Source organism: Rhea pennata, chromosome 1, assembly GCF_028389875.1.
Source record: "Rhea pennata isolate bPtePen1 chromosome 1, bPtePen1.pri, whole genome shotgun sequence".
Classification (NCBI taxonomy): Eukaryota; Metazoa; Chordata; class Aves; order Rheiformes; family Rheidae; genus Rhea; species Rhea pennata.
The window spans coordinates 115463230-115731082 of NC_084663.1; the positions used below are offsets into that span (position 1 = coordinate 115463230).

The 267853-nt window shown below is 38.1% G+C and overlaps 6 protein-coding genes and 1 long non-coding RNA gene across 24 annotated transcripts; 4 read left to right on the forward strand and 3 right to left on the reverse strand.

Annotated features, from left to right (window-relative positions):
• The first annotated feature begins 112980 nt into the window (after positions 1–112980).
• On the forward strand, positions 112981–118741 carry N6AMT1 (N-6 adenine-specific DNA methyltransferase 1). Its single transcript, XM_062598141.1, has 6 exons — positions 112981–113170; positions 114261–114347; positions 115737–115827; positions 116477–116560; positions 117287–117428; positions 118530–118741. Exons 1-6 carry the CDS (start codon positions 113028–113030, stop codon positions 118634–118636), a joined length of 654 nt encoding a protein of 217 aa, XP_062454125.1. The 5' UTR covers positions 112981–113027; the 3' UTR covers positions 118637–118741.
• On the reverse strand, positions 116907–152962 carry LTN1 (listerin E3 ubiquitin protein ligase 1). Of its 4 annotated transcripts, XR_009961042.1 has the most exons (32): positions 152835–152962; positions 151473–151676; positions 150965–151063; positions 149701–149931; positions 148825–148877; positions 148205–148385; positions 147403–147576; positions 146126–146316; positions 144670–144817; positions 143503–144291; positions 142936–142977; positions 141649–141841; positions 139547–139786; positions 137674–137827; positions 137285–137435; positions 136336–136537; positions 135322–135481; positions 135031–135135; positions 134606–134748; positions 132721–132856; positions 131652–131796; positions 129544–129757; positions 129033–129270; positions 128048–128122; positions 126902–127088; positions 126360–126531; positions 125018–125238; positions 124306–124500; positions 123458–123625; positions 122609–122734; positions 118343–118401; positions 116907–116975 (listed from the first exon to the last, which is right to left on the reverse strand). XR_009961042.1 is itself a non-coding variant. In XM_062598126.1 (30 exons), exons 1-30 carry the CDS (start codon positions 152874–152876, stop codon positions 122672–122674), a joined length of 5313 nt encoding a protein of 1770 aa, XP_062454110.1. In that variant the 5' UTR covers positions 152877–152962; the 3' UTR covers positions 121605–122671. The 4 variants fall into 4 exon arrangements, 2 of the variants coding, with proteins under 2 accessions (XP_062454110.1, XP_062454094.1); XR_009961041.1 differs by lacking the exons at positions 116907–116975; positions 118343–118401 and adding an exon at positions 121605–121877; XM_062598126.1 differs by lacking the exons at positions 116907–116975; positions 118343–118401 and having other exon boundaries at positions 121605–122734; positions 131652–131793.
• A 63-nt stretch (positions 152963–153025) lies between these two features.
• LOC134152667 (uncharacterized) lies at positions 153026–156901 on the forward strand. The gene is made up of 3 exons (XR_009961049.1): positions 153026–153228; positions 155721–155818; positions 156749–156901. It is a non-coding gene; the product is annotated as an uncharacterized LOC134152667 (long non-coding RNA).
• On the reverse strand, positions 153629–157926 carry RWDD2B (RWD domain containing 2B). Its single transcript, XM_062598219.1, has 5 exons — positions 157824–157926; positions 156752–156967; positions 156574–156641; positions 155586–155951; positions 153629–154848 (listed from the first exon to the last, which is right to left on the reverse strand). The coding sequence occupies exons 2-5, from the start codon at positions 156956–156958 to the stop codon at positions 154611–154613; spliced, it is 879 nt and encodes a 292-aa protein (XP_062454203.1). The 5' UTR covers positions 156959–156967; positions 157824–157926; the 3' UTR covers positions 153629–154610.
• USP16 (ubiquitin specific peptidase 16) lies at positions 157691–178936 on the forward strand. 8 transcript variants are annotated; one of them, XM_062598153.1, is made up of 18 exons: positions 157704–157781; positions 159414–159512; positions 162007–162182; positions 162853–162956; positions 165296–165399; positions 167239–167420; positions 168372–168464; positions 169137–169267; positions 169626–169713; positions 170812–170890; positions 172291–172382; positions 173200–173256; positions 174377–174547; positions 175174–175843; positions 176576–176670; positions 177940–178026; positions 178342–178498; positions 178600–178936. In XM_062598153.1, the coding sequence occupies exons 2-18, from the start codon at positions 159452–159454 to the stop codon at positions 178722–178724; spliced, it is 2472 nt and encodes an 823-aa protein (XP_062454137.1). In that variant the 5' UTR covers positions 157704–157781; positions 159414–159451; the 3' UTR covers positions 178725–178936. The 8 variants fall into 8 exon arrangements, with proteins under 8 accessions (XP_062454175.1, XP_062454137.1, XP_062454160.1 ...); XM_062598176.1 differs by lacking the exon at positions 157704–157781 and adding an exon at positions 158029–158067; XM_062598162.1 differs by lacking the exon at positions 157704–157781 and adding an exon at positions 158352–158431.
• A 1389-nt stretch (positions 178937–180325) lies between these two features.
• Positions 180326–191389, reverse strand: CCT8 (chaperonin containing TCP1 subunit 8). Of its 3 annotated transcripts, none has more exons than XM_062598246.1 (16): positions 191256–191388; positions 189833–189923; positions 189194–189273; positions 187825–187974; positions 187342–187522; positions 186629–186690; positions 185825–185962; positions 185240–185418; positions 184302–184368; positions 184136–184223; positions 183915–184030; positions 182688–182759; positions 182281–182445; positions 181759–181878; positions 181230–181321; positions 180476–180565 (listed from the first exon to the last, which is right to left on the reverse strand). In XM_062598246.1, coding segments are annotated over exons 1-16 (1662 nt in total). In that variant the 5' UTR covers positions 191316–191388; the 3' UTR covers positions 180476–180564. The 3 variants fall into 3 exon arrangements, with proteins under 3 accessions (XP_062454239.1, XP_062454230.1, XP_062454222.1); XM_062598238.1 differs by having other exon boundaries at positions 181199–181321; positions 191256–191387; XM_062598255.1 differs by lacking the exon at positions 181230–181321 and having other exon boundaries at positions 180326–180565; positions 191256–191389.
• Positions 191390–195962: 4573 nt separating this feature from the next.
• MAP3K7CL (MAP3K7 C-terminal like) lies at positions 195963–242060 on the forward strand. Of its 6 annotated transcripts, XM_062573098.1 has the most exons (8): positions 211318–211445; positions 211538–211617; positions 213721–213866; positions 214071–214131; positions 214386–214494; positions 223200–223261; positions 232508–232623; positions 240981–242060. In XM_062573098.1, exons 4-8 carry the CDS (start codon positions 214114–214116, stop codon positions 241159–241161), a joined length of 486 nt encoding a protein of 161 aa, XP_062429082.1. In that variant the 5' UTR covers positions 211318–211445; positions 211538–211617; positions 213721–213866; positions 214071–214113; the 3' UTR covers positions 241162–242060. The 6 variants fall into 6 exon arrangements, with proteins under 6 accessions (XP_062429090.1, XP_062429082.1, XP_062429074.1 ...); XM_062573106.1 differs by lacking the exons at positions 211318–211445; positions 211538–211617 and adding an exon at positions 195963–196087; XM_062573090.1 differs by having other exon boundaries at positions 211318–211617.
• The last annotated feature ends 25793 nt before the right edge of the window (positions 242061–267853 follow it).

Genomic DNA, 267853 nt, shown 5'->3' on the forward strand with positions numbered 1-267853 from the left:
TAACATTATGATGCTGTAGAGAGCTACACCAGAAAAAGGCATGGCAAAGTCGCTCAGTCCCTACTTAGTATTTCGTTACTTCACTAGCAGGTTTATTTCTGGCTACAGATGCAGACGTCTTAATTACACTTGAAGTCCCTGCCCATGGCCATGCTGGGCGCAGGCATCAGCCCCACCGCCTCACTGAGGTGCCTGGCTTCCTACCCATCTACACCAGGGAAGCAGCCTGTTTCATGGAGGGAGGACCTAAAGGCAGGGCCGAGTAGGTCCCAGGTGGAGCCCTTACTTCTCTCAGGCTCAGCATCATTTAAACTTTTCATTATTATTCATTTCTTTAAGGTAAAGCCAAGACTCAGGAGCTTTCTTTTTTTGTGGCTTCTATCGAGTTGTTTCAATCTAAATTTTCTGGCCAAAAATAGTTGCTTTTCCATGGCAGATGCTTATCACTAACTCTTGGTTATATTGGTGCTTCTCTTACAAGCACAGTACAAGAAAAGTCGAACATATCCCTAATATTTCACCTAAAGCTGTACAACGTGAACTGCAAATGTTACAGAGGCCCTACAGAGGAGTAAGATATCTCTTTTCTTAGTCGATACACATTTACATAATGTGGGTAAGACCTAGGCACTCCTGAGTGGAAGAGCTACAATACTCATACACACAGAAGAAACACTGTAGAAAATTATTCATCTGTCACTTGTGCTAAATAGCTTCTGATAAAAAATTGAGCTCTACAGAAAGCCCTTTGCTCTCAGATACCTTTCAACCATCCTAGTCAGTATATGCCCCACCGTGACAGCAAAGGCCACCATCACCTCTGTGGAGTGCAGCTGAGGTGCACAAGCTGGGGAGAGGGTGCCTGATTTTTTAACTGGCTTGGCTCCATGAACCATCTTTACAAAATTTAATATCACCTCAGATACTCAACTGGAGGTTGGTACTCCTGTTTTAAGCTTTGTTGCATTTGATTATTAAACCAGTTCTTAAAAATTGGTAAATACAGCTGTTAAAAACTGAAGTAATTATAAAAAGAATAGATTAAGCATAACACAGAACAATAAATTTATTCCAAATTTGTTAATGTCAACCAAAAGACAGTCTAGAACATTGGATCGTAGTCTAAATAATATCTTTCCTATTTAGAAGTGTTCTAAATTAAAAGACTAAGGGCCAAGCTGCACTACTCTTCCTCATGTTTGTGTCTGTTGAGAACGTTCACTCACCACTGTGCATGTAGAAATTGCTGTCCTCTGTGCATCCCTACTTATGAAAGGGAATTGCTAATTTTGAAAAGATAGCTTTTGCAGTTTGCCTTTGGTTTCCTGTAAAAGAAAGAAGGAATGGGAAAAACATTACCTGTTGAACTGTATACACCATCCCCAGAAGTGAGCTGTAGCTCTGATTCTGGTTCAAAGGTGCTACCTCTAAGAGCTGTCATGCAAGACCAGAAAAAGAAGCAAAAGTAACATGTGTGCTTGCTTTGGAGAGACTGCCCTCTCATGCTGGCCTAAGGTATGTGTTTCTTTTATCAAATACTCTAATAACCAGAATTTAGGATACAGGGAAGACTATTTGTGCTGAACAGAAAATTCTTCTGGATAAGGTCAGCACGACCAGTTACCAGCTGAAGGGAAGTACAGGGGCACATGCAGTTTGCAGAGAACCAGTTCAGTGGGAGCGAGCTATAGCATGACTGCTTATGCATACATTCTTACATCTATAATTTATTTCTTAAGCATTTTTGAACATCTGCTGTTCCAAATATGCATCATGTTTACAGGACATAACATAGACCCCATATAGGCAAAGCACTTAGTGTGCGTTTACCTCTCAGCATCTGTTCAATTGCTTTGCAGAATTAAGATCCTGGAAAGAAGTTAATTGTGTTGAATTTCTCAATTATACAAAGCTGCCTTCATTTTTAGTTCCCTACATGTCCGTATATGGTTAGAAATGGGATTAGAGGTTACTAGATGACTCATTTTAACAACTTCCAGGACAAAAGCAAAACACTATCAGATTATAATTCTGATTTCCTGAATCTAATCATGAAAAGGAACTGGTTTATGCAAATCATCTTCCTACTGGAAATGACAGAATAATTCTCCCAAGGGGCTGGGGGAGGTAAATTAAGGGAGGGACACTGAAACTGTACAATTTGTATGATGCTGAGAGGAAGGAAATTCAGCAGTTCTGTTTTTTTGTTTTGAACGCCGAGGGATTAATTCTTCCTGTCAATTCCCTCTCCTCTTTAAAGTTCATTAATATCTTTTGCCTGCAAAGCGTGACTTTAAGATGGTATTTTCAGAACTGATAAAAACAGCTTGTCTCTACCTAAGTTAGGTTTATTTACAATTTAAAAACAGATCTGCTTTTTAAACACATCTCTGAGGACACCTACACTCCCTCCCCCCTTCAGAAGATAAATATTTCAAAATGAAAAGGACAGAGCAAAGACAGAAGCCCAGAAGCATTCTGACACTATTTTTTTTAAAAAAGCATTAAAAATTAGATTATCCTGGAAGACATCTGTAGGAATATGTAGAAGTGAAACAGTAATCACTCACCAACCAATTGAAATTACAAACTATTTTAAGGGAATGTATTTCTGAATTTACCTTAAGCCAAATGAAAATGAAATTTGGACTTAACTTTAAAAAAAGAAACACTCTAGATTCCATAGTGCAAATTTTACATAGATGAATTAAAAAGAACAATAGAATGGCCTACTAATTTAAAATAACTCTGTTTTAGTCAGCATAAGTGTCCTTCCTTGGCCTTGTATCTCTCCCAAAATCTGAATGAGCACTGAGAAGCTACAACCGCACAAATATATACTTGGTCTGCCAGCAGGAAGCACTTTTACTTTAATGGCATTCACATTCCCATCAGTGAAATTGTAGAGCTGTGTAATCTGCTCTCTCTATAGTTATTTTTTATTATTATTATTTTGGAATGAGTTCAAGGGGAAAGTAGGTCAAAACATTTGGACAGTGATTGGCCTGCATTTTGTACATTTAGCAAATTTGGTTGCCTAAAAGTCACCGTCAGCAAAACGTTCTGGTTGCATGGTCATCTCTACAGTGTTGCAACTGTTTTAGTGCAAGTATAGTACATTATTGCTCTTTTACCACATAAAAAAAGTTATTTGCTTTAATATGCAGCAAAGCTTTTGGTATCATTTTTATGCAGTACTATCATAAAGCAAGTGAAAGAAACACTATGAAAGAAAGTATGAAGCAGAGTAATCCCTGGAATTGCTAGCTAGATGGAAAAGCTGCCTTACACAACCATATGGTATACATTATCCTTTCTCTTAGCGTCTCAGGCTTACTGTCAGAAAAGCTTCCATAGCGAAGCTGTGACAACATGACAACCTCCAGATGCCTGTGAATTAGTAGATGGCTTGAGGCTTCAGCCCCATGCACATTAATGTAAAAACAGTCATCAATAATATGCAACATCAGAACATTTTAGTAGCGCCAAGGCTGGATAGGACTCAGGATCGCAAGAGGCCAGGTGGGCTGGTACACGTTTGTGCATGATCCCAGCAACAGAAAATACAGTCAGTTAAACCCTAGTTTCCTAGCAGACACTCAATTTGTACACAGTATATGGGATAAAGTAAATGGGTATCTTGAGGGCATGAAGCCTCTCTGTTGCTATACGGGTTATTAACTACATAAGTAGAATTACTTTGGGGCTTAGTACCACAATTGGCTTAGAAGGACTCCACATCTATACAAATGATAACACTTACAAAGCTTAGGATTTTCAGCCTCTACTGTAACTGTGCCTTCAGGAACGATTCCCAGCTTTACTTGTGTCCAGATAGACTTAACTTAAGGAACGTCCTTTCAGTGCCAGAGGCTATTACCGGCAGATTAGATCTGTACCAGCTTGCCAAGGGAAGGCTCAGTTCTCATCCTAAAGGCCTGGGTCTGAGAGGACTAAAGACCCATCAGAAGCTCCAGGGTGTTGCACAGGGGCACTGACATGACACAGGGAACCTATTTCCAGGTGAAAGGTGCTCTTTGTAAAAGATTGAGTTTTGAGGGAGTGACAGAACCCTGGAACAAACCTCCTGCAGGAGCAAGCCAACATCACAAACCTCATGCCTTTTCCCTTGCAGGTACAAGCTTTTATTTATTTGTTTGTTTGTTTGTTTGTTTATTGCTAACACAAATGCAATAACGGACTCGCAATAACAACTAATTGGCCAGCAAGTCTCCCAAAAATTCCTGTATTCCTCCACATGTTTATTTCCATGTGGAAAATATAAGAGGACAAATGACATAAGACAAATGTCACTATTTCATGTAATTTCCAAAGTGAACTAATACAAATCAGAGGTAGAAATTGTATAACCCATAGTGAAATATTACAGGAATAAAGAATGCAATCTATGAAACAGCAGACTCTGTTAATAGATTGCTTTAGCTTAAACCCTTCTAAACCCTCTTGTACCACCACATTTTGCATGTTGCATGCACTGCTGGTAAGCTGAAGTAGGGGGAGAAGAAGAAGAGCGAAAGACGTTGCTTTATAGACAGTCTTCAGGCTTAAGTTTTTTAGAACATTAATAGATGCCACATGGGGACTCTTACAGTGAAAAACAAAACACAAGAGCCTATCATAAACATTAAATACAGGCCAGAATCTTCAGATGCATCCATTTTCATCTTGATGTAAATCACTGCTGTTGATAGAGACATAGAAAGATGATTTGGCTCTAGAAACTTGACTTTTTTCTTTGTTCTAGTTCTCTTCTCCAGAAAAAAGGCTACATAGCTAGTCAGTATGGAATTGTATGTGTTACACCACCACGTAACATCAGTGCAATTGTTGTGTTTTAAGCAAGAATCAGAACGATGGATTTTAAGCCTGTTACCATCTAGCAATATCCCCAGCAGACCAGAATCCTTAGGCTATTACTCTGCAATCTGAAAAGGGAAGAAAGATCATCCATAGACTATTGAATCTCAATAGTTCACATTCAACTTCAGGAGCCATCTCACGAAAAAAAATAGCCGTGTCAACTATAATTTAAAGACCAATGGGGATAGCATACCTTCTTTTAGACAGATACCCATGGAACATCTGCTTTCGAAAATGATATCACCTTGCCAAAAAAATAAGACCTGAAAGAAAGAAAAGGAAGACAGTAAGAAAGCTTGAAGGGCTCACATCACATTGCAAAGCAGAGGGGAATAACACTCTTAGGAATAAGCAAGTGATGTGTAGGAGTATTTAATGCACAGATTAGAGGTCACGACTGTACTGAGTCCAAAATGAGTTCCCAGACTACCACACAGGTCTGAGAGAAGCTGTGGGCACAACAAAGGCCAAAACCCTTCTAGGCCAGGCCCAAACCTTATCCCACCAACCCAGAGGAGGGGAATGTACATCTGAACTTCTGCAAGCAAAACAAGGCCACCTTACTCTTTTCCATTTTCAGTAGCTCAGGAATCCTCCCCTCTCTTCCCTACTTTTTTCTCTTCTACATCACATAGGGGAAGAATCCTACCTCTAATACATTTTTGGAAAGAACTCTTGTGAAGACTGAGATACTTGATTCTGCACTTTGTGACTGCCTTGTGACCTTAAGCTACACTGTATTACATCATGTTGATATTTTAACCTCTCTAAATCCATGCTAGCAGCAACCCATTTTAATGGACATTTTTCACAACGCTCAAACATGTCACACAAAGCAACAACTGAATAGTTTCATTCAGCTACACATGGAGCACATCTGTAAGGTTCTGAGCACATCACCAAAAATGGGCATGGAAGGCTTTTATTATGATGAATTTGCACTGAATTGCCCTGCTATGCTGTGTGAAATCTTGTCAAAACCTTGAATGATGTCTATTACTGTTTCCTGTAAAAGTATAGCTTTTGGCAAATACTGACATCACTACTGTCACACTTCCAGCTAGACCAAACAAGGTTAAACTACAGAAAAAACAACAAATCATCATTAGCTTCAAATTTAGGTGAAAGTCTACAAACAAACTTACTTCATGGATTTGTTTTTCATGTCACTTCAGCAGCACAGCTGTCTGCTGACAGGTTGTTTCATTAACTGCTGATTAAAAATTCCTGCAGTAAATGGATGCAAACCTGTGTTTAATTTTTCCTGCATGTAAAAACAAGAACTAAAGCAATTAGGTGCATCAGCTAAACATTGCTTGATATTCAAATGAAACCTCCAGGACAATTGAGTAATATGAATTGTCTGTTAGTAAGAAAAATGTGAGGGTTGATTTGTGAGTACTCAAAAAAAAAATTACTATCTATCCTGGGGCTGGAGAAAATATGCAAGAGTAGCCAGGCTGAAGAAGAGATAGAGAACAGGGAAACAAGAAGAAGTGGCAGCAGGATATTGTTTTTTCTGAAAGTCATGATGTAACTGAGGTGCAAGGAGAGAAGAGAATGACAGAACCTAGAAGTTTGTGTTATATCCGATGACTTATTGCCAGTGACCTGCCCCTGCATGAAAGGCAACCAAAAGTAATGACAATATCACCAAAAATACAACTTCCACTACCCCAGCTTTCATTACAAGTATTTTTTAAACAAGTTTAAATGGTGCACCCAAAGAATCACAGAATGGTTGAGGTTGGAAGGGTCTTCTGGAGATCATCTAGTCCAACTCTCGCACTCACACAGGTCACCTACCTATGTTACCCAGGACTCTGTCCAGACAGCTTTTGAATTTCCAAGGATCGAGACTCCACAACCTCTCTGGACAACCTGTTCCAGTGCTTAGTCACCCTCACAGTAAAGAAGTTTTTTTCTCATGTTCAGATGAAGCTTCCTGTGTTTCAGTCTGTGCCCATTGCTTCTCATCCTGTCACTGGATACCGCTGAAAAGAGTCTGGCTCCATCCTATTTACATCCTCCTTTCAGATATTTAAAGGCACTGATAAGATCTCCCCTCTGTCTTCTCTTCTCCAGGCTGAATAGTCTTGGCTCCCTCAGTCTCTGCTTGCATGAAGATGCCCCAGGCCCTTAATCATCTTAGTTGCCATCCACTGGACTTTCTTCAGTAGCTCCATGTCTCTCTTTTATTAGGGAGCCAAGAACTGGACACTACTCCAACTGCGGCCTCATCAGGGCTTAGTAAAAGGGAAGGATCCGCTCCCTCCCTCAACCTGCTGACAACACTCTTCCTAACACACCCAAGGATGCCATTGGCCTTCTCTGCCACAAGGCACATTGCTGGCTTATAGTCAACAGGTCCTTCACTGCAGAGCTGCTCTCCAGAAGGTCAGCCCCCAGCCTGTACTGGTGTATGGGGTTATTCCTCCCTAGGAGCAAGACTCTGCACTTGCCTTTGTTGGACTTCATGAGGTTTCTCTCCATTCAGCACTCCAGCCTGTCCAGGTCCCTCTGAACGGCAGCACAGCCCTCAGGAACATCATAGATTCATAGAATCAGTAAGGTTGGAAGGGACCTCTGGAGATCATCTAGTCCACCCCCTCTGCACCTAGAGCATGTTAGACAGGGTTGCATCCAGATGGGCCTTGAAGATCAGAGGAGACTCCACAATCTCTCTGGGAAACCTGGTCCAGGGCTCTGTCACTCTCACAGTGAAGAAATTCCCCCTCACAGTCAGGCAGAACTTCCTGTGCTTCAATTTCTGCCCATTGCCTCTTGTCTCGTCACACAGGACAACAGAAAAGAGTTTGTCCCTGTCACCCTGACATCCTCCCTTCAGATACATCATCCACCTCTCCCAGTTCTGTGTCATCAGCAAACTTGCAAACACTCTCTCATCATCATTGATGAATAAGCTGAAGAGGACTGGACCCATATAAGTCCACATAAGCAGTAAGCACAAAGACAAGCAACTTGTCCATTATAAAGCTATTTTGAGCGAGTGAATACAAGGAGTGAACACTAGGGTACACTACTATAGCACATTGCAACATCGACATGTTTTAGAAGAGACTAAAAAAAATACAATTTTAAATTTTGCTTCTTTTCTCAAACAAAAACCTTTTAAGAATATCAAGATTCTGTCAATAAAAAGATAACCTTTAAAACTTCAAGCTTCAAATGTTTCCTTTTATACAGAAACTCTCTGGATATAGCAGGGAAAGAAAACAAAAAAGCTGAAGAGCTTCTGAGCACATTTTTTTAATTTTTCCAGGAAAACAACAGCTAGCATCCTCCAGAAAGCACATAAACCTGTTCCCAGAAAAGTGCTATATTAATAAGCTTAATTTTCTTTTCCAACCTGCTAAGTCAAATTTCAAAGTTTTGTTGTAGGATTAAAGTTCAGTAGTTATCTTCCTTGAAATAGGTTAATATCAATTGCATGATCAGTGCATTTTTCTGGAACATCAGAACAGCAACCAGGGGCTTCTCCTCAAGTGCCAACATGCAGTAGCCTCACATCTCTTTTCAGTCCTCACTGTTACAAGGTTATGATTTTATTAAAGAGCCACACAAAATGAGGCCATTTTCATGAATAACTGAGACTAGATAAGAGTGTTTCTTCTGATTTGTGTTCTTTCTCTTACTGCCATGCTTAATCATACAGATAGGTGGCAATTTCCATCATTGGTGAGGCTTAGCTATGGTTTTCCTTTCCATGAGTTCCTCACATGTTTTAGATGATAAATCATGGAAACTTATATAAACATGACAGTCATTTAATGTAAGCTCCCGCTGTTATGTGGAAAAATAGTATTCTAGACACTACCACAAAATATTTGTGTTTATCATGTTAGCAACATCCAAAAGCATTGTCTGCTATTGAGACTACAAAATTTGATTAACGCAGTTTGCTTGCAATATTCACACAACAGCAAATTCTGCTTGTCTCATGGCTGTTTATAGTCAGCTTCTTATGACTTGATTCTCCACTCTGCTGTTCACTTGCTAGTAACCCAAGACCTCGCAGCAGCAAGTCCCATTCCTAAGCAAACAAATATTAGAGAAACTCAGTTCCCCATCAAGTAGGACCGGGGTCCCAAGCACCTTCCAGTAGCATTGCTAGTGTACTGCTGACACATTCGCCCAGCCTCCATGCTGCTGACCCACTCCAAGTACTTACTTCACCCAGAAGCTTAGAGGCAAAGTAGAATTCCCATCACCATACCTGTTTCACTGCTTTCCTGGACACGTTTGTCAAATCTTTCCGTCTAATGACACAGCCTCGTTACCCTGCAGTGGCATTTGATGCCAAGCGTGGCGGAGGGAGGCCACACACAGACAGCACTTGTGACGGGGCAGGGACTTGACTTGCATTTGCAGAAGCATGGATCTACGTCTGATTTACATGCTGGCATAGTCACTATTTGTGTCAGCTAATGCCCTTGAAAACTTCACAAGCAGTGTAAAGAATGGGTCCCAGAGCCCTCAATTTTTAAGTCTTTTTACGTATGGCTGTAGCAGTTTGACACAAATATCAAACAGGTTGCTTTAAATATGATACACTCATTTGCTTTAACACGATACAAAGAACAAAGCAAAGCGTTCAGAGGACTTAGTTGCTTTAGAAACTAAATCCCACTGATTTCATCTACAGAAAATGCTCGTGCATTCCCAGCTTCTTTAAATACAAAGTACACACGTTGCACATGATGTGTTGCTCCTTCTAGAATTCACAGCCCGTACAAATTAATGACACTGACTGGGATCCTGGAGGGAATCCAAAAAGCCTATAATTCATCAGATTTCACCCACACTCAGACAGCCTGGCTGCTTGCTTCATTCTTGAGGCTGTATTGCTACAATTTCTTTTGAACAGGTCACCTCCAACCTCAATCCAAGAGCCACAGTGTTTAAACTTTGCATCAATTTGACTGACACTGCAGAGAGCATTCACTGCATGGAGTTTTCTTGCAAAAACAAAGCAGCTGCTGGATTATGGTTCTGAAACTCTAAAAGGCAAGAGCCCAAATTATTTTAAGAAACTTGAGACTAAGCGAAGAATGTGGTTTGCACAGCTGAAAATGAAGATCATCAATTCTGAAATTTAGCCTATATAAATAAAATATTTGACTTCTTGAAATTTTTTTGTTTAAATTCCTGCAGGAGTCAGTGGATCCAAATGACAGCTGATTAAAAACCAAATTTTTATAATTTCCTTTTAAAATTGAGACTAAAGTCAGCAGAAAAGTAAATGTATATTATTCTTTTACAAAACAAACTTATTGTTTTCGATTAATTATAAATAACCTTAATTGTTGTCATAGCTAATAGCGATAACATTTTAGTCTTAAACTTTAGTAACCACATAAAATTCAGTGAAGATTTAAATAGATTCCTGAAATAGCTATTCTTGATGTGTGGATTTTAAGTAGACAAAATGCTGAGTGACATTACTTTAACTTTTATGCTTTACATTGAATATTCACATTGTAACTGAGTATCTCACCTTGATTCATTACTTTGTGTTTTCATATATTTGGATATTAAAATATAAATATAATAGGTACAATACAAAAAGACTTTAATTTGCATACAAAATGTTTTGAGATTTATTGACGCTACATCCATAGGTCATGGATGAATTATAACACCAAAAAAGAAAACCTGTTAATAGTTCTGACACATTTTGAAGATGTGAAGCTCTTATTCTCTACGATCTTATTCTATATTACTGCATTCTTACAGTAACATAACATTGTGTTACTGTAAGAAACCAAAACCAAGCAACATTTAAGACTATTCAAACACTTCTTGGATTATTTTGCTGCAAGTCCACTATGAAGTGAAATGGAAGCTGAAAAAGGTGAAATGGAAAGTCCTGGGTATTCTTATTTGGGACCAAGATGGATCTAATTCACACTAAATTGGACATTTAAAACAAATTTCCCTTCATTACAACTCAGTGAGAGGCAGTAGTCTAGTATAGTACCTTCCAGATCACATATATGACCAAAAAAAGTCAAGAAGCTGAGGACAGAAGGAAGGCAAAAACTACCGAAATAATCAGATGAACACACATACACAAAGGAAAAGAAAACAGAGGAGCTGTGGTACCCTTTCTTGTGGGCCCCCAGAAAGGAATGTAAGTGCTGAAAGCAAGAAGGGGAGAGGAAATGCTGGCAATATTTACTTTCCTTTTCTCAGTCTCTCACTCATTTATATCATATCCTTTCTGGATGGCTTCCAGAAAAAAAGGTACTTTTCCTGCTATGATTTCAGAATATGATCTTTACCAAACACAGAAGTCACAAATAGCAAGCTACCTCTTTTAAATACATTTGTTTCTTTTCACTGCTCATGAGGCACTAGGATACACAGCAGATATTTTGAGACTTAGTTCAGGAGGGAAGGAAGAAGAGTTATTGTCTGTTATATCCTTTCAGATGTAAACAGTTACGTCATATGTTATCCAAAATAAACTCCTATAGGGATAGAATTATTTAAAACATCATTGCTTACACATCAAAAAAAGAAAGTCCAACACTGCTCATACTTGTAGGTATCTTTAAGAAAAACCTCAAAAACAATATGAACAGTGTATATGGCAAAAGCAGCTAGTATGACTAGTTATCATATAAACTCTGTTTTATAAAAGGAGGCTCAAAGAGCTGGGCTTGTCCAGTATAGTAGCACAAAGAGACAGTGCAGTTAGTACATCTCTAAAAATTCAATTAGAGAATAGAAAAAGGGTCCTTTAAGCCAAAGGAAAATAACAACCCAATCTGTACAAACTTCCCATAAATAAATATAGGATGAAAATTAGAATAATATTTTTTAAAAAAACATAAGCACCATGAGATTCCTCAGCAGCCTTCCCATGTAGATGGAGGGGGGAGGGAAACAGTTCTAAGGTAAAGGTTAGTGGCAGGGATTTCACACTGTTGTGGGGTCCTGCCATCAGAGCCTTAGACTTGTTAATCCAAGAAGTTCTTTCTAGCTCTGAAAATGCAAAACTGCACTAGCTCTGCTGGCTTCAGGTATCACCATCCTCCCAGAAGATGACACTCAGAAAAGGGATATTGCAGTCATCATCGGAAGTCCTCCAAAATCTTTGACTTGATGTGCAATGGTATTCAAAGTGCCGACGAAGTTTTGGGCATTGTCAGGAAAGGTTTTGAGAATGAGACATTTTGCTGCTATGTAATTCCTTGGTGCTCTCCCATCTTGAGTACTGCATGCAGGTCTAAATCCTCAAAATGATTTAGGAGAAGGCAAAAGGATTTAGAGAAGGACAAATATAATAATCAAGGGGATGGAGCAGCTATCTTACCAAAAGGTATTGAAAAGCCAGTGACTTCAGACTAGTGAGAAGGCTGAGTAGGGAGTATACAAACGAGGTTTAAAAATAAGTCAGGAAGGTCCAGCAAACACCAAACTTATTCATCAGATCCAACAGGCTAGGATTCCCCTAAGTCTGATTGGTATTTAAAATAGATTAAATAAGGTATTTTACACAGCAGGCAGTGAACTTCTGGGAACTTACTACCTCAAGAAACTGTGGCCCTCTCAGCATCAGCTGGTTCAAAAAGGAGTCAGACAAATTCATGGAGAAGAGGTCCATAAACATAAGCTAATGCTAGCAGGCAGCAGCAAGCCTTCCAAGATCCCTAAAACAATGACTGGAAATGCAGAGACATGAGGGAACTGAAGTGCAGAAAGTCATCTGCACGTTCCCAGACTGCATCTCCTCTTTCCTCCTTGCCAAGGGGGATAGCAGGTTAGATGAACACAGGTTTGATGCAGGAGGGCATTTCTCACCATGAGCTCCATGTAGCCATTTCACATTGTAAGGTCTGATGTACATGCTAGAAGTCCTCTCACAATTTAACCACTGCTCTGTATCTTATATATCTCAACAAAGTTGTAAAACCTGAACTGCCATATACACAGCAACAGGACTGAAGTTGCATTGGATGTATCAAACTCCTCCCCAAAAGCATCCAAAGCATCCAAAGTCATGCAGTGGAAGAGGAAGACTTGATAAGATACACTCTTACTCTTCTTAAAACCCATCACCTCAACCACGTTCTCACCAGGTACATATACAGAACTGCCTGTAAAAAGAAAGGGGCCAGAATCCTACTTAAAAAAAAAAAAAAAAATGTCAGCATTATCTGTTCACTACATCCCTATTGATGGATAGGGGTCAAACGATAGACGTGATAAACAAAATATATCCCCGCAAATTTGAGGCCAAACAGTAAATGCAATTCTTTTAGTCATGTAATTATCATTGTTATAGTAACTGTAGGCATAAGTAAAAGATAGCATGCATCCAGTAAGAATACCATTGAACAGGTTAAAATAGACTTCTTGGAAAGCCAAAAAACCCTTTTCCCTAGCAATGTACTTACAGTGCAAAATTTAAAAAAAATTTTTTTTTGTAGGCAACTTAAGTAAATCTTCACAAAAACAACCTGATAAATGGTAAATATGGACATCCAATATTAGAAGGGAAAAATTAAATGCTAGGTGTATTATGAAGTGTGCTGGAACAGGACAACATGTATCTTTGGAAGGCTTTCAAGCTTTAAGTTAAAATCACAAGAGATTAAGTTTTATTTTTCAATAGTCTACCTAAGGTAAACATATCTGGTATGTTAAAAGCATTTCAGTTTGAGACTCTGAAATATGCTAAAGAAAACCATTTTCAAAGAACAGTATCTCTACAACAGCTATTTTACATGCCAAAAAAAATAATTTTATTAGCAGTATCATCCAATATTTGTCCAATCTGTTTATATACAACTCAAAGTATGAAAAGTAGCAAATTAGCTTTGCACAGAGAATGATAATTCCACATGGGGAAAAAAATGCCAATAGAAGAAATGAATGATCAGAGAATCAATTATCACTAGAACTTTTATTTACAATAAACAGCTAATATGGTAAGCAGAGGTTTTTTTTGTTTTTGCAAACCACAATATTTATACATTTCCATGAGATTTTGGAAATGTAATTCTGGATAGCTATCAACTGTCTCAAAAAAAAAATAGAAGAAGAAGAAGTTTAGTACACTTACGCATTTATATAATTATGTAATTCTTTCTATAGCACGTTTTTTCCAAGGGAAAATCCTCTCTAACATAAGACTATGTCAAATCAAACCAGATAAAAGACAAATCATCCAAACTGCAGAGCACAAAATGGTTTTTCTGGGAAGTTTTGCAAAGATACCATCATATCTGGATAGACACAGTTACTTATTTTCAGCTGCATATCCAATAGTCTAGCCGTTCTGCAACACATTTGAAGGCACAGCCTTCCTCAATACAAATTACACAAAAATGATCAAATATATGAGGCCGGTAGATGGGATGAATAGGACCAAGAGAGGGATCACCACATTTCAGGACGCATGTAAATAGAAACATAGGCTATACATACAGAACCAGGCGCCTGCCCAGCTTCGCAGGTGACAAAGCGGAACTGACCTCCAAAGGGACCTCAGGAGAGGAGCAGACAGTGCAGAGCCAGCTGCTACGGTTTGTGGCCAGGCTAGCGCCAGGAAAGGAGGAAGCCACCAGTCCAAAGAATGAGGTAAGAGCATAGTTTATACTCAGCTGAAAGCCAGGAACAGAGAAAGCCAAGGAGAGAGCAGAGCTCACATAAGGAATAAGCAGAGCAGGACAAGATGCACCAGCTTGTCTATAGCACAAACCAGAGCTGAGCAGCTGGGACCACAAACCAAAGGAGAGTTTGGACAGGCTCTAGACAGCAAAACCACAACCTAGAGACTGAAGAGACTCCCTCGTATATCTAACAGAGGGGGGCTAACTGCCAATCACGCCTTAATTGCTATGAAGACTGATGGCAACCAGCTGTATGGCTGGCTGGATGCAAATGATCATGCAATCTGTATACTTGGGTACTTCTGGAACAACTCTTTTCATATATATAACAGAAAGTGCCACAATGTGATGTTTATAATAGAGAGAAAAATACTCTTTCCAGTAATTCTTGTGCTATCTTTTGCTAGCATCTTTTCCATCTGCTGGTAACAGTACTTCGGTCACATTTGTTTTCTCCACCCACTTTTTTTTCCCCTTGAAGATTTCTAAACAGAGATCTTCTGTTTGAGTAAGATAAATATAACTTTGTTTATGAGGAGATAATTCACTCCTGCTGTGTACTTTTTTTCTTCTGGTAACAATTATATTCCTTGTGCAAATCCATTGAGTCAAAGAAGTTAAATCAGGGATATATGCAGACTATTTTTCCATGTAGTATCAAACTCTTGCTTCATGGCAGCAATGTGGAAAGGAGATTAATTAAGAAAGATGAATGAGCCTTTAAAAACAAAATCTGCTGATAGGTAAATATTTTTAAATCATAAAGGAGAAAGAGCAGAGCAATGTTAAAGTTTATATATGCTATAAGCATTACTGTAGTTACTAGGGAAGCACTTGTATTTTTAGGAAGCATTAGTGGCTCTTCTGATCTCATTCCAGGAAGCAGAAAGTGTAATTAACACACTGTACTTGAAATAGTCATAGTTTTAAAGAAAAAAAATGAAACACTTCTTGGATCAGAACTTATCACACCAGTTACCTCCTTGGGACAAAAATTTCATGAAAATGGGCCACTGTCTCCTGGGTGGAATTTCACAGAGTGCTCTAGTCCACCAACACCCTGGACTCTTTCAGCAATGACACTAAGAAACGGCTAAACCCAGCTATGTTTGCTATCACATATGAAAGAATATCTTGCAGGACTGAAATAAAGAGAGGACTAGATTTTATGACTGTGTCTGCAGAAGTTTACCATCAATAGGGGAAGAAAATTCAGCAAAGCCTACACTGGTAGCATGTATCAAGTCAAATACAGGAATTTGCACCTGACTGGAGGAATATGGAGCAAAGCAGAACTGTACGATCTCTCCAGCCAAGCAGCTGGAAAGCTCCACTGTGTAGATGAAACCTTCTGTGCAGCCTCCATCCCACGAGGAAATACAAAAGCGTTGCACTAGCCCGTCACTACTCCCTTGCTGACACAGACCATTGGGCCTATATCAGGGTCCTACTGTTGTGTAGGAGACCTGGGGCACATGCCTGCACTGACTCTCTAAGTGAAGTTATTTTGCAGAGACTTCTGGCTGCCACTCCTGCAAGTGTGCGTGGTACTCCCACAGGACCAGTCTCTGTTCAGCTCACAAAAGTGGCAATACTCATTTTTAAGCTTTCTCTATTTAAAAATTTCTTTCAGACATGGCCACAGGCTTTTCCTTTAATGAAAGTGACCCCCTCTGACTCAGGTAAAACAGTATTTACTAACTCCCCTTGTTTCCGTGTCAGTTTTCCACTTCTCAAGCAGGTCCTTTGATTAGTACAATCTATTTGAAACCATGAAACCAGGTTTCTACCCAAACCGGAAAACATGCTTTTAAAGTAAAAACCTTACCCCTGTCATATTCTGTTTAACCTATTGAGTTTGTAGTTAAGAAAGACAAAAGATTAGGAATAGAGAGATGGTAGTTGCTAGACACCCTGTAGAAATGTCATTTCCCTGAACCAAAGCCTCTAACCCAAAGACACAATATGCAAGACCACTGCTGGGAACCAAATTCCAGTATATTTTTCTCTTTTCTTCAGATATTAAAAAATTCCTGCAATTCAATGCAATCTTCTGGTCAAAATACCTGATTTATTTTGTTGCAACATTTAAAAATGAAATCTAGTTACTTAGTTTCTAAAGCTAGAATGAAAGTGATAGGGAGGTCTTGTGTCAGTCTCCCTCTCAAGGCAGGTGTAAAGTTTACCTTTGCAATTGCTATATGTGAGATGTCTGCACTTATGCAATGGCAGCTCCTCTGAACTGGTGTTTATTGAAAACACATATTGCACTATCTGTATTTTCTTCTAGCTAATCTCAAAGTATTTTACAGAAATCCAAAATGCTACATTGGTTTAAGGAGCTCAGCACACTTAATAGGTAATACTTGACAACAGTTCAAACACAAAAATATGCCTGATTCCCATATCACTGCATAATCTGAAAATATCACTGATGACCATGTGTGCCAACAAAGTCATAAATCATTTATCTTAATTTCAGAGGTATTCTGAAGAACAAATGAAGTGAGGTGCTATTTCTCGACGGTAAATATCTATTTTTAAATTCTGACAATAAGTGAAGAACTTTTTCTTGAAGCCCTGTTTGACAGAGGAGAAGTTCCCCTTCTTGGTTCTAGCTTAAGAAAAATTATGAGGATGTCTTCTTCCCTCCCGTAAATCACAAAGGAAGCATTTTGTAAAACAAACAAAAATTCCCAAATACTTACAAATACTTTCAGCTATTAACTAATCTTCACACTAGGTTTTGACTGTGACCTTCCAAATCAGTTACTCAGATTTTTTTAATCGTAAGGATACAGCCTGCAGTTTTTCCATTCAAAATGAAAATAGTTCCTTAAGGACACACAGGCAGACATTGGGTGTTAGAGCATAACTAGGGTTGTGTGAACTTATAACATGCCAAATATGGGAAAGGGTGGGAAACTCTATAGCTTGTCTCCCACTTTTGTATGTGTATGTGTGTCATATTTGACACAGCACATTTATGTAGGTATCATAAGTGTTGAAATCACAAAAACATAGCCTGTCTGTTTAGTTACTACAATAAATCTGTCCTCATTCAAAAATCTATCAGGAGCAAAACACTGGCTTTACTAGCCAGGTAGATAGCATTAGTATGAGAAGGGAACTTTTTCTTAACTCAGGCACTAAACTAGGAAACTTAAATTCAGTCCTGCCTTTGGGACAGACTCCACAAATGTTCAAATAAGTCCTCCAGTGCCTCAGTTCCTCACCTGTAAAATGAGATGAAAAATCTCCGTCACACTTCCCTGTCATAAATTTCCTTACCTTTGTGCAATGCAAAGATTTCACAGTATTGGGAAACAGATGTTGAAAGAGTCAGATTGAACCAGCAGGGTCAGTCAAAGGATGGTTACCACGTTCAAGTTGTGCGTTATATGAAGAGTTTATCTCACAGCCAGGAAATTTGTTAGGTTTTCAGCTACAGACTTGCCATAGTCGGTACAGGCTGCCATAGCAGTAGTGGTTATAATGCCATGTAAGGTGGGCATAGCGTGAAATGTCATTGCAATAGCATCGGCTCAGTGCAAAGCAGTACAAAACAGTTATTTTCTCAGGTTGTTTCTTCAGATACAAGAGACAGATTTTCAATCCACTGGATGTTACTGACAGCCAGATTCTTAAAAGACATCTGCATCTTCAAAGATCTCCCTTCAAATGCCTCCTTTTGGGGAAGGAGAGTGATGTAATGGCCCAGTGAGTCAGCCATAACTTTGAGGTGGATATGCTTAGACCTTCTTTTTATAATGAGCTCCCCAAAGAAAACCAAAACACTTTAAAGCTTGAAATAGCCAGGTTTTTTTTTATATTGAAGATTAGAATTTTTAACTTTTTAAACACAGAAAATTCAGAGTGACTAAAGGAGATGGAATAGAAATTAAAAGGATTTATACACAGCTTTCCCTTGTCTTTGCAGGTATTCCTTTGCTTCCAGGTGTGGTGGCAGTAAGCTCAGAGGACTTCTGATTTGCAGCAAACCCCACATAGTCCGTTCTGTACTCGAGGAGGGCTGGTTGCTCCCTTCAAGGGCCATCCAGCAGCTCCTGGCTGCATCAAGCCCTCTCCTCGGCGAGCTGCGGGCTCCCCACTTTGTGCTGGAACTCCCTTGTCGGCCTCATTTCCTCCTGTGTGCAAGGTGCCCAGGAACCATCTATGCCCTGCATCAGCTCCCTGATCCCATTGCAACATGATGTGCTCGTGAATAAAAAAATAGGGAAAAGAGCATACTTTTCTACAACAAGAAAGGGAGAGAGCGATGTTATTTTACTCACCTATGAGATTTTATTATTGTATTTAATGCTATCATACATCTGGCTTTTTCCAAACACATCCTTGTTTTTTCACTCAAGATCTTGCCCTGGCAGGGTTTGAGAATTTTGCACATTCACTTAAGATTTCCAGATGTCCTGCAGCCTTCTCCTTATGAGGACGCAGGACTCCCAGAAATGCCATTTGTGCCCAGGGTGCCCTTGCAGATCACCTATTTAATGCGTGCAGCGTAAATCTGATAGTTCTCTTGGACACACGCAAGTAGTGCACGTAAAATCCAACTCATCCTGAAAGTCCTGTATGGAAATATGAGAAAAAGTATTATGAGAACCCTAGGTTTTCAGAAAAAGGCAATGGGCTAACCAACTCCCTCACTGTTTCGGGGCTGACACCTTTTCTGATCCAGCGTTCCATGTTCCAAAATCTTAATATAGATGGGATCAACCAAGCGCAAGGCACATGCTCAAAGATGAAAGAGAGAGGAGCTAAAACTGTGGCAGACTGTCTAGGTCACTGCAGCTATGTCAGCCTCAGCAGCCTGTGCTGCCCAGCATTTATACTACACCATAGCTCTTCTGCCAGCACAGGGTGGCTGCTGGTTATGTGATAAAACAGCCACACGGGAGCCACAGCTGAAATGCTCAAAAGTGGCCTACGAGCCAAGAGTCGCTCCATCCAGTTGGCCATCTCCACTTAATTTGTAGATTACACCTCAATTATTCTTGGATTAAATGTTGAAAAATGCCGTATCAAAGGATTCAAGTGTAAAAGAATTCCTGAGAAAAAATTAGGAAAAGACCAGGCTGTTGACTTTGGCTTTCAAATGCTGCAACTTTATTACATCAGAGAATTGAGATACTATGAATATATTTAAGTGTTGACCTCATTGCAGTTTCCAGTATTGAAGGCAATAAATATCTCTCACTGCAATAATAAACACAGAGGCCACCAGTATTTATGAACTGCAGGAGACACTGATGCCAAATATGCTGTGAAAACCAAAATAGGATTAATGATATTTTATTGGAATTTTTAAAAATCCAGAAGAGTGGAAAAAAAGAGGGTGGGCTTTTTTATAGGCTGCTGATTCTTAAGTGAATAATTTATGCTTTTAATAAGAGCATTTGGAATATCATGGTTTCTTATTAACTTATCATTGAGTTAATTTTTCACTGATTCAGGGGATAATGGTGAGAAAAATCAGATTACTCTAGATTTTCACCATATTAAGAGTGTAGTGTTAGTAAAGTTCCTTAAAGTTATGAGCTGAGCTATAGCACCCAGTGCAAGCAAGGATTGAGAAGTCCCATTCTGACACATATTAAGGTCATGCTCAGAGATGTTGCTCTGCATTCTGCTCACTACGATGCTGCTTCTTTATATGCAATTGCCTTCTTCAATATCCAGTGCAAGGGACAGTCTCTATTACACACAGGTTTCAAACTTTTACCACAGCTGATTAACAGGGTTGGCATGTTTGTAGAAGTCCTGCTTTGTCCTTGCCTTCCTTCCAGCTCCTTGCTGCTTTGGACCCCAGGCTACCCATGGAGAGTTTGTAAGTCACCAGCTCCCACACCAGGAGAGCGCTCTGCCTCTTTTGTGCGTGCATGGAGGAGCCGGGCAATATTTGGTGGGATGACAGCCCTCTAGGAATAACAGCTGGCACTAGATACTTCACTGAAGTGACAGCACATGGACTATCTCCTCTACTTTCCAATACTATCTGTTTTGAATCCAGTTGTTACTTTTAAAATTTGCCATTTGCACTAGCTGGATAAATATGGCTACCTCATTACTGGCAATGTTCTGCGTAACGCTCCGTGATAAGCCCAGGAGATAGTGCAAGAAAGTGAGGCAACTTGATCCAGCTAAGGCAGAAACATTCTCTTTTTAATGATGGTTGTGGTGTGTTTCCTACCCAAACTCTTTAAAAAGACCACATGCAAAATGAGATCACGCTGTGGTGACCTGGCTCTGGATGAGCTCTTTTATTTCAAAACATATTTCTCCTGCAGGTGTGAGGAATCAGATTTCAATATTTCCTTCAAAGCAGGCAGAAGGGGTATATTTTGAGTCATAATGCTCAGTAGACTGAGAGCAGAAAGGAGCTGATCATCAATCAAGCTGATTTGTATTGCTGACGGGATGCACACAACTTTTATTTGCTTCCTGTGACCATATGTTTGCTTATTCTTTAGCATTTTCACAGAGAACCATAAACACTCATGAGAATACGTGCATACATGTGTATGCATGGCAGACTGGTTCAGGTCAAATGGTTAAATGCTCATTTGTTCAAAAAGCTCTCTGTGCGTTTGAGATTCATGCAGCCAGGAGCCCAGAAGTGATGCCAGGTGGCTGAGATGACCAACTGCCTGAGGTGTACGAGCCAGCTGTGAGGAGAAAACTACTACTGCAGTGAGTGCACCACACAGATCCTGAGTTAAGGCCTTTCACCTTTGCTATGCTGTGTGTAACAAACTAATTTATTAAATTTAATGTCCGCCCAAGCATGATTTCCAGCATGGTGAAATTCATCCCCCAGGCGAAAGGTGAGCATAGTGTCTGGCATTAAGTCCCACGCTGGCTTCTCCCACAGGCTGGATTCACTGAAGTACACGTGAGAGGGCTGAGTACATTTTCCCAGCTCTTGAGAGCAATTCATTAAAACAGAAGGATGCAAAGAAAATGCTTAATTGCTCTAGTTTGCTGGGAGGGGGATTTTCTTAAGAAAAAAGTTCCCCTCTCCATCACCAAAGCAACAGGTGGTCAGTGCTGTGAACTCACTTAGGATAGGAATGAGAGGTCTCACAGCAGTTCCCAGCAGACAGGCTAGACTGCAGAGCAGTTAGAGCTTAAATATTGCTCTAAGGCATCCCTGCAATTGCAGGATATCATTTTCTTTCAGGTGTATCATTTGCTGCTCTGGCTTATTTGAGCATCTTTCTAGGGCGTGTTCAATTCAATCTGCAGGTGCACGGCAACGCTAATCAAGCTAAAGGACCACTATATCGACATGGCTCTACTGCTGCTGCAAGCAAGCTATGTTTTCTGAGCTAGCTTAGTTGTGTCTAGAAGGCTGCATCAGCCTTTGATTTGTAAGCGACCCTCTTTTTGGCATATCAGAGGAAATGAACTGCTTAGATGTTTTAATACTAGGACCAGTGTGACCTTTAAAAAAAAGTCAGCTTTTTTTTTTTTTTTTTTTTTTTTTTTTTTTTTTTTTGATTCCCCAATAGCAAATAGATGTGTTGGAAAATGCTTGCAAAGCATGAAATTTCATCTTTTTTTCCATGAACTGTTAATTCAAAACTAACCAAGCAGAATTTCAGCAGACCTTCAGAAAGCACATTTTTGGCTTAAGAACAAACAATGGAAATTTCAAACAAAGCAGTAACTTCCCCACATTTCTGGAAAATTGTAAGCACCTGAAAACAAGCACTTCTAATGAAAGCTCCTCGTGCAATGTTTGTATAGTAACTATAGTGCAGATACCACAATACTATAAGACAGCCGCTAGATAATTGCAGCTATTATGCCCCATTACAAAAATTTACCACATTGTGGGCAATGAAAACTGCTATCTCAACTGATCCTGACTTTCCATGAGGAAAATAAATGCCTTTTGCTCTTGGACAACTTGTTAAAGAAAAAAAAAAGCATCATTACTCGCTTTTTGTTCGGAAAGTATAATGTGGATATCACATAGCAGTTTTTCAACCCTGAAACTGTTATATTACTTCAAATGGGAAGATAATAGAAATTATTTTGTAGAATTAAAAACTAACAAGTAAGTGAGCATATTCCAAACCATTTGCTCCAGTTACTCTAGCTGCTTCTTTGCTTCTTAGTTCTGCAACTTCAGATCACAGTTTCTTCTCAAATTCTGCACCAGAGGTGACACCATCTAAGTATGGAAAATTGTGCTAAGCTTACTTAGTTTGCAGGGGAAGGTTTGCAGCGACCGCAGGCACCTGTACACAGGGAGCTCCCTTGCATCTTGGCTCTTACAGCAGCCGGTTTGCTCTGCAGCCCCTTCTGGACCTGAAGCAAAGTCTCATGAAGCCAGTCACAGTATTTTCACAGGCCATGGATTTCGGGTCTTCAGTCAGTCCAAACACAGATCAAGTTATCTGCTTGGTGGCAGTGGCCTGTCTTCACCTCTCTACAGCTACTTTGCCTCACTTCCACATGCCACTCTCATCACAGTTCTCTCTTTCTAGTAACCAGCAGAGTTCAGATATGTTTCCTGCTCTTTGGCACTCCTCCAGCCCCAGAGCTAATGTTAAAGATATGAGTTGGAAAAACTAATGAAAACATGTGAGAAAAGTGCCTGACTTGCAGACTTTTAAAGGACTGGCACAGCTCTTGTCAAGATTGCATTAGCTTTAATACACACACTTCTGGGTTCCTCATTTGAGCAGCTGAGCGTATTGCTGGTGCAGAGTCAGCTTTGGTTTTGTATCTGAATTTTAAGCCTTTTGAGCCCCTTTTCACCCTTACACACAAACACACAAAACTCTTTACGTGGTCTAGGGCTAGATTACGTGGCTAGAAGCAAGCACAACTTGCATGACTAAGAGTCAAGCTCAGAGGGAACGTCTTCCAAGACATCCTACAGCTGAAAGCCAAAGATAAGCCACAAAACAAGCATGACTTTCTGTCTCCAGCATTGCTCAGCAAACGTGCCATATCTCGCCCAATGAAACTTCTGCCAAAATACATCCCTGGCTGGAAGGGAATCAGCATTTTAATTCTGTTCAAAGCATGTTCCACTTTAGTAAGACAACCAAAATCTACACAAGCTTGCAAAAGCCATATGTAAATATTCTTCCACTGCCTTCTAATGGATCAACTATCAGTGATCCTATAGACTATTGCAATGTTACTTATGTTTCACACATATATATACATATATAAATAAAATATAAAAATACACATATTTTTCCCTAGGGTTATATTTTCATATAATGGATATGCATTGAATAATGTAAATTGCTATGCTTCTGGTCAAGTTGTTCAAATATCATGAGACATTCTTATTAACTTTATTGGATTTTTTTAATTAATTTTATTTATTGCTCTCAGTGAGAAAGAAAGCTATGACCTATATAAATACATTTATTTAATTGTCTATATTTAGTCTAAATTTGTTTTCAATTTAGTTTTATAAGAACATGGCTTTATCATGGTGGTAAGAATGAATTAATTTTGTTTTCCATGAAGCTATATATCAAACAGACATTGCCACATCCATGCCAGATCAGTTCACACCCACAGAGGATTAGCTAGACAGTATGTATACCTGCCCTAAGGAGAAAGTCTTAGGTTTGGGGTACATTTTAATTGAAACTAATTCTTGTAGGAAATTACAAACTGGTAACATTTATGTCATGCAGCCACTTAATTCAATTAAATCATACTTCTTTGTTTTCTTTACTCAAATCCCAGAGTTAATGCTATACTGAACTCCGATTCCTTCATTGCACAGTTATTACTTTACACCATTTCTCTCTGATCTACTTGAGCATCTGGCAGAGATGAGATACATTGCTTAGTCACTCTACCTGCCCTTCTGTTGCACCTCATTATGTGCCAGCCTAATCATTTCACTGTTCTTCCCACTTAAGAAATGTAGATATAAACTTGGAGAAAAGCAGAGAATATTTGTGTTCAGTGCAGCAGTGGCAGAAGCAACGGAATAGATCTTTTTCTCAGTCAACAACTACAGTAAGTGCCTCTGAGACATGCTCTAAAGTTAGTGGGATGACACATTTGGGTATGAATGACAGTAAGCTGTTAAACAGGACTAAAGGAAGTGCCATCCTCCCATCAGATCACTGGCATAGCTCTGTCAGCAGCGTAGAAATGCAATAATAATCAAATTGGTTCAGGCTGGAGTGGTGTCCTGGCTCCGAGACTCAACATTGTCAGAGATTTTATTAGGAGAGATAAGAAAATATTTGTCCTAGACATATAAGTTCACCAGCTGGAAATAATAACTTGTCAATTTAAATTATTGCCATGTCGTCACTTGAGCTCTGGCCAGGTAGTATTATATTTTTGCCCTATGCTGACTAAACGTGACATGCCAATTAGAAAAAAAAGGAACATAAAGAAAGAGGAAAGAGTCCTATTACCATTCAATGCCCCAAGCAGGTTCCTTATCTGAAATAACAAAGCCCTACACAAAAGATTTAGCTGAATGTGCGTAATGGCTGAACATCTCAGGTTGGGCAAAGACAATGTTAATGGGAATAGCAGGAAGCCAACACAGAGCTGCTGACCTCAAGAAAAACTCAATTTTAATTAATTGAAAACGTAAGAAGCAATAAATAATTCAAAAAAGATGAACTAGATCCTTAACTGAGGTGAATCATCATAGTTACACTGAAGCGACTGAAGCTGAACTGATCTATACGTGCTGCAGATCAGGCTGCTGGCGGGAGACCAGAGAACGCCCAGTGGCACTGACAGCCGACTTAGGGGGTAGGTTGTGCCTTGGCCAGAGAAATCTGAAGAGCTATAACACAGCAATGCAAGAGCTGACACACTTACTTGTTTATCCAGTACCTAACATCAGGCACGGCTGTAGAAGCAAGGGATATTTAGTCATTTGTAGGTGGACACAGCCTGGCAAAAAATGCCAAAGGCATTGCTCTTTCCCAGGGTTGCTCTTTCACGTATTCTTTCCCAATTCTAACAGAGATACAACTTTCTCAAAAGTAACTTGGCTCAATAACTAGCATATTGGGAAACTGCAAGCAATATAAACAAGTGTATCAACCTACTATGAATTCTTCCTGGAGCTATATTTTCCTGTGCATTGTGCCCAGGAAACATGGGTATTTGAAAGGAATAAAAGAGCCTTCAGGTGTACCATCCTTTCATCAGAGGCTCCAATGATCTCCTCCTCATTAAACTAGATTCACCGGGTGAGTCAGATACTCTCTGTCACTTCCAGCTCAGCAACTGCTGGCCCAGCAGAAGTGATGAAGAGGAACGTCTCCAGTGATGAGCAGCAAGTCTTCCTCCGCTCCCACGGCAGCACCAGGCAATGAAGAGAGCAAGGAGCCTTCTTCCAGGCCAGCAGTCCCCTGACGCTGTCTTGTCTGTGGAAAGGTGTCTGCCATCAGCCAGTAAATGGAGCATCCTCAAAACTGGCAATTTCATTTTAGGCAATATCCTCAAAACCAATCAAGCCTAAAACCAAGGGATTGACAAGGAAGAATAAAATTCTGTTTTTCTCCGACTGCCACAGCCTGATGCCAAGCTCAGCCAAACCAGTGAACCCATCATACTGCCTGTAAACCACCTTCCTTTTCTGGTACAGTAGTTAGTACTAGTACTTATTGCAAAGATTAGAAATAGTCACTCTTAATTAAACACATATCACTTTAATCAGCTGCCTGTTAGTCAAACTTTTCGAGAACTAAAGGAAAGTTAAAGTGACACTCTCAGACAGAATTCCCCTTTGCTAAGTACTGTTACTTTTTCCTGATGTTTACACAAGGCCTCATAAGCACTAGAAATATTTATAAGTTCATAAATTTTCACCCACAAGAAAATCTCCAGTTGAATTGGGCAGTTCAGTGAAGTTCATCCTAGGATCAAGAGTTTCAATGATCATGTGTCTGATAAAAATTGTATTTATATTTGTTTGACTTTACATGGTTTGTAAAAAACCCACTTTTACCTTTTCAGTTACCTTTCAAAAATCCTTGGGAGGCTAAACATGATTGTGGAACCCAGTTCACACCCTCTAACTGGTGATATGCTTCCAGGTTAGAAGAGAAATCATAGAATCAGTAAGGTTGGAAGGGACTTCTGGAGATCATCTAGTCCAGCCCTCAAGTGAGTGGCCCATACTGGGATCGAACCCACAAGCTTGGCATTATTAGCACCACACTCTAACCAACTGAGCTAATTTCATGATTCCCATCTTCCTGTGTTTATAGATAATTAGTATTAGTCCAGTCAGTTCTTACGGTATATATTTCAGTTCTCATCTGCTGTTGGTCCTGAGTATGTCTTAATGTCCTCCATATTTTTGTAAAATATCCTTAAATCTCAATCATGCTCCTCTAAGTGCCAGTCCGAGTACAAGAGGTTTGTTCAGTATTTCCATGTTTTGGTTTGGAAATACCTAATTAATAATTACCTGTGGCGTCAATAAACCCTGAGTTGTACAAATTAAAATGTCACATCCTCTGACTCAGTGTGTTGCTTTATTTTGGAAAAGCAGAGATTCTGAGGGATGGGCAGATATTTGTCCTTCTATTCCTAATTAAAAGAAATCATACAAAATAAAAGCCTGAAGAATTCAAACTGCAATTACAACAGCAAGCAAATATAAAGCAAAAGCATAAAAAACACAGTGTTTCTGTGCCCCCAGAGGAATGAATTGTCTCCCCCTTCCAAATAGAAATAGTAGGTTTGGGGCCCAAAACTGTTTCTCTCCATGCATCATGTGGTTCTGCATGACTCATCATTTATGTGGTCAGGAAAAAAAACATCCGCAATTGTATCGTCAGATGCAGGTTAGAATCGTTCCTCGCACTTAGCCGAGTTAAATGCGTAAGTAAGTGTAAGTTACTCTAAGAGAGTTAGTCTAAGAGAGTAACTCTTAAGCAAGTTACCACAAGCATTTCATTGTTCTGGAAAGACATTCAATGCCAGCGTAGAATTTCAATAAAACCTCTGTTTCTTTCCTGAAAACCAGTTCTCCAGCTTCAGGCTGAGATTACTCCCCTGGAAATCGATGGGATTTATTCCCATTGCGTGCCAGAATATTTAAGACAACAGGTCTCTCCTCCTAGCTCCTCTGGTGCAAGGTTTCTCTCGAGAGAGAGTAGCAGGCTCGGGTCTTATTTTTCTGGTAAAACTTTCCATTGACTTCTGCAGAGGTTGCTCCCATCCTGCGACAGAAAAAACATCATCGCTGACAATTTCAGTGATTTGCATAAGCCTTGTGTTTTCTCCAGGAACAGTTGGTTTCACATCCAAACGTTTGGTTTCAAACCCCGGGAGGTGGTGGGAGGGGGCGCTCCCGGGGTGCCACACGCCGGAGACCTCAGGCCTCCAGCCACCGGCCCTCCAGGGAGCGAGCCACAAGCATTGCTGACCCCACAGCCACATCTCTAAAGAAAATTGTCTGTTCTGCTGATTTCTTTTCACTGACCTCTGAGACCCAGGCACTCACACATGCAAACGCTGCAGTCTGTGAGCCTGGCTCTTCCTTTTTGTTTCTGAAATTTTTGACCCAGAAATGCAGATTATTCAGGAGAAAGGATACTCAGCACCAGTGGGCTAGCAGCTTCCAAAAGAAATGACTGTGTACCCACACGTATATACATGCACACAGCCTTTACCCACTAGTTGAACGCAATTAAAATATATATATTCAATTCTTTGAAATGTCTAATGGCAGAGAGGAAGCAGAGGGGTATTATGTCTGGACTCAGATTAGGTCGATCAGTGTCACGACCAAGCAAGCCTAATTTTGCAGCTCTCAGAGGCTGGTGGATACACAGGTAAGCAGCCAGCAGTCATAAAATCTTCTAACTAAACCGTGGCCGTATATGAACCATGCACCTCTCTTGACTTCTTGTGCACTTTCCCAACTAAAGTCTGCTCTGGAAGTCAGTCTTGCTCTTGGTCTCTGAGCTCCCAAGGTATCCAGCTGAAGAGGCCAGACATTGCTTCCTCTCTTCACCCCTGTAAATTACCGTACTGTACAAGGCCTCTGCTCTTTCTTTCTTGTTTTCAGGGACCTAATTCTCAAACTCTCTCTTTTCCTCTGAATTCCAGTTTGATGTAACAGTATGGTTAACGGGAGTCTCAGAATACTCTTGCTTTTCTCCTTTCCGTTTCCAGCCTATTAAGGGTCAAGATACTGTCACTGCTTTTCTAATCCTGCAGAAAAAGAAAAGAAAAGAAAAGAAAAGAAAAGAAAAGAAAAGAAAAGAAAAGAAAAGAAAAGAAAAGAAAAGAAAAGAAAAGAAAAGAAAAGAAAAGAAAAGAAAAGAAAAGAAAAGAAAAGAAAAGAAAAGAAAAGAAAAAAGAAAAGAAAAAAGAAAAGAAAAGAGAAAAGAAAAGAAAAGAGAAGAGAAGAGAAGAGAAAAGAAGAGAAGAGAAGAGAAGAGAAGAGAAAAGAAAAGAAAAGAAAAGAAAAGAAAAGAAAAGAAAAGAAAAGAAAAGAAAAGAAAAGAAAAGAAAAGAAAAGAAAAGAAAAGAAAAGAAAAGAAAAGAAAAGAGAGAAAAGAAAAAAGAATTCTTTTCCATGTGTCTGTCTGTCTGCTTTATCCAAAAAGACCTTTATTCAGTGCATTAACACATATAGACCTAAAAATGAAAGCAAACAACAGAATACTAATCAGAGTATATCTTTTTGCAGCATTAACAGGAGCCTTAATTAAATATCCAGATATTTATGGATACCTGGAACAATCAGAGCACTTGAAAAAAAAAAAAAAAACAAAGAAAAAACAAACCTCAAAACCTGAACATCTGATGCGTCTAGGCAGTAATGTCTGAAAATTAAGCCTGTCTTTTCCAAGTCACATAACTAAAGCTGCTTTGTATTTCAGTCCTCCAAAAAACTAAATAATTCACTGGCTACTGTCCTGCAAAGTCATTTCCTCTCTTTGTTTTCCACACTTGAATTTTCATATCTTTTCCAACCTTTTGTGCACAGAATGAGTCAAGTTTGGCAATTTTGCCCAGAGTGGCCCTTTTTTTTCCATAGATACAGTCTTTATTATCCTCCCCAACTCCATCTAACACAGATTCCTGTCAGGGCTCTCATAATTTATTCTTTCATGCAATTTTAAGACTACTGACTAAAAGGGATTAAGTGAAACAATTTGTGTTAAATTAGCAGGTACTTCTAGAGAACAACACCACCTATTTTAAATTTTGAATGTAGCTAACATTCACACACACACACACAAGACAGAAAACACTTGCCTATCATTTCTGATTATCCAGTGAAGAAGTGAAATTCAGAAAGAGCTGAGGCTAACTTTTTAACTAGTTTCACCGCAGGACCCTTCTGTTCCTAACATTATTATCATTTCTTTCTCAAGATGCTAAAGGGAAAGGAAAAAAATCAAGTAGCAGGCCCCAGACATTATGTTTTGGAAAGAACTATTCTCAGATTAGCTCTACAAGAAAAATAACTGGAAATAATGTGATTTTGTTGATTGGATCTGTGATAGTCCCGATTAGGGAAGAGCTAGAGGATGAGCAATTCAAAATATTGAGAGGTCAGCCAATATAGAAGAAAGGCTTCTATTTTAAGGAGATACATTTTTAATGTGGACCAAAAGAGACAGTGACAGAGAAAGAAACAGTCCGTTCATGTCAAAACAGAGAGACTTTGTGACTGCTAGATGAGAAGTCTTGGGAAGAGGGAGAAAGACTAAGATACAAATCCTTATCTGTTAGTTCATTGTTTGTATTACTCAAAAAAGTAAAACGAGCTGATTCAGAACTTCTTAGGAGGCAATCCTTTCCCATTTCCAGAGTAATTTAGTCAAGTTATATGCCAGCTCTCCTCTGTTGAGAAGGGAAAGTCCCTATTTTTTCCGACTCTGTTCCTCCCAAAGCTTCTCTTAGCCCAACGTATTAATGTTGTCCAGTTAGAAGACTTTGCAACCTTTCCCGTCCCAGATCCCCCTTCTCTATCTGCAGCTTCCATTACAAATGGCAACCCACTTAATCTGCCATCGTCATCAACACGATGGTTGAGGAAGAAATCCTGGGTCCACTGAAGCCAGTGGGAATCTTGTCCCTGGTTCCAGCAGGGCCTAGAATTTATCCTGACAGCTTTTAGTGCCACTCAGTTGGGGACCAAGTGCAAACTGATCTTTTTGCAGTCTTTGGCCCGTTCCTAATGAAGTGGACACTTATCCTCTCCAATTACTGTGAAAGCTGCAGCCTTAGCAGACAGAAGACTGACCACTTCCAAAGGGGTCTGTCTGTTCCGAACAAACCTGAGGCATACTTGAAGAGTGTTTGCACCGTGTTTGCACTTTTCATGCTATCTGTTTAGGATATAAAGATTTCATTGCCATGAATCCAGTAAGTTTCACAAGTACTACAATAACGGCTAAATTTAGTTGTTGCCTTTTTTCAGGAGTGCAAACCTTACCCCAGTCAGAGTCTCAACAGAAATCTCTTCCACTGATTAATCTTCTACTGGGGAGTCACTGGCCTTGCGTTAGGCCTCTGGGGGGAAGTTCAGCCTCACTGCACAGGAAAATCTTCATATCAGTCACTTCTTACGGAAAACAGGATTCTGAGAACTTCAGTACAAATTTGATCTTTTGGTCTTGTGTGTTTCCATGCTTGGGAATAGTGTAATGTTCAATAACACATCTTGTTAATGCAACAGTTTTCTTGTGAAAATGAGTTCCTGTGGAAATGTAGAAGCATTGCTTAGCTTCAAAGGCAATATATCCTGGAAAGCCAACTCATCTCCTGTATATCTCAGTGCATCTCTATCTCTACTTTACTCTCTGTTCCTTGTACCTATAAAAACAACATGATCTATTCAGTACTCAGTCTAACAGTATTTTTGCCATACATGTGAGAGAACAAAAAGGAAAGAAGCTTGGGAAAAAAGGAAAACGTTTCCATTTTCAAAGGCTTCAGCTGAATAGCTACTGTTACAGGCCATAGAAAGACAGGGTCTTTTAGTATAAGGATTCTGTTGCAAACTTTGGCTTCTCCTTCATTGCCTGTTTGTGCCCTTGTACCCTTCATCCTTTTTACTCATGGCTACTCCATTAAAAATTATTGGCTTTCAAAATCGTTCAGAGCTGAATAGAGATATATGAAACCATAATGAATGCCCACCAGACAAGCTTGCAAGCCCTGCCTTCCACACTTTGGGAGCTAGTCATCTGAATAAATACAGATGTCCACAGTGTAGCCAGACATCTACTTTGGAAGCAGACATCTAGCTTCCTCTTTCTAGTCTGCAGAGAAATAGGCGCATTTTGGGTAGGATTCACCTCTTCCTATAGTAGAAATCACAACCAGATGAGATTAGTTGTGCCCATTACTGCTTATCCTTCTCCAGAAGGGGACTTTAGATGACTAGCTCAGATGTAGACAACTGTTTGGTAAATGTCTAAAGCCGCATGAACTGAATCCAATTGTAAGTAATAATGGAAGCAGTAAAGTCCACAAAATGGCAGAAGTGCTCAGAGTGTAAGATTAGTTTAACCAGGGGAGACATTTGCCAGCCTTTTCAGGGTCCAGCCTTTTTTTGAAACATACAAATAGTTTTGCAAGAATGATAAACACACCCTCCTAGCTAAAATTGTTTCCTCCTCACATCTAAATTGTATGCATAAACTTGAGACTTTGGGGAAAATATTATTGCTCTGGACTCTAAAAGACAGTGTTTCAGTTTTGGGAGCTCTGACATTCTGCTGCCATAATTAGATTCCCAGAAGTGCCATCTACTGATAGCTCCAAGAAAATGTCCAGAGCCAATTAGGCCAAATTCAGACCCAATATAAGTATGTGTAATTCCTTTGGAGAGGCACTTTATCTGAATTTGTCCCAATTGCACTAAAGAAGGAAAATGATCTCAAACCAAAACACAGTGAAATGGCCTGCAGAGCCTTCCTCATGTTCTTCTCTGATGACAGTTTTTACCCCAAATAAGTTTTTTAATATGCATACCATTGTTTAAGATAAGAAATGCTCAGTGCCACGTGGCTTGATGCAGTTGGGGCCATTGTGACTGAGACTTTGAAAAGGAAAAAATCATTTGAAAAGGGAATATACTGCTGCATTACTGACACTTAACAGCAGGTGCTACTCAATAATTCCCAAAATCTTCAGTTGACTGGAACTTAATGCTTGGCAATCACATTAAACAACTAATGTTTGCTAGTTTCTTATGTGGTCATACAAGTCAGCTTTCAGCATGTAGATGATGTGCTTACATACAGAAAAGCACCAGAGAGCAGTGAGTGCAGTGTCCCCTCTCCAGCCAGGTCTAGTGTGCAGCCCCTGGCAAGGTGACCTGGGCTGAGCTGAGGATGGAGACAAGGGCTGGCCACAGCCTGTCCACCACCAGGTACAACCACAGGCCACAAATCCATCTACGAAGTTAAGACAGCAGGGTGTGAGGCCAGGCACAGTCTCAGCTGAAATGGCCAATTTTAAAAAGTGTCATTAAAGTGTGCACACATCTTTAGAGTGCTTCTGCATTAACTTTTTGTTTTCAGCCCAAATTTTAGTTTGACTTGATGGGTCGGAGAAGTATGACCTCCCTGAGATCCTGATAAGGATCTCATAACCATAATTCAATGGCTTGCACGAGAAATCGGCACACAAAAGGCCTTCTCACTCCTGAGAGTACCTCAATGCATTTATTCCCTCACATGAGAGGATGAAGTGCTCTAGACCACAGCAGTGGAGGTAGATGGATGATGTCTTCCAGCTCACCAAGCCAGATTAAGATTTGGGTATGATGTTTCCTACGCTTTTTTGTTTCACCAAGGTCAGTGCTGATGAGCTTCTCAGCTGGCAAGAGTTACCAGAACTCTTGTGATTTAAATAAAAATGCCTTTGGCTACACCCTAGAAATGTGGTAAAGAGTGTGGCTGAATCTCTGGTGATGAAACTTCTCCCTGTGGAAAAGGTGCTGTCTTCTGGTGTTAGTGGAAGCTTATAGGGTTTTTTATTTTTTCAGTTACATACTTCAGAATCTGCTTCAAGTAGAACAATTCTGCTATATTCAATAGTTAAGCTTACTTTCTTTTATGTTTCCTTCTAGACCCCTAAAAAGTACATCTAATGACATTATTTTTTCTCTATGTGAAATTGTTTTCTTCACTGGCATTTGCTTTTACATAGCTTTTTGCAGAGTTTGGGTTAGATGGTATATACTGAAGATATCAAACTTGCCTGAGTTTCAGCTACCAGAATATTATCATATTCCCCAATAAAAAAAATAGTACAATGCAGATAATGCTATTTGACTGACAACTGTGCTACTCCAACTAAGAAATAGTGATTTTATTTCAATTATTCATCCAGAAAGGAGGGCTTTTACTCTGTTAGGTATTCACTTCACCAAGCAGCTTAAGTTTTTCAACCCTACAACAGAATAGCAACTCAGGTATAGAGGTCTTTCAATCTGTTGTCTATTCAGTTTCTACAATACTTTAGTAAGAGCAGCCTTCATGAGACCTGGTGCCCTCTGTGGTGTCTGAAATGGGACAGTGTGCAGGACGGACAGACCTGTCTCCTACAGAGCCTTCCAAGTCGGACTGGCTACTTGTGCCCTCGCTCTCCACGTCCCGTCCTCACCTGTGCAGGCAGTACTGCATATCAGAACGTAACTGTGCTGTATTTCATAGTACTTGAGCTGCTGTTTGAGAGATAGACCAGTCTACCCATTATTTTATTGTTCGGTGAAGAATTATTTATTTAGCAAATTACTGAAGTTTCCCATATCAATATGAGGATTGAAGGATTGAAGATAAGAAGAACAATGATTATCTCAAATGCCTGAAGAAAATTGTTAACAATAAATTTTAGTTGAATTATGATACATTTGGAAGCTGCAGAAAATTTTGAAAGCTGCTATAACTCCTGTAAGATTTTTACCCAGATTTTGTGAGGCAAAAATGAATCTGAAATCTTGGATGCAATAATAAGGTCCTATTAGCCCTACGTTTACTTGGGGAAATATATCAGAACATCAGTTCTAAGTTTAAAGGATATTCACAGCATTTCAACTCTGTTTTGTAAATCATGGCTACATTTTCATCAGTGATCAGCGATATCAGATATTTATCTGATTTTCCAAAGCATGGTGTGCAGATATTCAGTCTTAGGGAATTTGAAAATATTTCCTTCACAACATCTCTACTCTCATTTTCAAAATTATCCTTCAGTTTTAAAGATTTGAGATGTTAAAAATGACAGGCAGTAGATGTCAAATGGAGATTTTAATCCTGCTTAGGAAATTCTCTCTCTCTCCTGAGTGAAGGTTACTGATCTACTTTGATTCCTTTTTGAGCTATAGTGAAATTCCCAAAGTATCTTCTGCTGTTTGAAAAATTACACTTACATTAGCTGACTTTATAAGCTACAATTTTGCACAAATTTCATACTTTTAAATTCTCCTTTAAATATCCATAGCTCTCATATTAAACACATATGATAGTAACTGTTACTGTAATACTGGCAATCTATGAAGCTTCGACTGCCTCAATGTTGCTCTCACAGTATAGTCTGATTTAAAATTATCATCATGTTTTAAATATCTCTCAGTGCACTGACTTTATCATAGCACAGTCTCTCAGTTGGAAAACCTTTAAGCAAGTAAGGTTAAGCAAGTAAGTAAGTAAATGAACTCATGTTCATTTCTGGTGGTTGAGAGACTACAGCAAAGATTAGGAAACATGTTGCTCTTTCAGAGGTACCATCTGGCATCTAAATAGAGAGATATATAGGGTATTCAGGATCTCAGAGAGAGCTGGAGTATCTCAAGCTGCCTTGATCTCATCTTTTTATATGCAAAGAATTGCCAAAGTCATCAGGCCACCAATCAAGTCAATATAGAAAAAGAGGACCTTTCAAGGCACCTGGTGTTTCTGAGACGGGTTAAGAAATTTCTCTATTTTTTTACATTTAAATTTCTGATCATTTTTCTAAGGACAGTAGATACTTCCTCTTCTTTCTTTCTCCTTTTATTCATTGTTTTCACGGATTTTCAACTGAAGGCAGGTGATGCTTTATGTAGGTGTTTTATGTAACTATAACTCAAATTACAACATTGCAGAAAGGATTATAAAAGCACATGAACTGCCAAACAAAGAAAAGCTTTTCATAGGAGCCAAAAGGATCTAGGCGCCATGGGGCCAGTAAAAGGCGACAGAAGTGGGGCACTTGATTCTTTTATGTTCCTCATTATAGACCTGTGGGTACAGCTCACCAGAAACACATTTTAGCACAAAGATTACAGGTCCTGTGATCATGCTTTGCCTCTTTCAACTCTGTCCTTCAGATCCCAGTCCTCCTGCTTTGGCCAGGTGCCATATCTGTGCCTTTGTTTCCTAACTTCCTCTGTTATAGGCCTTGGCATTATTTTAAATTTAGGGAGTTGAACTGCAGCACCGTGAGCCAAAGGCTGAGCTCATGGAAGTGGGTGGCCTCTCTGCAACTGCCCTTTAAAGAACCATTTCGTTATGACTCCGCATTGTTTCTCCGGTGTGAAAAAATGAGACATTTTTATCGTTGTTTCTCTCAGAGAGTATAACGAGCAAGCGTTTTGGGCCACAGACGTTGTATTTACAGCCATTAACACAAACTCAGACTTCAGCTGCATCCAAGCAACACCACAATTTTCAACAGTGTTGTCTTGCTGTGCAAAATTTCACCATCTTTCCAAATTCTTCCCTCCACTGACTCTTCCATCACAGTCAATAATTCTTCTTTTTAACCTGACCTCTAGTTTTGGTGCAATTTGAAAGACAAGAATCTCAGAACTATGGATAAAACATTTGTCTTGAAAATGCTTTTTTAAAGCATATTTTTCCTTTTGTTATGAAATGTTTCTTCTCAGAGTTGAAAGGTGGTAAAGATGTCTGACTCAAATTTTGAAAAAAACAATCCTCCATTTACAAATCGTCCTCTCTCTACTGTGTAAAATCTAGAAAAAAACAGAAGCCCCTTATATGAGCCAGATGCTTCTCTGACCCATATATACACCTTCTCTTCTTCTCGTCATATTGTGGTATTCATCACACCTGTTTCCTCTCATTTTCCCTGTTCACATGTTTCGTAACAGTTTTTTGGCACTTTGAGTGATCTTTTGCTAGTGACAATATAGAAAATGAAATGTAAAACTTTCTAGTAAAGTGATGGCATCAAAGAAGCATTTATGATTTATGCAAATTATTGTTGTAGGCATCTAGATAAACCCTGCAATAGTATAAAGTATGAGATAAAATTAAATATATGCACACATTGTTGATAAACTAAATAAAGATCTGCTTAGCAAAAGTATAAAATATATTGGACAAATCCCACTACAGTGAGGTATATTTTATTGCAGTCTTCAATGTACATTGAAGAAATCCTACTACCCAAACAAACTGAAACCTGCATTTTTCTCTCTTCTCCTTGATACTCTTTTTCCCTATTCTGACATGTACTGCAAGTTTAGTGATAATTGCTACCTGCTGTGGCCACAATGCCTGTTTTAGCAAAGCAAAATTAAAGGCACCATATTTAAGACCTTATGCAAACCCTATGGAAGTGAAGATGTTTCTGCTGACTTCAGGTCAAGTCCTTCTGATATGTGAGAGGCATCCAACACCTAGAGTAGCCTTCTCGACTCCATTGAAGCTAGGGAACATCAAGAGTGCTTCCACTGCAGCTGCAGAATTGGTGCCAGACTGGAATCGGACTTGAGGGTTTTTTTCACACATCAGTAAATACATTATACACTTCTTTCCAGGCAGAAAACACCTGAATGCTGCCTTAATATATGCCCTTTCCTTTACATAAAATCATTAGAACAGGATGAAGCAGGATGAAATTCTGGGATTCTGTGAAACTTATTGATAACCTGTGCAATAAATACACTGTAATGATTTGCTTCAGTCACAGTTAGAGTAACAGGATATTAGTTTCACTTTGTCTTCTGAATAGTTCAGTATCTATTTTCATATCAACAAAGTGTAATTTATTGTTTTCAATGGCATTTGGATTAGGATTAAAATTGTTCCAACTAGGAGATCTTACACTTCATATGTATTTATGCACATACTTATTGTTTTTATTCAGATATATATATATATATATATATATGCAAATATACGTATTTTTATATATGCATATGCATATATTACTCTATTATCTAATCTTCCTTGATTCTATGTTTATTTTTGTAATGAAGAAAAAAGTTTAAAAACTGTAATGAAAACAGCAGAACTCAATTCACTTGCTGGATCTAGCAACAGTGGTCCACAGAGCTTAGCAAGGAGTCAAGCTCTTCTGAAGAAAGACCACAGAAAGCAGAGAACTGTGACTGGTATCTTTAAGGAGAAAATATCAGAACAATAGTAAAATCAGTGTCACTTCATCATCCAAGCAAGCAACTTTTCAGTTCTGTTTTTTAGCACACATTATACAAGAACAGCACACAATGGCAATATGATAGAATCACAGAATCACAGAATGGGTAAGGTTGGAAGGGACCTCTGGAGATCATCTAGTCCAGCCTCCCTGCTCAAGCAGGGTCACCTAGAGCATGTTAGACAGGGTTGCATCCAGGCGGGCCTTGAAGATCTCCAGAGAAGGAGACTCCACAGCCTCTCTGGGCAACCTGTTCCAGTGCTCCGTTACTCTCACAGGGAAGAAATTCCTCCTTGTATGTGTTTGTTTTAAACACGCAAGTCTCTTATCCTATTATAACCTCAGAATAAAGTGGTTTTTTCTTCTATTGGGTCAGTGTTACACTGCTGCAAGATTTAGCTTCTAAAGGAATATATATTTTTTATATATATATATTATATATGTTTTTTAATTATACATCACAAACTCCATACATATGTAGGAAGAATAATGTGGCTCATGATGGAGTCCTAGAGGCCTCCAGCCTTTCAGTATGTTTTTGTGAGTAGATCATCACAAAGAAGAATAGGAAAAGTAATAGCAATTTTAGCATACAGAGCTGGTCCTCTTCCTATTTTGAACTAGAAAAAGCCTGTTTGCCTCCCAAGACAGATCTAAAATCTGTACTGTGATATTTTGGCCCATTCTTTTAGTGGGACTAATTTAATACTATGTACTACACTACTCGTGAGCTCGAGGGAGGTGGGAGGGATGCTGTGACCACACGAGCAGGGAGGCACAGGGTGAGGAAAGGAACACTAGCATCACCTTTCCAGTGGCTGTGAGTACAGCTCTGTCCCAACCTGTGGAGCTTCAGTATATGCATTAATATTATTAGTTTTCAACAGAAAAATTAAACATCAGTAGATACAGTGCAATTTGCATACATTTTAATTCTGCTCTTGAGAGACCAACCCAAAAAGAACACAGTAAATAGATTCCCTATGCCCCTTCATGCTCTTTCCTGAACCTGGAAATCTGATTTACACTGGATTTCTCGAACAGAATCAATGTTCTATTGCCTGGTGCCCTGAGTTTTTCAAGTCTCCTTTCCAAAGGGCTGCATTATAAGTTTTGTTGAGTTTTATAAATATCATATATAATAACAACAGAGAAACTTTGGAATTCAGTTATACTCAATAGGTGTCATTTTGGTCTCCCTCTAATTGTTTCTGCCAACATACTCGGATATAACATCCATAGAAATTATATGGAATATGCTAACTACTACATAAATTTTTTCCACAACCATTAATTTTTGTATACTGAATTGTATACTTTGGCAGAATCTTCAAGTGTGTACAGTTTAGAGATTGCACTGTAATATGATATTGTAGCACGAAATGGGAGTATTTGGAACATGGATCAGACAAATTTAGCAATGGTTTAAAATAGGTAATTCCACATTTAAATATAATACAGAATATTATACATATAAAACTAGCCCTATTAAAGCTAACAAAAGAATTCTTTATCCTCTTTATATGCACACACACACACACACACACATACACATACACACCCCCCACAGTTTCCATAAAATAGTAATATATATAAATTCTCATTTAGTGGCAGTAGGATTTACAAATTTTTAATGACTTCTCTGAATCAGAACCTCATTCTGCACACAGAGCATTGGTGGAAATTCTTCCGTAAAGCAAAAACAAAATATAAAGTATTTTTTGAGCAGGATTACCTTTAGCTGGAAAGACCAAATCTATAAATCGTTATTTCCAAGACTTGCTTGGTTTTGGTGGAAGGAAAGAGGAGATAAAGTGAAAATGTTTTGATTTTTGTTTCCTATATTTCCTCAGTCTGTGAAAACCATTCTTGATAAATCATTTCAGTTTCACTTTCAAAAAAAGTTTCAGAAAGGCACTGTAAATTCAGAAATCTTCCCCATGTTGAATGTCATATTTCTGTTCAGAAATTACCACTAAAATATTCTACGTGTAACAAAAATTAAGATTTTATTTTAATATTTAACTTCATCATTTTGGGGGAGAAGCCATCTTTTAGTTGAAAATAATGTTTTAATAACAAATTGTAAATCAGTTCTGATGAAAGATCATATGAGTTTATTGAAACAAACTATGAGAAAAATATCCAGAGAAAAGGAAATAAATATATAATGCATGCTGGCTCCTTTACAAGCATTTGAGCCTCTCTGTTTGGAAACTCCATGGCTCTTTTGAACCTTAATGGATGTTTTAGTTTCATTTGGATACCAGATTGTTATTTATACTCATTTGCAGTTTTTATTCATACCTATTATTTTGACTTGCTAATCCGATTTCTTAACAACTGTCTCAGTGAAGGTTTTATTGCTGAGAGCTGATGCCATGTGAACCTTTTTCCAGTATTGCCAAGCATTTGATACTGTTAACTCCTTAAGCGGTCAGGAGGGTCCTGGAGCTTCTCGCAGGAGAAGGGTCTCTCTCTCTTCTGTAGTACCTGCTGGCAGGCGATGGGATGCTTCTGCAAGCTGGGATCTGTCCCAAGGGATTTCACACTGCATGGGGAGCATGAGAAACCCTGGATCCTCCTCTTCCCTTCCCCAGGCGCTTTTGAGGCCCAGGATCCCTATCCCATGGGAGCCCCATCCCAGTACAACCCCCTGCCTCATGCAGTCCCAAAGATGGGGCTCAGCGCCCTGCTGACATCTAACAACTTTAGCAGCATTTGCTACCTGAGTACCTGCTACTACTGTGGTATCGATATATTGCCAGCTGATACTGTGCGTTACCATGATTGTACACATACAAAACTGGAATATTGCAGTGAATTAGAACTGAAATATTGGTTGATATCAAAGTGGAGAATGTTATAATATGTTTTAGAAAAATAATGCATGGAATTTTCAAAAATATGTGTAACTCAGAAAGTCAAAATTCTGGAAAAATATATGGCATTAGAATCTCAGAAGATATTTATTGAGATTTCAGGTTTATTTTTATATATGTATAAAGTAGGTGTGTCTACGTTTGCTATATATACAGCCTATTGAGACTTAATGTAGATGCTTATTATAATGACACAGATAGACCCAGATATATAGGTAGACGCATAAAAGGGAAAGAAACAAAATACTACAGCTCCACATGTTTTTCAGAGCAGGAAAATATTTTTGTTCAGACTCCAATATTTCTGGTGGAAATACTTTGCAAGAGAGGCATGTTTTCCATTAACCTAAATACTGTTAACCCCAATAGAAAACACACTGTTAAGAAAATGACTTGATCATACACAGTTTAAAAACACTGTGCTACACACCTGCTTAGGGATCTGTATGTAATAACCTACTAATGTTAAGATACTAGCTTAATTGGTTTTCAAAATTATTTGTTTGCTCTGGAAAGCTAATCCACAAATTCACATTAATCCACAGACAGTATGTCTGAGATCCACATGACAAGCTTGATCCAGAGCATATGAAAGTCAGTGGGAGTTCATTGACGTCAAAGGATTTCAGATCTCAACCTAACATAAGGTATTACAGTTCTGCATTGAAAGTCTCATTTGTGAACCCTTCATTCATCTGGGGGAGGACTGTCTTTTGCCTTTCTTTCAATTTCTTTCTTTCTTTCCATATGTTTCTCCCTTTCTACCTTTCTTCTCATTCTTCCTTGTTTGCTTCTTCAAACCAGCTGAACAAGTAGATAGGGAAAATTCAGTGACACCTTAATGCAAATCTCTCTCAGCCAGAGCCGGGGTCAGTGCATTTGTGAACCTCAAAATGGTTTGTGGATCTGAGAAATAGGAGGCTGGCAGCAAAGGTATCATCCACCTCCGAAGGCATGACTCAGAAGCATTTCAGCACACGTGGGTACAAAGTTGTTGCTGTGGTTGCTTGTTTTTTCTGTGACACCATCAATTCTACCCTGTTTGTTGCCATTGTGCAGTATCTTGTTGTTTTCAATTCTTCCAGGCATCTTTTTTCACATTTCTGTTCTTTCTATAAGAAAACAGACAGATATATTCTCTCTTCAGAAATGTGTGGCATGCTATTCATTTATATGTTGTGCTTTTTGCCTTTGCTGCAGCCAATAAAAGGAAAGTGTAATGGTGTTGACTCCATAAAAAAAATACACTGAATTTTTCCAACTCAATCCTCGTTAAAGCTCTGGGTTTGTTTTTGGGGGGGGGTGGTTCTCTACTACGAGTTGTTTTATTACTGATGTGGAGGCAGTTTTGCATCTAACCCAAGGAGACTTTAGTTGGAATGATGATCCTTTGAATGATGATTTGATGATCCTTTCACAGCACAGGACACTGCATCTCTGGATAAGCCGCAAGTGAGGTACTTTACCTGAGGTATCCAGACAACTTCTATTTCCAACATATATGGAATAGTCCTGTAATATCAATATTATTGAGCTACATCTCCCCAGCAAGCAGTGAAAGACAGCATACTTCATGAACTTAGCTTGCTCCAGTCTCTCCTTAATTCTTCTTTCCCACTCCTTTCTATTAAGCAGATGTCTGCTAATAGAGACTGTTATAAAGACTCCCTTTTCACACACACTCACTGTGCTTATAGGGCATCTGACTGCAATTTGGACGGGTCTACAGCAAACACTCATAGCAGTCCTGGAGCTGCTTTTCCTGAGTACGCTTTTACTGCATCTTTATTTGATGTATGCCCTAGCAGAGTTTCTGACTCTGAGCAAGGCAAACGAGGAGACTTCAACCTAAAGGACTTCTGGTATGGAGCAGAGATACCAAAAAAAGATAAAATGGATGATAAATCCCTGGGAGAACAAGTTGACTGTTTTATGTGAGATCATTCAAAAGGCTTCCTGTTAATGTTAGCCAAATATCACAAGCAAATATTCTGTCAGACCATCATAGCCTAGCAGCAAGAAAGAAATGGAGAAATTAAATTCTTTCTCTAATCAGAGTACACAGTTAGAGCAAAGCTTTAGCAAAGACGTGCTTTGATCAACTCCTGCCAAGAGCTGATTGGCAGAGAGCAAAATCTCCCATTGCTTGAGAGAGCAAAACCCAGTAATCAAGTCTGTTCCACTGTAGGATGGAAAGAACAAATGTTCATCTAGTTTCTAATCTGAGAGAAAGCTCTCCTTCCCTGAGGGCACAGTTTAGCTTATTAAGCAACTTTTCTTAGCACAAAGAGTCAGCAGTTTGGGACTTAGCACCATTGGCTGGATCAAGACAGCTGGCAAATACTACCTGTCACCTGAGTGCACAAAGTCTGATATTATGCCATCATACCTTTCCTGTGCACCTGGGATCCTGCTGCACTTTTCATTTGGAGACAGAATTAAATTAACATTATTTTAAAAAATCAGCTTACTATTAAAGCCGACAAAATCTTCCCCAGAAGAATAAGATGACAACCCAAGCGTTTCTGTTGGGTTTTTTGGTTAAGTATTTTTCTTCTTTCTACAGACTTTAAATAATTGGGGGATGCTTTTCATGTTTTGTAAAAATAAATTAATACATTAAATGCACTGTATTTTTCAAGCAAAGTTAAAAACTTGGTAGAGATTTATATAGCTAAACAGTAAGTGTGTGCTACAATAACATCTATAAGTTCTTACACCATAAGAAACAACACTGACCAAGGCAAAGTTATTTCTGTAACATGACAGGGAAAGGCCAGTGGTGTCATTTGTGGGGACACTGCAAAATGTTATGATAGTAATGCACTTTCTATTCTTTAAAGGTAGCAATCAGATTTCTCAGCATACAGATAAGAGCAGAAGGGCATAGGTACACCTTGGCTTCAATGACTGGAGTTGTGTTAGCAACATGAATAGAAGCAGAAATAGGTCAAATGCGGCCACTTAGTGAGCATTACTATGGCACAATCTAAATCCCAGTAGGCATCAAGGGTTCTGCTACTATTACACAGAAAAATGTAGCCTGACTAGAAGTGGAGAGGTTTTCTTAGGCCACATGGTTATGACTGAACTGTATTTTTGCTGCACAAGCTACTTGAAGAAAGTGGAAGAGCTCACTCCCTAAAGGCTGATTTTCTCTGCAGTAACAGACCTCTAAGAGACACATGTTTGTTTATGTCATACCCATATGCTTCAAGAAATCCTTGTCAGTTCCAAGGAAACATTCAAGCTTATGCAGTTATGACATACAGCAGCACTCAGTGTAAACAAGGATTGGAGATACCCCAGAGCATGAGAATATTAGCGTCCAGATCCTGGGTGCTTTCCAGGTCCAGGCAGAACCTTCAGCACAGATGAGACAGAGTGCAACCAGGGCTGCTTCAGGTCTGCTCCAGAAGCAGTACTGATGCCTCCTTACCCAACATAACAAGCTTTTCCAGATCCCTGAGCATGGTGATCAGGCATCACACCAAACTCGTTCAGCAGATCGATTACTGAGATTGAATGAAAGTGCCCTGCTGAACCTGCCAGGCATCTGTCACCACCAGGTATTGCTCTCTCCAACACACTTGTTCTAGGAGTGCAGTACAAATACACCTAAGTGAGCTCCCTGCAGAAAGGCTCTGAACTTGGAAAGTTAGAAAATTCTATTGTTTTATGCTAAAAAGAGTTCCTGTTATTTAGCAGCAGGTAAGTTGGTCACTGTTAGACATTAAGCTCACAGCAGCATGAATCCACATTTGGTTGGTCCAAACAGATCACCAGTTTGCAGTCAAAGAAGAATAATATTTTTTTACTTCTGTGTGCATCTTACAACTAATAAAATTACACTTCTCAGCTTTTAAAAAGTCTTGCTGCATATTTCTGGTGCAAATGTACACAGCACTAAAAAATATCAGTATCATAAATGATATTTGTTCTAGCAGGGTATGCAGTTACAAAACCATTATTCTAAACAGCTGTGGAACAATATTATACTTCTGAACATGTGGATAGATACATTGCCTTTTCTATCCTCTTTCAGAGGCTCAGCTGTCTGGCAATCCTCTGTGTTTAAATGACATTCAGTGTCTAAACTGCTGTGTTTCAAAACTCACCTGTTTGGCTTTTCAATAACTGCCACTCTGAAGAAACAAATATTCTCCTGAACACCTCTTGCGATGAATTAAGATCCAGCTCTGATTTACATATTGTTCCTAATACCTAGAGAGCATTTATATTTTTTCGATGCTGGGAAAGATACTCCTGATGGAAATATAATTGTTCAATTTCCATGTTGGCACTACAGAAGGAGAAAAAAGAAAGGACATTATGGCTACAAAATAGTGAAGTCTAAGATCTCTAAAGGTGTTGATGATCTCAGCGCTATTCTGACATGCTTTGAGGTATCTTCTATCAAATACACTATGCGCCTAGAAAGTAGGTAGCCCTAATTCAAACCACATGTTGCAACTCCTAGCTGCTCTGGTGATCTCAGCTCTCTCAACCATCATGTGCCGTTGTGCATTGTGCAACCCACCCCTTCTTATTCTCAGTCCTGGCTTGTTTAGTAAAAGAGCTCATTTGAACTGCGTTTCTCCACAATACATAAGAGTATAAATATTAATTTCTCACTTTCTGTACCTATAATTGAATTTCACTTCAGAAATAATATTTCCAGAGGTGCCTCCAAAAGACAGTTAAAAAATATGTGGTGCATTAATTATAATAAATTGAACTCCCTGCATGTAATGAATATAGCACCCTGTAATTTTTCTTCATTAATTCTCCATAATTGTGTCTAATTGCATCTATTACTTATGCAAACCTCCCAAGGCTTTGCACATAAATAACTCCCATTGACTTCAAGAGAAGTTACTCATATCCTGCAGTAGGAAGAGAGTCCAGTTTACATTACACTGCAGATTTTGCTTCATAAACTCAAGAGTGTTTGGCCTTCTTTATTATAAAGCCAAGAAATTCACCTACATCTCTGAAGACTGAAAGAACCAGAAGAACTGAAACATAAGAATAAACTGTTTCAAGGAAGTGCTTCATGCTTTATCTCATGCTTTCTGTCATGTGAGAGAAATGTGTGAAAATACATGATGAACAATCTCAGAATTTCTCTTCAATTTTTTTCCTAAAACTCTTCTTTGCCATTTCTACAAAATGTTAAAATGAATTAGCCTGATGTGGTGCTGATTCTACTGCCTAATCTGCTGTTGAAAAACATCCTTCATATTCCATTTTTCAATATTCCCAGGCTTTATCTCTCTGTATCTCTCTCTCTTTTTAGAATACATTTGGGACAATTTTATTGTTAACCAGCACCTGATAAATGAGCTACTGGACCATGAAGCACTACCGTAGCGTAAAGATGCACGTTGGCATATATGATAGAAGAGAAATAACTTAGGTTAATGTGTCTATATTACTAACAGCCTGAAGCCAGGTTCTTACTCATTTGCCCTACTCATTTGGTGTGCCATTTCACTCCATGCATATGTCAGTTGATTACAATAACTGAGTATCCTAAATCTGTTCTCAATAGAAAATAAGAGTTTATCTGAAAAGGATAAAATAGGGATTATCTATTATGTCTGCAAATTTGCTTGTAGATGATGAGAGGAATATGTATTACCTGCCTAATCACTTTGCTGAAGTCTTCCATCACTTTCCTCTATCTTTATACCATCCTCTAACCAGTTAAATCCAGGGATAGAAATTATGTCTTTGATCAGAAAGAACCACATACGTTGCCTGTGCTTTTGGAAATCTCAGTAAGGAATATATATGCAGTTAGGATACTTATTATGAACATTTAGTTTTGAATAGCAATAGGTGAATATTTCCACTTACAGACAGTAAATTATGATGAATGCAGGGGAAGAGTAAAAGACAAATCTTGACTTCATATTTGCTGAGCAGTTGGCAATTACAGTTTTTGAATTTTATTATTTGAGTGGGCAATCTCTTCTTAGTAATAATTCTCTTTTGATTAAATCTCTCTGGTGATTAGATCTGTATGCACTAAGCTGGATACCAATTTCAAAGACAGATGTCCCTTTTCTTTCACCCACCGTGAAATTTATCCACATGCAGAAGGCCAGTCTGAGGCCAATGCACCATTTAAAAGTCACTGCATTTTGCAAAACAGAGTTAAAGTGCAATTTAAATAGTGCCTAGGGCTACTTCTGGCTCCTTGCAAGGGGGGAATTTCACCCATAAAGCTTTATACATCTTGTTCCACTGATAAATTAATACTGAACCTGATTTTTTTTAATACAAGGAACAGGTAATAGTTATACTGCTGAGCGAGGCCTTTTTTAGCATCTTTGGACTGGAAATAAAGTGTTCCCCAAGTGGACATAAAATACATGGCAAGTTTAACAACCTTCTTACGTTGTCTCTTAAAATTCTCCCTGGCCCAATGTAAAAATCTATTTGAGTGATTTCAGATAGTTTAAAAGAGAGCTCCAGGCTCCTACTTAATATCTGTGCTAACATCATCATCCACTGTGTTCAGGAAATAATTATTTTGCAAGAGGATACTTTCTTTTTATGAATAATAAAAATATTTGCTAGCTGGGATAATAAACCTTTATTAGGAGGAAGAAGATCAAATTATTTTTTATCAGAATGCTCGGTAATCTTCCACTTAGCTTGATTCTGCTTAGCTTAAATTCAAACAAGATTTCTCCGAGTTCTGTGATGTTGGATCAAGTCTGTGACAACTCCTTGCAAAAATGGTGTTGACTCCCTAGACAAAACACTAGCAGTATCTTAGCCAGTTATTAGTGCATATCCGGAAAATCAATTACCTGGAAGAATTTTCCTGCCCAGATCTCCGCACCATCTAGTAACTGATAGTATAGCGTGAAAGCAAATGGAGGACGAAGTCTGCTTTTACTCTATAATCTTGTGCTGTTTGCTGAGAATTTGTTATATGTACATTTTGCTGATATATTTCCTGCTGATATCAGAGTATATCTGATTCTATTTTATTGAATGTGTGGTATTAGAGCTCTTCTGTGAGGGTAACCTACACATCACTTTGACAGGGACTGTATACAGAGTTAAAAGAAGTGATCAGCATAAAAAGCATGTCGTTTAATTTGTCGTCGTAGGTCCCACAATGCAACTCACTGCTGTGTCCATGCAAAATACTACCACACTTCAGAGGGTCCCCTTTGCAGCACAGCAGAGTGACTAATATAAAAATGCACAGGCAGACCAAACTACTGCTCTCACAACTTGGGTGCCCAGTTCTCACGAGTGGCAGAGTGCTGCTGCTGTAAGCAACTTCCTTCAAATCTTCTTGAAGCAGAGAAGCATTTGACAGCATCAGTCAAAAATTGTACAAATCAGGCAGGTTGGTAACCTGACAAAAAAAAATGCCCATGTAAATTCGTATTAAAATCAACAGTATGTGGTGAGGACTTGAGAGCAAGGCTTCACCCTTGGAAGCTATAAGCAACTAATAATTAGATTTCCAGGTCTCGCTGCCTCTTTATGGGATTCTCAATTTGAAAGAGTGTAACTAACCAGTAAAAGATCTGCTGTGGTCTCGGAAAGCAAACTGAATCAACATGTAGAGGATTTAGACCATTCCGATAAATACATTTTAAAACAAAATCAACCGGAGTTTTCAAATAGGCCTTGAGTGAAAAAATTTTGAGGGCCTGTATAATATCTCCAGCTAATATTTTCTCCATATGTGCCTGAACTGCAAAGCGGCCAAATAGCTCTCTGAAAGCTCTAGCAGCTCTGACGGAATCTCACAACGCAGAGCTCCGCTGGAGCGAGAGCGCAGCGAAAATTCCTGGCGAGGAAATACATCACTTAAAAACAGACAAGGTCCAGGAAAAAAGTCATGGAAAACATTGAAAACAGTCATATGGCATTGCTAGATGTTAGTAAATGTCATTTTTTAACCAAAAAAGCTGAAAGTCAGCATGATAGAGTGTATCATGCTTGTTTTCATATCAGAAGTATTTTTTCTGCCTTCTTAAGTAAAAAAGTTACATATGAATTCTCTTAAAAAAAAAAAAAAAAAAAAAAAAAAAAAAAAACTTCTTACTGTGCTCAGTCAACTGAAAATTAAGCACCTAGACAGCACTTTATCAAGTTTGTATGTTCACCAATCAGAGAGTCATACTGAAGTGGGCATATCAAAAATGAGAGAATTTTCATTTACTTAATTGGTTTGTTAACATTCCCCACATCCCAAAATAAGAATTGTAATTACTTACTCCGACCTACAATTCAAGCATTTAAAAGAAAAGTAGCCTCAAGAGGTTCATTACTGTATACAACTTCATCCATGGCAAACACTACATTCCTACTCTTAATAAGAACAACCTCAAATTAGACCCACAGAAAGAACCACAGAAGTGCATATTTCACAAATAGTACATTTCCTCCCCAAGCCAAGCATTTTTCTCCATTCTTTAAAGCTGCTCTGTTGTCGACAAAATACTACTTTGGCAGTCCAAAGGAGCCTTCACTGGGTATGCAACAGGGCTTAGCTAAGACGGGCCTGGGTTTGTGTCAGCAGCTGTAGGTGCCTCCTATTCTGCTCCTCTGACTCTGGAGAAAGCCTGTCTTGAAGCACAGAGTGACACCTCCATCAGGAGGATGCGGTGCAGCACAGTGTAGTACTGCAGAAACCCTACACTGTTGCTGGTGCAAGCAACTTGCAGGGCTGAACTGGCTCATATGAACCATACCTGGAAGTGTCTGCACTGCACTCACTGGCTCTTCTACTTTATATTGCTACTTTTACCTTGTATTTATTTTTTTGAACTTAACTTTGTTAAATTTGAATTTAACATTAAGGGAGAATGGGTCCAGAAAGCGAAAGAGAGTTTTACGTGAGGGGCAGTGCAACAAACCAGATTGCTGCCTAGGAAATATATAAAGGGCATGATGTATTAACATACTGGTCATGAAGCTCCAAAAGCAAGTAATGAATACTACCAAATCTCTTTTACCATCTTTTAAGCAACATGAGATTCTCCTTTTCACTTGCTAGTTCATTCTGACTATTACACTATTCAACTATATTTAAACCAGATGCAGGTTGCCAATTTTTTTTTTCCTTTTTTTCTCTTTTTGTATTTGTTGGTAATCTGCTGCGCTTGACTAACAAGAGCTGCTTTTGTTAAGAACTGCTGCTGCAATACATTTAAAGATCAGATGTCATCTAATTCCCTATCCCCAAAATCACTCAGGTTTATCAGGATCTCTGTTTACATTATTAGATTAAATCTGAAGCGATCTTTGAAGAAAACAGCTGCTGTAAATAATATTATGCTCCTAAAAAAAGATCTGTAATGTCTTATAATATCACTGAAGGAATATCTTAAAGATTACATCATTTGGGGGCTTATCACTCCCTGACAGTCAGTACCTGTGCCTTAATCCAAAGGAGTGACTCAAATTAAATGATTCTTCTGAGTTCAGCCCACATCTATGAATATTCTTTAGGAAATAAATGATCACCACAGGAGGAAGCTTCAGAAGCCAAGCTATGATGCAGGCAGGTATAGATGTGGAGTAAGGAGGCAAAAAAAGATTTTCTTCCCCAGTACTACTCAGGATCTGCTCTACAAAGCATTAAACAGTGCTGTGTGTACAAAGCACTTAGCAGTACTAAGCAGGACAGTGTGTGATGTGTCTTCATTTCTGAATACATGCATAGACGACCCAAACATGGATGAATTTCTCTTTATTGTGCAGTCATGCTTTGAAAGGGGTAGCAACCTGGACACATACCCTGCCTCTAAAAATCCTACCCTTCCTTCCATAGCAGAAATATAACATAAGCCATAAGGCTATTGAAAAGTTTTAAGAACTTTAGCAAGATGCCCATCATGTACAACTCCAAGCCATGTATTTTTCCCCTTCAGTTTGGTCCTGCAAGATTTACTGACATGAGAAGCCTACATTGAGAAGTCCACAGAAATATTCACTTTGACTTAGAATGGATATCTCCTCTGATAACCACACAAACAAGGCTACAAACTGCAAGCTGCTTTTTGATCACAGCTGTAGAATTTCTCCTGCAATTCCTGTCCCTTTAAAATATTAATAGCTCCCAAATCATATAAGACAGCTTGTTTCCATCTGCATAGCTGCATTCTACACTTTAATTGCAGTGTGCAACCTGATCTGTTGGTGTCCTTCTGAAAAAAAAAATAGTTGTTATTCTCATGCTATATTTTATTTCATAAATTTTCTGAAGAAAACAAGAAAGTATTCCATTCCCTCAGCATAGTGACTCCTTCTGCATAATAGAAAAACACAGCTGCCTACAACAGGAAAAAAAATGATATCTTACAAAATTTTTCATGAAAAGCAGAAAGAAATCATTCCATAGGCTAGTCAAGAACCGAATGGTCATGGCACAAAGGATTCAAGTCCTTGTTCTTATTCCTCAGCAGGGATGAAAAGGCCTTCTAGGGCCAAAAATCTTCTCAGAAAAACTTTTGTCAAAACTAGCATATCTGCAAAAAGGTTTCATTTTTGAACCTTTTCCAAAAGAAAAATGTTTTAGCAAAAATAATCAGCTTCTGCCAGTGATGATATGATGTGTCTCAAAACCATTACTGGGTATTTCCTGCTCTTTACTGACCTATGGTCTGTATGAGCTGCTCCAAACTGAATGCTTCTTGTCTTATCTGATAAATATAGTCATGTTGAAAATAAGATATTGTTCCTAAAAATAATGAATGTCTTCAGAAAAAAGAAAAAGAAAAGCCTGTTGCTCTCCCATGTTAGTGTCATTAAAAAGTGCTTAACTTACAGTTGTCAAAACCAAAGTCATAATCAGCTACGCAATAATTATAGTTTGATACTATTATTTTACTGCATTTAATTCAAGTAGAAAGTTTGGCTGGTTGCCTCTCAGGTAGGCCATTAAGAAAGTAAATTATAAAGGTTTTTCTTGACCCAAAACTAATTTAGTATAAATCATAAAGATGATCAAAAGATCAGAATCACTTTGAGCCACTTTTTTAGATGTGCTTTTACAAGCATCTAGGAAGTGAGATTTTATCATATACTGCATAAAAATGAAAAATAGGCTAAACAGAATAAGTGTAAGAATAACAACAGTAACAATGATAATAAAAGTAATGGACAATTGGTCTCCTGTTCAAAAGGAAGTAGTGTTTTATTTGGCAGCAGCCGAAGTTAGTCCCCATGACGGAAAGATGAGCAGAGCAGATGAGACGCACATCCAGTGCTTCAGGGGTTCAGCATGCCAGTGCCAGCATTACCGTGCTCTGCGCGTCGGCATTGCCTGCTCCCTTCGTCTTTGGACACAGAGAATAAGCCCCAGTCTCTGCAGTATGCAGATGCCACCAGACGACTAATTTATCCAAGCAGAGCTGATCAGGTTTGTTCTCAGTATTGACTCAAGGAGAAAACTTACTCAAGATGCCTGGGCATATGGAGGTACTACGCAGTCCCATGACTAGGTAAGCATGCCTGGAAGAGCTACACAACCACAACAAGTAAGAAACCCTGTGCTTGGGGACCTGCATCTGCACTTTTAGCAGGTCTGAAAGACATACAGAGAAATCCCCACAAGAACTGATGAAAATTAGCCAGAAATATTTATCTTAAGAAATTCTAGGATGAAAAATTTTCCAGTTTTGTGTTGTGGTTGGATCTCTGATTTGGATCAGAGCATTTTTAATTATGGGTGAAATTAGGCTATTTGATAAAAACTTGGAAGTTGGAAAAGAAAGAAAGAAATTAAAACTTTTTCATCTCCAAAGCAAAGCCATTTTTCATCCCCAAAATATCCGACTGGAGTCACGCATTTCTTTATTCCCCTTTCTCTATATGAAAGAAACAATGGTTGCCTTCAGAGAGCCCTCCCTTTCCTTCCGGGTTGGCCCAGGAAGAAAGGTCAGCATGGGCATGGGAATGGGACTAGGATAAAAACAACCAAGTGAAAAAGGAGATTATTTAGGGGAGGACACAGGAGAGTATTTCAGGAGAAGTACTCTTGCGTACTTCCCTGTTCTTCCTTAGGCACCATTATTGCCCACTGTCACGGCAGGACACCGGGCAAGATGAAGGAGCCCAGGGCAGCTGTTCTCATATCCTTATTCATAAAAAATAATTCTGCTAGCTGTACATTGATCTCCAAAAAACAACACTGACTCCACTGTAAAGCCTATGTGAATTTCTATTAGTTACTTTACCGCTCCTTCAAATGTCCCACGGAGAAGCACTAGGTGAGAGAGTCCCAGGCATCAAAGGCTTCAACACAGAAACGTGCAGATGGAGCTTCACTGATCTGGTGTCACAGGTACATAAAGTCATTGCCAACAGCACAGAAATGAAGCCCCCAAAGTCTTCTGCGGCATCATCGCTCTTCAGTAATGCCCCATAGGAGTACCATGCTCCCTTGCTTCCTTCTTCACCTTGCCTGCTTCTCACTGCAGTATAAAAATACTGGTGGTAATGCCATATAACAGATGGCAGCCCAATGTAGTAGGCTAGTTCTGAGTGATGGTGGTAACTATAAATCCCTCCATAGCTAATGGTGCATTAGACAAAAGACTTAGGTGGGGTCAGAGGCCAGTGAGCTTTCACTACCTGTAAAATTTCACACAGTAGTAGCTTTTAATGACTGTGAGTTTTCTTTATCCTTTCTATTTGGTTTCTCTTTAAAAAATGATCAGAGGAGGTTTTTTGCTTTGAACTCCAGCTGGAACTTGTACTTAGAGGTCCTATTCGTTTATTATTAACTGAAAAAATCTATTTAAAATTTTGTCTGAACAAAATTTAATGGGAAAGTGATGTTTATTACTGTCCTCATAACTGGTTGATTGATAAGGACCAAATGCAAACACAGCTTCTTCATCAGGAGCTACACTATTTTCCTCTATCATGAACAAAAAAAAAGTGTTCATGTAGTGCCACTGACATAAAGGTCTATGGTAAATAGTTGGTGGATAAAATACATCCTACCAGGAACTGTACTTTTACTTCCCATTGGTCTGTCTCTGTCCCTGTCTGATCCCTATTATCAGTTTATCATTGAAGAAAAAGTAAATTAAGACACACTCCAAGAAAAGTTAGCAAGTATTTCACATTAGGATTCAGATAGAGTATCTCAAAACTGCGAGGAAATGCAAAGCTAAAGTATGCACAATTGCATACGCCACTCTTTCACCCTAAGTCCGCACCTCATCGTTCCCACATGTGCTATATACCCTTACGCATGTCCCAGCTAGCAGCCTCTGCCTGCTTTGTGGCTGTCCATACTACCAGGCACTACCTACTTCCACCGGACTAGAGCTAGCAACGCAGTGGGTAGAGGAGGGCAAAGGGAAGACGAAGGAAGGTTGCAAGAAGGCGGCGGTTTTTATATGGTTATCTGTGTCAGTTAAGTTGTACAAGCAGCAGATCTTTTCCCACCTTAATGTTAATATAGAGACAGAACCACAGAAGGCTGGGGGTTTTATTTATTTATTTTCTGGGACATGCCTTTAATACTATTGGCAGGATAGCTCAGGTGTTTAAAAAGGAAATTAAGATTGGGAAATGTTACATGACTGTGGGAGTGTGTGTCTGTTGTTCTACAACTGGAACTTGCAGAAAAGAGGCCAACAAAGGCAGATTTTACTATACCAAAATTAAATTCTTGAGGGAAACGTACAAGCATCCCAGTGGAGGTATACTGCTCTGCAGGAGATTGTGATGTGCCCATAATTGCTTTCTAGAGTCCTAAGATACTCTGATAACTAGGACCCTTACAAATCTTTGTCACAGAGCTCAAGTTTAGCAAAATCATTAAATGAATCACTTCAGAATACATCAATCATTACAAATGTTTCAGAGTATTCCAAAAGAAAAAGATAACCACTTGTTGTTCTGATGTAAAAGTTTGCTTGAAGTACTTTAGACTTTAGGACACAGGTTTTACAAAGTTAGCAGCACTGAGAAATCATTTCATTATTTCAAACTCAGTATACAGAGTAACTACAGCATCAGTAGGGGAAACTTTAAGGCGTGAGCTGTCTCCTCCTCACTTAACAGGGTTTTTTTGGTGTTTTAATTAAGGTATTTGAATATGATAACTGAATATAACAATTCCAACAGAAAATTCTGGCAGTCACTGCCTGATCCCTCACATCAGTGAGCAGCCCCCGTATCCAATGGTCATCCAATAGCTTAAGGTGGTGGGAACAGCAGCCTCAAGTGAAGCAGACAGTTTCCTCCTCTTTCTAAAATCTCTTAGATCTCTCTAAACTTTAAAGCTTGTTCCCTACTCCTAGAAAATTCTTTTATTTTGAAATTCTAATGGGATGGACAAGTTGCAGCGTCTAAAGACTATACCATGCTGTTTTCCCTATTCACAGTCACTGCTGAATGAGGTCCCGTCCTGGAGGACAGCGAGGAACTTGCTATGACTAAGCACACTCTCTGTCTTTTAAAGCTGCCACAGTACAGTACTAAGGAGGAGGAAGGCTGATTCTTACTGGCTATCACAGATTGTTTCTAAATCAAAAAAGGCTACTGTGACAATTTTAATAGAAAATGAAGCAGCGTCCTGGTGCAAGAAAGAAAAAGAATTTTGGGAAAAGTGAACAGGCCACTAGTTAAAACACAGGCAAGATATTTATGCATGTGCCCCTCCAGAGATTAGGCGAGGTGTTTTAATGAAGTGTACTTTTGAAACACCCAGATTTTCCAATAGATGGGTGGAACTGGAAAACAGTTCAAATCTGTACAGGCAGAGGGAGGAGAAGACCACTTTATACCAAATGAATGGGCAGTGTTTTATAGTTTCTTTCTGGTTTCAGTTGATAATTATAATTGGCTTATGATGTTCAAGACAATCGCAGACATCTGCAACTTGTCATTGGTCCAGATGAATATTTTTCTTGGTGTACATTATCATTTACGCAGTCTGCTGGTATCTCACCTGTATGTTTCTTTCATGTGCTAGATATACAGTTTATCTGTAAGATCATTTTCCTAATCCTATCCGTATATTTTTACTGTAAACTCTCTTCTACATAAAGACCACCTATATCTTGCCAACCACACTTTTTGAGGTGTTTCTTGAAGAAAAAAAATGTTTATCTTCTGTAAGTCTGTAAGCATAGCAGTACATGTGTTTTCCAATCTGGAAAAAACCCTGAAGACAGCACACTACTGTACGGGTGTAATTAAGAAGGTTTCCTTTCCTCACAATAGAAAACTGATGCTACACAAAGATTCAAAGCTCTTTTGGTTCATTTTCCAACTTTTAAAATTGCAACCCTGGGAGAAGTGGAGATTGAATAGCCTGAATAGTGGGAGTGAAAACACGATCTTTTTAACCCTCTAAGTCATTGGTCCAAGTCCTGAGCTGGCCAGCAGTAATCCAAAGCCATCTAGTAGCTATTTAGAAAACTGTGTATCATGAAGCAGTGGCCACATGCCAGGAACTGATTAGGCTTTGCTAGCCTGTGCTCTGTGAAGGACAAAGTGATGGCACATTGATGAGGTAACGTGAGAAGTTTGTTCAACTGCTGCCAGGGCTGGACCTGATCAGTGGATAAACAGAGGACTTCACACTCAAGAACCTGAGTTTGGATTCAAGCTCACAAGCAGGTATTTTGTAAGATGTAGTAGTCAATGTCAACATTTGCATTTTCATGAAGACTATTTAAACATTTCATTTTTCTCCCTTATCTAGCACATGGATGAGGGTGAGTTTAAAGGTACACCCTTAATCCACCCCCAGCACAGATTTTCCAGCTCCATCCCAGAGCTGACTGTAACTTTAACTCTAATGTAGCTTCTGAATTAAATTAAAATAACTTAGAAGAGGTGTATCTCAACCTATTTCCAGTTTAAGGGTACATGCATGTGCTGCTTGACTGCCTCAGTAATGTTTACATCCACATCACCAGCCACCCCTGGGTGAGGTGGAGCTTATCTCCACCTTATTGACAAGAAGCTGAGGCACAAATAAATTAAGGCCTTGACCCACAAGAACTCTGAAATAAATAGTAGATAGGTGCTTCCTATTTTTGACACACTAGTCTGAGTTTTTTTCCATGCCTCCCATCCTGGCTGGAGCTGTGCTAAGTGAAGGTATTCCTCTCCTCAGCGGTTTTATTCTTCCTCTTGCCAAAGGTTCAACTCTGGCAGAATAACTGTACATGTAAGCTTCCTCTCGCACACTTCAAGAAATGGTAAGGGCTAGTAAAGATGCACCATTTATGGTGTTGAAGATTGTGGAAATCAACTCGAAGAGCAGTTATCCTAACAGAGTTGAGATGGTGGTAGCCCGTGATGGAGGTGAGCAGGGAGCGTGGGAGGGGAGGCATGGGAATAATGCAGAGGAGTAAATTTCACCCAGCACAGTTATCCCAGAAGATCAAAGCCTAAAGGCCAGCCTCAGCTCTAGATTTAGGCAAAGCAGAGAGATGTCTACTGCACAGGGGTAAAATGGTCCCAGCCTCTGCTGCCCACTTTATCTGTGCCAAAATGTACAGACAAAAGTGCTGAGGTGTGTAGGAGACCACACCACTGTCCCCTCTCCTCCTAGGAGCCACACATGCAGCAGACATGAGTTTCCCAAGAGTTTCTGTGCCTCCTCTCGCCATCCTCTGCATGGATGATGGGGATGTCCCGCCACATCCAGCTTCGCCTATACTCCAAGGAAGCAGCAGTGAAGTGCTTTGCCTGATGGTCACAGAAGAAAATGGGAAATAAAGTTAGATTTAACCCCAGCTCTCCTCAATCCCAATCTGATGTCCCTCTTTCTGCTCTTAACAGTAAGAGGAGGTGGAGAAATCCACTGATCTGCTGTTAATCTCTGAAAAGCCGCTTCCAAACCACACAAAACTGGCTTTCCCTTCACAGCAATCTTCCAGACTAGCAAAAGTGAGTCTTCTCTGAGCACCATTTAGAGTCCCAGACTGTGCGGTTTCTTGTAGGTGGAGGCATAGTCAAATACTTGGCTTGGCACACTTTGTTTCTGTTCTTCCTAAGTGTTTGCAGTAAGTGCTTGAGGAAATGGAGAGCACCCGTTATTAATGATGTAACACCACCGAGAGACAGACACACAAACACAATCTTTTTTTACAGGGTGTAGATTCTCTCTTGCAGCTTCTTATGTTTTTATTTCAAACATGGCAGCTATGATACCTCTCCCTGTTTGCAGTGGCAGAACATCAGAAGTCGCACAGAAACTCTTGGACAAAAAGTGAATTATCTCTTGCAACCAATCTTGTCAAAAACAAATAATAAGAATTCCAAGACTTTAGCAATTCCTGCAGCCTTTCTCCAAGAGACTTGATTTCTGTTATAGATCAAGCAAAATGTCACAAACGTCACAGAAGGAAGTCTGTAAAAGAACTAGAATTGAAATACAGATCTCTGAAATCCCAAACTGGCTATAATTCTATAATTAATGTATTCTATGTAGCAAAACTGTTACGCATCTCATTTTATTATTTGGAAGTAGGTCTTTCTGGGTTTTGTATTTCATCATAAGCATCAGTTCTATAAATACTTTTTCCATGTGACTAATCCTATGCAGTATCTCAAGTCAGACTACTAAAACACATGGCTGCAAGATCAGGGCCTAGGTCTGTTTCCAGTCGGTCTTGTAAGACATAATTTAGCCTCAGCATAGCTAAGTCACATCTCAGAAGGTTTTCAGAGAATTGCCAGAACCTGGGCATGTGTCTGTCCTCTGTTTTTGAAAAATCTCCCAACATGTTCAAGTAAAGCAATGGTTCAAGTAAAACTTCACAACAACTGAGTGAAAAATCATCAGACACATAAATCTATAGATCAGTAATATTGCAAAGGACTAATTAAAAATGAACATTTGTTTTTACATTTGCTAATAGACTACATCATTATTATCAGCTTTTACCATTCGTTATACATGCTGGAACAGGCTTAGAAGGAAGCCTGCCACTTGAGGACAAACTAACTTCAATCCAGTCAGCAGAGTGAATACACCAGTAAGCCTTGATAATAACAGTGTAAAATTTCATTGTAAATAATAATAGTAAAGTCTGTATCTTCCACAGCTGCAAAACAGCAAACTGAATCAAAAATGAGGCCAATTTAAGTTTTGCATCTAACCACCAAACAGCTATTCACAGTCCTTTACTGCCATCTACAGCTTTCAGATATTAAAGGCTGCTGTATAGCCACCCTAGCAATGGTATGATCCCTGTTGACCTTAGGAGTGTCCTGTGGCAGACAAATGGTTTTCTTACACAAATATTATTGTATTAAAAAAAATCAAAATATTTCTCTTTTACGTTAGAACATTTCTTCACTTTCTAGTTGATTTCCTTTTCTATTTTATCTCACTTGTCTGTTGTCTTTGCTAATTAAAGTTGAATGTTAGACCCAAACTGCAATCTATTTGATATCCCAGAAAGTTGTTAATATACTGATAAAAGAAAGTGCTTTAGGAGTTGCACAGACTGTCTGTGCTACATGTTGAAAAATGTTTTGAATTTGTGTTATTACAGTTACTGCATTAAAATTGACGCTTAAAATAATATATCCCCTAATATCTATAGCCAGAGCAATATGACCACTTTTTCTTACACCCAAAAGTTGCCTGGACTCCAAAAATATATTCTAAAATTATAATGCGATCTTTCAGTGGAGATACCTATCTCTAGCTATATTCTGTTACAGGCTACAGAAGCAGACCAGCTAAAATGGTGCTGTTGTGTTAATACACATGGGCACATGGCTGAAGGTAACAAAGTCCAGTGGCGTAACAAGCTGCCACGTATCAGCAGTGAACAGCCATAGCTGACCACGATCCTCCATGAAGCTTCTCCCAGTCTGCGAGGGAAAACATGTAACCTCAAGGGCTGTTTTAGAACAAATTAATTTAACCTCAGTGTGCTCCAGGTGATGCCCTGACCAGGAGGCCAGGCAGCACGTCTCCTGTGACATGCAATAATTTAGAAAGATGTGGTACCAAGTTCACATGACTGATCCCTTCAGTTCTTCTTGGAATTAATTTATCTTTGTGGACTGTAGAGTAGAGAATTAGCATAGTGTTTGCAGGGACAGAGTCACTGATAGACAAGGAATGCTATAGTATAATCAAAATTATCTTTTCCCAGGTAGAGAAAAAGATCCTGGATTAAGACGATAAAATACAGATGAAAACATTGTAAAGAATAGACCATTTTATAGTGATAAGATAAATCCAGAATATTCACTTGCCATCAAAGAGCAAATCAGGCACCTCAGAACATCAAGTTCAATCTTGAACGGAGCGGTTCAGCTGAACCATTTACTATAATCCCTCTAAGATCTGGTGTAACTCAGGTGTAAATCAGACCTGCTAGAAGCTGAGTGACTAAGGGGAGGCTTGACATTGGGTTTGCACGTCTTGTCGCTAGGCAGTGACACATCAGTCAGCAGATATTCAGCGTAGCTCAGGCACACACTCTGCCCTGGACAAAGTGAGTAACCCTGAACATGTGGCTGTAACACAGCGCTGGCAGCACCGAGCTGGTGGAAACAGGGCTGTCGAGCCCTGCCTCTGCCTGGCTTCTTGGTATTTGAAACCTACCCACACGCTGTCTTAGGAACTCACGCTTTTGGGCTCTAGCCCCTCCTCTACAACTATTCAAAGTTAATTGATTCAATATTGCTGGTGTAATGTATGGCTTTGATAGGCTTCGATCTGAAATAAAAAAGGAGTCTGAAAAGACCTATAATTTCAAGATGCTTAGAGTGATAATCATCTTCTGCAAGATTCGGCATAGTCTCGCTAGCACCCTGTGGGCCTGATCCAGCCTTCCAGACACTTGCAGCTACAGCCTTATTGATGCAGTTTGGGGATAGTTACTCGGTCCGTGTTAGCTGGTACCAGCCCCAGCAGTCTCCTACAAAGAAGGGGTTGACACATGCACATGGCCAGAAAATCCATCACATCAATGAAATCTGCAGGAAAGGTTCCAAAACTGGGATCTAGCCCCACTGGTCAATAAGGTCGATAAGGTCGAGCAGCCTGAAGCAAGCACTTGCAGTGCCTCAGATACCAACTGCAACTGCAAATATACACTTAATTGTTGGAGAAAAGTCTCAGGGAGTGCATGTAAAATTTAAACTGTACCACAGGGATCAAATAAGGAAACAAGGAAAGAAAGTAATCCATGACTTGTGTAGTAGATTACTCCTTACTGCACAAATTGCTTCAAGAAAATGGTTTGCAAAAGTACAACTAATCTCTGCTGACAGTGTGCATCATTGCAAGTGTTAGCATAACAAAATGGTAGCAAAAATATAAAGATCAAGGGCACATCAATATTAAAAATCATTTTAAAAAGGGATAAATTATACTACATTATAATTTTGTTATAAAAAACAAATTAACATTGTTTTTTATCTGCCCTGTGTGAAGGAGACACTGCAAAGAGAAATGAGATTTACAATTACAAGGGGGAAAGTGCAGGACAAATTGTAGAAGTAAATGAAGAGATTATATTACCAGAGATATTAGAGTTAAAAATCATGCTGAATCAATTCACATGAAGGACTGATTAAATTTTCACGAAGCCACACTGACATCTTGTGGTTTGTGCAGAACATTTAAACATGCACATGGGGTGAATTAACTTGTGAGCTGTTACAGCATTGTAAGATAAAATTCTTTTTTTTAACAGAACAATATGTGGCTCTCCCAGTATATCAGAAGTTGCAAGGATGCAATTTATGTATAAGCTGACTCTCATTCCAGGTTCTGGTTTTGCAAATGTTTGTTAGCCATGTCATCATTTTTAAGTCTCAATCAAATGACGAAACTGCATTTAAAATCACGCACAAAAAAACCCCATGTGTCTAACACAATAAAAACTGAAAAACTGGCTCAAGTCTCATGAAATTTTAAAAAGTATTAGTAAAAGTGGGTCCTTGTTATTTTTCTGTTCGGGAAAGTTTATGAAATACAAGAATCACCTCTTTTGGTCAGGTCACCTTATAGCAGTATCTAGTGATTAACAGTAACCGCTTGAAGAAGAATAAAGTACAGAATATGAAGACAGTTTTGCCTTAATAAAATCGGAAGACCTGACAGCCTTTCCTTCTCCAGTCGTAACAAGTCACAACCCTCACATCAGTTTTAATCCATTCTACTTGCCAAAAACATGTGTTCTTTTCTCTTTTTTTATCATGCAAGCAAAGATTGAGAGGAGACTACGGTGGAAGGGGCAACAAATGATCTCCAAGAGAAAGGCTGGATAAAAAACTGTGCACAGGGAGGATTAAGGGCACATCCATGCTGTGTCATGGTAGCTGGCTCAGCAGGCACTCAACCAACCAAGATAGCTGCATGAGAAGCCACCAGACCCTGCAGTGCATGTGCTGCCTTGCAGGTCTGGTGAGCTCAAGGGCTGCACCATGCTCATCCAGCTACGACGCTTTGGGCTTTGAGCTAGCAGCTCTGTACAGTTCCAGCCGCTGTCACATGGGCTCCATATGAGCTCTGCGATCTTCCTATCACCCTCCATTTCACTGTGTAAGGTTACACAGTTACATCGGATTGCTGATGTCAAGTAGACATCAAGAGGATCTCTTGTAGGACAAGGGGCAAAGAAGATTAAGTAGAAAATGCTGCGGGTTGAAATAAAGGTGAAAAAGGAAGGCAGAGGAAAAAACCTCCAACAGGAAAAGCCAGCCATCCTCCTCTCCTCCCTGCTTTACATGCCTCTCTGCAGAAAAAAAAAAAAAAAAAAAAAAAAGAAAAAAAAGAAAAAAGAAAAGAAAAAAAAAGAAACTTTTAGGGCTAAACTGTCGAGTTAAAGCTCTGCACTGACCCTTGACACAGGGCTGAATGTCCCTGATGTGTGAGGCGAATTCTTACAGAAATGGAGAAAAACAGGGCCTCTCTGTTATGAATAGTTCACAGTTGTTAATACCATAAATGCCATCAACATTAGGAAAGGCTCCTCCAGAGAATAATTCAAAGCAAGAGTATACCTAAAAAGAGTGAACTATCTGAAGTGACCATGTCCCCATCTCTCTCCGCTGAAGATGCAGAAGGAGCCTAGAGAGACCCCTCTCCTAACCCAGGGCACTTCAGTGAGGTCCTCTAAAATTACAGGCAAATGTGCCAATAGTACTAGCAAGACCTGAGCCTAGGTAAACAAATGTCACACTTTATTTAGGTCTTCTGCTTCATCCACTGCAAATATGTCCAGTATGTGGGCTAAGGCATCCCCTACATGCAGAAGCGGGAACCCAAATGTAGGTGTAGGTTCTTGATGGCATGTGGCATCAGCACAAAGGGTATGTTCTTCAAATAAAAGCTGGATTTTTTTTTCTTAGGTACTTTTAACATGAGGAAACAAAAGGAGAGGAATTGATGTCACTGTCAAGAGATTTCTAAGGGCAGAAAGGGGCCACAATGCCCAAGTAGATCAAATGATTTCAGCTGAAGCAGTAAGGGAGAAGCAACCGGCGCAGGACTTGAGTAATAGATTCAATTGAATCTCTCTCACACAGCTCTTCTCATGTACCTCAAACACAGCCTGGATGCAATGTCCTTGCTGTCCCAGCTGGGATCTGCTTTTCATCAACAGCTGACATTCACACCAGATTGTAGAGTTTAACATTTATCCCTAAACACATAAAGCCTGCTAATAAAAACGGACTGGGAACTATTTGGTTACGATTGCTAGCGCACCAATAGGCAAGAGTGGGAGTTAATATCTTTGAGCTTCAGGCTGTTCCCGTCCTCCCTGACAGACTGTTCTCAAGCCTTTTCACATCTAGGCTTCTCAGCACTTCAGACAAACTCCCAACAGCCTCTGTCTCTAAAATGTCTAAAATTCTCTTGCAGCATAGACAAACGGTGGGAAAGATGCTCTGTCAACACATTCCCTTCTTTTTTCCTACAAGATGATTCCACCTTCAGGCCTAGAAGGAAGAGAAATATTTAAAAGCAGGTTATTTAAGAGCAGCTGGGAAGGGTTGCAGGAGCAGGAGGGGTACCTGTGCCTTAGCTGGGTAAGCTCTCCCAGCCCTGCCCCTAGACCTACCATGGTCACTCCAAGGTGACCGCATCTGAGACCACCACAGCTAGGCATTTGTTTTCCCACCGCCTTTATAAAAAAGCATAACGGAGGGATGAAGACAAGCTAATTCTCTTTCTTTTTTTTCCCATTTGTCTTGATAATAGACCCTTAAAATAAAAACATTACCTAAAGACTTAGAGATTTGCCTCCTTTTATTGCCAGGCAGCAAGCTATGTTTGCAATACAGACGCCTGCATAGATGGGAAATGTTCAGTCTTTTAGTCTATCAGGTTAACACATTTCAGGGCTGGTAACCACCGAAAATAATTATAAGCTGTGACAAAGTAATTAATAATTAATTTTAAGGCCACTTCATTCTGAAAGTGACAGCTAACACTCAAGTATGTAATTACATAAATCCTCCCTGTATACCTTCAAAACTCACCATAACCAGAGGTATCAAATGGTTGTAAGCAACATCAGCTTGTCATTACCCATGATTGCTAGAAATTCTTGAGTCATTAACCAACCAGTATGGATTAAGATCTCTAAACTTCTTAAAATCAGACCAGCTACCCACAGCTGTTAGAATTGTGATTTCTGAAGCAGAGATCAGGTAACACACACACACACAGAGCTTTCACACATACTAGGTTTTGGAGTGCACATATCAGTTTTAAATGGGATAAATACTACTGAAATACAAAAACAGATTATTTACTTATATCCTATTTGTGCTCTCTTGTATAAAAATTCTAATACCCTCTCTTGCTTTCTTACTGGTAAAATATTAAAACTGCTATGAACCATGGGTATAAATACAGCAAGGTTTTTAGTGTGAGGTAATATCTTTTACTAGATCAACTGATAAAACCAGAATAAACGGCCAAGCTATGAAGCACCCTAGCTCTTCTTTGGATTCATCTGAGCTGAAAAGGGCTTAGGTGCCCCAAAGCTTGTCCAATTTTTCCCATATATTTGAGTGAGTCTAACAGAGGACCATACCTCTTCCTAGAAACCCGCCCTCACTTATAGAGACCATCACAGCAGCAAAATTACTGCTAGCACACAGCAGCTCAAGACCTTCCTTATGTCTGAAAAAATAGATAAGCTGGAAGAAACACAAGCTCTTCTTCAGTCCATCAGACTATGAAAAAGGCTTCTGCCCTGCTTCTTACATTTTTTTTCAGTTATTGTAGTAGAGAAAAGGACCTCTCACCACAGACCCCATCTTGCCTAACTAAGCCAGTTTGTGGTTAAGCTTTTTCTTTTATTCCTCCTTTGATAAATATTACTGTACAATGTGGGAGAGATCATCATTTTTAAACATCCCAACCTTTATGACAATTATCTGTGAAAAGATAATGCAATTAGGACCTAGTCTTGTCAGCGAAGTCAGTGTCTGTACCTTCTCTAGGAGGTAAAACAGTCTGGGGAAGAGAACAAAGCCTAGTTACATGATTTTGGCAAACACTGACTCTCAGAGTTTCATGAAGATGCTATGATAGGCTTTGCAGGCTCTGAGGAGTAATCTTATGGCTGTTTTATCGAATATTTGTAATATCTAATTATTCCATAGTAAATATGCAATTGCCTAAGTAAAGTATATATTTCTCTTAAGATTCCATAAACTGTACTCATCAGCCTAAAGGACAGTATGCTGGATTTTTGAACAATTTGATCAGTCTGATCAGGTGAGGCTATCCTTTTGCTTGTACTCCAAATGTGTATAGATTTTCCACAGGGACTTGCAGAAGTTAAGCTCAGGTTTGCTCTGGAGAAGGAAAGAAGCAAAAGTAGGAGCTGCACCTTCCCCCTGCACCAAAACGCTGGGTGTTTTGGAGGAGATATGTCGGAAGTCAGAATCATTCCTATGTAGTTGAAGGAAATCATCTGAGGGCTGTATGCTTTACGAGCAAGGCTCCAGGGATCAGATCCCGTCTCCTCTACACTCCCCAGGTAAATGGCATTGGTATTTATTGGAGTAGGGTTTCAGCAGAATGCACATGGACGTAATTATGCAGCCCACATTACCATTAATGACAGCCAAGCACCTAATCCTCCACATGCAGCACACTGAATATGTCACCCTATGAAACTGCAACTTCACAGTTGTTGCACTTCAGTTTATGCAGTTTTCCTTCTGCTGCGCTGAATGGATTTTCATTCTGTGTCCAGGAGCATTCCAGTCCCCCCAGTAGCAAACAATAAATGAATCTTAGGAGGCTCTGGTGTAGTTAGGAGGCTCTGGTGAACCTATCTAAAGAAGCAATTTATTTCTGAACTTGGCTCTAAGCACAGCATGCCTTGTAAATGTCAATTTGTGTATGTGTGAGCATCTGACACTACTCAGCAGCACATGGCAGGGGCCAAGAATTTGACTGATTCTGGCTGATTTGCAAGCCTAAAAATATTCTCTTTTATCAATATCCATTTTTGTGCTTATTTGCATGCTAAGAAAATTCTAAGCAGGCAGTGGTTTCATGGATCAATCCATAACAGCTCTATGGAGATCAAGCACATGATGACCTGCCATAAACTATGTGATGACACAGAACCATTGCATAAGAAATGGCCCATATATAGGCATACTTTGATTTTCAATGTTTGTCTGTTCTAATCCTGCAGGAATCAGAGACATTTTAATCTCTTTTATTGTTTTGTATTCATTTACATGGAGTGCCCAAAGGCCTCTGGCAACCAGAGAAAGGACTATATAAGTCAAATGTATTGTTATTACTACTGTAGTTCCTATCATGGGCCCAATTCTCTTCCCATTGACGTCAATGGCAAATCTTCCAATAACTTCAGTGGGAGCTAGATTAAGCCAAAAAAGCTATTATTACACCCTGTTATTTTTTATACCAACAGTTCTCTGGGCTCTGGCTGAGATTTTTAGCACTTACTACAGTACGGGAAACACAGGGGCTCTCTGACAGAAGTCCCAATCATGAAGAGGCGCATTTATGCAGTAGGCTGCTCCATTTGTCATTGGAACATGACAATCATGGGTGTCAAAAAAAAAAGCCTCAGAGACAGTAAGAAAAACACAAATTTCTAGCATTTCTTAGAACTACTCAGGAAAGCTATATCAGTTTATAGGACAGTTTTGAACTTCAAGAAATAGCCTGATACTGCCATGCTGTGATAAAGCAATACAGTACTCATACTATGCTATAGATTTACAGATTCGGTGTGCTTTTTTTTTCCTGTTTATCAATCCTTTTCATTTCATGACTCTCAGTACTGCCTACCCTATTGCTTTCAGTTTCACACTCTCAGTCTCTTCATTTCTCTCTTCAGTGTTCATCTCTTTCTTTACCTTCCCCTGTCTTCTCACCCTTTTTGCATCCCATGCACACACTGGTTTCCTTCTGTGTTTGCTGCCTCTCAGACGCATTTCTTCCCATTACAAAGGAAACTGTAGCCACCCACATACTCCCACCCACCTCCTAACACCCCCTGAGCCTCTTCTCTCTATTGCCAGCTTCCTTTTTCAAGACCAAAATATGCATATTGCTCCCAGTTCTCACTTTCAGAACCTCTCCCTTGCCCTCCATTTCTTTGACTCAGGTTATGTTCCTCTTCCTCAGCACTTCAAAGTGTTCCTCCTAAATTCATTAGTTTCTGTATCTCCTTTTCTCACGTGAAATTTCAGTCTGCCTTGCATGATGGACTTTTTGCTACCCAAAGATCTATACTGACATCATTGATCTCTTTTGAAATTGAAAGGATAGATCAAAATGAGATGGGTGGAAAACTGACTAAAGTGCTAAGCTCAAAGTGTGATAATTGATTAGTGGCTCAAAATCAAATGACAACCAGTCACAAATGGTATTCCTCAGGGTTCAGTACTGGGTCCAGTACTTTTCAACGTATTTGAAAATGATCTGGATGACAGGATTGAATGCCTTCACCAAGCCTGTGGACAACACCAAATTTGGGGAGGTGGTAGATAGGCTGGAAGGAAGAGCCACCACACAGAGGGACCTAGACAGGCTGGAGAACTGAGCCAACAAAATTACTGTTTAATGTGAGATTAAAATGACAAATGTTTGAAGTGTAATGAAGATAAATGTGAAGTCCTGCAACTGGGATGGAATAATCCCAAGAGCAAGCCAGGCTGGGGACTAGTTGGCTGAGGAGCAGCTCTGCTGAAAAAGTGCTTAAGGCCTGGGCAGACAACAAGCTGACCATGAGCCAGCAGGGTGCCCTGGCAGCAAAAAAAGGCAAGATGTGTCCTGAGCAGTATCAGCTGTAGTACAGTCAGCAGATCAAGGAATGCGATTATTTCACTTTCCTTGGCACCTTGGAATATTTCATCCAGGAATGACTTGGAATTTTTCATCCAATTTTGGTTTCCCCTAGCTCAAGAGAGACATTGAAAAATGGGAGAGGGTTCGGTGGATGATAATCACCAAAATGATTAGAGTGTTGGAGAATTTAACACATAAAGTGAAGGATCTAGATTTGATCAGCCTTGAGAACAGAAGGCCCCAGCAGAATCTAATCATAGTCTTCCAGTCTGAAAGGTAGTTATAGAGAGGCACAGAGAGGAACTCTCTTCACAAGGGTGGACAAGAGGCAATGGGCACAAGTTGCTAGAGGGAATATGCTGTCTGGACATAAGAATAAAATTCTTCACCATGAGAACAATTAAACATTGGAATTGGTTGCCCAGAGAAGTGCTGGAATGACATTCATGCACAGCCTGGGTAGCCTAACCCTTTCAAAAAAGTTCAAAAAGTTCAAAGACCCTAAATGAAGTCCAGGGGTCCCTTCAAGCCTAAGCTTTTCTGTGACTCTATGAAAGCACTGGGGAAGAGACACGTGTCAAATTCTGAGTGCCTCCTCAGAAAGAGACTTAGAAATGTTCAGATAAGGCAGGCAAGAGATGTGATAGACTTAGGACAGATGCAGGAGATGGAAGTAGATGAGAAAAAAACACATGAAGGGCTCTTCACTTTGGAGGAAACTTTTCAGACTCCTCTCTGACAAAAGCAGAGCTGATCTCTGAAAGGAAAAGATGAAAAATAGGTGAATTGTTTTTCATCTTATCCAAGTGCACAGGAAATTAAAGCATGTAGCAAGATACTGCAGGCTAGATACTGTACAGCCAGAGAACAAAAGTGATAGCTCCTGTGTGAAAGAACTTGTCCAAGTATAAGACAGTATAAACCAAGAGACAAATGAAACACACAGACTTATGGAGAGTGCTGGAGACTAATATAGTGCTAGTCACATGACAGCACTGGTTGGGAACCAGCTCTGGGAAACAGCAGCTGTATAGCTCAGGGCTAGGTTGTGAAGCTTTCAGTCAGTAGCGTATACCACCGGATCCAGACTAAAGCCTTCTTACTCCCTGGAAGCTGTCGAGCTGGCTAAATACTGACATAGAAACTGGAGCTGCTGACAGCCTTGCAGCTCTTACTGCAGTGCCAAAAGCTTTCTGCAGCCCTGGGTGGAGAAGGTTTCATCTCTGGTGGCTCCGAAACATCCCTACCACTTTACAAAACATGCAAAGTCATCTTGAGGGTAACATATGGGTGTGGGTTAGTATTTCCATTTATTGAAGTTTCTGTAGTAGTGAGGTGTGTGTGTTAGGAGGAGGATCTTTCAACTTGAGAAAAAATGACATACCAGCTGTTTCTGAGAAACGTACACAAGCATTCAAATTGTGTGGAATGTTATTCTTTAGAACATTATTTGGTACACTTTTACTGTCAGAGTTATGTCTGATTCATCCTCTTTTTTCTTTTCTTGTTTTTGTCCATGCATCCTCTGAGAAGTCAGGCTGCAATACAGGAGAAAGGGAAATTGCATTAATGTTATACAGTGATATCTCAGTAGATGTCTCAGCAGTTAGCAACACTGCAGCAAGCTTTTGGTCCCCATAACAGTCCTTTAACAAGTAACTAAGCCCACAGAAATGTTGGTTATACCAAGAGAGTTCAAATTGCTGGTTAGAGAGGACAAGGACTACATCAAACTCAACTCAGTGCACTACTAAAACTGTGTGCAAGGTGTAGGGGACAGTGAGCAAGGTGTTTGGCAGGATGTAGGCACTTTCCCATACCCCGTTTCTCTGACAGAATGCCCTGTGTCTGCCACCAAGGAGAACTCGTGTCCCTCCAGGAGGAGCTACAGGAGCCACCTTCACATGCTCTACAAAAGTCCGTGTTTCAGAAGTCTGGGCAGGCTGCTCCTCTCAAATTTCTGTCTTACTTTTTTGTTCCGTGAAAGAGTCAACGGCTCTTCTGAAATTATCACACAACATCCACCAACCCTGAACAGCATGAACTATTCACCCCTGAGGTATTTTCAAAAGCCCAGGGTTTCAGGAAACATGCCATCTCAGATACCAAGTAATCTCCTTTACTGTTAGAAATATATTTAAAATAAACCACGAAGAGTAACCTCTTACACTAACCTCTTACACACAAGGCCACAGTGCTTTTTTGAGAAGAAACATCCTTCGTTAAGAAAAATCAGGAAACCGTGAGATGCACATAGGCTGACCTGGAAGAAAACACTTTCAGGACAAACAGCTTCAAGTCACTGAATGAATTTGTACATTTTCAACATCATGCTTTTAATAGATCATTCTGGAAAACTTAACAGAATAAAAATTATTTGGTATTATATAGATATATAAGGGGATTAGAAAGCCTAATTATTGCAAACCATTTTGGACCTGCATTTTCCCCAGATATTACTTGGATTGGTTTTCATAACATTTCTGAGAACCAGACAAGTGAATCACAAAGAAGTTAAGTGATTTGTGTGTGGTTGCAGGGCCATGACCTCACTGCAGTCACAGAGACATGGTGGGATAGCTCACATGACTGGAATGCTGTCATGGATGGCTATGTGCTTTTTAGGAGAGACAGGCCACGAAGGCGAGGTGGTGGAGTTGCTCTTTATGTGAGAGAGCGACTGGAATGCATCGAGCCCTGCCTAGGGGTGGAGGAGGAGGCAGTCGAGAGCTTATGGGTGAAAGGGCAGGCTAACACAGGGGAAACTGTTGTGGGTGTCTACTACAGGGCGCCTGACCAGCAAGAGGAAATAGATGAGGCCTTCTATAGACAGCTGGAGGTAGCCTCACGATCGCAGGCCCTGGTTCTCATGGGGGACTTCAACCACCCTGACATCTGCTGGAGGGACTACACAGCTAGGCACAAGCAGTCCAGGAGGCTCCTGCAATGCATTGATGATAACTTCTTGACACAAATGGTGGAGGAGCCTACAAGGAAGGGTGTCCTGCTGGACCTTGCCCTTACCAACAGAGAGGGACTGGTTAGAGATGTGAAGGTTGGGGGCAGCCTTGGCTGCAGTGACCACAAGATAGTGGAGTTCAGGATCCTGCAGGAAAGAAGTAAGGCAACAAGCAGGACTGAAACCCTGGACTTCAGAAGAGCGGACTTTGGGCTCTTCAGGGAACTACTTGAAGGGATCTCATGGGTTAAGGCCCTAGAAGGAAGGGGGGTCCAGGAGAGCTGGCTAATATTCAAGCATCACTTCCTCCAAGCTCAAGAGCGGTCCATCCCAAGAAGAAAGAAGTCCATCAAAAGGGGTGGGAGACATGCATGGATGAGCAAGGAGTTTCTGGCAAAACTCAAACAGAAGAAGAAAGTACATAGAATGTGGAAGAGGGGACAGGCTACCTGGGAGAATTATAAGTATGTTGTCAGAGTAAGCAGAGATGTGACGAGGAAGGCTAAGGCCCATTTGAATTAAGTACAGCAAGGGACGTTAAGGACAACAGGAAGGGCTTCTTCAAATACATCAGCAGCAAGAGGAGGACTAGGGAAAATGTGGGCCTGCTACTGAATGGGGCGGGGGCCATGGTGACAAGGAATACAGAGAAAGCAGAATTACTGAATGTCTTCTTTGCTTCAGTCTTCACTGCTAAAGGCAGCCCTCAAGAATCCCTGAGCCTGGAGACAAGAGAGAAAGTCTGGAGAAAGGAAGACTTTCCTTTGGTCGAGGAGGACAGGATTGAAGTCCACAAATCCTTGGGCCCGGATGGGATGCACCCGCGGGTACTGAGGGAGTTGGCGGATGTTGCCAGGCCACTCTCCGTCATCTTTGAAAGGTCCTGTAGAACTGGAGAGGTGCCTGAGGACTGGAAGAAAGCCAATGTCACTCTAGTCTTCAAGAAGGACAAGAAGGAGGACCCAGGCAACTATAGGCCAGTCAGCCTCACCTCCATCCCTGGAAAGGTGATGGAACAGCTCATCCTGGATGTCATCTCCAGGCATATGGAGGAAAAGAAGGTGATCAGGAGTAGCCAGCATGGATTCACCAAGGGGAAATCCTGCTTAACCAATCTGACAGCCTTCTATGATGGAATGACTGGCTGGGTACATGAGGGCAGTAGACATTGACTTCAGCAAGGCTTCTGACACTGTCTCCCATAACATCCTCCTAGAGAAGCTCAGGAAGTGTGGGTTAGACGAGTGGATAGTGAGGGGCTTGAGAACTGGCTGAAAGGCAGAGCTCAGAGGGTCATCATCAGTGGCGTGGAGTCTAGTTGGAGGCCTGTGGCTAGTGGCATCCCCCAGGGCTCAGTACTGGCTCCCGTCCTGTTCAACTTATTCATCAATGACCTGGATGAGGGGACAGAGTGCCTCCGCAGTAAGGCTGCTGATGATACCAAACTGGGAGGAGTGGCTGACACACCTGAGGGCTGTGCTGCCATTCAGAGAGACCTGGACAGGCTGGAGAGCTGGGCGGAGAGGAGCCTCCTGAGGTTCAACAAGGGCAAGTGCAGAGTCCTGCACTTAGAGAGAAATAACTCCATGCACCAGTACAAGCTGGAGGCTGACCTGCTGGAAAGCAGCTCTGCAGAGAAGGACCTGGGAGTGCTGGTGGATGACAGGTTGACCATGAGCCAGCAATGTGCCCTTGTGGCCAAGAAGACCAATGGTCTCCTGGGGTGCATTGGGAAGGGTGTTGCCAGCAGGTCAAGGGAGGTGATCCTGCCCCTTTACTCAGGCCTGGGGAGGCCTCATCTCGAGTCCTGTGTCCAGTTCTGGGCTCCCCAGTCCAAGAGAGACATGGAGCTACTGGAGAGAGTCCAGCGTAGGGCTATGAAGATGATCAGAGGGCTGGAGCATCTGCCCTATGAGGAACGGCTGCGAGAGCTGGGCCTGTTTAGCCTGCGGAAGAGAAGACTGAGGGAGGATCTTATCAATGTGTACAAGTACCTGAAGGGAGGGTGTCAAGGGGACGGGGACAAACTCTTTTCAGTGGTGCCCAGCAACAGGACAAGAGGCAATGGGCAAAAACTGAAGGAACAGGTACTTCCCCCAGGAAGTTCCTCCTGAATATGAGGAGGCATTTCTTTACTGTGAGAGTGACAGAGCACTAGAATGGGTTGCCCAGGGAAGTTCTGGAGTCTCCTCTGGAGATACTGAAAGCCACTCGGATGTGATCCTGTCTTACATGCTCTAGGTGACCCTGCTTGAGCAGGGGGGTTGGACTAGATGATCTCCAGAGGTCCCTTCCAACCTTGCCCATTCTGTGGTTCTGTGATTTGCTTTAGGTGAAGTTACAGCAAAGGAGAGACTTAAAGCCTCTTGAGTCTCATGCCAACCATTGGGCCATTCTACCTCACCCTCTAAAATATAAATGATGTTAACTCCACCACATACAAAAGTTAGTTCCTGCTCTGGGAAATAGCTCTGTCAAAATGAATAGTTTTATTCAATAGGTTACTGTCAATATTCAGTTATAATACCTTGTTTTTTCCCCCTGAAGTAGATATTCATTCTAATTTCTGCCTCTTCTAAGTACTGCGGAGCCTCCTCTATTAGGAGAAAATGAGCTAGATTCTGTTTTGCACCATGTATCAATATGTTTTTATATTGTTCCAAAAGCAAAGTCATAATCCTTTGTCCCTCTAGACAGCCTGGAGAAGGAATGAAAAAGATTAACTACAGACAGAATCTGAAGAACGTCTGCTTGCATAAATGCAATGTAAGACAGTCTGGCTAGTGGAAAGTTATGGTAATAATGAAGAAGACAAGGAGAATGCAGTTTGAATTTCAAGAAGTCTGCAGAGCTGGCAGGTGGACAAATATGTCTTGTAAGCTTAACAAAATTCTGTAATAGCTGCTGTAGCACAGACATGAAACTATATCATGCCATCTTTTCTGTGATATCATTCAAAATATGACCTCACTAGTATAAAAGGCCTTTTGATGTGTATTTTGCACTCACTTCTTTTTTTCTGGCTAAAAAAAATGAAGAAAGGAGAAGATATAATCTGACTGAACAGGTAAACATTTAATTTGTCTTTTCTATGCTAGGGGATAAATTCACACTTTCACAGCTGCAGGTGTCTGGCTAGACCTTTTCTTCTGCATGGCTGAGCTTTTAGGACAGCAGCACAGCAGAGACAGATAGTAATCATGCAAAGAGGTCGTGGCCATTGCATCTGAATGAGTCATATACAGTCTTCCAACTGTCACAGCAGCAGACCCATGGGAAAGTCAGAAAAATTACCAAAGATGTTAAAAAGAAGTGTAGAGATCATAGGAGAATGCAAATAAGCAGGATCCCCAACTCTGTATTGACCCTGGGCCCAGCTTCTCTCTTTGGGGCACTTCAGTTTTATGTCAGTGAGCATAAGGGAGAGGTGGAAGAAACAAGCATTTTTTTGTATTAACATGCACAGCATATCAATGTTATTTGTATAATTTTTCCTTCATTCCCACTTGGATGCTCGCTGTAATGGTAGGAAACTGGAAGGTACTCACTCTTCTGCTCATGGCAATAGCATGCAGAATATAAACTGCCATCAACAGGCTTGATCACAGGATTTTATGGCAAATGCTCAGAGTAAGAGACATTTTGAATACTTTGCAAGCACTCTTGGAGATGTGGAGTTCCCAGGTCCCATTCCAAAAGTATAGATTCTCTGTTTCTACCAACTAATCAAATCATGGTATTTTCTGTAGAAGTAGCACAGCAATAAGATATATTATGTGGTGGTCTCTTCTGCAAGTTACTGCAAATTGCTATCGTGAGTACCATTGTTAAGTACTAATAGTACTAGTAAGTTCCTGAGCCTAAACAATCCTGAAATTACTTAGTCATATAGGCTCAAAAGCCATCTATTTTTGAGAAGAAGGAAAAACAATCACTGAATGCAGCCTTCAGAAACTTAATGTTTTATTGTACTTTAAGCAAATCCCAATTAGTCACAAGATAAATTTAAACAGACTTCAGCAACAAAATGTATGTCTCAGGCTTGTCTTGCGCAACTGAAGAGCAAGAGAAAAATGTTTTTTTTAATGGAAAACATTTTTGTTTCAGTTAAGGAACATTTACAAAATTAACTGCCAAATCACACTATCTGCAAAGGAAAAATATTTTAATTGGCTTTTAAAGTTTCCTGATGAGGCAAATTTGTTATCTTTTCCATCCACACATGTAAAATCATCCTCTGACTGAGAGGGATTCTTTCAGGTACTGTATTAGCATTGTCATTATTATTCTTAATATAATATCTGAACTGTTGTGGTAGGTTTATATATAAAATGTTTTCCTGATGGCATACAAATCTTGTGAGTAACTTTACTTTAGTCTGCTCTTAGCTCGTGCATATTAAAGATAAATAACTAGTGAATTACACATATGACTTCATTTAATATTCTTGGTAAACTATTTATTATGTCTGTGGCTATACACTGGTCTCATTCTTTCTCTTGCTCTTGATTTTGCACAATTTAGTGATTTATGGTTAAAAAGGACAAAACCTTCGCCAATTTGAACAAATAGTTCTAGAGACTTGATACAGCTGGGCATGATTCCAAATTCAAGAAGGCTCCAGTAAACTAATGAAGAATGTTACTGATCTGTTCAAGCCTCACCAAAACAGAATTTCATCTTGTACAAACTGAGCAAGGTCAGATATAGTCAACATCTAGTTAGGAGTCCTCAGAGTGTTCTTAGATGTTGGTGAATCATCAGGTTTAATTCAATGACCCAGTTTGCTCCTAGGAAGCACTGTGCTGGTAAATGCGATAGCAAAGTCTTTTTTTTTTTTTTTTTTTTTTTTTTGAGTCCTCAAGGCCAATAAAGATTCCTATGGTACCTTTTTTGTGAGGCAAGCTCTATTAAGCTGTCCTGGACAAATTCCAGCTGTGAGTAATTTATGCCAGCCTAAGTGACCTATAAAGAATTAAGTGCATATGTTTTTCTTCTTTGCTTCCAGTACTGGAGCTGGATCCAGTAGCTAAAGTCTCTGGTAAAGACTGCCGAGAGTCACAGAGCTCTACCAACAAGCTGCTAAATACAGTGTTTTGTGAATGAAAGCAAGAGATCTGTCCTGCAGCCCAGCTGTCTTAATAGGCTGGCAAAGATTAGGTCCTCCAACTGCTGCAGCCAACAGTGCATGCAGCAATGCCAAGGCTAGGGTCAAATGTTGCCATCCTTGGCCAAAAAAGCACAGTAAGGATGACCAAAGGTGTAGAACAGTTTCTGTCCTAGTAAACTGAGACTCTAGTCTAAAAAAGAGATATCTGAAAGTGCATATGATAGAGGTCTACGAAATTATGATATATCATGGAGAGGTTGTATAAAGATTAAGTGATTCTTTTATTTTCCAATAAAAGAACTACAGGGTACAGAAAGAAACCTGACGGGTCCAAGTTCAAAACAAAACGGTGGAGGTGTTTCATCATGCAATTGACAGTCAAGTTGTGGACCTGCTTTCTGCAGGATGCTGTTGATGCTAAAAGTCTGCATGACCAAAAGGCAGATATGACAAGTTCACAGAAGAGAAATCCATGGTTACATGTTCTTAAGTGCACAGAAACCTCATACAATTCAGGCAGCTAGAGGGTAGGAAAATAGAAGTACCGTATGTGTACACCCCAGTCTCATACACTTCTCCAGGCACCTGGTCTAAACTCTGCCAGAGGAAGGAAACTAAGATAGCTGGGCCTTTGGTTTGACAGTATGGCCACTGCTACAATTACCACTACTTGCCCGACAAAATAAAACACCCTTTGCAGCGAGGCTGTCTGGTTGCAGTGGCTGGCACAGGTTAGCACAAGGTTCGAATTTGTCTCTGCCACCTTCCTTGCTGATCGAAGGAACAACATGATACATTTAAATCAGTTGCTGATCCTGGAGCTTAATTTATTTTGCTTTCTACTTAATAATATATTCTGATAGGATTCTTTACCCTTTGGGTAGCAGACATAATTGAATATCTAAACAATTATTGGTACAAATATCTGCTTCCTTTGATGTGCAATTGAGGCCTTTAGTAACATCTGCCACATGGCTTTTTACATAGCCAAGATAAACCAGACAGGCACCTACTTAGAGAAGGAGGCACCTATCTCTTTAGCTAGAGAAGCTAACGCACTCTTTTCTGTAAGACACATCCTATTATAGAAGCCTTGAGCAACATGTGGGATTTTTTTTCAATAATAGTATGGTTTTAAGGAGATATAAAGGAAGAATATGTTATTTAATGGTGTTAGGAAACTAAAAGGCACACGTCTGAACAGAATTTGAGTTAGGAAAACTTACTATAGACACTATAGGCATATCAAACCCTTGATTAGACACATAAGGAATTTTTGGTTTGACTTTTCCCTAATACCTCCATGACACTGCAGTAAAAGTCAAACCAGAAACAGATTTTTGGAAGTTTTCTGTGTAACAAAGATATGAGCTTAAATGCAATGGAAAAAAGAGTTGTGAAAAGATGTTGAAAATGAACATTGGCAATGACCTATGGAAAGAGATTAATCAAAATTTATGGATGTCTTTTATTTAATGAGAAAAGGAAACCTCTCCACCTTAAAATCATCAGCAGAAGTTATTTTGAAAAGAAAAGATATCGAGGCAGATATAATTTGCTGGGCCTCAATTCAGCAATAAGGTCTAGGCATTTGCTTAGCATGTGTTTGCTGAACTGGATTCCTTGTGTAATACAAGGGAGAGCTACCAGTCTGTGACAACCAATAAACCATCTCTGCAATGGGAGACATGGTGAGAAACTGCAGGCAAAATCTCTTTGTAGGATACTATTACATTTGTAGGACACTGTTACTGCTTTTTTTTTAATTTATGTTAGATGAATATTTAATTTGCCAAAACAAATCCTCTTCTTTTGTACAACTAAGTCAAATATGGAATTGCTTTACAGTCTTTCATGTACTCTAAATGAGATAGGGGCCTTTGGAAAAAAAGCAACATGAGGCCATATACTTGCAGAATTGAACTGTAACTCAGAGGCCAGAAAATCTTACTACTAGCACTTCCTAAATCAGGTGCTTAATTTTGCAAGTTAATGTCTTAGATTTTTGTAAATGATAGGAAATAGTTTAGCAAGCTGCTTGATTTGGATTTGCTTGCCTTTCTCATAAGAAATATTGCTATCAGCTGCTTTCTTGTATCCTTGCTTAGATTCCTATCTGTGCAGCTACTGCTGAATTCCTGTTCTACCTGGAAATATCCTGGTTTCTAATTTTTTTTACTTACTGATCTTCATCAATATTTCTTCACACTGAGCCTTGCATTATGGAACTCAGCCTGGGTAGCTGCAGCACCCTCCCAGGGCAGTTACAAGAGAAAGCACTGTTTCATACTTCTCTGGCACATGTTCAATATGTCTTAAGAAATATGTACTCTCACCGCATCCCTACTGACCGTTGTCTTTCTTTATGAACTGACCCACTTAACCTGGCCACACAAAGCACACGGCTCAACACAGTGCAGGAATCAATGCAGTGCAACATGCAGGTAGCGAGAGGCAGGGAGAGAAGAGCATCATGTTCAGAAACAGGACAAGATGTCAGTGAAAAAAAGAAGTGTGTAGTATTTCACAGAAGAAATAACTGAAAAAAAGAATGAGCAAGGACCTTTTATATGAGTTTAAATGAACAGGGATTTTATGTTTGAAAAATCACAGGCTGAGCAATTTCTGTTCCTACTTGATGATCTGCCATTCACAGGTTTATTTGTCATTTACTTGTTTTGGTGGAGGAGGACAGGGATTAACCAAAGTGGAAGGCGATTAGAAATACTTAAGGGAAAAATCAGAATAAAGGATGGGCCAGTCCAAAGAACAGGGTATATAAGACTATGTCTACATTACCAAGTGAAGTAGCACAGAAGGAACAGACTGGCACGTGAAAGCAATTAATACTTAGTCCCTCCTTACCCTCTTCTGTGCTATGGACCATATTCCCTATTATCTGTCTAGTCTGAAACTACTCAAAGAACAAATCTCTGGTTCAGAGCTGTATGTCCACAGGAAGCACTGAAACATGTTACAAACTTAGAACAGGCTTCTGTTTTCATTTTGTCCAAAAAATATATAGTCTGTGCACAACAAAACTGCTCTGCAAACCAAACCAACGTCAGGTACATGGGCATGACTGAAGTCATTCACTTCAAAACTGTACTGCTTTTCAAATAAAACTGCTCAGGTGGATGCAGCCTAGCAGTTTTTTTTTTTTTTTTTTTTTTACTTTTTACTGTAGGAAGCAAGGATAACAAACACCCGTTGAGGGAAAGAACAAGACTTTGAGGCAAGCAACAGCCTCAGCTCTTTGGCTTCACTACACAGAAGAGGAAAAACCCCACACAAGCAATCTGGAGGAACACTTATAAAGATGAATGACCATAGAGTCGCTAAGGCCAAGAGAATTTACAGGTTTTGAGCTTCCTCTATTGTCATTCTTCTAATGTAAAGTGTCATCAGTCTTTAAAAGGAGAGTTTCAAGACTTCACAACCTAATTTGGCCTATTGTGTGCAGCAAATGGGATAGGACTATCATGATATAAAACAACTGTGAGATGGCTTTGTTAAATAGGAAATTCATTCCCTAAGCAGCATGGTCTAGAGTAGAGTCTGTCTGTGATTTCTGTCCGGGAATTTTTGTAGAGGAAGTGAGTTCAAATCCTATGAGGCAGAGGGGGAGGTCAAACCTGCATGTGCCCTAGTTATCTAGATAGATAGATTGGAGATGCTACTACCACAGTCATCCACTCCATCCCCACAGCTGCAAGCCTGCTCCTTTGTTTCTTCAGTTCCTGTTAGAAATGATCCAGATGGGAATATTTTGCTCCTATTCAGCTGATTTTTCCACAAAACCCTTTTAGAGGTCTAAAAGTTTGGAAAACAAATGAAAGAACTAAATTTTCAGTGCAACCCAAACTAGGCCTGTTTCTGACTTTTCAGTTTGGATGGTCAAACTGTATACTAAGGTTTAATCCCTTTAATGTGGTAAGAAACACTGTTAGAGCAAGGCTAGTACTCCTTGTTGTATGGCTATCCCAGTACCCATCCATGGAGGTGAGTTCACACTCCCGCTGAAATGAAAAAGCCTCAGATCTTTTTCACTATTTGCTTCAGGAGACTATAATTTTGCCTTCTATCTTCTCTGTGCATCTGCACTGAGATGCATGTGGGTTAGCCTTTACCAGTGTCTGATGAGAACCTTTTCTTTTAGCAGAAACACAAATCAGCTGTATTTAGAAATATGTGGGATTAATCACTCGAAGGGCTGTATAAACAAAAACATTCTTCCTGCTGATTTGAGGCAGGACAGCTCAGTGACATATTTTGGTATGAATTTAAATCTTTAGTTATTTCAGAAATTCTAACAGTTCTGCCAATTAGGTCTGCAATTCAATAAATAGCAAATTGTGTCTATTAATTAAAGGCTACAAGTCACTCACTTTGTAACCACAATCTAAAGAGCTATACGAAAGCATTTGCTTTGGATATCTTTCTGATGCTTGTTCTCCAAGATAATCCACCAATTGTTAATAAATCTGATCTACATGTTTAAACAGAACTTAACATGCAAAGTAAACTGCTTTTTACCAAGTAATAGAGAGCCTGAACATAGAGAGCAAAGTCCCTACTTTAAGTAAATACAGTAATTACAATAACTAGCATAAATCCTGACTACAGAGCATTTAGAAAAATAAGAGGAAAAGCCTTTTTTCATAATATCCTTTGGAGCAGGCAGGGTAACAAAGTGCTGCATCTATTTTACAGATGAGGACTGTGTGAACGTCCAGAGTTGCCTCACTCCTCATCTCGGGCTGAGCTTGCTTGACTTTAAGACTCATGATACTGACTGAGATCCTTGGGGAAAGAGGCCCTCCCTGCAACTGCAGGTAGAGCATTAGTAACTGCACCGCTGCCCACCAGCAGCCCATTCCTGAGCACATCCTGGCACAGCACTCACAGTGTATATAGCACAGTGTCTTCCAAAACTGTCACATGGCATCACAAGCATGAAGGAAAGTTGCTGATGTAAACGTGTTTTCTAAGAATTAGAGTAACACTGTCAAGTTCTTCTCCATAAACAACTAATGAATAGCAGTAGGAACTGCTATTAAATCTGCATTAATTTGGGACCTAGAAATAAATTCTTCTAAGTATCAAACCTAAGATCTATATGTCAACAATATATTTCATGTGATTTCAAGACATTTCTGTCTCTCCCATAAAAGTTACTTCTAGTTTATGACAGATTGCATGTTGGTGTTTATTGGGTAGCAGTGCCAGTATCTGTTCTGACTTTGTTTCAAAGAAAGACCCAAGGTCTTAGCCGCTTGAGTCCTTCTTTGGGTAAGTACTAATATCACAAACATGCTGTCCAGGAGAAAGCTGAAAAAAGTGTTCATTTCATGGTCTCATAGCTACAGGGATTTGTTGCACTGAAAGTAGAAGCCAGTGAGGCTTACGTTCATGGTGCTCTGCAGGGAACGAGACACAACGGCAGCGCACTAGTTTAAGGCAAACTGCTCTTAGCTATGACCGACTCCTCCAAGGAAGAAGCTTATAGCAGGACCAGCAGGTAGCAGCTTTGCTCTCAGTGCTGCTGTGAGGATGCGACAGACTACAGCACAACTTCTGCTGTGATGAGGTGCTTTCCCCTCCATTTTTGCCAGAGAATTTTAACAGTCAAAGCACATATTAACTTTGCCACTCTTGGGCTCAAGCCCCACAAGGACCCTCACCTTCGCAGTGAACCAGGGACCACTTCCACTCCACCGCAGCTCAGAGAAGTCAAAGGGCAAGCCTGTCCGTGATACTTAGCTTACATACATAGCTTCCTCCTGGAAGGAGGAGGTCCTAAGAGTGGTCTGGCTGTAGCACAAAATATAGGACAACCTTCAGACTGCAGTTTGCACCCCATCCTGAGTCCTGCAGAGCCACAGCTAGACTCTTTTAAAGCTAGCTGGAGTTCACAGTGACGCAGAAGTCCCTTTAAAACAGTGATTAGTAGAGGAACAAGGGAATCTTTCTTAGTCAAGTCTGCTTTTTCATGTGAAGACTTTAACAGGGAAGTAGTCTCCATAAGACAGGTCTAGCATATCTCCCCTTTCATAGCAGGAAGAGTAGGCTTGTAGCAAAGGGCTGGAAAGGTTTTTGGCCGCACATTTAATTCTTTTCTGATTGTCCTGGTCTACATGTATTCATCACAGAGTGATTTTGAATGCTTTAGCATTTTGTTAAATGCACAAGTGCATTATAGATTTTAACTTACGATAACTCCAATTCAGGTTTCAAAAAAAATAAAACATGATTTACTAAAAAAGTGTAAATTTGTAAGTAAGTTATCTATTCTATTTAATGGTAGATTTTTAAGGCAAAGGAATCAATTTGTTTTAAATGTAGATGATGATTATTTTAGCTTCTTTATAAATTCTTGAGTTTTCTTCTGAGTTTATTGAGCTTAATAGTGCTTTTACAGAGCAAATTTTTAATATGTGTTGACCATATAACCAGCATGATGAATTCGACTGAAGAAAATTATTTAAGATTCCATAAATCAGAATAGAATTCACTGCATTCTTCCTTAATTTCTGGGAATAGTTTGAATGCAAGAGGAAAAGGAAAACTATATTAAAATAAAATCATATTTTAATAAATTACAAAAAAAATCTACTGTATTATTGCAGTGAGGCCAATTTGCTAATTCACTGTCTAACCAACACTATGGAAATCCTAAATTGAGGCATTAAATGTGGTAGAAACATGATGTTTTCTGCAAGCTGATTGAGCTGACTGGGTGAAAAGGGATTGGGAAACACTTGAACAGCTCAGGTTTGAAATAAAATCACGGGACTTCTTAGAGACTGACTGTTAGACACTTTCCTATAGGAGTGGGAGAAAAATATATGCCAAAGAGGTATACAGAAGACTGCTGGGACTCAGAGAGGGTCATGAGGAATGTTTCTTGTACTGCCAAGATAAATTGAAACATAAATGCATACATTAAAACTAAAAATTTGCTGAAGCAGTACAGCATAACAGGAGTAGGTGCAACCGCTCAGCTTATAATAATTGTTATTGGTACATTAGCACCTGAAAGCCTAATCAGAAGTTAAAACCCAAACTGCACATAAACACGTTTACAATATGAGCAGAAAATATCTGTGGCTTCATGCTAGGAGCATGGTGAAGAAATAAATCTCCCTGTGCTTCCAGGTGTTCAAAATCAAACTAACATTCATCTTCCAATACTTTTGTTTGGAAATCTGTCATGAGCTGAGTTTTCACATTTTTTACAGGTTAATTTATTATTCATTTTGCAATCACTTGCTGCATGCTGCATGCAGTCTTCTGTGAAGCTAACTAAAAAGTCCTGAACTAGATTCATACCCATGTTCAATACAAAATAAACGTCCTCCTGTTCTGTTCACTTTATAGTGAAGTTTGGAAAGGAGAGCTGGGGTACAGTGAAATCAGATTTCTGTAAGATATTAGAGGACTTTCATGCATGCATCTAGCACTTCCAGATGTGCAGGTTTAAAGCTTGTCCAGTTTTTGAGATAAAGTAATGTTAATGATGTCGTTCCATGTCCTGAGAGGTCATATTGCACATTGCAAAAGCATTGTCCAATGCAGCATGACTGGCAGCTTGTATTCAAATGAAAGTTGAATATGAAGTCTAAGGGGTGTTGGAGAGCAGGACCTGACTGTGACAGAAATGTGTGAGGAGCTTACACAACGCCTTCATTACTCCTGGCTCCTGCCTGCTTCTGACCAGTGCTATTACTTACATCTGTTCATACAGAACATTGTGCTTAGTTTACAAAGTCTAATGAATCCTCCTTTAAATTCTCTGCCTGGTGCTCCCTCCCCTCTCTGCTGCTGGTGCTAGAACAGACCGTAGACTCAAAGTGCCAAAACTACACTGGTCGTTCAGATAGCAGGATGATTAAAAATCATCTTCCAAACTAGGAGAGGGAAGCTGGAAACACAGGCAAAACCTATCAGCTACAATATGGCAGAGATGACAGTGTGAGTGACATGGCTCTTGAGGACAGAGATATGACATAACTGCACAAAAACCTCTGTATCAGATGGGTTTGAAAGGAGCAAGATGACCAGGAAAAAGGAAATGCCTCGTGACTTGGCTATTGCACTCCATAACATTTATGTTCTAAACTGTCTGCTCATTTGCCAAAAATCCATCTATGAACAAAGACCATACTGGTTATTTTCTGTTCCTGATGATCCGTCTGCTGACGAATATCTGTTGTGGGAAATGAGATGGTTCATGGAATGTGAGATCCATTTAAGGAGTGAATTGTGCGACGAATATGCATGGCAAGGAACAATCAGAAACCGCTGTGAGCTTGGGGATGCCCTGGTCTCTACCAGTCCTGTGTCAAAAGCAGGAGAAGTCAACGCACTGTTCACTTGCATATCACTTGCCTAAACACAAGCTAATTTAGGCATGATCATAGTTTCAACTGCTGTAAGATGTTAATGCAATGACTACACTTGTAATGATTTAGTTTGCCTGTTAGGAGACAGGAATGATTTTTCCAGTGAATTTATCATTTTACCTGTCATATTTTTTCCATTCAAATGTTCTGCCAAGCCAAGAATTTGTAGATGTCTGGTGCTGTACTGTGTGGGCTACTATACCATCTTAAAGTCCAAAGCTATTATAGGGATAATGTCGCTGTATTATCCAGCAGTATATGGTAGTTCATTTAGGAAAATATCTATTAAATCTGGAACTCTGTGCTTTGCAATCTAGCAATCTTTCCTTCAGTTAAGAAACAACTGACTAGACCTGTGATCATTTCATTTTACATTTCCTTTATTAAAAAAAAAAAAATCTTCTATGGAAGTTTGTTGGCACATCTTTTCATTCTGTAATACATACCACCGCCAAAGGTCACATTTAGAACATCAGTGCAAACAGACTCACTCTTCCTTCCTCCATCAAAAAAACCACAGAGTAGGAATAGACCTAGAAAACACTGTTGCTTCCATTGATTCATTCGTACGTGCCGTTAGGGGGATTCCGATAAATACGGCAGCATTGGATGGGGTAAAAGAAACAGCTGCTCTCAGCTCCTTGCAAAGAGGAGAGTGGGTATGCTGCTTGGCCTTGGCAATTCTTCTCCCAAGGCACATTAAACTCACGTTTTTTGAAAGTCTTTTCCCCATATTTAACTGCCATATTGCTCACCTTCCTTGTAGCTGTGTCTTTTCTAATATTGCAGAGTACTTTTCTAATCCCCCTAAGACATTTTTATTGCTATGCTAAATTGGCAGACAGGCTGATGTTTTGCTCATCTTTCTTGCAGCTTACAGCAGAGAGAACTGGGTTACAGCAAAAGGATTTCCACAGTGATGTTATGAACATAGTTGCTTGTTACAGCTTGCAGGCAGTGTTCAGAGTGAAAATCACAGAGTACTGACACTGAAATACAACACTGTCAACAAAGGGAATAGATCTTGTGGATCCTTGTATAAATGGGCTATAGGAGACAAAATAACAAGTAAAAGGACAGAGGACAGACCTTAGATCGAAAATTCTTGGCTAGAAAATTAGGTGGATCAGCACAGGTGAATTAATATGTTGAGTGCTGTTTTTACAGTTTGTTCTGAGCTTCCAAATGTAGACTCCTGTTTAACATAGATGGGCTGAATTTTATGTTTAAAATAAAGTACTATTGCAAACATAAGACTTAGAGCACTGCCTGAGATCAGGCTCTTCTAATATTCTTCTCTGTTAATTCAAAGGGAATAGTCCTAGAGGTGGCTATCAGGATCCCATTTTTTTCCCTAGGAGGAATAATGGTTTCACTCTATTTCTGTGCTTAACTGCATGGCTTTTAGCATGCCACTCTTCAGTGCTTTGAAAATACAGCTGGTAGTATTTCCTAAAAACATATAATTGAAGAAAATCTGATTGCTTTCTGCTTCATGGAAATCACTGGTTTCGATCAAAGTTACTTAGGAAATGCTCGCTTTCATCTTGTAGTCCTAATGGAAAAACAATATAGGCTGCTTTTTAAATATAATTGATGTGGCATTAGTCATTGACAATGACCTGCACATCCTGCATCAGGACCTTCCAAATTATCCACTTCATGGACTGAGGTTTTTAATATCTATTCACAGGTATTTTTTCCTTATTCCTAAGTCTGAAGAAAAATCAATTGTCATACAACTCTAAGAAGGTGGGCAAAATTTCTTCTTTGTTAAAATGTTCTTTTGTATAAAAGTAACTTAATTGAAAGCCAATATAATTTGTGTTTGTTTTTCGATGCGTGTTTTCCTTGTGCAAAAGATACATAGCAAGAGCATATTGGAAGTCTAAAACAACAGAGAAAGAGGAGAGTTTCCTCCCTGTTTTGTCACAGCCTTCTTCAGCGAGGCAAACCAAGGCCATTCATCTCTTTAGGTCTGAATTTCCCGACCATTATAATTGGGTAATAGTTCTTTCCTGCCTTATGAGTACATTGGGAAATCATATGCACTAAAGGCTGGGAGAGGTTAAGTACTATGTTAATAAAGACAAAGTAAGGATTTTAAGAGAACGGAAGTACTTTGTATGCTTAGAATTACTCTCCTCGAGCTCCCAACAGAGAGAAGGATGCCTTGCATGTTTTACTCTTTAGTGCAGCCACATAGCCCCCTTCAGGATATTTTTTTGATTCCAATAAAAATGTGTTCTATAAGACACCGTTTTTAAATAAAGCGGTGACAATAAAAAAGCCAAGTTAATGTTTTCCATTTAATTGGATAAGGGTTACATTTAGCATTTAATTTTAAATCCCTCTCAAAAATCCTGAAGAAAAAGGCTAGAGAATTGTATTCCTGCTCTTTCATTATATCCAGAGGAGATAGATGTTATTTATTTTGAGTGCACAAACTGTGACACTTTCACAAGTGTTTATTAGACAGGCCCTGAAGATATTTTGCATTTAGACTCTCTCTAATTGATAATATGCAGAAACTTCAGCCCCAAAGCCACTGATTATTTTTGGAAATACTGACTTCAAAACATATGTTTGCCTTCTGTTTATAAAATGTCATTAACAAGTTGTTATATATTAATTAATACTTAAAATGTTTGGGGGGTAGGATTTTTTAAAGTATACATCCTTTCAATTTCTCTTAATAACAATTAGTGCTGTAATTAATCAGGATTTGTAGAAGCTATTCAAGGCATTTTGACCTCAGCTGTAAGAGACAACTCTAGGGGCAAGATTATTCCTGACCAAGTAAGTGATCTTGAGATAGACTCTGTGATGGTGCCACTCAACCAGGAAAGAGTATCAGTTTTAAAAGTGTAATTGAATGCAAACTAAAATTATTTTACATCGCTCAGAATATATATTTTTTAAACTCTGGGAAAAAATAGCCCAGGATTTGCTCCTTCAACAATTCTTCCGTCATTTGCAAAGTTTGTAAGACTACTTTGAAGACACAAGAAGAAGAAGCCCTATCACTTCATATTTACTAAGAGATGAAAACAAAAGGCAAAGTAAGCAAGTGAAATATATAGAGTAACAGTCATATGCAGCCTAGGTAAGAAGCGAAAGGTCTGCCATAGATTTCTGGGCCAGATTCAGCACTGCAGTTACCTGAAGGAAGTCCCTGGTACAATATTATTCCAACTGGCAGTGGCCATCAGTTCAGAGGAAGTCTGGGATTTCAATACACCAGCTAAAATTTACCTATTGCTGATCTCCTTATTGAAGGTTTTCCTAAATTGCTTTGATCCATTTGTGCTGCTAATTGTGTGATTCTCTTTGGTTGCCCACATATTCAATATGTATTACCATGAACTGTATTCAAGTGCCTTAGCTTAGAACCAAACAAGATAACAAGCCAATATAGGATCATGGTGTTAGTATAATCTCAATTTCACTTACTGCTATCACAAGAAATTCAGCAGACTTTTTCAATACAAGTGTGTTAAAACATAATAGGAAGATTATCTTCTTCTTAAAATGGATTTTCTCAGAAAGGGCCACAAGTCATTTGGAAGACCAGCTCCATTCTGGAGGTAGATATTAAAACGTCATGCAAACAATCTTCTAACTAAGCTATGTTTCTAATTAATTGCACTCAGAAAGTCACCTCTAGCCAAAAATGAATTGTAGCTGCCAAAGTTTTCATAGGCATCTGCACGCATCATAAAATGGGCAGGTTTTCAGGCTTACTGACCGCCTGCTGCTCCACATCATTGTGGATGTTTAACATCCCTGAAAATGAGGCTGCTTTTATTTAGGTACTTGAATTCAGATGTAGTCACACAAACTGGCACGTTAGTCCTAATAGTCTGGGTCCTTTCACTTACAAAGCCCACAAACTGCATTTTCCAAAATTTTCTTACTCTTGTTATGTAATTAGAAGGATACATTTTCATTTTATCTTGAATTTAATGTGTATCAAACTGACATACCTTCTGGCAGACTGGAGCTTCGTAAAATTTCACTACACTTTCTTCAAGCCATGAACTATAAAAAAACATAAAAGGGACTTATTTGCTACAGCAGAATAAAAGAATAAAAGTAATGATAATTTTTCGTATACTCATACTAAGATGGGATTGAAAGTATAAAAGCATTTCCAGGGCATTCTCAGAAGTAAAATAGCAGAAGCATCTTCCTCTGGAAAGAAACAGCTGTAATTTGTTTTAGATCTTGGAGGATGATTTGAAATTTATCCATTAATGTCTAAGGAAAATGTTAACATTTTTTAAATGTTCTGGCTAACTAATCATGTGTTACTTATCTCTTTTTCTTCCATAAACCTAATTCTCTGAGGGCCAAGAACCATGTCCTAACCACTAGAACTGAAAGTCTCAACAACTGTTCAGTCACAAGCCTTTTTCAGAATTGTGCATTTCATTTTACATGAAAGGGGATGGAAAGCTCTGGGGGTTTTTGTATAACTGAAGCAACGCTCTGATATATGCTCACAGCTATCAGATATGCTGTTAAACAGTTGAAGAATGGCTGAGTATTCTTCCATTACTGTTAAATATAAAAAGCACAGCTCCTATTCCTGAAGTCAGTAGAATTAAGTTTCAGAATACTTAGAGTTGACATTGTGAAAAATTATTTCACATCATCTATTCTGACCTCACAGAGGAACTAAGCATAGAATAAGATTTTTCACTCTATTTAAGAGAGAAATATTCTGCACCAGTAGAGTTGACGGAATGCTCTCCAGCACGGGGGCAAGCCAGTTACTGGAGATATAGGACTTGTGAAAGTGAGCAAAAGCAATCATGAAGCAATTCTGATGAAGAATTTATGGGAAGCTTGATTTTTCAGCAGAGTCGAGGTAAGGCGGAAAAGCCAGAAGTGGTTATGTTCAGAGTCAGATCTTATGAGGATATTCTCTTAAGGAGAAGGGCTGAACAAGTGGTTAGGTCTTACGGAAAGACCTATGTGAAGTAAAGACCAGGAATAAGCTTACAGAAAGCTATAATCCAGTAACTTGTTCTCCCAAGCAATATTGAAGAAATCATACAAAACTTGTCCCTCATATGTACTTAGACCATACAGGCTATGACAACACTAGTATTGCATGCAATTATTTATATGATATTGACCTTTATTTCCTTGTCCCCAGCCAAACCCCTCACATCATTTCTTATATGTAAAAACACATGCAATTCTGACAACAATAAGATATATTTATGCAATTTAGGAATGTTCCACTGAAGACACCCGAGATCAACTGAAACTGTTTGACAAATATAGCTATATATATAATTGGAATATAATTAAAACTGGCCTTGCTTGATTAAAAACCATTAAGGTTGTGCAATCATTTGGCTCCATTGTTCTTGAAATACAAAATGCTGTGCTAGATCAGGGGCAGTATGATTTTCTGTGTTCCAACCGGTCAAATGAAGGAATATCTTTTGCTAGTACAAGAGCACCTTCTACTGCCTGGGTAATGGCATTGTGTTAGGAGTGCTAAACATTACAAAGTAAAGTCCCTGAGAACCATAAGCCCTATCAGAGCCTTGCCAAGAAATTGTAAAGGATGATTGCATTTATAATATGGCAATTGAGATTGCACATAGATTTCAGATTGAAACCTGCATTTTTAGAAATGAAGATTCTTGGAGCTTCAATTCAAAACACCATATATCTCCATGCTTATACTCTCAAGGTGGGGAAAAGTGTCTATATGTATTAGACTGTTTCATGAAGTCTGCCTCTTATATTTTATTTCTTGGTACTGTTTTAGTTCATGAAGTATGGCTGTCTTGTATTTCTAGCTTTGCTGAGGGGGAAAAATCGCATACCTCACAAAATCACATATTAATAAAGCAGTAATTTTAATTACAATATGTTTTCATTTTTTGCACATGTGAATTTTATGTTCTCAGGGGATAACTATGTGCTGCAAATCTGTGCACTAAAGGAACTCTAAATACTATTTAGCAGAATGTTACTACAACTACAAGATATGTTTTGTCATTACAAACTGATCTAGCAGGGAGTACTGAAACTTTTTTCTATTTTTTTAATTTCTTATTGCAGTAGTAATACAGCATAGTAGGGGATAATGCCATGTCCTTTTGCTAAACCTGCCCAAGTTAATACCAAGAATCCTCACCTATATATTTTTTTGGGGGGAAAGGATTCACTCATAAGCTGCACATTAGCGTTGAAATGCAATTTGAGTGCAATCTGACAACAGAAAAAAAATTAAAAAAATGATCCTAATATAGCTCAGGGACCCAGAAGGAACAACTCAGCAATTGGAGGCAAAACACCAGGCTGCAGAAATCACCTATTGAACTATTTGGTTTAATGGTGAGAGATCCTCTGTGGCCTGCAAAAGGCTTGTTTGTGCACACCATGCAACTTGCAGCCTCTCCATGAGTTAGTTACCTGCTCTGCTAATCTCAAGGATCATTGTCCCCCAAAACCCACTGTACCGTAAGCACTTGTGCAAATGCTTAGCTCACCCTCCCCACTCCATCAATCACCTAATGAGGGCCACTAGGGAAAAGAGAAGCTGTATTCTCTTCAAAATCCGTTTCAGCTTTCGACTGTACCTGTTAATTCCCCTCAGTCTCAGCCTGAGTACAAGTGTCCTGCTCCGCTCTTGGCATTTCTGCCGTGACAGCATGCCCCCGCACACACTCACTCAGAGCATCTCCTCCGTTATGCTCCCATTATCCGCGTTCATCTGCTCCTTCAGATGGGCCTCCTTACCAAGTAACGCAGTGCCATATCTCCCCAGGGAAGGCTAGTTTCTCCCCAGGGGCCCCGAGGGGGTGGTTTCTCCATCTGCCCGGCCTGAGCTCCTTTCTGAGCAGGTCTGAAGAGAACTACCAGCATTCAATACTGAGCACGAACTGCAGAAAGAATAAGGGGATGCAGATATTTTTTAAAAGGGTCTGTTCTCCTGAGTTAGTAGGAGTCTTTATTGACCATCCTGAAGTTAAACTTCCATTTATAGGAAGAAATAGTTTTAAAGACACTAGATTCTAAATATTTCTTCAAAAAGCACTCATAATTTCTGATTCTCCTCTCTATCAGTTTATATATAGCTAACCGATGCTTTTTTTAAGGATGAATATAAGAAATCTTGAAAAACCTAATCCCTTATAATCCATTCCAGGTGCTTCCTATTTCAGACACATTATGCAAAAAAATAGCTTACGCAAAAAATCAAAGGGCATAAAAACTAATACTGTCATTCAGTGTGCATGGCCACCTGCAAACAGATAAAGAAAATAAAAGATCTACATTCTTTTAGAATACTGGCTTCGGCTTAGCGCTGCAATAGGACTGCCTGTTTCTGGTTTAATTCTGCCATCTTTGGAGTTAAAGTTCCAGGAGCTGTGCCATGCATATCCTCTCTAATCATATGCATCACCTTCTAGAGCTTGTTGCACTGTTCAGTTAGGTTGCAATAATATGGCCTTGTGTCATCCCTTTGCACAACGGCCCACCAGTGCACCTACACACTGAATGGGAAGACTAATAAAGTAATTTCTGGAGATGAAAATTCAGCACCTCATTTCTGTATAATATTTTCCTTAATCAAAATTCAGCACAGTTTAGCTTTTCCATCTTTTCTAAGGGCATCTGGATAATACCAAATGTTTGCAGTTAAGCTAATTCTGCTCTTGTGCAAGTGAATTCATGTTGACATCATGCTAGACTTGGAATCATTTTTGGGTACATACCACTGGGGACAGGTGGAATTTCAATAATAACTCTTGTTTCTTGGGTTGCGTTATAAATCTAACCTGTGGAATCCAAGTACATGAGGCAAAAGTGTGCTATGGTAAATTATCTTTTATAGAGATTGAGCTTTTTATTGAAGTTTTTTATTGAGTATATATCTTAAATGATATATAAATTAGTTTTATCACACTCTACATAGCGAATCATATGGAATAGTGATTTGTTTTAATAACATGTATATCCTTTGCCAACTTTTAAAATTATTTTGTAAGAGCCAGATATAATAGGAATTTTATAGAACATTTTTGAAATAAAAAAATTGAGGAATTACTACAGCTTATTTATTTTTTTAAATAAAGCTAGTTACACTGCACTTAAAAATATTTCCCCATATGCTCTCAGTAAGTAGTGCAGCTGTACTACACTGGTATGAAACAGATGAGGATGAGCATCTGGGGCCACTTCTCAGAGAAAGGGAAATAGCTGAATAATTTAATTATTTAACATGACTGCTATAATTAGCCAAGATATAACATAGTCATATAATTAGTCCAAATATAGACTTTTTGAGACTTCAAACAGCTTGGCTGGATGTTTGTAAAAATAGTTTCATCCTCCCTGCCAGAAGCAGTTTAGCAATAAGGGCTAAGGTCCATTCCATTCTGTCTGGTTTTGCCCCTGTGTGTTTGTGCATTGTGTGTTGACAACTGTAGCATGTTTGCACTACAAACAGTGCTTTGAATGAGAGCTTAAATCTGGTCAAGTTTTCTAATGTCGAAGGAATGTTGGCATTGCTAGACAGAAAAAGAATCCCCTTTAAAAGTCTTCCTGCATAAAGAAAGAAACTTTTTTCTCCTCAGTAAATGTGATTTGAATAGAACAGAAAGACTAATTGTTTTTTCTCTTGTTCTGGTACATACGTTGTGAATAGGGTGTGACCAGATTTAACTGCAGCATCTATTCAAATTGGTAGCAAATAATCAGGCACTAAATAATAGTTTTATTTGGGAAGGAACTTTTGCACAGCCCTTGCAGTAGATTTTAACATGTACTCCTCAAGTGGAATACTATTCAGTGATTATATTTTAAAAGACATTTAATCCTGAACAGATAACTCAAAGGTAAGCAACATGAGTGACAGATATGATACAAAGCTTTCAGTTTAGATTAACACAAGCAGAAATTGTTTTTTCTCTGTGTCATTGGTGGAGAAAACCAGGAGGCACAGGCTTAAACAGAAATGAAAGCTATTTAGGATAGGCATTTTGAAAGGCACCTTCTAATTTGAAGGAAAACGCAGAAGTGTAATAGATTGCCTAGAAAATGATGGAGTCTACATCAAAGATCCTTAAGAATAGACCATATATATGTCTGTCAGGAATGACCAAGGTGTAGCTGATCCTACTATAGTGCATGGGGATGGACTACCTAATTGTCTCACATCTCTTTCTTTAAAGGTGTCTGAGTAGTCATTTAGTGAAGGCCTTGGATTGCAATGGACTGCAGCTCTCAGTTCAGCTGGGCTGAACAAATACTTTCTGCCAGATCTGTATTTTGTTCACCTGACTTCTGCATTTGTGCTGGTATGAGAGGAAAAAATGCTCAGTTGCACTTTATATTTGCCTTTAATGACTAACTGGGTTATTTTATGGTGTAAATTTAGAAGGTGCAGTGCAAATCTGTTAGCTAGAGGGCAGTGGGAGCAATGGTAGATTTAAGCACTAGTTCTATTTCCTCACCAGAGAAGGGACCAGAGAAGACCCATGGACAGGTGCTAACACTACAGACCTGTCCAAGGCTAGAAGAATCTCTAAGCCATGCCAAGGGCTTTGCAGAGCTCTGAACCATCTCAGCAGCCTGTATAACCCTCCTCTCTTTACACTTCTTCCTCTCTTCTCCATGGCTCCTATGTGCCAGAGTTTGCAAGCAGTCATCCAGAAAGCCCCAAAGCTGTCTTCTCCTGTGCCAAGGCGAGGAAGATCCTTCTCTCACCAAGAAAAGGGGAAGGCTGGTTTCTGCATTCTGGATGGATGCTACTCAGGCCTTCAGCAGGTAATACAGGGCAATAGGAGCTGATCAGAAAATAAAGTCATTCCTTTCATCTGCTATATGTACTGGAAGACGAGAAGGTATATTAGGAATATCCCCACATATTTGCCCTGTTCTTTTATATTTGCCTGGGCATCTGCTCGTGTCCACAGCTGGAGACAGGAATTCAACCCAGTGATTTGACAGTGGATGAATTCTTTAAGTAAAGCAGAGGCATCTTGTGGATGTTTGCTATGCCATGCTACTGCCCATCCAGACTGAGAAATTGGCTGGGTTTATGCACTGTAGGGGTTCCACTGATACCTACAGGCTGCCTCCCCTCTCATCCCAGGCAGAGGGTATCAGGGAGCAGGACTACGCGTGAGCAGCCATGCACCAAAGGCAGGCTGCCATGTAACTCATCACGCCTGTGGGAAGGAGGGCGGCAGAGTGTTACCATGCCTGACTGCTACCTCCTCAGTTGATAACTGCTTAATATTCAGAAATCCTTCCATCCAGCTACCTGTGCTTGCTATTCATGAGACATGGGGCAGAGACCACGTCAAAGCACTAGCACAGGGAAGCAGTGGATGCAAGAAGCTGTAGCAGGTACGGCGCAAAGGAGAGGTCCCTTCCAGTTCCCCTACAAGGGTCTCCATTCACAAGGGGATACAGCCTACATGTTGACTCAAAAGTTAATATCCTCATCCAGTATGAAACAGCAGTTGATGAGGAGCTTCTAGTTTGGTTTTCTCTAAAGGTTCACACATACCAGAATCACTCTGTAAACTGAGTCAATGCACAGTAACTGGAGGAAAGCAGGTCATTTTAAAGCCACATTATAGCTCCAAAATAAATTGCTAAAGTGGGCAGTCTTCCTGCACAGAGATTCTCCTTTATTGCTTTGGATCTTCGAATGTTTCCTATCCTACTTCCATATTTTCCTTCTGTGAACTCCTCATAACATAGCATATTATAACATAACATAATAAGGGTAATATGAAATTTACGTATGTTGTTTGGAGCAGGCTTTCAGAGACTGTAAAATATCACCATTAACAATGAAGATTTCTAGACAAATTGCAGTTCTCACAGGGGTATCCATTACTTTTATAGTGGGTTTTTGGTGATTTTAAAATATATTGATTTAATACACCTCCTTCATTTACATTTCTTTTTACACATAATTTTCATCATACCTTTTAAATACATTAAATTAAAATTAAGATTGGAAAGTAATCAAAAGTTAAGGAATATCAAATTTAAATTCTTCTAGGCAGTTTTATATGTTTTACATTTTCATTGTGTATTTGCATAATCATTTAATATATCTTCTCAAGGGAAAATGTGTTTTGTAAACCTATTAAAGGGATAGTTATTCTGCCTTCCTTATCTTCTTCCTTCAATGTGTTTTTATGAAAGACATCAATTTTCTGCCATTAATACAAAATTATACACAGTAATCCTTTAAACAAGGATTTTGGAGGACTTCTGAAAATCTCAGCTAGCACTAAACTATTCTGACAGTACTAAATGCATGTGTGTGTGTATGTATCTATTAATCTGGGCTCCTAATTAACATATTCCTTTTCTGTCACAGGAGGAAATAAAGAAATCTGGGGTGAGATACCAAAGCTGTATATTAGATTATCTGTCTAATTAGCCCTTCATATCTAGAAGTCTTTTCAAGCTAGCTGGTATTAATCAACGGCTTAATATTTGAGGGTGTTTGCTTCAAGCATTAGATACTAAGACAGAGCTGAGAGAAACATTGTAAGAGTGACAAGCCATGCAGTTCTTGGCTTTTCGTTAAATCATTAATGTTTATGTATCTGTATCGCTGACATTTCTAAAAATATCACTCATATACCAGCATCAATGTGACATAAAAAGAATTTGTGGGTAAATTTCATATTATTGAATTGCTCTATATTCAGAAAAGATACGGAGAATAAACATTTCAGACAACGTTGTGGAACGGCAGGACCACTGAAGTACTGTTATTTGCACATTTTCCTAACAAATTTTTTCATTCTCCCTTAAAAAAAGTAGAAATCTGCATTGCAGCTGACAATTCAGCATGGGTATCAAGCTGCCTGGTATATTACAAGAGATGGAAAATGCATATTCCTCCTTCATTGATTTATCTACTCACTCCCCTCCACTTTTTTCCAATTCCACATTGACTGAGCCCTGGAAATGTTAAGCCTCTTGTCCCTTGTTATGTCAACCCACTGCCACCTACTCGGCCCTCAATCACCCACCACTATCCTCAGCAGAATTCAGCTATTTTCTGAACATTTTATCTCTAACTACAGGTTTTTATCCCTATCTAAGCAGGCTACAGGCTTGAAGGGATAAACTCCCTGCCAGTTCCTGACTTTTTTCCTTCCTCCCTCCTCTTCACCAGGAGAAATTACATTTGCACTAAAAGCAAACTTTTGACCAACTCCTGGATTTCTTCTTGTTTCTACACAGACTTAGAGTAAAGTCAAATTTTTGCTTTTACTTCTGTATTATGAAAACATTTTCATTAAAATGTTTACTTTTTCAAAAAAAAAAAAAAACTTTCATGGATTCTTGAACACAGCTTAACTTGCATGCAAATAGTTAAAAGGGAGGGATTACAAAGTTATATATAGTGTGTGATGACTCCTCTCCTCATTAAATGTGCTTCTTCCATAACCAAAGTCCTTATAAAGTAACTGCATTTTGACACTTTTGCTTCTCTTGGGAAAACCACTCCTTTGCTTGACTAGTCCACATCTGCACACAGCCAGAAATTATAGACAGAATTAAAACTGTTGGTAGCTGTTTTATTTCTATCCTCGCTTTTTGCTTCTCAGACTAGCAGACAGAGGAATGCAAAGAAAACATTGAGATCAATTGTTTGTGGGTAGGAAAAAAAAAAGGAGAGAACGAGAAAGAGACTTGCATCTTTCATTGGTTATCTTTTTAGTTGGTTAAAATACAGCATTGCCAGAGCTTCTCATCCAATTTTCTTTAGCCAAAACACTGCTGGTAGGCAATGCAGGGCCTAACTAGATAGAAAATTGAAACAAGAAAATCATAAAGGATGGAAAATGGAAGAAGATGTGCAATTCCAAATTAAGTAAGATCCTATCTCCTTAGCAAAATCACTTATAAACATGCCAGTAATGACTGAGGGTTATAGAAACAGTTTTGTTTTGTTTTGTTTTGTTTTTCTGTTCTGAACAGGATCTCACTCATTGCCTCTGAGTGAAGAGTAGCCAGCTTTAGATGACCTCCATGAAGTTCATTACTATCCCAAGTGAAATGGGGTGCCCCACTCCCCACAGCTGCCCTGTGAGTGCTACCATTGGTGATGCAGGCCTGGGACATTATTCAGCCAGATGATGATAGAGGGATTAGCCAGATCTTTTTCCCGCTCCCCTTGCTATGCAGTGCTGCTGTTGTCTATAGCTGGATGGAGAACGAGCACCACTGCCCAGGTATGACTTCTTGCTTTGACATGAGTAGCAGGATAAATTTCAAACTTGTCTTTACCCAGTGATCAGTGTTGCACTATGTTGCACAAAGTTATCGACTGGTGAGCAGTTTGGGGTAGAGGAACACAGGTGCAGGCCAACTATCACACTTTTTTTTTTTTTTTTTTTTAATCAAGATAATTCTCTGTGCCTGCAGTAATTCACAGGGCTGGATAAAGGTCCTGCCAGTAGGTGGTATGCTCGAGTGTTCAGCCTCTTCAAACGTCGGGCAGGGTTTCCCCATTAGATGGCACTGCTGCATACACTCATCCTTCGTGTGGCTGCTTTTCAGGGTTAGGTTTGTCGCCTCCACAAAAAAAAGTACTGAGGGGTGCCCCCGAGGAGAGAAGAGCTGTGACCTGTATCCAGTGTGCATTAGTAGAATAGCGAACGCATACAGCGAAGAAACTCAACAGTGTCCATCCAAAATAATGGGTTAGACTTCTTCAAAAAAACCCCTGCAAATTTTAGGAACATGATCTAGGATTTGTCCACAATTTTTCATCGTAAAACTTGCATTTTGTACCTTGTCACTCTTGAGTTTCACTTGACAGAAGATCTATTCTCATTACTATGCTCCTCTTTACAGTGTTCTACTATACGTGATGTTTCTTTGTCAGTATAAAATGCCATGCAAAAGACAGTCTGTAAATCAAGATGTTTGTCTTTATAAAAAAAATTCCACATACCGCGTTTGAGGGTATATACCTTGTTTCCTACAGGAAGTTAGTCTATATTGTAATAATTAGCCTGCTTGGTCTTAAAAACTTTTTTACAGTTTAGTTTACAAATAAAAATGCCTTTGCTTAAAGATATTTTACTGTCATTAACTTATTTTGCGAAAGTATTCTAGGATGTCTTCCTACTCCCAGTTTGTTGTTTTTTTCAGTTTTGGAGGGAAAAGGAGGTTCAAAACCAAATCCCAATTTAATTGTAAGTCTTTTGACATCATGAAGTATTTATGTCTTTGGTTTCAGTCATAATTTGGGGTTTGGTTTTGTTGTATATTTGCTTGTTTTTTTCCAAATCTGCCTGTTCAAACAGATCTAGAAAGGAGTGTCACATTACTTCTATTTCTCCCTACTTGTTTCTAAGCATGTAACTCCGCTGATGCTGTTAGTGCTGGGAATGGAAGGTTTTTTAAGTTGTCATAAGAAGCAAGACCCTTAGCACAGAGAGGCAAGGCTTTCAGGAATGAACACTAACATCAGCATTAACTAGAAGAATTTCATCTTCTAACTGTAAATCTCTCTGTAGCTATTTGTAGGGTTTTAGACAAGTCACATCATCTCTCTGTCTCAAAATCTGTCAATAAATTGTAAAGTGCAAGAGTTAACTGCATGACAGGTGGATACAGAGAATAAATTGATGAGAAAAATCCTGAATTCCTCCCCACTAATTTTATATCTCTATAAATGCACTATTCCAATTTGCACCATTTCCAGTGACAGAAAATGAATGGTGCTTTGAAGAATCATCAAGGCAAAATATTATATGTAGCATTTGAATTCAAAGTGATAGTTTTTTCTAGAAATGTCTGAACTAAATAGGCAATGCCAAACACCACATTTTTCATATTCTGCAATATTCTTCAATAATTGCTCCAAGATTCACATAGGGAAAGCAGCACACTATGAAAGTGAGGCTGTTAATAATACTCTGACCACAGTCATATGATTTGTCTAATTTCTTGGACTTTGCAAAGTGTTTTTGTTTTGTTTTCTATTGTAAGAGTTCTCTATGTGAAGTAACCACTTTTATACCTCCCACAATCCCTGTGGTTTATACAGGGGTTATGTAAGTAATAATAATCAAGGTGCAATAAATTTCCTGAGCATTAATGACTGGCTGTGAGGAGATGAAGGTCACCAGCACAGCCAAGGATCATTAACCCTAGCTGGTCATTAATCTCAAGAATTTACCTTATGCCAAGGTCAGTATTGTTATTTTAAGCTGCAAATGAAAAAAACATGGCCATATGTATTTTTATTTGATATATAGTTTTAACTGCAACATCCACTATATTTTGGAAAAATTAATTATATTCAGGAGAATTACATTATGTAATCATACCACCAGCCCATCTTTCAGTATTTGATTCATCTTATTTTCTTTAACATAGGTACTGGAACTATGACAGACAGAAAGAACTCTCATTTTTCTTCCATGTGTAATTGTTATGGACTCATTAATTAATGATCTTGTTTATGTATCTATTTACAAGTTTTGATTTCCATCTCAGATTATATCTCCTAGTATTTATTAACATCTCTCGTAAATTATTTATTTAACTAAACATATGTAAGTTTATTAGTTTTTAAAGTGATGTTTCAAAAGCCTGTTGCTTGTAAAGTTAGAGTTGTAGACACTCGACAATGTCTACAATGTCAGAGAACTTTTACTTCAGCATGATGTGCAGTACTACTTTTGAAAGAAAACTGTAGTACAGATTTTGAGATCTAACATTCATATTTGTATCTATGAGCAGTATAGTGTTTACATTAACACTGCTAATTGAGCTCCTTTTGTAGATATTCATCAAATTTCTATGTCTGTACACGTATGCTGGGCTTAGAAGACTTTCAGTTCTCACTACTGATTAGGAAAGATCCAGCCAACAACTCTGATGTTAGTCTCACTGGCATGTTTAGTGAGTGCACTTTCCCTAGTTTTTGGAAATAAGTCTTCAAAAAAACCAGGTGCTGCCAGTTCTCGTCTCTAGCCATCAACAGTACCCTAGGAGACCAAATATCCCTGAACTCCACTCTTCTGGCACACTGGCTTACAATTTATCGTTGACAGACATGTGATTGTTGAAGAAAACAGGCAAAGACTCAGCAAGAGGAAAACAAATTAGTGTTGAGTTTCTATAATGCAAGAAATACATAGATCTTTCTAAAGCAAGCAATTTTTTTCCCTGTTTCAAGGTGGAGCCTATCTTGCCTTAGAGGTGGGATTCAGGTCAATTTGTTCTGAGTTTCAAAATCTCACCACTGGGCCACAGTCTTCCAGCTCGGGCTTGTCCTCAGGGTCAAGGAACCTCTGTCTCCCTCTCCTTCTCCCTTTCCTTATCTCTCTCTCTCTCATCTTTCTCACTTTTTACAGTCAGTCTTTCTCGTATTTGTCTGCTAGTTGTTTCTATACTCATTTAGAAACATTTCCTCTTGCTTGGGAAATTTGTCTTCGAGAGCTCCTCCTGAACTTCTCAGCCTTTGTGATTCTAAATCCCCATTCTTGCTCCCAGCTGGGGTTTCAGTGCTGAAAGGGACTAAATGGACCTTTAAGGTCTGTCCTCCAAGTTTACAAGCAACTGTGCAAAAGATATTTAGACCCAAAGGATGGCTTTGACTCTGTGTGTCCAACTCACCACAGATCACAAAATATTTTCCAGTACTTCTTACAAACTCCAGCTCTACAATAAAAGACCAAAGCCACAGCGTAACGTGCAACGCAAAGACAGCAAGAGAGACATGGATCAACTGTAGCAGTTTTATATGCTTGGCTATATCTTGTTTCCAGCTGAGGTCAGTCTGCCGTGCTTTGGAGCATGGCTCACCAACCAGACACCTTGAAGATTTTAATACAATTCTAAATCACCTCATTTATTCTTACTGACATATGTTATGCCTCTACTTGTAACATACTTTTAGTATTTCCTTTAAAATATATTAACAGGTGTGCACATGAAAAGACAGAGAGCTTTAAGAGATTGTTGTTACTGGACAAAGTGACAGTGAGTTACTGCACTTAATCTGAGTGCAAGCCAATGAAAATGTTACATTATATAGCCTTACAAGCCAAAAAAAAAAAAATCCCCCAAATTCCACATTCTGAGTCTATGGCAGGCTGATCCAGAAAGAAGCTAATTTTCAGTCTTCTTCCCAAAATATATCTTTATTTTCTTCTTTCTGTCATTCTCTTCTGCATCTTCTCACTTTTCCTTTACAAAAGTAGGAAACGTATTCAAAGAAAAGTCATAATGTAAGGTTACTTGAAAACCTGCAAACTCACAAAATGCAGGGCGGTTGGTTCATTCTTTATTAATGGAAGCAGATGCTTGTTGCTATGGAAAGCTATAGCAAATGTGGACTCTCGCCTATAGTGCTTAGCCTGAGTATATTGATGACAGTCTTGATTTGTACTGTGAAAAAGTCCTTCATTATGGGCCTAATTCTGCCATTCTTTGTTAGATGGAATAATATCTGATTACACAAGTTATTCTACTAAAATGGACTTACATGAATACTTATGATCTGAATTTTTGCAATGTGTATTCATTAATGATCTACTTTATGTATCGTTATAGAGACAACATGTATTTTGCATAGCATTACTGTTCTTTCCTTACAGTCTGTCAAGACAATTTATACGACCTTCAAGAAAAGCTTTCCTCTAACGCTCCTGATAAAATGTTCCATCTAGTACCTACTAAGCTTGCTACATCAACATCCAATATTTTGAAAGACAGTTGCCTAACCTCCCCACTTCTGAAGCATCAGCACATTGGTATATCAAATGTCATTACGAAAGACATCTCAAGGTTGTTTTGAAATGTAAATCCTTTTTAATATCTCTTTATTAGGTTTTCATACTAAAATACACACAGGGAAAACTGCCACCCAAAACATAATTACATGCAGGTTTTGCTTAGTTTCATAATATTCACACTTTCCTTCATTGACTATCTGAACACAAGTTTCCAGAAAATAGATAAGAATGTGCTGACAAAATGTTCACAATATATCCAAACAAGCAAAAAGAGAAAAAGAGGCATAATATTTGCAAATAGAAGAACCACAGCCTGCCTAATCCCGTATGGCAGCATCAGCTAGAAGAAGGTACAAGAAACCTCCTATGGGGTAGGTTAATTTCCCTGACATTTTCACAAGCATTTTATTTAATAACTAGTCTCAAACAAGTTTGCAGAGGACACCTAACTGGGAGAACCAGTCCCGCAGTGGAAAGATGAGAGACAATGGACACAGGTTGCAACAAGAGAGGTTCAGGCTGGATCGTTCTCACCCTGAGGAGAGGCAGGCAGTGGAGCAGGCTGCCCAGAGGAGTTGTGCAGGCTCCATCTTTGCAGGTTTTCAAGACCTGCCTGGACACAGCCCTGAGGAGCCTGGTCTGGTCCCAGAGCTGGCCCTGCTTTGGGCAGGAGACTGGGCTGGAGACCTGCTGGGGGCCCTTGCCACTTGAGAGTGACCTTGTGATCCTATCATTAGAGGCTTTTCAGCAGAAACAAAACAACAAACAAACAAACAGCTCCAAGTTTCTTGTAACATTTGGTTGTTCTCAGGCTCCTTTCTTAAAGGTGACTCAATTCAAACACTGAGTCACCTTCCTTAGTGATTTTCTCCCAATATTCCTGATGTAAGCTGATTCACAGTAAATAATCACATTTTTTTCTAGCAACAATTCTCAATAGTCACTGTTAATGTAGAGTAATCCCTTCAGAATAAAAATCTACTGCACAATGTTACACTAACTTGTTAAAGAAATCTTACTCTAAATGCCCATTTGAGAATGGTTGCTTTCTACATGAAGCATACGGGTTATTGTCTTTTATTGTCTCTTCCTTAAATTGCTCTGGGCTGTTGGCCTGATATTGAAAATGAATTCTATTATTCTATTATATACTGTGAAAAAGATATATTTCTTGTTTTTCTTTAATGGGTTCCTGAGAGTTCACTTCGGCTCACTTAAAGTTTCAATAAGCTTCTATCATATTTTATTCTTACTCTTCCCTTCTCTAGTATTCTAATTTACTCTCCAGAAAGCCAGAGTCTCTCTCCGGCTCTCATAGATTTCCATCACTCATTTATGGGCTTCTCTATGAAAATAGTCAATAACAGAAGTAATGCGCTCTCTCTATATACACCATATAACATAGATCATATATATAAAATACCATTTATACACATATACAATCAATATTTATATATATTTTATATCCTTATAAATAAATAAATATATATATATATATATATAAATAAAATGGGATTATAATATTTATGGGTTTTTTTTCTTCCCATCCTTTATACAGGCTGACCTCTTGAGTTTGTTGAACAGATTTTCATTGATCTGCTCATAATGACATTCAGATTTATATTCTAAAGATTGACAACTGATTTAGAACTCTGAAGTGTGAATGGACAGTTATAACTTTTTTGTAATTTTTCTCTTTGTTAACACTAGAGCAGCTACAAATCTGCTGAGGTCAATGAAGTTCTAGTAATTTAGAATAAAGATTTAATCTGCTGTGTTTATTCCTACTCAGATACTGTGATAAGTTAAGATAGAGTTCATCACAGTTTTCTCTAACACTGACTAATTTAAATAACTGACTCTCTGTAGTGTTGCCACTTCTCTATATAGTCAGAACTGTTTCAGATAATTTGGGCAACTGTCGTTCTGCTTTCATAGTGGAAATTGAGCATATATTCTTTTATTTCTTTCTGTTAAACCTTCTCAGAGTGAAAAAGGAAGATTTTCTCTCTGGCTAACTCATAAACTTTAATATGTTTTTCAAATGAGGAAAAAAAAGAGATTTAGTAACCAGAGTTTTCCTAAAGAATTGCAGGTGAAATACTGTCTCCCTTGGTATGACTTCCAAATTTATTCAGTTGCTTCTGCTTAGCTGTCCAGTAAACTTTCTTTCACTCCAGTTCTGGGAGACTGGCACCTACAGAAATCATCCATTACTCATGTGATAAATATATCTGTTCACTCTGAGTTCTGAAATAGGAGAGTTTTTAAATCCTTTTCAGAATGTTTGCTGAATATGTAGTCTAAAGATTTTCTCTATCATGTAAAGCCTTGGAAGAAATGCCCTTCTAGCCAGTACATTTTTCCCCACGTGTCACATTGCTCCCTACGGATGTATAAAATTCATTAATAGTATAATTAAAAAGAATATAAGTCTCTATATTATGTGTGTGTACATTCAAAATAGCTTCTTTTTTTCTGGTAAAATCCTTGCCATGATCCTAATAAGTCTGACTGCTTTACAGTTTTGCTTTTTCTAAGAGATTCCATATGAATCTCTCACATTTTCCTATAGGTGATTGTTATCATTAAAATGTACAAAGAATACAACTACTTTTTTAACTATCATGACTACTGCTGACGAAGTTTTTACACTTAAACCCTCTTAAATGTAATCCTTGTTATTCTTTTTTAGAAAGGACTTCTTTTATAAATGTCAGGAAGGAATATAAGCATTTTGCCATGTGACTGTACATTATTTTCCTGTTTTATCTTTTTCTCTATGATCTCTCCCTTCAAAGTCATTCGACTTTTAGACAAAATAAGAAAGCAGTCTCAAAACTAGCAATCATAAGAGAGTGCTTCACTATTCAGTAGGCGGGCAGGCAGAAAGGGAATGTTTTGTGTTGCCAGTTTGCTTGTTAAGAAACCAATGCCATAAAACATTTTTTCAGTCACATATACATTTCAAAATTAGCAGTTGAAAATGATAAGGAAAAGGAGAGATACCCCTGCAAATAGTTTAAAGAGACAATTTGCCTGCAGGCACATTGTAATTTCTTTGGAAATCAGACGTTATTCCTAAACACTGAAGGAAGCAATGTTCACAATTCAGTTGTAAGGTAAAACTCCACTGTGACTCTGCTGCTTGAAGTGTTGTCATTTAAGAGGTAATAGAAATCCAAGGACTAGGTCATTTGTGACTTAAAAATCCCAGGTCAATTTTTTGCATTAGCAGTAGGTTTTTCCTAGGTTTCTGGACTATATCCAGTTCAAGCAATTGTATATGACTACTTACCTAACATTCTCTTTCTGTTCAGATGATTATGGTATTATTCATTTTCTCTCCTGAAGTGTTGAAATACTTCTGTACACTATTAAAAAGTTCTTTGCCTTCTCCCCAAGGTAGCTTCAATGATGAGTGATGTGATTCTTTGAATATAATAGTTTGTAATTGGTTTGTAAAGTTCAGCATGCACTCTGGGATCTATGGAGGAAGGGCTATAAAGAAGCATCAATCATTTTTATTCTCTAATATATCATCCCTGGACCTTTTCTTAGCAGGTCTGGAAATACCATAGCCATGATTAAATATTACCATGCTATGCTGTATTGAAGCAATGTCATGACAAGAGGGCAAGTATTTTCATCAGTCACCAGGGAAGTAAGGAAATGAAAAAAGTATTAATCTATTCACCTTATAATGAATGAAAGACGCTTATTACTTAACAAATACAACAGAGCAAAAAAAGGAAAGAACAGTATGTAAAAGCTGCATCTACTTCCATGACAATCTCTGTGGAGAACAGAGGAGGAATAAACTCCAAGGTTTGTCTCTTGGTATGGTTAGAGAACTCAGCAATATTATTAGAATTATAAATGTAATTGGGAAATGTGACCTTCTGAAACAAAATTAATTATCTGAAGACTGGAAAGGAAATGTTTCTAATGACAGTAAATCTTAAATATTCCTAACACGAACAATAGCAAAATTCTTCACCTAATAGTCAGGGAAAGACGCCAAAGAGCATACTACTTTTAACTCTGCTAAGAAATGAGAATGTTACTTCAGGAACATCAAGGGAAATAATCTGGGATGAGTGACCAAGAAATAATTGAACATAATTAAACAAAAGGATAAACAAAAGTAGGTCTTTAACTATTATCATGCACGGGAGAAGGCTTCAGACCTAACTGGTTAAATAGCTATCTCAAGCAATATATTATGAATAGACAGAATGTCAATAAATGATAGAAAAAATAATCAATAAAAAACCCTATGTCTTACAAGTCAGAAAATACAATGTAAAATGACAATAGCTAAAATCAGTTTGAATTAGTCTTTATGAAGGTATTAAAACATAGAGCAAAAACCTCTGCACACATCTTCACATCTCTGTACATCTTGCCAGACTAGTGTCTTTCTCCGGTTAGTTACTGATATTTGAACAGAAAAAAATGAAGCACAGTGAAACTAATTAGTCTGTCATTCAGATGTGGGTTTTGATGTGATTTTATGTGGAAGACTATAAACTAAAATGGGGATGATGGAATTGGTACAAGAAACACGAAGTGAACAGAGAATTGGCTAAATGTGAGATAGTAATAGATTATATTGAAAAGAAGCAGTATCAAGTTAAAAAAATAATTCACTAACAGTGTTCTCAAAAGCTCAGTCTTAGGAGTTTGTTTTTATCAATAACCTTTACATAGGTCAGTGATGTCAACCTTGGCATCACTCACAGAATCACAGAATAGGTAAGGTTGGAAGGGACCTCTGGAGATCATCTAGTCCAACCTCCCCGCTCAAGAAGGATCACCTACAGCATGTTACACAGGGTTGCATCCAGGCGGGTTTTGAATTTCGCCAGAGGAGATTCCACAACCTCTCTGGACAGCCAGTTCTAGTGCTGTCACTCTCACAGTGAAGAAATTCCTCGTATTCAGGCAGAACTTCCTGTGGTTCTGTTTGTGCCTGTTGCCTCCTGTCCTGTCGCATAGGCCCACTCCCCTTCACACCCTCCCTTCAGATACGTATTGGTAAGATCCCCTCTCAGTCTTCTCTTTCCCAGGCTGAAGAGGTCCAGCTCTTGCAGCCGTTCCTCTTGGGGCAGATGCTCCCGCCCTCGGATCATCTTCGTAGCCCTGCGCTGGACTCTCTCCAGTAGCTCTCTCTTGGACTGGGGAGCCCAGAACTGGACACAGGACTCAAGATGAGGCCTCACCAGGGCTGAGTAAAGGGGCAGGATCACCTCCCTCGACCTGTTGGCAACACTCCTCCTAATGCATCCCAGGAGACCATTGGCCTTCCTGGCAAAGGGCACATTGCTGGCTCATGGTCAACCTGTCATCCACCAGCACTCCCAGGTCTTCTCTGCAGAGCTGCTCTCCAGCAGGTCAGCCCCCAGCCTGTACTGGTGCATGGGGATATTTCTCCCTAGGTGCAGGACCTGTACCTGGCCTGGAGGTTCCTCTCTGCCCAGCTCTCCAGCCTGTCCAGGTCTCTCTGAATGGCAGCACAGCCCTCGGGTGTATCAGCCACTCCTCCCAGCTTGGTATCCTTGGTAAACTTGCTGAGGAGGCACTCTGTCCCCTCATCCAAGTCACTGATGAATAAGTTGAACAGGATGGGACCCAGTATTGAGCCCTGGGGAGCTCCACTAGCCACAGGCCTCCAGCTAGACTTCACACCACTGAGCACAACACTCTGAGCTCTGCCTTTCAGCCAGTTCTCAATGTACCTCACAGTCCACTCGTCTAAACTTTCTGAGCCTATGTAGGAGGATGTTATGGGAGACAGTGTTAAAAGCCTTGCTGAAGTCAACATCTACTGCTCTTCCCTCATCTACCCAGCCAGTCGTGCCATCATAGAAGGTTATCAGATTGGTTAAACAGGATTTCCCCTTGGTGAATCCATGCTGGCTACTCCTGATCACCTTCTTTCCCTCCAAATGCTTGGAGATGACATCTAGAACGAGCTGTTTCATCCCTTTCCAGGGATGGAGGTGAGGCTGACTGGCCTGTAGTTGCCTGGGTCCTCCTTCTTGCCCTTCTTGAAGACTGGAGTGACACTGGCTTTCTTCCAGTCCTCAGGTACCGCTTCTGTTCTCCAGGACCTTTCAAAGATGATGGAGAGTGGCCTGACAACAACATCCGCCAGCTCCCTCAGTACTCATGGGTGCATCCCATCAGGGCCCATGGATTTGTGGATGTCAAGTTTGCCTAGAAGATCTCTAATCCTATCCTCTTTGACCAAAGGAAAGTCTTCCTTTGGCCAGAATTTATCTCTGATGATAACAAGAAGTCAGAAGACATCATGCAAAAGGAACAAAAAGACTAGAACTTAAGCAACAGAAATGCAAAGTGAACTAGTAAAAAGATATATATATATATATATATATATACAAAATTCTCATTTTATATCAGTAGTTTGGAAACCATTGAGAAGAAACAGAGTATGACAGCTGATCACAGAAATCACTCCTGTGAAGAAAATGCAAACACAATCCTAGGATGTACTAGGAAAGTCCCAGTAGAGACAAAGAAGCTAGTGCATTTTGTAAAGCTCCAGTAAGATGTTACCTGGAATATTATACACAAGTCATATTTGGGGTGAACTCACACTTGATACATATATGGAAGGTCTAAAGAAGTGACAAGAGGAATGAAGAGAATGACATATTTATGATATTTACAGTAGCTCTAAGAAGAGGTTGTCTTATTTAGTCAAAGCAAAGGCTGATGAGAGCTTTTCTTTTTCTATAAATGCATGAAGTAAACACTATTCTTTTATCAAGTAATCTGTTTAAGCTGAATTACAGTGCTGTCAGAAGAGTAAGAGGGTATAAAACCTCCCAACACATCTAGGCTGGGAAACAGGAGGTTTCTAATTACTAGAGCACTGAGGCTTTATAATAGCCTTTCAGCAGAAATATTGAGGGCAAGAAAACTACTTTTATGAAGGCATTTGCTCAGTTTAATGAAAGAGATTGTAGTGATGTGGTTGCCTGCCAGGCTCCATTGGTAAGGAGATTTCTTTGAGATCTCGTATACCTTGGTGGTTCTGCCCTTGCAGGGATCCTGTGGGCTCCACCTCCTCACATGCTCACTTTTCCATTCCAGGCTTAGATCTCCTCTGGGAAGTGGAGTGCCAAATACATATGGAGTTTGAGAAGTTTATGATGGAGACCTCAGCAGGCTGACAGGCAACTAGGAAGTTATGGGTTAAGCATCTCTGAGATGAATGGTACTGATTTCCAAACTGGATAGGGCCATGCAGCTTACTTAGTGTAAACAAATGCTTATGATTCCTGTCAAGATCAACTTTTCATTTCTATAAAGCCTATTTTAATAACATGGCCAAGGCACCATTCAGATGGGAATATTACCTTTCCAACAATTTCTAAAGATTGAAATAGAATCTGTTTTGGCAAAAACAGTGAAGCTGTCTACCAAGAAAAACATTTTAAGTAGTTATATAAGCAATAAAAATAAATGTTTTATAAAATTCACCAAGAAGGACTTGTAACTATTAAAATAATAATAATTAACCAGATTTCATAAGGTGTAAAATAGCCAAAAATAACAACTAGTACAGCTGAAGATGGTGAAGTCATTTTTTTCTACTGCACTCCAAAGCCTGACCACCTGTAAAGATTTAAAAAATATATCCGAAGAATTAATTGTCCTCATATGGATAGAGTGCAAAATTCTGTCTCTTACATGACTTCATGTTGCCGAAGTAATTGGAATTTTATACAAACTTAGTATGTTTTACAAATATTTGTTCCTCTGGCACAGAAGAAATCATTGGAAAGACAGATGAAATAAAGGAATATCTATTACATTTTCCTTTGCATTAAAAAACTGATACTGTCTCTCTCCAGTTCTGCTCAAGCTCTCTTTTGTCCCCAAAGACAGCCTACCTTTCTCCATTGGCCATCAAGAGAATTTATGAAGGGTAGATAATGTTAACATTTGTTAGTACCTTCATTATAACATAGATGTGTACTTTATATCAGGCATAGTATTTTCGGTGAAGTGCCTAATGATGAAAGAAAGGATGCCTAACTTCAAAGAAAGAATTACTCATATCAGAACCAGTTCACAAAAAAGCATGATTTGGAGATAAATTAGGAGGTGACAGGAGTTTATTCTGTCAGTAAATGAAGGTTGAGTTATGACAATATTTTATAAATACATTCAGAGGAATAAATTAAGAGAACATTTTAAATCAAAAGGTAATACTAGTATAAGATCAGGTCCACCCAAATTGGTCATGAATAAATTTAGCCTGAAAATTGAATTCTTCTGAAACTCTGAGACACTAGAACTGCTCTATGCTAGATACTGGAGCAAGGAATCGAAACTGCTGAAGCCTGACCTGATGATTTTATTTCCAGGCTTCTATAATAGGACAAAAATGATTCTTGAGTTAAAATCTAATTTTGGATCTCTGATTATTAATCTTTGGATAACTGATTGCCTTGACATCCCCCCCAAGCAGTGGCTTTAAGGGAGATTCATTTGCTGTTTGTTGATCATATTAGTTTGCATGTATTTCTGATATATTAACTGTGATTCTGAACATCAGTTGGCTACTTGAAAAAGCATTTGCTTTTACACAAAAGATTAAGAGTGTTGATTTTACTTGGAAGTACTAAAGGTGGGCCACAACTTAAAGCAGATGTAAGGCAGGGTGTGCTAATACTAAAACCTTAGCTAAATTCTCCAGATGTCTGGTTGGTGAGCTTATGTAATACATTTGTATTAGATAAAACCAATCTCCCCATCTGGATTAAGCATGGAATTTTCCTTTGTGTAAAACTCCCATAGATTATTCAGATTTGTTTTGTTTGATTGGTTTTTGCCTGTACTGTGGGCAGAATAGTCCTTTCTCTACAATTAGCTGGTAATTTCTCCTAACAAATTTCTGGTTACTTTAAGGACTGAGTATTTTGATGACACCCTGTTTTTCTCACGTGGGCATGTGGACTAGATGTTCTTTGAATTTTCAGAGCTAAGTGCCTACATTACTATATAAAGCTGACCTATGATGGATACAGCAATCAGTAAAACAGACCTAGCTTCTAAATGAGCTGAATTTATGAACTACAAGTTGCTTAAAAATCACAAATTATTCTGTAGGAATGGATGACACCCTCTGTTTTACAGTGGATATTGTTTATCTATTAGAAATACTTACAGGAAATCAACACTGAGTTCTTAAATTTCAGAGCCCAGGGTCCACACAGAAGTAAACAGAGTTGCCTTTTAAAAAATGAGATTGATTATATTCCCACAGTTCCAGAGCCAAAAAATGGAAGCTGACATATAAGATACACTTTAATGTCTTTAAGTCAATGCCTTAAGCCAACAAATACTAATCTAAAGGATTAATCATGCACTTTTTCGCAAAAGCTGATGTGCTTTGAAACGATTATTAAAATAGTGTTTTGAGATTCTGGGCTATTCATTAGCTTCACTTTTTTCTTTCTTCACTCTACCTATTTATTGCACTAGGCTTGGGTGTCCAGTGCATTAATAACTAAACACACACGTCCTGGGAATAAGAACTTGTCTTCCTCTTTCTCTTTGTCCTTTGGATCCGAATTTGTTTGTTCATTTGTGCTTTGCAACATAGCGCAAAATACTAACCTCCTGTTCCTCGTCTTCAAATTTCCCTTCTGTTCTCAGTTTTGAGAAGTCTTTATTTTCTTTCAAATATTGGAGTTCCCTGGTGTTAGATCTAAGGTTTTTGTCAACTAGCACTGGTGAAGGATTATAGAACATTTTCTTTCATAACTGAAAAAATCATTTACAGCTTACGAAAAAAAGTGTCGCTGTAAATCTTTCCTGTAGAATTTCTGCCTAGAAACTTCATCAGCCCTTTTTAAGTTTGACTTCCTGCTAACTTTTAATGAAAAAAAGTACTTCTCAGTGAGGAACACGGAGTAATTTTGGAAGCTGATGGAAAAAAATAGTAACAAGCTAAGTTAATACTCCTTTCATGTGGATTTTTAGGGATGACTAGATCAGCTATAGTTGGGATAGCTATGCATTTGGTTTGTCTTTTCCTGACTAGCCAAGACTTTTAGTTGGGACTAATTAAATCAGTACGACCAAACCGGAATTTCATGCAAGTATTTAGTGAAAGTAGCTATCTGGGGGCCACGCAAAACCCACAAAACCATCCCCGCCCCCCCGGCCTTGTCTCAGGGTGGGCTCCACCAGCTACGCCGCCTGCTCTCTGCGCAGTGAGGTTCACAGACAGCATCAGGCGCCGCGGCAGCCGTTAACGGCGACTAACGGCCGTTGGACCCGCCTTAGCTGAGGAGCGGGGCGTGCCGCATGCAGCCGCCTTCCACTGGCGGCCGCGGGGGCGCGCGCGCACTCGCGCGCTCTCGTTCCCGCCCCCGCCGCGGCTCCACGGGCCCGCGAGCGCGCAAACGCACGAGGCCGGGCGCGCGCACCCGACAGGCAGCCAGCACCGCCCCCTCCCGGCGCTCGGGCCGCACCGCGAGCGTTCCCTCCCGCAGCGCTACCGCCTGCGCGCAGGCGCGGTACGCGAGTCCCCGCCCCCCCTTGGCCCCGCCCCCTTCCCCGCTCCCTGCGTGAAAGAGGAGGGGCCGGTGTGCGGGAGGGATCCGCGCACGCGCGCGCCGCGCGGGAGCCATGGCGGCGCCCACGCTGCCCACGCCGCGGTACGAGCACGTGGGGCCGCACGGGCCGTTCCGGGAGGTGTACGAGCCGGCTGAGGACACCTTCCTGCTGATGGATGCTCTGGAGCAGGACGCCGCCCTGCTCAAAGAGGCTCGGTACGCGCGGGAGGAGGGGGGAGGAGCCTCTGGCGGGAGGCAGCCAATAGGGAGGAGGGGGAGGGGCGGGGCTTCGGGGCGGTGTGAGCACGTGCCGCTGCGGGCGTCGCAGGGCCGGGTGGCGGTTGGGCCTAACGGCTCCTCCCGCTGGGGGTGAGGGCGGGCGGGCCGCCCCGTTCGTGCGGCGCGGGGCCTTTTACATGCGGGGGGGAGGCTGTGGTAGGCACCGCGGCGGGTTCTCCGCGCAGCAGAGGTTTGCTGCGGGCGAGGGGGAGGGTTGGAAGGTAGTAATCGGTGGATCTGTTGCGCAGCTCTCTGCTGCGAGGAGAGCTGGTTATTACTTTAGTGGCCGCTGCGAGCATCTGAGTGTGGTAGGAATGTTTGCTCTCTGCGTCTGAGCCTGGAAGAAGCTACAGAGATAATGTAGCTCCTCAGGTAGCTGCCCACTCTTGGGAAACATTACCTGTATTTTCCCGCTGGAAGTATGTTTTAAAGATCTGGTAGAAATGTGTAATTCGAGCCCAAATGTGTGATAATTGGGTTCTATGGTTTTCATCCTTGCTATTAAAATGCATAACTGTAATAAATACTATAGGAATCAGGCAAAGAGTTAATCCTGTAAGTGTGTATTTTGAAATAACCTGTTGCTACTCTTTGCCCAGAGTTGCACCAAACTCCTGAATTACTCTGCACCCGAGTTCTGCTTCCAGTGTGTGATTTTGCACTGATCTCTTCAGACTTCTGTTGGAGTTCCACCTTGCTGCAATAAAAGTAGTCTGTACTGTTGAAGTTGTGTAGTTAATGGAAGTTTGATGTTAGGTTCAGGGTAAACGTACGTGTTTCCTGAACAGGCTTCTGATAGCCTGGAGTTGCCTTTATCCTGTGGGCTCAAGTGAAGAGCAGGCAATCACGAACGAGATCACACAATGCGGGCTTTGAGGATGGTGTGATCAGTAAGTATTTCAGCATGTTTGGGTGAAGGGCGCCTCAGCAACAAGTTATGTAGTGCTGCCTTGATTAGTCCTGTGTCTGTTTGGTGGAGATGCTCTTAATGTTACAAAATAATGTGTCCAGAGCTTTCTCTTTTTAGAGTTGAGATCTGCCTTGAAATAGGATCCGGATCTGGTGTGGTTTCAGCGTTTCTGGCTTCCATTATTGGATCCAATGCACTCTACATGTAAGTATAATAACAAGTTGTTGCATTCAATAGTAAAGAGTATTTATCACTGACCATCTATTTTTCACTTTCATGTTTTTAAAACTACCTTTTTCACAGAGAAGTATTAGCCTGATTTTCCAGGATGTTGAAATCAAAGCAAAGAGAGTCTAAACTACTTACTTAAGGTTCTGCAATGATTAAGTAGTGGTGTAACTAGAATTCAGTTTTCCTGCTTGTTAGATAAATTGGCCAGTATAGACTTGTTTGCTGGTTTGAATCCTGAATTTTAGTCAGTGACTAGTCTTACAGAGTTCTGATGGCTTGACGTTAATTGGTTGCTTTGATGTTGGCAGGAAGTACGTTTAATGTTATTAGAGACTGTTATGCAGAGATAGTATTGAGAAGGAAATTTTACAAATGTGTCACATTTTCACATACTTCAACTTTCAGACAGTCATGTTTGAGTTTCTAGTGCGTGGTCTGTTTTGTTTGAAAGCAGAAAAAGTCTGTTTTGGCCTCATTTAGGAAAAAACAAAATTTTGATACAACCTTAGATATGTAGAAGAACATGTGATTAATAGATACTTCTGTTCATCTACAGATACAAATACAGCTCTGCATGTATGTACAACTTAACTGTATCAGCCTTAATGTTCATTTTTCATAATGTTTATATGAAGCTGGTGACATGAGTGTGCAGACAAAACCACCTTTTTCAGAGTTCGGATGATGATTATTTAATAAAACTTACTAGCAGGTATTCTAAATTTACAAGTATTATTTTAGAAGGTAGACTAGGTTGTCAGATAACTTGATGTCATCATCAGAGAGCAATTTAAACTTCATTCCTTCTTTCAGATTTCACAAAATATTCTCACTAGGTTTTGAGTAGTAGAATTTGGAACTATTGTTTTGGAAAGTATATACATAGATTATAATAATTTTCTCAGGGTTAATGACTGCTGTCTTCCTTACCCTCACAAATGGATTTTAAATTTTAATTTCTATTGTGTTTGAATTATTTGAATTGAAAACTGTTCATTTAAAAATAAACTTGATTCCTTGTCTAGTAAATTAGCATTTCCCTTTATTCATACTTTACTTTCTAAAATATGTACTATAGATGGAATGGGAGTTCCTGTAAGCTTTTTCTTCGTAGATTTATTATATTGGGAATAGGAGAGGAAGAAATAACTTTCATTAGGTACTTTAAAGGTAGTGTTAAGTGGTTTAGCTGATTATCTGTGTTTTTTTGTTTTGTTTTGTTTTACAGGATGTTTTTTGTTGTGTACTTGCAAAGTAAAGGATATTGGAAAATGTTATTTGCATTGAGAGTACTCATTAGTTAGCATACAGTTTCCAGTATTAAACTTCCAGATAAAGCAGTCAATAACATTTTGCTTTAAGATGTACAGATATCAACCCTATGGCAGCTTACTGTACACTGGAGACAGCTCTGCTTAACAATGTTCATCTTCAGCCAGTAATTACTGACTTGGTAAGATACGTGTTTTTGTAATATTTCTTAATTTTTCTAGTACTTACTAGAGATTTGCCTATAATCATCTCAGATATTTACAGGAATATGTTAATGAGGCCCAGGATGTTTTGTATATTATGCCAGTATTATAAAACATATTGTTCTTTCAGAGGTATGCTTTAATCCATAAGCATTCATATATCAAAATTGAAAGTAATCATAAAGTCTAGAAGAAGAACAATTCCTTCAGTAAATGTCAAAGATTCAAATTCAGTCTTAATCCAGTGCTACTGAACACATGATAAATAGCTTGCTTTCTAAAACAGTATTACAGAAGACTGGTGAATTTATCCAACTTAGTAGTAGTTCTCATACAAGACAATCTGTAACCATTAACAATTTATTTAAAATTTTTATTAATTAATTACTAGTTATCTTCTACAGGTCAATTTTTCATTCATATTTATTTAATTTTTAACAGTTGGCAACTTAATGCCACAAACTTTGCTCTTTGTGGGTTTAGTTTTGTGGTTTTAAGTTGGTCTTTGTGCTGCTTAAATTGATAAGCAAATATCTAGCACTATAGAACCGTATTGTTACAAAATGTTTGTCTTCTGTATGTATCAAAGAAAATAGCCAAGGAATCATCAATTTCATCTGTATGCAGGTCAAAGGATTGTCACCAAGATTAAATGGGAAGGTTGATCTCCTGCTGTTTAATCCACCATACGTGGTAACACCTTCTGAAGAGGTATGGAAAAATAGACTTGAAATGGGAAGTAAAATGGGGTTTCTGCTGTTGGAGGATACAGCAAATAAAATAAGTTCTGATATGAAAACTGAGCTTGCAGTTGTTCAGTAACTTCTCCTTAATTTGCAGTGTTTTTGAAAGGTAGTAGAGGGTGTTGTGGATCCAGTAGTTGTAATAGAACTGTTTTCAGTAAAAACAATTTATTACAGTAGCTTATAAACACTAAATTGGAACAAGGATCACTAGCTGCTACTTCTCAAAACATAATTTCTCCATCCAGTATAAACAGCATAAAACTCTTATTAATAAGACTTGGTAAGCTACTCCTATAGAAGACTTTCAATGGAAAATACAGTTTTTCAGCAAAATAAGTATCGTCTGCTTCCACAGATTTCTGACTCTTTCAGAACTTGACCTACAAAATACACAGAGAGTTTACTGGCCACCTTCCATTTAGCAAACAAGAGTTCACAAAACATTACAAGAAAATGTATATAATACATATGACACTGCAGCTCTTTGAGAGTACATGTAGCATCTTCATCTTGCAGAAGGAAGTTTGGCAGTAATTTTGCTGCATAAACTAATCTTCTGAATCAAAATTGTCATATTTCTAATGATAGATGCCTAAGGATAAAGATTATGGTGATGTTTTTCTTCTAATTACCATTGACATATTTATCATTCTGTACTAAGTAAGACAATCTTTGCTTTAACTCTTCCCAGGTGAAAAGTCATGGAATAGAGGCATCCTGGGCTGGTGGCAAAAATGGCAGAGAAGTAATGGACAGGGTTTTTCCATTAGTAGCAGACCTACTTTCAACAGGAGGATTATTCTACTTGGTTACAATTAAAGAAAATAATTCAGGTGATTGTTTTTCCACAATTCTTAAATGTGCCAACTAAATTTAGAATCACAGGATGGTGGAATTTAGAAAGGACCTCTGGAGATCATCTAGTCCAAGCACGCTGCTCAAGCAGGAAAATTCAATGTAGTATATAGGTTATCAGACTTTTGATGGGTGAACAAAGTGGTATGTAACATCACTTTAATATATGGTAATAGCAATTACTGAAGACAGCATATATTAAAATTGACGTAGAAGCTGTTCAGTGTAATTCTTCAGGAATGCTACAGGTAGTTTTTATGAGAATGCTTCATATAAACTATGCCGACCTTCACAGAGCCTCATGCTTTTCTTCTTTAAAGTTATGTAGAGTGACTAATCTACAGCAGGACTTTTGCATAACCTGATGCCTCTTGAAATCCTTTTTCTGAATGTAAGGGCTGTGTACTCAGTGTAGAATCCATTGGCATTAAGAACTCTCTTATCTTGTTTGGAGGAAACAGTAATAGGTAGGTTCTAAGCCCAACAGCTCTGCAAGACTTTAATTCCAAGTGTGAAATCTGGCAATGTATCTTTTCCTGAGTGAGGTAGCTAAGCCAGGGCAATCCTTTCTCACTAAAAAGGAGTGTTGGGGATGAGGGAAAAGATGTATACGCAAAGGCAAATAGCCTTTATTTTGAAATGAAATCTGTTTCCTTCCTGACCTGTGTAGAGAAAAGATTCAGTGAGCTACAGACTCACTCCTGACCTAATATTTAATAGATACACATTGTGAAGTAACTTCCAGATTACTCATTCACAGTTGACTAGGCAGCTTTTGAGAGAGGATGTGATGAATTTCAATTTCTTCTACAGATTAGCTTCATAATTGAACTATTTGCTGCTAAATACTATGTTGAAATGCCACCAATGCACAAATACCAAAACACAGTACCTTAGTAGAAAGTAAAGTTTGTGTGTTCTTGATAGAAGACTACTTTGTACAAAAGCATTCTGAAAAGGAAAGATGATGGAACTTAGAATCTTTGCCTTGTAGCTAATGTTTGGCAAATATTTTAGCATTGCCTTTTATAGGTGATTCAAATGCAAACTTGGTTGTAACACTGCCCTTTTAATTTCAGATGAAATTCTGGAAATAATGAAGAAACATGGCTTAGAAGGAACAAGAGTACTTTCCAGGCAAGCAGGAAGAGAGAGGCTTACTATTCTCAAATTCAGGAGGTCTTGATAATGGTTCTTAGTCTTTTGGATTATCTAAACATACTGGATATGCAGAAAGCTGTTCTCAAAACAATTTTTTAAGCCAGGATTTTCACAATAAAGAGTACCCTCACTTCCTGGCTACTGTAGTACAAGCTACACAGGTGCAGATTTCTTTTCTCTGAGAAGATATTCAGGAGAATAAAATGTATGAGATATTGTTAAAAAGATGAGTTACTGAAAAATTGGATATAAAGTAGAAAAACAGAATAAACGTTTCCCTCAAACTCATTTTCTGGAATAGATGCTACTTCCTGATCACCAGATGCATATGAAGCTTTCCTCCTGCAGCTCCTGCCACCCTTTATAGTGCCCACTGTTTTAATACAAAGTTACCCCAATAGTATTAGACATGCAGAGCAAAGAGTAGTCCTAGTCATCTCAGAAAGCACTTTGCTCTACAGCATGCAGCACAAACCATCAGTCTCAATCCAGTTTAGGTATTCAGCACCACTAGTGCCATCTCTGAAAGCATTCTCAACAATGTTTAAAGTTTGAACAGCAAACTGAAGTGGTGTTCTGATAAACTGTTAGCTGTTACCCAGCTCGTTTCAGGGTACTAAAGTCACAGAAGATTTTTTGGAGAATTTTAAAGACTATTCCATGCAAGACTTCAGAAATAAGTGCTACTCTATACGTACCAGCCTGCAAGCATTAAGAATTCTTCCATGGGTAGAACTAACCTGCCAAAAACTTATCTAGGTGATTGGGAAAAAAGTTCTGTGTATGTAAGATATTTAACAGGATAAGCGCTGTTAACAGAGACAGGTGACTACAAACCCTGAAGATTCCAGATGTTTTGCTGCAAAAGTCAGAAGTAGCTTCTCATATTTCTTTGTCTCACATAAGGTGTTCTGTATACTATCCTGAGGAAAACATGAGAAGTAGTAGATAGATATCAGGTGGTCTGTATTGGCAATTGTTTTTACATCTTAAGGTCATCATTCCACAGGCTGGAAGACTACTCAAGAGCAACATTGCAGCCTCATTTAAGAGCAATTAAGAACAGCTAATACTTCCCTTTCAGTAACTTCCCTGTTTGTATTTGATTTATATTTTAAGTTATGAAATATCTTATTTATAACTGTATTGATATTTGTATGTATGTACAGGATGAGGGTCTAGATAGAAGACTCGAGCATGGTGCATATTGACTTCAGTGGTATATAGAGGAAGTCTACTGCTTGGATCTATTAAGTCTGAAAAACCATGGTTTTTTATGAGGGTAAAGCTAGAACTAGAGACTCTGCTCCTTCTGAATGGCTTGTCTAAGGAACATCAAAGGTGAAAATGGAAAGTGGTCATCTGTGAAATAACTTATGTTCTTCACTGGCAAAGACCATGGAAACACAAGTTGTAAGAACAGAAATTTGCTTTGCAACTGGTCAGTACCGAGAAGTCATATTTCAGGTTGAAAAACTCTTAAGTCTAGAACCTTACTGGTTTGATTGCAGACCCTTTGTTAAGTCATACTATCTTTATTGTTCACTTTTCCTTTAGATGACTGTTCTTATGGAGAGGAGAAAATTGCTCAGCAATTTACTTCATGCAGGATTGTGCTGTGTGAATGAACTGCTCTGTAAGTTTTACACTGGTAACAGCTTTAGCCAGCAGAAAGCTAGGCTGCTTTGAAGAAAAGAATCACATCAAAAGACAGTTTTAAGACGCAGACAAAGCACATAACAGTTAAACTGCAAGCTGAACAAAAGGGAGGTTTAATTAGTCCATCTAGTTCTTAGTTACAACAAAAGAACTAATTTAAAGAGCAGTAATGAAAGGAAAAAATGGGCAGTCATCTGGCACAACAGGTCACAACACTTCAACAGCATGTGTGGTTTTAGAATACATCATATAGGGCAGAATAATCAGAAGAGGGAAAAACACTGGACTATCTAGCAATTGGATTTTTGGACAATATATCTGTATAAATACTGTAATAAAACTTGAGTCAGTAAGTGTCATGCTGTTGGCTGTAATTTTAGTAGAACAACTGTTCAAAGTGCAATCCAACTTAAAACACAGATGAGTACTGCAAGAACTGATTCTGATTCATCATCCTTGTGAAAACTCGGGACTACTGAAAGCAAAATTATAAGGACTGAAAAAAGTAATTTGGCCTATCTGTGCACACAGAGGTCTACATGAATGCTCACTGTTTTTTAGAGTACACCTATTCCTTTCTCCTAGAGCATGAGCAAAGAATGAAACACTTCATAGAGAGTTTCAGGAGACCTGTTCCTGCATTCAACACACATGAGAATAAGCTGCATGGCAGATACATGCTGTCTATGTAGGGTCAAACTTGCCAAGAAAACAAAGTTTCCGCTCCCCTGGACTTGTATTCACCAGAACTGAGACAAAGGCTCCGCAAAAGGCTTTTGAGTAGGCAATTTACAAGGTCTACTATGTGAGTTTAGATAGAGAGCTCTTTTTTAAACAATATTTGGTCAACAAAAATTCACCTTCACATCAATTATCTAAATTGAAAAGACGTCATTTGGAATAATGAGTGTTTTTTTGAGACAAATGATACAAGAAAAAAAAATAATAATTCCAGAGTTTTAGTATCAGCAATTACAAAAACAATAGAACTTGCTCCTCAGTGCGTGTTTTCTGTTAGCCTTTTTTTCTCCTACCAGTTTAATGTTTCCCATTATCTCTTTCTCAAAAAAGATCAGAGAAATTTCTGTTCTGGAAACTGAGCGTTCCATGTAATTGAAATCCAATTACATTCAATTATGAACAGCTTTAAAAATATTTTTTTAAGCCCTCTTTTCCAACTTCGAGAAAATATTCAGCATCTGAAGATCAGCTGATGAAGTAAAGCTAACTGTGTATGCAAAAAAGTCATGATCTGAAAATTTAAACTATTAATTCTGAAAGTCTGTCACACAGAGGAAGAGATGATAATCCAAAGAATACAGAGACTGATAAAATTCATCTATTCTTTACATTTTATTGACCTTTCCAAGAAATCTAGCACAGAACAATACCATCCAACTTAGAACATATTACTATGCTACTGCTGTTAAAAAAAAAAAAAAAAAAAAAAAAAAAAAAGAAAGAAACATGAAAAAAATAGTGAAATGCAGACAACATTAGATTCTGATATATCTGTCACGTTCAGTTAGCAAACAAGTCCTGACTGGACAGTGGAAGTACAGTGGAGATTCAGTGACAGCTTATTTGGCAGATGGTGAAGACATTAACTGAAATAATGAAAACACACGAGTTGATCAGTGTGCATGTCTTCTCTTTAAATCCTATCTATAATAAGTAGGTAGTCTTTTGCACTGTCATGCAGGAATGACTTTGCTCCCTCCGTGCTAACTTGGGCTTTGGCATTCTCATATTTTTAGGTTGCTAGATGGCTGAGGTTTTTTGAGAAAATCAGACTGTTAAAGGTTAAAGCTCAATTTATAAACATCTTAATTTAGATCATGCTGTGTTTAGGTTTTATTCTTTAATACAAAGTAATCACCTTAATCCCATGCGCTAAATTTAATGTATAACAGTAATATCCATTTTTTCCCTAAGAGGAACTATAATAAATGTACATTTACTATAATCAAAAACTCAATTCTTCATACCAGCTATGGTAAATCTATGTGTATGTATATTAAGAGGCATGATCTGACTTAAGTGCATAACTCCATGTCAGAATATAGCTAAAATAAGAGGTTTGAATCAACTATGCTGTGGCTTAAACACCACTTTTTAGACATAACTCTGCATCACTTCTAAATTTTTAACATACCGTAACACTTAAAAAATATACAAATTAAAATAAATTATTCTTATATATTTCTTTATATCAAAGAAGAATCTTTAAACTTTTACAAAAAACAGTCCAGAGGTAAATATGGATCATATCCCACTAGTCAAGAATTCAAAGTAACTGACATTATTTTAAAGAAGTAATTAGCTTCTTTCAACATACAGTTTAAATGCCTCCTCTTCATTTACTGGTTAGCTTATAGAAAAGACCACCGACCATTTTATTTCAGAAAAACGTCTCTCGACAAAGCGGACACGTGGATTTGTTGCTAGATGTGAACCATTTGTACTGAAAAAGAACAATTTAATATACAAACAATCAATACCAACACTTTTATTACAAATAATCAAGTATTACTTGCCAATGAAGATAATTATGATAGTATTTACTATTTTTTAAAAAGGGGGAAAAAAAACGGAAAGGAGTACTCTTCCGTCTGGGGATGTGTGAGTATATACACACAATGCGGTGGGGGACCACACCCACACTGCATGAGAGAAATCTCATCCAGTCTCATTTTAGGAGAGTAGAAAATGAATGTTTTTTACACACAGCAACAATTTTCCACTGTATGGCAATACAGTCACCAACCCGCTCCAGATATACTCAGTAACCATACAACCAGTGTTTATAATGACCTGGATATAGTCAACTGTTAAATACCAAGACCAGCTGGGTTTACTGAAGAGCATGCTGCCTAAATTAAATGGAGCCTTTTCTATTCCCCTATACGAGCAGATGCATCAAGATACTGTTGCTACACCCTACGTAGATGTAACGGTTGTCTTGGCGAACAGAAAAGGGATAGATACTGCTTGTGAAGTGCAGAAATCTATGTCTCATTCAATGCCCTTACAGCCTAGTATAAAATCTACGCAAAACATTTATGAGTTCAGTTCATCCCAGAAAACTCCATCAGTATAATGGAGAATTGATGGTATTACAGTAAAAATGCCTGTTTTAAATTATTAATAGATATTTTGCCTACTTAGACATAGTTTAGGTACTTACCAAACAGGCTGAATGAAACTTTTTCTTGCATGTTCTGCAAGCTTTTTTGGGAAGAGAATAGTTGGAACCATGAATGACTGAGAAACAGATCATGCAATCTTCAACACCCTCAAAACGTTTATCCACATTATTTTTCCACAAAGACAAGCCTTCCATAATACTTCCATTCTAACAGAGAGAAAAATAGCTGTTAACATCAAAAAGTCCCTTCAGAATATCCTCTGTTAGCCATAAGCATATGAAGGCAACAGGGCCCAAAGACATTACATGCCATATACACATTACCTGAAGATTTCGTAATCTGAAATTACATGCAGTTTCTGCTGTGAGTAGTTTACAAAGCCAACACATGAACTACAGAGAAACAGAACTATGAACTGAACTAAGAAACAACCCTCACAATGAAAAGAATGCATTTAAGAACATTTAAAAAAGGTGATTTTAAAAATGTCATTTCCCGTTTCTTATTTTTTTCTTATTTTTTTTCCTAACTACATACGATGTAATTTCAACCACTACCAGTCTTCTGGAGAATTTCACATAGTCATTTTTTTTCAAATTATAGTTGAGATAGCATTGCCACACACAGCAGACTCTGGGCTATGTTTCAGAAGATCTACATTCTCAGCTTTGGCCACAGATTTATTATGACTTACTAGACAGCTAATTCTACCTCTCTGTTTCACCATCTGAAGAGAAGTAGGTAAGAATGACCAATTCTATAGCACACTGAGTTCTACTGATGAGATCTGCTATACAGATCTAAATGATATTATATTACTAGGGTTATTTTTCTATCATCAGGACTTATTTACATTTTCAAAACTAAAAGCTTCCTCTAAACTCACCTGATGTGTAAGGTAAGTGCTCAACTGCAGCATCCAATTGCGCCATTGCTGAACAGCTACACCAACCCTCTTTCCACTTTCAACTGTTATGGATCCCAGTGGGTAATTTGATGGAAGCTGTATTATTAGTTCTATAAATATATCATCAACTGAATAAGTAGCAATGACTTCCCGTGCAGCAGATCGAGCTTTTACCTGTGAAAAAAAATGAAAATATTAAAGTAGTATATAGCTCTCTGATTACAGAGTTTTTATCTCTTGTGTTTATATATATGAAACATTTATGCTTCACTACAGATATATTTTTCTTAGAACAGAAAAACACTTTACTCAAAGCAAATAAAGATTGCTAAGATATAGGTGGGCCTAACAAGAAATTGCTATCCATCTCTCAATTGAGTGGCTCATTATATTTTTCAAATTTACTAGAAAGGGAGCAGCATACCAACAGTGGCATCTTTCACTTACCTCCTCAATTTCTCTAACATCCAAGAAAATCATCCTTCTAATTTATTCAGAACACAGAATATTAGTAAGTACCAGCATCAACTTAATACACTGATACCAAGCTAAACTATGTTCTCATCAGTCATTTGAAATAAGAAAAATACAATCATACAAGACCCTGTATTACAGTCTGGTTCTCAGAAGAAATACTTCTTTAAAGGTCTGCAAAATTCTCAAATAAAAAAGGACACAAAGTCTTACTAACCGTCATGCCATTAAATAACTGGGTGCTAGTCTGTACAGAAGCTATTTCCTGTGAAGAAAGCACGCTGCTGACATATTTGCTTGTAAATTTATCTACAACATTGAAGACACGTTTCTCACAGCTATTCCACCACAGCCTAACCATGGCTGGCAAGTCTTTCAATGTTATATGATACACAGAGCAAGCCAAGTGTGGTATCTGAGATGACAGTAGTCCTGTACCTGTGAGGAGAGTGGGGAAAAAAAATGTTGTTGAGATACTATACCATTAGTAACAAATGTTGGTTCTTCCACACCACATACAAAAATGTTGATACCATCCTCACCATGGTAACCAGAACTTCATTTATATGCCCCTTCCATATTTGATACCATAACTTCATAGTCTTGTTGTTATTCTTTGTTTTTCAGACTAACACTTCCAAACTGGAAGCTCACCTTGCAATTTAGAGGTGCACTATAGATGGACTACCAGAAATCAATAATAATTTTCCACAAATGACAGAAAGCTGACTTTGGAGGGAACAAGCAAGGAGATATTTGGAGCTTATTTGAGGTTTGCAGTATTCTGAGAGTGTACAGAGAGATAAGGCAAGTCTTTTCTTGGGACATTTTGTCAAATAATTCCCCGAACTTCCCCATTCCTTTCTCTCCGTTACCCAAATAAGCTGTTCTGCAACACAATGCTATTCAAGCACAAAATTAAGAAATGAAATCTCAGCATTTTTGCTCACGTCTCTAGAGGGATATAAAATAATTTCAATGAAGTAACTTTCAAAAGTAATTCTTCATGTTTCTCAGCTAGAAAAAACAGGTAGTTTATTTTCTATCATTATGGTTGATTAACTCAAGTTCTTCTGAACCATGTGATGCAAACAGACAATTTAACAAGTTTTAAATGTTTTGAAAAATCTTACTATATTAAAATATTTATTTTTTGCTTCTGTTTGTATATTAAAGTTTTTTAAAACTCTATTTAGCATCAAAAAAACCTAGAAACATTTGAGAAGTCCCAGGCTAGACCGTATTTTTAATATTTTAGAATTTTTGCATACATTTAGATTCAGACAATGCAGAAATAATACTTTGTCACTATTAGTGACAATCTGTTATTAAAGCATTTCCTTCCCCCTCCCCAAGTTTTCTGTTCAATAGTTCTAATGTGGCTAAGCTTCACATTTAGGAAAGACTGTCAAAAATTTTCATATGTACGTAGGTGGGTGGGTGGGTGGCGTTTCTATAGAAAAGATCTTCTAAATATGTATTTAAGTAGAAATGTATATTTAAGCCTTTGAAATATCAAAACTCGCAAATGCACAAATATCAAATACATTTTTACTAACCTTTAACATTTAAATTAAGTTCTTCTGTAAAGAAAGTTTTTGTATCCTTATTTGGAACTTCAGAAGTCGGCCCAGAAATGATAGGGTTTTCAGGCATTAGCCTGAACAAATGATAAAGCAGTTTATTCAAGCTTTTAGTTCTTCTCAGGTATTGTGAGTAGAGAACTCGCAGCTGATTGGACAAAAGCAAAAAATAGAGGAAATTTAATAAAAATTAGTTTGTCCTTCATATGGTACAGATATGTTTGTGTAGGGAGGAAAAGCAATCCTGTGGTTTGAAATAAGTGTTTGTTTGGGAGGATAATTTAGCTCTCTGCAGCCTTCTCAGTGATTACAAAATTAGAAAATGCAGCAAAGTTGTTTGAAAAAGTAACAAAGAATCATCTGTTAACAAATCTTTAATCATTATTACTGTAATACTACCAGCCCAAATTATCACACTGCATAAGTCTAGTTCTGTTGAAGCTTTTAGAATACCACTAATTCTAGAAGCCAAATAATTCCATTAAAAGGGGGGGGGGGGGGGGAAAAAAAGTATATACCTGGGAAGAAGCTGCTTTGAAGAAAGTTAACGTTAACTTCCAAGTGAGAAGATATCCCAGAACAAGGCAGAACTCATCACTAAGTGGCTGGATAACTGCAAATTCTCCAACTGGAATGCATTCTAGAATGTTTTCTAGCAGGAGTTCTTGAGTGGCCAGGACAGACATAACAGCTGCGGGAGGTGATCTATGGAAAAATATTACCTCGCATAGTATGCAAAAAACTTCAGTAGAAGATTAACTGAATTTATATTTACAGGGTATCTACCATCCTATTAGTACAAGTGTACATGTAGATCAAAGGGGTGTTTTAATACAGGAAAACTCACTTCCAGATTTGCACACTAGTGCTGTATTCTAATAGTCCATTTTTTTCAAGTGGGCAATTGATCTCTTTACCCCCTGCAAGAAGAATATAAACTGAATGCTGATCGCTTTATCTGAAAGGATGAATTTGGTCCATGTCTGAGCAGCTTTAACCTATATCATGGAGTGCTGGCTTGCTTCTGCGTTTGCCAAATCACACTAACAAAGCAGCTAGTGAACAATCTATCTCCTAATCACTGGATGCGTTTGGTTTGCATTTTGCATTAGATTAAAAAGACTTTAACTCCATAGTAAAACATACTTTTAGTTACTGAGCTAAGATTAAAAATAAATAAATAAATTGTAATATCCCCTCTTGAAACTTTACAGTATCCCCTCTTCAAACTGTAGACTGTCTAATTTAAGCTGTATAAAACACTTATTTTGGAAGTCTTCACTTTTATTTCAGTTCATGGATAAATTCACCTAAGAGGATTAATCCATGAAACTAAAGTTAACTGTACAGCTGGGAACATGCTGAATTTAGCAGTTCAATAAAAATCTCTCAAGATTTTACAATATATAGGACATATGCTGCAGTTACTCTAGTAACTATACCTAGAAAACAATTGCAAATACTGGTCCAGTAAATAGTACAAAAGCAAATATAAACAATTATATTACATAATATCGATGTTTATGTCCCTTTTGTCATAACCATGTCATTGTTACTCTTAACATCTCCTGACAGACTACTACTCTGCTGTAAATATAAACCCATAAAACAGATACTAAAAATAGGGAAAACAGTAATGAAAAATAGGACAAAAAAATCCATACAATGCTGATTCCTCTTCTTCATCACCATAAGATTTGAGATCTTCATCATCAAACTTAGGCAACTCAGGCATTAATCTATAGAGATACACGGGGAGAGAAAAGAAAAAAAAAACAGATTCAATTTTTACTGACTACATATTTTGACACAAGTAATGCCTAGGTCATTGCTTATCAGTGTCTATGTTATTGATAAGTAATAACCACTAATATTTTATTGCTTAACAAAAACACAGAACCTTTAATAGATACGTTACCATTGTAGACTTGGCTCTTAAACGACGATGGCCGAAAGAGCAAATAATCTTGCTTAACTGCTTTCCAAGCATTTTAAACTTTCTAAATCATGCTAAAATAAGCTTCTCTATCTCAGTGCAAGGCCATTACCAATGTCTCAGTACAATAAAAGATGAGAGTAAGATTTTAAAGCTACCATCAAGTCAGTTGTCTTACAATCTGCATTTAGAGCCATCAAATGCACATACTAGTTTTCAAAATCTGTATTCTATCTTTTGGTATTAGAAATAACCAAGTTTACAGGAATACTAAGTATTTTTCTTCACTTCATTTTCTTTACCAAATTAGTGAAAATAAGGGATCATACTATTTGGTGATATTTACAGTCCCAGATCAATACTGAAACATTTCTGTTTACATTTTAGGATGAGTGTTGAAATAGGGCCTATAAATAGGTAGTTTATATTGATAACTAAGTAACTATGGTACTGTTTCACCAGAAAATAAAATCATATTTTCAGGTACTGTAGTAGAATTTCTCAGTACACAGTTAGTCTACTTTTATAAGTAAGCGTAGTATTCATAGCCTTAAATAACATACTCCGACACAGAACACAACTTGCCCAGTTAACAGTTTTCTCCCATAACAAAACATTACTTTGCTAGACACACAACTGTAAGTGAATTTTCTAAAACACATTAAAAAAAAAAAAAAAAAAAAAAGTGGAGTGAGAAATTTGTTGATTCTTACTTATACAACATGTGGTAGACAGAAATCTGTACAGGTCTTGCCCGGAAGAGCAATAATGGAGATAATGTGTTTAACAGAGTCTGGAGTTTATCTGGAAGATTTGTTTTCTGGCCTGCAACAAACTTTGCTGGCAGTTTATGGTTTAACAACTGGTCCTTCGAGATATACGTTAGAGCTTCACCCAAAGATGTTAATACAGAGTTCTGAAAAGCACTTTCAGATGCATTTTTGGTTTCTCCTATTTAAAATGGAAAAAAAAAACAAAAAAAAAAAAAACAAAAAAAAAACAAGTTGCGATACAGAATGCATGGATATCAACATTAAGCAAGCTTAACTAGAAACAACTCAGACTGCACTTAAAATATACCTAATCTTAAGGGTCACAGAAAGTTAACTGTAATTATTAATTAGCATAAAATTAAAAACATGGCCTATCAAGTTCTATTTCTGACTGATCTGACTTATATCATATATTCACTATTACTGTCCTTGTCAGTTACCATATACTTGCCTGTGACTTTCACCAATAAGGGTAACAGCAAATTGTGAATTCCTTCAGAAAAGAATTCTTTCCATTCACTGATCAAGTTCACAGGAAGGTTTTCAATAGTTTCAGGAGCTGCAGCTTCAAAGTAAACACTAAGGGCAGATGCCAAGTCACAACTGGCACAAGCAAAAAGTTGCACAAGTGGAAGATGATAAAGTGAATGGTTTTCACTTGTTGTCTAGGAGAAAAAAAAAAGAATTTCTTCACCATAAATTTGTTTTAAAACAACAGTTGCTTCACATTCATATTCTACAGAGAAACAAATAAAACTAGAAAGTGCAATGTCACAAAAAAAAAAACTCAGCTGCAAGTTGGAAACTGTAAGTTTGAACTGTAAGTTAAAAAAAAGTTTAAAAACAATCTGTATTTTTTTTTTTGAAGTTATCACAATGAATTTCCAAATCTCACCAAGAGTTAAAATACTAGATTGCTTTCTTTATATGCCTTTCTTTATGATAGAAGGAAACTGCCACCAAGTGGATTCAAGTAGAAATGTACGCATATGTAGCTCATCAAGTAAGCCAAAACTGCAATACAAAGTGCTCTCATTTTTCCCTTCCAAATATATGAAATGTATTAATACATCATGTTTCTATCTTCAAGTCACAGAAAGAAATGGACAACACCTTACTGTAAATTGGAATTATTTAAGGGGCTGTCTGTAGATTTCCTCCCCACAACCTAGCTCCTCCCTCTTTATTTGTCCCAGACAATCACTAAATATTAAAAATACTCCCAAGCATTTGATCTATGCAAGAAGTTTTTCCACAGAAGTTAACTATTACTGTTTTTTAAAAAGAAAACTAAGCATACAGGCACATACAGTACAAGTAAGATGAATCCTGACATCAAGAAAAACCACATGGAAGTTTCCAGCTCTGATGATATTTTCCGTTTTATTGATGATCTGCCTTTTGAAAATAAAAAATCATGCTCCCTTGGAGTTAGACTTATCTCATCTTTTCTATAGAGGCAAACCTCAAACTCAAGAAATGTGTTTTGCCAAGAGATGTGTCTGTTCTTCTACCCTACTGAAGGAGGGCACTGCAATTTAATAGCAGAGACTAGACGGTCAGAGATTCTCTATCTTTATTTGATTTCAAAGTAGTCAGCTGCGCACCTTGATTTCTTTTCTGAGAGTTGTTAGAATTTAAGTTTTGCGTAATCATTTGGGTATTGATAGACTGATGACGCTTTTGTTCAGTCAGTTTTATACATCATGTTAGACTTCAGCTTTACAGATTATCTTCCAGCATAGAGATCCAGAGCAGAAATATTTTAAAATTATTCTCTAATTATCAATACCACTAATAAACATATACTACACCAGAGATGCAACTTCATCTCAACATACAGAAAAGGCTTGTGCTTTTATGCCACACAACCATTGCCAAAACTCAATGAAAAAGAATTCTGTCAATCCTTTCTAACTTTCTATCAAATGTTTGATAAACTGAGATGACTACATCCCTGCCTATCCAGAGAATAATCTAAAGAAATAAGCACATCAAAACTGGAAACGCAACACTGATGTGGTATGTAAAATTTGGTTTTACTTCCATATTTTGTTGGGATAACTTTTTTAAAAAATATCTTTGAAATCCTGAACACATAGTTCATTCTTCCAAAGCACTAGAAAGTTACCACAAGAGATGGAAAAAGTTAAAATGCTTAAAACCATCATGTTCCAAATTCTATCTGAATCATTACTATTACTCTGATTTCCATTCTTCTTGGTAACCCCTGTGCATCTTTTGAACAAATCTGATTGCTACTTAAAACAGTTTCTACAATGCTTTACTGTGCTATCCTGATATACACCTTTCTATTTTGTAAAGATGCTCATATAAAAATAAAGCAAAATTTTAACATACTACATTCTAAGATTTAGGATAAAAGGTCTAGCAAGAGAGCACACTAAGATAACAACTGAGGGTTTGTTTGTTTTCTCTCCAAGGAGGAGATTACAATGAAAAGTAAGCTAGGAAAAGTCAGTCTTGTAGGCTCAGAGGGCAGTAGCAGAATGCTCTAAGAGGAAATGTGATGGTTAACAATAATCTCCTTCATTTTACCTCTAACCAAGCCAACATGGAGCACATGATAAAGTCCCATTCACTGTCAGCCAAAGGAGTTGTAGAATACTTCAGCAACAAAGAAAGGAAACGGATCATCTCTATGTTGAAAGCCAGCAACTGAGCACTTGTTTCCTTCAGACTGCTGCAATAAAAATACAACTGACGTTTACATATCTTCATGTTGAAGGAACAAAGTACTTGTGTTTTTACCTTGCTGCTTCTCTTCGGAGGAATTAGTCTTATACTAAGCTCTGCTCTATGTACTTTTCATACCCTTACTCTAACTTACATGGTTTGAATCCTACATTAACTAGCAATCCTAACTTATATACAAGCTAACAGACACAAAACATACCATCAGAAATACCTGTTCATTTGCATGTTACTTTAAAACATGTTTTTAAAACATGTATTTAAAACATTTAGAACATGCATTTTATCTCTACTTGTACAAGTAAAAAAATCGTACAATTTGCTTACCAACATAGTAACTCAAACAATATACTTAGGTTATTTGCAAAATTTAGCAATTTTAACTAGATTAAAAAAAATTTTTTTGTATTACTAATAAAATGACCAGTTTTCAAATATAAGACTTCAAATGTCCCAATCCAGTACATTATTTTGGGACTATGTTATGAGGATTTTTCCTCACTATGCTCAAGATAGATGAAACTCAGATAATTTTCACTCCTTGCTGGAAGCTAAATTTTCTAAGTTACATTTTCAGGTCCAGATTTTTTTTTTTTTTTTTTTTTTTTTTAAAAGACATTAAGTTTGGCACTCACATTTTTTTCATGCTACTTGCATGCTTTCATATACCCACTTTCAAGCACTACAGCCATAGTCTTTAGTAATGATTTATCAAATACTTAAATACAGGTATGTCAAACTGAGGGATCCAGTTTTACAAAGGCTTAAAAATGCAGTATTAATGTAGCAGATGTCAAGTGTTTTACCAAAAAAAAAAAAAAAAATGTTGATTTTGCTTGAGTTAGTGGACCATTCTGTATTTTTAAATCCTTTCCCCCCCAAAAAAGTCAAAGTATCTCAAAGTTGCACCCACCAGCTAAAAAGAAAGCTGTCTTCATTATCATTTTTCCAAGATATTATGATTTTTAGTATTCCAGGTAGTAAGCGATCACAATCAATACTTCTGTCATTCAAGCAGGAGTTCAAGATGGAAAGACACCCGAATGCTCCTATAATAAAAATATAATGTGAAAAAAAATAATAATGCATGTGCAATAGGTTTTAATTATCAAGACAAACATTAAAAGGTGTGTTAATGGACTGGATCTTTTAATCTGTATTTAATGTTAAAATATTAACATTATAACGGATATACCCAAATCTTTTTCTTTCAATAGTTCATCCAGAATTTCCATTATTAAATCAAAAATACTACATTCAACCAAAATTAAAAACAAACAACCCCCACAACACTAGATCTTATTCACTGCAAACTGTGAATGTCAATACTGCCCTGAAAGTGTTAGTTTTCACTTTCACAATTAAGTACAACAGCTGTATTCTTTCTGTTCATCATTTTTACAGAAAACGGCATGCACTTCTATTTCTTGGAGAACAAGGACATTTCTCAAGTCTGATGACAAGAAACTGAACACTGTTAACAGTGCACTGTGTTAACACGCACTGTGAACATGTGCATTGCAAAAAAGCTCACTTCACGTAAGCAGCAATGCAATGATTTACAAGAACTTTAGTAGCACTTTCATGATTTGAACAAAAACAAAAACCTGAATGGTCAACCCACACCCTAGATCACACTTAGTAGGAAAATTTGGGTATATATTTTCTGATCAGCAATCCTTGGGATAATGACAAGCAGCAGAAAGAAAAATATGGTCTCAAGGTATGGACTGATTGAGCACTCCATGACTAAGGAATAGTGAAAATTCATTTTCCTATCTTCCACTTTAAATTTCACACCTACATTTGGCTGGTTCAGTGGTTCACTCAAAAAGACAGGAAAGGTTAAAAATCTAAATCTCAAGAACAAGTGTTAGGAGAACTAACACAATAGAAACAACCCAGACTTCTCTCAACTGCTGAATAAAACTAATATTTAGAAGTTCACACTTCAAAGACACCTATCTGAAAGAAGTAACCTGAAAATGTGAGGACACTGCCTACTGCAGACAGATGCAATTTCAAATTGCTACAGATAGTTTCTTCAGTTTAACTTCAGAACAGTATTGTTAAAAACACAAATCAATTTCAAGTTTTATATAGCCTGATCAAAAAGGGTATGTGTAAGAAAGCATGAAAGAATGAAGAGAGTGACGAGCGGGCTTCCTGTTTTAAACTGCACTTAATTCAAACATATGGAAGAACTCTGTTCTGAAGATTCTTCTTGAAAAGAAACAAGGTTGTGCAAATAAATAGGTTTTCTAAAGGACACTCAAAGTAATATTGTAACATCCCAATCACCTCATTAAATAATTTTTCAAAAGCTGTTACATGTGGTACAGCATGTTAAGTCAAAGCTGCTGCATATGCACTGGAAGATTTACTCAAAAATTATCCATAAACTTTGAAAAAGCTCCTAGTAAAATATCTAAAAACAATCATGATGCCACCAGCTGACAATACTTATGTTTCTATACACACTATAGAGCCTAAATGTTTAAATGAAATTTCAGTACCTACAGATGTCAGTGTCTAAATCATGCAAAGCAAGCAATAAGTAGGGCAGTATCAAAATTGTTTAACAAATTAAATCCTTCAGTTCTAATTTTGTACCAGGCAGTGTAGCTTAAGCTTAATAACACAGCAAATCCCTGTGCCAAACACTTTAGAAGAAATGTATGAACAACTGCAAAGGTGTTTCTTCTAGTAAAAATGATATGATGTCTTAAAGGCAAGCATTATTACAAAATAACGTTCTTAAATTCTAATGAAGTTGGATGAGTTAAGAACATACTGACCATCAGTATTAGAGAGCTCTGTCTGCTTGCAAGTCATGAGTTTGGCCACACAGTCGAAGACAAGTTCTTTCTTTTCTTCCTCAATTAAAAACGATGAGAGACACTGAAGTGTATGCAATCTGCCCTCTGTTAACGGAAGAAACCTGTTCACACAAACACAACACCAAGAATAAAACAAACCCCCAAATTCACTAATAAACAAAACGTCAGTTGGTTTATAATAGTCACAGGACTACAAAATATCCTGTGATTTAACTAAACCTATACACTAAAACGATTTTCACTTTTACATACTATGCATATACATCCATACTAAAAAAAAAAAAAAATCAATCTTCAGATGCCATTCTTCAGAATCAATACCACTTAACGTTATCAACAGCTGCAATATAAACAACATTATATAGCCTGTAGTATTAAGATACCCTTCACTTGTTTTAAAAAGTTGTTTCATTCCACACGATCCAGTCTTTCCATCACAGATCACTTTAGCCATGGTTAAGGACCACAATCTTCCATGTTCCTCCGATCTTAAAAGGAAGAATAAAGACCCTGGTTAACACACACAGTTGCGTAGTTCACCACAAAAGCATTGGTACGAAGTTAGAATCAACACACAAGGAAATGTGGTGGCACTAAACAGTTAACTGCAGCTTCAAATTTTGCACTGCATAAGGAGCTGTATTATTTCAGAGGTTTTACTTGTTCATGCATACCTATCAAATATTGTTTGATGAAGTTTAGTTGTATTACTAAGCGTATTGAACTTCTCATATGTGATGTGCATTTCTTCTAACATATGCAGATATTCGAGAAGCAGATAAGGAGGATTCTCCAATTCTTCAATCCATTGTAATGAGTACAGCAGTTCTGCAACTAATTAAACAACAAAAGTAACTACTGAATATATTCAGCGCATATGCCAAAAGTTTCAGAAGTTTTAACACATTAAGTAGTTGGCATTTACATACAATTTCAGGTGCTTTAGAGCATGAATTGGATACTGCTACTGCATTGTAATACACAAACAATTTACAATAATCAATCCTAGACGTACAGGAGATTTTAAAACAAAACACACGTGGCAAGGACTAACTCTTCTCCAATCTCTTACTTCTTGCAGATAAGGCAATCAAGATCTAAATTCAGAAAAAATAAATCTAGTGTTAACAGTTAACATATGGCTTCTTTATCAACTCACAAAGACTTAGATGAAACAAATACACTTCTCTTCATAGCAAGATTTTGGAAACAAAGAGCTAATTTCATAATTATAGGTCTGATTTAAGAATTTGAATATAAGCATTCCATAAATAAACAAGTTCTGCTTGGTGGAATTAAGAGAAAATACTGCCTCAAAATATTTTTGTGCTCAGGTAAAAACTTTCAAGACATTTATTCGGTGGTATAGATATATCCTATTGCCCACTGATGCCAATGCACTGCAAATATTTTGGCAAAGAATAACTTTTAAGTTCAGCATAAATTCAAACGTTAACTTCAAAGTTCTGCTGAGACAGCATGCATGTAATCACAGAAGTCCTAGAAATACAAACACTGTACTTAAAGTATGAGTTTAAGGCAAACTAAAGCAAACAATGTAAAGGATGAAAGGATGATTTGTGATATTTATATGCCAAATCTTTACTGTTCATTTCAAATTACCAATTTTGGTTGGATTATAACTACTATAAAGTCAAATTCCTTTAAGTTGTAGCATTGTAACTTACATATATTGTCAATTTTCTTTCCTTCGGCATCATCACATCCATGGAGTACACCATTTTCCAACATAAACAGCACCATTTTACCTAATAAGGCTGAAGTACACAGGTGGCCTGAAAGTTTTGTTGAGCCGCACAGCTTAACATATGATCCCAAACGCTCACAATTCACACTTAGCCTTCCTTCCAAAAGAGGTTTATGCATCCACTGTAATATGTGCATAAAAAAAGTATGAACAATTAGTAACATTTTACTATTATATGCAAAAGAGTTATAAAATATTGAAAATTCATAGTTACTTAAAAAAATAACCAAGACAGTCAAACTACCACTGAAAGCATAATAGTAAAGATGAGCCATTCCTATATAAATTCAATTTGTATCAAATTTCAGCAGTTAAATAAACAAATGCACAGAAGTAACTTGAAACTGCATTGCTGCCCGAGAAATAAATATGCATCTTTAGAGCTCTAAATATCTTATGAAAGGTACAAGAAATACGAGGGTTACTGAAGACTGGTGGTTGGACATGGAAATAATTTCCTTTCTCTCCATTCCACATATGCCAACATTTTATTTACAGTCAGCAATTCATATTCCTCTGAAGATATCGGAATCCTCTCACAAAAGTAATCTTATAGAAGACAAATACAAGAACACCCTTATGAGGCATATTCTGTTGGACTTTAATTCAGAAAGTTAGCGTTAAATTTCTGGTGTTCCACGAAGAAAAGGGTATTTTCATAAATTCTGACTTCTTTCAGTAGTACTCAGTGGGGCCACAACTATACAGTTTTTCTCTTCCAGCAAGAGAAGTGGCTGAAAAGAACCTCTAGTCAGACATGTGTATTCATAACCACAGTGCTGTGTCAAAACAGGCACGTTCATTACTCTAAAAGCCCAAACCTTCGAGATAAGTAAGATCAACTACAGCATCAGTTACCATTTTCCTACCTCAGTGGATAGGGACTCATGCAGTTTCTCCCATTCAGTTTTGTTTGGTGTAATATGCTCAACATAAGCTCCCACAAGATATCCAGGTAGTCCTTCAGCTTCCAGCAGCTTAGATAACAGATCACTAACTGTGGAGATCAAAACCTGCAGGCTGAGAAAAGGGCAAACATTGCAAGTAAGTTCAGCACTATCCAGTAAAACCAAGCTGCCTTGTTCTACCCTGATAAAAAGCTATTGGTACAACATTGCTAAGTTGAGCTCTAAGCCACAGTTCTCACTTCTGATATGCTGAAAAAACTTTAAACAATGAAGATGCTAATTAAATACAGACTAGCACAGCCTTGGACTGTTTTGGAGAGAAATGTTATGAAACAGACATGTACAATTACCTTTTAACATCCAAAGAGGAAGACTGAATTTGATTCTTGACCCACAGTGCAGATTTATGCAAAAAGGTGCTCTGTTTCTGCATACTTCGAAGTTGATGTACAAGTGAATTTACACCAGACATCCAAGTGTGCTTTAATTTACACATAAGTAAATCTATTGTAGGAAGGAAAAAAAAACACACACACACAAAAACCACAAAAAATACCCCAAAAAATACACAAACAGGTAAACTCCTAGGTTACATTTTACAGTCTATAGTAACAATCACATGTGTAAAACTAAGGTGCTAGAGCAGGAATAGAATTCTCTTTTACATATATGACAGCTATCAAGAGCAAATACACAGCTTTGTTGTGGCATAGTAATTTTAAATAAATTCCAATTTAATATTTGAGAAAAGAGTGAGATTCCTATTATCTACTACAATATCTCCATGAGGGCTTTAAGATTCCAAATCTGTTTAAAACACTGAACATTCACAGCACAGGTATTCTCCTGGAAAGCAGCACTGGTTTTCAGGTTAACACTGTTCTACTTCAATTCTAATACTGCAACATTTCCTCTTTTGCCTCTATACCAGCAAATACATACACTCAACTTACTACTCTCAAATTCTGCATTCAAAGAATATAAATCAGCATCCCAGTTTGAAAATGAGACACTGTTGGAAAGAGAGAAGAGGACTCAATTTGCCAGAGCAACTTGATCTGATATACATGTATTTGTTCTGAAACCAGTTATCTTTAGCTTAGTGACTGCATGCATTTTTTCCAATGAAACCTCTGCACTACTGAAAGAACAACAAAGTGTTCATTCTTTGCATTTCAAAGACCTCAATTTATTTTTACAACACTTTAGAAGTATGGCATATCAATTTCAAAAATAGCGGAAGCACAGGGATAGTGATGTCAAAAACGTCTGAAATGTCTGTCAAGATGCACTAGACCTGATGTTTAGAAGTAACTACTGGCATTGTAAACCAAAGCACAAATTTTCATGTCAGCTACAGTTGCCAGTGCTCAATACTAAATTCTTCCATCTGTCTCACGAAAAAGAAAAATTCAGATTTAATCAGCTATAAAAAGTTAAGTTCAAGTGAGTTTTCAATTCCTGCTCCCAACACAGAGGAAGCCCCCCTGTGGCGCCTTTACAGCAACATGTCTAGAATATTTAGTATCTGTGTGTTTTAGCTGGGAAACTCTAGGAGAATTTCTAGAAATTCTTTTTCTAAAAATTATGATTTGATTAACTTAGTTGGATTCTCACAGCAGCCAAAAAAAAGCATATTTTGATAAAGCCATCTCCCCTCTCTGAAATGTTATGTCCCTGATCTAGAATGGGTAACAGAAGAAATTCTCCACACAAAAAAATGCAGCAAAAATCCTACGTTTGCATTATAAAAAACAGCATATCTGGAAAAAAGCATAAAAGCTGTGTATCTGATAAAACCCAATTATAACCATCATATGGGCTTTATAAAAGCTGACAGAAGAACTAGCTGCAAACTGGAACAGTGTTTAGGAAAACTAATACTTTCAAGGCTTGCAATTTCATAATACAGTTTTCACGTCCTCTTTATTCTAGCGAACTGTCTTCTGTGACCTTCTGGGAGAAAATAATTAGGAATTCTGCTTCACTTTTATCTATTGTTTTCAAAAAAAAAAAAAAAAAGAAGAAAGAAAGAAAGAAAAGAAAAGAAAATGTGCAAAATCAGAAAAAGCTCCCTTCAGATTTTTAAACATTTTCCCCATTCTACTACTTAGCTGATGCTCCACTACAGGACAAATTTTAAGAGATCAATAAAATAACTGAAAAAAAAATAACATCTCAACGTTAAATTTGGTCTGGAATACAATTCTTTTTCCAAATTACCTGATAAGTGTGTAGCATCCTGCCTCTGAGCACACAACTGGAAGATGGTGAACAGCAAGTCTTCTGAGGATGGCATCAGTAAGCAACCTTTAACTGAGCTGAAAAAGCTTGAGGCTACATCACAGATGAAAGATACTGATGGTTCTGTATTTCCAGCTTCAGAAAGATCCCTAGCTTTAGACAACGCTGCTTGAAGTTTATCAATAATCCTTTCAACAAAAGTTTCACCAATTAAGGATTCTATTGGGAAGGGGAAAAAAAGAGGTATGCTTTTATTACTTGATAAGTGCAACTGCTTTCACATACTTGCTTTTTTAAAAGTTTATTTACTACTATTGAATGCAAAAAAATCAAGGCCAAAACAGTTTTATTGCAAAGCTGAACTCAATTTTGTATTCAACAGCTATCTAGAATTTTCTAGAGAAAGGTTCACATAGCCAAGTATTGTTTTTCCAAAACACCTAAATCTGTCTAAATGAAAGGTATATAAATGGATCATTCTGTATTTGCTCTATTTCCCTCAAGTGCTTTTCTAACTTCTGCCAATCAACTGTGAGCCAGAGACTGCCTCTAGATCACTGCAACTAATTACCCTAAACAGATTTATCTTCCATAAACATGCTTAGTACCATTCTGATTGCGCTAAGACTCCAAAGCATCCTGTGGCAGTGAGTTTCACAATTTTATTATGAACTATATGAAAAAGTATATCTTTTCCTGTTCTCCAGCCTGCTGTCTAACCTGTAGACAACCTCTGGCTCTTATGTTTTCAGAAATAACGAGAAAACTTTTCCTACTTGTTTTCTCCAAACAGATTATGATTTTATGGCTCTTTGTCACAACCTCATCTCCAATCACTTCCTTTGCAAGCTCAAAGGTTCTAATCCATTTTATTCCCTCTACAAACAGAAGCCACTACATTTCTCTAACCATCCCTGTCATCTTTCTTTGGACATTTTCTGCTTCTATTGAACCCTTTTTCAGAAGCATATAGATGAAGATATCGCAGCGACTGAAACTACAGGCAATACCCAAGATATTGACACACCAGCAGTATAATGATTTTCATTTGCCCTAACAGAATGATGGAACGGTTGACGTTGGAAGGGCCCTCTGGATATCATCCAGACCAACACCTACAGCACATTGCTCAAGATCGTGTCCAGGTGGCTTCTGAATATCTCCAAGGATGGAGATTCCACAAACTCTCTAGGCAACCTGCTCTAGTGCTCTGTCAGCCTTACAGTAAAGAAGTTTTTCCTCATGCTCAGACCAAACTTCTTGTGTTCTGTTTTGTGCATGTTGCCTCTTGAGCTAACAAACTAAGTCACTGAATAATCAGCCTCTGACTCACAAGCAAGTTTGTTGAACACGTTATCTGGAGTGAGGAATGTTTCCCTGGTGTTCCTTTGCATCAAATTCCAAAATTTCAACAACACAAACAATAACATTTTAGCACACCCAGGATGCACTGTTTACAAATATACATAGTAAGATGGCTGTAATGGGTATAAATTCAATTCCAGTAGAGAAGTCTGTATCACAGATGCCACAAAGTGCAAGGAAAAAAAAAATGAAAGTTTTTTTCTGTGCTTGGTTTTAAATAAAAAAAAGAATACATTTATAACGTGAGCGCATACACTTCCCTCCACCTCCCCCCAAATATGTAAGTTTAACAAAAAATGGCTCAAAACAATTTTTAACTGCACACATGGGTCTATAACCATTGATTCTTGATATGCTGTTTCAAAGGTAAACTTCAGACAGCACGGTTTAAAAGCTAACAATATTATTTTACAGCAGCTTAGGTAATAAATCCAACTACTACTTAAGTTTTCTTCAAGTTATCCAGATCCAACACTGATACATCAGCTACACAGACCAAAAAAAAATGTGATGCCACAATTGCAAGTTAGTGTTTATGAAATTAAACTGAATATGGTTAATTGGCTCAGGTTAAAAATGGGAAAAAAAAGTTATAAATTAAGTAACCTGGAAGATCTTAAGGACTTCCTCCCAAGGTAAAGTATAGCAAAAGCATAAAGTCAAGCATAAAGTCTAAATGCAACACTTTGCAGAGTTCAAAAAATAAATGTACTTACCATTTTTAATGTGCTGTGACAACACTAAGCTCAGGAGGGTCCACCTTTCTGAAGAGGAAGATTCTGATGGGGCCATGATGGGTTTCAAACCCAGATGACACAGATCATCTGCCAGCATTACAAGTCTTTCTCCAAGTGTCTCTCCTTTCAGCCAGTCAGAGACTAAGGAAAGCTTTGTTGTGCTTAAGCATGCCTGAATCACAAGAAAATAATTTTATTAGCCTTTTGAGGTTATTGATTTTTATTTTAACTAAAAGTAAGACTGGTATGCGGTCCTCAGAAATAGTATTTCAATTCTACAAAGACAGAGTGAGAATCTTATCTGTTGTAAACAGCAAGTACTTAAGTACCATGCCTGCAATAATCCCCCTCAACTTCCTCTTTAGACAGACAAGATACAGCAACTTATTGTGGCTATGTCAGATTTTAGGTGAAATGAGTCGAAGGGTGAAAAGAAAGCTTCCCCCCCCCCGCCCTTTTCTCTAACTACAGAGTCTAGAGAATGATTAACTCAAAGTTAGAAAAATAATGTTTAGATGACCATGTTACGTGAAATAAAATCTATTTACAGCATCTGAATTTCTGTAAAAAACAAACAGCAGGTCACAAATCAGAAAAACATTATTTTGGTGATAAGCCATTCTAATTAACAAAAATCATAAAAAAACCTGAGGATTCATAAAGTACACAATATCTGTAAGGAAAGATACTGTGGTCCACATGCTGGATTATAAATCAAGTGCTAAGAGTTCTTGTCCAAAAACTGTAATATACTTTCCATTTCTTCCCATGCAATCACTTACCTGTCAGTCACTCCCATGTGCAAAAATGGGATATTATGTTCTCCTTGTAGGGATGATGCAAAGGTGATGGTACAAATAATCTTCTAAAGTGTTCTGAATATATACCTAATTTACATCAGTGTTTGGGGGGGGGGGGGTTCTATGAACAATACCTGAGTTTATATACCCATTTTAAAAATAAATGTGCACATACTGATAATCAGTGGAGAACGAAGACACGTATGTAGATGATTAACCTAAAATCATCGGTCTTACATCAAACTCCTCTCTCTCTAGCTTAAGATGAGCAGAAATGAATGAGAAATCCGTCTAGTTCAGAGAAAACAAACAAACAAACAAAAACTGCCAAAAATAGAAGTTACAAAGATAAAATTGTTGGGTTTTTTTCCAACATTGCCATTTCATTTGTAAGAGTCTCCACATCTAAATGGGAATAAAAATAAACAACACTCAAAATAAGAAAAAAAACAGTTTTAAAAGGTACCTTTTGAATTATCTGGAGAAGAATAATCCATTTCAGATCCATCTAGAAGGAAAACAAAATCCCACAAAGTTCATCAGAAATTCTTTGATGAATTTGAAGTATTTAATACCATTTTAACTGTTTTACAACTTAAATTTCTGCAGGGAAGAAGCAGAAGTTGCTAAGTTTCAATAACAAATTTATTCTGAGGATTTTTTTTATACTCTATTTTTATTATACCACAATCTTTGCCTCCCAAGTCTTCTCTCTTCTTTAAGAGAAAGATCACCAATGGCTAATACAGAATTAAACTGCATAAAGGAACAGGTTATTATTTCTGTTATTTTATGATTTATGCCATATAAGAGGGGACATATACTGATGTCATAATCATTCACAGTAACAGTCTAATGTCAACTTTCTTTTAAAAAAAAAAAAAAAAAAAGTCTACCTTCTTCATGATGAAGTTATCCAAGTTAGTGTGGAACATCTTCCCCAACCCCAAAATAAAAACTAACCAATCACATCCCACAAAAAGGAATGACTAATCACTTTGATAAATTAACCTATCAGCAAAATGAGTCGTACCTTTGTTAAATCATCAAGAATGATTTTCCTTTCATCGCTACTGTTACAACAATTAAGCACACTGTACAAAATATCAACAAGAAAATAGGTGTCTTTCCTCCAGTCTTCTTTCAGCCAAGTTATTAAATTCAGATGCAGAAATTGCACAGATGGATTTTCATGATTAGCTTTTATCTTTTCTTGGGATTTAGCCTGAGCACAACTTGCACCACTTCCCTGCTCTAAAAGTACGTGAAAAACTCTTTTTGAAGAGAAAGAGCTGAGCAGGGCAGAGAGGAATTTCAAGTGCTGTTCTGACTTCTGTTCGTTGACATACACAATACTTAGTTCAGCAAGGCTGCAGACTAAATTTTCTAAAGGTTCTTTCCTTAAAGGCAAACTATGTTGTTGTTCAGCCTGTATTTCAGAATCACTATTATTTTTCACTTCTGTAAATTTTCCATTCTCTGTGTTCCTTTCAGATTCATCCTCATCCGTAAATCTGATTTTTAGAGATTTTCTTTTATTTGGTTTTGTAGCACTTTTTGGATTCTGAAGAATTTCTAGCATATCAGATATAGCAAGCAACGTTTTCTCATCTGTGTCCAAAGTATCAACATGAAGCACACACATTTTTAAAAGACAGTCCCAAAAACTTGATAATAGCTTCTGGAAAGTTTCATCTGTGCCATCATCACTGAAGAGTTCTGCTTTAGCTTCCCAAGAGCTCAGTGTTTCTGCAATTTGATAAAATAATGGTCCACTCTGTAACCTGGGCTCCTTAAGCACAGCATTGGTAAGAGGAATTAGCTATAAAGACAAGAAATAATTAAAGTACACAAACTCAAATAGATTATTTTTTATTTTTTATAATACCAAGATATGCTGTAATTTTGACAAAGCATTCTGGAAGCATTTCCAAAAAAAAATTCAGGACTACTTATGCTTGCACACATAATAGAGAAGTGAGAGAGAGCTACAAGATGGTCTTTTTAAAAACATTTAATTTAAACCTCGCACTGGAAGGGCTGATTCTATAGCACATAAAAATCTGAGTAACTAACATTACTTTTTTCATAAAATCTAATGAGACTTTCTATAGATGAACAAATTGTCACAGAAACTTAGTTTTCTAACTTCGAATTATTAAAAACCTATACAACAGTATTAAGTATTTCTAGTTAATACCTGGTCATATATAAGCATTTGGTGAATCTCTCTTTGCTCCTCCTCTTCACCTATTTTCTGTAGCATGACAAAGCGCAGACATTCCATAAATGCAGCTATAATTGCTGAACTTTCTGAATTGCTACTTACTGCTCGCTCACTTGACAACCTATTGAAAGGCAACATGAGGAAAAACACAAATCTATCACTTATACTTCTGAGAAACCCAGTTAAAATGCTTTAGTGTAACCCTGAATATGTTGCTTTTATCAGGAAAACAATATGGGATGTCAGATCAGAACAATTCAACAGGACTTGTTCAAAAAGTCAAGAAAATAAATACAGACATTTAACACAGCCTGTATTAAAATAACTTTTTCATCAATTTCTAGGATTCAGAGATATCTGTATAAGTGCAGAAAAAAACATGCAAGTACACTGTCCACTCTTTCACCTATTTTTCCAATCTCTTCGTTCTATACACACAGCAGGGGTTTGAAAATGTCACTATTTTAATCCTGTGCCATATGAAATGAACTGTAAACAGATGGGAACCAATCATAAAAATAAGGAGAAAAACAGACAATTTCACCATGATCAGTTTGAGTCAAAGTAAGTTTTTATGTGTAGTCTAATTTTCATTAAGTTACCATGCAGATATTAGAAACATTGTACCACTTGCAATAAAATTCAATGTGCCCTTCAAAAGCAATCCTTACATAGAGTTCTTGGAGGGGAAGAAGGAACTAATATTGACCATCCAATGTCAATCAAGAATTGATTTTTAAATAAGCTGTACTTTAGTCACTAAGTAATTTATGTATGGTTTTAAGTTTATAATGCGCATAAAAGTATTTAAGTTACATTTGATAGAAAGTTAGTTTCAAAGTATTTTAAAGGCAAAGCATAAAGTTCAAATCCTTTAAAATCAATTAGTATGAGAATTAGCAAGCTCCTGCGGAGTAAGTTTCACAACTAAAATCCTAATCTTCTATAAGCTCTGTAATAATTATGCACTGCTGAGAAGAGTCTGATATATTCAAAGCCATTCTTAACACTAAATTAATTTCCCATTTTAAAACTTTTCATGGAATAAACATGAGGTTTGACAGGAAAAATAAGAATATTTTAGACAAGACAGACAAAACTGAAAAGAAGGTTGAAGATTTAAGAAGACAGTGACAGCTACAAAGGATTGACTCCAGTTTAAGACATAGAAGTATTTAGAAAACATTAATTTTTCAAATATTTTAGTGGAAACAGTCTTTTCACAAAATAAACAATTGATGTGTATTTTAATATCCCCCAGTCGAAGAATATATAATTACCTATTTTAAAATGCTCAAAAAACATAATAAAAAAACTAGTATCTTTTTTTCCCCCTCAAATGAGGAAAAGAATGAGGAAAATCCTACTTCAAAGTGTAAATGAAAGAGATTTCAAAAAAGAGAGAATTGAGTAAATTTGTGATTCATACCCTTGAATTACAGAGCTGAAAAAAGTTCTGAAATAATCCAGCTTTGGTTCTGCAATACCAGGCGGTACCTTGCTAATGAATGGCAAGAGATTCGGGTATATGACAGTAGCTAGGCCTCGTCCACCTTCTCGAAGCACTGTCCATAGCTTTGGCAGAACTCCTTTTCTGGCATTTACATGACTCCAACAGTCCTTCAGAAAGAAATACAGTTGTTTTGAATTAAAACAAACTCTATTGCCTTGGAAGAACTTGGACAGTCAGTCTAACTCCCTATGTTGCAATCACAGCAAGTTACTGTCATATTTAAATAGCCTTGCCAGTATTTCTAAACAACACACAAAAAACCCTTATCTCCCTATTTCAGTTTATGAACTGTAAGAATTTAATGTGATAAAGCCATTTCAGTATTGTTTGAGGAAAAGAAAGTTTCCTTGTTAGCAAGCCTCAGTTAAAGGTTTCTCCTTAATGATCCTGCATTTAAGGGTAGTTCATAAAAATCACCATGACATCTGGTCCTGTACTTAACTCTCAGTTCTTTTTTTTTTTTTAAAAAAAAAAAATCAAGAATACACAATGATTTCTAAATCCTACCTGTAGAAGCATCACAAACTTCAGAACTCACCGCAAAAGGCTGTTATTTTAAGAACATCTCAGCACTTTTCTCCTCCCCCTTGAACACTTTTGTCACCTGATTTATCATGGTGCCAGATATCTATAGCTATAACAAACCGGTTAAACACATTGCTTTTTCAGAAATTGTTACACTTTATGCCAGTATTTACAAAACTGATCTGCAGCATTAAACCTTGATACCATCCTAGTCTATGGAAGCACTGCTTGGCCTGCTACTAAATTCAGTGAAGCCGGTATTTCACTTTGAAAACAAAAACGGTTATCATGCTCAGCGTTAATTTAGAAGGGGAAAACGAGCAAAACAAAAATGCAGAGAAGGCCATTCTTGTAACCTTCTTTAATCAAGAGAAAGGTTTTAAATATTATTTTACTTATTAGTGACTATTTTTAATCCAGGACATTCAGATTAATTCAATCTGACAGAACAACTCTCATTTGCAGAGATGTTGGATACACTGTGTTTTAAAGTTAAAATGAGTACCATAAGGAGGAAGAAAGGGTGTGTAGCATTGAGAAGTCCATGTTGTTAACAATAAAGAAAATGCAAACTGTTCTTCCCAATTCTACATAGAAAACACTGGCACTTTGTGAGGAGTTAAATATGACATTTAAATAAAACACCTGCCTTTTATTTCCCATGTTACCTCAATTGTGGCAAGAACATGAAGTGCAGCTTCCCAAAGAGTCGGGCACACCACTGCATCGCTGTCATCAATGCTGTGAAGAACAGCAGGGCAAACTCTTGGTGCTTCAGTTTTCACCAGCTCAGGCAGGCACTGGCAAAAAGCGGAAGCCAGCTCAAAGAAAGCCGAGCGAACCTGATGAAAGCCACAGAAAAATAAACATTTTAAGCAAATAACAATACTCTTTCACTATCTGTAGTTTTATAATGTTCCTTTTGAAGCCACACAAACTTGCAATATTCAGTCACAGTACTTTATCACATAAGTAGGTGTTATTAAAAATAAAGAAATTACTTAAAATAATTACAGGATTATCAAGTAAGACATCTATCAGTAATAATAGATATATTGAACATTTATTTTCTAATACACTTCCGATAGGCATGTTTATCCAAAAGCACCTTTAAAAAAGTTAAACTACTATGAGAATCAATTTTTTCATCACTGTAGGCAGCTACTTCTTGGCAGAGTAAAGATCAAGAAAATAGTTTAAATAATGAAACTCAAAGCACTGTGAACATGTGCAGTAAAATGACAGTTTGTTTCTTCTGCGTGATTTTGAAACAACTCCAAATTGCCAAGTAGTAGATGACAGTGGCATCAAAATAATAAATTAGCCTATTAGAAGTATTTTAGAGTAATAGTGTCTATAATATTGTGTATTTAAGGTCTAGAACCTTAAAACCTAGAACCACTTCAAACATAATTCAGCATATTATCTCTAACTAAACCCCACAAAAATAAAGAATTTAAAAAAAGTTACCTGCGGTATGCTGTGTTTACTATATTTCCAAAATTTATTTTGAGATAGAAGTGGTATTAACTTTTCCTCCAGTGAATGCATCTCTTTTTTTGGCAACATGCTCAGCAACTTCTTTAAAGCTAACAAGGAACAGGTGAGAATCCGGAAAAATTTGGCCTCTCTTTCTTCCTCTGGTACAGTTCTCAAAAAAACAAAATAAAAAATTAACAGTGAATTAATCAGTAGGCTTCTAAAGCTCTTTATAACTATAGTGTCTTCATTTTTTCTGTCTTTCTTTTGATTTCAAATGGTACCAATATAGATACCTAAACTTTTTATAGGTTCTCATACTTCTCATACTAACAAATTACTTTGCAAGTGTTAGAAATAGTTTGGAGACATCTTGTTTCCCAAGTATTCATGAATGCTAAATCAAAAAAAAAAACACTGAAACAAGAGCTAGACAACAGATAACATTATCAACAGCAATTTAAGATACTTGTACTTCAGCCCCAAAGAAAGTTGGCAGCATGGTCTCTTGAACGACTATTCTCTCTTGGAACAACTAAATCCACTACACCCCAGGACAAGAGAACACCCAATACCAACTAAAAAATGTACTTTAAAGTAGGTCAACATACTGTGGGTCACTGAGTGTATCAGGTGTTTCTTTCAGAAGATGATCTTGAAGTACCTAAGTGAAGGAGAAGGAAGGTGGGGGGGGGGGGGGACAAAAAAAAAACCACACACATACCATGAGAACTTGCTATTTACAAGCAAATCACATCGTCTACACATTATTCAAAAGTATCTTTACACCTCAGTGAAGTCATTACTAAACATGTTTTAGATATGCTACCAAGCACAAACAGAATGCAATTGACTCATGTTCAAAATAATGGTGGTAATGTTTGAATCCAGACTTTTAAGACTTCAGAAGTTGCGGCCCTGTGCTGACATGCTTCTCACAAAAAGACTTGCTGAGACAAAACAAACAACTACATTTCCATATGACAGAACAACAATGCAGACTTTCACCTTCTTAAATTCAGACAATTTGGTTTCCTATGTGATGGCAGAAGAGCACGAACCTTAGCAAGCACAAATCTCAGAGAGGCTTTCTGAAACCGTGCTCAGCATTCTTTAGTCCTCTATCACTGCAGCTAAACCATACCAGCATCATTACTCTATCCGTGAGCAACAGTATCTGATGACTGAGCATCACTACATCAAAATACAAGCAAGAAAGTTTACTTCATATTCATTTCTATAGTTGTATGGTTCCAGTCAGTGTAACTGTATGTAAAAAAATAAAGAGCTGTATTTGTCTGTCTTCTCTTGACCTTAGTTTAGTAGCACTGAAATTTCAGGTGCGTATGGGGGGAAGTCTTACTGAAATTTAAACCATTAGAAATGGATGGGGACAGAATGAGTTTTTGAATTTGTATTAACAGGTGATATATACTCAAGCAAAACCTTATAGAACTACTATAGTAAGCTTAGATACATAAACTCACATTAAGAATTTCATCTTTACAGAATGCTAAGGCTTCAGGTTGCTTGCTTGAAGGGAAAGCTTTTTCAAAAGCTACTCTTGCTGCAGAAGCCGCAGGGGAGTATATGTCACATTGAGCAATCAGCCAGTATCCCATGATACTTTTTAAGTAAGGAGCCAAGTGTTTCTTTACTTTAAGAATGAGTTGCTCAAAAGATTGCTGAGTTGCTTCTCGAACACGGCGATCATGATCCTGTTTAAAATAGGAAAAAAAAAAGATTTTATTGTTTTAAGAAGTATATTTTTTGATGCCAAGTACTTCAAAGCAAAAATTTTTCTAGTATACCATTACATACCAATGTCTTCCACCTAAAGAGAAAAGCTCTCTCTAAGTACATGCATTTATGCAATGAATTGGGCTAGAGAGATTTGAAAATATGCAAAAAAATAAAAGCAAGTCTTTCAGTAGCATCCCTAGATACACAAGAGGGTCCTAACGTCTAATATGTGCTATATATCCAAACAGATGTAACCTTAAAATCCCTAACTACAGTTGTTATTTCTGTTTTATACAAACATTGAAAAGAAACACAGGAGAAGAGAATCAGTCTTCAAGTAAGACTTTTTTTTTAATTAAAACATCCAGAAGCCTACACAAATCACTTATTTACAACTTTCAACTGTTTGTGTACAAATTTACAGCATCATGACTTTCCACGCTCCTGGCATCTAAAAAGAAAAAAAAAAAAGTATCGGGAATTGCTCTAATGGATCAGAATAGTGATTCATTTTGTCCAATATCCTGTTTACAACAGTAGTCTGTTGAGATACAGTATTTTAACACATATCCAAAGTATCAGAATGTTATCGCTTAGCTGGCTACACATGCTTTTATTTATTTAATGATCAGGCTGGTCAGCTATTAGTCCTAGCTCAAGAAGATTTATAATTATCTTAACTGAACAGCACACTCTTTTAATCTGTTCTGCTCTCTACTTTAAGACAGAGAGAGAGACTTCTTCTGTTGAAGAAATTCTATCATCCTTTCAAAGTTGTAACAGCTAGCTATCCTCATACCAAAAATATAGCTTGGGCATCAACAGTGCAGGGCTTCACCCATGGCAAATACTGAAACATAACAACCACAAGGAACACTACTTTGTTTTTTACTAGAAGCAGATGAGAAATCCAACAAATATAAATAGTTAAATATATCAACACTACTGCCTAAAGAGTTTTCACAGAACACCTCCAGAAGTTTTAAATTTAGATATTTTAATACTTACTAGTGAGATTTTACAATAAATTCTTGGCCAGTAAGGCAGAACACCTTTAACAACTTCGGCTTCTCTTTCCTTGCACATCATCCCAAACTCTTGCATAGCCTAAAATCAAAAAATCAGCAATATGGTTTAAGAAACATCAAGTAGATGTTTTATGTAACTTACTAGCTTCTACTAAGTACTGTAATTCTCATTTTCAACAAATCAATTTATTTCTTTCAATTGAGCAAGAAGTAATATATTTAAAGATATTTTTATGAATTCAGTGCCTGAGGGACTTTTACAGAAGTCCTCTGAGATACTGTCTGTATTGCACACATCCAAACATAGTTTATGTGACATGTAAAAGTAGAGGTGAAACAATAACGGTATGTTCTAGGAAATTTATTGGAATGAACTGGTTACCTTGGCGGATCCCTCTCCCACCCTTCAGAAAAGTGTATTGCTCTTCCCACAAAAAAAAAAAAAAAAAAAAAAAAAAAAATCTACAGTGGACAAAGGACATACATACTTTTAATTTTGTTGTGATATCCCTTTTAGAGAGTTTTCGCAATACCATTCGAAAATCAGCATCAACAAGGCTGTCTATTTCCTCTGCTCCTTGAACTGCAGGAACATATCCTAGATCACTCTGAGAGGTTCCAAAGCCAATAAACCCAGGCACTGTTCCACGTTCTTTGGCAAGGAGCTCAGCTGCTCGGCCACTACTAGAAGGCTGATTAAAAAACAGAGACATTAGTCAGTTATAAATTTTGGCTGCTCTAAACTATTTTGTTTCTTATCAAAATGATTTTATAAACCTTCTTCATGCATTTGAAAAAAAAAATGAACTTATTTATATTGTATAATTAACCTTCTAGTTAAAACAAAACTCTACAAAGAAGGCTATTTACACTTTAAACATAGAAATTTGACCTGAAATATTATTTTAGAATCAGCATTCCATTTTCTCATAATGACTTTAATCAGTGAATACTTACGGAAAATTACATTATTTTTACATATATATGAAAAAGTACAGTAACCATATACTTCTGTATGTGAACAATTTATTAAGAAATAATTTGCCCTCCTTCACTCCTTTTCTTCCTTCCATTTTTTTCATGTCATTACATACAAACTGATACTGCTTCCAAGGAATGTTCTTAATGGAGGGGGCTGGGACAGGTGGGGATTAGAGAACCTATCACACAAGAAGATATTACCGGCAAAAATTAAGGGGCCCAAAGAGGATACAGAATAATGGAGCAAGGCAGTACAAATTAAATATAACTTAATGCTGTCCCACTAGTATTAAAGCAAGCATTTTGGAGCCCAGCAACTCATGCAGCTTGTCACAGTTAAATCAACACTGTGCTCATCGTATCACTAGCTTCCCATTTATTTCAAGCACAATTTTTAGAGGATGATATCCCCAAACTGGCTGATGCTTCAAGCATCTCTGTAATGTTTCATGGTTCCTGACACCTCAAAAATTCAAAAAAAAAGAAGTACAATGAATTCGGCAAATTCTCATTACTCTAAAAAAATCATAAAATTGGAACTGGGAATTAAAGTTAATAAGACAGAGTTTATGTGACTACCGAAGAACTATTTTTTGTGCCTACGCAACCGTAACTACACGGACACGCTTCTCCGTGTCCCCTGAACCTCTCTGAACACACGGGAGGAAGAAGATTCGCAAGAACCGTGCGCACTAAACACGCACACACAATTCCCCCACGCCCAGGCGGGAGGCCGCAGCCCCAGCGCCGGGGGAGGCCGGGACCCATCAGTGGAGCGGAGAGGGGGGAGGCCGGGGACCCGCCCCGCCGGGCCCAGCTGCGCCGCGCCACGCCGCGCCTCTCCCTCCCTCCCCCGCCCGCGCGCTCACCCGCACGTTGCCCTTGGTCCGCTGCTTGTTCTTGCCCCCCATGATGGCGGCGGCGCGCGCGAGGCCCAGCACCGCCGCGAGACCCACCCGCCCGCAGCCGGCGGCGCGAGAGCGCGGCGCTTCCGGAGGGAAGCGGACGGCCCTGCGCGGCGGCGGGGCGTGGCGGCGCCCGCGCATGCGCACAGGCGCTGCCCGGCTGGCGGCGCCCGCCAAGTTGCCTCAGGTGCCGGGGCGTAGCCGTCGGTTAGGATCAGACGGGCGAAAGCCACGCTGGAACGGCTTCAGGGGAAAGTTAGCTCTCTGCAAATATGGGTGTTGATATTCCTGCCTCAGAACTACCCTCCTGGGACGTGCCCACGTCGCCAGGTCTGCTCATCGTGCCAGACGTACAGGTGTAAGTAATCACGTTGAAAAAGAACATGCACAGCTGGTGTTATTTTGGATTTATTTTGCCAAGCCTATTCCTTTAAAAAAGGATACTCCTGTAAAAAGTGATCAGTTAGTGACAGAAAAAAATACCAAAAAAATCACCATGCACAATTCATAATCATTTTTGTGAAAATTACAGCATTAAAATAATCTATCTGAAACATGTTTGAACTTGGTTTCTATTAACATGTCTTAAAAGTATTCAGACGTCAAACATGTTTCAGGTCCTTTTGATTAAGCTGCACTGTCCCTGTAAAATTACAAGGACTGACAATTTGTCAAGGTTTCAAACAGCAATACTGCACTCGTTGAATGAAACTACTGCAAAAATACCACCACAAAATGTGTCTGACAAAGTCCACGCATGAGATCTGAAAGGTAATTTTACTGGATTTACACAGTAATATTAACATCAGTAGTAACCTGTGTCTGCTTTTTATGACACGTACGTGATTTAGACAGAGAAACCATAAACGCAGAAGGAAAAAAAAATAGCCTTCCTATCTTGAATATGAATTTGTTGAAATCAGATTCAAAAGCTTATGCAGCATTGAATTAGCACTTTAAATTAGACCACTGCAAATTTGTAAACTCAGTATGGTAAGGATTGTTTTACTATTTTGGAGTGTACTGTAAGGGAGCCCGAGCCTAGGTAAGCTTCTACTGTAACATGAGTAATCAACCAACTTCTACTGTAACATGAGTAATCAACCAACTAGACTCCTCAGCCACAAAAGTAGTGGAGGTACCACAGTCTCATTCTTGCCTGTACACATATTTTTATCTATGGAAAATTCTTGTTAGTAGATATCCTAGCTTCAGTGAAACAAACTAGTATCCTAGCTTTACAAGACTAAGACTTGTGAAGCTGCCCTTCTCTTTTCTTTCACATTAATACCATGACAGAATATGCTTCCAGGCAGAAAGAAACAAACACTGTTACTAAAAAGTCTTCATGTAGTGTACATAAATAGAGTAATAAGTAATGTAAACATCAGTATTTCTTTCCTGAGATGGCTACACTTCATTTTTGTCTCTTCCTAGTCAGGTATTTATTCACTTTAATTCCACGTTCTGGAACTCTGCCCAGTAGGTTATCAAACATTTTTTCTGTCTTTATAATTAGGGATATATTCTAACAATCTTAAAACCCAATGCTATATTAAAAGCATTCATTTAGTCATTTTCATTATTCAAGATTTCACTGAATATTCGTTTTCATAGAAAACTGCATTTATCATACAAACTAAAAATTATTATTCCTTTTGCTGATCAACTGTTGCAGAATAGCTACAGAATCTCTTAAAGGATTAATTTACAAACATAGGCACTTGGACCTGTAGCAATCTAATGTCCTTCAACTCCAAAGTACATTTGAAAAATGTCAGCACATCCTTTTTCTTCTAAAAAATGATACAGCTGACCTAAATCCATATGATTTCCTCTGGAACCATGTGCATCAAAACATTTTTCTTCCAAAGCAGAGAACTTTCTTTGTTTCTGAATCTCATCACATCCTCCACCTTCCAAAGAAACATCTTCTCTGTGACGAATTAAAATTCTCTTCCATGTTAATCTTCTAATTCTGAAAGCAATTGTAGAAATATGAATCTAGCTTTAAAATGCAGATAATTTTAGAAGATACGATGAAATAGTTAAAATCACTGAAGTCAATAAATTTAATTTGTCCATGTGTCTTGGCAGAGAGAATGTCTCCCTAGCTCATCATAGAAATACTACTCAAATGCATACACTCACACAAGCAGGAGCTTGTTTCTTTTTATATCTTCCCAGGATTAAAAATCTTTAATGGTATTCCTCACAGAATAATTGGTGAAGATGTGGTTTAAATTTAAAGTAACTGCTTTTGCCTTGTCTGTACTAAGAATTCTCACATCTGCATCCTATTCATCCTAGGAGTTTTCGTACTCTTTTAGCTAGTATAATCAAATAGTAATGTTCATTTACTCTGCACTATTCAGAAATGTAAATGATGAGAGCAGAATAAAATATGAACATAAAACAATATAACAACATATGTATGTAACAAGATGGGGGTACTGCAGTCCACTGCTGCACACTGAAATATATAGAAAATAGAAACAGAAATGTGCACTGTGTATTAGCAGCTTTCATCATTGTAACCAGCAGTACAGTGGACATTCAGACCTGTAAATACACTGTGACAGAGACAAATACTCCACAGATAGGAGGCTGGAAGGTGGGATGAGCTTCCCACCTTCTGGCCACATACACAACCTGAAAAACAAAATATTCTAACCACTAATAGTACTTAATTATAAAGTACAAAGAAAAGCTAACCTTGACCAGAACTCTTCACAACTACTCTGCAGACCTTCTACACAAACAACACCTGGTTTCCCAGGCATGCAAAACCCTGACAGAGTGAGCTCCTTGGCCCAGTCAATAATATTCTTTCTTTTTTGCTTGTTGTAGATATGATGACTGTAGATCCATAATCTAGTGAAAATGGTGTCTTCTGACTGCATAGTATCTGATGTCGTCACTGAGGAAGATGAAACCTCTTTGTCAATGTAAGCAACTGCATGATCTTTAACCCATTCTCTTGCACTCAACATGCAAGGCTCACCACTGCAGTTTTGCATCAAAAATGTTTTTAGATCAGAGTTCAGGTGAATCTGCTGAGAGCGGCTTAATAGGGGTGACCTAGAGAAAAATATAAATACATTGTAGTTTGCTTACAGTTCACGTTCTCCAGTTTTACTTCAAAATGCTAAAAAAATCAGGCATAGTTAGATGGTTTGCACTTACTGTCGATATTTAAATCGGTTTAGCTATGCAAAGTTCATAACTAGTACTTAATCAATGTGTGAGTCCCCATATTTACTGTTATCAATCTGTAATTTTCTAAAATATACAATGTTACAGAATGCTTCACTAAAATATTTTTGTTCCAATGAATATAAGGTAAGTCAGGGAGTAATAGTATTGTGACAAGGGAAAAAATAAGACCATTGAGCAACCTTTCATTCCTTCAGCTAACGTTAAGGTACAAGTTAGGTCTGAGCATCAGACCTGTGAATGGTTTATGTGACCACTCTGGACAGAATATGGCATTCCTCCATTCTTTTCCCATTTTTCTCACACGTATGTTGAGGACACTGGAGAAATCATACCCTTGCAGATTTGTTTTTCTTCTGACATCGTCCATCTGGCTCAATTTGACTGTAAACTATGAAAAAGGACTGCTTTTTGCTACTATACGTTTATTTATGTAGTACATTGTAGCTTTTAAACATTTTTATTAGTTGTATTTTTAATGCCATACCTCACAGTGATTTCTGGTAGAACAGATGGATATTTAAATGGTAAAGCACAGCACATAGAAAACTCCACCTAAAAACAAATGTTCAAACATTAAGTTGAAGGAAGTTCTAGAATCTGGCCTGAAGTCCCACAATATTTATATATATTTTTTTCTTTTTTTACAAAAATATATGCAGTACCGTAGACGCCTCAGGGATCTCTGCCTTTACATTCACTATAAATTGAACTTTTGAAGATGGCACCTCTGCACACTGATTTTCAACATAATGTTTCAGTTCTGCTACAGCCAACTGGTCAGTCACAATGAACTCCTCTTCATAAGGAAACATGCTAGAGAGTAAATCTAATTCAGAAATTTGTATCTCAGCTTCTTCTCGGTTACTCATTTCTATTTCCTAAGAAAAGGAGAAATTAGGAGAGAAGAACATGAATACATGAACAAGTTCATTGTCTACCTCAGCAAAAAAATTATTCCTTGTAACCAAACCTATTAATATACGCTAGGCAATCAAAAGCTTGAAGAGGTATGTGGTGAGTTTGTAGTATTTCCATTAATCTGAGATGGAACAAGAGTTGGAGTTTCAACAGAAAGTAAATGTTCAATCCAACACACACAGCACACAGTTCTTTTGTGTTTGGTGACTGGAATACTGGACAGAAGCGTATTTAGGGGCCTTTCAAATCAAAACCATGTACAACAGCTAGGCACACTAGGCCCATTTTATGATCCACCTACCAATTCAGACTTCCTTCAACCACCTAGCTTTAGTTCTGCCGACGTGGCAGAGCTGTTAACCCCATTAATGCAACATACAGCTCTCATTTTTAAAGGCAGGCTACTCGAGCAGCCTCACAGGGGAAGCGAGGCACGGCAATGGCTGCGTGGCTGTCCCTAACCGCTCAGCCGCAGGGGGTGGGGGGCAGAGGCTGCACCGCACCCCGCCGGCCATTGCTGTCGCGCACCGAGAGGAAAACGCACGCACGGGGACGAGGAGAGGTGCTGCGCATGCGCCGACAGCCACAGCGCTCCCCTTCACACACACACCCCCCCCTCCGACGCGGCCTCATGGCACTTCCTCCCCATAATGCAACGCGCCGGAAGCGCGTACGGCAGCCGTTGTTCAACCGCCCAGGGATGAGGTGAAGCTGCCAGCCTGCCCTAAGGCAGAGCTATGTGTCGCCAAGCCGCTCGCCCCGCGGCAGCGGCAGGTGAGCGGCTGAAGCTCGCCGGCCCCGCTTCCGCCCTCCTACCGCCCTCCTGCCGCCCCGGCTGCCGTCCTTCCCCCGCCCCGAGACTCGCTGCTCCGGTGCTCCGCGGGCTACGCTACGGTCGCGGCACTCGGCTTCCCCTATTGGCTGTGGCGCGCGTCAGTAAAGGCGCGGGGGGGCGGGTTCAGGCGGGCGGCGCCGGCCTATTGGAAGCCGGCGGGGCGGAGCAGCGGGGTAGGCTGCGCTGCGGCCGGGCCCACGTGGGCGGCGCGTCCCGCGCGACGGGGTGAGTGAGGCGGGCGGGGGCGTGGGGCCGGGGCCCACCTGCCCCCCGCTCCGGCGGCGCTGCCTGCCCACGGGACGGGACGGGACGGAGGAGGGACGCGGGGGCTGCCTGCCGGCAGCAGGTGTCTGGTGGCGCGGCGCGGCCTGGCGCGCGGCGCGGCGTGGCGGCAGTGGCGGACGTGCCGTTGCGGCCGGTATCGCCCGGTTTCCGGGAGGCGCAAGGGCGCTGCCAGCCGTTAGCGGCGCCCCCATCCCCGCCCGCCACCACCCCGAGCAGCGTCCGCTCGCCCAGGAGGAGCTGGGCACCGCACCTCGCCTGCCTTCTCCGCACAGAGGGGCCCGTCCGAGGAGTCCGTCCGGGCACGGTGCGGCTTAAAGCGGTAGCTGTATGTGTTCGTGCGCTCGCGCCCTCCTGGCAAAGGAAAGGTCAGGTCGTGCAGGCTTTTAGCGGCTTGCAGTTAGTCGTAAAAGACCAAATGTTGTAGCTTTTTAAGAAAAAAAAAATGGATCGTGTGGGCATTTTATCGGATGAACTGGCAGTTCCTTTCTGAGCAGTCTGGCTGCTAAATTTTTAAAGATGATCCTTCCATTTTTGATGAAGCCATTGCGTACTTCTTTCTAGTTAACTGGGCAATCTGTTCTAAAGGCATGCACCTGAAATGGTTTCCAATACATAAAGTCCTCTCTGCCTGTCATGTCAGTACTCCCTCAGTCCTAGTTTCTCCTTGATTCCCCAAGCCTGGCTTCGTTTCAGGGCTGTCATAGCTCCAGGCAGGATGCTGTGCTGCTGTGCTTAGTGTGCAGCTGAGTCCAAGCTAAGAAATGGTTCTGAAAGGATGGATGTTGCAAGGCAGATATAAGTGCTGTGCTGACACATTTATGTGGCTTGGAGGGTGGACAGCAGGGTCAGGCCTGCCTGCAAAGATTGCATAGGTCAGCAGTTTTGAGCCTTTTTAGTTTACGCATTTTCAGTGGATAGCAAAAATAAAACTTTGAAATTATTCTCACTTTTTTAATTATCTCTTGTGAGATAAACAATAGGCCTGTACAGGAGCTACATACCAGAGGCTAAAAATCTTTTACCATATGTCCCATAGCCGACTTTTAAAAGAAAAGTGCTTGACTTAGGGCTCTGTTGTGATCAGTCACTCTCCTAATTTGCACTGGGATATTGCTGCTGCTGATTGCAATTTTTTTGTGTTAAAACATAATCCATTTTTTCAAAATACCAAATTAAAGCAGATTAATTCACTCACAAGAGAACTTGGTGATAGAAATAATGTATTGTCTAACTACTGTCAAATAAAATTGAAACTGAATTCCTGATTTATTATTTTTCTTTGTTAGGTCCCAGTTCTGTGTAAAGAAAATTACAGACCACAGATATGGGAAAGAAACGCACCAAAGGCAAAATCATGCAGGCTGATGAGTCTCTGGATATGCTGGGTATGTTTCTTCCTAGAAGCCTGTAGTTCTGGGAAGAAAAGTCTTTCTTTTAACTTCAAACAGAGGAGGCTTAAACTCATTAATATTAGAAGAGCTTTACAGTAGTCATTGACTTTGAGGGCTCAATTACAAAGTGTGACTTTATATAATTGAAACTTACATCTTTCAAGAAGCACTTTCTTAAATTTGCTGTAAAATAATAAACCTTTTGGAAATGATTACTCATGCAAACAGTTCTTCACTGTCTTATTAAGTCTGCTAAGACTTCTCAATGTATGAAACATTTGTAGAGTCAGATGCTGAACTTGTCATGACAAGTTTAAGTAGCATACTTTTAGAAGATTCATGTTTCAACAATAAAAGATTTTGATTTAAATATCTATCAGAAACCACCTGTCTACAATATCAACTGACTCGGTCTTGGCCGTGGGTACTTCAGCTGTCATTGTTTTGGGGCTTTTTTTGTTTTGTGCTTGTTTGTTTTTTCAGTATGTCTGTAGTCATAATGATTTTTGTTTTAAAACCCTTGATCCAGCTTTCTCTTCCTTCACCTTTGTTCTTCTTGAGAAAATTCCAGATAGATAATGTTATCCTTCCAGCTGTACTGGATCTCTGCATTGAAGCTCTGTTGTCTTGTTTACCCAGGTTATTCTAGCTGTTGTTTTCACTTGTGCTATATAACATTCTCTTCTGCAGCCTTTTCTACCAAGTTCATATATTTCGCCACCCACCTACCTGCCGCCTATCTTGCATACTGCATTGCACGGGGAAAACAATTTGAAGCATGATAATTTAGCTGGGGGAAGGAGGAAGGAGAGAGGGAGGAAGAGAGTACTTATATCAGGCCTCTTGGCTAAAACTGTGATGGCCTGTCTATTTTAAATTCTTATTTGCTGTGTTTTGGTTTCCTGGTTGTTCTTGTCTCCTGGTAGCTTTTCTGTCCTATGGTGTTTCAACTGTTTTGTCTTTTTTCCTGGAGTTGAGACTATGGTCTACTTTGCTATTTCTCATCTTCTTCCAGCAAAAGATCAGTTACAGTGCAGTTGCTGATGGCGTCTCACATCTCTGTTGGCTGAGTAAGTCAGCTCACTCTGAGAAAGTCCTATAAAGCCACAAACAGAAACTACTTGCAGTGATCAGTCTTAGTTAATTCCTCTGTATAATAGCAGCCAATATGCAAGAGCTTTATTTAAAAATAAATATAATTTTGAAGTTTTAGATGAGGCTTATGCCTATAAAAAAGGGTTAAAGAATGCTTCTAAACTCCAGATGCACTACTAAGCTTTTGTCGGCTACCATTTGTACTGTGGTAAAACCCTGCAATCTTGGTCAGAATCAGAAGTCTAGGTACAAAACTTCTACTGGTTTCAGCTCATACCAAGAAAAATTTGCCATCTTGAGGCTGTAATCTTGCGTATGGTCCACAGCAACAATAAATCCAGAGCTGTTATACTCTCTCTGATCTGAGCTATAAAAGTACCTCTGCAGCAAAAAAACTTGAGAGTTGAACTATATAAACAGCTGTGCAATTCTCCTGGATTGAAATTTCATGAAATAATGTTGGGTTTTTAGCATATTAAGTGTTGTTTCTTCTTTTGGTATGGGTTGCTCTGTGCTTTTAACTTTGATGTGAGCATTCATGCTCTCAGATATTTGACCTTGTATTGGCAAATTTAGACATTTGTAACTGCAAACAGTGAAGAATTATAGGTTGATGATGCTACATGTCTTTAAAAACACACCGAATAAAAAGACATTAAAATTCCCTTTAAAATATCGCACTGGTTATTTGGAAGAAGTTGGATCAGTTTGTATGCATCACCTGTCAATCAGGAATTCTCCTCTTAAGAGTAACTCTCACCAATGTGTGATTGAAGTTCTCAGTCAAATCATTCCTAACAAAGGTTAGTTGAATAGATGGGGTTCACACTAGTCCCAGACGATGGAGCTCTATGTAGTGTCTAGTATTGTAAGGTGACAAAGATATAGATGTGATGACTCTGCCATTGCTCTTCGCCATACTCTGTTGCATAATTTCACTGAGGCCACTCAGCTGGAAGCATAATCTTATCTCCACTTTTATAGGCCAGGTGCTGCCTTGGTGACTGGGAACCATGGCAGTGGGCTGCAGCTACTCCCTGGGAGGCTGTGGGAATCATAATGCCACAGTCGTAATCCCATGGCTTCAGCAGGCCTGGCACAGTAGGTGGGTCTATATATACAAAAGCTCTGTCAGCTTTTCTGACTAGAAGTAGATTTGAGTGATACTTAATAGTAATGCAGTAGTTTAGGATGCAGCAATATCCCCAGATTGTGAATAGTTAACAAAGAATTTGTTTCTGATACAGTTTTCTGATACCTGCTAAATTTTCGACCTTTCTTTGGCTCTAGAAAGATGATCTTAGCTTCTGGATTGCTCCCTGTGCTTTTGAAGCCTAGAGGTGCTCACACTTGTTATGCTATCTACATTCTTCTTGTGCTTTCTATTTTGTAGAACCTGTGTGCAAGCATATCCGTAAAGGATTGGAACAAAGCCATCTGAAAAAGGCACTGCTGAATGTGGAATGGCATGTTTGTCAGGACTGCAAGACGGATGATAAGACACGAGAGAAATCTGAGGAGACTGATGAAGGCCCTTCCATATGGTTGTGTTTAAAATGTGGCCACAGGGTATCTCTTGTTTTGTTGTTGTTTTGTCTTAATATCTTTCAGTGGCTCATAATATAGTTGAGCAAGACAGCTTCTAATTAAACCCTTATATTCTGCCTTAATTTTAATCTGAAGGTGGTGCTATATAAATGATTTGATGTACTTAAATGTGATGAAATATATCTGCTCTGAATTGCAAATGAAGTATTTGAAAGCTTGGCACAAAGGCATTTAGCAGACTTAAGGCTAAAAGACCATCCTGAGGACTTAATTCTCCTCTTAAAGTCTGAATTCTTTTGCCAGGAAAATAATATTTCTATTAATGCTCTTAATCAGGAGCATTATCAAAATTTTCTTGGGTGTTTTGTGCTAACGTTGGTTTATTAAACTTAGAACTATGCATGCTGAAGAAGTTTCTGGTTTTGTGCAGTTTCATTCAGGTTGTTCAATCTGGAATTTGTAAAGAGTTAGATGTCCAGTCTCCAAGCAACTTGATAGTTGTTATGCACCCAATAAGTTACTTTTCTCACTGTAGAAATGTATCTTGAAATAGCAACCTAATGTTCAACCTAGTTATTTTAACATAGTTTTAAAATTAAAAATGATTAATCGTGTTTATATTCTGACTTTATATATGTTTCATTGATAGTCAACTGGATTTTGTGACACTTCTGGTTATCAACATTTATAGGGCTGTGGCAGAAATTCTCAAGAACAGCATGCTTTAAAGCATTATACAACGCCAAGATCAGACCCCCATTGTTTGGTTCTCAGTTTGGACAACTGGAGCGTGTGGTGAGTTTGTCAGGCAACAGTTATAAGACATAGCTAGAAAAAAATGGAAGTTGAAATGTAGTTTATGTTTCTTCGTGATTTCTAGGAGGTGTCTCTAGAAATGTGTAAGCATTTCTGCACACAAAAATCCCAGCAGTCTTTTAAGATTTACTGAGCATTACCTTCTTGTAAAATCTATGACTAGAAAATTTTCATAATTAGAATTCATTCATTAGAATTTCATAATTAGAGTTGAAATGGACCAACTTTTGAATATTGTTGATTTCATATTTTACTACTTTTGCTGAATTAAAATACTGACACATGGAAAGTGTGTTGTTAGGCAGATGCACATATAGTCAAATTATTTGCTCAATAAATACGACCTCTTAATTCCGTATTTATAATTAAGTAAAACTTTAAAATTACATGATGTTACTAGATCTATCTATACAAATTCTATTGGTATGGTAATATTTGTTTCTCTTAAAGGAATAGCCTGTTATAGGTGGAGAACCTTCATGTTTTAAATTGCCATACAGAAGTATTTTGCCTGATGTAGAGTTTTTATGCTCTTTCTCAAAACTTACTCTTTGTCATTAGGTTTTATTTTATATAACATTACCTTTTTACTTAATCGTATTTAGCATATATATATATATATATATATATATATATATATAATTAGTATTTTTACTGATCTCTAGAATGGAAATGGACGTTATTAATGAACTAGTGAAACTCCTTTTGTGTTTTTAAGTTAGTGCTAAAATTATCATTTGGAAATACTTTATTTTCTCTGTTTTAAAATGTATGGTTTTTAGATCAACATACTTATGAGACTAAGCAGGATATTTTGCTTCCTTTTAGAATAATTTCTTGGTTGTGCAGATTTGTACAAAATAGAACATTATATGATACTTAGTGTAAAACTATTGCTATAAATCCAAACATTCAAGAGCTGTATTTCATAGTGGGGCTGCTAAATAGAAGTAGAGGCAGTTTTAATCAGAACTGATTGATGCAATGAATGTATGAATAAAGTTGAAGATTTTTAGAGTCTTTCCATAGTGTAAGATTGAAATTTAACTTAAATAATATTTTAAAAGTTAAAAGAAACAGTTTTGAGCAGGGAGACAGAGGACAGTCCTTAGTAAGTCATTATATTCTACTGTTTAGGAGTTACAGCAGGTGCCATTGTGTATATTTGCAAAACTGGTATGATATACCTGTTGCATGTATTACGTTTTTTCCCCACTGGTCAAACACATCACTGAAAAAACCTTCATTCTATTTCCCGATTCCTTCAAAAACACCTATAAAAATTGTTGACAGACAAAAGTTTATTGTGCTGAAAATGGCTTGTGGAATAACTTATTATTTGTTATTCCAAGAGTGAAGATGCCAATTTTTAAAATTAAACAGACTGACTATAAATAAATACACAAAGATTCCAAAAGTGGAGTGATTTTTTTCAATGAGACGACATGTGAAAATTACAACCAATGCTGAGGATGGTAGAGATTTAGGGAAGCAATTTACTGCTTTTAGGATCAGAAAATATAATTTGATTCTCAGTAATCCTGAAATCTGCTAAATGCATTTGTGCCTAACAACTGTAATCGATGTGTTTCAAAATGCAGAAGTATTTGCATTCTCTTCTGTTTATTTTGTGAGCTCTTCAAAGAGCTGATTGGGGAGAACTACAAAATTTGTCCATATAACTCTTTGTGCTGTATGGGAGATTCTGGAAGAATTTCAGTCTTACGAGCTTTTATCACTGCAGCTTCTCTCACAGTTCTGTTTAAAGGAGTTCAGTGGTCTAACCATGTTCGTTCTTTGCTCATAAAGAGAGAAATAGATTTGTATCAGCAACAAAAGAGCAAGTGAAAGCATATATGGTTGATTAGAGTGCACAGATCTGTTTCTGGTCCAGTTCAAATATAATAAAGTGCTTGGCTGGCTGAAGTACTCCAAAATTTTTTTTTGTACCGTAAAATTGGTAAGTCATTTCCTTTAGGGCCTGATATTTCAGTTTCTGTATTTAAGCAATGTTTCTGCTGTACTTAATTTACCTGCAGCCTAGATATCTAAGCACATCTCTCAAGGGTCTAATTCATGTTTGTAGATTGCATCCTCCAATTACTAAAAGAATTTAATAAAGATAATTCTGTTAACTTTTTATTCTTGTAATCAGCAATAAATTAAACTCTTTCTAAAACTTCTAAATCAAAAAAAAAAAAAAAAAACCTTTAAAGCTGTGTGTTATTAGATGCATCAAACCAGCAAATATTTAAGACCTGGAAACATTTAAAGATTAGAATTAATTGTTTTTCTTTTTTGGGTTGGGGCGGAGATAGGTGCTACATGTGTGATAATGAAGTTCCATATAATACTTCAACTCGATTGGGCCAGACTGTGGATTTTGTTAGAAAACAAGTTTGCATTGACACATCACGTACAGGTAAGTAGCTGTAGTATACACACAGTAAACTAGAAAACACCTTAAATGTAGTAAATAGTATTGTAAATCAATACTGTACACTAAGTGAGGCTTAGCTTCTGGAGCATGTTACGGTAAAATAAAAGGCTAATTTCTGTCTTTACGTTTTTCTTTGTCAGCATTCTGAAATCATAAATAGCATCCTTGCCCACTAATTTAATTGGGCCAATATTTTGCTTAATATCCTCTAAATTTCTACAGAACAGAAATACAGGAATAGGAATTAAAAGATACAATCTTACCATGACATTTGCAGTTGGGGGAGAGAATGTGGGAATATGGTATCGGGCTGTTGTTTAAGTAAGGAATTCACTACCCGTACTCAGAAGTAAGACATTTATTTATCAGCAGGACTCAATCTGACTTAAGATTTGAGGGAAAGCTTAAAATTGTCATTGCTTAAAGATACTTTGTTGCTGTAATTTGTTTTGTTGTTTTTTTTTCTAAGTAGTTCTAAAGTCATTCTTGAATGTATCAGCTGTAGTGACTAGGTTCCTAGCTTTTGCCACCCCCCAGCCCTTTTTTTTTTTTAATTGAAGGAGTACAAAAGGATTTGTCTTCTGAAGCTGTACGTCTGGCATATATAGCTTCTGTGCATTCAGCACTCTGAAATTTTGAGCCTACAGTCTACCTGCAAAAAATGGGAGGTTTTTTTATTTTTTTAAAAAGTTTCCACAACATGCTGTTTTCCTGCAAAACTGTTTTTCTATGAGGCATTTCTGTTGCAAGACTTAAAAGAATTTGGATATCACAGTGCTATAACTTGTGGTTACCAAAAATTCCAGCATCATCCTACAGTTAGATCAAATCACATCTCTTTTGGGAAATAGCAACCATCCAGCAATCCCCAGTAGTTACCTTTGAGTATTTGTTCAGGAAGAAGCTGAGGTTTTCTGACAAGGGACCACATTCTTCAGTGTCTTTTGCTCAGTCTTTCCCTGTTAGTACACTTAATACTTGAATTTTTTACTGCCAGAACTTCAGCTCAGGTTTGATCTGGAACTGGATGGATACTCGGGTACAGAAGATTCCTGTTCCAGGTGTTTCATCTGTTGTCCCTCCTTCTTATCCATCTGCAAAGATTTTATTGTTCTGCTTTTTTTCTTTTTCTGAGTTGGTGTTCCTGTATTTTGAAGTTAGTATTGGCCTACAGTTTGTGCGAACTTTGTCAGGAGAAGACTGGCACACTGGCAGAACCGGTACAGGAGTTATTCTGAAAATTCTGTGGTACTCCCTTATGGTTTTATTTAACTAGTCATTGAAATTTTGAGCTATACACCAAGGTAATTTTGGAGAAAATATCTTGATTTTTGAAGAATATAAACTTCCCAGTTTTTGCTTTTTAGGTTGATGAAATGAGCACAAGCGCTATTTGAGAGTGAGACCTGTACATTTCATTCCACACAATAGTGCTGTGTCACATGAGATACTATCTCAGACGCCATCCTGATGGATGTTATAGAAAGCCCTAATGTAGTTGGTGATGTAACAGGAATGAAATTTCAGATAACACATGCTGAGTTTCAAGGATTGTTGGCATGAATGGCTTGTTGGCTAAATAGCCTGTTTCAATCATATGTTGATCTGAAATGGAATTTCAAATAGGGTGTGTGTGCATGTTAAATCTCAACTCTCAACAGTTTTAAGAACTTAAAACAGTAGTGTTACATTTATAATAATTCTGTAATTGTATGTGTTTAAAGTTAAAACTTTGAGGACTTCTGCTGTCTGTAATAACATTTTTCCTAACCCATTTCCTGTTACTGAGTTAACATATGGTATGTTTTTTTGTTATTTCAGTAAAAAAACAACAGGAAAACAAAGAACTTGAAAATAAAAAAACAATAAAAGACAGCAGAAATGAGCAAGAAAAAGAGGTCTCGCTCAAAGAAGAGAATTCTCACTCAAGTAGCAATTCAGAAGTGACTGTGAAAGGACTTAGTAACTTGGGGAATACATGTTTCTTTAATGCAGTTATGCAGGTACAATAGTTGTTACTGCTTTTAAAAATAAAAAAAAAATGAAGCAAGAAGCAATAGCAAAAAAAAAGTTTTAAACATGCCATACTGTACAGCAACACAACTAGAATGCATTTTTTTTTCTGCCAAGAATGACAGGTTCGTGCTAAAAATACAGAATTGACCCAGAGGAATGTGGGACAGTGGAGCTGCAGGTTCAGACTTGTACTAAGAGAGGATACAACCGACTGCCTTATCTTTGAGGAACAGCATCTTTTACTGATAGAGGCTGAGCATGCCAGCTGCCTAATTTAGTAAATAAAAATACAGTCTGGTACATTACCCTTGCTGACCTCTTAGAGTATGAGATTAATACCCAAAGACCACTGGTGTTTGTTGAAACAAAAATACCTTTCTCGGCAACAAGAAATCGAATAGAGCTAAATGTTAACTGGATGAGTATAATGCGTTGCCATCTTGTGTGTCTTCCTCAGCTGATAAGTGTTTAAATAGAATGAACTTACGCTTTCATGTGTATTAAAACTTGCACATAATCTTGTGTTTTTTGGATCTTTACACTGACACTTTATTGGAGCAAAATTCCCACTCTTCTAGCTGGTTTTAGAGAACTATTTGATGCTTGTTACATGCTTTAATCAAAGGGAATAGATGCATTGCATGTTACCTCTGGATTTTGAAGCAGCTAGTAAATAGATGGAGTCAAAAGGTCTGTCTCAGAAGGATAGTAAATTTGGGGCTTCTGCAATCTAAAGTAATGTATGTAGAGGACACATTTATGTCTCCATAGCTCTATGAAATTTACCTTCACCTTAATTATTAAACCTTGTCGTAGTTGTGTTTGGAAAACACAACTGCTGCTAATTTAATTTTCACAAAATCTGTAACAAATGAAACTACTCTGACCTGCTGCTTCTTCCCCAGTTACTAATCTTTTTCTTTCTTTATCTTCTACAGAATTTATCACAAACTCCAGTCTTGAGGGAGCTGCTTAAAGAAGCCAAAACATCTGGCACAACAGTTAAAATAGAACTACCCGAGTTCTCCATGGTATATATGCTTCAACTACCATATTAATATCTTCCCTCTCAAAAAAGAAAAAAAAAATCCTTTAAAGAAACAAGTAGTACTTTTTCTCTCTGGATTTTGAAGCTGCTTCAGTTAAATGCTGACAAGATTAAGATGTAAAGTCAGTGGAAACTTCACCATTGCCTTCAGTAGAGCCATGACTTCATTAGAAGTGAGAGAGCACTGATTCAATGCTATAAGTATTAGTTGTTGTGAAAGACATAATTACATCATAATTATGTATTTAAAGGATAAAAATTTGTAACTTTTGGCATGATGTGATTTGTCTAAATGTAAAATAGTAAGCTGGAGCATATCTTCAGCACCAGGTTTTAGATAATGTACGTATCATTAAAATCAGGATTTGGCTGGGAAAGAAGGGTTGTTCATTTTAAGTTGTATTTTTTCCTAATAAAAACAAGAAATCCAGGAAATTCAGAATTGCAGCTATATAAGCAATATAGTGAATATAAGCAATAAATAATTATTTGATGCTTAGCTCAGTGTTTTGATTCCATCTCATGAGAAACTATTCTTTGGTTGTTTTTGTCAGGTTAACTTACTACCATTCAGGGATTTTTGTATATCCTATTTTATAAGACAGATCTGTCGCAAAATTTAAGTATAACAATGTTCTTACTTTTTTAAAAACAGGAACCTCAACTGATAAATCTAGATCAACCAGGTCCTTTGACATTAGCCATGTATCAGTTCCTAACAGAAATGCAAGAGACAAAAAAAGGGGTAGTCACTCCTAAAGAACTTTTTGCTCAGGTTTGTAAAAAGTAAGTATCTGTACGATTGCCTGGCATACTGAATATCAAAATAGTTATTTGGGTTTTTGAAAACAGCAGCTTTCTTCTTAATTTTATTAAGTTTACATCACAGTATGTAAACTTACGTATTTTTTATTAAGTTTTGAAAGAAGAGGGTAAGGGACAAAATATAAATGAATAGAAATAAAATGAAAGAAGCCTATTGAGAACTCCTTCATATTTTCAGAAACTTCTATATGCTCACACTTGTTGCTTTCATAGAAAAATTAAAAACAGCTCATGACAGACAGAATAGAACAAAGTCACTGAGTATGAATATCTACTTTTTAAGGTGAATTATGACTTACAATTATTTTTCATTTAACAGAGCAATACGATTTAAAGGCTATCAGCAGCAAGACAGTCAGGAATTGCTTCGTTACTTACTTGATGGAATGAGAACAGAAGAAATCCAAGTGAGTGCCTATTTCAGAGTTCTGTGGGTTAAACACTGAGTGTATTTAACAGAGTGTATGCGTCTGTTCATTTAAAGGGATTTTTTTTGTTTGGATTTTTGTTTTGTGGGGGGTATTTTGGACTTTGGGTCATAAACTGATGCCAGCTGTGTAAACAGTTGTACTGGTTGAAGTACCAGTACTTCAACATTTTGTGCCCAAGGCCGTGGTTTTCACCTCTGCTAGAGGGGAAAAAGTGTACTCCTTAACTCTTTCTGGGAGAAGTCAACCTCTTAGAGTAGAGTGCATTGCATAAGCTTACTTGAAGCAGCAGCAGGGCTTTACCAGATTAGTAATGGACCTGTAGAAGCAAGCAATAGTAGTGAGATACTAACGAGCAGCCACAGTATGATTTTCATTTAACAAAACTACATTTGAAGAAGGATTATGTTTGTAGCCTGTATCTTTTACGTGTGTTGTATACATTGTTTAGGTTTCTAAGGTAATGATCTCTTTTGCTTTCATAGAAAGCAATGTGCTATTTTCTTCCCTAGTATTCTTACTAGACTAGCTTGTCTAGTAAAATCAAGTAGAAAAGTTGAGGTTTGCTTGCTCTAATCTTTTTCAATACTTTTTAATGTACATATCCATCATCCTTCAGAAAATAGAGATAGATTTGTCCAAAACTATTGTAAAAATAGTGGACTTGGAGAGTGTCCTAAAGAATGTCCTTTTCTGCTAACTTCTGAAGCGTCTGAAAGAACTCTTGAAGATTTGTTTATTTATTTGTTTATTTTCAGAAAGTATTTTATCCCCAGACTAATTTTTCACAACCATAGTGTTTTAGTTAGTATGTAAGCTTGTTGGGGGTTGGTTGGTTGGTTTGTTTCGTTTCAGGGGGGTGTTTGTTTGTTTTGATTTTTAGCTTTTTTTGGTTGGGGCAGGAGTTTGGGGGATTTTAATACCCAAACACAGGTACAGTTTTGTATCTTTACAGGTAGTTCTTAATGTTTTTTTTGTTGTTTTATTTTATTTTTTTCCTTCCTCTGTCTAAAGCGTTTTATAAAACTGACTGAATTAGTTTAGGGAATTTTACAGTGAATTTTTTTAAACTTTCAGCGAGTAAGTGCTGGAATACTGAAGGCGCTGACAGACTCTAACAAACAAAATGAAGAAGAACTTAAAAAGAAAATTAAAGGTAAAATACAACTTACTGATGTGATAATTCAGACTTTTCTGGTTCATTGAAATACACAACAAAGTAATGTTACTATCATCAACTAAAAGACATGTATTTAAGTAAACAACTTAATGCTGTCTTGCATGTGTATACATCTAGAATGTACGGCTTGGATATCTTGTAGACTGTGTATTTAAAGGTCTTACTGACCTTGGTGGGGTTACTTTCTTGAACAGAGTAAGAGAGGACTGATTCTGTAGTCACTATCCTTTAAAAGATGTTTGGGCACTGTTTCATCACCCAAATACCATGTAAGAAATTAAATTATTAGCACATGAATGTAATGATTTACTCAATCCTAATAGCCCATAATTATTTAACAATAGCTTCAAAAAAAAAAAAAAACACTAAAAAGAAGATTTTTTAAAACTTTTTAAACATAAATTAGATTTGAAAATGAAGAACAAATTTAAGTTCAAAGTGTCTGCTACACAACTATTACTTGAGGAAATTGTTTTTGTTTATAGAGCACCTATCTTGACAAATACTGGTATTTCACTTTTTGGCTTCAGAAAGTTGTTTCGCTGACTTAATTTCTGAAAGAGAAAAAGGAACTCTTCCTGGAAAAAGTGTTCTTCTGAGAAAACAGAGAAATGTATTTGAGTTGAGAAATTGTTAAAGGTGTTGGTTCAATCAAACTGTTTTCCTGCAAATGTTTTCACCTCCATTCCCTTGACATACAATGGGAGCTTAATTTGTGTCCAATTCTGGGCTCCCCAGTACAAGAGAGACGTGGAGCTACTGGAGAGTGTCCAGTGTAGGGCTATGAAGATGATTAGAGGACTGGGGCGTCTCTCTTACTAGCAAAAGCTGCGAGAGTTGGGGCTGTTTAGCTTGGAGAAGAGAAGACTGAGAGGGGAACTTATCAATGTCTATAAACATTTTAAGGGAGGGTGTTGAGAGGATGGGGCCGGACTCTTTTCAGTGGTGCCCAGTGACAGGACATAAGGCAACAGGCACAAACGGAAACACAGGACATTCCACCTGAATATGAGGAGGAATTTCTTCACTCTGAGAGTGACAGAGCACTGGAACAGGCTGCCCAGAGAGGTTGTGGAGTCTCCTTCTCTGGAGGTATTCAGAACCTGGGATGCAATCCTGTCTAATATGCTCTAGGTGACCCTGCTTGAGCAGGGGAGTTGGACTAGATGATCTCCAGAGGTCCCTTCCAACCTCAACCATTCTGTGTAATTAAGAATCTTGCTGTAATTTCTGGGGAAACTGAAACTATCTTAACATATTCCATCATACATCTTACATACTGTATTCTCTCTTTTTATATTTGGCATGCCATAACTAAATAGGTCACCAAAATATTATATACAATATTAACTTTATATTTTGTTGTCAATTCTCAGAATATGAAAAGAAAAAGGGAATACAAAGCTTTGTAGATCGAATATTTGGTGGAGAATTAACCAGTATGATTATGTGCGAGGAATGCAGAACTGTAAGTAGACTGCCAGCTTTGAATAGTCTAGAATATATTTTTTATATGTAATCTGCAAAAGAACCTCAAAGTAACTATATGTAGAAATAAGTGGAATTAACGAGATTTGCTTCAATTAATACATTTCTAAGTGTTGACTAGCTGCATACTTTTCAAAGAGGAGTGTGGTTTGGTTGGGATCTTTCTTCCTTTATACTGTAAAGCTAATCTTCTAGTCCCTTTCAAAGCACCTCCAGGAAAAAAGGGCAGCAGGAGCGAGCTGACTCTGCTGGAGTAATTTACTCTTTAATTCTTGGTGATCTTTTTCCAGCAAATTGTAGAGTGGATGAGTTGTTCAGCTCAAGGCAGTATGCTGCCTGGCGCCCTCATTCCTTTTCTGTCAGATTATTAGGTCTGCTCCTTTCCCGCACTAGAATGACCAAGGGGTTGCAAGGAAGATTGTCACAGGAAAAGTGCGCTATCAGGATAATTCATCATGAGAATGAAATATTAGTGAATGGGCTAGATGAACGTCCTGATAGAACCTGCAAGCTTGGTATCTGCAGTCTAAGTTGAGTATTTAGGTTCTAGGCCACAAGAAAAACATATTGTGGAAAATACTTGTTTCTCATTTCCATGACTGACTGGTAGATTTTTGGGTCATGGACAGCTGTTTGTGAATGTAGATTAAAACTTTGTTTTATATTTGTATGTGGAAGTAAAAGCATGCATTGAATGCAAACAAGGACATGTTAAAAAAAAATGTTGACAGCAAGCCAGTCACTTGAAAGAAAGAAAGAAAGAAAATCTAAGTCAAAATCTTAAATATTCATTTAAGGTATCCTTGGTCCATGAGTCTTTCCTTGATTTGTCGCTTCCGGTACTAGATGATCAGGTAAGAAACTGTACATGCTTGGGGTTTTTGGCTTTCTTAGTTTTTGTTTGCATACATAAACACCTTTATTACATGGTCATTAGGGAATGAATTTATCCATCATCCTAAAGTCATCTTAAAAGTCAACATAATGAATTTGCACAAAAATACAGAATGAGGTTTTCTTGAGAATCATTACTGTAAGTTGCGGCTCATAAATTGTCTTTGGAAAAATACTGGTAGTATATTGGTGATTTTGCTGCTTTGTCGGTTTATTCGGAAGCAAAATTAAATAGATTATCTAGTATGTTTTATTACAGTATGAGACGACTGAGTTGTGAAGAATAATGTTTCAATTTAATCTTCAGTATTGTAAATCTGAAATAAATTGGATGATAGTGATAGGTTCCCAGTAATATATTTAAATGCTTTTATATTTATTTTCATTGAATTTTAATGCATTGAGAGGTGTGATGCTCTCAACTTTACTCGATATTCTGAAGACTGAGAAATGTTGTTAGTATAAACAGAGAATACTTAATTATTTCATCAGTCTCTAGATATTCAAAACGAAACGTGTTCCTTATGTTTCATTTTGATAATCTGCGTGTATAAGATTTTAGACTTGTCAATAGTAATGCTTGTGCAAACATTAGTGACTAAATATTAAAATGAAATCTCCTCAGCCAAAGGGATCGTGTCTTCTGCAAAGAACAAATTTCATTTTAGCAGAAGCAAATGAAGAACAATGCTGCATCATGTGTGGCAGGAAGTTCAGTTGTGAAAATGTCTTCAGTTGTGTAATACGTTAGTCTTTACTGAATTTAAATAGGTTTACATCTCGAACCAAAGGTAATGTTGCCCCTTTACATGTTCACAATATTTCATTTTGAATTTGTCATTTCACTTGGGACTGCCTCTGGAGTGATATATCTCTTTGGTATGCTTGGCATTAGGTTGGCATAAATTGTTTAGTTTTGTGCCTTAGTCTCTAAAATGTCATCTCTTGGGTTGAAAAACTCCTTGAATAACATGCTCATCCCTGAAGTTTTCTTTGGACTACTATTATGTTACTCTGCAGAATAACATAACTAATTTTGTGCTTGTTCTAAGAGTTTTGTTTGTTGTTTATTTTTTGTAGAAATTAAAAAATATAAATGAGAGAAATGCTAAGAAAAACAAAGAAAAGGAGTCTGAAGATGATGAAGAAGATAAAAACAGTAACTGTTATGTTAAACAGAGAGATGAGCTCCCGGGTACAAGCAAGCACCTTCAGAAAAAGGCAAAGAAACAGGCCAAAAAACAAGCCAAGGTTGGTTTTGATACATATTTTACTTTTATTAATGAAGCACATGCAGCTTCTGATAAAACAAAAATTTTCTTTTGCTTCTTCAATTTATAAGGAGGAGAACCACTGAGAAGATGACAAATTAAAATTTCTCCTCATTCACAGCTGAAAAGAGCAATTGCATATTCTTGATAGCTATCAAGAAGTTGCATGTTCTGTTAAAAGCTGCTGTGCTGGGAATAAGTTAATGCCAAAGCAATGTGGAATATATGTTGCCGGTCTGTAGCAGCATTAATTTGTATCAAATAGTTGTTTTCCTTCAGAACAGCTCACATTCTCACTTCAAAATACAGTCATGAAAAAGGATCAGGAAAATATAAGGGGAACTGTAGCTGTGTTCTAAAGATACTGTGTAAAGAGGTAGAGTGAGGAACTATATTTGAGTGAGGATGAATTTAGCATTAGTTACTTTGAATTGACAAGCTCAGATCACTAACTCATTCCGCTTGCCCCCTCTGTTGTCCCTCTCTCCTTTGACACCTGATGCATGCTCTAAATATTTTGATAGCGAAATGGTCTGAAATGCTAAACACCATTTAAACTTTCAACTCTTTTTTATATTTTTATGTATGATGTATTCCAATTTTTAGAACCAGCGCCGTCAGCAAAAACTTCAAGGAAAGGTACTTCACTTGACAGATATCTGTGCTATTGAACAACCAGAAGAAGATCTAGAGTATAATCAGGAAATAAAGGCAGAAGTTTACTCTGAATTACCTGACCTGAAGCAAGAAGAATCAGCAAATGATTGCAAAGATCACTGCTTAATGCAAAAAGACTTAAGTATACAGGGGAACAGTGCAGATATTCAGAGCCTGCATGAAAATACAGGAAAGCTGGAACAAGAACATGTGGAAAATGAATCTCACACAGATCTCCCTGTGGAAGACTTGGGTTCTCCTGTAAAGTTTGTCAATGGCCTTGACAACCTGTCCTTGAAAGATGATGATGATGATGAAGAGGAGGAGGAGGAGCTTGCTACAGACTTTTCAAGACTACGCTTGTGTGCCAATACTGAATCTGATAAAAGTATTTCAGATGACCTTCAGACTGTTTCAACAAAGATTCATGAAGTGGTGACTGAAGATCCAGAAACAGCATTTTGTACTCTAGCAAACAGGGAAGACCTGAACCTAGAAGAAAGTTCAATCCATCACTGTTTATATCAATTTACCCGTAATGAAAAGCTTAGTGAGACTAATAAACTACTCTGTGATGTATGTACACAAAGACATTGTGGACCAAAGAAGAATTTAAAAAGTATGAAAATTATCTTTCAAAAAAAAAAAAAAAAAAGAAAGAAAGAAAGAAAACTCTAAAACAGTCCCCTCTTGTCGCTTGGGTGGGTGGAGTGGTGTTCCTGAAGCAGCAGTTGTGTAACTTGCAACCTAATCTTAGATCAGTAGGCCTAGTATTCAAATGACACTGTGAGAACCTCTTACTTCTGCACAGTTTGTGAAACATATGAGTAAATTCTTACTTGAGCAGAGTAGCGGGTTCACAAACTTGTGTAGAGAATACTGCAGGGTGGAAGGAGTATTGAGGAGGACTGAGGCTGGTTTAGGGCTTCTTGAGCGAGGAAGAAGGAGGGTATTTCAATCTAAAACTTCATGATGTGGGTGAATATAGGGAGTGGTTATTTAGCAGATGGCTTTTCTTTAATGTAAAACTTCTGCTATAACAGTTGCAGGAAAATATGTTGGCATTTGTTTGTAAGACCAGTAAAAGCCCCGTGCAGTTTCTGATTATGGGAGTTGCAGAGATGTAAGAATTCATCCTGCTTATGCTGATGTTGCTCAGACATGGTTGCTTTTGTGACAGAGGATCTGCAGGAAGACAGCTGTTGTACAGCTAATGCTGTTAAAGGAGAGTGTTCACTTTCTCAGTCATTGTAGTAGATGATATTGCAACAGTGTAAATAGTAAGAATAATCAATTTCTTGCTGTAACATTTGTTTAGAGTTTAATCATTGATACTTTGTGTTTTCTGTAGGTGAAAAGAAGTATATTTATACCAATGCCAAAAAACAAATGCTTATTTCTCTTGCTCCTCCAATTTTAACTCTTCACTTGAAGAGATTTCAACAGGTAACTTGTATTGTTGTTGCAAAAATACATATGTGTATAGCTGTATAGCACTAGCTTAGCACAGAACTGGTGTTAGCATGCTTTAATTTGTTTTAAGGCTGTTCCCCCCCCCTCCCCGGGTTTGGGAGGCATTGGTGGGTTTTTCTGTTTGTGGTAGTGTGTTTGTTTTTAACTAGTTTTCTGGGAAATACTATTTTGGGAATACATTTTTGCTGTGTATTCATTTGCTGTTATTGCTTCCTGTATCAAGTAGTGTCTTAGTAATAATTGCTTTCTGCTACTACAGCAGTTCTTGTACTCTTACCTTTGAGTACAGGCATGACGAGATCCCTTACTAAACAAATGCAACAAATGGGTCAGTAAAGTCAGAGAAGAGAAGAAACTGAAGCCTTATAGGGGTGGGGAAGGGTGAATGGAAAGCAAGGCAACTTAAGCCTTATCTGTAGACACCAAAGGAAAGGTGGCTACCCTTTTTTTCCAAGTTACAGCGATGTTTTTATTTTAGGGCTTTAGGTTTTCAAGAAAGAAGTGAAAAAGGAATGGTGCTGGGAGACAGTATTACCTTTTCTAAATTTAAAGCTGTTAAGTGATGTAGTCAGAATGCTTGAAAAATAAGGGGTATAGCTCTTAAGTAGATGAAAATCAATTCTACAAAGTAATTAGAAATATGTAGGGTACTCAAAGAGACCATAACAGAATTGAGGAACAGACAGTGTATACTTCCTTAGTTTTTTTTTTTTTTTTTTTTTTTTTTTTTTTTTTTTTTTTTTTTTTCCCGCTCCTGCAATTTTGATACTAGGATATTATTTGAATAGGGTAGGAGTAGAAATTCCTTCAGTTCTGGCAATCAGAAATCAGCTCGTCAGGCATACTGCAGTTCTACAGTATCTGAGAAGTAAGAGATGCCTTCAAAGTAGTTACATAAGTATATAGAGCTAATTCTTTTCCATTTCTGCTACCATTGTTAAGATACCAAAAGAGTGAGTTAGATTTGTCTTAACTCATGCTCCAGCACAGCATGTAGAGGCAATGTTGTAATGCAAGAAAAGCTTGGGTGCTGGGGCGAGGGGGGTGGGGAAGGAAAAATGCAGGGATAGAGGGGGAAAAAGAAGCAGTTTTGTCCATCTTACTGTAAACCTAATTTTGTGTATCTTGTAAGGAGTCTTAGCCCTTCAGTGTGAAATATGCAGTAAATGATGATAAGCTTAATATGTCTTAATATGTTACATTCTAACAATGTTGCATTTTTTTTCTTTATGTCCTATTCAGGCTGGATTTAATCTACGAAAAGTTAACAGGCATATCAAGTTTCCTGAAGTGCTAGACTTGGCTCCTTTCTGTTCAGTTAAATGTAAAGTAAGTGGTGGTGATGTAGAGGAACAGATTCTGCCTTTCCATATTTTAATATTTTCAAAATTATGCTGCTTGGCAGAATCCCTTTATACAATTCTTACCAAGTTTCAGTTATTTTGCATGGTAGTACAGGATATTTTGTAACTTATGCAAGTTTGTCAGTATGCTTCTACTGGTCATAGTTGTGGCAACTTGCATGAATCTGTGACAACTAATTTTCTGTTCATCAGTAAACAAAAGACAGACTAAAAGAAATTATATTCTGGCCGTGTTAAAATCCAGTACCTCAGTGATGTACCTACACTTCTGCTTTTATAGAATGTGGCTGAAGGGAATACGAAAGTATTGTACTGTCTCTATGGAGTTGTTGAACATAGCGGCACAATGAGATCTGGACACTACACTGCTTATGCCAAAATGAGAAATATGAACAATCATCTTTCTGACCTTGTCCTTCGAGGAGAATCTACTCAAGGTGGACATCAGTAATATTCCTAATTACTTCTTACTGCAGAAAGTAACATGTCTACTTCAGTACTTTTTAATAAATTTTGCCTCTTCAATTTTCTTTTACAGCTCTAGAAACAGAACCAGTAAAAGGACAATGGTTCCATATTAGTGATACCCATGTACAAGCTGTGTCTGTGTCAAAAGTGCTGAGCTCACAAGCGTACCTCCTGTTCTATGAGCGACTGCTGTAACTCACCCGAGAAGCCGCCTTCTATGTGCAACCATGTTTAAGCTGGCTAAAGAAGGAATGGACTTGCAAATCATGTTGTTACACCTGGGAGCTACTGTCTACAACTGCAGGAATATGCTTATGCTTCTTAGATACACTGACAAATTAAAGGATTAACTTATACTTTTTCCAGTGTTTTCACTACTTTTAAATAAAAGTCTTTTTTCAAAATTACAGCTTTGAGTTTTGTATGAACAAGCAACCCCTGCTTCCTTAGTTTCTCATAACTGCTAATAGATTTTGGCCTGCAGCTCTCACTTTGAAGAGACCGGCTGTAAGCTTGGGCTATAGTTATGCTTGGAACTGCATACAGATATGTAACTGAGCTAAGAAGCTGTCTCTTCCTGCACATCTTAAGTGAGACACATTTAGCACCAGCTATCTTTCCACTGACCCTTTATTTCTAGTACAGAAGCACTCAGGTTCCAAACTCTCTAGGAATTTTTTGACATAGGAACCTTGCTCTGGTATTCTGACAAGCTTAAGGACTTGGATCTCTTTTCCTTTTACTAAAGGCACCTCAGCATAGGACTAACTTTTCCTACCACTGCAGTAGAGAAAGGCTAACCTGAAGTGGTCTGTAGTTTTTATTTAAAATTGTCTTCCCTGCAGGCTAGACTGCCCCTAGCATTTTACACAAATGAAAGCCTGGTTCCTGCCTCCTCAAACAAACAGCAGCAGCTTTCTGCTGACTTACTCCGTCCAGTTAGTGTGTTTTTTCCACAACAAACCTAAGAGGTACGCGTATGTGTTTCTATTACCCTTGAAGTTGCCAGCGGTAGCACTTGTGCAGTTGACTTGATAGGCCAATCCCTCTGGAAAAATTGCTGAGTTTAATTTTCAGCCACACCAGCAACTGCATATAAAACAAGCAGCAGAGTAGCTGTTGTATAGCAGCCTTATTTAGGCATAAGAAAGCTCCAGACTTGATTTAGCCTTCCACTCCCTTCTGGCTGTGAAACAGAATAGAGCTGGCAAGAGTAATAAGAGACTTACTTAATTATTAAGTGGCTTGAATTTCAAATGCAGTTCTTCCTTTAAACTTCTTTAAGACATAAAAGGTTTTTAACTTGCCAATAGCAATTCTTAACACGTCTCCAAAATCTCTCCTTACATGCTTTTAAAAAACTAGCACAGTATATAATGTGTCTGAAAGCTAACTTTTCCATACACAGTATTTATTTTTAAGACAGCTTAACTGTGGCTGTTAGAATGAGGTGCATTTTATCTACTGTCACAGTTTGAGATCATGGGAACTCTGGAAGGGTGAAGATGAGTAAGATGCAAGTAACAAAGGTGAACAAAGGCACAGACCTGTTGTCATGCTTATTTCTTTTACCTCATTTGACTTTGTACATTCAAGTATTAGTAAGGAGCACAATGTCACAGGACGAGGTCCAAATAACAGATAAAAATATGTTACAAGTTCTCTGCTCGAGGCCTACATTCCACCTCCCTCACCCCTCCCTCCCAATACTTTCATCCCCATATAAAGACCCATGCATTCACACACTTAATAACAATCACATCAGGCTTAGCTCAAAGAAATTGACAGTTAACATATTCATAATGACAAGTGCATTTATTGAAGTATTCAAAGTTCTGCACTGTACTGGACATAGTCTCATAACTTAAAGGTAAGGGAGAAACTCATCATGACAGGTCCCAACTGGAATATTACAAAACTCATTCAACCATGTCACTTGAGAAGTACAATTAAGCAGTTCAGTCATTTTGGTCTTCATCCCAGTCTTTCTTTCCTGATGGAGGCTTAGGACCACCAGCTGGTTTTGCCATGATGATCTTGAAGGTAATAGGGAAATAGAAAATAAGAGTTAGAATCAGCTTTTTTCCCCTCCGTGATGCTGTCAACATTCACTAAATTCATGCAGTCTGAGCTCTGCACTTATACCACTGAATATTATCCACCTAAATGATTCATAAATTAGGTATTTTATCTTGAAAATAGCAGAAGCAGAGCCCTGATGTAGAGTAAAAAGACAACTTTTAACTTATTTTTGCATGCAATTTAGACTTCAGTTAGTCTAGGGAAAGTGTAATGCTCAACCAAGCTAGCCACCAACCTGTTTGCACAATGCACACTACAGTAAGCAAGAGAAGAATTATTAGTATTGTTGCTTTCAATTCCTCAGTCTATAAACATCATGCTTTTAAAGCAGTGTCCACTAGTCGCACCTTATTAAACATAAAATGTCACTGCAGCAAGTGCAACAAATGTAAGTAACATAACACTAAAGCTGTGCTTGGCCTTCTTTCAGTGAAAGCTTGGTTTTAGGAATAAGATTCATTTACAATGGCACACGTAAGTATGTTTATTGCTACATTTCTTAAGTAATGTTGTATATGTGCTCTTAAAAAATACAGATCAGCCGTGTGATTGTCAATATATTCAGGCATGCAGTCACACACATATACTTCTCTGCTGGAGAAACAGTTTGTTGCATACTATTTTTCAGGTTCATCTTTCCAGTCATCCTTATCCCAATGTCCTTGTTGTTTAGGGGCTTTTGGACCACCTGCTGCTTTTGCCATAATAATCTACAGAAATTTTACATGCAAATATATTTTTCCTAAAATTTCACAAAATACTATAGAAGCCTAAGACTTTTCTTGGATAAGAGTATAACCTCCATTAAATGAAATTTTCCTGTAAGAACATATGGGATTTTCTTGTAATAAATCTAGTTTCCTGGAAAAGTATGGTTAACTTTTAGACATGGCATCAAGTGCTATCAACTGCCAAATATTTAAAATGCAGCACACATAGCACTTCTATAGAAGTAGCAACATTGCACCTTTCCGAAATACAAGTTTTTGAGTAGAGTGCTACCATTTTTCAGAAACAGAGCTGAGTTTTCAAACATCACGTCTTATGCCATGTACTTCCAAAACATTCAAGTATTTTGCATCAGTGTTCTGCATATCAAGTTAAAGCCAAGGTTTCAATTTAGCATCCATATTAGTTTTAAGCTTACCTGATCCACCCTTAGAACTGTCACAGCAGCATTGGTAGCCAGCTTGATCCCCCAGCATTTTCCAAGGTATGTGTCTAATACACCAGCTTCTAACATATCCTTCACAGCAGCAGTTTCAGCCTGTCAGACAGGATAAAAAGTGGTTTTCAAAGTTTTCTCATGCTTTTACCTGTAACTTCCTGGGTTTTCAAAGTTACACGTTTAGAACAAAACATATCTGTATTTTTTTTTTTATTTTGTCTGCTTTCTTTCCAAAAAGATCTTCATTCCTAATCCATTGCAAGACGACAAAACAATTACTAAAAACTTACTTTTCGCTGTATTAGTTCAAACTCTCATTTCACCTCCTACGTAAGGCCACTATAGTACAATGATCTTAACTGCCTGGTGAAATTTTAAGTTATTCTTCTAGATTGCTCAAGATAGAACTCTGATAGTTTTAAATTAATCCAGAAATGCTTCATACTGAGAGAAGTACTTCTCTCAGTTTATGAGCATCAAGTACTGTTTAAGACTATTTACCTCAATATCAAATCCAACATTTTTGTTGCCTTCTTGATGCACCGCATAAAGTTTGGAGATGACTTCATTAGCCTTTACTCCAGAGTTTTCTGCTAATGCTCGGGGAATTGCTTCAAATGCCTCCGCAAACTTCTTGATGGCATACTGGTCAAGCCCAGGACATGTCTGAAGTGAAGTTGAAAACCATTTAGCTTTTTAAAATGAACACAGAGAGTACCAAAAAGGTAGGAAGGGATGTGCAAATGTTTACACTTTCTATATCTATATAGTAATAATATAGAATTTACTATAATAGAATTTAAATATACATATATATATAAAAATATATTAATATATAAAATACATTAAGTTATATGCATACACACACACACACATATATAAATTTTTAAAAAGAAAAAGTGAGGTACCTCTCCATAAGATGTGATCTGTTTGGCTAATTCAATCTCTGTTGCACCACCTCCAGGAATAAGACGCTTGTCCTGTGAACAAAATGTTCCGTGTATTTCTTAAAACAGAACACTGTTTTTATTTTTAGAATTTATATATTGTAGCAAGAAAAACACAATAAAACTTTACCTCATGCAGACTCAAGCACTACTTCAGAACAAATAAGCATTACGAGTACTGTCACTAGAATTGACTCTTTCATTCCAAATGTCTTTGAATAAAATAAAAAATAATAAAAAAAAGCTTCTTTCAAAAAAAAGAAAATAGAAATGCTGGTTTGGGCTTTTTTTAAAAAAATCATTCTAATTCACAACTTACTAGAAATAAAATTCCTAGACTTTCCAATCTTTTCCTTTAACTGTTAAAGGGCCAGGAAACACCATGCTGGAAACCAATCTACAGTATGCTGTTTTAAGTTTAATTAATGACCACATATCACACATTTATCTTTAAAAATTTAAGTACTTTGTGTATCTTTTGACAAGTCAGCACTCACTCAAGAACTTTCAGATTTTTTAAACGGAAGTCATCATTATAAATCAGGACAACCACAAGAGCACAAACTACTTCTGCTTCTGTACTCTAAATCAATACTCATGTTGGTATGTACAAAATACTAAGTATCAGGTGGTAATTTTTATGTAGGCTTCTAAGTACACTCAACCTTTTCCTTTTTACCAAAAAAGGCTCAAGTTCACAAAAGCTGATTAGAAAACACTGAAGAATTAAATTATTCTATTTATAAGACCTATCAGTAGTATTTACCCATGAACTAGAAATATAGTCTGCAACCAGTCCGTTCCTCCTGATCCCCAGCAAAACAAAGAACAAACCAACCACATACCTAGCTTTTTTTCTGTGTCTGGTTTCCAAGGAACATTACAGAGGGTTTGTGGAAGTGGTCAAAGACCTGACTGCCATTAGAAAATGGTGAAATGAATAAGTCTTCAAAGACTCGCCTCAAACTGAAAAATTGAGTTCAGTACATGCTGGGCATAACCTTTTATGCACACCGTATTCACAGGGGTGGCAGCTTCATACTACACGATTGTCTCTGTGCCTCAAGGAGGCTCGCAAACTGACAAACAGCCTTTGTACCAAGTGATGAGTGCAAAGCAAGCAGGAGGCTTGCCTCAAAAACTGATCCATAGCTCAATTTTGGCAACTGAACAGTTCAGTTTACTTACCCTTGTGAGCACTTTGAAAGTATTTACACCATCATCCACTGCTCTCTCTATATCATCCATCAAATTGTCTGTAGATCCACGAATGAGTATGGTAGATATGGCACCATCCTCCTTTTCTGTTAAAGAGGACATACATGCTTATTACTGAATTAAGTTCATTAGATGTAAAACATTCATGAGTATTGTACTTGTAGCATTAGGACTTTATAGAACATACATACCATGCTTAAACACAATAACTTGTGTATCCCCAACCTCTGATAAATATACACTATCACAGTGACCCATTTCTTCTAGAGTAGGGGGAGTCTGGAAAGAAGAAAAAGACAGTTAAAATAAGAACCTGTTCACAGCACTCTCCACTCTGCTCATTTGAAAATTGCATACCAGTCTGGGTAAAGCTGTTGCACCAACAGTTTTACATAGTCTCCTCAGATCCCATTTTGAGTTCAACCTTAAAAAAAAAAAAAAAAAACACAAACAGCAACACTTGTTAAAAAGTTTCCAGAACAAATATTAATATTCAATTTAGTATTCTCTCTGTAACTTGGAAACATTCCAAGTTACATCTTACATCCAAAGTTCATCTTACACTGTGTAACACTTGAATTTATTCTTACAGTATCTCTGTATTAGATTTCTAATCCTTCTCTGTTTTGCATGAGATCACAATACCATGTTCCCTTTCCAGGAGTTCAAATTTTTCAGAAACCAACAATCAAATTTTCTGTTTGCAACAGAAAAGGACCACTTTGCTGCATAAGATGGAAGAGATGCCATCAAGATTTAACTTAATATTTCGTGGAATGTTTTTCAAGGATGTGTAACATGCCTAATTTATAGTTAAGAAGATACATGATCCATAAAATTATAGGAAAGTATTAAAAATTAGTTTTTCCATCCATTAATGTATTAGCAATGCAGGGAAGAATATCTTACATGACTGGAAAATTATCACATATAGAATGTGGCCAGGAAGAATCATTATGGTATAGTCTCATCTTACCTTTGTGGCCACAAAGTCCCTCTATTAAATCCACAAATTTTAACACATTTGACTTCAGTTGAGCTAAAAAGACATTTAAACCATTTTAACCGTACCATACACACAAGTTACTCCCCAATTAGATATCATACACAGGTGAAGGGCTATCAAAAAATATAAGCTATGAACACAACCAAATTGCTACTAAGGTTTTGTTCCACTAGAAATCCAAATGGTCACCAATACTCTGCATTCAAAGTAGTTTGAGATGCAAGAATCAATATGGTAGGCACATTTCATAAACTTCAGATAAAGTGTTTTACACTGTTTTAGTACTTACCTGACTAACATAAGATTGTATTTGTTGGCATAATGAAGTGCCATGTCTGCCACTTTGCCACCTGTTACTATTACATTTGCACCAGTATCAGCAATAGCTTTGACTTGCAAGTCCATCAGGTTTTCTTCTCCCTTGCTGAAATTCATCAGTTCTTCAGCGTTCTTTATAAGAACAGTGCCCTAGCAAAATAAATATACTATTACCAATTCAGTGTTAACTACATACATACTTAAAAAATAACTTATATGACAAACCATAGTGCCAACCTATTCATAACCTCAACCCATCCTATTCTATCAAATTGCCACCTTTTCCAAGCAATGGAGTAGCAAAAGTCAAAGAAAGGCAGTTCTAGCATTTCTAAAAAAAATATCCAAGCTTCAGACATTTTAGCATGTAATTTGTTCACAAGTAAACTAGAAAGCAAAATTAAGTTCAGAAGATCTCTGTGAACTCTTTTAAACTAACAAACTGATTAACTATAAATATTCTTGACTCATAGTGAGTCTAGAATCTCTAAAATAAGAGATTTAAAACTGCACATGATCATAAATAGATATAAAATTTATTTGGGGCTTTACATACCTTAGTTTCAGTTATCATACCATCAAAAGGGCAAGAATACACAGCTATCTTTGCATCTTTAACAGAGGTAACATCTCCTTCAGTTTCTTTTTTAAAAACCATGCCATGCAGAACTGACGAAGCAGAGATACCAGCACCCTGAAAGAACAGAGATGGAATGGAGTAAAGTCACATTACTGAACACTTACTGTCAGAAAGCTGCACTATCCATAACAAGCAGTCCTTATATTCATTTGAATGTAGCAATTAAATTTCCATTGTAGCAGATGAGACTTATGCTGATTCAGCAGCATCAAATACTTGTCTTACAAGGTTTATATCTTAAGACAAGTTTGCTGAGAGCAATGATTACAGCCTATAACATACACTTTCTGTGCTCAAGTTTACATATTTATTAGCAAGGAATAAGAACAGTCTAGGGAAATTCATATTAGATGTAAATTAGGTCCAATTCTACAGGCCATACTAAGGCCTAATATCCCATTGACAAAAACAGCATAAGATCAGACCACTTCTGTTCTTCTGGCTTGCCTCTTAGCCTGATCATGTGAATGTTTCCAGTGTATAATTAAGTTAACAGATCTGATCCAGTTTAAACTATCTTAGTGTTCATGATTCCTGTTCCTGAAACTAACTACTGGACTCTTTAAGTATTTTAAAACAAGAATTCATTTCCAGGTAACTATGCATGCTACAACTGAACAGACGTTAGAATAGAAAAAACAGTTTCAAAGTTCAAAGATCTAAGAACTCCTTTAACTTTTGATCTTAGCTCTACAGTAAAGCCAGCTATGCCCAACTTACCACAATCTTGCACACTCTGATATTGTCAACATTGAAATGACCAGAATCAGGGAGAATAGAAACTGTTTGAAAACATAAAAAAAGAATAATTTCTGTTGCTTAATGAAGTAAAATTGTACCACCATAAACAATGCATTTTTTTCCTAAGTATTAGAATTCAAAAATCTGAACTACCTATAAATTTTACGCAATTACAATTCATTAAAAACTTGCATCAAGAGATGAGAAGTTTTGTTTTTACAATATAACATGAAGCCATATTTATTCAAGCTAACCAGCCTGAATGTCTATTTAAACAAGTGTTGAATCTGACCCATAGTATTTTGAGGAAGCACAAACTTTGAAGTTTATTTCTTGATGTCTAAAATGAGAAGTCCACTACTCATTACAACTACATACTCTTGCTTTCATTGTTCTGTGACTGCAACTGGTAAACAGCTTCTCTGAAGTATAATGCATTTGCCTAGTGATGAAAAAGATAAAAAATCTGTTTCTGCTTGAAAGATAGAGTAAGCTATTTCTATAAACATTTATTAGAAAACACAGACCTCATCTGAGTCACGACAATGAACAAGATTACACGTAGTTCAGAGCCTAATTTAACCTGATAAACTAACCATACCTTTTCATCTTACACAGAGATACTAGTAATGATTATAGTCCAACCTAGATTGTTTTCTAAATGCATACTCACATTAGTCTTGCCGACTTACCACAGGCCTGTGCAATAAGTTTTGCCAGAAATTTTTCATTGCCATATTGTTTACTCATCACTGAAGTATGCAGCAAAGATGCCACTTCTTCGACATCTCGAAGGTTCTTTGCAGAACAGCACACCAAGTCAGGAAGAATTTCTAGGGCTTTCTTGCAAGCTTTTTCATATCCTTCAATCACCTGCAGCAAGCAACAGAAGTTCACTATATCACACCACTATACATTCATACTACTTGAAAGGACGTTCGTTCTTGAAAGGACGAAAAAGCTTGAAAGATAAATATAGTATTAAGCTAAGTAGGAAAAAAAAACACTTTAACAAGTGAAAAAGCTTACAAGTGATGCAATCACACACAGCAAAACATGCACTATTATTCTTCATAGAGCTATCTAAAAATCATTTTGGAAGGAAACACAATATTATACTGAATAGTAACTGTCTGAATTTAGGTTATATCAATCATAATAACACAGTAACTTACCTCTGACACTGATAATCCCATTCTCAGAAGGTCCTCTGCTAACTCCAGAAGGACTCCAGCAAACACAAGGACAAAGTTTGTTCCATCTCCAACTTCTTGCTCTTGCATGTGGGAAGCCATCACAATCATTTTGGCAGCAGGATGCTGGACCTTTAAAAGAAGTTACATATCTTAGTTTACCTGCTAATATCCCACTTGGACTACGGCTCTGTATTTTTCCATGCTTCAAATGCAAGCTCTTTGATTTCAAGTTATTTCTAAACATACCAAGAATGCACAAGAGGGAAGTACAGATTAAGTCAACTAGGTAATTTCCATAACAAGCGAAAGTACTGCACCTATGAAAATTTCACAGAACTTAACAATTCCTCTCCAACGTAAAATACATACCATTTTACTTGTTTTGTGCTATTTTGACAAGATACAGTAGCTTCACATTCAAATTTTGGAACAGGAAAGCAGGCTGACGTTTTGACCTTCAAACTGAGCTCATGTATGCATAACTTTAGAGATCTACATTATGTGCTACTTCTAACGCTTTGCCATCTGTATAGAGATCAAATTTTCTCTTTCAAAGAAGTGCAATAAAAATACATTATTCTTGAATGTATTTAGAGCACCTATCATCCCAGAAAGCAGCATGTAAGACTCATTAGATTAACTAGTTTTCCGATATTTTTAAAGAACTGAGACTTGCACATTTTTTCCACTTATATTGCATATAAATACAACACATTAAGGAAGTGTACTTAATATTGCTTTGAAAACAGTTTCACATTTGCACTGCCTTCTTGCTATTATTCTAAAATACTATTTCTACCAGTAGACATAGAACTTAAGAGTAAAATAATATCTATATCACTACACAAATAATATGATAGCAAGAGAAAAGTCAGGATAGGTCAGTTTTTCCATAATTCTTCTATCACATAATTCACAAGGATACTGCTACAGCTCCATACCATACTACCATATATCACTTCGACTACCATGTTGTAGTCCAACAGGAAAATACAGCAAGTGTCAGTATCAGGTGATTAACAGCTATTTCATTCACTGTTTTCCAAATGCACTGTTTAGAAACAGTCTTCTCTAAATCTACACTGGTTTGGGAGAACAATAGAGGCAATTACTACGCATTTGCAACTACTTAATGCTGTTTTACAGAAGTCTATTTCTCACTGGGAGACAGTCCATGTACTTTACACACTCAAATTCAGTAAAAATTTAAATTATTTACAAAGTGACATATGCAGGTCATCAGGCAGATTGACACAAATTTCCTTATTAACATTCAAACTGCAGTGGTCCATACTAAGAGAAAAACTAGTTCAGCATAACTGAAATCTTCCAAAGTAAGAAAACTTACCTCCAGCTCTCTCAAGATAGTAGCGGCATCATTTGTAACAAAAAGCTTCTCCAGATGATTGATAACCATTTTATTCATTCCTAAGCAGAAAAAAAAAATGTTTATACAGTGTGTGTCATTTTGTATACAAATACTGTTTCATAATGACAATATGTTAGTACTATTTTGTAACTTTTTAGGAGAACTTTAAAGACACTTAGGTTTGCGAGTGTTACCTTAGGAAGAAATCATTCATGTCTGAATGAACATTTTTCTCTTCAGAAGTTCTTGTATGTTATGTAATTAAATATTTTGTATGTTTGTCAGAACACAGTATGGTTATGTTCATTAGGACTATCTATGCAGTTATTGTCTTTCCTTTAATTTTGTAGGTCCTTCAGCATAGCAATAAAACAACAAAAATGATACAGTAATTGTACAAAAACAGACAAAGGCAGTTACACTACAAAACACTTGAGTTAACCAAACAAAAGCTGTAATCTTTATATACACGAAGAGCGTATTTTTAGAGTTCAATAGCAAGTCTAATGCATTTCTTCAAGAAAAAAATAAACAGTTGTTTCTTCCTCAAAGTAGAATTAGCCTTTGAATATTACCATTTTTCTCCAAAACATTACCATGATGTTAGGATTTATTTACCATTTGGTCCATAAGCTGTACGGGTGGTTTGAGCAAGTTCTTTGCATGCCTGGATGTTCCTGTAAACAGCTTCTTCAAGTCCTGAATAATGCTAAAAAGAAAAATGTTACCACCTTGGAAGAGGGCAAGGTTTGGTGAACACACTGTTTTAGCAGACACTTTTTATTCATACCTCTGTATTCCACAGAAATTAATTAACTCTCTTCTGTATTCAAACATACATGCACAATATGAAAAATCACAATGATTCAGGAAGTATTTGTGATTGCGAAGCTAATCAATTCAGCTTCCATTTGGAAGCCTTATGGATAAAGATCTCCAGAAAGAGCCTAAAGAACAGGGAAACAGTTCGGTGTGCTTTGTTCAGAGAGGAGAGAAAGGTATAGGCAGGTATTCTGCAAATACAAAACATCTCAGCGGCCAAGTGTTTTCTTGCTTTGTGAAATACAGATCCTGCTGTTCTGCCCCTGAACCTTATATTAAAGGACTAGCATCTGTGTTACTCTATTTCTCTGCTCATGCTGCCAACCCCGCTGAAATATGTTATTCCCTACCCCCAGAAAAGATTCTAGAAAAAAAAATAGGGCTTTTTGAGTCGCCTAATCTCCCTTCCGATCCAATTAAACATCAGCATTCATAAGTCTTTTTTCCTCGAGAAAAAAAATAAGGACTTTTTTTTCTTCCAGTTTTTTCAAACTAAGCTTTTGCTCTGTCAAGTATGGTCCTTGAGGGCTATCAAAATATATGTTTATCAAATTCATTCCCTGTTAAGCTTAACTATATGGAAATATTTCGTTCCTTTGCAATACTGTCAAATAAAGCAATAGAAAACAACCAGAAAAATATATTGTAAGCAATCACGTCACTTCAGAACTGCTCCAGCTCTAGGACCGGTTGCATTTCGCTGATCACCACTTGTAAACACTCCCTTCCCGAAAACGCTCTCCTGAAGTCATTCTCAAAAAAAAAAAAAAAAAAAAAAAGGCACAAAGGCACGCAGCGCTTCGTGCACAGAATAGAGTTAACTATGCGGAATACAGCTAGGAAGGGTGACCGCCACAGGCCAGAGGAAACAAGGCCACCAGGAAGAGGCCCCATCTGCCTGCAGCTAGCGGCTCCGGGCGCTCCACGGGGAAGCGTGAAGCGGCCCAGGGGGCGGCAAGAGGCAGCGGCAGCGCCCCCGGGCACGCAGAGCGCCGCCACAGCGGGCGAGGCGGCAGAAGGGAAGGTGGCGATCTCCCCCCGCCCTCAGCACAGCTTTCCAGAAGGCCGCGTGCGCCAGGCGGGAGGCGAGGGACGTGAGCCGCCGGGCCCAGCCGGCCTTCCAGAAGCTTCCCTGCGCCGCCATAGCGCCCCCACCCCTCCGCTCCGCCCCACCGCCGGGGAGGCGTCCTGGGACGGGCGGGAGTAGCGCCGCTCTAACCTTCGCGCCCTCCTTGAGCATCTGGGCGAAGCCCGGGGCCTTGGGGACGTGCAGCGCCATCTCCGCTCCGCTCCGGCCGGCCAGCCACCGCCGCGCGCCAGGGACGACGGGAGGGCGGGCCGCCGAGCACGCGCACGCGCACGCGCGCCAGGGACGACGGGAGGGCGGACCGCCGAGCGCGCGCACGCGCATAGCGGGAGCTGCGCCGCGCGGTGCCGGGGGGAGGAGTTGCTCCCCGGCAAGGTCGATCGGGGGGGGGGGGGGGGGGCGAGGCCTGGCGGCGCGCGGGCAGCCGTTGGGCGGCCGAACGGCCGCAGCGGGCCCGGGCACCCGGTTGCCGCTTTTCTTCGGGGCTTATGGTGGGGGGGCCTCGGAGCATGCGGTCCGTCTGGCAGAGCCGTTGCCCCTCTGCCCGAGGGGGCTTCCTGAAATCGGGGCCTCATAAATAAGACCTCTCTCTGGGTTTCTAAAAGAGGATACGGCGTTATGGAAAGGGTAACGTTTAGAGACTACTATGTTATTGCTGGCTTTTTCTATGACTTTGTATTTTATTTGATGTAATTGAAACCAAAATCGATGATACATCTGACTGTCACAATATTTAAGCTGACTGAGTTCATGCTATTTTATTAAAAAAAAAGTCCAAATCACACTTTTTTGAAGCAGGTAAGATAAAGTTTCTTCATTCATTGTACTACTTGTACGCTCACTACTCCTTTGTAAAGGGCCCCAAAGTGATGTTTTTCCTAAGGAACGTTGTCCATGTGGTAAAGTGGTAAGTAGTATCATGGTGAGTGATGTCGGCTCCATCAGAATCTTTCTTTCACTGTCTAGTTCAGCATCTTGCCTCCTGGGCATGTCTCTGAGTGCATTTAGTGATACACAGTCCAGAAATAGAGTTAAGAACTATCATAATCACTGATGGCAGTAGCCAGTCATAAAACCTTGCACACTCTAGTCTAGTGTTTGGCCTAACACGTATATGACTTGTTCAAAAGGACAGAAAATGTCCTGATAGGAAGAGTAAGTGCAGTCAGCTCTCCATTACCCAGGGTAGCGGCAAATGATTGTGTACTACAGGACAAGCTGAAGAGCAGTTTGGAGGTACCCCTCAACATCTCTACAGGCAGTTTAAATTCAGACAGGATTAGCTGTTGTCCAGCATTGGAATATTTCTACATTACTGCCTGGTGCCTTTACCTCTGAGACAGTGAAGGTGCTTCTGTAGGGAGTTGCTTTAGTTTTATTAGTTTTGATTCTGTCACACACAATCAAATAACGCTTTTTTGAGATGAGAGCTTCTAAGACTCTAGAAGTGATACAGCTGCACATAGGCCATGCTGTATTTGAGCCTGTAATCCAACAGAGACAGAGTTGCTCCACCTCTGCAGCGTTGATAGACCGTCTAAAGATGAGTGGAAGTGCTTGATGTGCATCTATATAGTTTCTTAAGAAATCTCAAAAGGAAACAGTTGATTTAGTTTTACATTATGTAATTCTCAGAATTCAGCCAGCTTTAACATGGAACATACCATGACTATATAAAAAAAAAGAGTGGTGATGAAAAGCAAACTATACATAAAGCATCCAAGAAATGCACACTGAAAATCTGTATGCAGTTCTGCTAGAAGAACTAGCGCGTAGGGGCAGATGACACTTGAAGCAGAGAATGGCCCTGACTATTGTGGCCAAGAAGTCTGGGCACTGCAAAAGGAGGTGCTCAGGCTTGGGTAAGGAGAATAACACTATTCCTCTGCTCCGCAGTGCAGATAGGGAACGAGGAAATGCCTGTCCTATTCTATAGCCAATGAGTTGTTTTTATAAAGCAAGTTCTGAAATCTGTTCTTAGCCATGGAGCTCTGAGAAGTGACTCCTAAGTCAATGCAGAAGACTTCTCATAGTCGAGAGCAAAAGGCTGGGATGCTGTATCTGTAGTCAATTGCATTCTAGTTACAGGTATTCACTGTAGGAGAGAGAGAGGAAAGATGCTTCAGTGGTTAGACTGCTGATCAGTACTTACAGGATGGCTTTCAGTTCCCTCCTCTATGACTAACAGCCTACATAACCTCAAGCAAGTTTCTAGTGATTTATCAACACTTAAAAGTTCTATCATTTTTTTTTTTTTTTTTTTTGCCATACATTTTCCGTTCTCTCTGCTGTTACTGGAGATAGGTATCTTATTATTATGGCACTTGCTTGAGTACTTCCCCCCCCCCCCCCCCCCCGGTAGGAAATAGAATGGTTTAATGATAAAACACATCTTAGAAGTTTTGCAAACTTCAGCCAGGAAGTCCATGACTCTTTTCTTGTAGGATCCTATCACTTGCCACACTACATCATTATAGGTGGAATACCAAATTGAGCATTGGCTATGAAGCCCAAAATAGTAATGTTTTATATTAAAAAAAAAACAAAACAAATCTGAGCTCATTGGTATACCCTGTTGTTATTTTCCTGACTTAATTTTCACCAAGACAAATAACAGAAGAATCAAGGCAATGGTAGGATGTTAAAGAAGTAGACTTTTATTGTTAAAAAACATTTCTCAATTTTGCATTCATTATAATATCTGTATAACAAAAAAGGCTGAGTATCTTTTCAGAACTTCTGAAATCTTTTCTTAGATTTTTCAGGGAAAGCCTCTCCAAAGCACTCATTTTCAGTACCTCTGTACTGAAAGTAGTACAGACCATAGTTAGTAAATGTTAGCTTAGTAAATAAACGCGAGGTTATTATTGCTTGACAGTGTGGAGTTTTAAACTTGTGAGCATTCATCCGTACTCAGAACGTGGCTCTCCCTTTCTAAATTATCAATAATTAAAATGATGTTATTTCATTACTCAATTGATTCTCTCAAGTGGTTATACGTGGTGAATGTAGCTTGCGTAGTGTTGGAACTAGACCAAAAAAACAAAGTCAGCTCATGCAAGCCAACAATAAGCATTGCAGGATTGCATGATACTTCTTTTAGGTCATCGGTGACTTTAGTTCCACTAAAGCAAGCAACTTGGGAGATGAAAGACTACTTATTCAGCACTTCAGCTATCCAGTTCACTTCAATTTAGGCATCTTTTGTTTGGAGAACTAAAATTATCCAATGTTTGTTTAATTCATAATATTGCAGGTTCATAAAGAAAGTGAATGGCGTTCTGTAATTCCACATTCCCCTTCCCTTCCACTCAAATCCTCTTTTGCTAAACAGCTGTGCATCTATATATGAACCAGGTTAGGGAACTGATCTTACATTAAAACTAAGCCAAAAGAAGCCTGGTCAACTTTCAGCTTTCTCACTGCATGGCTGTACAGAAACTTGTGCTGGCACAAGAAGGAATGAAGAGAGACAGAAGCAACCTCTTTCCGTGGCAGTGCTGCCTTATGTTATCTTAAAATATTTTTGGAACTGCCTTGTAGGTACAATACCTTCAATAAAGCTTATGCCAGCTACATTTTTTTTAAGCCAAAACGTCACTAAAGCTAAAGTACATACATTTGTATGTATATAACTATAAATATATACATATATGTGTGTGTGTGTGTGTGTGTATGTGTGTGTGTATATATATATATATGAATCTATACTAAACTATCACTACAAATCACTAAAAACATCTCTGTTCTAACCAGGAGCTATTTGGGATTGGATGTCTAATCATGACTTTGTCTTGGCCTTGATCTTTTTTTAGCAACTCATCTATTCTGTTTATATTCTGCACAGATATTGCCATGCTAAAGGACCATCCAAAGGTCAGAGGTTTGGCTGTTGGCAGTTGGTTGCCCTTTCACCAGCCAAAATCTATTACTGTACAAATGGAAATCCCCAGCTTATCTGTAGGCACATGTTTGTTGAATTCTGGGATGGTAAAATTTAAACAATTTTGAGAAGTTCATGCAGAGGACAGAATGTTAAAGGACTTAATTTCTGGTTGCTTATTTAGCAGTGGGAACCTGAACAATTGGAAAATAAGAGATAGAAGAGTGTTTGGTGAAAGTATAATATCGTGTTTGCCAAACAATACTGATATTTGGCCAAAGAAAAATGTGAGTGGCATGTTGAGAGATGCACGAGGATCATACCTGGTTTTCACAGAATGTTATTTATACCAGAAACACAGAAGTGTGAACCTTGTAGGGCTCACAGGGCTGAATATTCAAGATGAACTTTAATCTCTTTGTAATAGCAGTTGTTACGTGAGCCTTTTGTCACAGTTTGTGCTCGTCTCCCTTATGGCATAATGCAAAGGAGCACTCTAGTCAACCTAAGAGTGCTTCTTAAGTCAGTGTTCCATAGCTTCTGGCTAAAATGCTGCTCACGTCCTGGACTTAGCTTGCTTGATGGTGCAGACAATTCCAAGCTAGATAGGAAAGCCAGATTTTGACGCTTTGTGTGTATTCCCTACCTCAGTGTATGTGCTTTCTGTTATAGCTAATCCAGTTAGCTTGGGTCACTGGAAAGCACTTCAGGAGATTTTAGAGGAGGAGTATTGCTCTTGCATGGGATCAATAGATGAAATTATTTGAAAATGTCAACTTACATTAAAATAGTATTGACAGTCCCCAGGTGATCTAAGGATCTGTTATACTAGATTCTACTTCACATGTAGCAAGAGTTTAGGTATTACTCTGAACAGGCAAGATTGGAAAGGATGATAGGCTCAGAATGGAAGTGATGTTTTTCCACTTTTGTATTGCAGGTCCAATCAGGGTGTAAAATCATGCTGTGAAAACATTGCAGTACACACTAAAGTACAATCGAAAAGCATCTGTGTAATGAAAGAAGGCAAAATTCTGGAGATCTTTCTGGTTTCATCTCATAAGGACACAAGCTTAACTAGGTAAAAAAGACAATGTATTTTCCAGATTCTGGATTCTGTTTTGGAGAAGTTCAAATCCATGGTCAGATAAGTCCTAGAACATCTCTGTAATATTCATTGTGGCCGTATGGGTACTTTCTGCAGTGGAGTACACAGCAGCCTGGAAAGGTAAGCCAGCTGCTATTACAAATTTGAGTATTCTCATTGGAGGGGAAAAGAATTTATAGTACCTTTGGGGATATTTGGAAACTCATCAGATTGACGAGCAGGAGAAATGTTCAGTCATTTTAGGCTGCACTTGCAAAAGGATCACAGAATCACAGAATCAGCTGGGCTGGAAGGGACCTCTGGAGATCATCTAGTCCAAGCTCCCTGCTCAAGCAGGGTCACTTAGAGCACGTTAGACAGGATTGCATCCAGATGGGTTTTGAATATCTCCAGGGAAGGAGACTCCACAACCTCTCTGGGTGACCTGTTCCAGTGCTCTGTCACTCTCACAGAAAAGAAATTCCTCCTCATATTCAGGCAGAACTTCCTGTGTTTCAGTTTGTGCCCGTTGCCTCTTGTCCTGTCGCTGGGCACCAATGAAAAGAGTCTGGCCCCTTCCCCTTGACACCCTCCCTTAGATACTTATACACATTGATAAGATCCCCTCTCAGTCTTCCGAAGGGAAAAACTAGAACAATATGGCATGCTGGGGACTGAATAGCTAAAGACTTCTGCAGAAATAGCACCAAACTGAAGTCATGAAGAGTAAAGGAAATGACAGCTATCTGCATTCTCCTGGAAATAGGCTGCTATTCACCTGATTAGAATTTCCTTCAGTTCTGCAGACACTAAGCAGTACCTTTGCTACGATATAGGACTCTGAGGTCAAGACTACAACTCATGTTGATTGGCACTGCAGGCATTGAGGTGTGTGATTTTCTAAGTTTATCTTCACTGTGTCATGCCTTGACTTGGATGCCCAATTTGGAATTTTCTAAGGATGGTCTGAAACAGTACTAGATCTTCAGGACAAAGATGGAGATTTTTCTTAATATTTAGAACTTTGTTTCTCTACCCAATAAATTTAATACTTGTCTAAGTAGCTCCAAATCTTGTTTTTCATATTGTCTCCATTATTATTTTGGGATTAATTTTAGGATTCTTATTTATATGTGATATGATTATACCTGTTGAGGAATCTAAGAGTCTCCAGAACTCTTATCAGTGTGAGTGTCCTGGCTCAGCTGTCTATGAATCAAGCCTGGGATGTGTAGAACACTCTGCTTCTTACTGCCAGCATACAGTGTGATCGTCAACATGATCTAGGGAACTTCCGTGTGTCCCATTATTTCCTGATACTCCATCAGCCCCATCTGTCTGCCAGCAGCAAAGGAAATTGGTCTCATTTGTGCTTGGTTATGAATCAAAAGAATTCCAAGGACGCCTTTGCAGCCCTTGTTTCTGCACTGGATAACCTTCTTAGCTGTAATTAAGATTCATGACTTGCACAGTAATGTACAGTTTTTCATACATTTCTTGAAGTTTTAAAAAAATTATTAATGAATAAATGCTGTGCACTTCTGCAAAGGAAGAGATACTACTACCACATGTTACATACCAGGAAATCATGTCCTAGTGATAGCAAATGACTTGCCAAAGGCCGCAGAATGGACCCATGTCAAAATTAGGGACTACAGCACAAGACTTGTTCCCAGTATTGCATGCTAACTCCCAAAACTGTGACCGTTAACCATAGTCCGAGCAGCACAGTCGTATCACTTACTGCCTAAAAAACTTCTAAGCTGAAGAATATACTGTTGTTACTTAACTTGTGTAGTGGAGAGAAAACATGTAACATTTCTATATTGATATCAGGTATAGCAATTAGCAGCAGTTGCCTAAGCAGCACTAAAGCTGTGCAACACAGTTTACAAATAAAGAATAAGCAGTGAACATTTTTTTAATAAGCACCTTTGAAACAGTTACTTGTGAGTGTACCAGTGTGGTAATACAGGTACAACACCAGAAATAATAGTTCAGGAAGTTAATTCGTGAGAAACCTGCAGGCATGACTACCTCTTTGAAATGCATGTATACCAATGCACGCAGCATGGGGAACAAACAGGAGGAGCTGGAGATCTGTGTGCAATCGCAGGGCCATGATCTCACTGAAGTCACAGAGACATGGTGGGATAGCTCACATGACTGGAATGCTGTCATGGATGGCTATGTGCTTTTTAGGAAAGACAGGCCACGAAGGCGAGGTGGTGGAGTTGCTCTTTATGTGACAGAGCAACAAGAATGCATCGAGCTCTGCCAGGGGGTGGAGGAGGAGGAGGCAGTTGAGAGCTTATGGGTAAAGATCAAAGGGCAGGCCAGCAAGGGGGGACACTGTTGTGGGTGTCTACTACAGGCCGCCTGACCAGGAAGAGAAAGTCGATGAGGCCTTCTATAGACAGCTGGGGGTAGCCTCACGATCGGGGGCCCTGGTTCTCATGGGGGACTTTAACCATCCTGACATCTGCTGGAAGGACAACACAGCAAGGCACAAGCAGTCCAGGAGGCTCCTGTAGTGCATCGATGATAACTTCTTGACACAAATGGTGGAGGAGCCTACAAGGAAGGGTGTCCTGCTGGACCTTGTCCTTACCAACAGAGAGGGACTGGTTAGTGATATGAAGGTTGGGGGCAGCCTTGGCTGCAGTGACTACGAGATGGTGGAGTTCAGGACCCTGCAGGAAAGAAGTAAGGCAACAAGCAGGATTGCAACCCTGGACTTCAGGACAGCGGACTTCGGGCTCTTCAGAGACCTAATTGGTGGAATCTCATGGGTTAAGGCCCTAGAAGGAAGGGGGGTCCAGGAGAGCTGGCTAATATTCAAGCATCACTTCCTCCAAGCTCAAGAGCGGTGCATCCGTATGAGTAAGAAGTGCAGCAAAAGGGGCAGGAGACCTGCATGGGTGAGCAAGGAGCTCCTGGCCAAATTCAGACAGAAGAAGAAAGTACACAGAATGTGGAAGAGGGGACAGGCTACTTGGGAGAATTATAGGAATGCAGTCAGAGTATGTAAAGATGCAGCGAGGAAGGCTAAGGCCCATTCAGAACTGAGTCTGGCAAGGGATGTTAAGGACAACAGGAAGGGCTTCTTCAAATATATCAGCATCAAGAGGAGGACTAGGGAAAATGTGGGCCCACTACTGAATGGGGCAGGGGCCCTGGTGACAAGGGATACAGGGAAGGCAGGATTACTGAATGCCTTCTTTGCTTCAGTCTTCACTGCTAAGGGCAGCCCCCAGGAATCCTGTAGCCTGGATGTGAGGGAGAAAGTCCGGAGAAGGGAAGACTTTCCTTTGGTTGACAAGGATAGGATTAGAGACCTTCTGGGCAGGCTAGACATCCACAAATCTATAGGCCCGAATAGGATGCACCCATGGATACTGAGAGAGCTGCTGGATGTTGTTGCCAGGCTGCTCTCCATCATCTTTGAAAGGTCCTGGAGAACTGGAGAGGTGCCCGAGGACTGGAAGAAAGCCAATGTCACTCCAGTCTTCAAGAAGGGCGAGAAGGAGGACCCAGGCAACTATCGGCCAATCAGCCTCACCTCCATGCCTGGTAAGGTGATGGAACAGCTCATTCTGGATGTCATCTCCAGGCATATGGAGGGAAAGAAGGTGATCAGGAGTAGCCAGCATGGATTCACCAAGGGGAAATCCTGCTTAACCAATCTGACAGACTTCTCTGATGGAATGACTGGCTGGGTAGATGAGGGCAGAGCAGTGGACGTTGTGTACCTTGACTTCAGCAAGGCTTTAGACACTATCTCCCATAACATCCTCCTAGATAAGCTCAGGAAGTGTGGGTTAGACGAGTGGACAGGGAGGTGGACTGAGAACTGGCTGAAAGGCAGAGCTCAGAGGGTCGTCGTCAGTGGCGTGGAGACTAGTTGGAGGCCTGTGGCTAGTGGCATCCCCCAGGGCTCAGTACTGGCTCCCGTCCTGTTCAACTTATTCATCAATGACCTGGATGAGGGGACAGAGTGCCTCTGCAGCAAGTTTGCTGATGATACCAAGCCTGGAGGAGTGGCTGACACACCAGAGGGCTGTGCTGCCATTCAGAGAGAGCTGGCCAGGCTGGAGAGCTGGGCAGAGAGGAACCTCATGAGCTTCAACAAGGGCAAGTGCAGGATCCTGCACCTAGGGAGAAATAACCCTAGGCACCGGTACAAGCTGGAGGCTGACCTGCTGGAGAGCAGCTCTGCAGAGAAAGACCTGGGAGTGCTGGTGGACAACAAGTTGACCATGAGCCAGCAATGTGCCCTTGTGGCCAGGAAGGCCAACGATATCCTGGAGTGCATTAGGAAGAGTGTTGCCAGCAGGTCGAGGGAGGTCCTGCCCCTCCACTCAGCCCTGGTGAGGCCTCATCTCGAGTCCTGTGTCCAGCTCTGGGCTCGCCAGTCCAAGAGAGACTACTGGAGACAGTCCAGCATACGAAGATGATCAGAGGGCTGGAGCACCTGCCCTATGAGGAACAGCTGCGAGAGCTGGGCCTCTTCAGCCTGGGGAAGAGAAAACTGAGGGGGGATCTTATCAATGTGTGCAAGTATCTGAAGGGAGGATGTCAGGGGGACAGGGACAAACTCTTTTCTTTGTCCCATGTGACAGGACAAGAGGCAATGGGCAGAAATTGAAGCACAGGAAGTTCTGCCTGAACGTGAGGGTGACAGAGCCCTGGGCCAGGTTGCCCCGAGAGGTTGTGGAGTCTCCTTCTCTGGAGATCTTCAAGGCCCGCCTGGATGCAACCCTGTCTAACATGCTCTAGGTGACCCTGCTGAGTAGGGAGGTTGGACTAGATGATCTCCAGAGGTCTCTTCCAACCTTACTGATTCTACGATTCTATGATTCTATGAATATCTTGGAGGTTTATTTGATAAATAAATTACTGTACAACTGAACAGTAGCAACTAATGTTTTTACAGTGCTATGACAATATCTAAAGCTATATTAAGTACTGCATTACTCGTAAATACTCGTAAATACTCTTGTAAATACTGCATTTCTTTATCTGCTTGGATTCCACTATATTTGCAAAGTACTGGATCTGTAGCAGTTTTACATACTACACAATGAATGGGTTAAATGAGAACTACAAAGCTTAGTGAAGCAAAAGCTGTTACAATACACTGAAGTAGCTTGGAAATGGAGCTTGCCATGTACAGGGATTGAAGGTGACAACAACAGACCCCTGACTCAGCATTATCAGCAGTTTTTCATGTTGGATATCAGCCAGATTTTATTCTGAACCCTATACTGAGGTTAAGATTTTTGAAACAGTACTGAGCGATAAAGGAATCTCTGCCTTTTTGCTTTAGAAGGATAATTATCACAACTGCTCTTTATCATCAATATTTCTTATCTTACCAACTCTGCAGACTAGCTGTTCAACTCTTATTGAAGATCGGATTTTATCTATGATGCCTTGAGCTTTTCCATTTCTATTATTTATTTTTTTTAATATAATACATCAGAGTGAATGCTTGACTTTTTTTTATGTGTATCTTCATGGTCCAGGTCCTGAATTCTATTCACTGAAATTTGGGAATCAGTGAGCCATATAAGAGATTCATGATGAATTCTCTGTTAATCATTCTCCTGCGTGAAAATGGCCCAAAACATATATTAAAGCTTCACGTAAGTTATTTTGATCCATTAACAGCTGTTCCTTTTATCAGCCAGCTGGCAAAGAGACAGTAGAATGCATTAAACCAGTTCTTGAAGTGGGACAATATGCGGCAGCATGCCATACCACCACTCTCTTAGATTGGATGTCAGCATGTCATAGCGTTAGGAGGGAGTCATCCATGTTCCCAACACCTGCAGAAACTCCGAGAGAGTAATTGCCTCATTTGACCACCTAAAAGGATTTTAGATGGATTTTTTTTTTTAGAATATTTTTTTTTGAAGGATTTTTTTTTGGCTGATTCAAAAGACACCACTTCCACAGAAAGGAGTGGTAGAATGCAGAGTCTACAGGATGCAGAACCATACTGCTGTGAGGTTTTTTGCTTTACTGAACTCTGGCTTTTATAAAAGAAGATATTTAACAATTAGACTTGCTTCGTGCAAGAACTCAAAAAACAAACAAACAAACAAACAGTGGAATAGTGTTCAGAAAGAAATTTGGGAAAGGTGGGAAACCCAGAGGAGTCATTCAGCAGTGTATGGTTCCATTTACTACACTTCGGAAAACAAAAACATAACTCTTTGCTCTCACTGGCAGTTTAATGCCTGCTTTTCAAGCCTTCAAATTCCCTAAAGGTTGGACTCTTGACACCTTGGAGTTACATCATTGTGCCTCCATCACAGTTCTGTGATGCGGTTTAACTAGCAATTTGTTTTTCATCTTGATTTTCTCATATTGTTGGCATGTACAGGTGAACTAAAAAAGAAAATGTTCCATTCTATTGACATTTAAAAATGGTAATGAGTTTAAAGAGCTAATAAAGATGTTACATAGTGGAGTCACAGCTGAAGCTGAAACTGTGAAACATAGAGCATATATTTTAAGGGTGCCACATGCAGTCTTTTTACTATAAAAAAAACATAAATTTTACACAGTGAGGTTTTGTGTAGGTTAAGTTACTGGTATTGGTGAGGTTTGTTCAGTTACTCTATAGTCAGACATAATAGATAAAATAAAGAAATTATCCCAGGACCATCAATAGCATGAAAATAAGGGAACTCTTAGAAAAAACAGGATTACAGTCTTTTTACTGTTGTATGATATGTGGTCTGAAAAGATTCTAAATGCCTCCATCGCCCTTTTGCAGGATTCTAGGTATATATTTTTAATGTTTCTCCCTGAAATCTTGGAAAAAAGAATGAATTCTCTGTATTACATCTTATAGTCTCTTAGGAACTTGTTAACTTTTGTGTATAATCCTTCATTTTAGGAGGATTATGGGTTAAGGGGACAGCTGTGAGTAGCAGTGTGAAGATAAGTACTGAAAACCTCCTAATATATGTACATTTAGAACTTTAATTAAAAATAGGATTTTTTCATCAGCAAGTGAACTTAGGTAATTTGATTTTCAAGTTTTCACTATTTTTTAATTGTGATGGTAAATTATGGCATGTAAAATACGATTTTAATAGAACAAATATTTAAAACAGTTTTCTGTTTCTGTTTTGTGCTTTTAAAATTCAAAAGCAATGTGTCATGCCTTTTACAAGTAGGCAGGAATTTTACATGCCAAGATGTATTTTTTGTAATTCCAGAAAGCAATGATTTAAAATTGAAATCTCATCAACAACTTGGCCATGGTAATACAAGCTATCTCACTCCAGTAAACAGCACTCTGGTTTTGGATTTAACATTTCAAAGATTGTGGGCCTTATTGATAACTGATTTTGCTCATTTTTAAACTGATGTCATTTTATTTATGGCTGTAAAACTGTAGGAACTAAGTGAATGCAAAGGAAGTAAGTTTGATGTTAGGTATTTCAATAGTAATTTTCTAATTTAGCACTGAATTTGAGACCTAACAGGCAAGTTGATGATACAAACTGCAATCAGGAACATAAAGCATATTACTCTTTTGTTCCATTTTCCCACCCAAATGCTAGTAGTACCCCACATACATTGCAGTTTTGCTTATGATGCTACAGAAAGCCATTTGAGAATGCCACCTTATGTTTCATAATGTTTCCTCTGAAATGGACAGTTACAAGTCAATAAGATCTAACCTTGCTCATCACACAGGAATAGAGATCCTGAGCTTTGCAAGATGAGAATCTTAAACATTGTTGTCAGGAGTCCATAGTTCAGCTAGGTTAGAGATTAATATTTCCTGCCACCTCCTTGCAAATGCAGGAAGCTGCAATTGCAAAAGCATGGTTAAGATACCATTCCTGTTACTTTTACAAGTGAATCAGGATTCAGGGTTATCAAGGAGGAGCTACTGCAGCCTGCTTACAGTTCATCGTGTGGTACTAGTTTGTTGATATTGCTAGCAGTGCTTACAAAAAAAAAAAAAAAAAAAAAAAAAAAGATACGGGTTTAGCTTGGAAATTTTATTTTGTTCTTACATTATTGTAGATGACCACAGGAAGAAAAACATAACATCAAAATCAGGATGCCATTAAGAGGCTTGGGAAATAGTGGTATATGGAATCAAACTCATTTTTTGAAAAAGATTGCAATAGCAAACACAATTCCTTAAAGTAATTAAGGAGTTTTACATGTCAATATGCCATACTGGTGAACAGTTAGTATCAAAATAGTCAATAGGCTTCAAAGGGCCCAACATTGCACTGTCTTGATCCAGTTCTCTTTGTACTATCTTCAAAAGATCTTTGTCCTTAGATAGATGAATTTCTTGCATGTGTCCTCTAAGGGGCAGCATTGAAGAACAGATACCTATGGAAATGGCTGTTTCTATTCATAATACTGTGTACATGTCAGTAAGGGACTAACATGTTAGTGCTCATTCTCTGTTATCTGGAATTACTGGTTTTCAAAGGTAGCCAATATATCTGGGAGTCCTTATTGCCAAAAATCCTATAACAGGCATGTTTCAGCTAAAGTTCTAAAACCATTGGCTCTCACTTGTAAAGTACTCAAAATCATATAGGAAAGTTGGACATTTTGTTAATATCTCTCTCTCTCACTCGCTTTCTTTTTTTAACAAGAAACTGAGAAACTGATGACAGAGCCTATTTTCATTTCTTTCCTGTGAGAAATATCAATATTATGTCATTTTTAGAAGTAATATGTCATCTTTTTGACTAATACTAATTAGATAATGCCAAGTCTGGCAGTATTGCACCCAAGAAACAGTATTGTATTAATTACTTGATTATGCAAATATTCTGGAGTATTAGCATCTCTGTATGCTGGATCACAAAAATATCTTTTTTTCATTATTCCATGGTAAAAGGAAGGAGTATGGCATTAATAATGAGAAAGTAGTAGTATTTGTCCCATCACTTATAATCAATCTTAAGGACACTGACAACCATTTAAGAAGAACAAAGTTCAAATGCCCTTTCCTCCTGCAAAAAAGAGGCAGTTTTACCTTCCTTACCCCACTTTGTTTTGTCAGCATCCCAGTAGAAGATGGGGTAAAGTCTTGTTTTCTGGGCAAGAACCATCCCTGGGTAAGCTGGCCTTTGAACGTGTCTAGTGTAATTCATCTGCCAGAGCAAAGTCATTTTTTTTTCTAATGTACCTTTATAAGGGTGTAACAACTTTTGAATTTATAAGGCTGATTTCTTTTTCCTCTCTCATTTGAACAAGCAGGTTTTTCTGAAGTTGGGTTCCTGGGGGAAAATAGCACAAGCACCATCATTAAAGAGTACATCATAGATGCACAAAGGTCTATTTACAAGCAACAGCTTGTAAATAGACAAGCTGTTCATAATTTTGAAAATGTTTGCCTTTTAACCATAATGATACATTTTTAGTGTAATTAATTCTATTGAACAATATAAATGCATGCACACATGTAATATTCTGCCATTTTGTGACACTTGCATGCCTGATACCTCCACTGCACTGCTAAACTGTCTGCTCTACTCTGCACTTCCTGGTTATAATACCACATGCTGTCTCCTTGGGTGAAAGAAATATGTATCTAGAGAAGGTGTGAGGACTTCCTGGACTGTTACCAGCTGTGTTTACTTTTTTTTTTTTTTTTTTTTTTTTTTTTTTTTTTTTTTGCTAATAAAGAGTCCAGCATTTATCTTTACTAAAATTTCCCTCCGTGTTTGCATCTGGCACTATAACAGAGGCAGTTTCAGTGCTTTATCAGCAGCGGGGGTTCAGCTACAGACAGAATACCATCTGCTGTCAGGGATTTTACCACAAGTTCTGCTGGGTGATTTCCTCCTGATAGTAACAAAGCTCAGTGAAAATAATATTGGGTTGAAAGTCTTGTACGTGAGAGCATGTTGACCTCAGCTATGCCAGTGAGCCTGTAATGTCTTGTAGTATGCCCTTAAGGTAAGTTCTTAAGGTAAGCTAAGTATCGCCTTAAGGAATAGCAGATCCAGTCGAGTGATGACTCCAGTTGTACATAGATACAACAGAATTATTTTCCTGCCCTAGGACAGTTGTATGTGGATTAGTGACAACATCAGTAAGCAAAATCTGTGTATTTGTGACATTCTGCTAGCGTTTTCCAGAAGTCTACTCAAGCCAATGCTAGCTTTGAACTTCAGCTGCTGACCTCCTAGCAAACTGCTGCACACTCTCCATCCATATCCTCCCTGGCTATCCCCTGTTGAGATGACCTGCCACCATTCTTCCCAAAATTAGTTTCTGAAGGTTATTTCTATCTTCATGCTGATGCAAGTGAAGTATATAGGTTTGCACCTGTTGATTTCTGACAACAGAGTGAGCCTTTTCCAATAATACTTCTAAACTCAGCTTTCATCTTATTTTCCACTCAAGAGATATGCAAGGATCTTTGGCAGCATCATATCTCAAACGCTTCAGTTTTATTCCTGTCAGCAGCATTAGCTTCCCACAGTTTCTGTCTAGAGGTTGCAGTGGAAGAGATGGAGCTTTTCATCAGTCCGGCTTTCAAATGATTCAAGATGCACTGTCTTTTCAGATGGTCGTAAGGCAAACATAATTGCTGAGTCAGGTCTTGTAATTCCACATTACCTTGAGTGGGCCAATTCTTAATTTCCCTGGAATAGCTTTTTTCATTAGATGTACAAGAGCCTATATAACTGCATTCAGATATTGCATCAATTTGCCATGAATTGTGAGGTTTTTATGTGGTATTTTTTACTCATCAAGTCAGGGCTCACATTCATGGATATTGTTCACATGACTAAAAAAAAATTCATGCCTGTTCCAAGGTATTTTTAATTAATTAATTTCATCTGACAGTGTTCAGCCATTTATGAGTATAGAGCTTCGGGGAAAGTATATGATTTTACCTGTGTTAAAATTACCAATGATACTTCCTATTAATGGATTTTCAAATTCTTTGAAGATGGGAATTGAAATACAGCAAAAAAGTAGCACTTTCTTCAGAAGTGTACCTTTCCTCCCACCCAGTGAAACCACCATATGCAAGATGTAAGCCCTTGACAAAGTGCAGTTTTAAATTCCCTGCTTTACATAATCTAGAGTAGGATTTTCTCAAAAAGTTCAGCTTTAGGATGGTGCTGATTCCAGATTCAGAGAGTAAGATGAAGAACGAAGGGAACTGCCTTCTTGAAAGGGTAGGGAGCAAAAGCAAGACCAAAGAAAGGAATGAAGAAAAAGACCCAGACAATGAAATTGGAGGAAAGGAGGAAGGAAAGTGAAACTATGATCTGAGACCTACAGCTATGAGAGAGAAACTTGGAGCAGAGATGGAAGGACATGGGACTTAAGTGTCAAGAAAACAGAGAGTGGTCTAGCAGGTGGGAGAGAGTGAGAATACTGAGTCAAAGAGACTGGAGATGGTATCTGAGAACAGTATTAAAAAGTGCTCTGTAGGCAGCTCCAGCTGTTAGGTCCTGGGATGATGGGTTGTGAGAGAAGTACCACAAAACTTAAGTAAGTAATGTATATTTGATACATGCTTTTCTGTTACCCAAAAGACAAGAGAGCAGTATTGGTGCTGATTCTGGATTTCTAGCTGGGAAGGTTGTGGCTGTCATGCTTGATTACATTGTATTGCATGTTCTGATCTCACCAAGTACAGCTGCTATCATAGGAAGAAAAAAAAACCCCAAAACACCCACTGCTCTACCAAGTTCCATGCAGACTTGAAATGGTTATTCTTGTGGACTGCAAGAAGAGATCAGATCAACAAAGAGCTTTTATTTTAGTGGCTGGTGTGAGGGTACTTGCTTAATTGCCGTTGTAGACTGCTAGAATATGTCATCTAGATTTTAATATTTAACAAATTCTGAGCTTTGCAGTCATATTGGAATTGGAAATTCAACAGATAATGTGGAATTACAAGAGGTGACTCAACAATTTTAATGTCTTCAGAAATCAATTATGTACAGCATGAAGCAGCTTCACTCTGATTAGCCCCAATGAGAGTCAAGGGAAACCACTGCCTCCCAGAGTGGGTTTTTACACAGATTTTGCTGCAGAAAAATGATGGTCAGAAATTCCCCAAAATATGATCTGTTTCTACTTGGAGGGAGTTGTAAAGTGAAAATTTTACTCTATGTTAGTTTTTTAGGCAAAGTGTTTTTAAGAAAAATTTTCCTTGGGACATCTTCCATATGCTATAATATTTTAAGTGTATTTTTAAACAGTGACTGACAATCTCTGAAACACCATTTTAGCATGAATGAGGTCATATGCTATTAAAATACTACTTATACTAGGAAATTGAAATGATTTGAAAGTAGCACAGCTAAAAAAGGGAAGGCAACAGGTGTTTTATTAGATAGCAGATATTGGTCCATTTTTATGTCTGTAGAATAACTGATGCTTCATCCTAAAAAGTCTTCCAAATTTTTATGTTTCTAGTGCTGAATATCAATAAGTTGCAGTGTTTGTGATTTAAGGTATGTTTCTTTAAGGTATTTTGATGAATAAGACATGATACCCTGAGTGTCGCTCTTCTAGCTTTTCACTAGTTTCATAATGTGATACAGCATTGAAAGAATTTTGCATGGGTACCAGGCATCTGATGACTAAGAGTATGCTGGCAAGAAATCTATCAGCACTCCTTGATTTTCTCAGAGATTACTGTAAACTCTATGTGTAGCCTGTTATAAAGAAGTATTTATTGTACTGCAATAAAGAATAATTTTCTTAAATGCACAGATATCAGTCAGCCTACTTAAGTAAGAGAAGTGGGATTTATCTGTTCCTAAGATATACAGTACCTTTGAATATTAATTTGAGCAAATCACTGAAGTGAACAACCTAATTTCACTTTTTTTTTAATGGATATACTACATCTTATCCACATTATTGTTACAAAGTCATTTTGAGAAATTTTTGAAATGTTCCATTTAAATCCATGTTGTTTGGTTTTTTAGAAGCAGAACACCAATAATAAATAGCTGATAAAATAGTTACAGTTTGATCATTCATTTTGATGTTTCAGATGTAATGTTGCTTACACAGAATGCCACAGTATTCTCAGATTTTTAAAATATGCTGTCTTCTGTTCAATAGTAGTTCTAGATGACTAATTATTTTATAAAGCACAGAACTGACATTTAAATGCAAACCAGGGGCTTTTTAGTTTGTGCAGTTTTGGTATCTTAGCACATGATTGCTGCCTTTGGAAGCAATATACTTATTAGAAGAGGAATGTGTGTATTAAGTGAAGCACAGGTGATTCCACCTTCATTTGTAAAGAGTATAAGACAAGATGGGATTTAACTAAAAGTACTAACATTTAAGAAGTGTATATGCAATAAAAACAGAAAACAAAATGATTATGAACTCAATTTGCAAATGCAGGTACTATTTAGACTACATACAATTGAGGTGTCTGTCTAGAACTCTGGAGTGTCAAAGCCATGAGGAAAAACTATCCCTGTGCTTTTCGGCCATCATTTCAGTCTATTTTTTTTTAGTATTTTAAAGGAACTGCTTATGTAAGATCTATGCCAGTGACCTATCAAGACCGTTGCATTGATGGCTATTGAAGATTTTGCAAGACTTAGCATTTTATGTGGAGATTTTTTTTTTTAGGCTTTACTTTATTTTATGGCATGTAATGAATCATTCATACCGTGTAAATACCATCTGTCCACACAAGGCAGAGCAGAATCTTATGATCTGAGGGAAACCCTGGCCTCATGCAAACTGAAGCACAATATTTTTCAGTGACTTCAGTGGAGCCAGGACTTTCAACATCTTTAAATAAATACTTCAAACATAATTACTCATGGAGCTGGAGATCAATATCACTTGCTGATGATATTGAGCTGTAGAATGTTATTAGCGATGATGGTTGTGAGCAAAGGCAAATCTCACTCCTCCTTCCAAAGGAGACATATAGGGAGGAATCCTCAGTCTTTTCAGAACCACATTAAGAGAAGAAAACAGTGAGTGTAGGCAGAGGCATGTTGCTGCTTTTGGCTACCCCTTTGGGCTAGAGCCTGTAGTCTGCTCTGGAAGCACAGTGCAGTTACAGAAAAGACCTCACCAGATGCCTAAGCAAGGCAGTTGCTGTCTGATACCCTCTGGGTTCAGTGCTGGAGGAAGGAAGTGTAGGTAGAATATCTTTGCAGTTTAGTCATTGCAAAGTATGAAAAAGGTCCTTTGAGGCCACAGGGGCAACTGGTGGGTTACTGAGATTTGCACTGATCAGACCAGACCTGGGCTAAGAAAGTGAGATGAGATGAGGGCGAGGAGAGATGAAATTTGATTTAAGACAACCTTCACCTCTCCATTTGTCCTGCTGCCTCTGCATTTTTCAGCTGAACCCAGAGAGTCTAGCAATGTGCCTGTACAGGAGATTTCTGTTGATCAACCTTTTCCATTTGGAATTTTAAAATATAAAATATTTTACATTTTATATTGCACAAGCATGGAACAGTAAATATAAAAATATTATATATAATAATTCTGTAGTTATTCTGCATTATCCTCCATTTGTTTTATTCACTGCGATAGCAATCAAAAAAGGTCATGTAGGCAGGATATGTGTTTGATACAGCTACAGAAAATAAAACTTGAAGCTGGAGGAATGCTTTTCTGCTGTGATATTTCAAGATTTATCTATTATTTACTTGCCTGTGGTTTTAAAACTGACAAATGCTGTCAGAAATCACACTAGCTGCTCCTTTGAGTTCGGTCAAATCTCGGGTTTAGCCAGCTTCAGTTATCATCAGCATCGTCAGTTCATCTATAAATACACGTGCTTTCACAGCCGACGCATCCTGAAATTTGCTCATTGTCCCTTCAGCATTGTAAGTCTATCATCCGCTATTAGACAAGCCTCCCTTTAACAAAGCCAGCGTGAACCTAGCCTAAAACACCAAGCCCGTCCCTTGTTGTTAACTTTGATAGTCTCTGCTATCATTTGATAGTTTGCTTGTAGCCAGTCCAAGTTGGCAATGTCACCCCAAGCTGATTGGAGCCGCAGACATTTTTGCTGACTGGAGTCATGCTATCTTTGCCAGTTTGCTGGAATAGACACAGACACTGATTGGGTCATGCTGAAAACATTCCTGTCCTATGAAGCAAGTCTGTTTGTATTTTAGGTTTGCCAGGACTAATGAATTAAAAATCTTGGGCTCACCACAGTTTGCTGCTTAATAATGCCTGTGACAGAAGGATTTTTTCCTCCCCGAAGCATGACAACATCATAATTCCTCACCACTGGAAAGGAGAGGAAGGAAAAGCGGAATTGTGGAGAAAAGCGGAAAAGGGTGGTCTTTTGGGACAGCAAAGCCTATGGGAAGTGCAGGTAGCAGCATGTTGCCCTGACAGCTGTCTCAGCTTCTCAGACCTTGTCAGTTTGTTGCTATGCAGCAGGTGCAGCCTTTTCTTTTATTGAAGCTTTAGTCCATAAAGGCAACGACAAGCCAAGGCAGTGGCTGGCCCCGGATTATACAAGTGCAGACACTCCACCAAGTGAGGTAAGGCAACAGGTGTGAAAACTGAACTAAACTGATAGAGCTGTGGCAACACTTAATCTGAATTCTGCTACACAGTTTTCTGAAGAAACAGCAGCCAGTTCTATAGGCAGTGGTCATGAATAAGGGGGCTGCTCATTGAATCTCATTAAATTCCAGGTTGCCCACTCGCACACACCTCTGTCTACAGAGATATTATTCTTCATGCATGGAGAAAGCAGGTGGGAAGTTGGGGGCAGTCAGCCTGCATGCTTCCCGCATCACCTTATTTGCACATAGAACGTTTCCATCCCTTTTTGTTGTGTTTGCTTGCTTCCCAGGAGGAAGAGCTCGAGGATTCCGCAGAAAAATTGAGTGAAGGGATAAATCAGATAGCAGTTGGGTAATTTGGGTACATAGAGATGAGATTTCCTTTTTGTGAATTCTGATGAAATGAAAATGCTCTTTTGTGTTATGATAGAATTCACCATTACTTACTGAATTGGATATTGATTTTTGCCCTCTTATAGCAGATGGTTAAAAGAGGCAATTTAAAGATATCAAAGACCACGTAGTATGTGACTGGGTGGGATAAGACAACAGGTTTACTTCTAGCTGTGTTGTTATGGCAAGTTTAAATCCTCTTGCTGGATGTATTATTTTAATTTCTTAGGCTATGATATGAAATGTGAAGTATCTTCTTACGTGGAAGACCACTGGTGATAGTAAACAGACGTCAGGGGAATGTGTGCCACCAACATAGTCTGCTGTCTTACAGCCTTGCTCATCATCTAATTTTGTTTTGTTTTGTTTTACCTTAAATTGGGAGGAATGGGAGGGAGATATAATAAATCATTTTAGTGTAGTAGTTGTACTGCTCTTTTTAAAAAACAGTGAGATGTCTCATGTTTCTCAAAAAGTGAGTCTTCTGGAAAAAGAGATCAATAACTTTAAGAAGGTGAAAGTTATTTGGTGTAATGCAGTGAACTTCCAAATAGAATATTTCAGTTGACCCCAGAGATCTTTTCCTGAGATCACGAATAGATGCTGTGGTAGTTTAGTTGACCTTTCTTTATCTCTGCCCAATTCGTATTGATCAGTTCTATTTCTCTGTGTCTTGATTATTAGCAATAGGGATTAAAGAACTATCCTGGAGATCCTTCATGTGTCCGTAGAAAGAGACACTCTCAGCTTCTAATCTGGTTTCTTCAAAGCAATGATTTTAGAATATTTATTGGTTTTTTAAAGATTAAGCATTTTAAATAACAAATTATTTGACTAGATTTAATGCTAAGACAGACAAATGCTGAAATTAATGGGCCAAATGCAAGTTCAGTACTCTTCCAGTGATTGTAAAGCAGTGTTACCAGGGAAGAATTTGATTCACTTGTGCCTCACCAAGGAAGATTATAATCCTGTAATATTGTTCTGTCCTACTGATTTTCTGAGATTGCCAAATAATTAAGTGTAAATTTAGAATGGATAGTTGGATTTTCAGCAGAATACAATAACCACTTTGTTGTTCGATTTTCAGCGCAGTACAATAGCCACTTCACCGAAAACCTGCAATATATGGGCTCAGGAATATATTGTCTTTTGTTTTCATTAGCTAAATGCATGTTATCTACTGATGTGTGGTACAGCTTTTAGTAAATTCATTGTATTTTTGTGAAGAACTTGGTTTCTAATTGGTTGAGGAGTTATTACAGTAATTTAAATGCTATATAATTGTCCACATAGTTGGTATGGGTACAATGCATTCTGGATAACATAGTTTTCAGTCTTAAAATAATTTTTTTATGGGCAGATCCTTTGCAAGCCTGAAGTCCCATTGACTTCATGTTCTGCACACATGGAGCTAATCAGAAGATTAACATCTGTGAATTTTAGCCGCCTTGTGCTTGCTATACAAGGAGAATAACTCTGTGCTTAGATGTTTAATAGAGTTCTACCAAAGCTATGTGTTCCAAAGGTTAAATATATATAGTAGAACCATGAGTGCAACTTTTGAGTATTTGGAGATGCTTTAGTTATACTAGTGCAGATAAGTAGTAACTATTTTTTTTGCTGCTCAGTGACTCTGTGGTGCCCTACTCGAAATGAATTAGTAGTTTTCTTAATGGACAGGGTTGCATCTCATTAAAACCACTTTTTGGAGCTGGTGGTCTCAGAAGAAAGCCCAAGGACTGAATAGGAATCCCGATCCGGGAGTCAGACCCATGCAGGCAGACCCCTACATCTGCACAGAGTTCCACTGAAGAATCACCACCAAGGTTTGGAGAGCCAATACCTTTCTGTCCACTATGTGTGTGTGTCTATCATGCACAGCTTGACTGGGGGAGTACGGGTGGAAGGTAGGAGGACGGGTTCCTCCTCATTGACACCATCTGGAGTGGTGTGCACGTTTCCAATCACATGGCAGGCTTGGGGTCATGTTACTCTCAACTCCCCACCCCTTCTTCCTTCTTCACCTTCAGAACCAGGCAGCATTGCCACGAGTCAAGGCTTGCTGAAGGGGCAATGGCGGGGAGCAAGCAGGTGAGGAGAGGGGAAGCTTCCTTTGCCATTGTTCTTTCTAATCTGTAAATAACACAAGAAAGGCAGTCTCTGCAATGAATTTCACTTAAATCCTTTTTAAATGGAAAAATGAAATGGTAGTCCCTTGACTTTGATTCTGAATATTGCTTAGCTAGAATGAGAAAGATAGCTATGAATGCATGAAGAACATTGTAATTCATTTGTTGAATGATGTCACATGCTCTGTAATAAATATATTGTTTATATTATTGCAGCTGGAACAAACAAGTAAAAGCATTGACTCAAGTGCCCACATGATCACCACCGCCAGAGTACCTGCTGATAAGCCAGTACGAATTGCCTTCAGCCTGAATGAGTCCCCAGGTACAGTTTAATTTACAGACTAATCCATAAAGAAATAATTGCTTTTAAATTTTACATGTTCTTACTGGTATTTACAGTAGCAAATGAAGTCCAGTGTTATGGGCGTTTTTTTCCTGAGTGATAGCATGTGATCATTTTTTCTGTCCAGTAATTTGTAATGTTTTCATTAAAAATTTCACTGGTCTTAAATAATTTGACTGACATTTTAGATGTTAACTTTTTTCCAACAGTCTGTGGAACATACTTAAGACTGTAATTAACTATCAAATTTATTTGCATATACAGTGTATCTGTTTTTTTTAAAAAAAGGAAAGATAAGGACACTTCATATTGAAGGTGAGGCTAGAACAGGAAGAGACTTTCCCTTCAACAGGAAGACTGAAAAGTGCCACACGTGCCCAACCTGGTGAAAGCTTTCAGGAAACGGATGCCGCACATGGCACGTTCCCCAACAAAGCAGCAGAAATTCCACTGACGTTTATCCTGTCACTTAGTGCTGACTGAGCATTAACTTCTCCTACATAACCTGTGCAGATATGACCCCCTTTGGATTAGAAAATATTACTAGCTTGTATCTTAAATGTTATTAAGGTCTAGAAAGCTGTTGGCATACAGTAAAAATCAGAATGAAATAAAGTAAATTGGAAGCTAGGAAGCATCCCCCAAAAATACCAGGTGTGCTTTTGGTAAAGGTGAATGCCTGAAGTCAGGGTAGAGATGTGTTTATAGCATGAAATACAAGGATCTCTGAAAACAGTAATTGAGATCCACTGTTGATGAGAACTTTGTGAGATGGCATGCATTGCAGGGTACTATGTTAGGCAATTTCCTGAGCTTTGTGTGAATACAATCTTGGCCTGGATATAATTTTGTCATATTAAAAATATTCTGAAATTCACATTAGATTTCTTAGATAATTATTATGTAATATTCACTTGTGGTCACAAGCCTAAAGTAGAATCTCCTCCTTTGTGCAATAGGACTTAAAATACACATTTTCATACATTATTGCACATAACTTACAGGTCATAAAGATGAGTGATACTGAAAAGCTGGGAGAAGGAATATAAGGAAATACATGTGGTTGTCTGTGAGCCCTTTAGAATAAATTAAAATAATCTAGTAATTACATTTTACTATAGAAACTAATTATGAACCATTCTCAACTCTTAAGCTGTAAAAATGAGATAAATTTGTTACAGGAATTACGGCAAAGATAGGTCTTAGAGATGTGAAAGAAAAGGGAATGGTGTTACAAATTATGGAAAAAGAATGAGTATGTGAGAAACTGAAAACAAGTCAAGGAAAGCTGAAACCATGGGAAAATCAAATAGGGTAGAATGGTTTGTGACAAGAGACGGCAGTAGGAAATGACAAGGTTGAGAATAGCTTGGAAGAAGAAGGACATGAAAGGCAGGAAGCTTAAACTTCCTTAACATTGCATCATATTTTATTTTTACTTTTCTATCCTGTTAATAATTCCAGCCTCTCTCTTAAAGTTTATAGAAAGAGTCTCAGTTACAGAAAGGTAGTACTTTCTGTTACATTTTGTTAAACTTTTCTGTAATTTTCGGTCACTTATACAAGGGTTCCTGCAGTAAGTGATCTAGACTCACTATTTGTGAGTATGGGAAAGACTAAATAGCAACCAGTAAAATAAGCATCATATTTTCCTCCGTATCAGACCCCTTTGGGGCTACAAACAGATGTAAATCAACATACTATTATACCACATCAGCAGAAATCAGCTCTCCTCTTAGTAGTAAGCCTGAACATGGTTATTAGTATTTAATGTATAAAGAAGACAAAGGAAATAAACTTTATCAGGTTTGAAAATTTGCAGAAAACCATATTTATCTGAACCAAGAGAGTATAAATAACTAACACTTTTTTCCAAATATTCCACTTGTTTTTTATTTCCTTTTCTGCTCATTTTAAAAAATTTCTTTGATCTTTCTCTTCCTTGGCAAGCATACTGTTCTCAGTTCAAACAGAAGTTGCCTGTTTTATGTGTGATAGTAAAGCATCAAGTGAAATTTTTTTATACTTGTAGGGTATACAAAAAAGTCCTTAACTAGGGCTAAGTGGAGAGAGAATCTGTCTGATTTAAACTTTTCCTTGAATTTTACTCGTTTAAAAGGCACAGTGACAGGTTTCACCAAGTAAGGCTATATTATCCTTCTGGGAGCTGTACAACTTCTTACTAGGAGGAACTTACAGCATAACTAGATATAAAAGGGGAAATGGAATGTTTCTTCTGGGTGGTGATTATCTCACTGGCTAGGATTGTAACCAAGCACTGGGTGTGAGAAGCATTGAAAGGACAGACTGCACTCAACTCAAGAAAAGAGACTTACTTTCTGGTAACTGACCTACAGGAAGGGATTTGGCTTATCTTGAGCAAACGAGAATAATTTAATTGTGTTATATTATTTATATTATTTGTCAGTCACCATATGATGACTCAAATCCTGGCCAGCCTTGTGCAGTATTTTCAAGGTGAAAACTGGCTAACCAGTTCCTTAAAAGTCTCAGGAACAGCCCTTCAGCTGCTGACAGGGATGCTATATAAGAAGACAATTTTATTGTGTGTCTCTTATTGCTGTATATGTAGATATCTATGTTTGGTTATTTTACTGAAGTTCGCTAAGCTGGCATCAAACATAGGTTTCCCAGCGTGTCTGCACACCGTATTACACCAGTTTGACTTAAGGTACTGTTTTAAGTTAATGAGCGTGAGACATTTTATTTCAGCACACCTTATATGCTCAGAAACTAATGCAAGTTAAATTGAATATGGTGTTCAGAAATTAAAATAAGCATTTCCAAAGAGAAAGTTTGTCATGATTTATCAGCATCAATTTAATTAATCCAAGGAAATTCAGAATGTACTAATTTATATCATTAAATCTTTATTGCACATATTAAGATAGTCTGTAACAGGAACTTTATTTAATTTGGCATAGTGGATTTGCATTGTGTAACTGTTCTATGAAAATTTTATAGGTAAACATCTCTTCACCTTGCTCCCTAAAAATAAAAATCTGAATTTAGCTGAAAAGTTCTGCTAGTGCCATGTGATGATAAATGACTGCTTCTGAAACTATTAGTAATTTCTTCTGTTTGAAATTACTCTACCTCTAATAAACACTCTCCAGAAAAAACGCTGGAACAGACAGTGGAACAACATGGTATTTGCAAGTAGAGCAAATGACTTCTTTTATACTTCTTTGTTATCCTAGTGACCAGGAAGAATTTTTTCTTTTATAGCTGCTAATGCAAAAGTGTCTTTTCAATATTTGCTTCTTCAATCTCTCCTTCGGATCCTTCCTCCATCCTCATTTTGGTTCTAATAACAACAGAGGATTTCCAGCTGACAATGTATTGGTTGAAAACCGGTGGAGATTACTAAAATACATGACTAAAATTTACAAAGCTCATTTCCTAAAACTGCACCCAACATAAAATTAAGTGGCTTGATCTCTGGAAATGGCAAGAACCATTATGGCTTACGATATGTTGTCAGCTGCCAAGGGTAGAAATGCTGTCACTTTGCCTGTCTGTCCAGAGACTGGCACCATAGGTCCTTCTTTGGGGTCTTTTGAGCACTTTTGTTGTATAAACAAGAAATTACTATTTAAAGAGAAAGTGAGAACATCACAGTGCATTCACTTTTTAGTCAGGGTTTATATATGTCTTTGCAGCCCCACATTTTAACTAATCATGAGAGCTGGACCATATTGGAAAAGGAAGTACCCGTTGCTTTATTATGTGGAAGTTCGAGAAGAACTTAAGGAAATTAATCCTCAGAAGGGCAGAGGCTGTGTCTTCCTCACCGGACCTTTTTGGCTTAGGTGAAGGTGTACTGAACGGGAGGGTTCTGCTCTTATCTCTTCTGGTATGGGCTGTTGCTATTTTGGGGATGTCCACAACTCTTACTGAGCAAGCCTTCATAGCCTATTCCTGGGTCAGGCAGTGACCGTTCCCCACTATTTTATGTGTGAGGTAACCGAGAGGCTGCGTAAGGTCATTGCAGGCAGAGCTGTGAATAGAACCCAGGGAGTTTCACACAGCACTGCCAAGTCTCAGTCACTTAGCCACAGAGCCTTCCAGGATGAATTTGATAAGGCTGCGTTTGTCTGTCAGTAACCATTGCTCTAGCTGCGAGCTCTCACTGCACTCCCAGGGCCAGGACTGGACCCCTGATCCAGTGCTGTCCCCCAGCTAGTTGTATTACTTGTAGTAGAGTTTCAGCACTGTGCCTGTGCAAGGGCTGATCCGTTCACAGGATAACAGCCTACTTACATTACCAATTTGATTCTTTCATTTAGGAGGAAGAGATCTGAATGCACTTGCCCACGCATGGAGGAGAAAAAAATAGTACCTGATCATATAGTTAAAGACTGGATCATAAGTCAGTTAAGGAAGCAGAATTGTGATTGGTATTTCCTAAATTTTGAGTGCCTGATTTAGCAACCTTAATGTGCTTTTAACACATTTAATTTTGCATATTCTATTTCTATCTGTCTTTGCATGTAGGATCTTCTCTAACTGTGAAGATCCTAGAGAAAATGTAATTTGTGAGATTATACTACAGTAAATTTAGATGTTGTCCGTAACGTATTTATTCATCACAGTTATATTGCCCATAGTTCAGCTAAATGGAGCAGCCATCTAAGAAGAAACTGGGCTGATACCCTTGACTGTCCCAGACAGACAGCAAAGTGTGAGTGATTTTGCTTGTCTACATCACAGAGGTTTGGGCTACTGGGACCTCCAAAAGGCCCGAACATTATTAAATAAGCAAAGCTTTCCAGAAAGCGTGATTCATTCTTCACTGTGCAACATTAGCATCTATCAGAGGACTGAATGCGTCAGGACATTACTAATAACTAATAAGCCTTTTGTATGAAGATAATCAATATCAATGTAGTATTGATGTAGGGATGGTCAGAGAGCTGCCTTTAAAATAGAAATGTACTTTGTCTTAGCCCTCCTGAATAGAAAACAAAAGGAAGAAATGACTTCCCTGGAGACTCTCTCTCAAATGCTCTCTGTTATAATGATAGTTTTCAGGCAAGAAGCAGAGAGAATGTATGAATCTTTGATGAAACAAACATGAAAGTTAAACTACTCCGTACATATGAAGCAAGCCTTTGGTTGAAAAACAATCAACTGTATGTGCAGGGAGTTCAAGTTGTAATCAGAGTACAAGTCTTTTAAATCTAGACCTCCAAAATTAATGTCAGGATTTATGGGAAAACAGGAAGTGCTACTTGTTTAGAAATCATGCAACATACTGACTTGAACTTCAAAGGATGGTGATGAAATCTCTGAACAATCTGTCTCACATCATGGGTTAGTGCTGTTGGCTTTAATGGGATGGCCAAAACACCCATGTGTTTTTCCTCCTTTTTGTTTTTTGTTTTAACCAGAATCTTGACTCAATTGCAGGTGCAGCAAGTTGCTGTTTCTGATAATTTTTAACAAAATTGATTTTGTTATAAATCCAATTTCAATGATAGGGAAGAGAGACAAAAAAGAATGACTGCAGAGGTAAGGTGCTCTTTGTTTCTGGTGTAGAACCAGTTTAATTATTTTCAGTTTTTGTTAGGCATAGAAAAGCCATTGACTGTTAGAAAGAAGGTCTTTGATTATATCCATGATATCTTATTACTATCTCAGAACTTAAATATGAATAATAAAGTGAGAAAAGCAAATACAGGGAATTTTCTGAATTCTGTTGTCTCATGAAGGAAATGTAGAATAGAAAAGAACAAGTACAGGTAGGTAAGCAGATAATTGGGAGGGTGCTTTGATATTCAGAATAATTTCATTGACATTGCAGATTATTTTCACTGTTTCTGTTTTTCAGAGTCATAGATTTTTAAGGCTAGAAGCCACTGTGATTTAGTCTGACCTCCTGCATAACACTCAGTATTCAAGCCTGTAAGGGGAATAAGGATTCTTTTGGAAGAACATGCAGGAGTTCATAGCTTTCCTCTTGACTTTCTGAAAATATCCTCAAAAGAGTCTTAGGAGGTGAATGATTGCTGTCATTTCCCCTTCTGTGAAACCTAAGCATGTGCTTTATTTTTGCCAAATGATCTTTTTGTCATTGTTGTGTTTGTTACTTTGACAACACTGAAATACAGACTGACCTGAAGAAATAATTTATTTCACTGGAAGCTGTGAGGAAAGTTGTCGTTCATTTTGTGGGAAACAAGCTTGTAGTTAAAGATTTCCATTAATTTTTGTGCACTAAATAGTTAATCTAAAAATTTCAGAGGAGCCTAAGACAATTAGGAACTCAAAAAAATGTCAAGCCATCAAAGTCCCCAACTTATCTGATGTGCAGAACATCAGACGATTTAAATAAGTCTTAAACTAGCATAACTAAAAAAAAACCCCTAGCAGCTGTTCAATAGATGCTAGGGCAGGCCCATTATGAAATGTACTATGGTATGCCATAATGGTTAGGATACCAATATGTTCTATTTTTAGTACCATTGACTCAGTCACTTGAGTTCAGAAAATAAGCAGGGAACATCTGCTTACTGAAAGGATTTCCTCTATAGTACTTTCTTTCTCTATTCCATCCTTTTAAAAGTATTTCCAAACTTAAAAAAAAAAAAAATTACTGGGTTCTTTTTTGAAGGTAATAGAATGTGTTTCCTAATATTCTGATACAGCATTGACATTTTTATTATTAACAACTGATTCAGTGGAAAAAAAAAAAAAAGGCTAACGTTCCTTTGTGAGTTCTTGGGGTTAATATTGTTTAGTTTCTGTTAAGTTAAAATCATCTTACTGCTGCTGAACCAAAGGTTGTACTGCTGGAATTGTCAAAACAAATATCAGCTTAACTGCTGTCTACGACTCAGGTCCAATATCGCTGTCAGAATATTTAACAACTATTCAGCCAAATATTTGTAGAGCAGCTGTACTCCTAGTCCAGCTGAGTCCTATTCTGTCCTTCCTTTTAGCCCTGCCATATGATTCATCTTTCTTCTTTTAGAGTATTAGTCTATTTTTAAATATTGTACAAGAAAGCAACAGCAACTTAAAGATGAACGCTTTCATAGCAGTGTGATACAACTCTATATAATTACAGTGATTTAAGTATATTTTCCAGAAGGGAAGTGTTTGGGACAGGGTGTACAAAATTAAGGTATATAAGAGGTGGAGGTAGTGTATTTTGTTAATAATAACAAGAATCCTCTTCTATAACATACAGTACTTCACTTTGGTTTCTGTAGAAGTTCATTGTTTTGCTTTTGCCTCAGTATCACTGCAGCTTTTTCTTCTCTAGGCATCTCTTCCTAAAAATTTTTGTTTGCATAGGTTTTCTCAACAGCACACAAACTGAGACTAAAGATAGCTTGTTTTTGTGGTGCCCAATTCTAGCTGTGGTAGCTGAAATAATGTTCAAACTGTACATTAGCTGGTATGTTTGTTCTTGATAGTACAAGATGGCTTATTTTACTTTTTCCCTCTAATATAATTTGCTGTGATCACTGATGGCAGGATAAAGAGATAAAATACATTTGAGGCATAATTTAGATCCTCATTAAGATTATACAGAATACTGCTTTGATACATGGTTCTTTTAATCTTTTGAGGACTTTATTGTAGTGTAGAAGTCTGCCAACGCAGAGCAGTTTGCCAGATCTGACCTATGTTAGCAATTTTCTCCTGTGAGAGACATTCTTGTTTACTTTTGACACATTACAAATAATTGACTCTGTAAGCTAGCTAATAATAACCTTCTCTTTACCTCCCATAACCTGTAGTAAGATACATAAACAGTCATCACAATCCAATGCAAAACTGATAGTGCGAAAGTCACCGAGTAAGAAATATTGCAGTGGCCTGTTGTGACACTACCAAGTATGATTCATATTTCTGATCTCAGTCCAGCTACTAGTGGGCAGGTGTCCACATCAGAACACTGACGTAACTGGCACACTTTGTCCCACCTTGCTGGAAGCCTATATTAAAAATAAATAAATAAATGAAAACATGATTTGACTGATCGTCATGAATGAACTCACCTTATCACATAAGGAGAGTTACCTACAGGTCATAGCAAAGATATTTCTTTGCAGTATGAAGTTGTTTGTGGTGCTTTCCCATTCTAATCATGTCTATGTAGATAGGATTCTAGTTCCAGGTTTGCCAGTCTGGTTTGTACATTCTTGTGATTGCCTTTGGAGTGTGAGAGAAAGCATTTCTGTTATTGCTGTTTTAAGCCTGCTAAGCCATTGTACTGTGATGGAGAAGGTATCTTTCCCTTTCATTGAAGTCATGACCTCTTGAACAGTAAGGATGCTGTCTGTGGAAGATTTTTGAGTTCTTTGCATTGTATGAACAGCTCAAGAAGAAAGATTGTTTGAATTTACTTTTTTTTCCCCACATTATCACACGTTCTATTGCTGTAGCTAGTTTTGTTTTGCTTCCTAATCACTGCAGTACCAATTCAGGTTTATGTCTTTCCAACACTTTAACTTTTTCTTATTTCCAACTCACTAGTATTTTCAAGGAGTTTGTTAGAGTATCCTATGTGTGAAAAGGTAAGCATATACAAAAGTGTTTGAAAGATCTTGATATTACGGTGGATGTATGCAATGTATGACTACATCAACAGATCATTTGAAATACCTTTTCAGTAGATACTGGCTTTCAACTTAATGTTTACTTTTTAGATGATGCTTCTCCTGAAGACTCCTTCCCTTTGACTTTTCCAGAGCTAGATCAGCAGCTGCAGGTAAACTTATTTTATTTAGTTAGTTAGTTTTAACTACCATTCAACTTAGTGTTGACTAGGTTTATTATATTAGAAAAATGTGGATGTTACGCTAAGATGGGATTTTCAGTGTTGCTTCTTTAAACTGTTAATGTTTCTTGAGACTTTATGTCTCCATAAAAGGAAACATTTTCCGTTCAAGAGCTGCAGAAAAATTATTTGACATTTTTAATCCAATTGCAGAGAAATATGGCTATTTTTGTAGTCTCACATACATTTTTATTTTTTACAATTTCTGTGCAAAACCTAACTGGGAACATTGCCCTACAATGAACAGTTCCTGTGATTTTGGCGGGAGAAGGTATGAGCCAGGTATTACATTCTAAAACTCACAAGCTGTGTGAAGATTGATGTTACGACTTTTCTCTGAAGCAGTCCAAGAAAATGCAGAGGTATATCTTGCAGTGCCATCTTATCTCTAATCTTGCTTAACTAGGGCCAGTGTCCAGAATAGATCATAGCATCCTCAAAGTTAGTTTAGTTTATGCTGCATGTCCAGCAACCCTTATGGTTGCTCTAGCAGATGTCTGCAGACAGTGCAGGGCAAAAGAGGTGAATGCTTTTGTGACCAGGCCAATTTGTGATGCTGGAGAAGCAAGACAGAGCCCTGATACATTGCTCAGTGAGACGTCAGTCCACGGAAACTCCATGGTTCAGTGGGCATGGTGCCAGTTCTGTATCTAGGGATTATTTCCCTTTCCTCTCTGGCGGTTCTGGAGTGTTTGTTAGCCATTGCAAGGTACTTCAGATCATCTGTGTCCCAGGAGCATTTAGACTTCCTCTGATATTTCAATACACAGGCAGTTGTTTCCTGAGTGTAAACTGAGAAAGGCATTAGCAGACCATGTTGTCCAATGATGTCACCCTTCCTGTCCCCATCAACTAGTGAGACAATACGGGAGGGCTGCTGATCTAAAGGACTTTATTTTCTCTCCTGCTGCTCTCATCAAAAGGATGACTGGAGAAAGAATTGAGGAAGACAGAGACTCTTCTTGCTCTCTCTCTCAAATCCTGAGAATAGGGACAGGTTCCTTCACTGGGCATAACTAGGAAAGATTAAAGGGATGAACAGCAAATTAAGATCCGTGCTGATGGGAACGGGGTAGTATGTTTGCCTCTTCATTCTGCTGACCTTCCAGTGCAGCAAAGGACAATTGGTATTTTCTCCCTCAGCAGAAATAAATTTGAGGAAAGCAATACTGTTTTGTGGCTGAAGTGCTGAACTGAAATTCAAGAACCTGCATTTTTTTTCTCACTCTGTCAGTGACAGATTGTGTGATCTTAGAGAAGTTGCTTCATTTCTGTTTGTCTGTGCAATGAGGTTAACAATTTTTACCTTCTTTGTTAAAGAATATTGAGGTATGTGGGTGATGAGGGCTCTAAAAGAGCAAAGTATGATTATCATTACTACTATATTGGTACATAGAAACAAAATTTCCAGTGCTAGCTGTAGGTACTGTACAGGCAAAATGATATATTTTTTTAAGACATTTACAGTCCATTTCTGGAATATATAATATACTCTCTAAATGAATATTTTCATGATATATTGAAATTATTGCCCTGGAAGCATTCAAGTCTGTTGGATAAATAATAGCCCTTCAGTAAAAGTTTTCTAAGTGCACACAGAGCTATTCCACTATGTACACTCTTTCGTTCTGTTAAGTACCTAACATTTTTTCAAGAGAAGTCTCAGTCTTTCCTTTACCCTCATGATCTCAAGATAGCAATAAATTCAAAGAAACAATCAAAGATTTTGATTCATATAATGTTCTTTTTATTATATTTCAGAAACTTTTGTGGTAATGAGTTCAAAGGATAACTTAAGGATGTGGCTGACTCAGCCTCTCTAAAGGCAGTGTTGATGCTTCACCCTTTAGCTTTTCAAGCTTATATGTTCATTTATATTTAGATGTGTTCAATCTGAGGTAGTTATGTCAACATAAGGTTCTGAGTTGATGCTGTGGTAACAGGGCTTTGAACTGCAACAAAGTTATAATTTACCTAGTTGCATTTTCTTATTAATTAAGTTACTCTTTTTAATTGCTGTGATCCAAATGGTAATGATGTGTCAGCTCTGTATAGCATGTGGTTGCAGTTTAGGTTAACGTAACCAACAAGGTTTGAAAAGAACTAGCTCCCATATTACAGTAGGAATTTAACTGTAACAACATGGACTTCAGCAGGACCTGCGTAAGTATTGAATGGTGGAGTCCCTTGTCATTCCATCCATGCTTTTCTCTGTCCTAAAGTTAGCTAGTATAAAGCAGCACACATGAGGTTTCATGTAAATGTACCCTTTAATCAGCTGTGGCACAGCAGTTTGAAATGCTTGAATTTGTAAGAATGCTGGTACATAGTTTCATAATAAAAATATCACAGCTAGACCCACAAAATTTTCATCACCATGCCATAAATACAATGAAAGGCATTAGTATTTTATTTAAAGAAACAAACTATAAATGCCTGGTAGGGGGCTATATAATAATATGCACTTAGAAGAAGTAGTAACTTGCCAGCTTTCAAAGTGAAGAAGATTTTGAAACTTATAAGAATGAAGAGCTCAAATTAGCTGATCTTTGGGTTGGACTTTGAAAGATATGCAAGTTCACTGAGTGACTTGGAAAATCAGAGCCTTAGAATTTTATGCATGCAGGCAGCAGACCACAGCCTGAGTCTCAAGCAATTTGCACCTCTGTTTTGGGCTTCAAGCCCTTATCCTTCTATGTTAGGCCCTGGCAGACAACTTGGCTGTTTGAGCAGAATTACCTAGTGTTCCCACTTTCCTACCACGATCCTACCATACTTACTCCCTGCGCACTGGTATCCAATGGCAGGGCAAAGTTCACAGCAGCCTTCCTCCGTCAGGGTAGGGAAACCTGCTCTCGAAGCACTGATGCCAACTTTACAGAGTTAGAGGTAGAATTGGCTAGAGAATTTATGGAAGACTAATTGCAAATACTTAATGCTCTATAAACACTCTTGCTAGAAAACAATCCCAACAGCTGAAAGTTAGAGCTTCTTTCTGAAGGATAAAAATGATCAGTTGAGCATTCTGATCTACTACGTGGATTCAGACTGAAAATGTTATCTTCTCAAATTACTTTTTGGAATGCTACATTTTCCAATATTTTTATGGGAAAATGTTCCAATGAGTAACTTGTCAGAAAATAACATCTCTAATGTAACTCAAAAGTTTTATTATTATTATTATTATTTAACAATAAACACTATGTAGGGTCACCTCAGAAAGAAGGCATATATATGAGAATGGAGGAGCTTAAACTTCATACAGGAAGTATGTCTCTGGTCTCTTCTGCAGGTTTATTGACAAAAATCGTGCAGTTCCTGAGATGCCCAAGTAAAACTAAGCTCATATTAATAGTTTTTTCTTTTGATTTCTTTTGTTTGCTGTCCTGGAGCTTTTTATTTTCCTACTGAAGAGCAACACTATAATAAGGATAAAGCACTTGCTTTTTTGAATTTCAATGTCTTTTTTTTTTCTTCCTTTGTGTAAGCAATGAAGTCAGTAGTGCGGGGAAGATAGGCTTACTATGTTTGTCAGTTTATTATTGGGAAAAGTTAACCTTTGGCCCGTGTAAAAGTTGGACTTGGCCGTGGAAGGTACCTCTTTGATTAGCTGTTTATTGAGTGGTGGCCTCTCTGACAGACATTCTACTAGTGGTTATTTGCTATATTTAGACACTAAATCAGCATCTAAGGCCTTGTTGTTTAGGTCACTGAATATAGATGAAGGTATCAAGGAATGCTCCTGTTTCAGCATTTCCTGTGATTTGCTCAGTTCCTTTCTCTCTTCTCTGTGAAACTCTTTATTCCAGCCTAAAGTTTCATCCTCAATAGGGAAGAACAGAACTCATGTACAGACACATGTGGAATCTGTAACTCTGTACCATCCCATTTCATGAAATCATGAGCTTGATAGAGGCATTTATGTCATATTTGGTACTATAAATCTTCTGAAATCAGTGGAGTTAGATGACCATAAAATTGCTGCAAGAGAGAAGATGCTCCTGCCATTTATCATACCAGTTTATTAAGTCAAGGGAAAGTTCTTCATGGCTTAGTTGGAAATGTCTATACAAAAAAAGAATGAAAATATTTTATGTTATGAAAGGGACAGTTTGTTATATGTGACACATTTAGCAGAAACTGTTTACTCTAAAACTTGAGTAATGGAAATCTCACTTCTACTGACTGGTAAGACTAGACATTTTTGAATATGTATTAAATTACAAGAGAATTTCCAGAGTATCTTGGTAGTCTAGAATTAGATTTCATGGCCCATGAACTTGATAAGCCTCCTTTAATATTGCTATGATAACTATAATCTTATTTTAGGTTGTGTAAATCATGCATATTGACAGATTCAGAGCATCATACTAAGATTGGAAAAGAATGGAAGATCTCTCAGAAAAGAGATCTAAACTGCCAATTCCTTCCATCCAGCTGACTTGAAATGTTTCGAGGGAAGAGAATTGCTTATTTTCGTAATAAGCTTCTAAACTAGAGATCTCCTATAACTGATACCTGTTATTGGCTGAAGAGTTGCAGTCGCACAACAGAACCTAGTTACAATATATAGCTATCAGTTTTACTTGGTATAATTTGGTTGTTTCCATCCTGGAAGAGTACACAAGGCCATATAATAAACATGGGCTTTGTGCAAAACATTGCCAGTGGATTTTCTGGTTCTCCAAAATGATTTAGCTGGGAATAACAAAATCTACAGAAAGTGAGACATCACTCCTTAATTAGACCAGTGCTAAGATTCAGTACCTTCTAGATAAGTCCACTTGCTCAGCTGCCAAAAATGCATGACATGGTATTTTTCTTTAAACTTTAATCTTTTCAGAAGCAAACTGATTTTTTTTTTCGAAAGAGCCCAGAATCAAAAAGTAAATGCAAATAACCCAAAGTACATTTAAAAAATGTTTTAGGTTTTTGAACACTCAGGTAATACTATCAACTACACAGAACTTATCAGTTAGCTGTGGACTCTTGTGGAGTCCACAGAATACTGATACTCATAGGAGAAGACGAAAAAGGGCAAGACACACTTTGTCATGTAAGTAAAATGAAAAAAAAAGATGGAAAACAACTTTCTTTTAGTGTTCCCCAGTAAAGATTTTAATTAGAACAGCTCCTTCAACTTCTCTGAAAAAACAGGCCAGCCTACTCTTCTATTTCCACATTTTTTTTATGATTCCAAATAAAAATGTAAACAAATAGTGCATATGTCTTATACAGGTGTATGTGCACTTTTGCAGTCATAGAACAGCCTGTAACAGGGGTCTCTTAGTGTCTGCTTGCTAGACTCTGTAAAAGGTTTGTCAAAGTGAGTTATTCAATAAACTACAGAGAAATTTTCCTTTGCTGAAAATTAGGAATAACAGGACAGTATCAGTAAAAACTGTAGCTTTTGTAATAGCTTTGTGAACAAAACTAGAGATGCTGCACACACCGTGTTTTGCCAGTGCAGGAAAATGAGGGTGGATGACACTGAAGCCTGAAATAAGCAGGATTAAAAGTCACAACTGTTGCCATTAAATATAACTTTCTTTGGCAGGGGCTTTTTTGCTTATGTAGCAGGTATGCTTTTATATATATTAATTTCTGGATGGGCAAGATATGTCATGAAGTAACAAGCTGGGGCTGAACTGAGGAGAAATTAAAGCATGGTTGTTCGATTCTGACTGAAAAAAACCCATACTGCAAATTGACATTTATTAATAATTGGTCGCCTGTGTAAACACCCACCAAAATAAAGGCTTCATAGATGAAAAATACTTGTCCCAGGAATTCCATTTCTTTTTCTCTGTCAGAGGTGAGTTGCTGAAGGTATGCCATCAGCGTACCATCTGTAATACTGCATATGGCCTGATCACAGGCATTCAAGAAAGGTGTTGAAGCTGGAATAGGGGCCAGGACAAGACAGCTAGAATAGGGAGAATGGAAACATCACCTAGGAGGGATTAGAGGAATGTAGCTTGGTTGACCTACCAAGATGTAGGTCTGAGAATTATGTAATGCATCACAGAGGTAAAATAGACAGGATAGAGAAGAGCCGTTTAAAGGAAGGACAGTGCTGGCACAGGAAAAACATATATGAACTTGTCCTCAGTAAAATTAAACTGGAAATTAGAAAAATGTTTCTAATCCTTGGTAAGGCTCTGGGGCAGGGGACTTAAATTGTTCTAAGGTAGGACTCAAGCCCATGAATCCCAGCATTTGCCTGTGTTAGCAAGGGACAAGACTCAGTGGTTTTGTAGGTTCCTCCTAACTCCATTTAGATGAGTAATTGTTACCATTCTGTTATTGTTCTCTCTTCTGTGGAAGTAATACTGTAAATGTCTGCTGACTAGTTTGGGTTACTGCTTTGGAACAAGTAAGTTTTGCCTCTGTTTCTGCATTTGTTTTTTTCAGGAGTTTGTCCTGCATCTTCTGAAAATGCTTCTGTTGATGGGGACAGATTTTATCATTAATTCTTTGTACTCTTGTTTATGTTAAAAAAAGTAGGCTGGAAGACATGGCTAAAGTAATTTGTCTGTGCTTGTGTGTTAGTTTACATTTTCTGGTTGAAAATCAAAAATCTGGTTGAAAGTCAGAAAAGAACTGACTAGACTCTTTTATCTCACATTTTTCTTGGTGTTGTAGTAGAGCAATCTGTTAAATAAGGAATGCATAAGCTTGTGTTTCATGTACTAGTGGGTAAATATTACTCATGTTAACTGTAGGCACTATCTGCAAAAACCTCTGATAGAAATTTCAAGTTTTCAAGAAAGCAAATCAAAATGCTCCGTCATCCGGATCCAAAAAATGATAATCAAATTTACATTTTAAAGTTGAAATGTCATTCCACCTTAACTTTTACATGGCAAATAGGTAGCTTCTCCACAGTGATAAAAAAGTTCTCAATTTAGCACGTGATAGCATCACTCAAGATTGAAGCAAAATTGTATAAAGAGAATATTAGTAAATGACTATTTCTTGTTGTCAGTTCATTTTGAGTGAAAAACATAAAATATCAATTAAAAAATGACACTGAAGAGGAAACAATGAGAGGAAGGGGTCTGAAAGTTAGCAACTGGTTCGAAGTGGGAATTAGATACTAAGTCTCAGCATAACTAGATAATTTTTAGCTCTCTAAATATAACTTTTGAGTGGGAAGCTGGAATATAGAAACTGAATGCTGCTTTAGTTTTTAAACTGGTTTAAACCAGCTAGATTTGTAGAAAACAAGTTGGAAGCAAATGCAATTTTTTTCTCCTCCGAAGGATCACTGTTTAGGGACTTTCCCCCTGGGTACTGTTCAAAATTGTTTTATTGTGATGCATTTGTTGTTTGCTGATCTCTGGTAGATACCAGAGCTACTTTGGCTCACCCTTGCATTCTTGGATTAGAGCACTGAGACTTCTATATTCTGACCTGTTAAATTTATGCTTATTATTTGAGTGACTGTATGGATCATGCTATTGCTCATCCCCATTGAAATGCAATTAATGTCCCCTTCCTATGAACCAGCTTCTTAAAGTAATGGACAGCTCTTTCCCTGAGGTCCTGTCTTCTCCTGAGCTCAGAACTGTGCCGTGAAGCAATTCTGACATAGCATTTTTACATTCAAAACTTGGAAAATGAGTATCTGTTTCAAAATTTCAATGAGGACTATGTACCATATACAAGTACTTGCAAAGGTCCATATAGTAATTAATTACATCTATGCGTTGAGGTATATCTGAAGAAAACTTACCCTGCCTGTTGGATTAATCTTTGTCTCTGAATATGTTTAGTGAAATTTAAACTCGTAGTTCAGCTGAAACAGAGGATTGAAAGTTCATAAACAGGAAATATCCAAGAACTTGTGCTTTTGGACTTTTTTTTTCTTTTGTCATTGGACGATTTTACTACAAATAAGAGTCAAAAGCAAGACAACAAGAAGTAAAAAAAAGTCTACTTTTATTATGAAGGGCAATTGGATGTTCTTTAACTGGGCAGTAAAGGAACTATTTTAAGTGCTTCCTTTTGCTTCAAACAGGTGGCTCAAGCATGCTATTTGGAGTTCATTTACAGTCAATTGATTCATGGCTAATAACTTAAAAATACTGCACTTCCTGAAAGTGTTCTGGCAAAAATGTGACAGTCAAGTTTGAAGTCTGAACTAAGTCGCATTCTTTTTTTAAGGAACAAAAAAGCACTGACAATTAACCACACTGTGTTCTCTAGATTTTAGCTGTAATTCATATGAGGAGTCCCAAGATAGACTGGTTTCTTTGACATATTTATTATTTCTAGTGTGCATTAAAAAAAAAACCCTCCTTTCTGCCCTAATTCAAGTTAGGGTGCTTTTGCCTTCAAACTCTCTCTCTTATCTGGATATTATTTTTAATTGCTGTCGTTATCCTACTTTTAACTCTCCTGGAAATTCAAAACACTATACAAATATAGTATTTAACTCATATCATTTCTTTTAACTGAGTATTTCAGATTGAGACATTCCTGGGATAGAACATGCCATGAAATCTTGGTTTCACTGGAGTCAGCAGTATAACTCCTGTTAAGTCCAGCAGGATCAGCATCCCATCCCCAGTCTTCCAATTCATGCCTGGTCCCATTTGGTAGTAAGCTGGGAAAAGCATTATGCCTATGAAAAAGAATAATCAATAGCTTTCCATAGCTATTGATTTCCATATTGATTATTTCCAGAGTTTTTCCTTCTCATCCTGCGGAATTAGAGAATAAGAGCTTGTTTGCATTCAAATTTACCATTCTGCTCAGTGTTGTAGTTTCTACAATGAAAACATGCTCTTGCATTTTATGTTACAGTGTAGCTATAGTCATGACCAATGCACCAACTTTATCATTTTGTAGCAGAAAAAGAAGGAGGTAAGGGAAAAATCTTTTTTTGAACAATCTTGCAGGGATACTTTAAAAAGTCAACATGAAAAGTTATGAAAATCCTAATAGCGTTTGAAGGTCTATGGACATTCTTATAGAGGAAAGTGTTTTTTTCCTTCTGTGAAAGGCCATCACTAGGACTATTAGGCTAGATCCTGCAGTGAGGGTTAAAGGGAATTTTTTCTAAGTAATTGTCACAGAATTGAAGATAAAGACTGTATCTTTCAAATATGCATTTATTCTAATATTTCATTCAAAAGCAGTATATAATTTTTTCTTCTTCTATTCATAAAGCCTCTGCCGCCTTGTCATGACTCTAAGGAATCTATGCAAGTCTACAAACAGCACTGCAAAATAGCAGAAGAGTACCATGAGGTCAAGAAAGAAATTGCTCTGTTGGAAGAAAGAAAGTGAGTAACTTTACCAAACTATTTACTGTTGCATATTCCCTTCGTAAAGCCCTAGTCTGAAGTTGTGTATCTCAGATGATGTTTTCTGACCTTACTCCTCTGCCTGACAGTCACAATTAGGCCATTAGTCCTTAGCATCAACCTGGGAACTAAGGACGCTGCATTTTCATAGCTCTGGGCCCTCTGTTATCCAGCTGTTCCCTAAAACCTTCATTGACAGCTTCTAGGACACTTGTATCTTTGTTACATAGAAATCTAATTCAGTTGGTACAAGCCCACTTTTTAATTTTAATTTTAATTTAAGTTTAATTTTATTTTTTTTTTTCCAACTTAACTTTGTATATTTTAATGAAAAGTGTATGAATCCTCACTTTGGTTTAGAATACTTGACTTAATATTAGTAAACATTGTTCTATGGGGTGTGTTGCCTCTATGTACAGTCACATTTCAGGTGATTGTATCCAAACTGCTTAAGCAGGTGACTTTTTTTTTGGCTGTGGCTTGTACTCATACTCCCTCTATCTTCATGTGACTCTTAAATGGCAAAGTGCACTCAGTGACTTTCAGTTCTTCCCACAAGAAACCTGACAAAGACATTCTGAGAGAGAGGGAGGAGGGTGAGCAGTGAGTGTATTTACCAGACAAGGAAGCCCAAGGAATAACAGTTACCGCTAGGTAAACTTTCTTTCTCCTTCAGATACTTTTCTGTTTTCACATTCACACTGGGGCTGACTTCAAGCAAGGTTGCCTTCCTTGAGAAAATAAAATCAACAAATTCCTCCAAATGCTGCATGATGTTTTTGTGATGGTACAGTGCATAGTGAAAGGGGGAAGGGAGCTCTTCATAGTTTCATAGCAGTCTCACTAAGGTTGACCGTGCAGTTCAGCCAGCTTTGCATCCACAGAAGCCCTCAGCTGCAGAAGCATGCTGGTGGGAGAAACTGTTGAAATGCTGTAGCCTTACAGTAAAAATAGCCAAATATCTCTGTGCGTCCAAACTACACAGGGTGAGAAGGTGAGACTTATCTTTACTGGGATTGAAGCTATAGACACAATATGGTTAGTCTTTGCCTAACATGTTTGAATTAACTTGAGGGTTTCCAATACCAAATCTCCTTCCATTGTTGGACTTTCATGGTGCTTTGTTGCTGACAGATTAGACAGATTAGTTAAAAAAATATATATAACAAAAGAGATTGACACTAAGTTCTCCCGGTGTTCGCATTTGATGTTTTGTTAATTAAATTTGGCCAATCAAAAATAATTGGTGAATTTAAAAAGCTGAATATAGAAAATAATTAATTCAAATAATTTTCAAATGATTTGTCAAGCTGATTGTTTAAAGTAAGCTGCTTACATATGTCTTTAATAATGAAGTGACTTCACTGGGAACCATGTGTGTTTGACCTTCCTGAAAATCCAAGATGAATACAAAATATGAAATGGTGATTTAAATGCTTAACTTTATATGTATAAACCCCCAAAAGCTAACAGTAGATTATTTGTTTTTCAGAGTGTATTAATATAATTGCATTATTGACACATGCCTGAATTAGCTATGCCCGTTTACAAGTAAGTTTGAGGCTCTTGAGGGCTAGACACATACATTTTTGCATCTATAAGAATGAAATTTTGACTGTATTTTTGCATATCTATGGTACTAGCCAAATTAGAAATATTTTGCTCCTTGGGAATGGCAGATACATGCATAAAATTGTTTACTTGAGCTCAAAACTACCATAATCAGCCTCTGAGACCAGAAGAGAGTCTCTCAGGCATGGTCATCCTGAATGAATTAAAGGGCCTCAAACTGGCATTTTTCTTGACTCCACTAGTGCATGTCAACACTGGAAAAATGTGAGGAAGCTTCCACTATTACTACTTTTGCTGAATCTGTTCTGTGTGTATAAAAGACTTCACTCCCAAGTAAACATATGTTAAAACAAGAGTGGCTGAATAAGAGAGCAAATTCCCGTATTTTTTTCTTATGTGCCTCCTAATTACTTATTTGTGGACTAGATATTCACATGCTTTGTAGCTGTGAAATGCCTAGACCTTAAGATGTCAGTCCAGCAGCTTTTACCACCTTCCAAGTCCCTTAATCTGAAGAAGCGGTCCTACAAGCACTGAAATTAAGGATACCTAATTTCCTACAGATTGGTGTGCTAGGATTATTCGATTTTAAGTTGAAAAAGCTGCAAGCTCCAACTGAAGATTTTTCCCTAGCTGAGAACTGTTTATGAAGTTCCTTTCCAGGTAGATTCTCTTCCTGTGTGTAGTATTTTGGGGGAGGGCTCATGATACTAGCTTTCCACCCTTTGTGGTGTCTTCCTTGTCTGTAAACATGTTTTCATAGAACCTGTCAAAACCCAGCTCTTTGAGATCTCTTCATCCTCATCAAGCCTGGCTGAAATTGGAAGGTGGATTCAACAGTTATTGGGGCACATATACCTATATACAAACATGTAAGCATGCATGATCTGAACACAAAAACCTTGCGTTTATATAAAACTGTAAAGAAAAGGAGTATGAGTGTGTTGGTGAAGGAGTCAGCAAGAAGGAAGGTTTTTATCTAATGATCAGTAACTTTTTATATAAAAATATTCTCAGCAATAACAGTTTGAAAGTTGAAGGAAGTTTATGGGTTTTCCTATGCTGAATTGAAGAGGTCAAGACTGGATCACAATGACTGGGATGACATTCATATTATATATTCCATTCTCCCATTCTCAGAACAGGAAGAGGCTTTATCTTTTAGGACATAAGCTTGATGAGATGCACAGCTTTTAACCTCAAAAGTAGTTGTAATCAAATTGAAAAGGTGGAATTGTTTGAGGCTTTCTGAAAATTGAGCAGATTAAGAACAGGTGCAGGTGTTTTGATCTTACTCTACATTTGAGTTTGACAGCATGGAGATGTGGATTCACAGTTGCCTAATAATTTGGTATCTATAATTTATTTCTTTCAAATGTTAAAAGCAATAAAATGGACATTCCTTATAATGTTTTATTCCTTATAATGTGAATAAACAGTAAGTTGTGCACTGTTCTTCAATTTACATTTTTACTAAATGCAACTAGAAGTGCTGTTGGATGATTGCCCTCACAGCTTTCTTAACTTCCTCTCAACAGACTAACTCATTTGTAGAAGTCAAATGTCAGATCCCACCTGTCTGTGTCTGCTCCTGTGAAAGCTACTGGTAGAGAACTGTACTCAGAAAATTGATGATGATGATGATTGTCATGATCAAAGCAGAAAAGAGATTCAGCAAATTTTTTTGATTTGATGCTTAGGAGAAAGAAATCATTTTAAGTTAAACTGACATAAATGTTCTTAAGGGTTTTGGAGCTTTTTATTAAAACAAAAAATGGAATAATATTCATTCTGCTTCAAACAAAATGTTTTTTTTTTCCCGAACTTCAGGGTTCATATATAAAAGTAAGCTTTTACACATGTATTATATACATGTAAGTATATTTTAAAGAAGGCATGTTTAAGAAATAGAAAGTTGAATAACATTGTTTAAAAAGTCAAAACTTATTTACTCTTTCAAAACTTTTAAAAGGTTTTAAATTTTGCTTAGTTTGACTTGTCTCTCATTATAGTGTAAGAATTATGTATGGCTGCAGTATGGAAAGGTAGTGGTGTAAAATGACGTGGGTAGCTTTACTTCAGCGCAAGAAGAGGAACTTATTTGCCCCTTTCTCTTGTATACAGTGAAGATGGCAAGAGAATGTATTAGGCTAGGAGTGGGAGAGAAGACAACTGTTTCCCAGGAAAATAGAAGATAGTAAATGTGAAATAAAATCTTAGGGCAAAGGAAATGAGAAGGCAAAAAAAGATGTTGCTCAGGAAAAAGACAAAAACAAGGAAGATTTTGAAAGTATTTAAAAGAAAACTGGTCATATTTTTTTGCTAATATAAATGATCATAGCTGTATTTGCTTACTTCACTCAAACTCTGCCCATTTATGCCAACAAAATGTAGAGCGAGGGACAAAATCAGTCTGGAATGGGAGACATGATAGAAAAGAAAGAAAAGGGTGTGGAAGTCAGAACACACCACATTTAGGTCACAGAATGTAATTTAATTTATGTTCCAGAAACACACATGTATTTCCATAACAGATGTTTTTGAGTATCTAAGTTTGGGTGAAAGGGATGGGATGGCTGGTTATTTTGAGCACTTGTTATATTGCTATTACTAGATAATGACCCTGGATTATGTAGTTAAATATTAGAGTTGCCATGGTTGCTAGCTATATCTTATATTCTTAGCTCTGGATGGTTTTCTCTTTTTCCTCTCCCAGACAATTCTAATATAACTCTCCAGAAAATATAATTTGACCACCACCTGATTTAGGATCACTCCTTTTCTTTGGCATGGATTTGATTTATTTTCCTTCCTTTACACATTACCATTGACATGCTGTGAAGATGTCTGCTTAATTTTGTGGTGCTGTTCCGTATGCTTTAGCACGCTTTGATGATCCTAGGAGCATTTCCAAGGTTCCAAGGTCCCAAGTCCAAGTGGTTCCTCCAGGCACACTGTGTCTAGACTGTCTCTCCCGAAACTATTGAGGCAAGTAGTCTTCAGACTTTCAAGTACTTCAGAAAAAAAGAATAGTATAAACTATAAAGACAACAACCTTTTATCTTACTAATATTTCCCTTCTAGACCTGATTTTTCATCAATTTACACATATCCAAATACCCATTACCTGCCAAATCAGTGGAAATTAAAACTTTTCCAATTGCCCTATTACATTGATGAATACTTTCATGTGCTGTCATTTGAGAAATGTCCTTACATTAAAACTGTCATCTACATTAAAACAGGCTATCCCATTGTTTCAAAAGTTAGTTCCTAGACTCTGTACATGCAAAGGCAGTCTTCCCAGGCAGCAGCTAGCTCACTGGGGTCTCCTGATTCCTTCTGATGTGAAAGCTGTGCCAAACACAGAACGAGGTGGCACTGCCATGAGAAGGTACAACCCCATGTCACCTGGGAAGAACTGTATAGTACGACAGATGCAGGATCCTGAATACCTTGTCCACAACTGGGGAAAGACAAGTCTGCCTCTTTATGCTGGGGAAGTTGTTTTCCTTGAGTCTATTCTATCTCCAGATATGCTTACCTCTGAAAACTCTTATCTGCTCCATTTGCTAGAGATGTGCTAGCAGGAATAACTTCTCTTGGTATTTATTCATTGAGTATATTACTGTAAGGTTGCTCTGTGTTCCACATAAGTAGTCATTAAGGCTAGGACAAGATAAATAATTGCAGTAAGACCATTCTAGCATTTTTTTTCTGCTCTTGTGGTTTTTGGTTTATGATGCAAATCACACTGGTCTTCCCTTCTCACCCCAACACCTCCCTGAAAAAAGAACACTAAAAGTGTATGTTACAGCTTTGTCTCAAAGCTTCAAGTATCTCAGCACAAAGTAGAAAATACTTTGTGAATGCTGTTAATGTTTAAACACAGGGTAACCATTAACAGAAAACACAGATTACACAATGCTAGATCCATTTATTAAGCATTCATAACAAAGGCTAGATGGTGCAAGAGCTTAGTGTGGTGTTCTTTAACCTCTGAAAGCTAGTTCAAATCCTGGATTAGATCAGAAGCAAATGTTAGTTAGTGTCCTCATCCTTTTGTGAGCTTCGTAAACCACACCATTCATAACATTTAGCAATTCCCTGGTACTCTAAAATTAGATCTATGTGGCAGGCTGGCAGTATTTGCTTGAAACATCACCCTACCCTGTAAACAGGTGTTGATTCTGATGGGAAGGGAATAAGTAGGTTCTGCTGACTCAGAAGTGGGCAATTTTACTACCTCAGTGCAAGGAAGCTGCTTTCTGGGAGAGGGATTCCAGATCATGAGCTACAGAAACAAGTATACATTGATCTTAACCCATTTTTATTTTAATAGGAAGGCTAAATCCCAGGGAAAAATCCTGTGCTACATGAGTTTTACTGGAAAGCAGCATGAAAGCCATACTTGCTTACAGCCTCCTCTTATCAAATCAGGATTGACATTCATTAATGGAGCGATTTGATTTTGCACACTGCCTGCCAGTGGCAGTCTTGGCTCAAGTCCAGCAAAAGCAGTGAGCACGTTCTTTCACATGTACTAAAAGTTTGCACGGAAAAGGTTTTACCTGCTGATTACTTATTAGTGTGTTCACTGCACCTCCCTTTAAGAACTTGATAAGCATAAGAAAAGTAAGGAGGAATGATTTTGAATTAATTTTTGGGGTACACTTCTGAGTGAACAGTCTATAGTTTGAAAAAATTTCATCCATTACTCCAGCACTGCACAAACAGAATAGTTGCAAAGAAATACTACTGTAGCTCGTGTTTGGTCTCAAGAAACAAAAATCGTCCAGGGGAAACTCCAAGTGATTGAAGTGATTAAAGCTAGAAAATAAAATCTGATTGTTCTTAGATGCATTTCTTACTCCCTAAAATATACTTCCAGTTACACGTTTGTGATCTATAGTGCCATTAAATGCCATTAATAAGAGCTGGAATATTGAACTTCCTAGCCAGATCATTTCGTCTTGGCCAATTTGAAAAACGGTCGGTCTAGCAAGGACTAACCAAAGAGAAATAAACCTGTTAATGGCTTGTTCCTTTTACATATTTTACGAGTATACTATGCCAAATGTTAATGGAGTTTGACTGAACAAAAATATAGCCTTGATATTTTCTCTTGAAAAGTTGCTTAAGCGTACCTGATGAATACATCGTATTCCTGATTAAAGGGAAGAGAAGAGGTCTTTGTTACCACCTAAAGAAGTGGTATAAAAAAAAGCTGGCATATCTAGCTACGGGAGGACATCTGTATACTTCAACTCTTGGTTGATTTAAAATTGCTGTAATGGCCTCTGCTCTCCCTAGCTGTCTTGGTATGAGAGACAGTTGAGCGAAAGGAGTGTTCCAAGGTCTCTTCTAACATGCGACTCCTTGAGCTGCAGCAAGTGTTGCTGTAAACAATCAGCTAAGCCATGAGCAAACTCTGCTATCGCTGAAAGCTGCAATAAACAGAGCGAGATTAAACTGATCCTGAAAGAAGGCCAGACTGAAGAACTCTTTTCAAAACCCTTATTTCCTTATGCAAATGTTGGAAAGTTAGCATTTTATGAATACTTCATGGCCTGCAAAGATAGAATTACTACTCTGTAAGAATTTCCAGTCCGAAGGCACTGGTCTAGCTTGACAGGAGGGCTGGCCAGTAAGAACAGCCTGTTAGAGCCTGTGGAAAAAGCTATCCACTTTGAAGACATTACATCTTCCCGCTGATGATCTACAAGCATTGTTCTGGCAGGACTGGGAAATAAAGTCACAGGGCTATGAACAGCTAAAGATTAACTAATATCTCAGAGACAGGATGATCAAAAGAGCTAAGAATCTTTTAAAAGAGTTTTCCTGTAGCAGGGGTGAAGAAATGGCTCAAGTTAGAGGGAAGAAAAAGCACAGGCCAGGCTAATCTGCTGGCTAACTAAGTGGAGAGTGATTAGATACGCAATGAGTTACTCATGCATTCAGTGTGTTCTGTTGTTTTAAGACCTCTTTTATCGTAACTTCTGCTGAGGTAATTTCAGTTGATGCTGTATAGGAGACTGCAGCTTCTGGTCAGCTGTGGGAATACAGGGAACGGTGTGACTCCATCCTAGAAGAAGCAACCGCTTGACTCCTCAAGCATCTGCTCTTAAAAAGACCAGGAGGGGTCAGGTTTGCAGTTCAATAACTCTGCTCCTCAGCAGTAGAACCAAGGTCTGCATGTGTATAAAAACAGTATAGAAATAATATATGAAGCCCAGATTCATGTGCCTACTATCTGTTCACTCGGAACATTTTTCTTCATGGCAGAGAAAAGGAAACCAGGTATATTTCACAGATGTTGCTGATAAAGCCAGCCAACCAACCGAAAAAAAAAATAGCTCTGCTGCTCACCCTGCTCATCTTCAAATATGTAAATATGTTTTATATTGAGAGAAAAATACATTTTTTTCTTCTTATGAATGATCCAAGCAAAATATTAGCATGCAGTCTCTAGGGATTTGATTCTGCCCAGTGTACTGCATGTTCAAATCTAATTGAGATTAAAGCTTTTTGAAGGTCCTCAGCATTTTGAAGGTTTGGTCACTGAAGAACAAACATATCAGAGATTTTGACAGGTTAATATTTCAAGGGAAAGGAAGACTCTAACCAAATAGTTTTCTAGGCCTCTATTGCACAACAGCTCAGTTAATACCATATTAACAACTTATATAGTCTGGCTTTAACATAGCACCTAATAAATTTTTGTATACTTCAGTTTTTAACCTTTGTTTTTTCATAATCATCAGAAAGGAGCTGATTGCCAGACTGGAACAAGTGGAAAAAGAAAGCATGGATGCTGCTCGGCTGGCTAAGGAGTATGCAGAACTGACAGAGGAGAATCGAACACTGAAGCTGGCCCAGACACAGTGTGTAGAACAACTGGAAAAGCTCAGAATACAGTATCAAAAAAGACAGGGATCCTCATAACTCTCAAGTAGCTTATATGAGGCAGTATAATACAGGATTGTTCCTCTACTGGAAAGAGATTTTAAAATAAAGGTCTGTTTAATATGTTATAATACTTTACTACAGATACAGAGTATGTAGAAGTCTATATTTGATTTAATGTTTGCCAGCCAGTAGCTTAATATAATGGATATTTCATCCATTATATAATGGATATTTTATTTCAAGTAACATAATTGAAGTTAATCTATCCCCATTATATGTTCTAGTAGATCAGATTTCTTTTCTAAACATATTTCTTCCAATTTAAGAAGATATGGACACACTAGAAAATGATATAAATAGTCTCTGTGTTGGGAATCTGGACCATACTAAGGCATACAGCAGGGACGATGTTAATATATGGAATACATGTATGTTAATTTTAGTTTGGTGAAGATTTTTTTAATTATTTTCCTCATACCTAAAGTGTTTGGGAGTTATCTTAAAATGGATCTCATATATAAAACCTGTGTTTTATGAGCCCATATCTCCTTTACAGTGCTGTATAAAATTCAAGAAATTGCTCATTAAAAATTAATTAGTTAGCACAATTAGTTTCTATCAACTGAGTGTATTGCCAGGAATAATTTGCAAGTTATAAATTTGAAAGGAAACAGATAAGATCAAGTTTTCCTTCCTCAAGCATAAAGATAGCTTGTGAGTCTTTTTTTTTTCACTTCTTGGCATGCTAGAAATGAAAAAATAATATATAAGCACTATTGTCATAGTTTCAACTGAGAATATGTCAGTAAAAGTACCATAAGGATATTTTGTTCCTATTTTCTGGGCTGTTTTGAAACATAAGTGCCTGTAAGTAGGGACAGGAATTCTGTGACATACAAATAACCTGAAATTAAAGTATTTGTTTTCTTGCTCTATTTATCCCTTTATTTTCCTAGATCAATTGAAAATTCTTTGTTATACTTCCATTTCTATTCATACAATATTTTTTTCATTAAAAGCAGATACAGAAAAGCCATTTTATGTTCTGAACGTTCTTAAACCACCCTGTATTTTTAACTCTGCTTGACAGACACAGCCTGTTACACTTTTGTGAGGCTGGAATTCAATACAAGCTTGATGTGTCACTAGTACTAAAATGTGTCTTAATAATTGAAAACTATGAAGTTACAATTTCCACAGGAACTTTAGCTTTGATTACTATCACTAGTCTGTTATCAAAATGAGATTTTAGGTTAATCAGAACAATTCCCAGGGAAGTGCTTTGACACCAAAATATTCCCCAGTAATTTTGGCAGCAAAGGAGACAAAAAAAAAAAATACAAGCTGCCTCTTCGTTTCTCTTTGTTGGCTGCCTACATTGCACCCAGCAGCACAGGAGTGAGAACAAGCTCCATGTTACTAGTAGTAGCTGAGGCAGCAGGAGAAGAGTACAAGGAGGTAGTGGAGGAGTCCAGCCTTGTCTCCGCTTCTCCTGAGCCGCCGGGGCAGCATCGCGCCCCTCTCTGCTCGTTCCATGGCCAGTGCAGAGACACAAAGGGTAATCACTGCTACAGGGCTCGTGCTTTCTCCTGGGATGCCTGGGCAGTAAAACCCAGTATTCCCTTTTCCAGAGCCCACTTTATCTGAGGGCCCACTATATCTTGTGGAAGTTGAAAAGCAGAATGGATAAAAAAAAAAAAAAAAACAACGTGGGATGTTCGCACATGGGAATGCTGGAAAAGCCTTGATCTCAATTTTGGGCTGACGGCAAGCATACTATGTACAGTCTTCTTGGTTTCATTTTGAGCACAGGACATGGCAGAATTTGGGATGTATTCTTTATTTCTTTATTTATATGTTTCAAAAACAGGACTATCACTTTCAAAATGAATGGATGGATTTAGTCACAGAATTTCTATCTAGCTTTGAAAACATCAGCTAGTCTATTTGGTACTGATTTTAGATGTGGACTTCCACAGAGGTCAAAAACTTAAACTACTTAGAACTCTATTGAAATGTATTAGCACAAATTCATTCGAATACCCCAATTCGTCATAAAAGAATTTTAAACCTAGTGAAAGCTGCACAAAATACATACAAATCTTTCATTATCTGACTGGCTTTGTATGGAAATGGGCCAGAGAGCAGAACTTTGCCCACCTTTAAATTTTCTATTTAAATGCAACCATTATGTTTTGTATGTCAAAATAGTCTCAGATCATACTTTCTGAGAAAAGTTTCAGGGAGAGCCGCATTCCTGAATTCCTGAAAAATAGGCCTCATTTGTGACACTTGGTGGCTTGAAAGAAGCCAGGCAATATGAGTCTTCTAACTTATAGATATTAATCACTATGGAAGTCTTTGGGAAACATTTTTACAGGTGCACAAACACCAAATTCTTGGTGTGGTCCAGTTACCACCCAGGATAAATATCTTTAAATATCCCAAGCTAACTGAATTCACAGATCTGTATTTAATCTGGTCTTTAATTATTTGCAATCAATTTTTTCCTCCTATTTTTAGTTCTGGTCCAAAGTCAAAAATAGCTGTTTTGTATTAACATATTTGCATGCCAGCATAGATGCTCATGTGTCCAAGAATAGTGACTCAGAGAGATTGCATCACAGTCCAAATGAGTAAAACTAAAATAGAAGTACCTGTGAAGAAAAATTAAAGTGTATCATGAAAACAAAGTAAGAAAAATTAAGGGGGAGATGTTATTCAAAGAGAAGAGGGGTAGAGGAGTGAAATTTTCCAAAAACATTCATAGACAAGTGAAATTAAAATGCAGAAAAGTCAAGATAACCCAAAAGGTCACTCAAATTTTGCAAAGAATAAAAACGGCTAGAATAGCATTCTAAGAGGTAAAAATTGTATCTATCATTCATCTTTTGTTTTTTTAATGTTAATTAAAGTGTAATGATGATAAATGTTTTTGTAGTCAATGACCTCTGATTTTGACATGCTAAATTCTTCTCTAGATATTACTTTAAAATGCATAGCTCTGTTGGCTCAGTAATTGAAATTATGTTTTTCTAAGAAAAGATTTACTTATTGTTACACTTATGCAATACTTTCTGAATAGCTAACATGATTTGTGCCCTTCTGTTATTCAAGGTGAGACCTTGAATTGTTCTGCTTGCTAGGTCCACTTTAAGTGTAGCCCTGTAGAAAAGTGTTTTATGCAATTATTTCCAGGATGTTTTTATGCTGTATTTCATCCAAGAACTTAGAAGCCAATTTCAACTTCTGAGTTCAACCCCCAGTGACACATTCAGTTTTATAAATTCTCACCACAGCCTGTAATGGCTGCAATTGTATTCAGCAAAACAGCAGAGCTATCTGCAACTTTTGGTCACATTTTACCAATGGTCAGAATGCAAGGAAAGACGAGTGAAAGGCTCAGCTAACAAAAGTGGTTTATAAATGCGTAAAACTACATAGGCACAGTCTGTTAGAGGCAGTTTGTTTCTTCGTAATTCTCCAGTTATTCAGGATAACAAAAATAAATGTGTCATTACAATGACAAATATTGCCTCAGATCACTTAAGAAAACAGTCAGTGAAGTATATGGGTTTAAAAAAACAAAACCTGTGCTTTCCATTTCCCATTATTACTTACTGACTTCCTTCCATCATAACAAATGCTGAACAAGCTTATTTTTAAGTATTCCAGTTAGCAAGGATATGACTCATGCAGTCTTGAAACTGGCAAATTCCTGGGTGATTTTACATTTGAAAAATCTTGAAAATAAGGATCCAAAGGTATTTTTTTGTTTGTTTGTTTCTTTGTTTGTTTTGTTAATGTTTGCCTTTCCAGGATTATCCTTATTCTGGCTGTTTTTGAGAATTAACGGTCTTTGGAAATGTCCTACCCCCTGATTGCTTTATTGCCATATAGGCCTTCATGAGCACTCTAAGTTGTTCACGATGGTTAGAAATGCAAAAGGGTAAGACGCACAAATGTTTTCAAGCTTCCTTTAGACTATCCGGTTGGGGAGCTCTGGCACGTTTGCTTCTAGAACTCCAGTTCCAGGACCCCGTTGAGAAAGGAGCTAATCTGTCCTGGTCTTTAATTACAGAGTCACGTGGTATTTTCCCAGAAACATTTCTTTGCTTGTTCAGTGCACAAGATAGACCTATCTAAAGGGGCAGGGGAGGCTGCTGTCCAAAGGGGCCCTGCCACTGTTGTCTTGGAGGGTGCATAGGCTGCAGTGATCAAGGAAGGGGATTGCAGGAAAAAAAAGAGCAGTTCAGGCAGTGAGACAGGCAGAGGATCACCAGCCCCAGCCAGCAGGACTGCGTGGAAAACTGACTGAACCTGGGTAGGGGCATCACTTCCCTTCCCCTTGCACATATTTCCACATACACACGTGAACACCCACAGTCTCGGGGGTCTTTGCCTTCCCGTTAGAGCTTTCTTGTCCGTATACACATAGAAGAGGGAGGAAATGCCAAATTGTCCCTGAGCTCTGATTTCCAAAGGCAGTAAGCATTACACTTAAGTCTGTAAAAGTTGTGCTTTGAGCCTTCAACTGCTCTGTGTGTTAAATGCCCCAGGGGAAAAGATACATAAACAAGCAAAATATCACAGACGGTGCATCCAGTGTGAATGGCCATTTTGCACTTTAATCTCTGTGTGCTTCAGTTCCATTTAAAAGGAGGGGCTAGGAGGACAAATGAGAATAATAATTTATCTCACAAGGTACTATGTAGGGAAAGTAATGTGAAACATCCATGGATAAAACAGTGTAAACATCCTTAGAAAGCCCGTGGTGAAACTACTAATTGTCTACCTGACAGGGCTAGAAGGTGTGCAGTCATGAAGGTCCAGGGCTATGTACTGAGCAAGGAGGACCATGCAGACTGTTGGAGTCATCCCTCCCTGAGTGTATCTGGGCCTCTCTGGGAAAAGAACAGGCAATGGGATTGTACGGTTTTTACCATAGTTTGCACTAAGATGGGGAGGGAATCAAGCTAAAATTGAATGGGTAGCCTCGATCTTATTCTTTTCTCATCTGAGCCCGTGATTTTGCAGTCTTAAACTTCAAATTATTGAGATGATGCATAAATGCATACCAAAACTGCAACACTGATATTTTAAAGAAGAGAATTATTTTATAATAATGAAAAAAAATCAACCTTGTCTGGAACAATGGCAATCACCTATAGGTTCTTTATTCTTTTTTAAAAGAGTGTCATGGTTATATTCACTGTGTTAGGCATATTTATTACACAATTGAATGAAAGATGCCAATCATTCACAAAATACTGTTCAGGTTGACCCAGCGTTTCTAGGCTGAGTGGTTTAAACTGTACAAAGCACAAGATTTAGCGTGTGAGTCACTCAGCACTTCTACACACCACTCATCAGTTCCCCCTTCTGAACCTCAGTTCCTTTAATTCCCCCTGACCACAAGCCACGTATCCCATCCCCCCTCACCCCCCCACTCCTGAGTAAGCAGCATCAGTCTGGAACTCAGATCCAGTTGACCGGTTATGTCATGACGTGATCTGATGATGGCTGTGTGCTTGACAGGGTTGCCAAAAGTTACGATTGCACAAGGCACTGGGATTTGGGATGGGTGTATGGCAGCAAGGTATTCTGCCAGCGTGCAGGGCATGCTTGTGAAATACCGTCTGAATAGCTCGGGGAAATATGTGAGCAGGTGGTCTGTGGATTTAGTGACTTGTCTGAATTTTATATTCCATTTTAATACAGAAATTAGGGAAATGAAATGAGGATGTGTGTGCTGATGTAACAAATGTATGGCCAGATGCGAGACTGTCCCTTGGGTGCTGAGAATGAGTATAGTGATATGAGAACTGTAAGTGATGGAAAGGAAGTAGTTACAGCTAAGAAGAGGAACCAGGGAGTGGGCTGTATGCCTTAGCTGCTTGCTTTCTTGCTTTTTATGACTTGCATCAGTGGGATGCATAGACTGCTATTCTATATCCTTAACTCAAAATTTAAAAACTCTTGTGTGGACATTTCCCAGGACTTTTTCAAGCCTAGTCTTGAAACAAACAGTTTATACTGGAACATTTATTTCTTTTAAGGGTATGTTTTTGTTTAACATGCCTAAGGTCATCAAAGCCGTACTCTGATAAAGATGCCCATAGCGTTGTAGATCATCTCATATGAAAAGAGGAATTACTAGTACCAGTCCATGGCTATTTTCTGAGCATATCTGGCAGATGCATCTATGCCAGTTGCTCTATTTGCATTAAAAATAAATAAATCACTAATTCATTAATAGCCTATATACAGTAAAAACTTAACTGAAGGTAGAGCACTTTTGTACTGAAATAAATGCACCCCCCCCTAATGGGCTCTTACTTCTTTCATTGTACAGATACAGTTTAGTGCTTATATTATCTAGGTCATATTAACATCAACAGCGACTCACATGAGGAACTACTGGTGTGATGTTCTAGGATCAAAAACCTTCCACTTCTGTCTTGTGACTTTCCTAAAGGCATACAACACATCTCAGCCCACATTGCCTTATTCCTACAGGCTCTCTCTGTAACGGCTTCAGCACAATTTTCTCCCCACATTGCACATGTGACTCTTTCCTGTCACATTCTTCTGCTCTGTTGGGACAGTTGAGCTACATCAACATTCAGAATTTTTTTAAAAGAGTAGGCAGAAGCAAAAACATCATTTGAAAACATCACTTGCAAAAAACCGTAACTGTCTTGTGGTCAGATCCTTTTGTATTCAAATCCTGCAAGTACTTCAGTAAATAAGTTAACTGATTAGATCTCAGTATAAAAAATACAGGTGTTAGTGCTCATGGAAGACAGAGACACAGTCAAACATATACACAAACACTTACAAATAAGGCCTTAAATATCAGGCTTGTGCAGGAACCTCAGTCCCTTATTGTGTATCTAATCAGAAAAAAAGCCCACATCTAATATATGAAATAGTACCTGCTTATGAAATTATCTGCAGGCCAAGAAGAATGCCAACAACTACTTGTGAAATAATTTCAAAAAAGGAATAGACTTTCTAGGAGAAAGTCTGCATAGCAGCTCCCAGCCAAAATAACAAGTTACATGCAGTTATGCACTAATTTCTTAAAATGTTCTTAAAACTATTTATAACCCCTTAAACAGCTCTCAGTTTAACGCCAAAAGTAAAAGTGCTTTTACATTTGACCCTGTGAGCTCCCTCTAGTGGGTAATGTGGCATCTGGCACTATTACTATAACATACATACAGAAACGTTTTAGGTTTGCAATTATATTTATCCCAGTGGAGTTTTGATTGTTTTGATTATTTGTATTTTTTATGTTCTCTGGTTGTAGGATAGTATACTGATTTCTCACCATCTGATTACATCTGCATGAAACTACCAAAAGGGAGATATCTAGTGTTCTGAACATACCAGAAATACTTGCACAAAGGTGTTATTTTCAACAAAGCGTTAGGCAAGAGCTAACACAAACACCCAAGTTAAATGACGTCTGACATACTAGGGAAGCTGAGAGAGTTCGTAAAACTTAAATTTATACAGAAATACCTTTATTTTCGTCTAGTTTGTGTTGATGCTTGCCTGGAAATCTGGCCTATATGACTTTACCTTTTCAAAGCACTAGACAGCACTAACTGATTGCAGGCCTTTTATGTTTAAAATCATTTATTTAATATTATAAAAACTAAGAATCAAATCCACTGCACAGAACAGCTAGTATTACTGTATCTGGTTTTGCTAGCAAATTGTAGTATGCCTTGAGCCCAGTCCACCTTAGTTTCCATGAGTTACATTTTCACAGAACAAAAAGCAAATGTTGTCTTCCGATTTTTCTTTTCCTACTTAGGTTAAGTAATCTGAGCAGCTCGAGGGTGAGCCTTGGGAAGAGTGCCCCAGCACGTGGCACTGTTCCAGCCACAGTTCGGGTTTCAATGACCCACAGTGGGTTGGGCTGGTGCGTTAGGATCGCTCTTACTCACAGTGAATTGGGGGCGGTCTTGCACATCCCGCAATCAATTTGATCAATCGTATTTTAGAAAATTAGGATTCCTGGGACATTGTGGAAGGAAGAAGAGCAAGAAAAGCAGGCTAATAAGTTTGCTTTTCTACTTCAGCTGTTTCAGAATTCCTCTTTAATTAACATAAAGAGGTTTATTTTTTTATGCCTGCATTAAAACTGGTAAAAGACAAAAATTCTACACAATATTTTACACAGTATTTTAATGTGAGGCATGAAAAGGAAAGCCTAAGCAGGATTTTATCAAAGGCAGAGGCACATTTTTACTGTAGCAGCTGTGTACCTCCTGAGTGTGACTCTACAGTGTTTTCAGACGTTCACGGTATTTTCCTGAGCCTATCATTTATATTCAAGAGACTGTTAATTCAAAGTTTGACTGTCAGATTGCTCTGAGGTACAGCTAGCAGTATCTTATTATGCAAAAGAGAATCTTCACTAACTTTTTAATCACAATAAAAGTGGCATTTCAAAGTGCTTAAACTTGATTCTGAAATGAGGGAATTCACAAGGCTGTCTGGAAGGTAATCAGCAAAGTCAAGAGCACACCACATGGAAAACTGGATTTAGGCCCTGGTTCAACACAGCACTTACCATGGGGCACCGTGGCCACATCAAACAAAGCCCTTAAACACATATCTAACTTCAAGCTGTAAGTGGCTCCCACTGATTTGACATGAGGACTACTTACAGTGGTGAAGTTTTATTTAGGCACTGAATTGATTTTTTGTATCAAGGCCGAAGTGACCAGCACTTTAATTTGAAACTTGACTGCTAGTTAAAGTTTCTTTGAATTTAATTGTGTGCTTGGAGTGTTTACACGCTGTGCTGCATCCGGGCCTTTCAGCAGAGCCATCTGCAAATGAACTAAGCAGACCATTTCATAAGCTGGTAACAGGAAGGATCTTGTTCTGTGTGGTGCTATACACTGAGGTGTGTACAAAACTCAGGCATCTTGTTCCAGTCATTTGAGCTGGGTCTAGGTCCAGTTTTTGCTGCCGGAGAAGCCAGACACTGGAATAAGGAGTCGAAGTAATGAAGAAAACATTCCTTGTCGTTCCTGTTAACTACACTTGTTCCCACTCACAGAGCTACAGTCCTACCGGCTCTTATGAAGTGTCTCTGTAGAGTCACTATGTGGAACTGAGTTTAAAAAAATCCAAGCAAACAGAGAGAAAAATGTCAAATGTTTACAAAACACTATAAAATACATCTACAAATTGCTCTTAACTAGAGGATTGACAGCATAATACCGTTAAAGTATTTTAGAAATGCTCCTCTTGATTCTCTTTTCTTCAGAAAAAAATAACAGAAATACTGGGCTCTGAGGGAAATGCCATGGGTTTCTCTGTCAGATATCTCCCATTCCCCCTTTCCCCTCCCTCTGCATACCCCTTCCAGTTCTTCCAATAAGAGATATCAGCTGTTTCAAAGATGAGACGGAGCAAAAAATGTTTCTCAGAGCTGAGGTTGCAGCACCCTTTTCTCTGAGAAACTCTGTCTCCCCCCTGCTTTTGATGTAGGAATTGGGCAGGGGAGTGACTGGGCTAAAAATGGTTTCTCTGCCTTGTCCATGAATGCCTGCTCAGTTTTGGAGATGTCAGAAGTATATACAACTTTCAGTTTGCATGTGGTAAGTAGAGACTTTTAGAATTTAACAGCTAAGCTATTTCTTAGCTGGACTTGCTCTGTCACCCAAGAGCTCCAGTACGTATGTGACTGTTCAGCACACAGCAGATCACTCCACTCCGCCAATGAGCTTGCTTCAGACAGCGATATGTGACCAAAGACAATTTTGTTTGTGGTTTCATCACCCAACTTGTCCCATGCTGTCAATATCCTTCCTTTGGTCAGCGTAAATTCCAAAGGAGGAAAATGTCATGTTCAAATGGAAAATAACAAAACACTTGGACCCAGGAAGGAAAAATAGGCATGGGTTTGGAAGCTAGGGAGGAGGATAGCAGCGACGGAGCAAGGAGCTGGGAGACTACCATCAGGGACTTACGTGGGAAAAGGCAGTCCTGTAAGGTGGTGGCAGAAGGGGAGAGGAACAAGAAGAATGGACAAGAAACTAGGGGAGAAGGAGATTCAGTAAATTAATGCTGGCAGCAGATGTGAGGGAAATGTTGTGGGGACAGAAAGGATAGGTCTGATGAAAAGTTGGGCTACAGGAGAGGCCATTGACTGGAAAGCCAAAGAGTCTGGAAAAAGCAAGTAGGGAGAGAAAAGGGAAAGGGGGACACTGGGGCACAGCTGCACCATAGATGAAGTAGAGGGACAGAAATTTGGGATGTGGTGTCAAGACTAAAACAGGCCAATCAAGAAGGCAGGCTGGACCTGCAAAAAAGAAAACCGTTTATGATCAGGTGCTTAAGAATATTATAATGTATGTGCACAAAAGCTAGTTGAGTGAGATAGCACTAACTTTCCTACCACTTATCTCTATAATACAGATTTTTTAATACCATTTATGTGAAATTAGGAATAGATGATACCACAGATAATGAAATTTCACATCTTGCCAATGCCAACTCCCTCTTTTTAACAGAAGATGAGAACACATAACAAAGCATATATAGTTTGCACTTCTGCATAGACAAGTTTGGAAGTTATTCAAATAAAGTCTGGTTCAACACTTACTATCTTTTAAAACCAGTAATTTTGTTAAAGACTGTCTTTAGTTCTCTCTAGAACCCATTGTTACTTTTCTGATTTACTGTATCATCACTAATCACTACTAATCAAACCCAAAGCTTTTTCTTTCATTCCTCCTTTCTTTCCTTTCCTTTCTTTTCTCTGCTCTCTCTTCCCCTCCCCCTTTTACTTTTTCTTTCCTTTACCCCTATCCTTTCCTTTCTTTCTTCCTTCTCTTCCTCCTCTTTTCTTTCTTTTTCTTCCTTCTTTCCTTCCTTCCTGCTCTCCCTCTCTCCTTTCTCTTTCTCCTTCCTTTTTTCTTTCCTTCTTTCTTCCCTTCTCCCTTCTTTCCTTTCTTTTTTCCTTTCTCTTCTTTCTTTCTTTTTTCTTTTCTTTCTTTTTTCTTTTCTTTCCTTTCTTTTCTTTCTTTCCTTTCTTTTTTTTTTTCTTTTCTTTCTTTCTCTTTAAAAGAATGTTCTTTCTTCAGGAGTATTAAAACATATGCTTAGAAAAGATAAGCAACTTAAAGCGGAGTGGCTTTCTAAATACACTAGATAGGCAGTGAGCTCAGACCTACTGTGATATGTACAGCTGAACAAACAAAATGACTATTTCAGTATGAACTTAAGCATTTGGAGCTTTTTGTCTGATGACACACTCTCCTATTTCAAGAATAGGAATTATTTAATATCTGTCTGAAATAAGTAGAGGCTTTGTGAAATACATCATCTTCAGTTAGTCTCAGCTTTACTGAAGCATTAGTGAACACTTTGGTTTAAAAATAAATAAATAAAAACTTCCAGCCCCATTTAATTAAGCATACGCTTATAAATACTATTTTGGGTATGAGAGACAGTGCCAACGAAAGGACAAAGTTAGAAGACGAGAACTAGTCCACACTGAGATTACATAGCTCACCAGATAATTTAAGTCATTTTTTCAAAACTAACTAGTGTTTAGGTAAGCAGTAATGAATGCTGTAATGTCCCAGAGCTTGATTATCAGCAACTGGGTATTAGGACTTTCAGAATGTCAGATTTCTTTAAATATATCAAAAGGGACACATCACAGCAAGCCAGACTTCACCTGGCTTCACCTTTGAAAATTTAGACTATATTAAAACCTCCTCTGACATCTGTCAAGGACTTCCACAACACAAAAAGTGCCCCAGTTCAAAAACAACATGAGCAATTCAGACTGCATGTTATCCAGGACTGATGCTGTTCTGGGAACACAGTCAATAGCAGGGAGTAGGCGTTCATTTAGATCCTCCTGTAAGTGCTTCCTATAGAGATCTCTGTCTTTTCCATTGACTGTATGGGGACCTTGGGGTCCAGTCGCCCACTCTCTGACTCCAAAACCCACCTTACTATAGCTTGTGTTTGTATACAAGAGCCTTTCATCACCTAAAACTTGGGCCTCAGTGCTTAAGTATTGGCCTTCTAGGAATACTGTTAAGACAGACTGCTGGTACTGTGGATATAAAAAGTACCTAAAACTCAAATTCTGAACAGCATCATCACCTAACTGTTTTATTTTCACTTGAAAATCACTCTGAGAACCAAATATGTAAACAAACTACTCTGTCATCCACACAAGGGCCTGTGTGGCACGTGGTGGTACTGTGGATATAAGAAGTACCTAAAACTCAAATTCTGAAGAGCTGGTACTGTGGATATAAAAAGCACCTAAAAATCAAATTCTGAAGAGCATCAGCACCTGTTTTATTTTCACTTGAAAATCACTCTGAGAACCAAATACGTAAACAAACTACTCTGTCAACCACATAAGGGCCTGTGTGGCACGGGTACAAACTCGGCCTTGAAAGGGAACTTGAAATCCTTACAGTATGTCTGTGCAGCTATAGTCATCCCTCTCCTATATTTCAGTGTCAGATACAAAGCCCCACTGCATGCCATATACATTGCAGCAGTATTGTGCGACTTCCTTCCCTTATGAGAAGCCACTTCCAAATTTTGGAAAAAAGGGGAAAGCAGAGCAAAAGGGCTTGTCCCACACCTTGCCTGCCTGATTCTACTTGTTGCATTTCATGGGGTTGGAAAGAGGCAGAGAAGGCCTCAGAAGACAGAAAATGTCACCATGGCTTCACAGATACCTATGGGTAGCAAAGAGGAAGCCAAAAAGACTGCAAACCCATAAACTAAACTAATGCTCTTACAGCTCCATAGAGGCTCTAGAGCACTCAACAGTAAGAGGAGATGGAACAAATGAGACATTGGAAGCACTGCTGTTAAAAAATAATTTTAACAAATTGTATTGTGGTGCTGCAGTGAAGATGCAGGAGATATTAATGAAGAGTTGTTTGTAACAACTCCCTGAGTGGGAACTCAACAACTAGAGCTTTTTCAGGGTTCAACCTGAAGCTTCTTAGAAGTGGAACAAGTTTATTTAAACTTATTTAGTACTTAGCTGACCTGTGAAAGAAAACAAACAAAACCCAAAGAGAAGCTGTCTCTATATTGATTCTAGCCTGAAACCTGATAAATGGAAATCTCGGAGACAGACATCTGACAGGTGGTTTTAGAGAATGCTTTTTTAATATGCTGAAGAAACTTCTTGATGATTTTAGCTAAGAAATATGGGGAAAATAACTTACTAATTTGCTCATCTGCACTCCTTCAGAGGCTCCTGATGACTTTTCAGTTTAAAAATAGACTTTTAATTCTACCTTATTAGAGGAATAAAGATCAGGAAACAAGATAGATAATAACTTGCAACTGTGTATGTGGGTCTTCTTGGGATTCCTTTGAAAACTCTCTTGGACCATTTTCTTTGTGTCTGGAGCATCAGGGGAGAAAAGAGTGCAGTGATTTCTTATCACTTTCCAGTGTAGGTCTGTAGGTACAACCCCCAAATACCTCTGCTGATACATCTCCACAGCAATAATTCTTGGAGACTACAAGCAGGAATACATCCACAAGCAGGGCATCCTACCTTGGCTCCCCATACCCATTGCCTTGTCCTCACCTGCAGCCCACTTTGTTGGTTTACCATGAAAAGCTGACTAGGTAATTGGGATAGCTATTTTTTCAGTTACTTTTCCAGGTGATTCCTTTCCTTGAATCTTGTCACTAATTTTCTTTAAAGTTGGATTATGCATTCTGTGAATTCTGATGCAATTTCATCCTTCTTTCAACCTAATTATTTCTGGAAGATGCAGTATATTCGTGCAGTTTATCCATGTATCAGCTGTGCGAACCAGCAATCCATTCTGATAAAGCAAAAATATTAAATTATAATGTTGTTTATAAACACTCTCATGACTGAACTTTTCTATTACCTGTTCATTCTGTTAGAACTCATTTCCCATTGGGAACTGAATCATTTTATTGCATTTTTCATTAGAACTGCCCTAACTTGCTGTCAGACAGCTGTTTTACAAGGGTTTCTCCCTCTCTGGCTCCCTTTGATAACCACATCAAAGCTTCTATAAAAATCTGGAATTTATTGATAGCAGTACAATAACTCACTTAATTCATTGACAGACAATTAATTTCCTCATGGCCAGCTTTTCCCTGATTGTAAGAGTCTCCAAAACTATGCTAGTTCTTTTATGAATTATTCAGCTATCCAATTTAACGTGCTTTTCTTACTGGCTGGCTGATTTCTTTTTTCTTATTGATCTTTTGAGTAACTTCTCTAGTTTTTTAAACAAAACCAACAATTTTCTTCCAGGTGTAAACTTACTTCTCTTTCATTGCCTGTAGAGTAGGGAGGGGACTCTATCTCTACTATGTCTGCTTTTCTGCTGATAATGAAAAGGAACCTTTCCTACCTTGAACTCATCTTCCCAGAAGTTTGTTTCCTGCCTTTATTTGATAACGCAAACACATCTTGCTTTAGCAACTTGTTTGCCGTGCTCCACTAAAATCCTAACATAAGCATATGGCTGCAGTACTTAAACTATATATTATATATTGAACTAAATTTACAGCACATTTATACAGAGTCCTAATATACAAAATACTTTAGCAGTTGCTGTAAGCAATATGACTTGAAATTCAACAGGAAGAATGACAATTTTTCTCCGCACTTCTTCTTTTTATTTTTATTTATTTTTTTTTCCAGGAGAGGTTTTTTGCTTAATTAATTCTTCTACTCTGGTCCATCAATGGTTGAATTTTATACTTTCACTGTAAGGATTTTCCAGGGCATTTACTACCTAAATACCATTATTTTGTCTGGGCAAAGCTTCATTTTTAATATATGTATTTATATGTATTGTATTGGTATTTACATTTATAATATATATATTCCATAATACTTGCTTATCTAATGATGCCTATGTATTTAATAAATCAAGTACATCTGGGATTTGGAAGTTAGCTAGTTGGCAATATGTCAAATATTGCTGTTTGAAACGTTGACAGCTACTAAACAAGCTCAGTTTAATCCAAGCTAATTTTGACACTCTTAATGGCTGGTTACCTATCTTTATAACCATCAATTACAAGCTTAAAACAATGCACACAAATTAAAATGAAATCCTTCTGATGTGCTTGTGCTGCTTAAAAATAGAGTAGTGATTTGAACAACAGAGACTATTGTCTTGAGAAGTAATGAAAAGAGGATTTGCTGAAAAGTAGTGATGGCACAGCTTTTTTATCCTTGACTCTACACTAATTTCTATAAAAAAAACATTCCAAAAGTGCTCAGAGGAAAGAATTAGTAAGCCTCGTCATACCCCAGGACAATGTCTCCATCAACAGAAAATAGGTTAAAATGTACATGTGGATAGAAAATCCCTCATGATCCTCTCACATCACAATTGGTCCTTGTGCAGCAAATTTTGCAAGAGCTGTGAGCTGTAGGGAGAGCAAACAAGAAACAGGGCCATATAACTTGGACATAGGGACACCCCAGATTTTATGCACAAAGTTTTTGATATGATTCACAGCCCGAAATAAGGGGCTGGGTACTTCCTATTTCCAGCTAGGTGCCCCAGTCATAAGGCCACAGTTAAACTCATTTGCTCTTTTTCTTCCCCTATCAGTAGCATAGTATCTCCTCCGCAGGGGTCTGATTTCAAGGGAGGGGTAGAAAGCACTTCCATCTTGGCTTTGAGGCTAGGGTATTTCCCTAGAAGGTAGGAGATACCTCTTGAGAGAGTATTTCTAACCAGCAGAGTGCTATCTATATCACCATTACCAGCTGCTTCTTCTCATCATGTTAAAAAAAAAAAAAAAAAAACAATGATGTGCTGCATTTTGTGAGAGGCCTGGTCTTGTCTGCACCCATCAGACGTGCTCTGCTCACACTTGCCAGTTGGCCAACATTAGAAGAGTACTCGTCACTCTGGGACCTGGAAACTCAAGCAGAGAATTGAAGCAGGGATCAGGCACCAACCTGCTCAGGCCTTGGCTAGTCTATGCCCACAGAGAAGCAGATCTGCAAGTATGCGCAGGTCAAAAAGGCATGGGGTAAACTTAGCCATATTCAGGATCAGGATGAGAGGCAAGGAACATACTGCTTGGTTCAGTATTTTGAATTTAAGTAGACTTAAGCTTTAGATATATAGGTATATTTATATGCCTATGTATACCTCTATACATTTCAGGATGCCTCCCACCGTCTAGTATTTGCAATTGTCCTTTTCTATCACAGCTCAAAAGTGCAAAAGTTTTGAATGTTGTACTAAGTGCAGTGTGTGCAAATAAAATGTGGTTCTTCAATTTTCAGGATACAGTTCTGTTACTGTCTTTGCTATTTATTTAGAAGTAGAATAGATATCACATCTAGCTTCAGGATAGAATTTGGCTGGATGCATAAAACCCAGGTAAAATAGTGATGCATATTCAGACACTGAGAATACTAGATTCACTCAAGGCATGTGTATACAAACAAGCATTAGTCTAAGCTGGCTCCCCATGTGGGCTCTTTATTTCAGAATATGAATAATTAAAGGCCTTTAAGACAGCCTTTGCTTGTCAGAGAACCCCATCATAGACCTCATATGATGAAAATGTTGTCTCTCTTTACTGAGAGCTTCACCATCCTAATCATCATTTATTTGGCCAGCTGATATTGGCATTTATTGATTTTTTAATACTAGCAGAGTTGTGCCACCTTGCACCAGTGCATATTAATACACATCCTTGTGATCATTTCCTTATACAAGTAAATCATAGTTGTCTTGAGCATTGGATGGCTGCTCAACAATACAAAACATTAATCTGTATATGTGTTAAGATACAATGTCCTTTAAGGAATATCATCACAAATATGCATAAGAATTTAATACTGAACCTGATGTGACTTCTGAAGTTGCATTTAAGGTAGATTTCTTTATTCTTAGAAGTATTAGCAGAACAAAAACTAGGCAGAAGTTGAATCCAGGCAACTGCAGCACTTGTGATAATCTACAGTGTTATTTCAAAACCAGAGAGTACCTAGAAAATACAACCGACTCTCCAGTCAGCAGTTTTTTGTGCTGCATCATTTCCACTGCAGTTGGCAAATAACAAAAAACAAGCAAGCTGTTCATGTTCTGACAAAAATAAGATTTCCTTGGCACTGTGCAAGTGAGAACTTTCAACACAAAATTACAATGCAATGTGTATTTGAGAAGTTTCTACCAATTTATAAGTGGTTACCATACACTATCTCCCACTTTATGCGACAGCAAATATTGATAACAATGACACAGAACTTCTGAATTAATAGACGCATGTGATGTCTAGTCATTGTGCCTTACAAATTCAGCTGTCAACAACACAGAAGAAGTTACAAGTTTCTTGTTGGTAAAAGAACAGCCCCTAATCCAAATAAGCATGATTATGGTGACACAAGACTGATTTCACATGTCACATTCAATGTGACAAGATTTGCACAATGAAGAGACAGAACTGAATGGAACTGGTAGAACTTCAAGCTGTATTTCAGCTGTGTATCACTTCACATTTTAGCTGATCTGAATGAACTTTTGATGGGCCTCAGATAGGGGCTAGTTGGAAAAAAAGTATTTTCCTAAAGACAGTAAAATTGATGCTTATTGATTATTATACATGAGTGTTTTCTCAAAATTGTTCTTATACAAAAGGTCTGCTATTTCTTATTTCGAAAGACCAATGTCTGAAAGTCTCCTGATGATCCATTCTGCCACACGATTTTAGTCCTCCAAAGCATATTGGGCCACCAATGAAACTGCCAAGCAATATTAAAATAATCCAAGTCAAAATGACAGAGGAAAAAAAAAATCTCTGATATTTCCAGATATAAAAGATAATGGGGCATGTTTTGAATGGATTTTTAAATGCTTGGTAATTCAGATCTTAGTAGGAGTACTCATCTGCTTAATGATATGTATTCTATTAAATGTCTTATCAAATGAGGGACTCAGTGCTTAATATATTCCATTTTACTTTCTTTTGGAGTACTTAGTTGCCTAATTTTGCATAAACATTAGCTACATATGATATGATATAAATTCCAAACCTTATATTCTCAGCTAGAGTGACTGCTCATTTGCATTCCTGAATTATTCTTTTCATTTACTACTTTGTTCCATGAACATTTTAGCTTCTGCCTATTCAGTTTCACCTATGCCTTATAATCTGTTCTAAGACAACAGTAACTATTGTTTATCTACATGTATTTATTGAGTTCATAGAAAAAGATCTAACTGGTATGCTACTTTGTATGAAAGAAAACTGCATGCTTATGTTACTTAAACTAATATTTTTAAGATTTCTTCTCCTAGCAGTTTGTCAGGCTTCAGCAGCTGTTGCAGCTTAGACACGTTTCTCTGCCTGAAAGTGCAGTATAACAGATTTCATGATGTCATATAATAATCACCGTACAACACTGCCACTAACTACCACAGTTCAGTAGGTCCTACCCTTTTTCTGAGATCTTGCATTAAATGTGACAGGCATTGTCATTTTTTTCTGTGTGGTGATTCGTAAACATTTTAACCAGAACATTAGTATTTTGCTCTTTTTTGAGAGGGACTTCACATGAGATAATTACAACAGTTTCTGACTTACAACATTTATCATCAAGTATAAGGCATTTGCATTTTCTTAGGCAAGAACTTGCTTTCACGTGCTGGGAACGCATACAAACAAGCACTCAGAACTGCAAGCTTGTATCTTATCAGTACCAAACATGCCTGTGTTCTGCTGTGGCTGCACATAGAGATTCGTACAGGTTGTGTATGACTTGCAAAGCTCCACCTGAACCCCAGCATCCCAAATTTTTCAAGTTACTCTTACGTGGAGGGATGCAAGGAGGAGTATCATAGAACTATAGAATTGGTAAGGTTGGAAGGGACCTCTGGAAATCATCTAGTCCAACCCTCAACCGAGGGGCCCATACAGGGATCGAACCCACAACCTTGGCATTTTTAGCACCATGCTCTAACCAACTGAGCTAACCTAACCCTGGGCAACATGCATAGCATACCCCAGAGAATATTGCTCTTGCAGGCAACTTGCAAGCCCTGAATTGATCCTGAGTGTCTTGAGAAGTTAGTCAAAGGGAACCTGCTCTCTCTGCAAAGTGTTCTACCTTGAAGTCCCAACAGTAGCAGTGAACTTGGCAAAAGCATGTATGGAAGATACTGCTCTGGAGATACTATAAATGGACATATCCCTTAGAGAGGATGTAAGAGTCTTGACTTCTTATGGAGCATATGGTACCCAAGGGAACGGTCTTGCACTTTGACTGTCCTAGTATAGTCAGCTACGCATCAGGATGGTCTTTGAATCAATGTAGCCAGAATTTGCTAGGGAGACAAAAAGATGAGGATTTTGTACAGAAAAAAAGAGATCATAGTGGCATATGAAATACTATGAGAAAATTAATCTCTCAAATTAAATGACAGACAGAAAATGCCTTATATGGAATTTAAGGTCATATTTGCAGTTCTCCTTACCAGGAAATAAGTCTGTCTGCAAATTAGTAGGAACCTATCCTTCTGGCTATGTGGACCCCTACTTCCCTCCCTCTGTCTTCCCTCCTGTTCCTCACCTCAGGGGGACCAAAGACCCTATGTGAGCTCTGCAGACAAGAGACAGGGGCTGTGCTGTCATTTCAGGAAGATATAAGATACGCCCCAGAAACTGTCACCAAAATACTTACTGGCTACTTTTCAGGGCTCACTTCAGGTGAAGAGTTTGTTTAGCTGATCTGGCATAATTAACAGAAGGCTGCTCTGTGGTCAGGATGTCTGAGTAAGTCTTCAGTGACTTTTTCTGATGTTTTTGCAGAGTGTTTTGAAAAGCTTCTAGGCTAGGTAAACTCTGGCTGGGAAACACCCAAGATCAACTGTCCTCAAGCGCAATTTTTATACACATGCCTGAGAAAGAGCATGTCTCAGAAAGCGTTGCAATCGCCAGAAAGTAGCAGGAACAGCCCAAGAGGTTTTTGCTGAGTAGATCTGTTAGCTCAGTCCCTGACTAGGCAGCTTGGCCTATTTCAGCTCCACTTCAGTGTTTCATCCCAGCCAAAGGAAAAGAGGAAAAGAAACTGTGTTCCTGAGATAAGCTGTCAGTGAAAGCGGCTTCAAGAAGCTCCTACTTTGCAGCCTAAGAATCCCAGCTCCAAAAAGTTTCTGAAAAAAAGTTGAGTGTGTCCCCTCCCATGCTGGCAGTTTCAGCCTTGCCAGGCATGGATCATCAAAGGTCCAAAGAAGGGAGAGGAAAAGTAGGAACAATAGGAAGTTATCAAGCAGACTATTGCATCCTAGGCAATACCTTAGAAGACAAAAGACTACCAAAGAACCAGGTTATTAGGAAATGATACTACATAATTCATTGTATCATTTACTATAACAAATCCCAGGTTTGCGAGTACTTTTTCCAATCATAAACTTGCTGTTCTCAGCATCTTTCACCCTCTGACAAGAGATGACCACTACTCTCTGCATCATCTAATATTCTAATATATAAGTTTTGAGACTTGCCATTTTATTTCTCTCTTTTCCTATGTTGATGGTGATACCTCCTTCTGCTTTTTTTCCACAGGGCTACCCTTTCCAGTTCTGGGCACTCTGTGACTTTCAAGGAAGTAATTAAGCTAGAGATAAAACTAAAACTAGAGTTAAAATTCAGCTTCATTTTCCTTTTGGTATGAGCTGTGCATTTAAACCATGACTCATCATGGCCTGCAGTCACGCCCAAGCGAGCAGTGAACCAACTGGCCAATCCTTTGCAAGGGGAAGGAAATCCAGACAGACAGAGCAGATGGGCTAAGACTGGCTCCCTTCTCTCACCAGATCACCGCAATGACATGTAAACTAGTAACCACTCTGGTTTCTCAACTGAGACTCCAACTTGGTTAATCAGTAGCAGAAACTGAACAGCTTCTGTTGTGAGGCATTTAATTTGCTGTTCTAAACAGAAGCAGGCACTGAATCATTTTTTCCTCTGTTATGGCAAATAGGAAAATGTCCAACCCCTCAGAAAAATAAATCCCCTTTTCAGAAAGCTGCAGTAACAGTGGAGTTAATATGTAGAACAGTCAGATTCTCTTTCACACAGTGGCAAGTCATTGTGTGATCAATACAGAAGTAATAGTTTATAATAAGTACCTTATGTTGTGAAATTAAAACCTAGCCAAGTATTTGAATATTTGATATTCTTTCCAAATGTTTGATATTCTCTCCAGTCTTAGCTAGGTCTTCAAATATATCATTTGCTTTTACAGTCATCCTGTACAAAAAGGCAAGCTGGGTGATTGTAATGAAGAACTTACACAAACAAAACAGTAGCTTGATTTATTTTTTAATGTTGATGTTATGTCATACTGCAAAGGATCACAACATTATCTAGTCTTTTTGTGACTGTCAAGAGATCTCTAGAAGTAAATGCAATGATTATTCATATTTCTGTTGCTGGTATATTTACAATAGCCTTCAGATACCTTAGATGTAAGTCTTTCAGAACATTTCTACTGAAACATTTTAAAAATAATCATTCTTTAGGCATTGGACTCAAAAGGCACATATGTTAAGATATACTAGACAATTCATTTCCACATTTTCTTTCAGAGTGCTTGAAATGGTTCTGTCTAATGCTAGAAAAACTAGCCTTTTGAATCATTTAACCATTGTTTTTGTTGCTCATCTGTCTGTCTTGGTTGCGTCTGACCTCTGTAATGACTGTAATAGAAAAAACATTCAGCTTTTTTCCTTTCTCCACAGTGACTCAACATCCTTCTCCTCTCAGGGGTATGACTACAGTTCTTAGGGAAACTTTCCAAAGTTTTAATCTGTTTCAAGTACTGTAGACATTTATGAATCTGCATGTTTAAGAGAGACAAAACACTTCTATGCTACTTTCAAGGGCCTCAACCACAAACACTTGCTTCATTTCAGAGAACTCAGGGTACCTCCTATGAGAAATGTTGCCCAAGTTTTCATCTGGCAGAGGGTGTCACATTTTACTAGAAGAGCAACAAACCAGTACTCCAGATATCCCTGATGATAATGTAGTGCTAATTAGCAGACTTCAATTACAGCAGGTTAAAAACAACAAAAAAGCCCCAAACCAGACACACAAGAGAAGAATGCACTAAGAGCTCTTAGTTCCCTCTGAACTAGGGTCTACAGTGTGTTAAAGGGCTACCCAGAGATCCTAAGTCAGAAGACTAGCATTAGACTCTATATTCTACATTAAAGAAAACAGATGGGCACTTCTTTCCCTAAAGGACATTTTTGGAAGAGAAAATGACTCTCTTCCCTAGACTAGCTTATCATAGGGAAAGGGAATACTGACACAGGAAGTATAGTATATTTACAGTGCAGCCTGTGAATGAACACCCTCAGCCCCCAAGCATGAGGCAGTTCATCAGGTCTCCTTCCATCCTCCAAAAACCTCAGTGCCTCCGTGAATTTGTTTGCAGATCTGCACCTGGCTGAGAAATAAGCTTATGCTGGTTTCAGCCTCAGTGGTTTTCTGCTGCACTGAACTAATTCATCTAAAACCCCACAGCTTCTATCCTACAGCATTACCAGAGACTGAAAACACTTAGCAAACTCTGGACAATACACACTGGCTTTCTCACAGGCACCAAAATTTCCTCCCAGGCTTCAAAACGCCACTCTGTGATAATGCATGGTCTGGCAGTAATTTCCCTATACCTCCTGAAAATTTCTGGTGTTTTCATAGATCCCTCTAATCAGGCATTTCTGTCAGACAAAATTACAGCTATCACTAGATTTTCTCCAGTTTTCCAGGAAAGCAAATCCATTTTCCAGGAATATATCAATTGTTTTTGTGTTTCAAGCTAAGCACCCGAGTGCTTTAGCTTTTTAGCTGCCCTGCTGCAGTTCGCATCCCTTGTTTTTTTCATACATCTGCCTCAGCTTGTCTAAGCAAACCTCTTATTTTCCTAAAATATCTAGCTACAGACTTTTTCACGTTTCTCATCTTTTTGCCATTGTTTACATGTGTTTTATAAACCCTCTCAAAGAATCCAAAAGTTCTCACTCTTTTGATGCAAAATTATTTAAAAAATCCATATTTTTTTTCATAGGAATATTATTATTTATTTTAAGGTTGCTGGTTTTTAAAATAGTATCCAAAAAATATCAGTTTTAAGCAAGAGGCTACCTTTCAATTTAAGAAGCTTTGATGAGAATTTGGACCATAGCAACTTTAGATTTAAGATAATCAGTTTTATAATTGTATTTTTAAAGGAAAGTCTAATAGAATAGTATGCATTTCCAGATGAAGGCCATTTTTTCGTCTTTTTATAAAGAGGGAACTTAAAAATATTTTCCTGTGATTGACAGTATGTTTTCCCAGAATGAACGAAAGACTTTCATAAGCAAGAAGCTGTAAAAAATAAGCTTGTGTGTTCTTAAGAATTAGAACAGTACCACATACATACAGCAAAAGGCAGTATGGAAATAAATTTGCTCTGCTGCTTCATTTACATACTTGGAATAAAATGTGAGGGAAACTATATTTTCTAAACTAATTTATTTAAAGATTTCTAAAACGTCATTCTAAGAGTCTGTTTTTCAGCTTGTGCATATTGACATAGCCGTAACTGAAGTTTTTAGTCACTTAAATACACTACATTCTATAACAGCTACTTGATAGCTAGATTTACAGTTAGAAAATGTAGCTTAAGTGTTGATTAAAAAATATCTTTTGTGTTTGCAAGTTCATAGGGAGTGGTTTGTTTTTCATTAACTTTAGTGTAAATGAGATTACTTTCCATGTAACAGAAGTTATATTTGACATGGATTGGCACACAGTAAGATCTTCAGCCTCTGACCCACAAATTGAGGGTAGCAGTTACCCACAGGTCATTCGTGGCACACACCTTGGTGTTGACAAGTGCAGGAATACACTAGAAGCAGGTCATTAACTGTTCCAGCAACAGCAGGCCCATCCCAGTTGTGATCTTTTTCCACTCCCTCTCTCTTATCTGCCATCACACACGCACACCTTGCACGTAGCCAATTCAGATGCTCTACGTATGCACATAGAATCTCCTCCTCCAGGGAAATACTGGAATTGCTGCACACGCATAGATTTACTGAACCGCTTGTGATAGTACGACCAGTGTTTCCAGGAAAGCCTCAACCTACCGAGCATATGCAGTGCATTCAATCTATGCACATAAAACTAATGTGCCCAGGACAGCACCGTATCTACTACACCTGCTTTACTGTACGTGATCCATGTACTCATTTGGCTCATGACCAGAAATGCTGGTTTCATTGCATATGCCTAAGCAGTCCGTTACAGAGTAGGCAAGGGGCCAAAGACAGAAGCCCTCTTTTGGCACTGAAATAAGTGTCCTGCTCAGCCTAAAAAAATTGAGGTTCCATTGTAAAAGGAAGGAGTTTGACCTTTAGCATGTGCTTTTTTTCCTACAACTCTACAGCACTTTTGTTACCGAGCATTCCTACCCCACAACCCCATAAAGTACATACTGAGACACAGATTCAATTAATTTGTAGTCCTCTACAAGTTATGCATCTGATCTAACCTAATTACGTATGTTCCTACCACAGACAAAGGAGCAAGACAGGTATCTCCAAAAGGTGTTTATCACATCTGTCTCACCCTCCTACCACAGGAAGGGAAAAATTATCCTGTGGTGATGTCTATCTAGTTCCATTGACTGCAGAGGAGCCTAGATAAGCAGCTTAGACTAGACAGCTAAAATTTAGATGGCTAAAGATAGGTGGGATGAATCTCACCTTTAGACTTGAGATACATCGCAGTTTACCTCTGGAGAATTTACTAGCCAAGTTTCTATGGTATGAATCAAGGTTCAGCACAGGAACTGAGGGGAAGGGTAGAGAAGATGAAATACAGTATTAAAGATGTCCTACAACATTCCTTATTTCAGGCTGCACCAGTATCCAACACAACTAACCTCTAAAGATTATACACTTGATCTCTCTGGGCCATTACCCAACATAGACTAGCCAGGACTCAGTGCAGTTTAGCCACAACTAGTAGCCACTACTAGTCACTATTAGTTGAGGCTGAGGCATCCGCTGTGCCAGAGGCAGTAAATGACACTAGCAAAGAGATAGTCATAGCCGCGCTTCTCAAGGAAATACAAGCACGTTATATAATAGACTTTAAAATCCCATTAATGCCTTCAGTGTATCAGAAAATAATTCTGTTGCCAAAAAATTAACAGGACATTATTCTCTGTTTTCTTCTAATTATGTGAATGCTTTGGTGAACACTTATAATCTCAATTTATATATTTTTTTAATCTTTAAAACACCCATTCCTCATATGCAGGAAGATCTACTTCCTTATTTTTCAGCTTAGCTCACAGATCTTTTTTGCTAGTTTTACTTCTCTTTTTTAGGAAAAAAAAAAGGACTCTTTTTTTAATTATTTTTCCTCTCTCCAGTTGCGTCTAATTTCAATGACGAAAGTACTTATTCAGTTCTTCAGTCTGACTGTGAGTGAGCAACAAGCTATTACACCATAATTTCATTCTCTATTGTGTGGGGAGTCAGCATTGCACCATCCTTAGAATTGAGGACAAGAGCCGAAGATCCTTTCTTTGCGGGTGTGGTCCAATTGGTAGCCAATTTTCAAGCCAAAGTAAGAGTTCTTTTTGTTTTGATTAGTTTCTTCCCTCTTCTGCTCCCTCACAGGAATCTTAAGTGTAATATCAGAAAAAAATCCTCTTAGTCGAATGGTATATGTAAATTTTCTGCTTAGGCTTAAAATTTAAGAATAGGTGTTTTTGTAACTCAAATTTTATGACCTGAACAGTCTTCCTTAAGCTGCTTTCTTCTTATCTGAAGTACGGTGGATTGGGAATTACCAACATGTGTAAGGGTATGAGAACTACAGATCACTGAAAATATAAGGAGCAACTCTAAAAACATAAAATTCAAAATATTTTATTACTAAAAATGTAAGAACTGGTAGTATCCAAATCTCAAGCAAAAAAGATATTTCGGGGAAAATATTATCAAACATTTGTTTCATGAATTTATTTGCTGAGAAACTGCTTGTGTTCTTTTGTAATGACACTTTGGTTAGCAAGGTGGAAAGCAGTTATCAGACAGTTACAAAAGGATAATTTTACTAGCCTCTATCAAAACTGAAAGTCCTGGAATTTTGCACAATACACTCTTCATACGAATGGCAGAGAGAACTACACCCTCCTTTCACTACCTGTGATTTTACTAAAGCGTGCGTGAGATTACAAACCTCTCACATGCTCATTTTAAGATATAGTTGCAAACTGGGACTATCAATCCTTACTCAAAACACAGGAGTTGTATAAACAAAGGAATAATAATAGTGTTGTTACATATGAAAAGAACTGTTAAAGAGAGGTTATTTTAATGTACAAAGTAATGGAGATAACTTCTACCTTTAGGAGAAATGCATGTGGACAAATTTGACAGAGGAATTGCATGGAAAAGTAGCAGAATGGAATGTCAAACTTGTAAGGCAAACCTTCACTCTAATGGAGGATCTTTCTTACCTAAAAAACATCACACTTCCTTCTAAGACTGCTCACAAAGATCATTTGTAAAATAAAGTAATATCATAATTTTAAACTAGTAACTGAAGATTCAGATTTGCTCTTAAGTCAACACATATTTTTAAACCTTCCATTCCTTGTTTAGTC

What these genes read in the sequence shown, in the direction of transcription:
- N6AMT1 (XM_062598141.1), top strand. Translation starts at nt 113,028, where the DNA reads ATGGCGGCGCCCACGCTGCCCACGCCGCGGTACGAGCACGTGGGGCCG. An exon ending in GGATCCAATGCACTCTACAT is followed by an intron (nt 114,348 to 115,736) that starts GTAAGTATAATA and finishes TTTTGCTTTAAG; the next exon opens with ATGTACAGATATCAACCCTA. An exon ending in TGGTAACACCTTCTGAAGAG is followed by an intron (nt 116,561 to 117,286) that starts GTATGGAAAAAT and finishes AACTCTTCCCAG; the next exon opens with GTGAAAAGTCATGGAATAGA.
- LTN1 (XM_062598110.1), bottom strand. Translation starts at nt 152,876, where the DNA reads ATGGGGGGCAAGAACAAGCAGCGGACCAAGGGCAACGTGCGG. An exon ending in TCCTCTTTGGATGTTAAAAG is followed by an intron (nt 137,436 to 137,673) that starts GTAATTGTACAT and finishes CCCTTTTCTCAG; the next exon opens with CCTGCAGGTTTTGATCTCCA. An exon ending in CCATGTTGGCTTGGTTAGAG is followed by an intron (nt 129,758 to 131,651) that starts GTAAAATGAAGG and finishes TTTTTCTCCTAG; the next exon opens with ACAACAAGTGAAAACCATTC.
- RWDD2B (XM_062598219.1), bottom strand. Translation starts at nt 156,958, where the DNA reads ATGAGTAACCGAGAAGAAGCTGAGATACAAATTTCTGAATTAGATTTA. An exon ending in AGATCCCTGAGGCGTCTACG is followed by an intron (nt 156,642 to 156,751) that starts GTACTGCATATA and finishes ATTTGTTTTTAG; the next exon opens with GTGGAGTTTTCTATGTGCTG. An exon ending in TGTGAAGAGTTCTGGTCAAG is followed by an intron (nt 154,849 to 155,585) that starts GTTAGCTTTTCT and finishes AATTGCTTTCAG; the next exon opens with AATTAGAAGATTAACATGGA.
- USP16 (XM_062598153.1), top strand. Translation starts at nt 159,452, where the DNA reads ATGGGAAAGAAACGCACCAAAGGCAAAATCATGCAGGCTGATGAGTCT. An exon ending in TCTTTAATGCAGTTATGCAG is followed by an intron (nt 167,421 to 168,371) that starts GTACAATAGTTG and finishes TATCTTCTACAG; the next exon opens with AATTTATCACAAACTCCAGT. An exon ending in TGAGAACAGAAGAAATCCAA is followed by an intron (nt 169,714 to 170,811) that starts GTGAGTGCCTAT and finishes TTAAACTTTCAG; the next exon opens with CGAGTAAGTGCTGGAATACT.
- CCT8 (XM_062598246.1), bottom strand. Translation starts at nt 191,315, where the DNA reads ATGGCGCTGCACGTCCCCAAGGCCCCGGGCTTCGCCCAGATGCTCAAG. An exon ending in AGTTATTGTGTTTAAGCATG is followed by an intron (nt 184,031 to 184,135) that starts GTATGTATGTTC and finishes CCTCTTTAACAG; the next exon opens with AAAAGGAGGATGGTGCCATA. An exon ending in ATGTTGGATTTGATATTGAG is followed by an intron (nt 181,879 to 182,280) that starts GTAAATAGTCTT and finishes CCTGTCTGACAG; the next exon opens with GCTGAAACTGCTGCTGTGAA.
- MAP3K7CL (XM_062573106.1), top strand. An exon ending in CAGCCTGAATGAGTCCCCAG is followed by an intron (nt 214,495 to 223,199) that starts GTACAGTTTAAT and finishes TTTACTTTTTAG; the next exon opens with ATGATGCTTCTCCTGAAGAC. An exon ending in GCTCTGTTGGAAGAAAGAAA is followed by an intron (nt 232,624 to 240,980) that starts GTGAGTAACTTT and finishes CATAATCATCAG; the next exon opens with AAAGGAGCTGATTGCCAGAC.